General features: G+C 42.1%; 2 protein-coding genes and 1 pseudogene across 4 annotated transcripts; 1 reads left to right on the top strand and 2 right to left on the bottom strand.

Moving 5' to 3' along the window:
- The first annotated feature begins 3,319 nt into the window (after positions 1-3,319).
- On the top strand, positions 3,320-75,724 carry IL31RA (interleukin 31 receptor A). The gene is made up of 15 exons (XM_030927045.1): positions 3,320-3,427; positions 10,051-10,128; positions 19,755-19,872; positions 23,168-23,349; positions 38,606-38,757; positions 45,943-46,108; positions 52,025-52,104; positions 55,287-55,503; positions 59,403-59,585; positions 60,644-60,745; positions 61,554-61,700; positions 63,454-63,594; positions 66,395-66,488; positions 67,763-67,844; positions 69,545-75,724. The coding sequence occupies exons 2-15, from the start codon at positions 10,071-10,073 to the stop codon at positions 70,028-70,030; spliced, it is 2,208 nt and encodes a 735-aa protein (XP_030782905.1). The 5' UTR covers positions 3,320-3,427; positions 10,051-10,070; the 3' UTR covers positions 70,031-75,724.
- On the bottom strand, positions 33,434-35,298 carry LOC104680480 (annotated as a pseudogene). The gene has a single exon (XR_750467.2). The product of XR_750467.2 is annotated as a gamma-taxilin pseudogene (transcript).
- Positions 75,725-89,454: 13,730 nt separating the features above from the next.
- Positions 89,455-147,914, bottom strand: IL6ST (interleukin 6 signal transducer). Of its 2 annotated transcripts, XM_010386463.2 has the most exons (17): positions 147,698-147,914; positions 136,770-136,857; positions 129,819-129,897; positions 123,137-123,442; positions 121,843-121,963; positions 117,811-117,977; positions 117,038-117,192; positions 114,142-114,301; positions 110,947-111,029; positions 109,764-109,974; positions 108,529-108,711; positions 106,000-106,101; positions 105,680-105,826; positions 105,206-105,346; positions 100,894-100,990; positions 95,414-95,495; positions 89,456-94,587 (listed from the first exon to the last, which is right to left on the bottom strand). In XM_010386463.2, the coding sequence occupies exons 3-17, from the start codon at positions 129,880-129,882 to the stop codon at positions 93,850-93,852; spliced, it is 2,757 nt and encodes a 918-aa protein (XP_010384765.1). In that variant the 5' UTR covers positions 129,883-129,897; positions 136,770-136,857; positions 147,698-147,914; the 3' UTR covers positions 89,456-93,849. The 2 variants fall into 2 exon arrangements, with proteins under 2 accessions (XP_030782904.1, XP_010384765.1); XM_030927044.1 differs by lacking the exons at positions 117,038-117,192; positions 117,811-117,977; positions 121,843-121,963; ... (2 more) ...; positions 136,770-136,857; positions 147,698-147,914 and adding an exon at positions 113,365-113,410 and having other exon boundaries at positions 89,455-94,587; positions 114,142-114,201.
- Between the last annotated feature and the right edge of the window lie 95,879 nt (positions 147,915-243,793).

Below are 243,793 nucleotides of genomic sequence, written 5' to 3'. Positions count from 1 at the left end.
ACATTTTTTTTCTGTTTATTCTTGATATTCTGAAACTTCACTGTTTTGTACTTCAGTGTAGATTTATTTTCATTTATTATGCTGTTTACAGTGGGCCCTTTCAATGTGGAAACAAATGCTCCTCAATTCTTGGAAATTTTATTGTATCACTTCTCTCATTGTTTCTCCCCCTCTGTTCCTCTGTTCTGTGTTTCTGGACTACTAGTAGTCAGATGTTGGCTATTCTTCATCTCTTTGTCTTTTCTTCTATCTTCTGGAAGAAATTTCTCAACTTTATTTTCTAGCCTTTAGACTTCAGCTCTCATATTTTGAATCTCCAAGAGTTCTTGTTCTCTAATTAGGCCTTTATCATAGTATCCTATTTATATTTTGTGGATACAACATTTTTTCTTATTTTCTATGACGGTTTAAGTAATAGTTTCTTTTAAAAAAAATATTCTGCTTTCTGCATTGCCTTTCTTTCAGGTTTTTCCCCCCCATCTGCTGTTGGGATGGGAGAAATTTAATGAATTTGGCTTTGTGGGGTTAGGATTAGGTAGTCTGTTTCTTTATCAGATTTTCAACCAATCTTACGATTTTTGTTTCAGAGGTACAGTCAATTCTCATTATTCCTGGCAATTATGTTCAATAAAGTTGCCGCAAACACTGAATTTGAAAATACTGCCCGGCGTGGTGGTTCACGCCTGTAATCCCAGCACTTTGGGAGGCCGAGGTGGGTGGATCACCTGAGGTCGGGAGTTCAAGACCAGCCTGACCAACATGGAGAAACCCCATCTCTACTAAAAATACAAAATCAGCCAGGCGTGGTGGCGCATGCCTGTAATCCCAGCTACTAGGGAGGCTGGCCTGAGGCAGGAGAATCACTTGAACCCAGGAGGTGGAGGTTGCGGTGAGCCGAGATGGTGCCACTGCACTCCAGCCTAAGCAACAAGAGCAAAACTCCATCTTAGGAAAAAAAAGAAAGAAAGAAAATACTGAATTATTCTCTGTAGGGGAAATATAGAGTTAGGTGCCTGTGAGCCTCTGGTCACAACATTTTTGTCAACTAATCAATACATAACCTTGTTTTGTGTGTGTTTCTGTTTAAAGACACCTTATTTAATATACATTGTTGATTCATCAGCATTGAACTCATGGCCAATAACAGTACTATTCATGCCTGAATAGACCTTATTTAACACACGTATTTTCTCCATGAGGTACAGCCTTCTTGTGCTTAGGAACACCAGACAGCACTCCAGCACTCTGCTTGGGGGGCATTTGAAACAGCAAAGTCACTCGTAAAAGGCAAAAAATTGCAAAAAAGAAAATAATAATAATAACCAGCATGGCACTAAATAGACCATGAAAAGACTTGTGCATGCAGTATGAAAATTGAGACAGGAAGGCAGAGCGTCAGCTTGTTCCACCTCAGCTAGGAATGTGCATCAGACAACTCAAGTTTTTCACCACGGCATGTGTCTGTGAATGACCGCAAAACATTGTGAGTATTGATTTGGGAGTTACAAATAATTCCTAGCAAGTAAGTGAATTCACAAATAAGGAAGTTGTGAGTAATGAGGTAATGAGGGTTGATTGTACCTACTTAGTGTTTCCAATTCCTGAGCCGTATGAGATTCCGTGGCATAATTATGTTTGCTTCTTGTTGGCAACCTTATTAGGCATTTTTAGGTTTCTGGTTTCTCATCTTTACCAGTTCAGTTATGGCTTGATTCATTTTTCATTTTCCAAAGATTTGTTGACATCTCTTATTTGCTGTTGTCTCTTCCCATTTGTTTTGTCTTGCGGTTCTATATCTTTGCTATATTTTTTGTGGAGTTTCCTGAGAGAGTGGAGACAAATGTATATGCTCAATTGGTCATGTCTTAACCAGAATTCTATTTAATACACAACACCTTTAGTGAGGTGTTATGCATGTAATAGGTGTTTACTAGGTATTGGTTGAATAAATTAAAGAAATGCTTGCTATTTTTATGCTAGCATTTAGCTTTTCTATAGAGTATGTTATAATAGAATTTTATTTTATTTTATTTATTTATTTTTTGAGATAGAGTTTCGCTCTTGTTGCCCAGGTTGAAGTGCATTGGCGTGGTCTTGGCTCACTGCAACCTCTGCCTCCTGGGTTCAAGCGATTCTCCTGCCTCAGCCTCCCAAGCAGCTGGGATTACAGATGCCTTATACCACACCCAGCTAATTTTTTTGTATTTTTAGTAGAGATGGGGTTTTGCTATGTTGGCCAGGCTGGTCTCGAAGTCTTGACATCAGGTGATCCACCTGCCTCAGCCTTCTAAAGTGTTGGGATTACAGGCGTGAGCCACTACGCCTGGCCAGAATTTTAAATATCTCATAATTATAATCTGCTAAGTAAAAGACTAGCTCTCTTTCTCCCCCTTGTTCCTCCTGCTTAGTGGAACATTGCCTAAGGAAAATGCGGAATGGGTTAAGAATTAAAATGTGGGGCTGGAAACCATAGCTTGTTTTAAAGCTTAGTTTTCTTTCCTTTTGCATCATAATCTCTTCCCTAGTCTATTTATTTCTTTGTGGTTTTGTCAGTCTGTTACAAAAGGTTGCAAAATTGTGGTACTAGAAGGGATCCTAGAAATAATCTAATTTAAACCTTTGATTGCTAGGAAACTGAGAGTCAGGCTACCTTGTTTCAAGTCCTGGCTCCACCACCCATGTAGGACAAGTTGCTTATTGTTTTGACCTCAGTTTCCTTGCCTGTAAAGTGGGAATAAAAATGCTCCTGATGTTATAGGATTGTTGTGAAGATTAAAAGAGATAATTAATGTGAAGTTGTTAGTACTATGACTGACACACAGTAAGAGCTCCACAAATTATTAATTATGATGATTATTACTAGTGGTTAAGCTTGAGCTCCTCTTTCTCAGTTCAGTGTGTTTTCCTTTAGACATAAATAAGAATTTGTAAGCCTCTTTTTTGAATCAGCTACCATTATTTTCTTTCCTTCATCTCCTTCATTGTCTAAAGACAGTTATATGATTGCGTATCTCTCATTTCAAGCTAAAGATGCTCTCAGCGTTTCAGCTATTACCACATTTGTAAGGACTTCCTGAAGAGAAAATTTAAAAGTTAGTTACTTCTTTTAGCTATTTCTGGTCTTGCAGATGAAACTTTTTTTTTTCTGTAAAGTTGAGTGTTTTTGTTTTTGCTTTTGTTTTTAGTTAACAATAATGCAATCCATTTCCCAGCATAAGTGGGTAAGTGCCACTCTGACTTGGGCTGGGCTTAAAAGCACAAGAAAAGCTCCCAGACAGAGTGAAAACACGCCCACATCTTAGTATGGATAAATTAAAGTCCAGATTGTTCTTCCTGTCCTGACTTGTGCTGTGGGAGTTGGAGTTGCCTTTGATGCAAATCCTCTGAGCCAGCAGAACATCTGCGGAACATCTCCTGATATGTGAAGGTGAGTGCCAACGCATTTAGAGAGTGATCGTTTGAATCATCTTTTTCTACTCTGTAGAAGTCTTTTTCTGTTTTTTTCAGTGAAATTATGGGTTGGACCCATCACATGAACTTCTCCTTGAACTGGTTGTTGATAGTTAAGGGAATCTAATCTTTTGGCAGGTGATATTTTAAAATGCTGAGATCAGAATGGAGAATCATGAGTGTTGGAGGTGAAGGATTGGGGAAAATATCTGAAATAATGGATTTATCTTTCAGGAAACTCTAGGCTAGAGAAAATTAGACCTAGAGGATTCAGAGGAAAACCCTTGCGTGTACTGGTATTTCATGGCAGGAGAGCTGAGAGAGAGTAGATCACTAATAGCTACCACATGATTTTAGTGGAAAGAGTTCAGGTTTGGAATAAGATGTTCGTTGAGTTTGAATCTCATTTATGCTGCTTACAAACTATTATTTTGGGACCATTTACATGATATCTCTTGGCCTCAGATTCCATATCCGTAATCTAGAGATGAGTAATACAAACCCTACAGGGATTTTTAGAAGTACAGGATGTAATTTGTATAGTGTAATTAGCACTTTGCAGGCTCTCACTGTTCCATCATCCGTCTCAAAAAAAAAAAGAAAAAAAAAATAGTGCTTTTGCCAGTCTCACTGCTAGCTGTCTCAGAATGTTCTTTAAATGAAGGCAGCCTACAACCCAAATGGGTTTATAGACTTTGAACCTGGAGGTAGTCGTCTGACAGCTCATAATCTCATCTTGGGCAATGTATATATAATTAATATCCTCATCCAAAAAGTAAGGATGTCATTATTTTATTAGGCTGAAATTGCCAATATTTAACTGTTTTTGACTTAATAAAAATAGCAATTTCATTTGGTTTAACCTAAAACATAATATAGAAATAAAATTTAAAATATGCAGGCCAGGCGCAGTGGCTCACACCTGTAATCCCAACACTTTAGGAGGCCAAGGCAGGTGGATCACCTGAGGTCAGAAGTTTGAGACCAGCCTGGCCAACATGGCAAAACTCTGTCTCTACTAAAAATACAAAAATTACCTGGGCGTGTTGGCGGGTGCCTGTAGTCCCAGCTACTCGGGAGGCTGAGGCAGGAGAATTGCTTGAACCCGGGAGGCAGAGGTTTCAGTGAGCCAAGACTGCACCACTGCACTCCAGTCTGGGTGACAGAGTGAGACTCTGTCTCCAGAAAAAAAAAAAAAAAAAAGAAAGAAAGAAAATATAAAATATGCAACTATAAATAGAAAATATAAAAATATGTCTCATTTACCTGAAGGGTGACAAGAATATAAGGAGATAATATACATGAAAGTGCTTGTAAATCTAAGGCCATTATTATTGTGACTATTATCATTACTGCAAGCTCCAAATAAATATTTAAAAGAGACTAGAACAGGGTACCCTTCTACTTGATCAGTGAAAGTAAAACTATAAACCAAGTCCTGTGGGTCTTGAGGAATTCTGAGGCACCGAGGGAGGCTGGACAGCGCATTGCTTGGCTACCTCCCTCTCAGTGTTATGAGTCTACAGGTGCTTGAACTTATGGCCATAGTGCTGGTCCTAGAAGTTACTCCCTCTTCTTTGCCATTTTTTATTTTTTTATTTGAGACAGAGTCTCCCTCTGCTGCCCAGGCTGGAGTGCAGTGGTATGATCATAGCTCATTGCAGCTTCAAACTCCTGGGCTCAAGTGATTGTTCCACCTCAAACTCCCGAGTAGCTTGGACTACAGGTGCACCATGACACTCAGATAATTTAAAAAAACAATGTTTTTAGAGACAGAATCTTGCTATGTTGCCCAGACTAGTCTTGAACTCCTGGTTTGCCATTCTTTAAAAACCCAGTTCTGGCCAGGCGCGGTGGCTCAAGCCTGTAATCCCAGCACTTTGGGAGGCCGAGACGGGCGGATCACGAGGTTGGGAGATCGAGACCATCCTGGCTAACATGGTGAAACCCCGTCTCTACTAAAAAAATACAAAAAACTAGCCGGGCGTGGTGGCGGGCGCCTGTAGTCCCAGCAACTCGGGAGGCTGAGGCAGGAGAATGGCATAAACCCGGGAGGCGGAGCTTGCAGTGAGCTGAGATCCGGCCACTGCACTCCAGCCTGGGCGACAGAGCAAGACTCCGTCTCAAAAAAAAAAAAAGAAAAAAAAAAAAACCCAGTTCTATACTGCAGGAGATAGTGTTTGGCACAAAATGTGAATCAACAAATAATAGTTGAGTGAATGTATGAATGAATGAACCAAAGGAAGGCAAGCCCTAGGAAAATCACGTAGTGGTACATTCTTGTACAAGTGAAATGAGATGAAGCTCAGCATCCAGGACACAGCCTTGAATGGGAACTGAATGGCCAAAGAGCACCCTGTGAGGTATCCATTTGATGAGGGATTGCGAGGGAGTAAAACAGCCACACTCTATTTCCTTTGCTTTGGTCCTGTGAGACAGGATGTGGGGAGGCAGGGATAATTTAACATGCTGAAATGTGTAGCGTTTCCCAGCAGAGGCAGTAGCTCCCGTCTTTGCTTTCTTCTCGTGGTGTTCCCAGCCACTGCTGGTAGCCAGTAATAAGTGGTTGGATTTGTTTGCAGTCATTCGTCTCCAAACAGTAGCTGCTACTAGGTTTATATCTTTTTTGTTGTTGTTTTGTATTGTTTGTTTGTTTGTTTTCAGATAGAGTCTTGGTCTGTAACCCAGGCTGGAGTGCAGTGGCACAACCTTGGCTCACTGCAACCTCTGCCTCCTGAGTTCAAGCAATTCTCCTGCTGTAGCCTCCTGAGTAGCTGGGATTACAAGTGTGGGTTACCTTGCTCAGCTAATTTTTGTATTTTTCATTCAGATGGGGTTTTGCCATACTGGCCAGGCTGATCTCAAACTCCTGACCTCAAGTGATCTGCCTGCCTTGGCCTCCCAAAGTGCTGGGATTACAGGGGTGAACCACCACGCCTGGCCAACATCTTTAAACATTGGACACCACTGGTTACTTAAGTGGCATCACTGTATATTCTAAGAGTCCTTTAGTTCAGTATGGCATATTTGTAGTGTTGTTGGAAGATTTTAGACCTCTGCTAAATGCTGTACTCAAATGAGGTCCCACAAATGTGAGATTGTTTCTAGGAAGTGACCCCTTTTTGAAGATCCGTTATTCAAAACTGCTGCATTTCAAAGTTAGGGCTGATGACCCAGGGATGCAGGAAATTGTTAATGGTTCTCCTCAAGAGCACAGCAGAATCTTTGAGAATTTCTTATGGTCCAGATTTGGGGAGGCTGATTCACCTCATTTAAGTCTTCAAGAGACTGATACATTGAAACCAATAAGAAATTGTCTTTCTAATGCCTGGAAGGCTCATATTCTTTGTTCAGAGCCTCCTTCCGTTAAATTAGTAATCAGAGAGGGCATCAGAGAATCAGAGCAGTCAGAAAGAGGGATTCGGGGTTTTGAAGTATCTTTCATCAGGTTTGTGGTGAGGTCTTGTGGCTGCCCTGTCAGAGTCTTTTGCTCCAGTGACAGGAAATTTCATAATTTCCTTTCATAGATAGTACTGGATAAAAACTGCCAGCTTCTGTCTTTTTTAACCATCAATGTTTTACATTCTAAGCTGACCTCTCCTTTCTGTCCTCAAAGTCTTCTGTTTAGGATACCATTAGTTGAGTAGATTCCTGCAACTTAATGACAATGAAGGTTTTCCAAATCCAACTCTTTGAGATTGCACACAGGTTTCTTTGGCTGGAGTCCTGAATGAACTCAAGCTTATCAACTGCACATCTACCCACCACAGATAACTAGAATCACCTTGAACTCTCAACTGGACTTATTTCTAAGCCCCTGGGAGGCATCTCACCTTTTTGCATTTTTTTTTGAGACAGGGTCTCACTTTGTTGCCCAGGCTGGAGTACAGTGATGAGATCACAGTTCACTGCTGCCTCGACCTCCGGGGCTCAAGCCATCCTCCCATCTTAGCCTCCCAAATAACTGAGGCTACAGGCACATGCCACCATGCCCGGCTAGTTTTATTGTGTGTTTTGTAGATATGGGGTTTCACCATGTTGCTCAGGCTGGTCTTGAACTCCTGACCTCAACTGATCCACCCACCTCAGCCTCCTAAAGTCCTGGAATTACAGGTTGTGAGCCACTGCACCCAGCATTTGTTCACTTTTTTTTTTTTTTTTTTTTTTGAGATGGAGTCTCGCTCTGTCGCCCGGGCTGGAGTGCAGTGGCCGGATCTCAGCTCACCGCAAGCTCCGCCTCCTGGGTTTACGCCATTCTCCTGCCTCAGCCTCCCGAGTTGCTGGGACTACAGGCGCCCGCCACCGCGCCCGGCTAGATTTTTGTATTTTTTAGTAGAGACGGGGTTTCACCATGTTAGCCAAGATGGTCTCAATCTCCTGACCTTGTGATCTGCCCGTCTCGGCCTCCTAAAGTGCTGGGATTACAGGCTTGAGCCACTGCGCCTGGCCTTTGTTCACATTTTTTACCATCAAGCAGTCCTTTTTGTGGTGGTTCTCTAGTGTGAGAGGAGAAAGTGGGAAAGGCTGTGGAGGACAAGCAAACAATAGAATGAGAGATTTCATCCTAATGGCAAGGCTTGTTGACTTCCCACAGTCATTAGCTCATTTCTGTTTTTAGATGCTCTTTGCACTCATTGCACTATTGTAACTACAGCACTTACTATATGATATGTGAGACTACTGTCTAGGCTTCCGTCTCTGCAAGTGGACCAGTGGTTCTCAACCCATTTCTGTTCAAACCTACTGCAGAAATATGACATGAAAGTCCTCAGTAACAGCAGCTCACTCTGAAATTGGTAGTTTCCAAAAATATCATTGCCATCCTCTCCATCCTTTTCCCCCTTCCCTTTGTTAAAAATCACTGAACTCGAATATAAGCTTTTTGAGGTCAGAGATGTGTTCTTCCTTGATTCCAGGCACCTAACACATGGCTGGGACAGTGCTGAAAGCATAGAAGAATGCCTGAGGTCACCAGTTTGTTTGTGAGAGGGCCAGGACCACAACTCAGGCAGTCTCAATTTCTAGAATGCTACACTCTTTCAAATACTGTAACTTTTCCAGTTTTGTCTCTGGGATGATTTAGTACTGTTGATTTTTTTCTAAGGTTTTTTTTTTTTAATTTCACAAATAATAGCTGAGTATTTTTATTGTAAAGGAGTCAAGCAATAATTACCATTAACTTAAAAATATTTTAATATTTTATCCAACATTTAATATTGATAGGATTTGAAATGCAAAACTACTTGCCAGAATAACAGTTTTAGTTTAGCATCCATCATTATTCATTGATTCACTTCTTAAGACTGCCAGCATCTTGGCTTTCATAGTCTTCCTTTTTAATGTGCCTTTAGGACTTGTAAATAATGTGAGCTAGAACTAAAGGCATGTCTTCTGCCTAACAGATGGAGAAAATTAAGACAACATCCTTAATAATTAGACACAAAAAAGAATGTTCTTAGTGTTATAGTTAAAGACACATTTTTTTCTTCATTGAAAAATTAAAATGTTTCCCTTTGAGTTATATACCCATTTAAATCAAAATGGCTATCTCTTGAGAGGAAAACTACTGCTACTGAGTGATACCAGCACTTGCTGCTGTGTGACCAGTCTTTTATTATTTCATCATGGTGTTTTTATTATTGTGGATCCAAGTTCTCACTCTGCTTTATTATCTTAGGCATTTCCAATTCGCTAAGGATTTCAGTTGGTTCATATGTAAGAAAACATTATCTCTCTAATTTTCTCCAGAAATCCTGCATGCACATTTTTCTAAAGTAACTTATTTTGTAAAGAACCTTTTTCTTTTTTTTTCTATAATGATTTGGCAGATGAAAATATAACATCATTTATTTCTTCCTGAAATGAATTACTGGTTTTACATTTGCTTTATTCTTAGACTATCCCACCATCTCATCTTAGATGAGAGGAAGGCTTCAAAGAGGAAGAAGAGAGGTTCCACTCTTAAGAAGGTCCCTGTAGGTAGGAAAGTTGTCAGGTAAATTGCTGACCACCATTCTTGTGGCAGATGCTGTAGGACACATGATATAGTGGAGCGTGGGGCACAAAGGAGGGACTGACTGGCAACTCCATGTGGGAATTCAGAGAGGGCGTCTTAGGGAAGGAGAGCCTTGAAATGAGTCTGGAAAGATGATTACTTTGTCAGAAATAAGGGGAAAGGAGCACCGTGGGCATGCACAGAGCATGGAGATGTGAGATAGCATGGTGCTTGAGGAAACTGTGAGTTGTTCCATTTGGCTGGAGGGCCTAGGTACTGAGGCAGGGGCCAGAGGATGGCCTCAGAGCTGCACAGACTCATTTTTTTCTGGAGCATATTCTTGGTAGTTGGCATAGTTTTCATAAGACATAGTGGAGTGGACTATGGACAAAGGAAAACATGTTGTAATCGCAAATCTTATTGACTGGGGTTGATGGAGTAATTATGAAGGATCTAGGTGATGACAGTCAACAAAATAAAATAAAATAGGATCCTTCCTCCCTCCAAAATCCCCCGAATCTATTTGCCACTGGAAATAGACCTTTTGAAAACAGATATGAAGCAAACCAACTCTTGACTGATGTCATTTTCTGTTCTCTCCCTAGCCTTCGTGGTTAACCTGTGGATGATGTGGACCTGGGCACTGTGGATGTTCCCTTTACTCTGCAAATTCAGCCTGTCAGGTAGGTTGGCCTGGGCCCTTTTACGGATCATGTGATTATGATTATTATTGCCTTCTTTGGACAAGAGTTGTTAACTTTAAAATGACGCTGGACTATGGACATCGTCCATAGAAAAAGGGGATAGAAAAGGGGACTTGTGAGGCCGGGCGCGGTGGCTCAAGCCTGTAATCCCAGCACTTTGGGAGGCCGAGACGGGCGGATCACGAGGTCAGGAGATCGAGACTATCCTGGCTAACACGGTGAAACCCCGTCTCTACTAAAAAATACAAAAAACTAGCCGGGCGAGGTGGCAGGCGCCTGTAGTCCCAGCTACTTGGGAGGCTGAGGCAGGAGAATGGCGTAAACCCGGGAGGCAGAGCATGCAGTGAGCTGAGATCCGGCCACTGCACTCCAGCCTGGGTGGCAGAGCAAGACTCCGTCTCAAAAAAAAAAAAAAAAAAAAAAGAAAAGGGGACTTGTGAACACCCTGAATTTGTATGTGTGTCTGTGTGTGCACACAGGCATGGAGTTTCACATATACTCATGCATTTGCAAATGTGGCAAGATGGCTTACCATATTTTCAAAGGGAGATACGACCCCAAAAGTGCTGACATCTACTGTTTTAGAATAGAGTAGTCTCCCCTTATCTGTGGGGGAATATGTTCCAAGATCCTCAGTGGATGCCTGAAACTGTGGGTAGTACCAAACCCTATATATACTATATTTTTTGCTTCACATACATACCTCTGATGAAGTTTAGGCATGTTTGGGCATGAAGAGATTAAAACACTAACTAATAATAAAATAGAACCATTATAATAATTTAGTATAATAAAAGTTAGGTGAGGTCGGGCACAATGGCTCACACCTGTAATCCCAGCAGTTTGGCAGGCTGAGGCGGGCGGATTATTTGAGATCAGGAGTTCGAGAGCAGCCTGGCCAACATGGTAAAACCCCATCTCTACTAAAAATACAAAAATTAACCAAGTGTGGTGGCTCATGCTTGTAATCCCAGCTACTTGGGAGGCTGAGGTGGGAAGATCACTTGAACCTGGGAGGCGGAGGTTGCAGTGAGCCGAGATCATGCCACTGCACTCCAGCCTGGGCCAGAGCAAGACCCTGTCTCAAAAAAAAAAAAAAAGTCATGTGAATGTGGTCTCCCTCTCTCTAAATATCTCATTGTACTGTACTCACCCATTTTCAGACGGCGTTGATCACTAGTAACTGAAACCACAGAAAGTAAACCCACAGTAAGAGGGAACTACTATGATAAGAAGTGCTTTGCTCCATAGTTTTTGTGTTGTTGCTATGGCTTCATATAATACACATATATAAATACAAAAATAATCAGTTTTCATACTATTTGCCATAAATTCCAAGGATATAAAGGGAAATAATGAAACAACGTATTTCTGTAGAGTTCCAACTCAAGACTACAGACCTAATATCCATACAATAGCTTGTAGATCTGAGATCCATTAGTTTGATTATATCTTATGTTTAAAAAAACATTCAGAGGGCCGGGCACGGTGGCTCAAGCCTGTAATCCCAGCACTTTGGGAGGCCGAGACGGGCGGATCATGAGGTCAGGAGATCGAGACCATCCTGGCTAACACAGTGAAACCCCGTCTCTACTAAAAAATGCAAAAAAACTAGCTGGGCGAGGTGGCGGGCGCCTGTAGTCCCAGCTACTCGGGAGGCTGAGCCAGGAGAATGGCGTAAACCCGGGAGGCGGAGCTTGGCAGTGAGCGGAGATCCGGCCACTGCACTCCAGCCTGGGCGACACAGCGAGACTCCGTCTCAAAAAAAATAAAAGAAAACATTCAGAGCAGACACTGGTCTGGTAGTAGGAAGGTGGGGAAGGCGTCATGTAGCGTATTCATGTGCTTGGGCTGCCATAACAAAATACCTCAGACTGGGTGGCTTAAGCAACAGAAATTTATTTTCTCGCGGTTCTGGAGGCTGGAAGTCCAGTGTCAAGGCAGCAGCTGGGCTGGTTTGCAGGTGGCCATCCTTTTGCTGCCTCTTTACATGGTCATCCCTCTGTGCCCACACAACCCTAGTGTCTCTCCTCCTCCTAGGGATGCCAGTCAGATTGGATTAGGGCCCATTGTAATCATCCCATTTTAACTTAGTTACATCTTTAAGTGCTCTATCTCCAAATACAGTCACATTTTGAGGTACGGGGGGTTAGGGCTTCATTATATGATTTTGGAGAGACATAATTTAGCCCATAATATGTACTAATTGGGGTCACCAAGAGGGCAGTCACGACCCCGAGATAATGAGAATGCCTTCAGATTTCTGTCCTGGCATGGCCTGCCTTAGCCCCCTGGGGTTACACCTGTGGCACTCAGGAGCTTGATAGATCAGGGGACCCCAACCCCCAGGCTGCAGACTGTGTTAGGAACTGGGCCACACAGCAGGAAATGAGCTGCTGATGAGCCAGAGTTACTGCCTGAGCTCTGCCTCCTGTCAAATCAGCAGCTGCATGAGATTCTCATGGGAGCACGAGCCCTATTGTGAACTATGCATGTGAGGGATCTATTGATAGATTGCATGCTCCTTATGAGAATCTAATGCCTGATGATCTGAGGTGGAACAGTTTCATCCCGAAACCATCTGTCCCCCAGGTCCATGGAAAAATTATCTTCCACAAAACTGGTCCCTGGTGCCAAAAGGTAGGGGACTGTTGTGATAGAAAATAGATGATACAGGCAGACAGGACTATTGCTCTCCTTCTCATCAGCAATTACTCCCAGTTATCCAATCTAAACTTCTAATTACAGACACTGTGGCTCCTATCAAGTCACCCTTTCCCTCAACTTGTCTTTTTCTGTCTTCTATCTCTGTTTTCCACTCTTCTTATGTTGCACATATACCGGCTCCTACAAAACTGGCTCCAGTATCCACCATTGTTTTCATCTAGAATATCCTTCCCTTGGTCCTGCTTAGCTTTGCTTTTCTTCTAGGTCAAGATATTTTTCAAAACACTGACTTTGCAACAGCACCAAAGTGATATGAGTATAGAGGGAAAGAGGGAGATGGAGAACATCTTTATGATTTTGGAAAACATTCTTCTTGTATATGGGAGATTCTCTGATAAGCAAAAACATTCTCCCAATTTTTCTTAGAGGAAAGTGATGAATGTTTTTCCCCTTGTTTCTAGAAGTAGGGGGATATTGCAATGGTTTGTATTTTGAGGGTGTAGGGAAAGATAGATGGGAGTGACCAGCGTCTGAGATGGAGTCTCGCTCTGTCACCCTGACTGGAGTGCATTCGCACAATCTCAGCTCACTGCAATCTCTGCCTCCTGGGTTCAAGCGATTGTCCTGCTTCAGCCTTCTGAGTAGATAGGATTACAGGCATGTGCCACCATGCCTGGCTAATTTTTGTATTTTTAGTAGAGACGGGGTTTCACCATGTTGGCCAGGCTGGTCTCCAACTCCTAACCTTATGATCTGCCCATGTTGGCCTCCCAAAGTGTTGGGATTACAGGCATGAGCCACTATGCCCAGCCTGAATGATTTCTTTCTATTCCAGGATCCAATTTAGGGTACTATATTGCACTGAATTGTCATTTCTCCTTGGTCTGTGCTGGTCTATGACAAATTCTTAGTCTTTCCGTACTATTCATGACCGTGGCAGTCTTAAGGAATACTGACAAGTATTTCTGAGTTTAGGGGGGAAAATACAACAGAGGTGAAGTGTTCTTCATTGTGCATCACAGTTTTTACCCATGTTTGTGACAATCTTCTGATGGAGAATTGAATAAGACTTAAAATAGGCATACTGATTGCCAACAATGAGGTAGGCAGGACAACAGATGTGTAGGCTCTGCCAGCCAAGGCAGTTCTAGTACATAGAGCCAAGGTTGTTCAGCTATGTGGAATCACTCTAGATAACTGAAACTGGAAATGGTAAAGAAAAGCAGGAAAGTAGAAGTGAGGTCTAACATTGTTGATTTGGTTCAGTTTTTATTCCAGTTCCCCTCAACCCCCTAATCTGTGACAAAATGAATCTAAAATCCTCATATGCAGAATTAAAATGTCATGAGGACACAAAACTAGGGAAAACTACTGTTAAGTTCCTCCTGCAAGTCTGATAATACTGGAGAGAGCAGGCTATTTAGATATTAGTCAGGGAGAGTTGTTTATTCTGTAATAATAAACAAGCCTAAAATATTAGTATTTAAAACAGCAAACTACATGTCCATCACAGGTAAGTAGGGACCCAGGCTGGTGGGGCTCTGCTGTCCTCACACACACCATATCAGCATGCGTTTTCAAGGTGTGCAGTGACAGGAGGAGGAGAGAGAAGAGAGTCATGCACCAGCACTTGGACGCTTCCTCTCACATGACAAAGGCCAAGGCAAATCCCATGGCCACCTTATGGAGGAGCACTGGAAATATTGGTGAGCATTCATTTTATCTACCACAAATCTCTTCCATAACACCAATGTCAAGAGAGCCTTTGTAAGACTATTGCTGTCTCTCACTATATGCCACCCAGTAAGGGAAAAACAAATGTAGTCTCATAAAAACAGCCTGGGTTGAGTGGAAAATCATTTTGGGAGCCACTTACTCTTCTCCTGGTGGCTCCAAAAATCATTGACACCTGGTGACACTTTTAATGGTTCTGAAAAACAGACATTTGACTCTCTTTTTGGCTGATGGCTTCTAATATATGTTAACCAAAGCTTTTGAAGAAGCTTGGGAGAGGTATTTAAGGAAGAACAGGAAAGAGCAGGATTCACTTAGGTTTGACTGGGGTGTATTTAGATCCATGAGGATCTATTCCTACACTGATATCTTCGTGGCTGGCTTTGGATTCAACCAACACAAGGGAGAGCAAGAATGAAAAGGAAATAAAATAAAATATGACCACAGGAGGCCGTAATGAGAATAGTATAAGACTAAGACTCTTCTGGGGAAACAGGGAAAGGCTTCTTGTTTCCTTGTTCTCTGGCCAAGAATCAACTTTGAAATCCTCCTGAGAGTTAGTGTGACGAGTATGAGTGAAATGGGGGTGGGGCAGGCTACCTCTGTGTGAATAAGTGTAAGAAACTTGGCCAGGGACTAAGGATAGACCCACACGTATACACACAGACAGACACACACCACACATACCGCACATATACATCACACACACCACACTACACACACCACACATACCACACATATACATCACACACACCACACACACACCACACGTACCACACATATACATCACACACACCACGCACACACCATAAACATACTACACACAGCACACTACACACACTATAAACACATTACACGCACTACACATGGCACACATATGTCACACATACCACACAAACATGTCACACCACACACACATCATAAACATACCACACACATCACACATATGTCACATATATCACACAAACATATCATACCACACACACATCATTTACATACCATATACACCACACACACACCAACACACACATTCCAGCAGACACACACTATACACACATTATAAACACATCACACACACTACACACATACCGCACATACACCACACATACCCTGCACACACTACACACACACACCACATACACATCCACACTACACACATACCACACACTACACACTCACACCATTCACACTTATACTATGCACACATACTACACATACCACACACACATCACACACATTATACACATCACATACACACCACACACTACACACACCCCCATACACACACATGCATTGTGCATGCACTGCCCTTATCTCTGAGCCATGGAGACAGGGAGTGAGTGGGACAGTGTGTGAGTTATTCCTCCTGGGTGTTGCGAGCTAACCCTTGGTTCACCTGTTGTAGGACTTTGCACTTCCTCCTGACAGTTGGGAGGCATGGGGTCTGTTAACATTCTGCTTGTTGACCCCAAAAATCCCCAGGGAGTGTTCCAAGCTGCATGGTCTTTTTGAGAAATGTGTTAATGGTGTAGCTTTCAATCTCTATGTAACATGCAGTATTATTTGATTCAGGTCCAGTTAACTTTGGTCCTTTTAAGCATTTGGATCTGGAGATCACTGGCTTTGTCATGGTTTTTAGCGTGCAAGTAGCAAAGATAGAAAGCCTTTAAACTGCTTGTTGGATGGGTGCTGTGGGTGCCGGGCTCATGTGCAGGACTAGCAGAAAGGCAGCTTCTCTGGAGAGAGCTAGAAATGTTGACACAACAGGAAGCCATTTAGCTCTCCCTCACCCTCATTTATCATTCTCAGTGGCTCCTTTACCCGTGTAAACAATGCTCAGTTCATAGACCAAATACATGAATGTATATACAAACACACACATTTACAGCCCTTTTAAAATCCCAAACCTAAACAAAACAATGAATGCCACCCATTCTGGAACCCCTTTACACCACCTTCTTGTTATAGGGTAATACCTCTGACAGAGTTGAAATATATATAATATTATTCACATATGCAGAGAAACGGAACATCCGTATTTTCTATGATCAAACAAATCAATTTCCAAAGTCCCCTTACCACTGGAAAGTCAGGCAAGGCTGAGAAAGAGGAGGGTGTGGGTAGCACTTAAATTTGTTAACATTGTGTCATTTCTTCTCGTTTAAGATGTCTTTGGCTAACTCAGTCTCTTTGGGGTTCCTGCCTTGCTCTCTGCTCCTCCTTAAGATGGTGTCTGAATATATGAGCAAGGCTTATGTGACTGCAGTCTTGGGTGCATGGGAAGAAGTCCTTGTGTTGCCCTCTGTCTTTCCTGAACTGTCTGGTGTGGTCTGATCCCCCTCTGCCATCTGCCATGGGACAGCTGGCTTTGGCTGTGCTTTGAGCCATAGCTTATGCTCCAGTTGTTTGCCCATGGTCCTGAAGTTCCTCTGTGGATGGAAGCTGCTTCATCCTCATCCCAGGCCTGGTCCAGTCTCACAGCTGTATCCTCGCCCCCCACTCTGAGGGCACAGGGAAATTTCTGGATCCCTGTGTGCTACATTCACCTGTATGGAGCTCACGTGAAGAGTTGCACCAGGCCACCCTCTGCCAGCGCATTGTTAGGACTTCCATGCCACCGTCGAGTTGGTGCTTAGTGGAACATGAGGCTTCCCCTAGACTAGTGGTTCCTAGCCTTTTTGGCACCAGGGACCAGTTTCATGGAAAACAATTTTTCCATGGACAGGGGGTGGGGTTGGGAGTCAGGGAATGGGTTTTGGGATGAAACTGTTCTACCTCATATCATCAGGCATTCGTTAGATTCTCGTAAGGAGCGAGCAACCTAGATCCCTCGCATACACAGTTCACAGTAGGGTTCAGCTCCTATAAGAATCTAATGCTGCTGCTGTTCTGAGGTGGGGGTGGGGATCGGGGCGGGGAGCTCAGGTAGTAATGCTCGCTCAACTGCTGTTCACCTCCTGCTGTGTGGCCCAGTTCCTAACAGGCCAAGGACCCATACTTTGCCCAGCAGTTGAGGAATCCTACTAGACTACAGCCTGGCAATCTTCCCCAGGCTTGCTGTACCTGGTGAAATAGGCTACCAGCTAGATGACCTTGGTGCATGGAACCCATCCGCTTGTTTGTACCGCTCTATCAAGAACACTGACGGCCGGGCGCGGTGGCTCAAGCCTGTAATCCCAGCACTTTGGCAGGCCGAGACGGGCGGATCACGAGGTCAGGAGATCGAGTCCATCCTGGCTAACACAGTGAAACCCCGTCTCTATTAAAAAAAAAAAATACAAAAAACTAGCCGGGCGAGGTGGCGGGCGCCTGTAGTCCCAGCTACTTGGGAGGCTGAGGCAGGAGAATGGCGTGAACCCAGGAGGCGGAGCTTGCAGTGAGCTGAGATCCGGCCACTGCACTCCAGCCTGGGCGACAGAGCAAGACTCCGTCTCAAAAAAAAAAAAAAAAAAAAGAACACTGACATCAGAATTCTTTCCTTTACCTTCCTTTCATTCCCTCCCCATCCCTGCCCTCATATTTACTTGTTAGAAGTGATCAGCTTTTTCCTACTTCTTGTCTGGTAGAGACTTCCTTCCTAGGAAGCACTAGAGCTTCCTTTGATATGTAATTTAAGAAGTTGCCCTCCTCTCTCAAAAATGCCTGCTTCTTAAGACTATGATCTTGCCAAAGGCTCAACAAAGAATTGAGTATAAGCCTCAGAGCTGAACATGGTCCTTAGTCTAAAATTGCTCTTAGTTCTTAGTTGTGCATGTGTGTTTGTGTGTATGTGTGTGTGTGTTTATGATCAACCCCTTGGTCATCTAGTGAAGTCTATGGGCTGATTCTCAAAATAATGTTTGTAAATGCACAAATAAAATAAATAGCATTACAAAGATACCAAAATATACTGAAATGAAATCATCAAAATATTAAAGAAATTTGTGATCTGGTAATATGTGGTCTTCTTTATTAACACATTAAATAAGAAGACCTAATAATTGCCTTAATTTAGGTCTAATATTAATAATTACCTTAATTCAGAAATAGTGATAATTTTTTCAAATTGTATTAGTCCGTTTTCACGCTGCTGATAAAGACATACCCGAAACTAGGAAGAAAAAGAGGTTTAATTAGACTTACAGTTCCACATGGCTGGGGAGGCCTCAGAATCATGGCAGGAGGCAAAAGGCACTTCTTACATGGCAGCAGCAAGAGAAAATGAGAAAGAAGTAAAAGCGTAAACCCCTGATAAACCCATCAGATCTCATGAGACTTATTCACTATAATGAGAATAGCACAGGAAAAACCAGCTTCCATTATTCAATTACCTTCCCCTGGGTCCTCCCACAACACATGGGAATTCTAGGAGATACAATTCAAGTTGAGATTTGGGTGGGGACACAACCAAACCATAGAAATATTTTAAGATACCTGCAGCAACCAAAATATGATATGAAAATATTTGTGATTTATAATGGTGACAAAGTCACAGGCAATGATGCTATTACTGTGGTTTGCTGATTACATTTATGATGGAAGGAAATTCTACATTTCAACAGTAGGTTAGTGAAATTTAAAAATGTAAATTTTCCCCATTTAAGTTCATGGACCCTTGAATTCTACCCATGAACCCTTAAAGGTCTAGGTGTCTGTTCTAGATGGTAGTATCTGGTTTCCCTATGAAAGTGTGGATGCTATGGAGTGGGGAGCTCTCAGGAGCAAGATTTCTAAGATATGAAGATACAGTTGAAGATATTTCATAAATTTCTCTACTGTACAGTCTTCTGGAAAAGAAAATTGCTGATACACGTGGTTGAAGTGTGGCATGGTCATATTCTTGCTTATGCCCACACCATCTGTTACCCATGGGTTATCCAGAGTGATTCTACCATTTGATGCTTTACTGAGTCTATCACAAATACTTCGTATGTATTTCTTGGTGTTTTAAAAATGCTTGCTTCTCCAATGTTACTTTTAAGTAAGAATATAAAAAAGGATTTCTTAAAAAAGTAGAAATCTAGCTCTTCAAAGGGAATGATTAAAGAGATGAAGTTAGATTCTTTCCATTGAAACTAATTGGAAGAACCCATTATACCTAGCCACTAACCAAAAAAATCTAGCTTTTGATCAGCATATTTTTCATTAAAAATGTTCAATGCTGGCAATATTTATTGTATACTGAAATTTTTATGTCTGTGTGTGTGTGTTTTTAATTTATTTAGCTCTGCCAGCTAAGCCTGAGAACATTTCCTGTGTCTACTACTATAGGAAAAATTTAACCTGCACTTGGAGTCCAGGAAAGGAAACCAGTTATACCCAGTACACAGCTAAGAGAACTTAGTAAGTACAGAAGCTTGTGTTTTATCGGTTGGGGCATGGGGGAGGCAGAGGCTTCTGATTCATTCATGATTCACATCCCAGATGAAGCAAAAAGTTTCCTTAGTGACAGCTTCTGGACGATCTCTGTGTGCATCCAGTGGCTTGTGGACAGGATCTGGAGCTGCAGAGGGAGGGGTGGCATAGCCAGTGGTGACCTCCTCCTGGATTCCCCATTGGCTAGATCAGTCACCAACTATACCCTGCCTGTTCCCGGAATGTGTTATAAAACTGTTCATTCTTTCTGGTTCCAGATATAGTAAGTAGGGTTGTAAACCCAGAACTAAGAGGCAATTGACCATGGTCTGCCACTAATTTGCTGTGTGACCTCTGTCAAACAGTGTTCCACAGGACAATGATTCCCCAATTTTTTTTTCTACTACCTCAAGCATCCCTCTTTATTCCAATTCTGTAGAATGAAAATTTTATAATTTTTAATTATAATTCTAGCCAAAAGTTAGATGTTTTAAGTAAATATTTGCAGGTTAAAATTTTTTTTTTCTTTTTTTGAGACAATCTCACTCTGTCACCCAGGCTAGAGTGCAGTGGCGTGATCTCAGCTCACTGCAACCTCCATCTCCCAGGTTCAAGTGATTCTCCTGCCTCAGCCTCCCAAGTAGCTGGAATTACGGGTGCACACCACCATACCTGGCTAACATTTGTATTTTTAGTAGAGACGGGGTTTCACCAGGTTGGCCAGGCTGGTCTCGAACTCCTGACTTCAAGTGATCTGCCCACCTCAGCCCCCAAAAGTGCTGGGATTACAGGCATGAGCCACCGTGTCCTTTTTAACAAAACTTTTTAACATAGCTCATTACTTCCTTCTTGTGAATAATGAATAAGGGGGCCCATGTTGGGAAGCATTGTAAGATGATCTTTAGTCTGTGATTCCAAATTCTTTGTTTTTAAGCAAAATCTCATGTTGCAAGGGAAGTCCACTTTATGTTTTCAGTGGAAAAAATGAAAAAAAAAACAAGCAGTATTCTCTGCAGCACTGATACAGCTATGAGCACCTATGTCAGAGAGATGCTTTAAAATAGGAGTCAGCAAACTTCTCCTGTAAAGGGGCAGATGGTAAATATAGTAATATTCAGAAGGAGATCGGTCTCTGTCAGAACTTTTCAACACTACTGCTATAGCACTCATACAGCTATAGGCAATATATAAACCAATAGGCATGGCTGCTTTCCAATAAAACTTTATCCATGGACACTGAAATATGAATTTTATGTAATTTTCACATGCCCCAAAGTATTTTTCTTCGTTTTATTTATTTTTCAACCATTAACAACATGTAAATAGTCTTAAGCCTACAGGCTGTGCAAGAGCAAGAGATGGGCTATATTTGACCTACAGGCTGTAATTTGCTCATCCCTGTTTTAGAAAATAAGAATGATAGAGGCCTAATAACCCATGATCCAAATGACTTTTCTTCCAGATTTGTCAGTTCTAGTCCCAGTGTTGAATATCAATTGCTAGTAGAATGAGAATCTGGGCACCTTTATAGGTTTACTCCTATTTTTCTGTCTTATAGAAACATTTCCCCTTTTCCTCCATCTTTCCCTTTGGGTTGTCATTATTATCACCAGTTGGACATGGAGAAATAGAAAACGCCTGGGCGTCCCCAGGCCTATACACAGCTCCCCTTGATGGTCTCAGGCCAGCTAGGCTCTCCAGAACTCCTAGACTGCTTGCATTTTTGTGAGTTTATCACCAAGAGGATCTCTTCCAAGCAAAGTGGAAGGGTTTCCCTGTGGATGGCCTACCTGGGAGCACTTTTCAGTGGGTCATGGAATAAGCCAAAAACCTTCTGATATCCAGAAACAATAGGAAATATTTTTTCCTGGGGAAAAAAGGAGGAGTTGGGGATGCCTTCATAGAGATAGTGATTTTTGAACTGAGGCTCAAGGGAGGTCTAGAGGTGTGAAAAAGGAGAGAAAGGTCATTTCTCAAAGGTCACAGCATGAATAAATGCAGAAACATTCAACTACAATAACAGTAGTAACAGCTCACATGTATTGACTCTGTGCTGGACATTTTAAAAGTGCCTTATGTGTATTAGCTCATTTCATCCTCATAACCCTATGCTATAGATATATTACTGTCTTCATTTTACAGATGAGAAAACTAAGGCACAGAGAGGTTAAAGAACTTGCCCAAGTCACACAGTTAATAGGGGCAAAGCCATGATTCAAACCTGGTCTGATTCTAGAACCTGTGCTTATAACCATGACACATTGCCCTGGAGGCCATTTTTGTGCTGTAAAATAACCATCAACCACTCTTGAGGTCCTTTCTAGTTTCAAAATTCCATGATTCTATGTGACTATGTCTTCCTGTATGTATTCTATGTGTATATGTCTTCCTGCACACCAGCAAACACTGGTACCTTGCAAGGTGGGCCTTCTTTTCTGTTCTCAGCCTGCTTTATCTCCTCCACAATCCCCAGAACCATGTGGACTATAGCTAGAACCACCCATCTGATTCCCACTAATATGTGTATTTGTTTTCATTAAGTTACAGCTTGATAGTATGTATCTAATCTATCATCAATCTATCTGTTTTAAAGATTTTTCTGAAAACAATATATACTAATGTTCAAAAATTCAACCTGAAAAATTATAAAGAATGTAAAAAATTATCCAGAATCCCACCGCCAAAGGTAACAACTTGAACATTTTGATGATCTCTCTAGATATCTCTACAAATAGTTATGTAAATATCTTTATGATTATGTAACTGTGATCATTCTATACATGATATGCATCCTACTTTTTTTCACCAGCAGTAGATGCATCTTTCCATATCAATAAATATAGTATATTAAAAACCATCATTTTAAATTCTATTTATGTATCTACTGTAATGTATTTAACAAATCCTTATATATATAAATATATTTTTACATACATATGTAAAAGAATAAATTTTTAAGGCTAGAATCTGGCTTTTTCAGGAACCTACTCATGATTTCTTGCCAATAGGACATACACTGCAACTGTAGCTTTTCATGACTTACAGGGATCCAAAGAGGTTTTCATGGCTCCTAAAGCATCTCAGGTGGCAGAAAGCAGGTAACCTTTACCTTTCCTTGGAGGTGAGGAAGGAAGTTGGAAAGAGGATAACCAAATATCCTGGACTATACAGTTCTCAAGAGAAACCCAGAGAAAAACTAACAAATACTGCTTAATACATTAAATATGGCTATATTTCCAAACCATTGTACTAAACTCATGTTGAATAACTTTTTCCTTCAAAGCACTTTTGGAAAAAAACATGATAATTGTACAACCAATAGTTCTACAAGTGAAAATCGTGCTTCGTGCTCTTTTTTCCTTCCAAGAATAACGATCCCAGATAATTATACCATTGAGGTGGAAGCTAAAAATGGAGATGGTGTAATTAAATCTGATATGACATATTGGAGATTAGAGGACATAGGTAAGTGTTATTTGATATTCTTATATACTCTTTATTAAATGTTTACCTCCTTCTTCTTTGTTAAAGAGGTATCTGTGAACTTAAAAGTAGGCTCATCGAGTTCAAGGATATAATACGTGTTGCGGGTATACAGAAAATTCATCTTCTAATTAAAGAAGAAAGGAAGTGGGGGAGGGAGGGAGGGAAGGAAGGAAGGGAGGGAGGGAGGGATTCACCAAATGAGAAAAGAGGAATGAGAAATAAGAGCTATTTTGTGGGCCACTGGTTTCCTCTTGTAGTTTGTAATTGCACTCAAAGAAAGAAAAAGGTCTCTCCCCACCACCCCACCCTGCCAATGTAATTGCTCATAAAGGAAAAGAGCATAAAATTATTAGTTTTTAAAATGCCTCACTACTTCTGGCTTTAAAAAAATATTTTCCAAAGACTCATTTTCACCACTTTTTAAAATTATAACTGTATTGAGATATAATTCATGTCATGTAAATTTCACCTTTTTAAAGTGTATAGTTCAGTGGTTTTTATTGTATTCATAAAGTTGTACAAATGTCACCACTAATTCCAGAACATTTTTATTGCCCTCAAAAGAAAATTCGTACCCATTAGCAGTCAGTCCCCAATCCTTTGTTTTCTCTTTCCTTCATTCCCTGGCAACCACTAATCTATTTTCTGCCTGTATGGATTTGCCTATACATTTTATAAAAATATAATGATAAAATATGTGGTCTTTTGTGTCTAATTTCTTTCACTTAGCATAATGTTTTCAAGGTTCATCAATGTTGCAACATGTATTAGTGCTTTATTTCTTTTTATAGCTAAATAATATTCCACTGGATGGATATACCACATTTTGTTTACCTGTACATCAGTTTATGGACATTTGGCTTGTTGTTACCTTTTGATTATTATGAATAATGTTGCTGTGAGTATTTGTGTACAGTTTTTTGTGTGGACATGTTTCAGTTATCTTAGATATATACCTAGTGAAATTGCTGAGTCATATGGTAACTCAATGTTCAACTTTTGGTAGAACTGTTAAACTTTATCAAAGTGGCTGTACCATTTAACATTCCCACTGGCAATTCATAAAGGTTATGATTTCTGCATACCCTCACCAACACCTGTTATTGTCCATCTTTTTATAATTATAGCCATCCTAGTAGGTGTGAAGTGATACCTTGTTATGGTTCTGATTTGTATTTATCCAATGTCCAATGATGTTGAACATTTTTCATGTGTTTATTGGCCATTTGTATATATTCTCTGGAGAAATGTTTATTCAAATCCTTTGCCTACTTATAATTGAGTTGTCTTTATTGTTGAATTTTAATAATTCTTTATATATTCTTGGCACAAGTTCCTTATCAGATATGTGATTTGCAAATATTTCTTCCCTGTTTGTGGGTTTTCTTTTACTTTTTACATGGTTAAGGTAGAAAAATATTTATATGAAGTCAAAAATGTATATTTTTTTCTTTGATTATTTGTACTTTAGGTGTCATATCTAAGAAACTATTGCCTAACCTGAGGTCAGAAAGATTTACTGCTGTAGTTTTTTTCTAAGAGTTTTGAAGTCTTAGTTCCTACATTTGAATTGTTGATCCTTTTTGAGTTAATTTTTGTATATGGTGTTAAATAGGGGTCTAACTTTATTCTTTTGCATGTGGATATCCAGTTATCCCAGAACCATTTGTTGAAAAGATGACTTCTGCCCCCACACACCCCCCACCATGTTGTTGAATTGTCTTGGCAGCCTTGTAAAAATCAATTCATTCACCATAAATGTAAGGTATTTTTCAGGGTTCTCAATTTTATTCCATTGAACTATATTTTTGTCATTAGGCCAATAGCATACTGTCTTGATTACTGTAGCCTTATGATAAATTTTGAAATTGGGAAAGTGGGTCCTCCAACTGTGTTCTTTTTCAAGATTATTTTAGCTGTTGGGTCCCTTGCATTTCCATACAAATTTTAGTATTAGCCTGTCAATTTCTGCAGAGAAGGCAGCTGCAATTTCAATACGGATACTGTAATCTTCAGAATATACAATCTTCCAATCCATGAACATGGGATATCTTTCCATTTATTTAGGCTGCCTTCAGTTTCTTTCATTAATTTATTACAGTTTTCAGTGTAGAAGTCGTACACTTCTTTGGTTCAGTTTATTCCAAAGTATTGTGTTCTTTTAAATGCTATTGTAAATGGAATTGCTTTCTTAATTTATTTTCAGATTGTTCATTGTTAGTGTATATAAATACAATTGATTTTTGTATATTGATTTGGTAATTGGATATTGAACTTGTTTATTGGTTCTAAAAGGTTTTTCAGGTGGATTCCTTAGGATTATCTGTATACAAGATAATGTCATCTGCAAAGATAATTTTATTTTTTCCTTTGTGATCTGGATACATTTTATTTTTCTCGTCTAGTTGCTTTGTCTAGAACTTTTAGTATAGCATTGAATAAAAGTGTTGAAAGCAGACATCCTTTTCTTGTTCCTGATCTTAGGGGGAAAGCATCTAGTCTTTCATCATGTAAGTTTGATGTTAGCTATGGGTTTTGTAGATACCCATTGCATTGAGAAAATTTCCATTCATAGTTTGTTGAGTGTTTCCTTATCGTGAATAGGTGTGGGATCTTGTCACATGCCTTTTCTTTATCTGGTGGGATGGTCATTTGGTTTTGTCTTTTATTAAAATGGTGTCTTACATTGAATGATTTTCATAAGTTAAACAAACCTTGTATTTCTGTAATAAGTACCACTTGGTTGTGGTGTATAATTCTTTTTATATGTTGCTGAATTTGGATTCCTAGTTTTTTGTTGAGGATTTTTGCTTCTATATTCAACATGGATATGGTGTGTAACTTTCTTGTGATATCTTTGTTTTTGGTATCAGGGTAATATTGGCCTCATAGGATAAGCTGGTAAGTATTTCCTCATCTTCTATTTTTTGGAAAAGTCTGTGAAAGACTAGTGTTAATTATTTTCAAATCTGTCATAGATTTCCTCAGTGAAGCCATTTATGCCTGGGCTTTCTTTGTGGGTAGTTTTTGACTTGGTTTCTTTATAAAACTTTTTTTAAGAACTCCCTTTGGGGCCGGGCGCGATGGCTCAAGCCTGTAATCCCAGCACTTTGGGAGGCCGAGACGGGCGGATCACGAGGTCAGGAGATCGAGACCATCCTGGCTAACACGGTGAAACCCCGTCTCTACTAAAAATACAAAAAACTAGCCGGGCGAGGTGGCGGGCGCCTGTAGTCCCAGCTACTCGGGAGGCTGAGGCAGGAGAATGGCGTGAACCCGGGAGGCGGAGCTTGCAGTGAGCCGAGATCCGGCCACCGCACTCCAGCCTGGGTGACAGAGCAAGACTCCTGTCTCAAAAAAAAAAAAAAAAGAACTCCCTTTGGAAGACACTCTACACTGTAAACATTGTTGTTAATTCACAGTGATGGGCCTGGAAAGGGACAAGATTATTTACTTTTTCTCAAAAACCTTCATTTATTATTATTATTTTTACTTTCTTAAAATAAGTGTATTATTACTTAAGCAATTAAAATATTAAAAAACAAATTCAGTTACAAAGAAAACGCAAAACAAAACAAACTTTCTAGTCCCTCTTTCAACCAGATTTAGTATCTATTTAAATATTCTGTAATTGGTACTGCTTAAAACTTTGAGGAGGAATTTTGGCCTAAATTGATACAATACTGGAATTATAAAATTAACCTCTGAAGAAACTCTGTTTTTATAATATGTTTCTAGGACCTGGCAAAGTGTTGCTAAGTACTAAGATTTTTTTTTTTTTTTGGAATCCTTTAATAAAAGCATATAATATCAGAATAATAAGCATAATAATTTTATAATTTTTAGGTTAGTACAAAAGTAATTGTGGTTTTTGCCATTACTTTCACTAGAACTTTTCTAATTTAAATTCAAGTGGATAGAACTATGACAGTGCTTTTAAGAGCAATTAAAAATATTTTGGGCCAGGTGCGGTGGTGGCTCATGCCTGTAATCCCAGCACTTTAGGAGGCCAAGGTGGGCAAATCATGAGGTCAAGAGATTGAGACCATCCTGGCCAACATGGTGAAAGGCCATCTCTACTAAAAATACAAAAATTAGCTGGGCGTGGTGGTGCGCACCTGTAGTCCCAGCTACTCAGGAGGCTGAGGTAGGAGAATCGCTTGAACTCAGGAGGCAGAGGTTGCAGTGAGCCAAGATCACACCTCTGCACTCCAGCCTGGTGACAGAGTGAGATTCCATCTTTATATATATCTATATATATATCTATATTTTGATTTCTAATTGAAATATGTCCCCCCTACCCCCAGTTTACAGTGGTAATTTGCTTAAACCTTTTTTCACAGATAATGCCAGGGTTTACTTTGGTCCAATCTCTGACACAAATTATTATAATTAGTGGTACCTAAATGAATAAACTTTTGCTATGTTTGATATGCATCAGTTTTTGACTTAAAATCTATTCTGTCTGATTTTAGTATGCCCACCCTGCTCTCTTTTGGTTACTATTTGCATGGGACATCTTTTTTCATCCCTTCACTTTCAATCTATTTGTATTTTCAGATCTAAAGTTAGTCTTTGTAGATAGCATATAGTTAGATCTTTTTTTTTACATTTAAAAATTTTATCTTATTTTTTATAGAAACTTGCTATGTTACCCAGGCTAGTCTTGAACCCCTGGCCTCAAATGAACCCTCTGCTTTGGCCTCCCAAAATGTTGGGATTACCAACATGAGCCTTTGTGCCCAGACAGTTGGATTTTTTTAAAAAATTATTTGCTAATCTGTGTATTTGGGCTAGAGAGTTTAACCTATTTACATTTAAAGTAATTGTTGATAAGGGAGGACTTACTTTTGACATTTAAAAAGTTTTTTTTTATATTTTATAGTTTTTTATCCCTCATTTTTTTCATTATTGTTTTATTTTGTGTTTAGTTGATTTTTTATGGTGACATGTTTTGACTTCCTTTTGAGGATTTTCTATAGATACTTTCTTTGAGAGTACCATGGGGACTACAAATAGCATCTAAAGTTATAACAATCTAATTTGAAATGATATTAACTTAACTTCAATTGTATATAGAACTCTACTGCTACACAGCTGCATTCCCCACCTCCACTTTATGTCATTGATGTCACAAATTATATCTGTATCCATTGTATACCATAAAGCTGTAATTGTTTTTTATGCATTAATCTTTTAAATTATTTGGAAAATTAAAAGAGGAATTATAAACCATAATTACAATAATACTAGCTTTTATATTTGCTCACGTATTTATACTAGAGATCTTTATATCTTCATGTGATTCCAAGTCAATGTCTAGTGTCCTTTCATTTCAACCTGAAAGACTCCTTTTAGCATTCCTTATAGGGCAGGCCTATTGGTAATGAACTCTCTCAACTTTTATTTATCTTGGAATGTCTCAATTTCTCCCTCATTTTTGACGAACAGTTTTGCCAGGTATATAATTCTCATTTGACCATTCTTTTTCTCTTTCAGCACTTTAAATGTATTAGCCCACTGCCTTCTGGGCTCTAAGGTTTTTGCTGAGAAATTAGTTGATAATATTATTGAAGATCCATTGCATGTAATGAGTTGTATCTCTCTTGCTGCTTCCAAGAGACTGACTTTCTCTTTCTGGGGTTTGGTTGTAATGTGTCTTAGTGTGGGTCTCTTTGGGTTTATCCTACTTAGTATTCACTGGGATTCTTGGATTTGTAGATTTGTGTATTTCATCGAATCTGGGGACTTTTTAGCTAGTATTTCTTCAAATAATCTTTCCACCACTTCCTCTCTCTCTTCTCTTTCAGAAACTCCCAAAATGTGTTTATTGGTTGGCTTGATCCTGTTCCACAGGTCCCTTAGACTCTGTTTTATTTTTCCCTATTCTTTTTTCTTTCTGTTCCTGAGACTCAATACTTTCAGTTGTTCTATCTTCACCTTTACTGATTGTTTCTTATGCCTGCTTAAATTTACTGCTGAATCCCTGTAGTGAATTTATATTTCAGGTATTGTGATTTTCAACTTCAGAGTTTTTGTTTGCTTCTTTTAAAAAAAAATTCTATATCTTTGTTGATATTCTCATTTTGTTCATGTATCATTTTCCTGATTTCCTTTAGTTCTTTGTCCGTGTTTAACTTTAGCTCTTTGAACATATTTAAGATGTTCATTTTAGGGTCTTGGTCTAGAAATTCTGATTGCTGGGCTTTCTCAAGGACAGTTTCTGTGGATTTATTTTGTTTACTTAAACGGGCCATGTTTTCCTGTTTCTTTGTATGCCTTGCAATTTTTGTTGTTGTTGTTAAAAATTGGGCATTGGAAAAAACAGCTACCTCTCCAAGTCTTTGCAGACTGACTCTGTTCTGGGGCTGTTCTTCATAGATTTGTTGGGCTTACTCTGAGCCTAGGGATTAGCCCAAGGTGAAAACTTAAAGTCTTCTCAGTTCTTTTCTGAGTATACGTCTTGCCTAGGTCTGGATGGTGCTTTCTCAGTCACACTATGTATACACACAGCTGCTTTTTTTCTTTGTTTTTTGAGACAGGGTCTGGCTCTGTTGCCCAGGCTGGAGTTCAGTGATGTCATCATAGCTCATTGCAACCTCTCCTTCCTGGTCTCAAGCCATTCTCCCACCTCAGCCTCCCAAGTAACTGGGACTAAGGTACACACCACACTCAGCTAATTTTTATATTTTTTTATAGATTTCACCGTGTTGCCCAGGCCAGTTTCAAACTCCTGAGCTCAAGCGATCTGCTTGCCTCGGCCTTTCAAAGTGTTGGGATTACAGGTGTGAGATGCTGTGCCCGGCCATAGCTGCTTTTGAATGTCTTAATTTCCCAAAGAGTCTTACCCAGTTTCTTCTTATGATTTTATATAATTTATTGTATGTCTCCTTACATAATCTCTTGCCCCAGGCTTCCATGAATCTGTAGTCTCCCTGTAGCTTTTATGAGCACTGCCTGGCTCTTTTCCTGCCTAAGATTAAAGTTAGGCAAAACAGAGACCAGTCGTTTAGTCTGCCTTCCAACAGGCTGGAATGTAAATAAGTATTCTCTATTCTCTCCAGTTGGTAGAAGGGAAATAAGAGCAGAGATGCCACTTTCTCCAAACCAAGACCACTGATGTTTCAGGCAGAGGGTGGGGCAAGGGCAAGTAAGACAGCCACCAAACGATTTTCCTGCCACTTTGAAGGTGACTTTGTCTTGATTTGGTGTTTATGATGGTTATAAACCTTGGGTTGATTTCCAGAGCTCCTACAAGTTTAGTTCAGCCAGTTTCTGTCCTTTTTTTTTTTTTTTTTTTGAGACAGAGTCTTGCTCTATCTCCCAGGCTGGAGTGCAGTGGCACAATCTCGGCTCACTGCAACCTCTGCTTCCCAGGTTCAAGTGATTCTCCTGCCTCAGCCTCCCAGGCAGCTGGGACTACAGGCACGCACCACTTTACCCGGCTAATTTTTGTACTTTTAGTAGAGACAGGGTTTCACCATGTTGGCCAGGATGGTCTTTTTCTCCTGACATTGTGATCCACCCACCTTGGCCTCCCAAAGTGCTGGGATTACAGGCATGAGCCACCACTCCCGGCCCTGTCTTTTTTTTTTTTTTTTTTTAATCTTTTCTTTCTTTTTTTTTTTTATCATACATATTTACTTAATCTATACAGAATCAAGTAGATAAAATCAGATTCACATTAGTGAAAAATCTCTACAAAATGTCTTTGAAAAGCAAAACAAGACTGCCTCTTAACAATTCGTATCCTCAATGAAAGATGTGGGCTGTAAAAATAAAGCAGTGTGTTTAGCACAAACTAGAAGATATCTGCATCATTTTTTCACGGTTATTTCCATCTACAGTCTGAAAGAGGTAGATTTTTCTGCAACACCTGAGAATTGAATTGTGATAACCAGGTGTAATAAAGGCAGTTGCATACGTAACTGAAGAATACTGGTCTCAAGACCAAGAAATGTACTCCTAACAAGTCTGAGGATGAAATGGTCCATATTACCCAAGACCCAAGTTTTCTCTACACCTTGGAGTCTACTGCCACTATAAATAATACACATCATGATTCCATGATGGTGCAACAAATGCAACTTAAGTGAATTCAACATTTAAACCTTTTCTGGGCCAGCCTAGTAGCATTACAGTATTCTAGAATATGATAGGGGGTGTGCTACAAAGCCACAACACTGGGCTGGTGAGGTGATCACTGTAGGAAGATGTCCTTCTCAGAGGGTCCCCATTTGTTTTTATTCACAGGGTAATGGGAGGAAGGGTTCTGAAAGGAACAGATGCATCCCAGACAGAATCCATATCCCTTCAACACTACAGTAGCATCTAGCTAAAAATACAAAGTAAGCCAAAAGCAGCAGGCCAAGTACGGTTAATCACATTGCTTTAAAGCCCTTGGAAGTATGCAAAAGGCCCAAGATTTACAATCTTCCACACAGGACAAGCACCACAAAGAAATGTGGTGGGCTACACAAATGGCTTAATGTTAAGAGCGGTACATCCAGCAGAGTTCTTGTGAAATGTGATCATTAGTACTAATTTTAAGGTAGATTATATTTCTGATCTATACCTGCATTTTCCCCCCCACCCACCCAGGGAAATGAGCCTAGTGTTTCTTTAGTAGCAGAACGGGGTGTACTCATAAGAGGGTGTTGGAGGGTATTGTTTTTTGTTTCTGACTCATTTTGAATGGTAATTAGATAATCTACTTTGTAGATATCTTTTCCTCCACTGTTTGGCCCCTTGAATTAACATGACTGATGGTGGAGGCTTAGATACAACCCTCCACTCCAGGCAGTTTCCTATCTGTTGGACAATTATCAATTCTTTCAACCCAGTTTAGACCATGAATGTGAAAGGACTTTACAAATAAAACTTGTAACAAAGAGAAAACCCTTTTAACTGGACAAAACAGTTTATTCAGTCCAGTAAGCAGTTTAACAAGTGTCAGTCTGATAGTTTTGCTCAGTGGAATGTGCTAACATCAGTTCTAGTAGAACCTTTTATTTCATAAAGCATTTCAATGCAAATTATACCAGGGACAAAGTCCAAACTTCCATCAGTGCAGCCTGATTAATCATCTGCATAACTGAGCCACATTCAACATTGAAACAAAGAACTAATTCAAAAGTTACGTGCTTAATTTCAAATGTTCCCCCATTCCAAGTGTAGAGACCTTGATAATACTGTGGCTTTTTTTTTTCCTCCTTAAAAAAAGAGATGGTAACTAAGAAGGGGGTAAGAAACAGACTGAACACATAAGTAATAGATCCTGACTAACACTCTGCCAAGTCTTCCCAAAGTAAAAATGTTGGTGCCAGTGTTTGCTTTGCAAATGAAAATCAATTTCAGTTGGTACTACTGATCCATAATGAAAATTACCTTTTGAAAAACCTGGAGTATTTTGCTGGTGGACCTTTTGTAATAGCTTTCAAGCAGCCAGAAAGTATTGGAGAAACTTCTGCCTAGTGAAAGCTACACGTGAAATGACCATCCTTGTCTTTGACAAGGGACTTCATTGAACAGCAAACATGAACACCAGTTTTCAAAGAATAAGTGACCTTCTATGGGAAGTGGAGAATATGTACTCAAATCCCAAATCAGAATCAAACACAAACCACCATCCTCTACGGGAGCCCCTCATGGTCCAAATCCCACACCTGAAACCAAAGCGGGATGACTGTTCAGTCACATAAACACTAAGCTTATTTGTCTAGTGATTTGCCTGCATATACTATTTTGTCGACAAGTGACATCTTTATATACATATTCTGCTGAAACTTGGAATCTAGCCATGTGGCCATCTCAATTTGTCCCAAGCTATATTTTCAAAAAGCGAATTTCAGTCAAATATGCTTGTTTCTGACCCAACGTTAGAGTTTTATTTTTACTTGGCATTTAAATGGGTTATTAGACAAAACTAATCACCTTGGTATTTTCTTTTTTTGAATAATATTAATTGGGGGGACCTAAGACGTTTAAATTAATATTGTTTTCACATTAAGGAACCATCGTCAGAACAAAGTTCCCTTGTAATGGTTGGCCCTGTCAGTGAAATTTTCATTAGGATGATAATGTGCAAGTAGCAGGGAGAGAAAGGACAAGGCAATGAACACGTGCATTCCAGTGGAGGGAGGATGAGGCCGATGTGCAACACAGCCGAGGAAAATTTATAGATTAAACTATTCAAAACTGCTAAGCAGCCTCCTATACCACGTAAGTCCAGTAGTTCTAAGAAAATACAGATATGGTAGAAAAAGTAAGAAAATTTTCACCACAAAACCAATAGTTAACTACTAACAGAGAAAGTTATACACAAAATATATCTCTCAATACAGTGATCACACCTCATCTTAGTCAACCGACTCAATGGCCGGAGCAGAGCCTGTGGACGGGGGCTTTTGCACGGCGCTTCTCTGGCTCTTGGACTCGGCCTCCAGGTACGCTCCCAGGGCTCTTTTCGAGGAAGTGTTCAGCTCCTTGTGAGAATCCAGAGCAGCACAGGGCTGTATCACAGATGTTGCTAAATCCCTGTCGGCCGCTTTGAGGGATGCCTGCTCTTTCAGGACTTCTACCTTCTCATTGAGCTCATTCCTTTCTGTTTGAAGAGCCCTGCACAGCTTTTCTAACCGTTCCAGTTTTATTTGAAGGGCCTTGTACTCTTTATCACGGACTGTTTTCAGCCATTTGCAGAAGTGCTTTATTATTGTTTTCCCATTTGGTACGCCATATTATTGTTTCTTTTTCCAGTTTTTTAATTTTCTTTGTCATCTTTTCCATTTCCTGTCTGAAGGTTGTAAACACTTCATTGCTTTTTGCCATGGTAGTCTGGAATTCTTCAAACTTATCCATATAAAGAGAAAGCTGCTGTTTTAGTTGTACTTCTTGCTGTTTCATTTGTTCGTATTTGTGCCTCGATTCTGTCGCTTCTTTTAATAAAAACTCTCTCTCTCTCTGATGTTTTTCATCAGCTTCTTTTATCAGTTGTGTAGTTTGCTGCAGTTTGGCATCCACGAGCTGTTGTTGCAGTTCCTTATGTTTGAACACCTTATCAATGTGCTCTTCCCTCAGTGCATACTGTTCGATGAGCTTCTTCAGCTTCTTCCCCAGCTCGATGTTCTCCTGTCGGAGTTTGGCGTTGTGGATGTCGTGCTGCTCCAGCTGGGCTTGAATTTCATTTAAGGTAATCTGGAAATGTGCAGTTGCTTCTTTACGTCGTTCTTCTTCCTCTCGTGCCTGCTGCATATTTTCCTCCTTTAACGTCTTATTGTGACGCTGAAGTTCTCTGCAAAGAGACTCTAGCTTGCTTCTTGCCAAGATGGCCTTGCTGTGTTCACTCTGCAAGTGAACTTTCTCTTTCACAATCTGGGCTTGCTTCTTCTGCAGGATCTTCATTTGCTTCTGAACATTCCTGCTCTCCTCCAGAAGATCAGCATATTTCTTACAGAGAGCTGCCAGCTTCTCCTCTGGGGTTGAAAGGGTGTTTAGGGCTTGCATCAGTAACAAAACTTCTTTTCCTAAGGTTTTTTCTTTGTTCCTGTTGCACTCTGAATCTTGCTGACCATCAGGGGGATCTGTTCGAGCTTCTCCCCCAGGGATTTCCTCTCTTGACTCTTGTGTGCAGTATGCTGGGCTCACCAAATTCCTGTTCTCTGTTATAAAGTCACTGCCTTCATCCTCTTCCAATGAATGCTTGTTACTTGTGCCACCACAATTTGAGTCTTGATGTTGAAGAATATCATTTGATTGAGAGTTACACAACATATCTGCTTTCACCCCTAGCCCACAAATTCCAGCTTCTTCCATTGTGCCAATTTCAAACTTCTGCCGCGGGCTGCGTCACCGTCCGCCCCGTCCGGCCTCTGTCGCCTCTTCGGCGCCGCCGCCTCTTCCCCGCGCTGCCTCCTCTACCCGCGTCGCCATGAGGTGACGCCAGCAGCCAAACCTTTTTTAATCTTTTCATGGGAGAATAAGAACATAGAGCTACCTAGTCTGCCATTTTGCTGATGTCACTTGATATAAATCAGTTCTTAATGAGATATTCTGAGAGCCATTTTTATTCAGAGGAGTAACTAATACTTTCTATCTTCTTGGTGACAGAGTATTAGAGTTAAGTGGAACTACACTAGGTATTTGTGTTTATTCTGACTGGAGGTAGTTTAGTGTAATGAGTAAGGGCAGGAACTTTGGTGTGGATACAAATGAGTCTTAGATTGGCTTCTTATTAGAAAGTTATTTTCCCTTTTCCAATACCAGTTTTATCTTCTGTAGAATGGATATAATAAATGTTAGGTGGTTGAAAGGATTCAACAAAATGATTCACCTAAAAAAATACTTATCAAGTGCTCAATACGTATCAGTAATTTTATGGAAATATTTAATATGTTTATTGTATACAGCTCTACTTACTAGTGGCCACACGGATTGATGATCACCCTTTAGTCCAGGCATCAGTACAGATTATTTTTTGAGTAGCTACCAAGAGCTTTCTGAATATTTTTACCCAGTTAATGTTTTAAAGTCCATGTCTCTAAGTAGGGATTTTGCTTTCCAAAACTCTTCAAGAATTACAAAGACCCCATTCTCCATGATGTGATTATTTTACATTGCATAAAACAGCTCATATGCTCCATAAATATATACACCAACTACGTACTCACAAAAATTAAAAATTTTAAAAATTAAAAAAACAGTATTACAAAGACTAAAAAGATAATACTATTCAATTCTAGCTAGCAAGAGTGTGGTGAATGGGTATTCATACAATGTTGATGGAAACTGAAATTAGTATAACCTTTCTGGTAAGCAAAATGGCACTGTGTGACAGCAGCCCTAAAAACAGTCATGCCCTTTTACTCAGTCAGCCAATGCTAAGGGGTCTAATGAAACCATCAGAGATGTAAAGGGAAATTCAACTATCATCCATTTACTCATTCGCTTAACAAACATTTGATACCTGCTAAATGTCAGGTGTTAATTCTAGACTCTGTGATCAAGTCCAGCCTTTGTCCTTAAGAAGTTTTAAATGAAAAATTAGAAACACTATTGTTAGTGGTGGAAGTTATCTGAGTTACCTGCAGCAAATCCAAATGAGTCTGCAGTAACCTCAGTTCTTGCCTCCTCAGAAGAAAGAATTCAACTGAGGGGCATAGGACAGAAGAAGAAACCGATGCATGTTTTACAGCAGGAGTGGAAGTTTATTAAAAAGCTTTAGAGGCCGGGTGTGGTGGCTCACACCTGTAATCCCAGCACTTTGGGAGCCCAAGACGGGCAGATCGTGAGGTCAAGAGATCGAGACCGTCCTGGCTGACATGGTAAAACCTTGTCCCTATTGAAAATACAAAAAAGTAGCCAGACATGGTGGCAGGCGCCTGTAGTCCCAGCTACTTGGGAGACTGAGGGAGGAGAATGATGTGAACCTGGGAAGTGGAGCTTCTAGGGAGCCGAGATCGCGCCACTGCACTCCAGCCTGGGTGACAGAGCGAGACTCCATCTCAAAAAGAAAGAAAAAAAGAAAAAAAAGAAAAAAGTTTTAGAGCAGGAATGGAAAGAAGGTAAACAACACTTGGAAGAGGGCCAAGTGGGCGTCTTGGAGGTCAAGTGCCCCATCTGAACTTGGACTTAGGGTTTTCTACGCTGGCCTACTTCTGGCACCTTGTGTCCCATTTCCCTTGATTCTTCCCTTACGGTGTGATCTGCCCACTTGCACGTTGGCCAGCTAGCACTTAGGAAGTGAGCATGCGCAGTGTCGTACGCATGCTGGAGTCGTACGCATGCTCACCTGAGGCATTCTTCTCTTTTCCAATGGAATGCCCCCAGAAGCTCATATACCAGTTAAACTCTGCCATTTTGCCTCTTAATGCCCATGCTTGAGCCCACTCGCCCAATTCCTGAGTTTTTGTTTCTTTTTTTTTTTGAGACGGAGTCTTGCTGTGTCGCCCAGGCTGGAGTGCTGTGGTGCAATCTCAGCTCACTGCAACCTCCACCTACTGGGTTCAAGTGATTTTCCTGCCTCAGCCTCCTGTAGCTGGGATTACAGGCACCTGCCACCACGCCTGGCTAATTTTTGTATTCTTAGTAGAGATGGGGTTTCACTGTATTGGCCAGACTGATCTTGAACCCTGACCTCTTGATCCGCCTGCCTCAGCCTCCCACAGTGCTGGGATTGTGAGCCACTGTGTCCGGCCCAATTCTTGAGATCTTATTTTGGAGCTGCCAATCACTAGTTACAGATGTTTGTATTTATTGGGAAACGGCCTTTCCCTGTTGCTGGCTGCAGCCAATTATTAGGTTTGCAAGGCAGCGTGACAACCGTCTGAGCATCACCTGATGGTCACCTGACTTTCCTGGTGGTGTGTAGGGGGTGCCCTCTCCTGTCCTGCTCATGCCTGATTAGCTACCTACTGTAATACTATGAATGTGCAATAATAGAACATAAGTCAAAAAATTATGTTAATCCATAAAGTAGAATATTATGAACCTTAAAAATCATGTTTTGAAGAATTATTAATAGAAGGTGATACATGCTGATTGCATATTTTAAAAAAACGAAAGCTTTATTTAGCATAATATCAATTTTGTTTAAAAGATAATGCAAATAATTATACAGAAAACAGCTGAAAGGAAATATACCAAAATGGTAATAAGGGTTATCTCTGGTTGATGGGATAATGGATGATTTTTACTTTTTCTTTGTATTTTCTACACTTAAAAAAAGTTGTATAATGAGCATATGCTACTTTTATAACTAGAAAAATGCATATTTTCAGAGAGAAATTTGGGGCTAGAGTGTTTGCAATGTGGAAGGAAAATGAGAGTTATTTGATAGTGTTTATAGTGGGTATTCCATCATCCTGGAGGTCAAGGAAGGAGAGGCCTAGGGGAGGTGAGAGTAAATAAGAGAGACAGCCTATTTTCTGGTTCTGTGGTCTCTTTTTACCTCCTTTCTGCTTGGCGTAGCATATGACCCAATCAATAAGAGGCGGATTTGCTGAAAAATCACAGGAATGCATCCTTTTTTCACTGGGTGTTCCTTTTTCAGAGGTGTTGGGGTTGGGGGGGCCGACATTCCTTTTGTACTGCCTTGCAAATGCCACTTCATTCATATAGCAGACCACAATAAACTATCATTTCCTTTCTAAGGTTTTTTCTTTTTTCAATTTTGGATGGATGCTATTAGCAAATTCTTATCTTTTTGCAAATACAAGAGTTGTATGATTTTTATTTTCAGCGAAAACTGAACCACCTGAGATTTTCAGTGTGAAACCAGTTTTGGGCATCAAACGAATGATTCAGATTGAATGGATAAAGCCTGAGTTGGCGCCTGTTTCATCTGATTTAAAATATGCACTTCGATTCAGGACAGTCAATAGTACCAGCTGGGTAAGTTATGCCGTTATAATAATGTTCCTATTAGAGGCCCAGAGGAAAAGAATCATTGACAACTATTCTTGACCTGGAATCATTATTTCACTTTTTACATTGAAAATAGAAGAGAGACACTAGGAAGTACTTTTCTTCCTAGTGTTCCATTTTTCCTTCTGGACCTTTTAGTTTGGAAGAGTGTTCTACAATAGGCATTTTTGCCTTCTGAGTGCAGGGACACAATAAAGAGTGAGAAATTTACTTTTGCATTATATCCAAGTTTGTGTCTGGCTGTGGGGCTACCAGAGAGTCTATGGTTTGGCCATTTTATTTTTTATTTTTCTGACCCTTTATAAAATCATGAGGTATAACATACATTTGGAAAGGTGAACAAAACATAAATATTGCATTTAACAAATTACTAAGTCAGTGCTCATATAGAAACCACTGCAGTCAAGAATAGAACATCTCCAGGATGCCAGAGCCCACTGCTTGCCCTTTGCTCATGACCTCCGTGAGAGCTAACTGTTGCCCTGATTTTTGTGGTAATCTTCTTTGCTTTCATTTTTTACCATTTAAGCCTGCATCACTGAAGAACATAGTTTAAAAGACTATGCCCTCTTTCCTTGAGCCCTCCTCCTTCATCCTGAAGGAGCGCCCAGTAGAAATAGAGGAGCATATAAAGGGAATCCATACATTTTGTGTTTTCTAATGTTTGGCTTCTATCTCTCAATATTGTGCTTTTAAGACTTATTCATGCTATATAATACTGTAGTTTATTAATCTTCATTGCTGTGTAGTATCCCATGGTCTGAACATGATGGAATGGTGACTTTAATTTGCATTGACCTGAATTTTAATGAAGTTACATACCTTTTCATATGTTTATTGGCCCTTTGGATTCCTTCTTCTGGAAGTGCTGATTTAAGCCTTTTGCATGTTTTCTCTATTGGCTGGTCTGCCTGATTTTTCAACTGATTTGTAGGCATTCCTTATATATTCTGTTTATGAGTCTTATTTGTTACGTGTATGGCACACATCTTTCACTATGTGGCATGACGTTCCACTCTCTTAATGGTGACTTTTGAGGAACAGTCACTTAATTTTAATATGGTTAAATTTTATCTGTCTTTATCTTTATGCTTCATGCCTTTTGTGTCTTAGGAAATGTTTTCTTACCTCAAAGTCCGGAAAATATTCTGCAGTTTCCATCAGTGCAGCCTGAAATTGTATCACCTTTTTGTAATCATCTCATATTTATTGCCTTTTTATAAATTTTAGACAGGGTCTCACTCCGTTACCCAGGCTGGAGTGCAGTGATGTGATCGCAGCTCATTGCAGCCTTGAACTCTTGGACTCAGATGATCCTCCTGCCTCAGCCTCTCGAGTAGCTGAAACTACAGGCATGTGCCACCATGCCTGGCTGATTTTTAATTTGTTTTTGTAGTGTTGCCCAAGTTGGTCTCGAGCTCTTGGTCTTAAGTGATCCTCCTCCCTCAGCCTCCCAAAGTACTGAGATTACAGGTGTGAGCCGTCATGAGCAGCCACATTGTTGACTTCTAATCAACTATTGGCTAATTAAACCTTTAAGACTTTTTACCTCCTGAAGACTTACTAGTAAAACATACCTCTACTATCTTATCGTTTGTTGATTTTTAACCTAAGTTCAGGTGTTTTATTTATTCTTATTGAATTTCTTCATGTCGGTCTTATCTGTCATTCCAGCCTATTTAGAATCCTGTTTGGTCCAAAACTTATGATTAACTTTTTACTTTTTAACTTTTCAGTATCTCCAGATTTGATAACACTTCCTTCTATACCTTTATCTAATTATTAATAAAAATGGTGACTACATCAGAGCCCTGTGGTAAACCAGTAGAAACCATCCAGAGGATCAACCCCTCCTTTGGATATGGTCATTTATTTAGGGTTCTATGAATATACCTAATTACCACTATCGTCATTCAGGCTACTTTTTTTTATCTTGTCCAGGAGGCTATCATGCGACCCTTTCCCTTGCGGAAACCCACAGACACCCTGTTTACTGCAGCACCGTCTCCTTGTCTGGAACTCTTTCAGTAAAGCATTATTTGTCCTATTGATGCAGAATTTTTGCTCCTTAGATCAGCTAAATCCGGGTTCTTGTGTCACCAAGAAAAATTAGGCACGCGGACACATTGAAGGGTGAGGAGAGAGGAATTTATTGGGCGAAAAGGAAACAAGAGAAAAAAACTCTCAGCAAAGCGAGATGGGCTCCTACTAACAGGCTACCATCTCACAGATTGAATACCAGGCCACCACACAGGAGCTGAAGCGTCCAGGCTCCTTCCCCCTGCACAAGGTGTGAACTTCCCGTGGCTCCACCCCATTCTCCCAGTGCACGGACGGACGGATTCCCCAGTCCATTGTGGGCATGCGCGGACAAGACCCTGGGCAGGTTTCCCCATCTGCATAAAAGCATCTGATGTAAACACTTGTGGGGCGGGTCGGAGATTCTCTGGGAAACCCCCTTATCTGCCTTCTGCCTCTATCACTATGTTCAGAGAGATGGTAGTGGCCACTTCTCCCCCCAGCTTCCTTTCTAAGCCAGCTCTGGCACCATTCTCTTTGAACCTGCCTAGTGGAACATTAGATTCAATAATCATAGTTTGGGGAACCCCTAAGCGGGGCAGTCCCTGGTACAGCACAAGCTCCTCTTCATACCACATGTCATGGTATCCATGAACCTGAGAAACTTCTGGGATAATCTACTGGCTGTAAACCCTTAATTCCTTCTATTTGATGAGCTCAGAGTCACTACAGCTGCTGGGATAGGATTCAACAAGAAAAATAAACCAGGACTAGAGTCCCTCTGGAAAATTACTATACCACATACAACACTAAGTGAGGGCAACAAGTATAAACTACCCAACCCTTGGCAGCCTGTACCCTGTCTCTTTGACAAACTCACCTACATCTGTACTCTTCTACATCTGCTTCCTTCCTTCCAGTCCCCAAGGTAAAATGTCCTGCCTCCTGTTTTCCTGGAGGATGCAGGAAGGAAGGTGGAAGTCTGTACTACTCTTTCTCTCTCCTTAGATTTCTTTCTTTCGTTCTTTCTTTTCTTTTTTTTTTTTTTTTTTTTTTTGGAGATGGAGTTTCACTTTTGTTGCCTGGGCTGGAGTGAATGGCGGAATGGCACAATCTTGGCTCACTGCAACCTCCACCTCCGGGGTTCAAGTGATTCTCCTACCTCAGCCTCCCGAGTAGCTGGAATTACAGGCTTGCGCCACCACACCTGGTTAATTTTTTGTATTTTGAGTAGAGATGGGGTTTCACCATGTTGGTCAGGCTGGTCTCAAACTCCTGACCTCAGGTGATCCACCTGCCTCGGCCTCCCAAAGTGTTGGGATTATGGGTGTAAGCCACCATGCCTGGCTTTCTCCTTAGCTTTCAAATACATGCAGTTATCCTCAGTTGTAATCCCAGTTAAACCCAACTCAGCTCTTCCCAACTTTCTATCAAAGATTTCCATTGTTGATGGAAAAGGGTCCAAATTGTTAACCCTGTGAGACCTGGCTTCTACCGACCCCTTCGCGCTCTCTCTCTTGCCTCTCTGGTCATTCTGAATTGCTTGTTTCCCTTGCATCATGTTCTCTCACTCTTTCTGTGCCTCTTCCTAGAACACCCTCTGCTTTTGCACCTCTTCTCCTACCCCAATTTCTTCACCTTTCAGAACTCAGGCCTGACATATTTCCTTCTGAGGACCTGGGCCTGGTCCCTCCTCTGCATGCTTCTGTCATTGCACTTAACAACAACGCATTTCAACTTTCTCTTCCAGTTAGACTGTAAGTTCTTCAAATGCAGGAATCTTTGCTTTCGTCTGTTTTCCATTTGCCTGGTACATGCCTGTGCTCAATAAATATTTGTTTAAGTGTAGCCATGTAAAACTAATGCTAAAATTCCAACATGTCCATATAACAAGACCCATATTTGTATGATATGTGAGTAACAAAGAGCTTCCTTATACTCCAAATTATTGAATCCTTGCAAATATCCTGTAATTGAGGCCTTGCTATCCCCATTTTTGCAGATTAGGAAATTAAGATGTTGAAAACTTAAATGATCTATTCAAGATCACAGGGCTTGTTAGCTGCAAACCTAAGCTCAGGTTTTCTGTCTCCCAGGTTTGCCATCCATGTGACCATACCTCAGCACCCTCCAGATTCTTTTGTGGCCCTAGTTTAAAGGGTTTGCACCTTTATATAATAAAGCCATGTGAGCCTCTTAGAAAGGGATCTCAAAACTGTTTTAAGAATTTGATGTATGGACTGGGTGCAGTGGCTCACGCCTGTAATCCCAGCACTTTGGGAGGCCAAGGCGGGTGGATAAATTGAGGTCAGGAGTTAGGGACCAGCCTGGCCAACATGGTGAAACCCTGTCTGTACTAAAAATACAAAAAAAATTAGCCAGATGTGGCTGGGCGCGGTGGCTCATGCCTGTAATCCCAACACCTTGGGAGGCTGAGGCCGGCGGATCACAAGGTCAGGAGATCGAGACTATCCTGGCCAACACAGTGAAACCCTGTCTCTACTAAAAATACAAAAAATTAGCCGGGCATAGTGGCAGGCGCCTGTAGGCCCAGCTGCTCGGAAGGCTGAGGCAGGAGAATGGCAGGAACCCAGGAGGCGGAGCTTGCAGTGAGCCGAGATCACTGCACGCCAGCCTGGGTGACACAGCGAGACCCTGTCTCAAAAAAAAAAAAAAAAAATTAGCTGGGCATGGTTGTGCGGACCTGTAGCCCCAGTTACTGGGGAGGCTGAGGCAGGAGAATCGCTTGAACCCAGGAGGCAGAGGTTGCAGTTAGCCAAGATTGTGCCACTGCACTCCAGCCTGGGCAAAAGAGTGAGAAACACACACACACACACACACACACACACACACACACACAGAATTTGATTTAGGTTTTGTATCAGAACTTCTGACTCATCTATTAAGACAAACACTTTGGTTTTAGTTAGGATTTGGCACAAAGCATAGATTGTTAACAATGAACCTGATGAAGCTAATTAGTATTTTGGTAGGGGTTCCATTGCCTGTGCAGAGCTGGGGAAGTTTTAGATCTAAGCCTGTATACAAAGGATCAATTGATCCTGGACCCTGTCAGGGCCAGAGGATCTTGGCTGGACAAAATAACAAAGTAAAGGAGCCTTACAGGCACCTTGTTTAAAAGACTGAGCAGTGGTTTCATCTCCTCTGAGGCTCAGGCTGGGAGGAAGAGGCTTCTGTGGCTACATTAGGCAGAACTTTCTGAGCATGAACGTGATAAGAACCACCACACAGGCTGAGCATGTGCTAAGGATACAAAAAAGCAGGAGGAAAAATTGAAAGATTAAAAAGAATATTATGTATTTTTTAAAGTGTGAAAAGTAAAATAGAGCTTTATTAGACTTCCTTACACTTGCTGTATGGATTAGTATTTTTATTTTAAATCACACATGGAGGGCACCATGTGGTTGGGCCTTTCCTGGCAGTCTTAATCCTTTTCTAACTGGATCCCTAACTAACAACAGGTTGTCCCAAGTTATGCTCTCCACAACCCTAGTCTGCCGTCACAGCATCTCCAGGGCCTATTTGAAGAGGATGCTCAGGGAACCTGGGATTTAGCCCCCAAAGTGTCATTGCCTTTTCTTGTTCCACCCCCATCTCACCAGACTGGGAGTTCCAAAGACCATCTGCAGCTGGACAGAGTTCCAAAGTCCATCTGCAGTTGTCAGCTTTCTGCCATAGACACATATCCTCCTTCTGCCCAATTTCCTTAAAGCACAGGAGCTGCAATTAGGTACTAATTTTCACAGCTGGGACATAGATGTAAGTAGTATCAGGACTTCCTTCTCTTGCAGGATCCCATGGGACTATGCTGTGTGCATAGTAGTTAAATAGACATGTCTATTAGTGCAGTTTATTTTATTTATTTATTTATTTTGAGACGGAGTCTCTCTCTGTAGCCCAGGCTGGGGTGCAGTGGCTTGATCTCGGCTCACTGCAAGCTCCACCTCCCAGGTTCATACCATTCTCCTGCCTCAGCCTCCCGAGTAGCTGGGATTACAAGTGCCCACCACCACGCCCGGCTAATTTTTTTTTTTTTTTTTTTTTTTTTTAGTAGAGATGGCGTTTCATCATGTTAGCCAGGATGGTCTCAATCTCCTGACCTCGTGATCCGCCCACCTCAGCCTCCCAAAGTGCTGGGATTACAGGTGTGAGCCACTGCACCCGGTCAGTGCAGTTTATTTTTTATTAATCAGCTCAAAATAAGCTATATAAACCTTTAGGTTTTGGGTTTTATAACTTTAGGTTTATAAAGCTTATATTGAGCTACATGTTTATATTGAACTAAAGGTTTATATTGCAGCAACAATGATTGTGCTCAGAAAAGGAATAGCTAAATGTTTAGTTTCTCTTGGAGAGCTGAGTCCCAGAAATTGTATAAAGCAACACCTTCACTTTACCAATGAGAAGCTGACATCTAGAGAAAAGAACTGATTTATTTACCTCTTCCCTCCCCAAGAGAGTATCAAAATTAATTTATACATTCAGGCTGTTGAGACTTTCAGCAGCTTGACTGGTCACCCAAAGACCAATGCTTTGAAGTGAAAGATTTGGGTAAAATGAAAAAGCCTAGGAGTGAAGAAATCTATGTTCTGGTCCTATTCTGCAGATCTTCTAACTTTCATTTAAATGGTTATTTAACTTTCCTGGGTCTCGTGCATGATGTGAGGATTGCATTTGATGCAGCTAAGGTCTCTATTCCTGCAGTTCCATGAGGCAGTATCTCTAGGTGTTGGAGTCACCTCCTAGGCTCAGGTTGCCCTGGATCTTGAGGCTTGCATCTTCTAGAACAGCAAGCAGCAGAGCTCTGCTCATTCAGACAGGCCAGAGGTAGGAATCTCTGCCCCATAAGCTTAGATACAGGAAATGGGGAGGGAGGTGGTGGTTCACAGAGATGTTCATATCTATGTAGGTACCAATTGTTCCCAGGCACATATGAAAGTCTGTTAATGAAAATGATGTATTTTAAAATTTGATTTAGAGTGTTACTAGTTCTAAAAATGTAAGAGTAAAGAGTAGTAGTTCTAAAAATGTAAAAGCTGGGTAGTGAAGAGGAACATGGGAGGATAACATGTGTAGTCTCCATTTCAGTTTAGAACTGTCTCTGTCTTGTAGATGGAAGTCAACTTCGCTAAGAACCGTAAAGATACAAACCAAACCTACAACCTTATGGGGCTGCAGGCTTTTACAGAATATGTCGTAGCTCTGCGATGTGCAGTCAAGGAGTCAAAGTTCTGGAGTGACTGGAGCCAAGAAAAAATGGGAATGACTGAGGAAGAAGGCAAGCTACTCCCTGCGATTCCCTTCCTGTCTGCTCTGGCGTAGGGCTGCTTTGGGCTAGACTTGGTGGGGTTTGTCAAGTGTCCTGGTTGGGAATCATGGAATCTCATGACCCCAGGGGCCCCCTGTACCCTCCAAGAGTGAGCCTGCACAACTTTGTGCCCCAAAGGCAAAGGGTCACATTTTAATACTCATGAGATTCTTGTACTATACATGAAAGGATATCATATCATTTGTTTTGTTTTGTTTTTGAGATGGAGTCTCGCTCTGTCACCCAGGATGGAGTGCAGTGGTGTGATCTCGGCTCACTGCCACCACCACCTCCCGGGTTCAAGAAATTCTTGTGCCTCAGACTCCCAAGTAGCTGGGATTACAGGGGCCCACCACCACGACCGGCTAATTTTTGTATTTTTTGTAGAGATGGGATATCACCATGTTGGCCAGGCTAGTCTTGAACTCCTGACCTCAGGTGATCCACCCAGCTTGGCCTCCCAAAGTGCTGGGATTACAGGCGTGAGCCACTGCGCCCCGCCAGTATCATATAATTTGAAGGTGTCCTGTGATAAATTAAAGATATATATTGTGAACCCTGGAGCTACTACTCAAAATAAAGGTGTAACTAATTAAATTTTTTTAAAAATCACATCTTTAATGACAGTGAGGAAAGGAAAGAGGCATGGATTGCAGGTTGATCAAGCGCTTACTAAGTGTCAGTATGGTCATTAAGAGCAACGCTTCCCGTCAGTGGGCTTGGCTTAAATCCCAAGCCAGGTATCTTTGGGCAAGATACCTAATCTCTCAGTCCATTCTCAGAAATTTCCTCACATTTGTTCCCCTTTTCTATATTGAAATATAATATGTAAGTTAAGTTTATAGTAGTACCTATTTTTTTAGCATTATTTTAAAGATTAAATGAAATAATGTGTTTAGCCCATAGTAGATATTCACTAACTGCTAGATTTCCTATTCTTATTATTTATCCTACTATTATTATTTTTAATCCTCCTAAGAGCACAATAAAATATGTAGAGTCATTCCCATTTTGGAAATGAGGAAACTGAGTTTCAGAGACACTAATAAATGGCTCAGGGTCACTCAGCATGTGTTACTTTTCTCAAGAGTCTTGCCCAGAGTCTGACCCTCAGTAGGTGATCAATAAATGTGTGATGAATGTATCAGTTTTCTATTGCTGCTATAACAATACAAATTTAGTGGCTTAATGCAACACAAATGTATTCTTTCATAGCTCTGGAAGTCAGATGTCCAAAATCAGCTTCACTGGGCTAAAGTAAAGATGTCAGCAGGGTTGTTTCCTTCTGAGACTCTGAGTGGAGAATCTGTTTCCTTGCCTTTTCCAGTTTCTAGTGGCTGCCTGTATTCTTTGGCTTGTGGTCCTTCCTCCATCTATAAAACTTATCCCACCATCATCACATCACCTTTCCCCACTCTTGTGTGTCAAACCTCTCTGCCTCCCTCTTATAAGGACTTTTGTGATCACAGTTAGGACCCACCTGGCTAATCCAAGATAATGTCCCCATCTCAAGATCCTTAACTTAATCACATCTGCAAAGTGCCTTTTACCATATAAGGAAACATTTACAGGTTCCAGGGATTTGGACGAGATGTTTTGGGGCCATTGTTCAGCCTAACACAGTAAATGAATGATTAATTGGATACATACCTAGTGATGGCCACACTTCTTCTTCTGAATTATGGACAAGCAATTTTAAAATGCCCACCCTTCTAACCTTCCTCTGAGGGTTTAACCTTATTTATTTATAAGGGATGTGAGTTTTAGAATATGAATTCCCCCATTGCCATGATTTCAGGCCTCATGATTTCAGGTGGTTTGGGGATACCCATATTGTAATAGAAAATGAGATTTCAGTCTCATACCCAAGTTGCAGACTAGTCTCAGATAACATCTGGGGTCAACTTCTGTGCTACCTCATCCACACAATAATGATTTATTCCTTTGGATCCTGGTTGAGTTTCCAGTATTAACACTAGTATTAACAGATGTTTGGTGCATTCACCCCTATGGTCAGATGTCTGAAACCAATTTGATGCCTTCTGAATGTTGTGTTCCCCACCAGAGATGTTCATGCAGTATCATTCAGCAAATAGTTCTCTTCCTTTGCCTCACTTTTCAGCAGGCAAGCTGATGATTAAGTGCTCCCTTGGGTGCCGTTGTGTTTTACCTAGCTCCTCCCCTGCCATGGCTGTCACTCTTCTTTCTAGTGACCTCCTGGTGCCATCGTGGCTTAGAGTCTCAAGCTCCTCACAGACCAGCCAGTCCCTTGTGTCAGTTTTCTCAGCTTGTTTTGCTGCCAAAAACAAGATTTACTATTTTATCTGATTTATTAGTTCACCTAACTTGATTTAATTAGCAAACACCAGATGCTGGTGTTACCTATGCCTTTTGCTAATTAAACCAAATCAACACTTATTTATGCAAGTCACCACTAGAGAACTTTTGCTTTTGTCCTTCTTCCTTTTTTCAGGATCCCAGAAGAAACTGATTAAAATGCACCCCCCAACCCCCAGCAAATCCTCCTTTATTGTTTTCAAATTTATAAAGCACATGTTTTCCTATTTCAATGAAATGCCACTTGTTTAATGCATACCACCTCAAACCTTTCTAATTGTTTGAAAACATGTATTCTAAGTTGAATGTGAAGCACTGCCTATTTTCTTTTGGATTTCAATATATTGATTATTAAAGTTATTTACCTATATTTAGGCAATCTACTCACTACATGATACAGATATAATTTGATTCAAATCCTGGCTTTATTTCTTAAAAACTTGTGATATTGAATACCTGCTTAATTTCTCTATGCTTCAGAAATGACAGGACTGTGGGCATTAAATGAGAAAATTCACAGAAACTGACACTTGCTAAGAGTTAGCTTTTATTATTGTTGTTCTTCAGGAGGGGTACCTGTATATGTCTAAGTGGTGGTTACTGTGGGGATACCCATATTGTAATAGAAATAGTATAGCATCAATTGTTGCTGTATTAATCCAGAGAATTGATGCCTTCGAATACATAGATATTTTGGTTGATTTGGAAAATTTTAATTTTGTTATTTTTTTTCAGAGTCCTTACTTATCCCCCTCTGATTAAACTGAAAATCCATTATCAATTTATGGTTAATGGAAAGCTGGCTATAATAACCATAGAAGACTTACATGCTAGTGAGGCAGTGGTTTCACTAACACCTGCATCTGTGGGAAGTCTATACTGAGAAGACTATTTCTCTTTGGACCATATTTGCAGGAAATAGTGACCTCGATGAAAGAAGAAAATATCCATTTAAACTCATTTGTCATTACCATCTATGAAAACAAATGACTGCCTATGGGATTTTTTTTTTTTTTTTTTTTTTGAGACAGGGTCTCACTGTGTCACCCAGTCTGAAATGTAGTGGTGAGATCTAAGCTCACTGCAGCCTCTACCACCCAGGCTCAAGTGATCCTCCCACCTCAACTTCCCGAGTAGCTGGGACTGCAGGCATGTGCCACCATGCCCGGCTAGCCTATGGGCTAAATCCAAGAAGAATTTCACTCATATTTCTAGTCAAGTGCCTGGAATGATTATTTAATAAGCAGTTTAGTTTTGCCTGTATCTGTCCTTGAGATAAATATTTAGGACTGGGTAATAATGAACAGCTTGTCTTTAGATTTTTTTTTTTCTTACTCTCAAAATTACTGGCCCTGAGTTTGACTCTCCACGTGATTGGAACAGAGAGATTCTGCATGTGAGAGATGGAGTGAATGTCCCTCTAATCTTGTGCGTTTCCTTGGAAGGTCTAATGACTTTGTAGCCCTGTACAAAGGCTGTCTTCTGTGAGGAACTTGGCCACTGCTTACATCTCACTGAAACCAGCCTGTTGCTTCCTGTCTGAGAAACTTGAGTACTGGCTGTTCTGTCTTCTGATTCAATAAAAGCTTTTGAGAAATCAGAAAACTCCTGGCAGAACTTTTGAGACAACACGTCAGCGGGATTTAGATGAAGTAATATGTAAAGTCAACACATTTCAATCTCCTTATAAACAATTCTAATAGAATTGCATTTAATACATCTCATTGGGAGATCCTGGGTCTAACAGCTAGACTGTGTTAACTAGACTTTAGCTTCTGCAAGAGTAGTTGTAGAAATGTGACTCTCCATTGAAGGCAAAACAAGTCATTAACTCAATTGTACTTGGTACATTTTCCTCATTATAAGATTGTCTTTAGTTGGAGTTCAGTAATTTTACTTTTTTTTTTTTTTTTTTTTCATTTTTTTATTTTTTGAGACATGGGTCCCTCTGTTGCCCAGGCTGGAGTACAATGGTACGATCTCGGCTCACTGCAATCTCCGCTTCCCGGGTTCAAGCGATTCTCCTGCCTCAGCCTCCCGAGTAGCTTGGATTACAGGCACATACCACCACACCCGGCTAATTTTTTATATTTTTTGGTAGAGACAGGGTTTCACCATTGGCCAGGCTGGTCTCAAACTCCTGACCTCAAGTGATCCACCTGCCTCGGCCTCCCAAAGTGGTGGGATTACAGGCATGAGCCACGGCACCCAGCCAGTAATTTTACTTTAAGATATCCAATCACCTACAATTTAAAAGATCCCTGAAGACAATCTCTTACTTCTAAAAAATAGTTTAGATCTTGGTCTGAGTGGTAGACTCATTCTTTGTGGACCTAATTACATTATCTGCAGCCATGTGACTTCCTCAAGAAAAAATTCAGAGTGCAACTACTGCAGCTTTGACTAGGGACATTTACTCTCTTCTCCAAATCGTGGGCCACTAGCCTTCTTGACATTTGTTTAGAACTCTCTGCTTTCCTCTCATGGCTAAGGTGGGTGGGTCACTCTTTAATCAGTAGCTCAGTATTTTGATATCTCAGGTGCATGTCAGGGCGTTCAACTATAAATTGCCAGTGAGCCATCTCTTGACAAAACTTGCTTGAGACAGGATATTTGAGATATACTGTCCAGAAATCAAGTGAAATGTAAATTCCTTGTTTTTTGTAAGTTTCATCCCTGTATGATTAGATCATCAGAAGCCTGTACACTTGGACTGTTGTCTCAGACTGTTGTTTACTGGAAAAAGGCATGTGTCAGGATTTATGCCCTAGCTATTTATGGAAAACAACTATGAAAAATGAGCATATATGATATTTCTGTGCTTTTGCTCTATTGGGATTGCAGACATTGGCTTTTACGTTACTCTGTGTCCTTTTTGAAAATATCCACATGATAAATTCCATTTATGATTTCAGTGTTCGTAGCCAGAAAATAGTTTCCCTTCATACGAATTTCTAGGTTTCCTTTTTATTGGGCCACAAGAAATAGGCACCTCAGTGTGATTCTTTTTTATTTTAGAAAAACCAGCATTAAATTTAGAGCTCAAGGGGGGACCTAGTGAAGCTTATTTTCTTGTTCCTTTGTCATTTAATTTTTTCTTATATTTTATAACATCTTAAGTATGTAGTTTTTTTTTTTTTTGGAAGCAGACTTGGTATAAATTGTATATACATGTATCTCCTTGTGAGTTATCTGTGTCATTCCCAGCTTTAATATATACATTATGTCTAGAGGACATGAGATAGTCACATTTGATCTAGATTTGGGTGACAAATTATATTACAGTGGGGCCTATTATGCTTTTCCTTTATCTTACGTTAAGTCATCAGACTCAAGAGCAGTTTTATTTTTTATCTTTGGTTGATTCCAGTTCCTTGACCACAAAATGAAGACATCTTTGGTCATTGCAAGGCTGCCATCCCTCCACTCCTCACCTTATTCCTACTGGCTCCCTCGAGCAAATCCTTCCCAACTGCCCAGCTGACCTTCCCTGTCTCCTTTGCAACTCCCTTCTCTCTGGGTTGAGTACCTCATTCTTGTTCCTTACAGCTCCATGTGGCCTGGAACTGTGGAGAGTCCTGAAACCAACTGAGGTGGATGGAAGAAGGCCAGTGCGGTTGTTATGGAAGGTGACCTCCCTCTGGGTTATTTTTCTCTCTCTTTCTTCCCCTTCCCTCCCTTCCCTCCCATCTCTCCCTTCCTTCCCTTCCCTCCCTTCCCTCCCTTCTTTCCCTTCCTTCCCTTCCTTCCCTCTTCCCTTCCCTCCTCTCCCTTCGCCTCCCCTCCCCTTCCCTCCCTCCCCCTCTTGCCTTCCCCTTCCCCCTCCCCTTCCCCCTCCCCTTCCCTTCTTTCCCTTCTCTTCCCTTCCCTTCCTTTCTCTCTCTCTCTCTCTCTTTCCCTCCCTCCCCCCACCCCCCTGCCTTTCTTTCTTTCTTTTTGACAGAGTCTTGCTCAATCACCCAGGCTGGAGTACATAGTGAAATCATAACTCACTGTAGCCTTTAACTCCTGGGCTCAAGTTATCCTCCCACTTCACCTTCCCAAGTAGCTGGGTAGGTGTGCCAGTACACCCAGCTAATTTAAATATATATATACATACATATATATACACATACATATATATGTGTGTCTATATATAGTAGAGGCTGGGTCTTGCTATGTTGCCCAGGCTGGTCTCGAACTCCTGGGCTCGAAAGATCCTCCCACCTTAGCCTCCCAAAGCATTGGGATTATAAGCATAAGCCACCATGCCCAGCCTGTTTCTTTATCCTATTTAAAAGCCCTTGGTCTCTTACCCTTCCAAAAACTGTGATTCTTGAAATTTTACCTCCAGAATTTCCTTCCCTAGAGGGCTTTATGATGCCCCAAATCTCACATTGGTTGGCCAGCTCAAAAAAGCCCTATGGGTCATCTTGCAGATGGCCCAAACATGACAGACCCTGGCCCCCGTCCTCTTTGGTCTGAAACATTAATGTTTGGGGAAGGTAGAAAGTGAAAGTGCAGGAGACACCATGGCCTTCTGGAGGACACTATCACTGACAAGCCTCTGCTGACTAGTCTCTGGAACCCCCCTCCCGACCCAACCGTTTAAGAAGAGCTCTGATCAGGGTCAGCTTGCTGGTGTGTCCTCTAGTCATTGGCAACATATATGGCACACGTGTGTTGAAACAGTGGGGCACAAAAACAGAAGAGGGACCACATGGTCCTTTCTAGGATGGAGGCCTGGGAGTGAGGAACAGAAGTCAGGTGGGGAATGCAGAGAAGAAAAGGAGGAAAGAGGACCTGAGAGAAGAAAGTGAGAGAAGGAGTAGAAAATGGGGGGACAAGGCAATAAACAGGAAAGGAAAAGGGCAGATGGAGAAAAAAAAAGAGTGAAAAGGTGGGGAAGAAGAAGGAGGAGAGGAGGGAGATGCCAGAATTCCTTCGTGTGCCTCCAGAATTCCCAGGAAATGCTCACGATGTTAGCTCACATTTGCTGAAGTCCAGGCAAGTTCAAAATCCTGTTGAAAATGGAGCAAGTGTCCTGCTTTGCCAGATGACATTCCAATTACCTCAGGGTTGGAGGCTCCCGCTCCATCGCCTACTCCCTCCACACCTGCAGGCTATGGGACTCCCTGGGTTGCCAAGGCTCCACCGCCACTTGGGACAACAGCCAGAGATGCTGGGGAATCCTAGAGAATCAATCCCAGATGCTGTACTGTCTTTCTCAGCCATCAAGAATGAAAACAAGTGATTTTGGCAACACGTTTTTAGGGGAGGAAAGCCAACAACCGCACTCGCCCACATGTGGTCTTAGCTACATAGCAGTGGCGAAGGGCCAAGTAGGGCAGCTTGTGAAGTAGAGAAGATGGGTTTCAGTGCCCGCCTCCTCCCCACCACTTGGTGGGTCTGGTCTTTTTTTTCCCCCTCTCACCTTCAAGAGGAAAGAACTCACTAAGAATTTGAGTTGGTTAAAAAAGAATGTACTAAAGTGCTCTAAAATTAAATAATAGTGATAGTTGCATGACTGAACATACTATTAATAAAAGCCATTGAACTCACATTGAAACAGTGAATTTTATGCAATGTGAATTATATCTCAATTTTTATTATTATTTAAAAAAGAATATGTTATTTAAAAAAGAATTGGGGCTGTAATGTCACACACCTGTAATCCCAGCACTTTGAGAGGCCATGGCGAGAGGATCACTTGAGGTCAGGAGTTCGAGACCAGCTTGGACAACATGGCAAAACCCTGTCTCTACTAAAAGTACAAAAATTAGTCGGGCATGGTGGTGCATCATGTAATCCCAGCTACTTGGGAGGCTGAGGCAGGAGGATCGCTGGAATCCAAGAGGCGGAGGTTGCAGTGAGCCAAGATCAGGCCACTGCACTCCAGCCTGGGCAACAGAGCAAGACCCTGTCTCAAAATAAATAAATAAATAAAATAAAATAAAAAAGAAAATGGTTCGTCTTTAGAAATAAAAGGCTCCTGGTCATTAGGAAGATTCTAGCTGACCTTTTATGCCAAGGCAAGTGTGAAGGAAATTCCTGAACTGGGAAGGCACTGGGACAAAGTGCCTGCTAAAGTCCCACTTGTAAGTCCTGGACTTACATTCAGGCATTCCGCTCCATCTATGTGTGTAATCAGTAACAGAAAGGGAAGCCCTATAAATTCTGGGAAATACTCACCATGCTGTCTTCTAGGCAAATACTGGTGAGTGGGCCCAAGTTCAAGGCAGAAAATAAGAGTTTAGCTTAAAGTCCTCAGGATTCCACCTTAAACTTCTCGCCAAGCATTTGGGACTGGTAGGGCAGCCCTCTTAGCTAGGACGCCTGGCTGGGGTGCCTGGTCCAGGGAAGCTGGCTTGCTTCTCAGAGGGAGAGGCATGGAAATAAAAGACTAGGGCATAGGGTGCTCTCCAACCCTTGGATACTCCAGGCAAGAGATGACTCAGGGCCAGACCAGACTTGGGATGGGCTCAGAGGGAATGTGTCAGCTTTTTAGCCCTTACTCCTCTACACAAGTAGGATGGAGGGAAAGAAACAGGCAGAAGGAAATAAGAGTGGCTTGTTTACATTGTCTTGGGCATTCTTCTAGTTTAGCCTCATGGAATTAGTCGAAATTTAGTAAATCCCCTCTTCTGGCACTTGAAGGGTTAATATCACAGCCAAGGATGTGTTATTTATCCCTGGAGAGTAATTACCTCATTGTAGTTTAGTATCTAATAGTTAGCCTTACTCCCCACCCTCACCCCCACCGCTTCTCAGTATCTCAATGCCTTTCTTTTTCTTTGTTATTGGCAATAAATTTTGTTTTCTTTGGGTTCAGAAGGCAAGAGGAGCCCCAGTCCTAGAGAAAACACTTGGCTACAACATATGGTACTTTCCAGAAAATAACACTAACCTCACAGAGACAGTGAACACCACTAACCAGCAGCTTGAACTGCATCTGGGAGGCGAGAGCTATTGGGTGTCTATGATTTCTTATAATTCTCTTGGGAAGTCTCCAGTGACCACCCTGAGGATTCCAGCTATTCAGGAAAAGTGTAAGTAGAGCATCAGCTTCTTCCTTAGGTGACTGGTCCCATCGACTGGCCAAGGAGCAGTCCCTGTGCTATCAAGGGTGGCTGTTTCTCTTGAGTCAAAACGAAAATGGAGTGGGGCCTTTTATGTGGTGGTGAAGCAATGAGAATTTGCTGGTAATTAATGAACCACTTGAAGTCATGTTCCTTTGGAACAAAGCCCGTGTTAAAAATCAGAAACCTTTTAAATTACAGAATAGAAAGCCATCCGCCTAGAAGTTCTGTGTGCAGCTTTGATTTGTTCTGGTCTGGGTGAATGTAAGCTGGGTCGAGTCCCGTGAAACTGTCCTATTTGTCACATCTGTCCTCTGTGACCGAAGCTGCTCTTGAACTCTTCTCCCCACAGATGGGGACTCACCACATCCCCATCGCTGGTTTAATGCTTGCTGTCCTGTTTTCTTCCTTTTCCCCTTCCATTTGTCACTGTGGAAAAATTCTAGTGTTTATACTTGCCAATAAATTGTTCATTACACTTTTGGTTGAGTAGTTTTTGACATATTACTGCTCCCAGGCAAACTCATATTTATCCTGTTTTGGAATAAAAAAACTTTCATTCAAAGAATTGCAAACAATAGATTTCCTCTTTTCTCTCTTATTTTTCTCTTTCAAACTTAGTGCTATCCCTTATTCTATAAATTATTTATTTTACGACCTTTTTCTTCCCCAATAGGATGTAAGTGTCGTGAGGGCAGGGATTTTTTGTCGATTTTTCCTTTCTTTTTTTTTTTTTTTTTTTGAGAAGGAGTCTTGCTCTGTCACCAGGCTGGAGTGCAGTGGCTGGATCTCAGCTCACTGCAAGCTCCGCCTCCCGGGTTTACGCCATTCTCCTGCCTCAGCCTCCCGAGTAGCTGGGACCACAGGCGCCCACCACCTCGCCCAGCTAGTTTTTTTTTTTTGTATTTTTTAGTAGAGACAGGGTTTCACCATGTTAGCCAGGATGGTCTCGATCTCCTGACCTCGTGATCCGCCCGTCTCGGCCTCCCAAAGTGCTGGGATTACAGGCTTGAGCCACTGCGCCCGGCCTCCTTTCTTTTTTTTTTAACCTAATTCCCAACACTTAAAATAGCATAGAGCTATTTTAATCCCGGCTTCTTCAGGCCAGGATTTGTGGGCAAGTCATTTTTTTAAAAAACACGCCTCCAGGGAGATGAGAAAAGGAAGCTGCGGAAGCAGGCCAGGACGCAGCAGGGGCTGAGATGAAGGTGGGCTTTCAGGGCTGCCAAAACAAAGCACTGCAGACCGGGGGGCTTCAAACAACAGAACTTTATTGTCTCATGGTCCTGGAGGCCAGAAATCCCAAATCAAGGTGGTGGCTGGCCATGCTCCCTAAAGTCTCTAGGGGAGAATCCTTCCTTACCCCTTCCAGCTTGTAGTGGCCCCAGGTATTCATCAGCTTGTGGTAGCTCCAGTAACTCCCATAAATCCAATCTCTGCTTCAGTCTTCACATGGCTAGCTTCTTGTGTGTCTGTTTCCATGCCCAGATTTCTCTTTTCTTTTTTTTTTTTTTTTTTTTTTTTTTTTTTTTTTTTTTTTTTTTTTTTTGAGACGGAGTCTCGCTCTGTCGCCCAGGCTGGAGTGCAGTGGCCGGATCTCAGCTCAATGCAAGATCCGCCTCCCGGTGTTACGCCATTCTCCTGCCTCAGCCTCCCAAGTAGCTGGGACTACAGGCACCCGCCAACTCGCCCGGCTAGTTTTTTGTATTTTTTAGTAGAGACGGGGTTTCGCCGTGTTAGCCAGGATGGTCTCGATCTCCTGACCTCGCGATCCACCCATCTCGGCCTCCCAAAGTGCTGGGATTACAGGCTTGAGCCACCGCGCCCGGCCCAGATTTCTCTTTTCTTATAAAGGGCCCACTGTCTTAACTAATTACATCTGCAGTGGCCTATTTCCAAATATGGTCACATTCTGTGGCACTGGGGATATACTTTGGGGGGATACAATTCAACCCATACAGGTACAATCTGAGATAAAAGCCCCAGGGAGGGGGGTTCCCACTGGATCTTGCAGGGGACTCTAGAGTGTAAATGACATCTCATAGTCATCCCAGTCAAGCAAAACACACGCACACAGTAAGAAGGAAGCTGAGTGGGTCTGGGTGGAGCACCAACATTGGCTGCTAGAAGAGTCTAGTTACATCTCCAAGGCTCCAGCAGGGAATTTCAGCCAGGACTGGCTGGGGACGCTTCCAGGTGGTGAGCAGGGGAAGGCTGGAAGGAGAAACTCAGAGCCCTAGGGTTAGGTGGGGTCGATCTCCAGCCTCTGTGCTTCTAGCCCCGGCCTCTGCTCCTTCTGTGGCTTCACATTTCCTCCATGCCTCAGTTGTCCTTCTCAGAGTTACCTTTTCAGGTTGACAAATTACCTGGCCTTGCTGCTAGGACTAGCCCCTGGAGTGTCTCATAAGGGCCCTGTTTGGGAAAAGGATCCGTCTACTGTGGCTTACAAGAACGAGACTCCTAAATATACACACAGCCTGCTGGGGTTTGTTGCCAAGGAACAGCAGGATGCAGGACCCCCGGTCCCCACCCCAGATTCCTACATGTGGCCTAGGCTTCCAGCTTCAAAAGGCTTTTGGGGTTTTTTTTTTTGCAGGACACTTTTGTGCCCACATCCAGGATCATCTCTGGCATTCATTGAAACACTCTTCCCAGCTGGGCACAGTGGCTCATGCCTGTAATCCCAGCACTTTGGGAGACCGACTGAGTTGGGCAGATCACTTGAGGTCAGGAGTTTGAGACCAGCCTGGCCAACATGGTGAAACCCCATCTCTACTAAAAATACAAAAAATTAGCCGGGTGTGTTAGCATGCACCTATAGTCCCAGCTACTCGGGAGGCTGAGGCACAAGAATCACTTGAACCCAGGAGGTGGAGGTTGCAGTGAGCCAAGATCACACCACTGCACTCCAACCTGGGTGACAGGGCGAGACTCTGCCTCAAAAAAAAAGAAAAGAAAAGAAAAAAAGAAAGAAAGAAAAAGAAACACCCTTCCCATGGATTCCAGTTTTGCAGGCTGAGGAGTGCTACGCTGGTGAGGATTGGGTGAGGGGAGAGCATGCCCTGGAATTTCTGAGCCCCGCCCAGTTTGTACCTTCCACCTTCTGCCTCACTGCACCTCCAATAGTTCTCTTCTCTTCGAACATTTTCAATAAGATAAAATGTTCGAACATTTTCAATAAGATCTCTCTCTGATTCTGATTAAGTTCCAGATATTGGATTGGAAGCCACACACTCAACTTTTTTATTAAATAAATCCTTGTGACCTGTTTCCAGATTATTTTAGCCAGTCCCGCAGAAAATGTTGCCATTTATGTATTGATCCATACTAGGTAATTTGGATGGCAGTGTCTTTGTCTTTCTGGTACAAATGCAATACTTGCTGCCTTGAGGATAGGAATTCATATCCAGTTTGTGTAGAGCCAGACTATATAGTGAAAGCGTGAAGCCATCTCCCTGGTATGATTTTAGGATCTCCATCTCCCAGGCTCCCAGCCACACAATTCCCAGAGGCTGAAATTCTACCTTTGGAGATTCTCTGTCTCAGGTTTCCTTTCTGTTTGACTTGCAGAGACACCTGTGGAAGGTAAGTCTTTTTAGCCATCAACTCTCTAGTGAGATCCTTTTCTGTAAACAGGTTAATTTGGGGTAGGTAAAGGAAGATTAAGAAGCCACACACTCCTCAAAGGTGTTGTGTAAGGAAAAAGGATACAATAAGAGGAGGGAAAAGAGCCCCATCCGGGGAGGCTGCCGTGGAGATCCTGAACTTTGGCCTTGTTTTACAGTTGAGGCAATGAGGATGCCAATGTGGTTGTTGCATTTGGGGAATGACTTGGGTAGCTATGAAGCAGTCCTTTTCTCTCCTTTCAGCATTTCGGTGCATTGAGGTCATGCAGGCCTGCCTTGCTGAGGACCAGCTAGTGGTGAAGTGGCAAAGCTCTGCTCTAGACGTGAACACTTGGATGATTGAATGGTTTCTGGACACGGACTCAGAGCACCCCACTCTTTCCTGGGAATCTGTGTCTCAGGCCACGAACTGGACGATCCAGCAAGGTAGCCAGGGCGGAACCCACAGGTTCCCTCAGTGCAGGGTTTCTTCCAGTTTTAAATCTTTAACTTTGACTTCAAAGCTGTTAGTGTGGTTAATAGCATTTGAGAAGCTTGTGCAAGCTTAATGAAGTGACAGGCTTCTTGGTATTTCCAACGCGAGGCTGGCACAGAAAGCTGTGGGTGACAAGCAGACCAGGTATCTGACCGGTCTCCAGGTGGAAAACACCATCTTAACACCCACCATCAGAGAGCCCTTCCCGGACAGCTGGGTCATCCCATGGGTAACTCCAGAGTGTGGATCCCAGCTGGCCTACCTAGGATACTTCCTTCAGTTCTGGTTGCCTGTTTAAGAGTTAGGCCACCTTCCCAGGTGATTGTTACAGGAATAGCCTTCTTTTCAGGAAAGTCCCTGCCCTATGTAAGATACATGAGTGAGGCTTTACTCTTTATTTTTAATTTTGTTTGAATTTTTATTTTCTAGAGACAGGGTCTTGCTTGGTTGCCAAGGATGGAGTGCAGTGGCACGATCATAGCTCACTGTAACCTCAAACGCCTGGGCTCAAGTGATCCTCCTGCCTCAGCCTCCCTAATGAGGCTTTACCCTTTTAATCCTGTCACTACAATCATTTCTTAATGCTTCAAACATCCAGATTAAGAATAACACACACGCAGGGATGCAGGCAAGTAGAGGAGATAGAATTCGAAGTGTTTGAGATCCACAGGGTGATGATATGTTGTTCTACGACTTAATTAGGCAGCGTGTTCAGCTATCCTGTGGATCTCTCTGCTGCAACAGTATTTGGTCAGAACAGACCTGGGGATTCCGTGCCTCCAAAAAAGGAAAAGCTAAAAAGTTAAATTTAAAAATAAGAATTAATTAGAAAACCTGAGAAAAGCAATAGATATTAGAGACCATTCAACCTAACCTGTTTATTTTCTAGAGGTGGAAACTGTAGAGAAATTGAATATCTTCTGTAAGTGTTTGGCCATAACTCAGTCTAGTATTCCTTCTACTCTGCCATGCTCTGCACTTACGCTTTTTTTTTCTTTCTTTTTTACAGATAAATTAAAACCTTTCTGGTGCTATAACATCTCTGTGTATCCAATGTTGCACGACAAAGTTGGCGAGCCATATTCCATCCAGGCTTATGCCAAAGAAGGCAGTATGTATGGACAAGGCCCTGTGGGGAAAAGGAAACAGTGGGACCTGTCCAACATGTGAATAAGGCTGCAAGTGCCTATAGCTCATTCCCAGCCATCTTAGGGCTCATTTGTGCTTCATCTTGTAGTGAGCTCTGTATGTTATGAACTTGCTGAATTCTGAAGCTAGGGTAGACATTAGAGATCATTGAGTACAATCCCCTCATTTCACAAATGGAAAATTAAAGCTCAGAGAGGTGAAATAACTTGCCCAAAGTCACAAACAAACAGTGCAAATAGAGCTGCTACCAGCATTAACACTGAATTAAGACCACATCAGGGAGCCTACAGAGTTCATCCTAAGCTAGGGATATTAAAAAATTATTTTTCATTGTGTAGCAATAAGCAGGGGCTTTACTGGTGAATTGCTCAAGCTTTACTTTTATCTTTTTGGAAGTTCATGTCTTCTAGATTCAACACTGGAAAATATCTTCTGCCACTCAGAGGTAGCCTATGGAGCCATATTCTTCAACTATTTGATAATAACTACACTTTACAGATATGAATGAAAAAGCTGGGTACCAAATTGGAGTGAGCCATCTATAAGAAAGGACTTTTTCAAGTGGTCTTGATGCCACTTCTCTTCTTGTTTAAGAAAGATGGCTCTAGAAAATAATTTTCCCAAACAAGCTGATTCGTCAATTCCCTACTCAACCCTTGCCCCTCGCCTCCCGCACTGTGGTCTGGTCTGAGTACTGGCCAGAGCCTTTGCAGGGGAACGATCTCCTGGAGTGTGGTCAGTGATTATCATTTATCCCCCGTCCCTTCCAGTTCCATCAGAAGGTCCGGAGACCAAGGTGGAGAACATTGGTGTGAAGACGGTCACGATCACATGGAAAGAGATTCCCAAGAGTGAGAGAAAGGGTATCATCTGCAACTACACCATCTTTTACCAAGCTGAAGGCGGAAAGGGATTCTGTAAGCGCACCTGTAGCCAAGTGGGAAAAAACCCCAAGCCCCAGATAGATGCTATGGATAAATGTGTTGTAGGCTTGGCTCCCCCACCTCATTGTGACCTGCAACCTGGCATGAGTCACTTAGCTTCTTTAAGTGTCTCTGAAAATGGGGCCAAGAGTACCCGCCTTTTGGGGTTTTGGGGGTTAAATGAGTGAAGTGACAGTACCTGAGAGGAGAGTCCTGTGGGAATGGAAGGAGTTGATATAATTTGTCCTGGTTGGGCCCTGAATTGAACTCCCGGGAGCTCCCCGACCATCATTCCCAGGAATGGCGTGCCTGGCTTAAAAAGTGAGGAGGAACAGACCCTGTCACCATGACTTCTACTGCCCCTGCCAAATCATGCTTTTCTTCTTCAGTCCACTGTATCTCCTGACATCTTAAATACTGGGCAAGGCTTGGATTCTTGCTGAGGCTAAATAATTTTTTCTTATGGTAAAATACATGTAAAATATTTTTCCAGTTTAAACATTTGAAAGTATACAATTTAGTGGCTACTGTGAATAGGGCTGCTATGAACAGATGTCTGCTACGAACATATGCTGCTATGTACAAATATCTGTTTGAGTTTGTGCTTTTCGTTCTTTTGGGCATATACCTAGAAGCTGAATTGCTGGATCATACGGTAACTCTAGTTTAACTTATTGAGGAGCCACCAAACTGTTTTCCATAGTGACTACTCCACACTACACGTTTCTTACTGGCAATGTATGAGGGTTTTCATTTCCCTACATCCTTGTCAATAGGTGTTATTTTTCATTTAAAAAAAATATTATGGCTGTCCTGGTAGGTATGTAGTGGTTATCTCGTTGACTTGCATTTGCCTGCTGGCTAATAATGTTGGACATTTTGTCATGTAGTTTTTGCCTATTTGTATGTCTTTTTTTTTTTTTTTTTTTTTTTTTTTGAGATGGAGTTTTGCTCTTGTTGCACAGACAGGAGTGCAATGGCACGATCTTGACTCACCGCAGCCTCCGCCTCCCAGGTTCAAGCAATTCTCCTGCCTCAGCCTCCCAAGTAGCTGGGATTGCAGGCATGCACCACCACATCCAGCTAATTTTGTATTTTTAGTGGAGACGGGGTTTCCCCATGTTGGTCAGGCTGGTCTCGAACTCCCGACCTCGGGTGATCTGCCCGCTCCGGCCTCCCAAAGTGCTGGGATCACAGGCGTGAGCCACTGCACCCAGCCAGCCCATTTGTATATCTTCTTTGGAGAAGTGTCTTTTTTATCTTTTTTCTTATGTTTAAATTGGGTTGTCTTTTCGTTATTGAGTTTATAAGAGTTCTTTATATATTTTAGATATAAGTTATTTATCAGATATATGATTTGTAAATATTTTCTCCCGTTCTATGGGTTGTCTTTTCATTCTCGATATTATCTTTTGATGCACAAAAACTTTGAATTTTAGTGAAATCCAGCTTAACCTATTTTTTTCTTTTGCTGCTTGTGCTTTTGGCATCATATCTAAGAAACCATTGTGAAATTCAAGGTTGTGAAGATTTATCCTATGCTGTCTACTAAGAGTTTTTATAGTTCTAGCTCTTATATTGAGATCCTTGGTCCATCTTGATATTTAAGCAGGACATGAATAGGGGTCAGAATATGAGACAGCTGAGCTTGGAAGCACAGGTTCCAGTGCTCTTATTTTGGTGCTACTGGGACACAATTTTCAGTCTGGTTTGACTGTGGTGTTTGATCTCTGTATTTTTGCTTTAGCCAAGACAGTCAACTCCAGCATCTTGCAGTATGGCCTGGAGTCCCTGAAACGAAAGACCTCTTACACAGTTCAGGTCATGGCCAGCACCAGTGCTGGGGGAACCAACGGGACCAGCATAAATTTCAAGACATTGTCATTCAGTGAGTATCTCCTTCAGGCCTTAAGTACCTCTCCCTCACGTTTACCTTATATCAGAGAGAAATGACATCTGCCAAAGGCTGGAGGAAGTCAAATGAAAGGGCAGTGCCTAGGTGAAAAGAGCCACCCTGCTCTCTGGCTCACCAACCTTCCTGGAAAGCATATAGGTGAGGAGATGGGAGGGAGAGAGCAAGCGGGTTGAGAGCTGAATTTGGAAATGCTGGTCATTTTGGTCATTCCTCTTGGGCAGCCACAAATCATCTGGAGGAGGAGGTATCAAATTAATGCCAACTTCAGTCTTAGCACCAAACCAGCTCCCGTCTCAAGGCTGTCTCCCCGTTCACAGTCACCAGTTTCTGCATGTCATAGGTTACAGTATGTATTAGTCTGTTTTCATGCTGCTGATAAAAACATACCAAGACTGGGTAATTTATAAAGAAAAAGAGGTTTAATGGACTCATGGTTCCACGTGGCTGGGGAAGCCTCACAATCATGGTGGAAGGCGAAATGTACATCTTACATGGTGGCAGACAAGAGAGAATAAGGACCAAGTGAAAGTGTTTTCCCCCTATAAAGCCATCAGATCTCATGAGATTTATTCAGTTTCATGAGAACGGTATGGGGGGAATTGCCCCCATGATTCAGTTATCTCCCACTGGGTCCCTCCCACAACATGTGGGAATTGTGGGAGCTATAATTCAAGATGAGATTTGGGTGGGGACACAGCCAAACCGTTTCACTGTACAACAGGGCCTTCAAGGGAAAACCTTGGTTAACACAGGACCACTGACCCATAGGAAGGGGCTTAACCTCATCATTTGTGGAGGCTTTTTTTGAGCAAAAAGGCATATGATATATTTAACTTACCTGCTTTTACTTTAAAAAAATAGCAGGAAAAATTTACTAGAGACAACAAATAATGTAAAATAAAATGTAGCTTCATATGATGGCTGGTTAAGGGAGATATTTGAGAGGGAGGCAGATGGAATGAGGAGGGGCATGAAGCAGAAAGTAGGAAGGAGAATGGGAGAAACAGAAATATGTTAATTTTGCTAAGTCCTTGAGTGACAGAGATTTGATTTTTAAGCACGCACTAAAACTGTCTTAAAGAATGAACAACTTTTTAGATCAAAAGTGAAGGGACACTGCCAAGTTTTTGCAATAACTGAGGCTAAAAATTGCTTGCGATGTTCTCAAAAGCCTCTTTTGCATCACATTCTTCAAGAACAAAATTGCTTTATGACTCTGGAAAATGTGAGTATGACATTTTTTTTTACAGAGAAAACATATTCTGTTTTGATGGACTAACATTGCCTTCTAGGAACTCTTTTTGATATGCTGTTTAAAATGTTTTAAAGCTATATTGAAGTTCTGCAACACTGGGCACAAATTTCGTCAGCTCGAGGAGTTTTCTCCAAGGGTTAAATGAAAGCAAGATCCAGCCCTGGAACCTAGAAGTTTCCTACCCTGGTCTATAGATTATAAATCACCCTGCTTCCGTTTTTGATAATCTGTAATCCATTTTCCACACAGCAGCCAGAGTTTCAAACCCTGAATTCTCTGCTTAAAAGACCCCAGTGACTTTTATTATATTTCAAAGAAAATCCAAACTCCTTCCTATAACTTTCAAGGTCTTTCATCATCTGTCCCTTACTGACCTCATTTTTCCTACTGCTTTCTGCCTCGATTTATCTTCCTTACCTTGTTCCTGCTTCAAAGCTTTTGCATCCACTGTTTATTCTGCCTGGAATGCTTTTCTCCATGGTTTTACATGGCTGGATCCTTCTCACTATTAAGATCAGCTTGAATTTTACTCCTTCCTTGGACACCTTAGCTAAAATTGCTGTCTGGATGCAGTGGCTCATGCCTGTAACTCCAGCACTTTGGGAGGCCAAGGCAGGAGGATCACTCAAGGCCAGGAGTTCAAGACCAGCCTGGCCAACATGGTGAAACCCAGTCTCTACCTAAAATACAAAAATTAGCCGGGCTTGGTGGCAGGTGCCTGTAATCCAAGCTACCAGGGAGGCTGGGGCAGGAGAATCACTTGAACCCAGGAGGTGGAGGTTGCAGTGAGCCAAGATGTACCACTGCACTCCAGCCTGGGTGACACAGTGAGACTCCTTCTAAAAAAAAAAAACTAAAAATTAGCTGGGCATGATTGATGGCTTGCACCTGCAAGTCCTAGGTATTTCGGAGGCTGAGGCAGGAGGTTGCTTGAGTCCAGGAGTTTGAGGCTACAGTGAGCTATGATCATGCCAGTGCACTCCAGCCTGGGCGACAGAGCAAGACCCATCTCAAAAAATATATATAGAAATTAAAAAGTAAGTGCTCAATAAATATTCACTGAATGAATGCTGTTGGAATGAATGCTGCCAGGAGAAGACGCCTAGATGGGGAGCCACAAAATTCTGTGTTTTGTTTTTGTTTTTGTTTTTGAGATGAAGTTTAGCCCTGTCACCCAGGCTAGAGTGCAATGGCACAATCTCGGCTCACTGCAACCTCCACCTCCCAGGTTCAAGCGATTCTCCTGCCTCAGCCTCCTGAGTAGCTGGGATTACAGGTGCATGCGACCACACCCAGCTAATTTTTGTATCTTTAGTACAGACGAGGTTTCACCATGTTGACCAGGCTGGTCTCAAACTCCTGACCTGGGGGTTTTTTAGTGGAAAGAAATGGAATTTAATTGAAAGAAAACTAATACGAAATTGTGTTGCTGAAGCTACTAGAAGAAAAAGTTAATCACTGATTTTTGTAAAGGAGGTGAGGAACTCACTACTGACTTTTGTTCTTTCTTTTTCAAAGGTGTTTTTGAGATTATCCTTATAACTTCTCTGATTGGTGGAGGCCTTCTTATTCTCATTATCCTGACGGTGGCATATGGTCTCAAAAAACCCAAGTGAGTCTGCAGACAACAGTGGGTGCCTTAAAAATCAGGGACAAAAAGGGGTTGAAGTCATCATAGGTGCTTCATAGGAGAGGGCACTCTACCATTAAGGGGTGTTCATTCATTTATTAACTTGGTGCATATTTATGGAGGTTATTAAAGGCCACGCTCAGTGGCTCATCAGAATTCTTACCAAGCAAAAGCACTTTCGTTTCCCAGAGCTCCATGCCCAGGTCTAGGCCTTTTTGAGGCCAGGAGAGTGCCAGCTGCCCCACAGACTCTGTCTGCTCCATTTGCCATCTGAGACTGGAGTTGGAGAGCAGGCCCTTTCTCTCAGTGTCTAGCGGGGCCCCTGGCTGCAGCAGGAGGCCTTCTTGCAAGCTTCTGTCTCAGGCAGAACAGGGAGCAGTGTCTCCATGGTGTTGGAGTGCTGGCCAGTCGTCTGCAGGTGCAAGCTTGTTGCTTGCTTGCAGTGCAGTGAGGCTCTGGGTCCAGGAGCCTTTGCCCTGCTTGCCCTGGCCACTGTGGGGAAGAAAGCACGTCTTCAGGGTCTTACACTTTCTCTCTGCAGTGAGCTTTATGGCACCCTAATGGTCCTTCCCTGGTTGAACTGGCTCTCCGAATTAGACAGCTGTGAGTCATCTGTGTCAAGCAGCTGCGCTTAGTTAAGCTAATATCAACCTCAGTTACCAACTGTAGGTGGTAACCAAGCCACCAGCATAGATTCTTGTACATTATACACTTAGGTAATCATTTTGATCTTAGCATGCATCAGAATCAGGCCTCATCCCCAGAGTTTCTGATTCAGTGGTTCTAGGGTAAAGCCCCCAAATTTGCATTTCTAACAAGTTCCCAGGTGATGCTGATGCTGCTGCTTGGGACCACACTTCAAGAACCATTGCAGGAAAGTGTAGGTAGCTTATAAAGTTTGTAAAACCTTGTAAACTTGTCCTTCCCAGAGGATAAGCTTCAAAGGAATGACTCTGTGATGGTGCAATTTACAGCATTGGGACAGGTATGGAGATGCCCGGATGGGAGAGAGGGGAAGATAAGCTTTGTATGGGGAGTCTCCTTTGATCACATCCCACAGAGAACTTGCAATGTCACTCCCCAGCACACACCGCAAAACAACTCCACTTTCCCAGATTCTATCAGGCAGACATGCCCCCTTATTTAGGAGGGAAACTTACAATTCCCTTTAGCACAGCCTCACTCTTTTGACTCAGCCATATGGTGCTAATGCTTCTTGGATTCACCTCCCATCTTAAAATCTTCTCTCTCATTAGCAAATTGACTCACCTGTGTTGGCCCAGTGTTCCCAACCCTGCTGAAAGTAGTATAGCCACATGGCGTGGAGATGATTTCAAGGTAAACTCTTCTGTTTTTATTAAGGAAATCATCGTCATGGGAGGTAGACAAGGTGGATGGAGATGGGGAAGAGTCCTAGGCTAAGATTTTTTCGAGGTACACATCAAGAGAACTCGAGTTGAAAAGTCTCAGGGAATGGCAGGCAGGGAAGATGGAATCAGCCTTCCTGGAACGACTTTGACCTCATGCTTTGACAAGAGGAAAGGGTTTCACCAGGCTCATGAGGACCCAGTGTGTTCCCAGGTGGAACTGGTCCCATAAAGGATGCTGCAGAATAAAGACACTGGCCCTATCCTTCCTGACCCGATGGGCTAGAGAGAGAGGAGTCCTGGCTATAGGATTTGAAACCATTTACAAAGCAGCCAAGAGCACATTAATCTAAAGACTGCCTAAATATCACCAAGGAATGTTGATGGGCATGGCATTCTGAGGCTACCTCATGTTGTTTTTCTCAGGTTGGGGACATCAGAGTCAGGCTTTGGCTTTATGTAACTGGCACTGGGGTTTTCTAGTGAGTATTCCTTAACTAGAAACCCTCCATTTTCATAAATTTTTAAGTGGAAAACTGTTAGGGAAATTTTAAGGTTTAATTTCTTGCTTACGTAGAAACAAGCCCAATCAAATATAACCTTTAAATCCTTACTACTGAAAGGCTGTTTCCAGGTTTTCCTTGATGCACAAATTTTAAATATTAGTCCTTGTTCCAACTCAGAAGTCTTTTTTGAGCATGGGCATTTTGTTATAATGGGCTGTCTTTCTATTTCTTCCTCTTATCAGTCCAGTATACTGGACTTACACCATTTACTTTCCTGCTTATTTAATGTCATTTAGAGAGTAAATGGATTCATAGGCAGTGCTCTCTGATAACTAATGTGCTTTTTGAATAATCTGCAGGTTGGGCCTCTAGAGTCAGCACTTACTAATCACTCACTACATGCCAGGCACTGGGCTAGGCCCTTGGGATACAAATGACTGTCCCTGCCATGAGGCCACCTCTGATATTCTGGAGAGGTTGAACAAGTCTGTCTCTATGATGTGGTTTTTCCATACCTAAGAGTTCTAATTTTGGTGCTTCCATCTTAACTGGGGTTTTGTGAGCATGGGATTATGTGGAAAATAGCCTTGCACACTCTAGCAGAATAAATTGTTTGAATTGGCCGGGTGCGGCGGCTCATGCCTATAATCCCAACATTTTGGGAGGCCAAGGCAGCAGATAACTTGAGCTCAGGAGTTCAAGACCAGCCTGAGCAACACGACGAAACCCCATCTCTACAAAAAATTAAAAAATTAGCCAGGTGTGGTGGTGTGCATCTGTAGCCCCAGCAACTCAGGAGGCTGATGGGGGAGAATTACCCAAGGCTGGGAAGTTGAGGCTGCAGTGAGTGGTGATCATGCTACTGCACTCCAGCCTGGGCAACGGGAGTGAGACCCTATCTCAAATAAAAAAAAAATTATATACATATATATAAATATATTTAAAACATTGTTTGAATTCAGGGCACTGTTTCTCAGGAAATGTGCCACTCCTTCCAAGTTCTGTGGAAGGGCATGTGGAGAGGGTTGGCCACCACTTCTGGGCCTGGGAGGAAGGTGGGGGCTGTTCCGGAGGTGGGCATTTGCTGTCCCAAGCCTACAAGTTTTTGGCTATGTTATGTGTGACTTCTAAATGACTACTTGGAATGTCCCTTTTTCTTTTCTAGGATAAGCTAAACCTGAAGGAGTCTGATGACTCTGTGAACACAGAAGACAGGATCTTAAAACCATGTTCCACCCCCAGTGACAAGTTGGTTATTGACAAGTTGGTGGTGAACTTTGGGAATGTTCTGCAAGAAGTGTTCACAGATGAAGCCAGAACGGGTCAGGAAAACAATTTAGGAGGGGAAAAGAATGAGTACGTGACCCACCCCTTCAGGCCTGACTGTCCCCTGGGGAAAAGTTTTGAGGAGCTCCCAGTTTCACCTGAGATTCCTCCCAGAAAATCCCAATACCTACGTTCGAGGATGCCAGAAGGGACCTGCCCGGAAGCCGAAGAGCAGCTTCTCATTTCTGGTCGAAGTCTAGAAAGTCTAGCACCAGACCATGTGTGGGAGGCAGCGGCCCCAAATCCGTATTTGAAAAATTCAGTGACAACCAGGGAATTTCTTGTGTCTCAGAAACTTCCAGAGCACACCAAAGGAGAAGTCTAAATGCGACCGTAGCATGAGACCCTCAGGGCCTCAGTGTGGATGGCCTTTGCCAGAGAAGATGTCAAGACTCAGCATGCAGCGCTTGCTTGGCCCCGCCACATCCTGCCTGGGTTAAAGTCTCCCCTGCCCTTGAGCTGCCAGTTGAACTTGGTCGGCACAGGTGTGACCTTGTGCTAGGAAGAAGGGATGGTGATAAGCCCAAGTTTTGGAAAGGAACAGCAATCTCTTTTCTTTTGCTCAGATACCAAGCTCTCACAGAAGCTGTGCCTCCTGACAGATTGGCTTTGGAGGAAGGGCCCAGGTTCTGAGCCCAAAGGACCCCCAAGGTGGACATACCTGGCCTCCTAGGAATTGGGTCATGGTGCCAGCCTTTGCTGGGGCTACGCCTCAGAGTTCCAGAAGGCCTTTCCCTGCTGCCAGAGGACAGTTGTTTTGTTGGCTCTTGGGTGGTTTGGGCTCTGAGCTTCCCCTACGAGGTAGCCCTAAAGCCTTCATCTCTCCCCACAGTTGGGGCTGGAGGTGGAGTGGACCTTCCTAAGGGGGTGCCTGAGGCTCCTCACATCCTCTTAGATCTCAAGTGTCTGTAGCAACACCACACCTGAGAATCCTCACCCCCAATTTACAGTGCATTGACTAAAAAATCAAGGAATGGGGAGGGCCCTGGGGAATGCACGCTGCCGGGCACAGCTCTGCTCAGTCTCCAGGGGCCACTTCCCAGCTGCTGCTGCCCTTCTATTCAGCACCCAGCCTGGGAGCAGAAAGGCACCTGACATTGCAGTGGTTGTCAGTATGAGGGGACGCTGGCCCCTCATACTGGCTCAGAGCACAGGAATGCTTACTGAACATATCCTTAAAAGGCCTCTTCCCAGAAGCAGCAGGGCAGGGCCTGGGAATATGCAATGCTTAGCAACTTTGCAACCCCAACAGGAGGACTTCTTCTCCTTTGCTCTAGCTAAGCACAGAGCTTGTGACTATTTAGTGGAGCCTTTCATAGAAGTGTGGATTGCTGGCTTCAGCACTGAGATGCTACTGGGCTCCTCCTGTAACTACAGTGACAGAGTCAGCTGTGACTCCCTTGACCTTTGTGGGAGGTCACTAGGAGCCTGGTGAGATCAGGGCAGGCGAGACAATGAGTGAGTGGTCCAAGGTGTAGTGAACCCATCACTTGCCAGCCAGGAAGGCTGATGGTATTTTTTCTAGGTGAGTGTGAGGAATCAGTACTAGGATTGCAGGCGTCAACTTTGCAAGCCACCCACTCAGGTGTGCAAAACATCACTTTACTTTCCTAAAACTAATTGCTAGCCTGAGACCTGAAACTTCAAAGTAACCTCAGCCCAGTGTGATGATTTTGGAGTTGCCTTGGGTTTGTGACTCAGTCACATTTGGGATTTTGCCCTCCCCTGTCCTGCCTGGGACTGGCTCTGAGTGCCGAGGATGTTCAATGGTGCAGCATCTGTCGGGCAGTCGGTCACTCAGTGGGGTCCTCTGGGTCATGTATTTGTCCGGCTGCAGTTTTGACTCTGGCCTCGTGTATTTACTATGGTCCCTCCGGTCCCTGTTGGGTCACCTGCCATTCACCTTAGCCAATTGCTGCCTCGTTGCTGTGGGTACAGGAAGGTGTGACTGCTCTCTCAAAGCTCCGTCCTCATTAACATCTCCAGCGGCTGCAGCCATCCCCCAACCACCCCACCCAGGACTCGGTACTCCTGGTTTACAGAACACTGACTTCTGGCACAGCAAGGAATGAGGGAGGCCCTAGGCAGGCCACTGGGGAACAGGACTCTAGGGCAATGCCCCGACCCTTTGTCCTGCACTCAGGTCCAGGTGTAGGAAGGGACCAAACAAAAGGGATGCATCCTATTCTCACGCCGCCCCTGATGTCTGCTCTCCCTGTTCTCCACCCCTTCTGCGGTGTGGGCTCTTCTGTGAGCCCACTGTCCCCAGAGTTCCAGATGGAGCCTTTGGCCACCCCACCTCCGGATTCGTGAACGTATGGGGAGATTCTAGCCTTGCCTCCTGTCTTGGTCCGAGGATGGGGGAGGGCACAGGTACTCCCACAGCTGTTCTTTCAACCCTCCTGCCCACCCGTAGTTGGGGGAATTTTCTCAAATTCTGTGGGAGGTGGGTGAGAAGAGAGCCTGGAATTAGTTTTCACAAACTTGTCTGTCTCACACCTGGATGTAGATGAAGCTTTTGAACCTAAAATCTAAGAATTTGATAGGAGAGAAAATGGATTCCCAGTGGCTCCTGTGAGTGGATTCCAGAGATAAGTACGTTGCCCTCTGGCCTCTGCTCCTTCATCATCAAAGCCGGAAGCGTCTCCTGCTGGACAATTTGCAAATCCCCACCCAGGCTTTCCTGTTTCATTTCTTCTTTCCTTTCTCTCCTCTTGCCCCTATCTTCTGCTTTGTTTTCCCCACTGCCAGAGCTTCTCATCTTTCAACACTTCCTATTTTTTTTCTTGTTTCTTTTCATTCCTTTCTCCCCTTCCATCAGCCTCCTGTGATCATTTTCCATGGTTTTATTACCTTTGAGGGGTGGGAAGATGGTGTCTCTGTTTCTCTCTAGATGGGAGGAGCTGTTTCTGTGAGTCCCCAAAACGCACTGGTGGGCCACACACTTAGCTCTCTTGAGCAGATTCACAGGATGCGGGCCTCAGAGTTCAGAGCACTGGTTTCTTCCTCTCCTGGATTGAGTCACCAGTTGTCCCAGCTCTGGGCACCCGGGATTGCCTCTGTGACTGGAGAAGGCCATCTGTGTTTTCCCTGTTTACTGTCAGAGACATTGTGAGGACACAAACAGGAAGACTTATGTTTTAGCAAGGGCATTAAAAATGGATAAAATTCCTGTTAACCAGTTTTCTGAGTCCCTGGGATCCACGCAGACAGCTAGGTTAGTGGCCTTTAACAGTAAGAGCAGAAAATTTTTAAAGAATGACAGAGAAGCCAATCTGTGGCTTAAATAAAAAGACCACAAGTTCCTTCTGGAGTCTTGGGAGGCAGCGGTGTGAAAACAGCATGCAAGGGTCTGGAGGAGGCAGGAGATGGGGAGAAATGAAAAAGGAGAGGCCCCCAGCATGGATCCCTCCGGCCACTCTGCTGATGCTCCGTGTGCAAGGAAAGCCTGTGCTGGCCAGTCCACCCCAGTCTCATTCTGTCCCCATTTTACGCATGCCCCTAGTTACTCCTGCTGCAGCAGGCACCCTGCCGCCCAGGGCAGTGGCCCACAGGCCAAATCCAGGCCCTGTTTTTGTAGGTTCATGAACTAAAAGCCACAATGACCTGTTTAGATGGTTGAAAACAAAAAGAATAACATTTTGTGACAAGAGGACTCCATGAAATTCACATTTTAGTGTTGACAAAGTATAATGGGAACACAGCCATGCCCATCCTTGACCTATTCCCTGTGGCGGCTTGCCCCTACAAAGGCAGAGTTTAGTTTCAGCAGAGTTTTTCCCACAAAGCCGAAAACATTTATCCTTTGCAGAAAAAATTTGTGGACAATTTTTTGTGGGGTACGGTGGACGCCTACCGTAACCCACAGACGTGAAACTCAGACTGCCACTGTGTTTCAACTTTGAATTAGCTGCAGATGAAAAAGAAATCAGGATATGTCATTCTGAATTTCCGACCAAATAGGGACTGCCTTCTTTGAAGGGCCCACACACACTTACTGGTTTCCCACCAGCCCTCCTAAATTCCTGTCCCCTTCCCATAGCTAAGGTTGAGAGTTGGTGGCTTACACCAGTGGTTTTTCAACGGGAGTGATTTTGACCCCCAGCCTCCAAACCTCAGGCATTTGGTGATGCCTGGAGATATTTTTGATTGTCACTACTGGGAAGGTGCTACTGGCATCTAGTGGGTAGAGGCCGGCAATGCTGGAAATCATCTTACAATGCGCAGACCAGCCCTCATGACAAAAAATTATCTGGCAGAAATGTCAGCGGAGGCTGAGAAGTCCTGGCCTGAACTACCTTCTGCCTTCTAGATCCACACACAGCATTCGCATGGGTGAGACTCACCTCTAGGTGTCCCCTCTTTTTTCTAATTTAAAATTTGTTTTAAATTCAACTTTACAACAATAATCCCAAGAGTTTTAAATAGCAATTATTTGTCATGCTTAATTAATTCCCGACGTGATCTGTGTGCACCTGTACACATTTTCAACTAATTGCAAATCATACTGAATACATTATGTTCTCCCTTTACTTTCAGTTATTTCATATATAAAAATTCATGCATGAGCAAAGCATTTTGAATGTCCACGAAGAACCCCATGGCATGCCGGCATGGTGTGATTTGCTAAGGCATCCCTTGGTCGATAGGATTCGTTTAAAGTCCTCCTAGTATAGAGTGCAATGCAATACACATTTATCTTTTCTCACCTTTGTCCTGTCTCTTTGGGGCTGTTTTTTCAAAAGTGGAATTGCTGGGTCAGAATTTTATGGTTGTCACATTTTGCATGACTGTGTCGCATCAAAGGTTATACTGATTTACAGTATCACCAGACATGTCTGACGGATCCTTTGTCCTTTTCCACTGAGAATCAGCTGTCTACCACTCTGAACTTGATTTTGTCAATTTATCGGGAATAGTTAATGAAACTTTATAGTTATTTGTGTTCCTTTAATCCTCGTGAAGCTAAACTTTTCCCATTTTTATTTTATTGTTGCCATGTCCCGGAGTTGACATTACAGAATGTTCTCTGCCTCCATGCTCCTGGGGGCATTGAGAGACCAGCTGAGTTGCTAGAAATAAGAGGGACTCAATAGGCCCTTAGCACAGAGGGTGGACTTTGCCACTTGGTGGACTTTTAAAATACTTGTTTTTGTAGGGCATTTGAAAAAGAAATTTCACACTGGTGTATTTTGTTAATTGTTTATATGTAAATGTTGATTATTGACAAGCCTACCTGTAATCAAAATATGTAGTGTGGTCAGTGTCTTGCACTCTTATTGTGGTGGGGGGGGGTGGTCCTGAAGAGTGGAGTATGACTAAGGATAACAGCAGTCCTCATTCCCTCTGGACACTGGAGTCAGTGAGGAGAGAGTTTGCTCTGAAGCACAAACAGCTACAATCTATGCTCGAAGAGTCCCCCGGCCACACTAGCCCTTGACATAGAGCTCTATGCAGGGCTGTCCTGCCCAAAACGCTTGCTGTGTGCTGATGAGAAGGGCTGGGGAGAGGCGAGGGCCAGGGGAGGGGCAGAACTCCACAAGAGGGCAAAACCTGCTGTCAGCAACGCTCTTGTGGCTGTTCAGGGGAAGTGAGATACATGTACTATGCATTTCATTTTTAGGAATAGAATTCTCTCTTCCTGCCCAACTTCAATATAAGTGTGGACTAAAATGCCAGAAAGGTGCCCTGTGGTCTGCACTTGAAAGTAGAAATAAAAATATGCAAACTAGAAAGGACATGCAGAGTTTTCCAACTAGGAAGACTGAGTCTGTGGCCCCAAGAGAACCATCTCTGAAGACTGGGTATGTGGTCTTTTCCACACATGGACCACCTACGGATGCAATCTGTGATGCATGTGCATGAGAAGTCTGTTATAAAGTAGAATATGAAAACATAGTTATGCTAATAGGAACAGCTTTTAAAATGCTTTTGTATTTGGGCCTTCCATACAAAAAAGCCATAATACCATTTTCATGTAATGCTATACTTCTATACTATTTTCATGTAATGCTATACTTCTATATTAAAGTTTTACCTACTCAGCCAGGTGCAGTGGCTCACGCCTTTAATCCCAGCACTTTGGGAGGCCGAGGTGGTTGGATCAGGGGGTCAGGAGTTTGAGACCAGCCTGGGCAACATGGTAAAACCCTGTCTCTACAAAAAATAAAAAAATTAGCCAGGCGTGGTGGTGGCGGGCGCCTGTAATCTCAGCTACTTGGGAGGCTGAGGCAGGAGAATCACTTGAACCCAGGAGGCAGAGATTGCAGTGAGCCAAGATCATGCCACTGCACTCCAGCCCAGACAACAGAGCAAGACCCTGTCTTAAAGTTTTACCTACTCAGCTATGTAAACTGAGACTCCACAATGTAAATACGTGAGAGATCGGGGAGCCTGGTGGCTATGGGAAAGGGCTCCAGGTGACCAGGACTCGGCAGCTCATTACACTCTTTGCTGCAGGAAATGACTCCTGCCTGCATTTCCTGTGGAGGATCCAGGGCCCACACCTGGGCTCTCGTTGTCTTCCTATTCCAGACTCCTTCCCACTCCTGGAGCTCCTCCAGGTCTCAGCTCTCTGCTCTGAGACTACACCAGCTGTGGGGCTCCCTGACTTGTTCCTGTTCAGGCTTCCAGGAAACCTCAGAGTGGCAGGTGCCTGCTGTTTTCTCTGTCTCCTGCCCACCCCACCATGGCCTCTCCTGTACTTTCAATTTCTTTTTCTCTAGCCATTCCCTCCCTTCAGCTTCTAAACACACTTGGGTCACTTCCATTAAAGAAAGAAAGAGCCCTCTGGATCTTCCTCTCCCTCTGGCTTCCCACAGACTCTTGTCACAGTGGAGGCTGTGGTTTAAAGGGAACGGGGTCCACACCCCATCTGGCAGCTTCTCCAGGCAGCTGAACTTGTTTCTGTTTTTTTGGTAGTGAGACAATTGCACTGCTAGAACTTTCTAGAGGTGTAGAAAGCAGGGAGTCACTCTGAACCCATTCTGGTTAGAAGGACTGCCCGATTAAAATAAAAAAAAGTGTAGAAAGCAAGCCCTTGAGAGCAAACAATTTTGGAACAAGGAATAAGGACAGCAGAACAGACTGGTAAGTATCCAAATATATGCCAGACATCCATCATGGTTCTAGGAGAAGCCCTGGGGCAGGGCGATATTCACATGCAGTGACCCCTGTTCATCACTAAACTTATGAAGAACCATTTACTGGCATTTAGCGCTAGGTACTGTGCTCAGGGCATGGCACACAGTACCCAGTAAGCCTCACAAATGCATTGTGAGTAGGTAGCTCTGGCCAGTGGCAAATGAGAAGGCTGAGCTCAGAGAGGCTAAATGACTTGGCGGAGGCTCTCTGAGGCTGTACACGGGAAGTAGGGGGGTTGGAGCCCAGACCTTTGACTTTCCTTGTGCTTTTCTACTTCGGGTGAGTAAGATGACCAAGGGATCGGGGAGATCAAGAGGAGTGGAGACTCCAAGGGGTGCAGGGCCTACAAGGACCTCTTTTTGGTGAGACATGTAGACCATTCCCCTCTCCCCTGGGTGCCTGCAGAGCTCTTGATACTGGTTTTAGAGCTAGTGAGGTCTAAGAGAAATGCTGATGGCAGGTCGGGGGGGGGTGGGATGGGGCACCATGTCCATATTCACAGCCCCAGTGACAAGAAGACAGAAGCCCTCAGGGACCCTGAGCTTCAGAAGGGTTTACAATGGCTCCAGAAGCAAGAAGTTCCATGAGAGTGTAGAATCTGTAAGCACCCCGAGGACCTGGGCAGGGCAAAAGCAGGTCTGCTGAAAGAGTGGATGTCCCATGACTATTGGAACAAGGTACCACTGTGGGTGCCTCCTCCCAATCCTTGGGGCAAAGCGAGACTCGTCTCAAAAATAAAAATAAGTTATTGGCTCATAAGTGTGGACTCACTTTCAAAGAGTCCACAGACTTAGGTAAGGATTTGTGTCCTCTTGCCGCTCTAACACATTTCCATAAGCTCAATGCCTTAAACAACAGGAATTGATGATTTCACAGTTGTGCAGGTTGGAAGTCGCACTGGGCTACAGTCCAGGTGTTGGCAGGGCTGTGTGCCTCTCTGGAGGCCATAGGGAAGAGTCTTCCTTGCCTCCTCCAGCTCCTAGGCGATGCCTTTATTCCTTGGCTTGCGACTCCTTCTTCCATCTGCGGAGCCAGCAGTGTTGTGTCTCTCAGTTCTGCAGTCACACTTGCTCTGCTTGCAGGGCCTGGGCCGCACAGCATGAAGGCCCCAACTAAAGCCTCCCTCTCTGTGTGGGGACTTTCTCCTGAGATGCCAGGTTTGTCCTGTTAGGAGTTCCTGGCCCATAGAAGACTGTGGCCACATAGTCTTATGTGAGATCAGAACCCAATGGGAGCTTGATGGGAACTGAGCCCAGAAACCCATCAAAATCTCATCTTATTGTTGTCAAAGCTATAGAGCCAAAGGATCTAGGGCCTAGAAAACCTGGCCCTAGATCCATGGCCCAGGGGGCTCACTAACTGCCCCTAGAATTAGACATGCCAGGTCCCTGGCCCAGCTGGATTCCCATAGGCCTTGCTCTGCAGGGACAGGATCCTGAGAGAACAGGAGGGGCAGGCTCTGGGGGTAGAACCAGGGGCTGTCTTGGCTGACTGGGCCAGTGGAGGCCTTGGCCCATCAGAACCTCAAGAGCCGACCCCTGGAAGGTGAATAAAGGAAAGTCCAATAATAGTGAGGTCCAAATGAACTTTCATCTGAATTCAGAATTCTGAAGGATTAGCAAGTGCTGCAGTTTGTGCAGTGCTCAGGGGTCCATGAAGGTGTACCCCAGTTAGTGAAAAGCCTAGGGTGCTGGTTTAGTCAAAACCACGACTGCATATGTGCACCTCACACATCTCCCAGGGGCTTGATTTCAAATGTTCCTTCACAGGAAATAAGCCACAGGACACAAAACACTTTCCGTTGGCCTTTTGAAAGAATAATATGTATTTACTTAGAAACAAAATGGCAGTTTTCCCTATGAGTCAGCAAATGCTGAGGATTCTGGATGTCAAATACCTCCCAAGTGTTTTATCAGCCAGACTTTGTTGTCCTTCAGGAAAAACTATGAGTTCCAGGAAAAATGACAGGCATGCAGGATGCTGATTTCCCTCCTGATGGTAAGAGAGCAGCCTCCTAAACTGACGATTTCATGACATCTCAGGGGCCGGTTGCAGAGAACACCTTACTTTAACCAAAGGGAGAATGCGCTGTCCAAAGGCATCTTCTCTTGAACCCAAAGCAATGTTTTCCCATCATATATCAGAATTGTCACTCTTTTCTAGATCCTTATCCCCGCAGTACCCCTTCCCCACCAAAAATATAAAACAAGAAATTTTTTTTAAAAGTCTTTTTTTTCTTAGAATCATGGTCTGACTTCGTTGCCCAGGTCAGAGTGCAGTGGTGGGATCATGGCTCACTGTAGCCTCCATCTACTGGGCTCAAGGAATCCTCCCACTTCAGCCTCCCACATAGCTGGGATTATGCCACTACACCCAGCTGATTGTTTTGGTTTTTTTGTAGAGATGGGGTTTTGCTTTGTTACTCAGACCAGACTGGTCTTGAACTCCTGGCCTCAAGCAATCCTGCTGCCTCAGCCTCCCAAAGTGCTGAAATTACAGGCATGAGCCACTGCGCCCGGCACAAAATCTTCCAAAAAAGAAAACAAAATGAAAACCCCAGGAGTCCTGAATATCATCCTTCAAATCCTCCTGACCTCCTTGTTTGGGAGAGCCCTGAGTGAAGGAGCTCAGGACGGTACCCCTGAGGCCTGCACTCCAGCCTGGGTGACTGAGCATGGGTGACCCGTCACTGTGCTGCTGACAGCAGAGTGGACTTGCAGGGCTTCCAGATGGGCACCTTCCCTGTGAGAGCATCTTAATGCCTTAGGCTGAGTCCCTTGTCAGAGTCAGGGCTAAGCTAACTTAACAGGTGAGAAGCTAACTTAACTCACGGCATGTTTACAAATGTGATAACATTTATAAATTCTAAAATAACAAAGCTAATTGTCTTAGTCTCTTCTCACACTTCTAATAAAGACATACTCGAGACTGGGTAATTAATAAAGGAAAGAGGTTTACTGGACTCACAGTTCCACGCGGCTGGGGAAGCTTTGCAATCATGGTGGAAGGCAAAAGGCGTGTCTTACATGGCAGCAGGCAGGAAGAGAAGGATAACCAAGTGAAAGGGGAAAGCCTGTATAAAACCATCAGATCAACCAGAGGCCGTGGCTCCCGCCCGTAATCCCAGCACTTTGGGAGGCTGAGGTGGCGGATCACCTGAGATCTGGAGTTCGAGACCAACCTGACCAACATGGAGAAACCCTGTCTCTGCTAAAAATACAAAATGAGCCGGGCATGGTGGTGCATGCCTGTAATCCCAGCTACTTAGGAGACTGAGGCAGGAGAATCACTTCCACCTGGGAGGCGGAGGTTGCAGTGAGCTGAGATCGTGCCATTGCACTCCAGCCTGGGTAAAGAGTGAAACTCCATCACAAAAAACACAAAACAAAACAAAACAAAAAAAGCACAACCATCAGATCTGGTGAGACTTACTCATTACCGCGAGAACAGTATGGGGAAGCTGCCCCCATGATTCAATTATCTCCCACCTGGTCTCTCCCACAACACGTGGGAATTATGAGAGTACAATTCAAGACGAGGTTTGGGTGGGGACACAGCCAAACCATATCACTGGCCTGGGAGCCTGCCTCTCTGTTGCCAGCTGGATAGAATATCTCTGGCTGAGTGTTAAAATGCAAATGCCCTGCTAGCATCTAATTGGAGACCATTGCGGAGGCCACTCAGGGAACTGCTACTTACTTGGAAGCAGGGTGGTCCCAGGTGGAGGGCATGGGGTTGGGGTCAACTTGGCCTGTGGGTGGAGCGGCAGGAAGGCACCTGCAGGCTGACAGGACCCAGCTGTGGTTTCCCCTCGTCCATATTTCTTGGTAGAGCTGGTCCCACACTGGGTGGTAAGTGTGACGCATTGACAGGTAATCCTGATGGGCCCTTCTGGGGTTTGCTAAAATGAGGTCTGGTGAGTGAACCTGATGCTTTGTTTGGGTGGTTCTGTGTCCAACCATCACCTGGACCCTCCTGTGAACACCTTCCCACTGTCACCGCAGGTATTGGGCCACGCCCAAAGTGTCCCAATTCTGAATGCTGTATTTGTACAGGGATGAGGTTAAGAATGGAATCTCAAGTTAAGTCCCCCAAAAGCAAATCCTGAGACAAACATCCAGGTGTAACTAATTCATCCAGGGCACATTCCCAAGAGAAACTGGTGAGCGAGTGAGGGAGGCTTGAGAGGAGGGGAAGACGCCAGGGCAGGGTGGGATTTCAGGCAGAGCCCTGCAGGGCAGCACCAGTCTCATTCCCAGATGATGCTGGAGGTAAGTGACTCAGTCCTCGGCGTGTGTCCTCCCCAGGCAAGGGGCCTGGGCTGTCACACTCCTAAGCTCCTCAGTCATTAGTAACAGCCATCCTCACAGGGTATGAAACCTCCAGGCACCTTTGACTGTGTGCTTGGAGGCCAGGAGTCAGGCTCAGATAGCCTGAGGGAAGCTGTGGAAAGATAGCTGCAGGTGCCCGCAGTGGGAAGCAAAGCCCAGAGAAGCTGGTGGAGATGGGGGCGGATCCTGTTGCCAGATTTGGCAATACAAAATGCAGAGCACGTATTTACATAACACACACCAGGTACTATCCTATGTGTTTTTCAAAGACTATCTTGTTTAATCCCAGCCTGGCCAGCTCTGGAGTGGGTGCTCCCCTATTTTTTTTTTTTTTTGAGGCAGAGTTTTGCTCTTGTTGCCCAGGCTGGAGTGCAATGGCGCAATCTCGGCTCACTGCAACCTCTACCTCCCGGGTTCAAGTGATTCTCCTGCTTCAGCCTCCTGAGTAGCTGGGATTACAGGCGTGCACCACCACGCCTGACTCATTTTGTATTTTTAGTAGGGACTGTGTTTCTCCGTGTTGGTCAGGCTGGTCTCGAACTCCCGATCTCAGGTGATCCACCACCTCGGCCTCCCAAAGTGCTGGGAGTACAGGCGTGAGCCACTGCGCCCAGCCCAGTGCTCCCCTATTTTGAAGGTAGAATGTAGTTGTTTGAAGCAGGAGCACTGGGGTCAGACCAAATTTTAAGCCCCAGCTTTGCTCCCTGCTCCTCTGTTGCCTTCCACGAGTTCCTTAACCTCTCTAAGCCTCAGTTGCTTTATCTGTAAAATGGGTGAAATAGTATCACCACAACAATTGGGGCAGCGAAATGAAGCAATGATTCTACCACTTCTTTCTACCACTGTCTGCTGCACATGGTGCTTGGCACGTAGTGAGCGTGGGGAGAGTAACAGCGGTGCTTGTTGTCATCACCACAGAGGAGGTAACTGAGGCGAGAAAAGCCCATGCTGTTTCTAAAGGGTGGCTTTGCATTGGTTTTCATTTCCATGTGGGGCCAGGGGAGGGGCGGACTCTGGGGAGGTATGAACCCAGCTGTGAGTGTCTAGGGCAAGAGTACCCTATTTTCCAGTCCCCTCTCAGGATCACCTTCCTGATACTCTCCACAAACAAGAAGGGGTCTGCCCAGGCCGGAGGACCCCAGAACTTCACAGCAGGCCTGAGGGAGGCTAGGCGGTGGTGCTGGAATAAAGGAGGAGGCATGGAGGAGAAGCTGGGCAGGGCATTGTCTAGAATTGTCCAAAAAGAGGAAATGAGCTATTTCTCAGCTATTTGCCTTTAGTGCTCATCTGGAGACGCCATTGTTAGGGTCCCAGGCCAGTCCCACAATCTAGAAACCCTCCCTCCCCACCTCTGGTAGACACAACCAGAGTCATGGCATGGACACCGCATGAGCCTCTGCAAGCAGTGCACAGACCTCCTCAGGAGGGGAGGCGCCACTGTTTTCTGGAGCCTCAGGCCTCCCTCACCCTCTGTAGGATGCTTCTCCTTGGACATGGTGTCCCCAGGCTTGGGAGCAGCTACCCTTCCTTCGTCTCCCTGGCTCGTTGCCCCTCTCTTTCCCTGGAGCCTTCAGCTAACCAGTCGCCTCGTCTGGCAGCGCTGCTCCTGAGCTGGCTTAGATTTCCTATTTTCCTCCCGGCTTCAGCCCCCTTCAGACTTCACCCCAGTGAGAAAAGTGCTCCTGAGTAGTGTCCTGTCCCAGGCTTACCCTCTCTAGTCCATTCCTCAAGTAGGTGCCACAATAATCTCAAAGACAAGAAATGTGAGAACTGGAATAGTCCCCATCTCATGGGATGAATGACAGAAAGCCCAGCTCCCCAGCTGACGACATCGTCACAAAAGCAGGGCCTGGACTGGAGCGAGTCTAGGGCTCACAACAGAAGGAGGTGCTCACTCTCGGGGTCAGCCAAGGGCACTGAGTGCCTCCCATGACTGTGTGCCCTGGGTACCTCTCTTGTCTCACCCACTGTGTTTCTTACTCTTCTCTCTGCTATGGGAGGCCCTTTGACATCACCAGATTGTGACCTTTCGTTTCTCATGGAATCAGGAGAAAATCTGACACCTGCAGAATTATCTGCACAAAGAAAGCCTCCTGGTTTGGAAATGGGGCTGGCTTACGTTCACCCGTGACTCTATTGGAGAAGACAGAAACCTGTTTGATGTTGCCTTAAATGTAGTAAAAAGGTTGTGGTTGGACTGGCACAGTGGCTCATAACTGTAATCCCAGCACTTTGGGAGGCCAAGGCAGGAGCATCATTTGAGGCCAGGATGTTGAGGCTAGCCTGGGCAACATAGCGAGACCCTGTCTCTACAAAGTTGTTTTTAAAAATGAGCCAGGTCTGGTGGCCCACGTCTGCAGTGCCAGTTCCCCGTGGGGCTGAGGCAGGAGGATTGCTTCAGCCCACGAATTCGAGGTTGCAGTTACGTAAGAGTGTATCACTGCACTCCAGCCTGGGCCATAGTTTGAGTCTGTGTCTCAAAGAAAAGGTGGTGATTAGACGTCTCTTTTGAACCTGCCTCAATTAAGGTCAGAGGTCTATGATTAGGTGCCAGCTTGGGCATTCATTTCTGTCCTGGGAGCAGGGCTGTAAGATGACCTCCCCACGAGCACTTGAGCATGGGTTGTAGATAAACCCATCTGTGTCCCTGCTGGAGCTGATGGAGATACGAGGACTGAGGGATCCTCCTTACTTAAAGTCACATCTTTGGCAAAGGGCTGGAAGAGGGCAGGGAATATCTGGATGTTGCTCAGAGGCCAACCAAAATTCTTGTGGCCAGGCCTGAAATATAAGTCTCATTGTAACAACAGGAATTATAGTTTAGTCTGACCCAGAGAACTGAGGCAACATTAATTGAAAATAGTTTGTGCACACTGCTGGCTCTCCTCGTCACCAGCTCACGCCTGCATGACAAAATTCTACAGAAGAGGGCATCCCGGACGAGTACAGCTTTTTGCCTGAACATAAAATGTTTTCTGAAAAATCTTTCCCCCCAAAAGAGGGAGTCCTTTAGTAAAGTACTTACAAAGTTTCTCACATCACAGTTTCTCTCTTCTTGTTTATTTATTTATTATTTTTTTGAGACAGATTCTCGCTCTGTCACCCAGGTTGGAGTGCAGTGGCATGATCTCGGCTCACTGCAACCTCCACCTCCTGGGTTCAAGTGATTCTCCTGCCTCAGGCTCCCTAGTAGCTGGGATTACAGGCACGCACCACCAAGCCCTCAAGCAGTCCCCTAATTCAATCAGCCGAGCTAATTCTTGTACTTTTAGTAGAGACGGGGTGTCACCAGGTTGGCCAGGCTGGTCTCAAATTCCTGACCTCAAGTCATCCACCTGCTGCGGCCTCCGAAAATGCTGGGATTACAGGCATGAGCCTCTGTACCTGGCCTCTCTTCATTATTTAAACACAAAAGTTCTGTTTGTGAAAGACCCATTCACCAAAATGACATCATCCAATGTTAATTTTTAATTTCGAGAGGCTCATGGAGATCACCAGAAGGAACTGGCATAAAAGGAGACGAAGTCAGAGAACAGGGATTTAGTCATTATTCCTGGGATATGATCTCAATATTAACTAGGTTAGATTTCAGTATAAAGTTTTTTAAAGACCATTTTAAAAAGCAAAATGGTAAGAGTTTACATTATTGGGATGGGGGGAAAGTCTCTTAAGATAAAAGTGGATACTTAAGGCTTGAATACTGTTTTCCATGACAGCATCGTCTGCTGTCTCTCACACAACTAGATGGAAATGTTAGGAAAGAGCTCCCAAAACCTGTGCCGATGATTCACAAAGGGGATCTGGTAATGATGAGGAAGGACCTCAGTGTCCAACTGCAGGTGAAGAGTTGCATGGAACTATCATGAGGTACGAGTGAAAAAAATCAATTCTATATCTGCATTATTCCACATCATCTTACTTAAAATATGGATCATAGGCAGACATCTATTTAATCAACATCTGTAAGGCTTACACAGTTAAGTTGTCCAAAAACTTTTCTTAGGATCTTCTCATTGAGGACTTGGGGGATTGTTTTGTATTTGGGGCTGCCTGGTGTTTGGCCAGGGGTTAGTCGTAGTCTGCTTTGTGTGGCCCGAGCCTACTTGCACTTTCTGATGTGTTTTTAAGGCGGAGCCTGATCCTGGTTCACTCCGTCTTCCTCGCTAGACAGTAACTTCCCAAAGGGCAGTGCTGTCCGTTTATAACCCACAAACCCAGCCTTTTCTCCTGTGCTGTTGGAAAGTTTACTGGCCCCTCTTCTCTGGACCTCATTTTCCTTGTCCAGGATGAGGAGTTTGGACAAAACGATTAGTAAGGATCCATCCAACTTTAATTTCCTCTAAATTTTTGCTTTTGGATTGAGTACGTATTTTGCTTCAAATGAAAACTCTTGCCGAGGCATGGTGGCTCACAGCTATAATCATGGCACTTTGGAAGGTCAAGGATGGAAGACGGCTTAAAGCCAGGCATTTGAGACCAGCCTGGGCAACACAGTGAGCCCGTGTGTCTACAAAAAAAAAAAAAATTAGCCAGGCATGGCAGTGCTGCTTGTAGTCTGAGCTACTTGCAGGCTGAGGAGGGAGGACTGCTTGAGCCTGGGCGGCAGAGCAAGACTCTCTCTCTTGGTGGGGGTGGGGGAAGCTCTTGCCTGTAGCCAAGGTGGGATGGGAATCAGGAAATGATCCCAGGTTGGAGGTGCAAAGGAGGCAGATTCCTGACTGCCCATGGCACTGTGCAACTCTGGATTAGATGAAACCTGAGACATATTTTAAACATTTTTTTAAATTAAAAATAACCTGTTTATTCACCCACTTACCTCTTCATATAAGCAAGCTCTGCCAAACACCAGCACTATGCTGGGCCAGGAGAGGACTGAGCCGGGGCCCTCTCTCCAGAGGCCCAGCAGCAGGTATCAGGGTATAGAAGGCCCTTAATTCAGGGGGAAGGAGAGAGGAGAATGGAAGGTTTCCCTGAAGAAGGTATCTATTTAAGTTGATTTTTGGTGAACCGGTAAGAATTTCCCAGCTTAACAGGGACTGGAGACTGGAGAACATTCTATGAGAGGAAATCATGTGCATGGGCTAGAAGAAACTCAGTATGTTCTGGAAACTATAAAGTGTGGAGCTAGGGGGTTGGAAAGGTCTAGCGAGGCCCCAAAAGGACAGAAAGCAAGCATGGGGAATGAGGTTAGCACTGCGGGGCAGCAGCAGGCAGCCCCTCTGGGAGTGGCAGGAGATGGAGTGGAGTGGCTGGCGGCATTGGGAAGGTGAGGCAGGCTGGGACAGGTGCTTGTGCTAGGCAGCAGGCCCGGGGAAGTCTGCCGACAGAACCACCTGGGACTGGACCGTGGACTGAGCACCCAGGAAAGGCCCCTGCCAGAGATCCTCCTGTTGCTATTGCCATGGGCTAGATTCCACCATTAGAGGAGTCTTTCTTTGGCCAAAAGAATGAGACTCTAGGGGTCATGTGAGGGTGCATTCTCAGGAAAGTGGGACACATTGACGTCTTTGGCAGGTGTTGCTCTATAGGGTCAGAGCAAATGTATGTGCTTGTAGGGGTGGGGAGCTGGCCGAGGAGTAAACCTTGAGGGCATAAGGAGAAACACTGCTCTGGGCTCCGTTAGGACACCTCAAGGTAGGCAGTTGCAGGGGGCTGCTTGAGGGCATGAAGTGCCTCATATTCACAAACAAGGGTGGTGGGGAGGGAGATGACAAGGGGAAGAGAACCTCAGAGGAGTTTGAAGGGCCTGGGAAGCAGGTGTGCATTCTCCAAAAGTTAGCCAGGGCATGACATCATCAAGGATTTTGCTTAAGTGGTTGGGTACAATTGGTGTACACATCAAAGAATGCGGACTTTGGATCAGGTTGGAGTTGGAACTCCACTGTTTGTCAACCACATGACCCTGGGCAAGTTATTCAACCTCTTGGAGCCTGCGTTTGTAAATGGTGCAGGTATTTACCTCATAAGTTTCTAGGATTTCGTAACCCACAGTAAACACTTCATAGATGGCATGTATTTGCTCACCTTTGGACACCCTGCTCCGGCATGTGGCCCCCAGCAGGTGATCAGAAAGGTCTTCTGGTTCATTTGAAGAGGAGCGGTCCTGCACCCCCAGCAACAATGTCTAGTCTCGATTCTGACCGTGGCAGTTAGAGTTTCTTGGGGGTCCTTTCCTAGGCACTGATGCTGGCTGGGTAGCCCTGGTGTTCATATGTCTAGATTGAACAACTGGCAAAATCCACACTGACTTTGACCTGAAGAGTGGCTGACTTTTCATTCTCGGAATGCTTATGCAGAATTATGGTTTCTACTGCCAGAATCGCAGTGCCTTTTTATTTAAATATTCCCCTTCATGCCATGCATTTAAAAGCATTATCCCTCTCATAGAAGCTTAGAGAGCCTATTTCCTAGAATTTTCTATGAATTCATTTAAAAGCTATCATCAGTCAACAGGCTACTTCTGGCTACAGGCAAGACTGCAAGGAAAACCCTTTCCTACAGGGACAGGACCCAGATGTATACTTAATAGTTGTGTCTTGGACCTGTTACTAAGTGAAGTGTTCTAGGAAAGTAGGCCTGGACTGAGGTATTAGATTTCTAGTCAACAGGCCAGTCTCATTCTGTTCAAACCAGCACTCTGGGGGAGAAACCACTTGTGGCCACTGAATTACTCTGGCTAGCCTGTCTTAGGACCATCCACAGCCAGGGCTAATGAGACAGCTGAAGAGAGAGAAATACTTTACCTGAGCGTTTTTTTTTTTTTTGGCTTTTATTTTTGTGTGTGTGGATTACCACCATATATCTCACCATGTTATCCCAGAAATACTCCAATTTCATACAGAATGCACAGATGTTTAAATAAGAAGCCATTTAAGTGAGGGGATAACTCTCACTAAAAAAACTCAAAAATAAGAAATGACAAGTCTAGATAAACTTTTTTGACATGTAAAATGACATAACCATAGTCACAGGGAATAGAAGAATCAGGTTTGAATGTCCACAGGTTTCTAAAACTAAGCTCTGGCTTCATATCTGTCGAAAATCTTTAGCGGTTGGGGAAAAGAGCTGTATTTAAAAATAAATGAATTTTGAGTTGAAAGGTAGATTTTCCTCCCTCGATGGAGACAGAACTTTTAAGCTATAGAGAACCCAAGCAGCCTTTCCATGATCTAAGTTGTCCAAGAGCCAACCCCAATCAGCAGCAACAGGACTCCAGCTGTTCACCCTGATTCCGAGTTGGCTGAGCTTCATGCTGCTTTCACACATTCTTCTTTTTCTACCTCAGTTCCTCTTTGCTCGTATTCTGTTCACTCCATTAACTTGCCCAAGCACTGGACTTAAGTATGGTAACGCCTATACATAGTTGTAATGTTTCATATTTTGAAAGTGTAGAAGTATTAATTTAAAAAGAAAAAGCTTAAATGGAAAGTTAAGCAATCCTGAACAAGGAAACTGTTTCACTGCCTTTGGGCTAGGGAAAGAGGATGCTCTCAAGGAATTACATATCTTTTCCAAAGCAGGATGGACTGTATCCATCATACAAATTAGGATAAGATAAGCCACCACACCTTAAAGAAATCAGGCTTGAGCCTACACAAGCCATAACCAAATAGAAGATTTTAAACAAAGGAGCACATAGCCCAAAGCTGACATGTTATTTCTATAAACTGGTATATATGTGAAGGACTTAGTGTTGGCTGGCTTGTGGGTTTTTTGACTCACTGTATTTTTTTAGATAAAATCACAATGTGAAGGCACATTAATAGTTGAGATTTTCTTTTCCTTCCAAGTGGACTTACTGACTGATTCGTTTCATATAATAGTAACCTCAAGAAGCAGTAGGAGGATGCCATGTATCAATCTCCTTCAAGTCTCACTGCAGCAAGGATGGAGACTCCAGCAGTGTGGGGTAGGCACATACGGCCACAAGATGGCGCAGCACCTCCATATTTGGGCTCTTGACAACCAAGGGTTTTTTTTTGTTTTTTTGTTTTAAAAGTCCACTAGGAGGTAGGATGCTGTGATTTCAGACCTCAGTTATTAAACAGTAAATCTGGAAAACTAGTGGATAAATCTGCCATCTCCATTCTGTTAAGGTCAAGATAGTGTACTGGTTTTCTTTTAAATCACATTCCATTATGTCAAACATTTAAAATGTCACAAAACCCACATGAAGCACCTTATATACGCTAAGATGGTTATTTACCTAACACCATTAATGATAAATGTTGTTACAAATATGCATAGTCAGATGATAGTAACCACATACAGAAAAAAAAATTGAACAAGAATTTATTTCTTAAAATTTACTTAAGGGATTAGAGCTGATATATAATAGAACATTTAATATAACATTTGGAGTTATGGCAACATAAAAATAGCTGTGGTTACAATTAGCACATGCAATTCACTGCAAAGGTAAAAATACATGCTATACTCTAGACAAGGCTTCCAAATGCAGTTAAGAGTAGATAGGATAAAACAGCAAGTGAACATGAAAGGATTGCACTTAGAATAAAGTGGGACATAGCTAGGATATTAAAGAGACATACCTAATGCTAATCACTGCATTGTCCTACTAGCAAATTGCACATTTATTTTTAGAGTATATTCAATACACATATACATTGAGACTAGAGAATTTTCAAATATCTACCTTTGAAATCCCTTTGTTTCTAACACATCACATTATGGTATTAATGTAACAGCACTTAAAACCTGTAGTTATCATTCAAAGCTTGTGTTTAAAGAGATAAAAGAATATCATTCAGACAAAGCTCGTGTTCAAGAGATAAAAAAACATCTATCACTATCGGCCTTAAATGCATCTTATCACGATCCATCAACTTTAATGAAATGGGTAATGAAGTTAAACTAACCAGTTTGTACAAACTATTGACTGAGAAAAAGCCCTTAAAAATTTAGGAACAAATGAATAACAGAAGAGCTCACCCTGAGCTGCCACCTTTTAATTTTTAATATAATGTATATGAGAGTATCATGCTAATGTACATACTAGTATCATGTATGATCGAAAAATAGGTTAATGCAAACAATAATATGCTTGGCTTTGTAAAGTTTTGTTTTGACTTACATCTATCTGAATTCTGTTTATTGAGTCTGAAAAGGAACTGCTGCCAAGGACCAGTCCAAAGATTAGACTGTAAGCCTGCTAGTTCATACCTTCTTTGGAATCGATGACAATGCCCAATTTTAGGCTAACCCTAAAACATGTGCCATTTTATGACTCCATAATTCTTCAATTTACAGAAAAGTACAAACTTTTTAGGAAGTAATCTTACCACAGCAATATAATCTAACAATATCTATAATAGAAAGCTATCCCAGTAAATTTTTTTTGAACAATTGAACTTTTATCTTATGTAGCTTATAACTTTGATATTTTATTCATCTCAACAAAATAAAACTTCATTGAAACAAAAGTGTATGGTTTAGGAATATGCTCTTAACAACTGAGCAAAATTAGAATGATGTGGACTATAACAGAATGAAGGAAGATCTCTCTGCTTCATGTACTTGGTCAATGTTAGTAAACAGAAACATTTTAGGGAATTCTATGATTATTCTACTTCTACATTTATAGGTTATGGTTTTAACTAGTTAAATGGGTAGAAAAAAGACATCTTTAATAATTGATTTCTATTTCTCAAACTAGATGCTCTACTTTAAATATGAGCTTTGTTAAATGTTTTGTAACATTTTTAAGTTGTAACATTTGTAATTATACTCCACTAACTTCACAGTAAGAGCTAGGGACACTGGATGACTTCATGTGGTAAAATCCCTTATCAAGGAACAAGGCTGAAATTAAATGAACAATTAGGTAGAGAAGAGAGATGAACACAGAACATGTGAATGAAATTCGCTTTTTTTCCTTGCTGCTGTTCCCGAGTGCTGACTGATCCATTATAAAAAAAGGATAGGATTAAAATTTTAGGTCTTAATGATACAAAGTGTGAAGTTTTATAGTTTTCTAATGATTATTCAGTATTATCCCTTTCAGAGATGAGGGTAGGATACCACAGACATCAGTAACTGACAAGTTATAATATCAACACATGTAACATTTGGGTCCTTTTTCTATAACCCTGAAGGGAGCAACTGCAATTGCAGAAGCAGTGAGTGAACTAGTTTTGTCCAGACAAGGTTCTCTGATGTGCTAGTATTACTTTAAACACCACTTTTAGACTCTAAAGATTTAAAGTGATAAAGTCACTAACTTTATTAGACTAGTTTTTACATAAATAACCAGATTTGTTTCTTTGCCTACCTAAAGTACAATTTACATGCATCAACACATAGATCACTCTAAGACATGCTTGGGAAAGTAATTTTGAATGTAAAACAAGTTTTATAATTTATTTTCTCCTTAGGGCAGAAGATGTACATTACTATTAGTGCTCAAATGTATGTTCATTTCCAGAATGCATTTTTGGACAGTAATCATATACTCATTTAATATGTATAAAGTGTTCTTGGGGATGGGGGTATTCACTCACTGTACCATGTTTTATACAGGCTTCAACATGTACATTTGTTTGTATCATGGCCTTCAATGATCCTCCATTCTCATTACCATAGATCAAGAATTCACATTGTATAACTGACCCTGAAATGTACAAACCTCACACTAAAACATTCTTCATGACACTATTTGTTATGAGAAAAGTTGCAGCTAAACATTACAGTCATGTGACTTATTTTGAGAAAATGGAAAATATAATAGGTATAATAAATTTCCTGACACATATAGCAAGACAAATCCAGCCCAGCATTTGATGACCAACTTAAACGCTGGCAATGTCATAATCTTGTGTAAATCTGGGTCTATCCCTACCTTTACTTCTCTGTGCCTGATTTTCCCATCTACTTTGAATTAGTGATTATATTAATCTAATTTTGCCTCAAGTGGGAAACTGAATATATCAGAATAAAGCATTTTTTTCATAAAGATGATCATATGTGAAAGAACTTTGAAAGGATCAGGTGTTATATAAATGCAAGAATATAAAAGATAAACAGGAAGTCTAATGTGAATAATATTCTGAGAGTAAAAAGTGTAATTATATTTCAGTTGTAAATGTATACCAAGTTTTCTTAGCTTTCTATTCTCCAATAACCTCTAGAAACTATTCTAAGCATGCCTGGTTTCTGTAACTTAAATATGGCATTAAAAACCTGTTTCCTTTGAATTCACTTGATAGCAGTAGTCAATCACTAATAATGCTTGCTAATTTCCTCTTACTTTCTTAAGAAAGCCCCTATATTTAGCCTCTGTCTCCATATTACCAAGTGGTGGTTAGGGGACAGTGTAAGTACACTAGTGGCTTTAGCACTAAACTTGAGGCCTGGGTCACTTCTCCCTTGAAGAAAAAGGTTTTTAAAAATTCCTAAATCACAATGTAGAACTAAGTTCCACCCTACCTCAGAATTGCAGATATTAAAATACCATCTCTTTATTGTCTCTACAATAAGGATATTTGCTAAGATCAAGATGTACATTTTTTGGGGTTCCATTTTGTTTTGGTAAATATTGCCCAAGTCGTCTTAGTTTGCTTCAAATATTCACTAAAAATAAAAAATTTTAAATCTCTACCTACTTAAAAATTTTAAAAAGTACTCTAAACAAATTTAAGCTGAAGATATATACTGTATAAAGTGCTTCATCTACCCAATTCTCTGAAGTCTTAAGGTCAATGATATGTGTGTATATGTGTGTGTGTGTGTATATATATATAAACATTAGCAATTTAAGCCTTTAAAAATGCCAATTTTTTAGATGCTTTATGGTTTTTCCCCCCCCTTTACTACCACTTTCTTTTTTCCCGTTTATTACTACAATTTAAGCCTTTAAAAATGGCAATTTTTCCGATGCTTGAGATAGTTTGGGGGATCCCTAGCTCTTATCATGGCACTCTGTTGAGTTTGTGAAATAGATCTTCAAAGAGGTTGTCAATAATATGCAAATTTTTGAAAACTAGTGAGATTACTAATTATTGATGAATAAAAAATGAGTACTTTTAATCTGCCAAGTTAAAGCTCTAGAATTCCTTTTCTCCAGTAATAACTGGCAGCATCACTACCAATGGAAGGGACCTAACGAATATTGTGTACATTGATATACACGAGGTTGCTCATTTTTTTGTCAGATTACAAAAGCTGGGCTCATATAGTTATGGCCTATGGATCTCTATTTTAGCGGAAGTAGATGGTCTACACCTTGCTCCTCTAATCTTTTATATTAACTGTCCCTAAGCCACTTTGATGACTAATCAAAATCAGTATAGCTGTGCTCACTAAGCATATCACTGCTTATTATTTAAATGCCTTCTGTTTTTTATGTAGCAAAACAAAAAGTTTTATAAATTTCAGATAAGCTTTCTATTTTTCTTCAGTGCAAACATCCTTAAACAGCACAAAATCATTCAGCTAGTCTGAGGATGAAGTCAGTTTATGTAGTGCTTAAAGAAGAATCCCAGATATTCTGGAATGGAAATAGCTCATGTGAAACTTCAGTTCATTTTTGTCCTTAAGGGCAAATGATCATCTTCAGAGAGTGAAGACTTTTTGAAATCTGAATTCACAGATAAAATACTTTTAGCTTTACTTTATAGGTACTGCTGAAGTTGCAGCAGGAGCTACTAGTCCTTCACTGAGGCATGTAGCCGCCTTGCCGTACAGTCTGTGGTAAGTAACTTTTAGGCATTCCTTCATCAATCGCAGCCTCCATCCCAATTGTTTCAAATCTTTCTACTTGTCCCTCAGTACCTGGACCAAAAGCATCTGCTGCAGAAACTTCCTGAAACATTTTCATTTCCCCAGATCCACAGGATTGTGAAATATGATCTGAAATCTGTTGTTTAATTCTAACAAAATCTTCCTCATTGACTGATGAAACTTGCTTTGACCTTTCAAAATGTGAAATATCGGGACTGGATTCATGCTGACTGCAGTTCTGTTTGAAGTACTGTTGCCTGGGCAAAATGTCATCACTGCCATCTACATGATCTACTAATTGTAGATCTTCTGGCCGCTCCTCTGAATCTAACAAGGGCTGGGTAGACTCGGATCTTGAGAAGACTTGCACGGATGGAACTTGGTGTCTGTAGCCACTGTGCACCACAGTAGAATACTGGACAGTGCTCGAAGTGTTTTGTGAAGATTCATTTTCATCACTGCTAGAAATGCTTGGCCTAGAAGATGACATGCATGAAGAACCCCCAATACCACTGCTGTGTCCTTCAGTATTAATTTTTTCCTTTTTGAACAGGTCCAATGATTTCAGATCTTCTGGAAAAGGTTTTTTGTCATTTGCTTCTATTTCCACAACACTTACATCAGTGAAATTGCCATCTGAATACATTTGATCTTTTGAATTAAAGTTGTGCTAAGGAAAAGAGAAAATTGTATATGGCAAGTATTAGTAGTTAAAGTCACCGAGTTAATGCAACTCTGAAACTTCCCAGTAACTCTTAGTGGTACAGAAATAACCTGCATTATGTCACTAAGTCACTGTCAACTACCCAAAATGCAGATACTGTAAAATGAGTCTAAGTAGTCTAAATCAATATTGTTGGTGTTACATTTTGATAAGCTAATGGTCTATAAATAGTATTTAATATTTCATGCCTAGACTAGGCAGCCTAGGATTAACCGGACAGAAAACTAGAAAACATTAAGGAAAATCAAATCTGAATGACGGAGATTTTGTAGAATATAAAAATACATAAAACATTTTACTCTGTTAATATAACATTTAAGGACTACTGGAGGATAATAAATACAAACGAGTTCCCCTTTGGGGCATATTTAAAATTCAGAGTTTAGAGTAGGTTCCCAGAGATCATTTCTTCAGTGCTAAAATGATAGTCTGTTGAACTTGGTCTTAATACTCAATCCAAAATGCTTGCCTTGAGGTAGTTACCATCACATAGCAGTTTCAGCACCTCAAGTTTTCAGTTTGCAAGTTCAACCAAACATCTGTAATGTTTACTAAACAATTTAAAATATCAGAACAAATACGCTATGATGGTGATAAACCCCTAAAATGTGTCATACATATTAAATTTTGATTAAAATTTTCATTTATGTACCATTTGATTTTCATTTACTTTTTGATTCAGCTTGAATATCTTTTGGTACATCTGTAGATACTCAATATACCTACTAACATGTCTGTATATTATAAGCAACTCAGAAGCATTTTCTCTTACCCTTGGAGGAGTGTGAGGTGACCACTGGGCAATATGACTCTTTGAAGGATCTGGAACATTAGGCCAGATGTGTTTTTTAATTCTGAAGAGAAAAGAAAAATGGCCTATGTAAAACCACACATAATAAACAATGAACAGTCCCCTATTTCTAAACATGTTTATCAAAGACTTACAAACCAATCACCTAAATGAACAAAAAATACCTACTCTACCCCACACAAAAATTATTTTTCTTATAATCAATAGAATAATATTGTTGAAAATACACAAGGATTGTAATGTATTCATAATGAATTAACAAGGCTAAATCTAATCAGTGTTCAATTTTTTTTTTAACTCTCAAAATTCTGCAATTAAAACCACTTAAAATCTTTATCCAGGCCACATGTTGTGGTATTCCAATTAAAAGAATCCAGATAACAAATTAATGTTCACACTGATACCAAATTATTTTTAATAAGAAAAGGCTAACAATATTTAAAATTCATTTAGGATATCCATGTAATTAAAAACCTACTGAAATATGTCTTCCTTACAGTTAATACAGTTCCTAGCTCAAAGTTAGAGGTTCATAAGTGCACAGGAAATGAGTCATCTTGAGAATAAGTTCAAATATAAAAATCAAATTTAAAAAAGTGACTACTGAGAATGGTGCTTCAAAGAGTGAGAGCCTACCAGACTGACTCTCCTGTAGGAAATACCTATAACATTTGGAAGTAATATAAAAAGCAGTAAAGCTGACAACCTAGACAAAGCCATGAATGAATCCTCGAAAGACACAAATTACTAAAACAGACTGAAGAAAAAGAAAGCTATGATATATTTATAAAGAAATTGAATTTTTAATTAGAAACCTTTCCATAAAACTCTGGGCAAAAGGAAACAATATTAACACTATACAAACTCTTCCAGAAAATAGAGGAGGTAACATGTTTCCATTCATTTTATGAGGCTAGTATTATCCTGATTTTAAAACCAGACAAGGCACAAAGACAGACTAACTTCACTCAAGAACACAGACACGAAGAGTATTAAACTGAATACAGCAAAATCCAAGGAATGCAAGGATGATACATGAAAATCAATAAAATTCACCATATTCATGGAAGGAAGGAAAAAAACCGTATCATCTCAACAGATTCAGAAAAAGCACTTGACCAAATTGTGACACCCATTCATGATAAAAATTGCTAGCAAAGCAAAACAGAAATAAGAACTTACCCCTGGAAGTAGTAGTAAAGGGGAAAAAACCCCACAAAGCAGCCGGGCATGGTGGCTCACACCTGTAATTCCAGCACTTTGGGAGGCTGAGGCGGGTGGATTACCTGAGGTCAGGAGTTTGAGATCAGCCTGGCCAACATGGTGACACCCCGTCTCTACTAAAATAAAAATACAAACAAAATTAGCCAGGCATGGTGGTGCATGCCATGTAATCCCAGCTACTCACAGGCTGAGGCAGGAGAATCGCTTGAACTCAGAAGGTGGAGGTTGCAGTGAGCCAAGATTGCACCACTGCACCCCAGCCTGGGCAACAACAGTAGCAGTCAGTCTCAAAAAAAAAAATAAAATAAAATAAAAAAAATAAAAACTAAAAAAAAAACCCACAAAGCAAAAACTTCAACCTACAGCTAACAACATCACATGTGATGGTGAAAGACTAAATACTTTCACCTCTAAAATTAGGAACAATGCAATGCTCTTACATGGTCTAGATATATGTACTAGAGGTCTTAGCCAGTGCATTAAGACAAAGAACTAAAAGCATAAAGATTAGAACAACTATAATTACTCCCAAGAAGCATGAATGTGTATGCAGAAAATCCTAAAGAATCCAAAAAGCTACTAGTAAATTAATTTATCAAAGTCTCAATATATATGATGAATATATTTTAAAAAATTAATTGCACTTCTATATACTAAGAATTAGAAAATATTTTTAAATATTCCATTTATAATAACAAAAAATACTTTTGTCATGAATTCAAAAAAAGTAACGTAAGGCCTGTCTACTTAAAACTACAAAACACTGCAAAAGTAAATTAAACAAAACCCAAATACATAAAGAAATAAACCAGGTTCACAGATTGAAAGACTCAATAGCGTTAAGATTGCAGTTCTCTCCTATAGATTCAATAAAATCTGATCTATAGATTCAACAAAATCCCAATCAAAACTATAGTTTTAAAAAAAATTGACAAGCTGAATTAAAATGTATATGAAAAAGCAAAGAATCTAGCCAAAATAACTTTAAAAAAAGAACATACTGGAAGAACTCTACCTATTTTCAAAATTTACTATAGAGCTATACTAATCAAGACAATGTGGTACTGGCATAAGAACGGACATATATACATTTATGAAACAGAACTGAGAGTATGGAAATAGATACAGACTTATAAGGACAATTGCTTTTGGCAAAGGCACCAAAGCAATTCAATGGGGAAGAGACAGTCTTTTCAAAATAAATGACAATGGAATTACGTATCTGTAGGAACAAAATGAACCTTGACCCTGACCTCCCACCATGCACAAAAATAACCTGAAATGGATCATAGACTAAGAGCTGAAACTACTGAACTTGTGGAAGAAAACATGAGAAAATATTTTGATACTGGGTTTGGCAGAGACTTCTCAAACAGGACACAAAACTCAGGAACCACAGAAAAAAACTGATAAAACGAACTTCATCAAAATAAAAAATTTATGCTTTTTTTTTTCTCCTGCTTTTTTTTTTTTTTCTTCAGATGGAGTCTCGCTCTGTCACCCAGGTTGGAGTGCAGTGACGTGATCTTGGCTCACTGCAACCTATGCCTCCTGGGTTTAAGCAATTCTCCTGTCTCAGCCTCCCGAGTAGCTGGGACTACTGGCGCGTGCCACCATGCCCGGCTAAGGTTTTGTATTTTTAGTAGAGATGGGGTTTCACTAAGTTGGCCAGGATGGCCTTGATCTGACCTTGAGCCGCCAGCCTCGGCCTCCCAACGCGCTGGGATTACAGGTGTAAAACTTCTGCTTTTCTAAAGCCACAGTTAAGACAAAAAGGCGGCCAGGTGCGGTGGCTCATGCCTGTAATCTCAGCACTTTGGGAGGCCAAGGCAGGCGGATCACAAGGTCAGGAGATCGAGACCATTCTGGCTAACATGGTGAAACCCCGTCTCTACTAAAAATACAAAAAATTAGCCAGGCGTGGTAGCCGGCGCCTGCAGTCCCAGCTACCAGGGAGGCTGAGGCAGGAGAATGGCGGAGCTTGCAGTGAGCCGAGATCACGCCACTGCACTCCAGTCTGGGTGACAGGGCGAGACTCTGTCTCAAAAAAAAAAAAAAAGACAAAAAAGCAAAGCACAGACTGGACAAAAGTCTGCAAAACATATTTAACAATGCTGTAGGCCGGGCGCGGTGGCTCAAGCCTGTAATCCCAGCACTTTGGGAGGCCGAGACGGGTGGATCACGAGGTCAGGAGATCGAGACCATCCTGGCTAACACGGTGAAACCCCGTCTCTACTAAAAAATACAAAAAACTAGCCGGGCGACGTCGCGGCGCCTGTAGTCCCAGCTACCCGGGAGGCTGAGACAGGAGAATGGCGTGAACCCGGGAGGCGGAGCTTGCAGTGAGCTGAGATCCGGCCATAGCACTCCAGCCTGGGTGACAGAGCGAGACTCCGTCTCAAAAAAAAAAAAAAAAACAAAAAACAACGCTGTAATCAGAACATATAAAGCACTCTTACAGCTCAATTGTAAACAAAATAACCAAATTTGAAAATGGGTAAAATAGCTGGGCGCGGTGGCTCAAGCCTGTAGTCCCAGCACTTTGGGAGGCCGAGACGGGCGGATCACGAGGTCAGGAGATCGAGACCATCCTGGCTAACACGGTGAAACCCCGTCTCTACTAAAAAAATACAAAAAACTAGCCGGGCGAGGTGGCGGGCGCCTGTAGTCCCAGCTACTCGGGAGGCTGAGGCAGGAGAATGGCGGGAACCCGGGAGGCAGAGCTTGCAGTGAGCTGAGATCCGGCCACTGCACTCCAGCCTTGGCGACAGAGCGAGACTCCGTCTCAAAAAAAAAAAAAAAGAAGAAAATGGGTAAAATATTTCAATAGACACATCACAAAAGAAAATATGTAAGTGACACATGAAAAGATCCATTACTAGTCATCAGAAAAATTAAAATGATATAGTATTACACACTCACTAGAATGAAAGAAGTTTGACAGCACTAAGTGTTGGTGATAACATGGAACACTGTTGGCGGCAATCCAAGATGGTATTGCCACTGTGAAAAAGTTTGGCAGTTTCTTATAAAGTTGAACATATACTTACCATATGACCCAGCACTCTCACTCCTAGTTATTTGTTCAAGATAAAGGAAAACACGCTCACACAGTTTTGTATGTGAATATTCATAGCAACATTATTCATAATAGCTAAAAATTAGAAACAACCTAAACTTCCATAACAGATGAGTCTAAAAGTTTTGATGTATCCATACTACAGAATACTAGTCAGCAATAAAAAGGAAAAAGGTAGGCTAGGTGCGGTGACTTAAGCCTGTAATTCCAGCACTTTAGGAAGCTGAGGTGGGTGAATCACTTGAGGTCAGGAGTTCGAGACTAGCCTGGCCAACATGGTGAAACTCCATCTCAACTGTAAACATAAAAATTAGCTGGGCATAGTGGCAAGTGCCTATAATCCCAGTTTACTCAAGAGGCTGACGCAGGAGAATCACTTGAACTCAGGAGGTGGAGGCTGCAGTGAGCCAAGATCATGCCATTGTACTCCAGCATGGGCAACAGAGTGAGACTCCATCTCAAAAAAAAAAAGAGAGAGAGAAGTATATGCAACAACATGGATGAATCTCAAAAATACTATGTGAAAGACATACATAAAAGACTACATGCTATTTGATTCTATTTATATAAAATTCTTGGCCATGGCTCATGCCTGTAATCCCAGCACTTTGGGAGGCAGATATGGGTGGATCACTTGAAGTTAGGAGTTCGAGACCAGCCTGGCCAACATGGTGATACCCCATCTTTACTAAAAATACAAAAAATTAGCCGGGTGTGGTGGTGGGCGCTTGTAATCCCAGCTACTTAGGAGGCTGAGGCCGGAGTCTGAACCAGGGAGGCAGAGGTTGCAGTGAGCTGAGATTGTGCCGTTGTACTCTATCCTGGGCAACAACAGTGAAACTCTGTCTCAAAATAGATAAATAAATAAAAATTCTAGAAAAGGCAAAACTACAGTTACAGAAAAGCAGATCAATGACTGCCTGGGGTTGGGTTGAGGACAGATTACAAAGGAGAACAAGGAAGCTTTATAAAAGTGATGAAAATGTTCTATATTGTGATTGTGGTGGTAGTTATACATCTGTATGTAACTACAAAAATTCATCACACTGTACACTTACAATGGATAAATTTTATTGCATGTAAATTACAGCTCAATAGAGCTGGGAGAAAATGCAAAAATATGAATAAGGGTACTTACAGGTCTCGCTTATTAAAGCAGAACAGCACTCCCAGAAGAGTTGTCAATAGGAACGCTAAGCAAACAGGCACGACTATGGCTTCAATTTCTCCTTGAGCTTAAAAAAAAAAAAGAGGTGTGATGGGAAATAATTGTTGACACATGCACTAAGGAGATATAATACAACTTCCCAACCAGACTTGCTGTTGAGAAGATAAAATACAATCCTAATTATTTTTCAAGGTCTCTTCATACTTGATGTTTTTTATCCTCTTCTCTCTTTGGTAAATCACATCCCAACCATTTATGTCTTACACAGTAACCTGGCTGCATAGCATAAAGTGTATGTTGGTTGGGGGATAAAAATGATCAGTGTATTGGGTAATCTACTGGGTAAGTTAAGAGCTTTCAAACATAACCATTTGTAACATCTATGATCTGCATTCAGTAGAATCTTAGTAAAAGTTTCTCTCTCAGTTCTAATACTGTATAACAGAGAAATTATGTCAGAACAAATATAAATACTGGGTAAAATGGAAAAGCTATAAAAACATAATTGAACTACACATTTAACCTTCTAAAAAATAAAAATGCACTCTCAGAATTTTTAAGAGTTATTTACCATTTTTCAAAAAGATGACATATCTGATACAGGGCTAAGAATTTTAGGAGCTGCTCAACGGGCATGAGGAGTGGCACAAGTAGGAATAAACTAAACAAGCCTAAGATCCCTAAATACCACACAAATCCTCATCTGCATTTAAAAGAGGACTTATTCATCAAATTAATCACTAATTGGGATAATATTGGAGACTTTTTAAATGACTTTCCTGATGGTTATTTCTGATTAATTTTGAATTTTAATTAGTCTTTTACAGGAAAAATGTATGAAAGTAATATTGCAGTCATATACTACTCACTTAATTTTATCCTTCCACCACACATATCCCTTTATTAGTAACTACTATCCTATGAAGCTCAGTAGAAATCAAGAAATCACATAAATGCTTGAGAATAAACTATGGGTTGGCAAATACTAACTCTTAAATGCTAGAGATTATATATATGGGTATATGTATATATATTTATGTGTGTGTATATACTGATATATGTGTGTATATATATTGATATGTGTATGTATGTTTGTATATATATATATAAAATGCCAAATCTAATTTAGGCAGAAACTTTTCTTTATTAAACATCTGCTTTTATGTTTTCAAGCCTGTGCCTTTGCTCATGCTGCTAAGATGCCACCTTCTTCCTATTTGTCCACATATTAACTCGAGACTCAAGTATTTTCTTCTCCATAAAACCTTCTTTGAAGGTAAAATTATCTATTACTGGTATATTTACATTCCTACTCTATTTACTGTCTACATAGTCCACAGGTTCTCCTTTTTCTGATTTACTTATGCAAAATTTCTTCAACTAAGCTATAAGGTCCTCATTGGCAAGACTCATGCCATGTGAAGAAGCCATAATGGATCCATGAGACTATACATAGAGAATTGAAAAAAGTAGGTTATAAAGTAATACTAAATATAATTTAATTTTTGGAAAAAATATATACAGAGAAGAGACTACAGAATATACAAATATGTTATTTTGGGGTAAGGGACTAGGACTAATTTTTCTTTCTCTCTACATTTTACTGTACAGTCTAAATTCCCTATAATGAACAGTTATAATAAAAAAAGTTAGGCCGAACATGGTGGTTCATGCCTGTAATCTGGCACTCTGGGAGGCTAAGGCAGGAGGACTGAGGTCAGGAGTTCAAAGCTAGCCTGGGCAATATAATGAGATTTCATCTCTACCAAAAAAATTTTTTAAACTAGCCAGGTGTGGTGGTGCCTACCAGCAGTCTTAGCTACTTGGGAGGCTGAGGCAGGAGGATCGCTTGAACCCAGGAATTTGAGGTTACAGTGAGCTATGACTGTACCACTGCACTCCAGCCTGGGAGACAGAGCAAGACTCTGTCTCAAAAACAAACAAAATATATATATATATATATGGGTTTTTATGTGTGTGTGTATACACATATACATATATACAGAGCTCTGTAGAGATGGCTGGTCTCCACAGAAATACGTAAAATATACATTTTTAAGTTTATTTTTTAATTTTTCTCAAGATTATGGTATAAAGTTTTATTTTAAATAACATATCTATTAACATGCTACCATATGGGACCAACCTTATCCCAGAAACTATATTCATTACTGGCCCTAACAGCAAAGCTCAGGATCTTTTTTTATCATTTATTTTATGTAGTCACTCATTCATTTATTCTCTTATTCAGCAAGCATTCAACCAACAAAGCACATGGAACTTACTACTTATTCAGTAGGTTGGCACTTGGGGGTGGGGGTTACAATTGTGGTAAAATAACGTAATTTTCTATAATGATTCAAAATATAGTGGGAACAAGAAAGAATGTTGGTTAAGTTTGCTTTAGGGAAGATACAGAACAGCCAGATGATGAGGTGAAGACCTCACTGAGGGCAACGCACTAAGAAAAGTTAGCACAAGGAGCTTGCAGTTGAAGTAAATGATGATGAAAGAGTACGCACAATCAATAGGACTTGACACTCTGCTTATGTGAGAGAAAAATACATTTATTGTAATCACATCTAAATTTCTGGCTTTGGCTAGGAGTTGGATAGTTGTGGCATAGAACGAGGGAGGGGAAATGTATTTGGGAAGGAAAGAGAGGATGGCTAAAGCCATGGACAGAGTTTGAATAGGCAAGTAAGAAAACAGGGTCAAGTGCGGTGGCTCACGCCTGTAATCCCAGCACTTTGGGAGGCCAAGGCAGGTGGATCACCTGAGGTCAGGAGGTCGAGACCATCCTAGCCAACATGGTGAAAACCCATCTCTACAAAAATACAAAAATTTAGCCAGGCGTGGTGGTTACTAACCCCAGCTACTTGGGAGGCTGAGGCAGGAGAATCACTTGAACCTGGGAGGTGGAGGTTGAAGTGAGCTGGGATTGCGCCATTGCACTGCAGCCTAGGCGACAAGAGCAAAACTCTGTCTCGAAAAACAAAAACAGAAAATAGGGTCAAGAACAGAGCTCTGAGGAAAACAAACCATTTAAAAGTTAAAAGTAGATGCCAGCCACAGTAGCTCACGCCTGTAATCCCAGCACTTTGGGAGGCCGAGGCAGGCACAACACAAGGTCAGGAGATTGAGACCATCCTGGCTAACACGGTGAAACCCCATCTCTACTAAAATAATACAAAAAATTAGCCAGGCGTGGTGGCACGTGCCTGTAGTCCCAGCTACTTGGGAGGCTGAGGCAGAAGAATCACTTGAACCTGGGAGGTGGAGGTTGCAGTGAGCCAAGACTGCACCACTGCACTCCAGCCTGGGTGACAGAGCGAGACTCTGTCTCAAAAAAAAAAAAAGAAGAGCAAAAAAGGAGAATGAGAAGAAAACAACAGAGAAAAAGGAGACTCAGGAGACTGCACTAGTAGAAAAAGTATGGTTAGAAAACCCAAGGGAGGAGGGAGTTTCAAGGATGGAAGGCCAACAGAGTCAAATGCTGAAAAGAATAGAAAGGCTGGAGGCAGTGGCTTATGTCTGTAATCCCAGCACTTTAGGAGGCCAAGGCAGAAGGATCACTTGAGCCCAGGAGTTCGAGACCAGCCATCTCTATAAAAAAAAAACTAGCTGGATGTGGTAGCGCTGGTCCCAGCTACTTGAGAAACTGAGGTAGGAGGATCACTTGAGCCCAGGAAGTCAAGGCTGCAGTGTGCCATGTTCATGCCATTGCACTCCACTGTAGCTTGGGCGACCGAATAAGACCCTGCCTCCAAAAAAAAAAATAGAAAAAAGATGAAAACTAAAAAGCATGCAGTAGATATGATGATCAAGAGGTCTTCTGATTGACACCAGAGAGGTTTCAGTGCAGGGGTAGGGCTGGACCCCTAATTTCAGTATGTTAAAGACTGAGTGGGAGGTATGGAAGTAAAGGTTATAAAGTGGACTAGTCCTTCAAGTAATCTGTCTATAAAAGAAAGAAATGAGGATAGAGAAGGAAAGAACACACCAAAACCAGTGAAAAAAAATGAACCGCGTTCCACTTGGAAAGATACATGAATTCTTTTGGGATTTTCAGTATAGCTGAATACAGTCAGAAGAAGTTAATAAAATACCAAAAAGGTGAGGAATTAACACTTTCTATAAAGAAACAACCAACCAAAGCCACATAATATAAAAATCATGATGACTCCAAAGACGTACTTTTTAACACAATTTTAGCACATAAACTAAGTTCATTTCTAATCTAAGTTTGAGAAAGAAAAAACCAAACTTCATTATTTCTTACCAAACTTTGGGGTAGTAAAAGTGAATTCTGGACCATCCTTCCCACCTTCATCTGTGTATGCTGCCATTCGTACCATGTACAATGTGTCACTAGTCAAAGAGGACAATGTATATTCTGTGTGGGAAGAATCCACATTCACAGCTGGAAGAAATAAAGAACTATGCTTCATTCAACTATTCAATGCTTTTGCTTATCTGGCCTATATTCGGTATTGTGAAAGTATTAAAAAAGAAGCGAAGTATTTTTGTCAGAAAACAACGTTTATAATGTTCTGACATAATTTTATGTTCTAAAGCACAATGGAGTACCTTTTAAATAAATCCATGAAAACAACCATAAGGCAAATTCTCAGGTGTCTCCTGAGGCCAATATACTACAATAAGATGTATAACATAAGAAGAACAGACTTAAATTAGTACTTAAAAGCTTAAGGAAAAAATAACTGATTCTTCATAACTGATACAGTTTTATTACCAGTTTCATTTCCAATGATGGTTCTATAAAATATAGTATAATTTCTGATAAATCCATTCTGAACATCAACAGGAAGTTGGTCCCACTCTAAGACAGCTTCGTTTTTCCCTACTTTTTTTGTCCGAACAGTAGGTCCTTTGGAAGGTGCTGTAAGAAAGTAAACACATTTGCTAACTGAAAATCATTTAGAATCTAGTAAAATTTCCTTGTCATAAAATTATTTGAACATATGAGATACATCTTTATTCAAAAGTGATAAAATGTGTTTGTTAATACAAAGCCCTAAACTTTTTTTTTCAAAGAAGTGAGTTTGGACTTACGAGCTTGTTTAAGGTATGCCTTTATGGATTCAGGGCTTCCTGGTCCGTCAGCATATACCGGAGTAACTGTTATCAAATAGCACTTGCTCTCTGCTAAGTTCCCTAAAGCAAGAACAGCAGATTAAGCATGTTTTTCCATAATGAAAAAGTCAAGTTAAAACCACAATTTATTTTACATTGTAATTTCATGACCACTTAATTTTCTTTTACAACTGCAGTTTTCTAAGTACGCATTGCCTTTTGTGTACTGGATTCAAGCTTAATCAGGTAAAACTGTCTGTAAAAGTTTTGCCAATGCAGTGAATAAAAAAATATATTGTTAAGAATAATGATGATATTTATATCTATAATTTATAAAACAATGATCTCAGATTACTCTGGATCTTATAGAGTCTGACAATTTTTGTACGGCTTACCTACAAGAGAACAGCCTAAGGAGCAAGATGACTAAACTAATAAGACCTAGGGGAAAGCACTAATGGCCCTAGTTTATCGGGTGAGTTGGAAAAAAGGGTATCTTAAAAAACTTCCTCGGCTGGGCACCGTGGATCACTTGAGGTCAGGAGTTTGAGACCAGCCAACATAGTGAAACCCCGCCTTTACTGAAAATACAAAAATTAGCTGGACATGGTGGTGGGCGCCTGTAGTCCCAGCTGCTTGGGAGTCTGTGGCAGGAGAACCACTTGAACCCAGGAGACGGAGGTTGCAATGAGCCAAGATCATGCCACTGCACTCCAGGATGGGTGGCAGAGTGACTCTGTCTCCAAAAAAAAACAAAACAAAAACAAACTTCCTTTATTTTTATCTTTTTTAGCATGCACCACTAAAATTTTTCTTTTTTATACAGTATATTATCTGTACATATTAGAAAATGTTTTACTGAAATTTATACCTTCAAAAAGAATGTATATTCCTTAACTATTACTCATGAAGTTACTTGCTCCTTTATCTTCTTAAACAGAGGGATTTTACCTTTTCTTGATGACTCAGTATTACCAAAAAATGAACAATTTCTATATTCTACTCTAACGTGATGTTTTTAGGGTTATTGAGCAATATACGACTACCTACCCAAACTTAATGTCTCCACAACGTATGCTAGCTTCTATTTTTTTTGAGATGGAGTTTCATTCTTGTTGTTCAGGCTGGAATGCAATGGCACGATCCTGGCTCACTGCAACCTCCGCCTCCCGGGTTCAAGGGATTCTCCTGCCTCAGCCTCCCAAATAAATGGGATTACAGGCATGTGCCACCATGCCCAGCTGATTTTGTTTTAGTAGAGACAGGGTTTATCCACGTTGGTCAGGCTGGTCTCGAACTCCTGACCTCAGGTGATCTGCCCGCCTCAGCCTCCCAAAGTGTTGGGATTACAGGTGTGAGCCTCCGCATCGGCTGCTTCTTTAAAAAGTTTCTATTGGCTCTGAGCAGTGGCTCATGCCTGTAATACCAGCACTTTGGGAGGTTCATGTGAGAGAAATGCTTGAGGCCAGATGTTGGAGATCAGCCTTTGCAACACAGTGAGATTCCCTCTCTACAAAAAAATAAAATAATTAGCTGAGTGTGGCGGCATGTGCCTGTAGTCTCAGATACTCCAGAGGATGAGGCAGAAGGATCACTTCAGCCTGGGAGTTGAAGGCTGCAGTGAGCCATGATCATGCCACCATACTCCAGCCTAGGCAACAGAGTGAGACCCTGTATTTATTTTTTTTTAAAAAGTTTCTATAGTTATTTCCAGCCTGTTTCCTCCCTAAGCTCTACCATGTTTTTAATTTGATAAAGTCAGTAAACTAGAAAACCAAGCTTATTAAAACTGTATACTAATAATAGGTAAGTCCAAACAGCCTGTGTTATGACTAAAGTTCAAAAACTTTATGGCAGGAATCTCTCTGCTTAGGGCTTTTCTCTAACTAACCATATTATTCACAGCTGAATTATAATTATTAATTATCCTTCTTTATCAACAAAAGAACATAAACTGAATTTTTTTCTCTTCAACGTTGTATCACTTTATAACCACTTAAGCAGCACCGTAACACACAGACTGGAGCGCTATGATTCATTACTTCTGTCCTTTGTTACTACTTCCAATTGAAAGACATAAGGAAATCTGAGTTCTAGTTCTGCTTCCCCTATCTGATGGCTCTAAGACATTAAACAAGTCATCCAGATGCTCTAGGAAACTATTTTCTCATCTGAAGAATGAGGGTGTTCGGTACAGAGAACATACAACTAATGAACAGCAAAGTTTGGACTCTTATATTTCTCTATACTCTGTAGTTTTAGGAGTTTCCCCTTGACGATAAAATCATATTGGGGTACAAAAGAAAGTATTCACCCCACTCTGTTCATAAAGAGACTGTAATTCAGAGAGGTTAAGTATGACTTGCTGAAAGTCACACATCTAGTAAGTAGTGAGGCTATGATAAACTGAAAGTCTTTTCAATGGACCACAACACTATAAGCAAAAGAAAAAGCTGCCTAAAGAGTTAGAAAAAGGATATCAACTTAAATGTTTCTAGCCAGGTATACCTCTTAAATGGGTGCGATGCACAGTACCATCTTCCTGTTGCCAGTCTGCGATACAGGGCGCTTTATCTGATAACACACACCACTCAAGTATATATTTCTTTACAGATTCCCTTGGAGTAGTCCATTCTACCCAAAGCATGTTATCTTTGGGGAATGCTTTAAGATCCATTACAGGGTGAGTAGCTTTAAAACAAAGTTTGAATATTTAAATAATAAGTATTCACAAATTTGAAATTTCCATATTTTACAGTCATTTCCAAAACATGTGATTTATCAATTTTTGTAGCATATAACATATATTTCCTTGCATAAAAGCACTTTATTATAACTTACAGGTAAAGTAGTCAATTAATTTTTAAACTTAAATTTTGCTTCCCCGCTGGGCATTGTGGCTCATTCCTGTAATTCCAATACTTTGGGAGGCCGAAGCGGGCAGATCACTTGATGTCAGGAGTTCGAAACCAGCCTGGCCAACATGGTGAAACCCCGTCTCTACTAAAAATACAAAATTAGCCAGGCATTGTGGAGCACGCCTTTAATTCCAGCTACTTGGGAGGCTGGTGCACAAGAATCACTTGAAGCCAGGAGGCAGAGGCCGAGATTGTGCCATTGCACTCCAGTCTAGGCAAAAGGGCAAGACTCTGTCTCAAAAAGAAAAAAAAAATTTGCTTTCCCTAAATTCTTCAAATGTTTTGTAAGTTTGTAATTGCAATTTTTCTTCTTTGAAAGCTACAAATAAAGCTACAGATAAACATATTTCAGTCGTATGTATACAAAGTTCTCAAAATCTTGAAATAATATTTTAAAAACCAGGTAAGTAACCAGAATATGCTTAAATGAATGAAGTAGCTTACTGTGAAGTTTAAGTGAGCATGTAGTGATGGAAATGTTTTTTCCATCCTGATGAAATTTGTCTGCTGACTGATTCCTAAAAATGCAATCATTGGCTGGGTGTGGTGGCTTATGCCTGTAATCCCAGCACTTTGGGAGGCCAGGGGAGATCGCTTGAGCTCAGGAGTTTGACACCAGCCTGAGCAACCCGGCAAAACCCAGTCTCTAAAAAAAGGAAAATAATCATTATTTATAAAATTTTAAAAATTAAAAAATAAAACAGTGATTATCCCTGATACTGAGGAGACAGTCTTAGATAACTTGTGTTTTTTATGGGACCCCCTGTCCATACCTAACCACCACTTTTCCATCCAAGAGTCAGGCTCCATCTCATAGATACAAACCTTGAAAGTCACAGGCAGGGATAGTTAAAACAGCTCCATCTGATTTGCCAACAAGATTTCTTGCTGTCAGGGTTGCTACATAGCGATCATTTGTGAGATTTACTGTCAGTTTTGTGTCATTAACTGTGTAATTTTGTAAATGTGATTTCCATCTTGTGAGAGTCACTTCATAATCCAAGATTTTTCCATTGGCTTCAAAAGGAGGCAATGTCTGTAATAAAACAGTTTATTTTTAAAAACAATTTCCTAAATCTTGAATAAAAATCAGTTTCTCTTCATATTCACAAATCATGCCATTATGTCAAATCTCTAAATATTTAACTGCAAAGGATTTACAATCTCATTTTAAATTTGGTTCTAAAATAAAACTAGTACATACTAAATGAAGAGTGAAAGCATGACCTCAACTAAAAGAGGGTAAGTAGCATCATTCTGTTAGCTTTTGGTTCTGTATGCAATTCTGCACTGTGGCTACGTAGGCCTAAATTATTTATTTTATGCTTGAGTATTTTTCTACCTTCTTTTTTAGTATGATCTACTCATGCACTTATCAGCATACATTTTAATTATCACCAACTTTTATTATTTTCTGAGGTACTCCGGAAAATTCCAAAGTACAAAACAACATCCCTCTTCTTATAGAACTTACACTTTCACAGAACTGTAATTAAATACCTGTAAGGTATTATTTGTAGTTCTTGAACCTGACTTCTACATAATATATATAAAGTATTACCTTTCTATTTAGTAAAAATAGTAATCAAATGCTTTGCTATTAAGATGAATAAAAATTTATTTAAAAGACCTCCACTCATAATACCATACAAAATACATTTATAAGGGCCGGGTGTGGTGGCTCACCACCTGTAATCCCAGCACTTTGGGAGGCCCACGCAGGCAGAACACGAGGTCAAGAAATCAAGACCATCCTGGCCACCATGGTGAAACCCCATCTCTGCTAAAAACACGAAAAGTAGCTGGGTGTGGTGGCGCGCACCTGTAGTCCCAGCTACTTGGGAGGCTGAGGCAGAAGAATCACTTGAACCCGGGAGGCGGAGGTTGAAGTGAGCCAAGATCACGCCACTACACTCCCACCTGGCAACAGAGTGAGACTCTGTCTCAAAAAGAAAAAAGAAAAAAAAAGATTTACAAGAGATAAAGGACTATAAATGTGATTTTTTACCTTCCACATGAGTTGTACAGTTCTATAGCCTTGAGCATGGGATGGATCTATTTTATACCAGAAACTTGGTGCTTTAGATGGTCCTAAAGAAAAGACATAAACTTCTTAAAATAAAAAGGTTTTAACAGTAAAATAAGATTCTGCAAATTATTTTTACTTTGTTCTTAGTACTCTTGCCCTTCAACTGCATGGTGTCTCTAACTCTTTATACCAGCATTTTCCCATCCCAGCATAACACACCTGGCTCTTCCTTCAGTCAGGGTGATAGCCCGATGATTCCCGTTATACTAGAACTCTTTTCTAACCTCAAAATTGTAAAGGTAAAAATGTATCCTGAGCAACAACTAAATAGGCATCACTCTTTCTTATAACTTCATGCTCTTTATTCTGTTTGTATACTGCACTGTATTCTTGTGTACTTATCTGCTTGAATCTCCTGTACCAGCAGCCTTTTCCCAGCCTTTCTGGGTCTGCCTGTCCTCACTTCTGTTTTGTCATCTGTAATTGCCTCTTCATGATCAACATATCATTGCTTAGATTTTATTCAACTCCTCTCTTATTCTATTAAATACTAGGTCTTCTGATTATAAAAATTTTGAAAAATTAGTTTATATGATTCTTAAAGAAAAAATGAACTTTTTGAAACAAAGTTTTTAACAGTGAAAAATAAAAATGAAATAAATATAAGTTGATACTACTTATCGCTGAAAATCAAACTGGAAAATCCATTTAAACACATTGCTTACCCCTAAATATTCATAGGAATAATAAAACAAATTAAGATAAATGTACTAAAGTAAGTTTATTACTTTATGTAAGGATGATTGAGAGTGATGGGATGTAATAAAAACAAATGCACAGTATTGTTATGATAATCACTAACCATCTGAAAAAGCACTCCATAAAACAGTGTTTTTTTCCAGAGACAGTGTCTGACTCTGTTGCCCAGGCTGGAGTGTAGTGGATGACTGTAGTGCACTATAACCTTCAGCTCCTAGGCTCAGGTGATCCTCCTACCTCAGCATCCCAAGTAGCTGGGGTGTGGCCACCATACCCAGCCAAAACATAAATTGTTAAATACCAGTAATTAAATTTGGTTTTAAAAATACCTGCAGTATTTATTTTTTAAAACTTTTATAGTAGCCATTAAATGTAGTGTAGTATATAATTTTCAGCAGTAAGTAATATCAACTGACATTTCATTTTTACTTATCATTGTTAAGCTTTTTATTGTAAAAAGTGTCTTTAAAAAAATCAATGGCGTTAACTGGTTTCTCAAATTTTTTATAAATATAATAGCAAGATATGGTAGTCAGTAGAATAAGAAAGGAGTTGAATAAAATCTAAGCAGTGAGGCTGGGTATAGTGGCTTGTGCTTGCAATCTCAGCACTTTGGGAGGCCGAGGCATGTGGTTCACTTCAGCTCAGTAGTTAAAGACCAGCCTGGGCACCAAGGCAAAACCTTGTCTCCACAAAAAAATACAAAAATTTGCTGGGCATGGTGGCGCGTGCCTGTTGTCCCAGCTACGTTGGAGGCTAAGGCAGGAGGATCACTTGAGCCTTGGAGGTTGCGGCTGCAGTGAGCCGTGTTCATGCCACTGCACTCCAGCCTGGGCAACAGAGTAAGGCACTATTTCCAAAAAACAACAAAAAAATCTAAGTACTGACATGTTACTCATGAAGAGGCAATTACAGACAACAAAACAGAAAGGATAGGACAGGCAGACCAGGAAGGTTGGGAAAAAGGCTGCTGGTACAGAAGTTCAAATATATAAATTCACATGAGTACAGTGCAGCACCCAAACAGAATAAAGAACATGAAATTATTTAAAAAAAAAAATATGAGCTGGAAATATTTCCTAACATAAAGAGAACCCAGAGATTTCATTCACTCATTGATCTGACGAAGATTATGTACACTTGTCCATTAAAAATGCACACAGGCACTAACCACAATATTGTAAGTATTTCATGAACTCCTCCCCATGTATCTCATTTTAAGGATTCCTGGTCAAGACAAAGCAATCTGGCTGAGGACTCCCAAAGCAGCAATAGCAAAATTGCTTTCTTTCTCAGCATTTATGAGTTAGAGAAAATTCTTAGGGGAGAAGGGTACTTTTCTGCCTTTGACATTCTCAAGTCACATGACCTAAACCTCAAGAAGAGCTGGAAGTAAAGGGATATAGGTGGTAGGGGATTTTTTCAGCCACAGCTACTGCCACTGATAACTAAGAGATGAGTCTGTGATAGGAAGGTCTCAAAATGAAAAATGTATGCCACAGGATTATTTCTTGAACTTAGTAACATCAGCTGCTTTGCAGTGAAGATCTTACTTTAGACTGTACACTCTTTTTGTGCCTTTTTTATTCTATACCATATATATTATCTATAGGAGAAAAAAGGAAAATAAAAACTAACCAACCAAAATTCCAAGATCAACTGCTTCCCAGGGGCTTATCAAATGCTATTAGAAAAAAAATGAATAAAAGGTATAATACAAATATCTTTTTGATAGTGAGGATCTAAGGTATACTTTGCTAGACTGTGTGATTTTAATGATTCAGGATGTGGTTCTCTAGTTAGGAGTATCTCTGGAGAAGTATCCTTGAGTAAAATGTTCTAGACTTATCAACAGTTAAGTCAACGGTTTTCTGATTATCTAAGTCACCATTCCATGATGACTTTTTTTTTTTTTTGAGACGGAGTCTCGTTCTGTCACCCAGGCTGAAGTGCAGTGGCACGATCTTGGCTCACTGCAACCTCCGCCTCCCAGGTTCAAGCGATTCTCCTGCCTCAGCCTCCCGAGTAGCTGGGACTACAGGCGCCCGCCACCACGCATGGCTAATTTTTGTATTTTTAATAGAGAAGGGGTTTCACCATATTGGCCAGGCTGGTCTCGAACTCCTGACCTTATGATCCGCCCACCCCAGCCTCCCAAAGTATAGGGATTACAGGCGTGAGCCACCCCACCTGGCCTCCATGATAATTTAATTAGGTATCAAATAGACTTATACTATCAATGATCCATATTAAATTTTACATCTTAATGTCCTTAAAAATGAAAACATAAAATACTGCAGTTTGAATAAAATGATCACAAACCAAGAAGCAATGAGGCTATATTATTAAAACCAGAACCAATTCACAGATGGAATTCCAATAGCTTTACTTCTTCATATATACTTATTTACTTACTATCTTCATAGGTGATCCCATTTGCTTCTTCACTCCAGTCACTCCAGTATCCCTTACCATCTTCCTTCATACAGCGAATCCTAAACACATATTCTGTAAAAGGTTTAAGGTCTTGGACAGTGAATGAAGATCGGGTGGATGCTGTATCTTCAGGAGGAATCTGAAAAAAAGCAAATCAACCAACAGAAAACCTCAATTAGTAAGGTCTTCTAAGTTGTGTTAAAATTTAGAAACTTTTTTTTTCTGCGGCACAGCCTTGCTCTGTTGCCCAGGTTGGAGTGCAGTGGTGCAATATTGGCTCGCCACAACCTCTACCTCCCAGGTTCACGCGATTCTCCTACCTCTGCCTCTGAGTAGCTGGGACTGCAGGTGCCCACCACCACTCCCAGCTAATTTTTGTATTTTTTAGTATCAATGAGGTTTCACCATGTTGGCCAGGCTGGTCTGGAATTCCTGACCTCAAGCAATCCACCTGCCTCGGCCTCCCAAAGTGCTGGGATTATAGACGTGAGTCACTGCGCCCAGCCTAGAAACTCTTTTTATTTATTTATTTTTGAGACAGAGTCTCCCTCTGTGGCCCAGGCGGGAGTGCAATGGCGTGATTTCGGCTCACTGCAACCTCCGCCTCCCGGGTTCAAGTGATTCTACTGCCTCAGCCTCCTGAAACTATTTTATTGAAACAAGACTAATACATTAAACTCAACCTCTGGAGAGAAATAAGTGTAAGTTAAAAAGCAGTCCAAATCAGTAAAGTTATTAGGTTTGAGGAGTATGGAAACATCTATTATCTTTCCTTTTTTCCCTTTATTTCTTCCATAGGGCCTATAGCTTAGGATTTCTGCAGGCAAGAGATGGCACACTCCATTTAGAATAATTCAAGGAGGGCTTCATAAAGGGACTACGTACAGAGTATACGGATCCTTAGAGAGTGCAGTTAGTACTGTGGGGCTTAGAGCTGTTTCTACCTCTAGGCCCAAAGGGATGAGGAGAAGTACCAGAACCTGAAAGAAGGTCAGCTAGAGAGGGCTGTCTTGACAGGCAGTGACCTTCAGTTGAAAGACAGCCAGCCGGGTGCAGTGGCTCACGCCTGTAATCCCAGCACTTTGGGAGACTGAGGTGGGTGGATTACTGGGGTCAGGAGTTCGAGACCAACCTGGCCAACATGGTGAAACCGCATCTCTACTAAAGATACAAAAATTAGCTGGACATGGAGGTTACAGTGAACCAGGATCACGCCATTGCACTCTAGCCTGGGTGACAAGAGTGAAATTCCATCTCAAAAAAAAAAAAAAAAAAAAAAGAAAGAAAGAAAAAAAGACAGCCAGTTCCCAGGAAGAAGCAGGGAAAATCAACATGCCAATTTCACTGTTCTTCTATCTGTCTTCTCTCCTGTCTAGTCCCTTCCTTCCATTAACCAGTCATAAGGAAGCTACAAAGAATGGGAACCCACAGATGAAATCTATACAGGTCAGCATGACACAACAAAGAGAAGGGTACAGTATAGATGTGGATGGGCAAAAGGAAGATATCCAGCCCAAACAAGAAAAACAAAAGTTTTCCTGGCTTTTAAACTTGGCTTTCAGATAAAAAGAGGAGATTAAATATAGATAAATAACGGGTCACATCACTCTAATAATTTGATATTGGATACAAAATAAATGTCAGTCTTTTTTGTAGCACTGAATTAAGATTCTGTACTTAATATCACATTTTGAAGAACTTCGGGTATGTATATTCTCTGTACAACATGAAGCATTAATCCAATTTTGTTTTATTGCTTTTTCTGATTGTATTCTCAGCCCTTTAATAAGCGGGGTAAGGAGACAAGTAGTAAAGTCATCAGCCCAATTCCCTTACAAGTTCACTGTGACCAGAGCAACAAAAGCAAAGACATACTGTTTGTGATAAATGGAATCAAAACAGAGAAGAGTATGGATAGCTGAACACTATGGTGATAGCCTTTTTAAAAGCTCCAAGTATTTCTTTCGCCGGCATCGTCATCTTTGGGTATACTATCCTTTTCAGTCCTACAAGTTCCCTACCAATCCCTTCCTCTACCTCAGTGGTTAACAAACTTTCTATAAAAAGGTAGATAAAATATTTACTAATATTTTAGGCTTGCAGGCCAGATAGTCTCTTTTTAACTACTCAACAATTCCATTGTAGAATAAAAATAGAGACAGTATGTAAAGAAATGAGTGTGGCTGTGTTCCAATAAAACTTTATTTACAAAAACAAGTCACAGGCTGATTTTGGTGAACTACGGCACACCAATCCCTACACTAGCTACCTTATCCTTATAATCTCTTTATTTTTGCTCCTCCACTTAATTTGCTTATTACTTGTGTTCTTTGTATCTCACATCAAAAATGCCATTTCTAGGCTGGTAGTGGTAGCTCACATCTGTAATCCCAGCACTTTGGGAAGCCAAGGTAGGATAAACGCTTAAGGCTAGCAGTTTGAGACCATCCTGGGCAACATGGTGAGACTCCATCTCCACAAAAAAATAATAATAATTTTAAAAAGCCAGGTATGGTGGTGCACACCTGTAGTGACACTAAGGCAGGAGGATCACTTAAGCTTAAGTTTGAAATTGCAGTGAGCCAGCGGCCTGGGCAAATGGACACCTTGTCTCTAGAAGAAAAAAAAAAAAAGCCATTTCCTATCACCCTATATCATTTTCATGTTTTACTTAAAGGTTACTGTATTTAGCAAAGCTGTATTTTCTATCTGGATACCTTCCTGATTCCCCTTGTTTGAAATAAAGACCCAGAAGAGGTGTCAAGGAAAATATTTCACATAACCAGAAACTTAAAGACATTTAGAAAATGACTGAACCTTTTTAAGATTAGAGGGCTGAAAGGACTATTTGAACAAACAGTAACTTTCAATTTACCTGGCTCCAAGTTGAGGCATCTTTGGTCCTATATTGAATGTTATATTTTAGTCTTATAACACTCTTAATACTTGGGTTGGTCCATGTCAATTTTAAGATACTAGACAGTTCCTCTGAGTTGATCACTGATAAATTATGTGGCGGATTGGGCTTCACTGAAAAATAAAATAAATCCTAAGGTTTACTATGCTTTACAATTTCATATAGAAACTCAAATATACTGTTTATATTGTCCTTCCTTTATTTTACAATATTCATTTATCCTTACCAAATGAACTAAATTCTCTGAAAATTATGCTATGCTATATACCTCATAATGTAAACAAAAAAGACTTCCAAGGAATCTTCAGTTTTCCTTGTTAGTTTACTACATTTGTTAATCTCTTCAGGTTCATATGTCAAAAGACAAATACTTATGATATCAAATTTTTAAAAAAGAGAATAAAAATGGAACATACATACTGTAATTACAATGGTGTAAGATGTTTGAGAACAGAAAATATTCAAAGTGAAAACAGCTGTTAAGTATGGTTGGATTATGGATATTTTTCTTTTTCCCAATTCTATTTGATATTATTGATAAAATTACTTCATAAAAATCACTAAGATAAATAAATGCTCATTTCTACATTAATCAAAATCTAAAATCTACATTAAAATCTAAAATTTTAAATCTAAAAACTACATTAAAATCTAAAAAAATCTAAATATAAAAACTAATTTATAAACTACTACAGTGTCAAATAAACTCTCAAATTCAAGCTTATAACTACCTTTATATACAGGATCAAAATTGATATGATCTGACGTAACCTTTCCAAGGGCATTCTCTGCTTCTACCCAGACTTCAATGTTGACAAAATACACAGTAGAATAATCAACAGTGCATGAGGTGGGGGTGTCACGTTTTGCTTTGCAATCAGCAAACTTGTGTGTTGCCCTAAATACAAAAAATTGAAGAATCAGTCATTAAAAACACATCTGAAAAAATCAGAGTGAAAAAAATTACTTGCAAAGAATTTGATGAAAGACTTAGATTGTTGTAGCAAACTTTGCAATAAATTGTTGATCACTAACAAAATTTCTTAAAAATTAACCTTTCTTTAAAATTGACTTTGATCTGTATCTTAAGACATAAAATTATTTTCAAATTTGTAGTCTAAAAATATTGTGCTTTAAAATTTTATGCTCCATCCCCACTGATTCCTCTCCAAAAATTATCTATTTCCTTGTGATCCCAGTGTTGTTTTTTCTTTTTCCTAAAACAGAACCCTTACTGTACCAGAAATTTCTTTAAGCACAATATGCTAGGTGACAGGAGGTTGGGGTAAGAATTTCTATCACCCCTGAGCCTTTAGTCTGAGAGCTAAAATCTCTTAGCCTTTTTCTAGTCAAACTTAGGCAACTACTTTCTGATTTCTATCACTATGGAAAGTTCCAAGAAATATTACTATATTTATTTTTAATTATATAAATTATTCCTCAATTAAAAATATTTATATATAACAGTTTTTAAAAATAGAAGGATAAACCAAACCCCAAAGTGAACCAAAACAAAAACGGTCAGCCTCTAAGGAGAAGGAAATAAGGCAGAGGATTCAGGAACAGAATATAGACTTTTCTGAACATGTCTTAATACTATTAATAGATTTGACTTTTTGGATTGTTTTATATAATTATTAAGAAAAATTCCTAAAAATCAAAAGCAAAAAGAAACATAAGAACTTGTGTACTGAGGACGTAGTATAACCACATAGAAAGGAACTATTCAAGTAACATTAAAACACAGTAATTTGACTACTACACATCCTTCATAGAGAAAAACAGTCTTAAAACCATTCTTAGTAATCATTTTGTTGGTGCTAATACTGGTATTATTATTCTGCAGCTGCTGTATTAACCATAGGATAAAGCAAATTAATAATTATGTTAGCGTTGTTGTGAACTATGTTTTTCAGTTCATAAGAAAGAAGATGTAGATGTCAGGTGAATGTAATTATGTAAAAACCTATAGTCCTAATTTTAAACTGAAAATATTAGTATGAATTCGTATTTTTAAAAGCTGTATTATATCTCAAACCACAAAACATGTCCCAACTCTTTCGACTGAAAAAATCTAAACACTATGACAAACCAGTAGTGATGAATTCCTGTAGTACCCAGATTGTAGTCTATAAATATTATTTCACACTAAATGAAACCAGAGAGTTTTGGGAAAAGGTTGATTCCAGGTCTGGGTGAGGAAATACATAAGATGAGCCTGTAAAAAAGCATGTTGTATCAAAGAGCTATTAAAGGCTAAGAAAGTTGTGTTAAGTGGTGGTGGGTGCCTATAAACCCAGCCACTCAGGAGGCAGTGAGCCAAGATCACGCCACTTCACTACAGCCTGGTCAAAACAGCAAAACTCTTGTCTCAGAAAAAAAAAAAAAAAAAAAAGGATGAATGAGCCAATTTGAATAAAGTGCCACTGATCAAAGATGGGACAATCCATAATGAATTAAAACACAACAAATATGTTTAAATATAAATTCATAATGAGAAAGAAAACCCTCATTATCTACCTTTGGAGGATACTAGGTAATCAACTAATTATAAAACTGGTAATTAAGGAAAAATATTAAACCTATCTTGCTTCTCTTATCTGAACTGTACTTCAGTGTAAACCACAGCTGATAAAGGCAAGTTTTTCTTTACGTATTTCAGCTAAAACAAACAAAACACAGAATACCACAGTTTTGTAATTTACATACAAATTATAATCAGGATGACAGCTCAAAGCTGTAAGGGAAATACTAGTGGGAAAACAATATGGTTAAATTTTGGAAACATTCTGTTGAGTTATAAAACTTTTCACAAAAGAGTATATACTATATAATCTCATTTATATGAAACATTCTGTAGCAGGAAAAAATTATCTATGGTGAAGAATATCAGACAGGTAGTTGCTCATGGGGTGGGGCAGTTGCTGAGACTGGCTGGGAAGGAGCAGGAGGGAACTTTCTGGGTGTGTTAGTAATGTTCTATGTCTTGATACTGATTTGAGTTACACAGGTGTCTGTACTTGTTAAAACTCACTGAATGATACACTAAGATCTGTGTTTTCACTATATGTAAACTTTATCTGAAAACTATACTGAACTCTAGTTCATGTAAATACCGAAGTGATTAAGAATGAGGTATATTAATGACTGTAACTCACTATGAAATACTGACGTGATTAAGGGTGAGGTATATTAATGACTGCAACTCACTATGAAATACATAAAAAAGATCGATTGAGAGATAGAAGGATGCATAGATAAACAGGTGATAAAGCAAATACAGTAAAATGTTAATTGTAGAATCTAGGTGATGGGTATGCAAGAGTGTTCACTGTAAAATTCTTTCAGTTTTTCTGTTTGGAAAAAACAAATGGGAAACTTAGTAAAATAAAGGAATAAGGCTGACAACACCCAAAACCACTGCTCAATCTTAATATCAGAAAAAAGAAAAACAGTGAAACATTATCTGGTCGTTCCTGATAGAAGTACACATCACTCCTACAAAATATTTTTTTTGGGGGGGAAAATATCAAACCCAAATCTGATGAAATTTGTATATCTAACAGCAATTTTTTGGAAAGAAAAAGACAAGGGGGTCAGGCGTGGTGGCCACGTCTGTAATCCCAACACTTTGGGAGGCGGAGGCAGGCAGATCACGAGGTCAGAAGTTCGAGACCAGCCTGAACAACATGGTGAAACCTGTTTCCATTAAAAACACACACACACAAAAATTAGCTGGGCATAGTGGCACACGCCTGTAATCCCAGCTACTCAGGAGGCTGAAGCAGGAGAATTGCTTGAACCTGGGAAGCTGAGGTTGCACTGAGGATCACGCCACTATACTACAGCCTGGGTGACCAGCAAGACTCCATTTCAAAAAAAAAAAAAGACAAGGGAATATGTTAAACAATGTAGTGTATAACAGTTTAACAACTGAATTGTAAGGAAAAAGAATAGAACCTATAGTTCAAGAGACACATGACATAAATTCACATATACACATATTTATGAAACAATGGGGGAAATCAACACTAACTGAAAATGTAATATTTTATATCTGAGTGTAACAATGGTATGTTGTTATGCTTTTTTTTTAAATGTCCTTATCTTTTAGAGATGTGTACTGAAGTATTTTCAGATGAAATGATATGATGTCTGCGATTCTCTCTTCAAGACAATATGGGCAAAGAGTACCTTTGAAATAAGACTGGTCATGAGCTGACCAGTGTTGAAGCTGAATGATGGGTACGTATGGGTATTTATTATACTATTCTTTCTACTTTATTTATTTATTTGTATATTTAGAGATGGAGTCTCACTCTGTTACCCAAGCTGGACTGTAGTGGCATGATCTCGGCTCAGTGCAACCTCCACCTCCTGGATTCAAGTGATTCTCCTGCCTCAACCTCTGAGTCACTGGGATTACAGGCACCTGCCACCATGCCTGGCTAATTTTTGTATTTTTGGTAGAGATGGGGTTTTGCCCTGTTGGCCAGGCTGGTCTTGAACTCCTGACCTCAAGTGATCTGCCTGCCTCAGCCTCCCAGAGTGCTGGGATTACAGGTGTGAGCCACCACGCCTTGGGGATTACAGATGTGAGCCACCACGCCTGGCCTCTTCTTTTATATTTATTTGAAATGTTACAAAATAAAGAATTAAATGTTTTAAAATAGCATTTAATATTATTACTTGGTAAAATAAAAATTCCAGCAAAAATGACTAACTTAATAAATCTAACATGAAACAAATTTAAAATAACATACCATTCAGATTTTAAAGTGAAGTTTGTCTCCAAGTGTGTTTCCCTTCCACAACTCCACTCACACCTCATTTTCTTTCCCTCATTCACAATGCAACTCAAATTTTTAGGTTTTTCTGGAGGCACTAAAAGGGATTAATTAGCATCTTTCAGAAAGCTTTGTATCCACAAATATTATGCAATTTATATACTACCCAAGGCATTTGCGATCTAGATTAGATGAAAAACTCAAACCCAAGCAAAAAGTATGGCACAATGAAAGGTAGATGAAAATTTCTTTTCTATCCCAACTCTTACACTTCTTTTTCGGTAGTAATACATATACATCCATCCTAACTGTCATCAACTGGTTTGCTTCACATTAATTTTTGACATAAAATCAACTTTCATTTATAACTGGAAAAAATATCAACTGATTTCTCCATTAAGTGTATTTTTAAAAGTAATATTTACATATGTTTGTAAGAGGCAATTAAGTAGAAGTCAAAATGATTCATTTGTATTTCTCTTCTTATTGCTTTCCCAAACTCTGCTGGAAGAAAAGCAAATGCCAAAACAGTAAAGTCTGGGTGATCCACAAATTAGATAATCCACTTTTGGATCATAGTAAGTTAATTTTGTTTACTTTGTTACTCCAAGGCCAGGCACAGTGGCTCACGCCTGTAACCTCAGCATTTTGGGAGTCTGAGGCAGGTGGATCACCTCAGGTCAGGAGTTTGAGACCAGCCTGGCCAACATGGCGAAACCCCATCTCTACTAAAAATATGAAAAATTAGCCAGGCGTGGTGGCTTATGCCTGTAGTCCCAGCTACTTGGGAGGCTGAGGCAGGAGGATTGCTTGAACCTGGGAGGTGGAGGTTGCAGTGAGCTGAGATCACACCACTGCACTCCAGCCTGAGTGACAGAGCGAGACTCTGTCACCAAAAAGAAAAAAGAAAAAAAGAAAAAAAAGGATTTACTCCAGTATTTGTTCACTTTCTTTAGGTAGCTGCTTTACATGTGCATTTTCTCAGCAATTAAGGGATACTGAGAATTACCATCATTATGTCAATTCAACAATACTTTCTTGTGGTGGGGGGGTCTCGTGTCAAGTATTTCTCTAGTAAACTGAAACTGCTTGACTTTCAGGAAAGACAGGAGACTTGTAGTTCCTACTTCTAAGCTTATTTTTAAAAAACCAAACATGTCCAAGTCACTAAGTCCACAATTACTACATTTTATAAAGATGAAAGGACAACATTAAAGATGCGGTTCAATAGTCATGACAAAGTCTGAAATAAGACAGAAACAAAACTTACAGCCTGAAATTATTGTGATTCCATAAACATTCTGTTCAAGCTGTCCGAATGTAAGGATGTTGCAAGTGAGCTGAATATTTAATGAAGATATATCTGTAAAGGTGACACTGGATGCTGTTCTGTTTATGATAGTATATTGCTCCTTAGGAATAGTAAAATGGTTTGTTTTCCAGACAATGTAGTTAGCATTTACATGAAAATAATCCATACATTTTTCCTTTAGCACACAAACTGCAGTGAAATTAGAATGAAGTTGTACAACTGGAGATTCAGGACTGATATAACCACATGGATCTAGAAGTTCACCTAAAAAGGAACAATAGAAAATATATAAACGGACTGAATTTTTGTGGTACAAAAAGATATCCAGCTGGTAGCACTCAATGTAGAGTCCCTCAACCTTCACTAAAATATCCCTAAAGACACAGAAAAAGACAATGTACAACTGAAAATTAATGTGATTGGAAATTAATGCCTGAGTTTGTAAAGAAATATACAAATTATAAGGATAATGGAGCTGAATTAAGAAAAACCCATTCATGCTTTATAGTCCATGGTATAAACTATTTCTTTAAGAAACACAGACTGCCTGCAGCATGATTCATACTTGCCCCGCAACCTATACTGTCCCTCCATTTAGACCCCAGGTCTAAACTAAACTCTCCAGAAAACAGGCAGTGGTAGTCTCCTCCACAGTCCTGAATGCTATTGTGGAGTACAGTTGGGGTCACAGACAGACAGTATACATTGTCCACACATCAAAACTCTGTAGATAACAAAGGAAACAGCAAGGGACCAATACAAAACAGGAAGAATAGAACAAGATGGCCAAATAGTTTAGTTTTAAGAATAAATGCATGGGCCCGGGTGTGGTGGTTTACGTCTATAATCTCAGCACTTTTGGGAGGCCGAGGCAAGAGGATCGCTTGAGTTCAGGAGTTTGAAACCAGCCTGGGCAACATAGGGAGACGCCATCTGTACTAAAAATAAAAAAAATTAGCCGAGTATGGTGGTGCACACCCATAGCTCCAGCTATTCGGGAGGATGAAGTGGGATGATGGTGTGAGCCCAAGGGGTCAAGGTTTTAGTGAGCCACTGCACTCCACCCTGGACAATGGAGTGAAAATAAATGCATGGGATAAGATCCCCTAATTAAAAACAAAGAATCAGCTTGACTAACATGGTAAAATGCCATCTCTACTAAAAATACAAAAATTAGCCGAGTGTCAGGGTGGGCACCTGTAATCCCAGCTGCTTGGGAGGCTGAGGCATGAGAATCACCTGAACCTGGAAAGTGGAGGTTGCAGTGAGCTGACATCAGGCCACTGCACTCCAGCCTGGGAGACAGAGTGAGACTCAGTCTCAAAAAACAAAACAAAACAAAGCAAACAAAACAAAACACAAAGAATCAGATCAGGTAAAAAAAAAAATTAAACACAACTATACACTTTACCTATCACCTACTCCACGTCGATGACATCTCAATCCCTATCTGTAAGCACTAAACCCCCATGCCCATTAGACATATACCTTCAACAGCCCATTAGACATATATCTACCTGAGATATCCCATAGCTATTTTTAAATGAGCATGTCCAAAACTATATGTATCATAATCTTTTCAAACTTACTATTTTTTATTCTTATTTCTCTGCCTCTGCTAACACTACCACTCCCATCTAGACATCTAGGCCAGATACTATGTAGTCATCTTCCAACATCTCTCAGCAGCCTCCTCTAACTTCCAACTTAACAATATTGCACTTTGTTGGTTCTATATGGTTAATAAGCATCCAACCTCTTCTTTACAATGCTACTTTGACTGCTGAAGCACAGGGCACTATATTATATCAGTCTGACCTCCTTCCAGTTTATCTTACATACTACTGTCATGGTTACTGTTCTAAAATAATTATGACATTTTTCTACTTTAAATTATTTAGTGCCTACCTATTATCAAGACAAAAGTCCCAACTATTTGACATGGTTTCATTCTTTTTCTCTAGCTTCAATGTCCACAATTTTAAGGTAGCTTTCCTCAATGAATCCTATTTGCTGTAGGGTTCCTGGGTAGTTACCCATGAAGTTTTTTTGAGATTAAAAATTACTAGCCTGGGCAACACGGCAAAACCCCACCTCTACAAAAAAAAATACAAGTATTAGCCAGGCATGGTGCACATGCCTGTAGTCCCAGCTACTTGGGGGTGAGGGTCAGGTGCTGAGGCAGGAGGACTGCTTGAGCCCAGGAGGTCAAGGCTGCAGTGAGCCCAGGAAAAATTAAAAACAGTTTTTGCAGTCAAAATTGTATCCCCAAATGGAATTCCAGGACCTCTCATAAAGCTTGTAAAATGCAGAGCTGGAATGTGTATTTCTTTGTTTCAAACTTATAATGTGGCCTGTTTATATCACCTTGCTGTTATTTATACATGTCTACTGTAAATCTTAGTGCATATATTACTCTCAATTTCCAATAGTATGGTCCTTCATCTAGTGGAGAATCTCTACTAAGTTACTCTGTGATACTGGGTCAGAACTTACAACTCCCTAGACATCACTTTATTCTTTGGCAAAATCATTTGTTAAACTTTCTTTAAAGTAATTATAGGGACGTTAAATATGAAATATACTCTAGAGTACTAAAAACATAAGACATAATTAGAGACTCAATATGATTAATTTTTACACATAGAGTAAGAGAAATATTAAAAATGGGCAAATGGGTTGGGCACAGTGGCTCACACCTGTAATCCCAGCACTTTGGGAGGCCGAGGCAGGTGGATCACGAAGTCAGGAGATCAAGGCCATTGCGGCTAACACGGTGAAACCCCGTCTCTACTGAAAATACAAAAAATTAGCCAGGCGTGGTGGTGGGCACCTGTAGTCCCAGCTACTCGGAAGGCTGAGGCAGGAGAATGGCATGAACCCAGGAGGCGGAGCTTGCAGTGAGCCAAGATCACACCACTGCACTCCAGCCTGAGTGACAGAGTGAGACTCCACCTCAAAAAAAAAAAAAGGGCAAATGTTCCGTTTTTCAAAGTGAGACACAGCTTCACTAAAACCATCCCATGCCAAATTAATCCCATTTCATAGGGCTACCAGGCTGAGATTAAATTGTAAAAAGAAAGTATTTCAATTAAGAAAGGTATCTGATAAAGTTATTTTGAATGTTTATAGGGCAAGATGAAAAAATGTGAATTAGAATACACTATAACTGAGTCGGACGCGGTGGCTCACATCTGTAATCCCAGCACTTTGGGAGGCCGAGGTGGACGGATCACCTGAGGTAAGGAGTTCTAGACCAGCCTGATCAACATGGTGAAACCCTGTCTCTACTAAAAATACAAAAATTACCCGGGTGTGGTGACCTGCACCTGTAATCCTAGCTACTCAGGGGGCTGAGGCAGGAGAATTGCTTGAACCTGAGGGGCGGAGGTTGCAGTGAGCTGAGATTGCGCCACTGTACTCCAGCCTGGGTGACAAATCGAGATTCCATCTCAAAAAAAAAGAAGAAAGAAAAAAAGAAAAACAAAGGAAAAAGAATATACTGTAACTGATATTACAATGAATATTAAGATATTACTATTTTGCTACTTTTATAGGTTCATACTCATATTTATATTTGATTACCCATATATAAAAATATTGACTAAGAAAAAAGTCAATCAGAGGGTGGTCTTAAGTAGAATATGCTGAAGTGCATGCCCTCAATTCTTGGAGAAGACTGTATTTTAAGAATGGCCACACCTACATATTTATCCCATCCCACATATTCTTCTTACGATGTCACGCACACTCTTTTCATGAAGAGGTGGGGACTGCATTTCCCCAACCACATCAGATCTGTATGGGTGCCTTGTGTCCACTCCAGCCAATGGAGTGTGCTATGAGACTTCAGAGGCTAGATCATTAAAAGAATACAGACTTTAATTAGCTTTCTTTCTCTCTCCTGGGATATCTGCCCTTAGAACCCAGTCACACATTGTAAGAAAGCCAAGGCCATAAAGAAGAGGCCACGTATGGTGTTTTGGACAATAGCCCCAGCCTGCAGATACCATCAACAACAGACATATAAGCGAAGGAGTCTGCAGATGACTCCAGCTCCCAGTTTGAATACTGCAGCTGAAGCCCCAGACATTGTACAACAAAGACGAATTAAGTCTGATTGTGCCTGCCTATCTATAGTCCTGTCCTATACAAACCATGAGAGATATTATTATCATTTTAAGCCTTGAAGATTTGGAGTATTTGTGAGGGACCAACAGGTAACTAATGCAGTCCTGTTATTTTCAACATTTTAATCCACAACTTGGGAAAAGATAGACACATGTGCTTATCAAATTAGCAGAGGACAGGACTACAAACAACTGCTAACACTTCAGATGAAAATGCTGGGATTCAAAACTATGTTGAAAGAGTAGAGTAACAGGCTAAAACTGATAAAATGAAATTAGCAATCCAGGAAATATACCCTATTTAGGTAATAAGAAACATACATAGGGTGAGGGAGAACTAGTTTAAGAGTAACTCATGTAAAAACCACCTGAGAATTTTCACTGATCACTAGCTTAACATGAAACAAGGGTATATCTCAGCTACCACACAGTTACATAACTTTATAAAAATGATGTTCACATCAAAGTAAGTATGAAAGCCACTGTAGTCAGACTGGTTTTGGTATATTACATTTATTTTTTTCATAACGAACTTTTTATTCAAAGACAACAATAACCTTTATAATAAATATGCAGTAACTATCATTTTTATAATGCTTATTGTAGGCCAAGCACTGTCCACATGTTTCCTCTATATTAACTTATTTTTGGTTGCTTTTGAGACAGGGTCTCACTCTGCCACCCAGACTGGAGTGCAGTGGCACAATCTCCACACACTGCAACCTCTGCCTCCCGGGTTCAAGTGACTCTCCCACCTCAGCCTCCCAAGTAGCTGAGACTTTCAGGCATATGCTACCAAGCCCAGATTTTTTTTTTTTTTTTGAGACAGGGTTTCACTGCCACCCAGACTGGAGTGCAGTGGTGATCTTGGCTCACGGCAACCTCCACCTCCCAGGCTCAAGTGATTCTCCTGCTTCAGCCTCCTGAGCAGCTAGGATTACAGGTGTGTGCCACTACCACCTGGCTAATTTTTGTATTTTTAGTAGATACGGGGTTTCACCATGTTGGCAAGGCTAGTCTCGAACTCCTAACCTCAAATGATCCACCCAACTCGGCCTCCCAAAGTGCTTGGATTACTGGCATGAGCTACCATGCCTGGCCTCTATATTAACTTCTTGAACCCTCACTAATAATCCTAGGAGGTAGTGACCATTATTATCACCATTTCATAGATCAGGAAATTGAGGCACAGAAAATAACTGACCAAGGTCCTATAGCTAGTAAGGGGGAGAGCTGGAATAGTATTATTTATATACACACACACACACACACACACACACACACACACACACACACACGTACAGATAAGTATTTTTTACGAGACAGGGTCTTGCTCTGTTACCCAGGATAGAGTGCAATGGCATGATCATGGCTCACTGTGACCTCGAGGTCCAGGGCTCATGATTCTCCTGGCTCAGCCTCCTGAGTAGTTGGGACTAGAGGCGTGACATGTTTGAATCAGTGCCCCCACCCAAATCTCACGTCGTATCATAATCCCCAGTGTTGGAGGTGGGGCCTGGTGGAGAGGCGATTAAATCATAGGGGTGGATTTCTCACTTGGTACTGCCTCGAGATTGTGGATGAGGAATGAGTTCTTGTGAGCTCTGGTCATTTAAAAGTGTGTAGCACCTTCCCTTTCTCGCTCTCTTCCTCCTGTTCTCGCCATGTGAGATGCCTCACTACCCCTTTGCCTTCTGCCATGATTGGATACTTCCCAAAGCCTCCCAGAAGCAGATGCCACCATGCTTCCTGTACAGCCTGCAGAACTGTGAGTCAATTAAACCTTTTCTTTATAAATTACCCAGTCTCAGGTCTTTCTTTATAGCAGTTTGAGAATGGACTAACACTTAGCTAATTTAAAAAAAAAAAAAGAGAGAGAGAGATGGGGCCTTGCTTTGTTGACCAAGCCGGTCTTGAATTCCTGGACTCAAGTTATTTTCCTGCCTAGGCCTCCCAAAGTTCTGGGATTACAGGTGTGCGCCACCATGCCCAGCCAGTATTCTATTTTAAATGTAATACAGGCAACTAAGTGAAGAATCAGGAAGGTAATCAGCATGCACAGGGTTAAAAGCCAGATCCTATAGAATGACTGGATATCTGGGTAACTGTAGTTTGGGGACGAGGACTTAGAGACACAGGAAAGCAGCCCTTCAATACTTAAAGAGCATGTAGTATGAATGATGTAAAACTTAACAAGATTTAACAAATTTTCTCCTATTTACTGAAAAACAGAACAACCCACACACTTTTTTCCTTCTCCATTTTAAAGTTATTATTAGTATTGATATACAGCATTTAAGATTACTGAATGACTGTTAACAACTCAAATTATACAAAAACAGATTATCGAGAATATTTTTATTAAAATCAATTTAAGATATTATTCTCTTGATTATCCTAGAAATAATATATGAACATAATAATTAAACATAAGCTTAATTATCTAATAATATAAAAATATATATACCTAATTTGTGAAGTTAGAAGATAGGGTATTTCATGAACCTTACCTATTGATTCAGTGGTGAGAAAAATAAACAAGGCTGGCACTAGCCAAGTCTGCCACGTCAACATCTTGTGCGGCTATTTCTGCAACAGACACATGTAATATTACTTTTAATATTTTTTCTCTTATATACACATAATTTAAGATACAATCTCGTTTCCACGCTATAGCTATGTTTCTAAAAGGTGGTAACATTCTTATGAGAATGTAGAAAACTTAAGTTTTCACATTATTTTTCTTTATTTCCACTGAAGTTATGGCTATGGAAAACACTGCTAGAAAACATAATCTATACTTTAAGGTTAATTAAAAGAGATATCTTGTTTCTTATGTGAAGTCCTGTATTAGTAAATAACTGTGAGGTTAAGAACTTCAGAGTGACAAATCTCACCATAATATGTCTCCTTAAAAGATACCTGACAAACGGAAAAAGCAGTCTGTAATTCATAGCACGGTCAAAAATTTTCCCTGATATATAAAGAATGCCTACAAATTACTAAAAAATTCTATCACCTAATAGAACAACAGGCAAAAAGATTTGAATAGTTTATAGAAAAGGAAATACAAGTAAATCAAGCATACGAAAAGATACTTTCAACCTCACTCAAAATGAGAGATTAAAAACTATAACTATTCAGATAGGAACGCAAAATGATACAGACACTCTGGTAAACAATTTGGTAGTTTGTTACCAAGTTAAAAGCACACCATAAGACTTGGTATTTCCACTCCAAAGAGTGTACTCCCCCAAATAAAAACATATGCCCACACCAAGACTTATACTCAAATGTTCACGGCAGGTTTATTCTTAAGTCCCAAACTGGAAACAATCCAAATGTCCACCAAATGCTGAACGTATAAACATACATCCAAACAGTGGTAGAGGCATAGAATACTAATCAGCAAACAAACAAAAAAGAGTATGAACTAGTCATAGATGCAGTAGTATAAATGAATCTCAAAAGCATTACACTGAATAAATGAAGCCAGACACGACAGGCTATATATTGTATAACTCTATTTACAGGAAATTCTTTTTTTTTTTTTTTAATAAGAGATGGGGGTCTCACTATGTTGCCCAGGCTGTCTCAAACTCCTGCGCTCGAGTGATCCTCCTGCCTCAGCCTCCCAAAGTGCTAGGATTACAGGCATGAGCCACTGTGCCATTGTGCCTCGGAAATTCTTGATACGGCAAAACTAAGGTGACAGAAAGCAGATCCAGGGTTGCCTAGGGCTGAGGTAGAGGCAGCACATGAAAAGGGGCATAAAGGAAATCTGGAGTGATAAAAATAGTCTATGACTTGATTGTGGTGGTAACTATAAGACTCTATACATTTGGCAGGGAGCAGGTGCTCACGCCTGTAACTCCAGCACTTTGGGAGGCTGAGGTGGGCAGATCACTTGAGGTCAGCAGTTCAAGACCAGCCTGGCCAACATGGTGAAACCCCATCTCTATTAAAAATACAGAAATTAGCTGGGCATGGTAGCAGGTGTCTGTGATGCCAGCTACTCGGGAGGCTGAGGCAGGAGAATCGTTTGAACCCGTGAAGCAGAGGTTGCAGTAAGCCTAGATCACGCCACTGGACTCCAGTGTGGGCAACAGAGCAAGACCCCTGTCTCTCTCTCTCTCTCTGTGTCTCTCTCTCTCACACACACACACACACACACACACACACACACACACACACACACACACACAAATGAGCCGGGTGTGGTGGTGTATGCCTGTAGTCCCAGCTACTCATGAGGCTTGAGGTAGAAGAATTGCTTGAACCTGGTGGGCAGAGGCTGCAGTGAGCTGAGATCGCACCACTGCACTCCAGCCTGGGCAACAAAGAGAGACTCTATTTTTTTTTTTTTTTTTTTTTTTTTTTGAGACAGAGTCTCGCTCTGTCACCCAGGCTGGAGTACAGTGGCACGATAAAGACTCTATTTTTTAAAAAAAGACTACATTTGTCAAAATTCACTGAATCCTGTGTCAACTATTTCAAAGGCACTGAGATTTTACCTTACTTTCAAGCTAACAAATCAGCCTAACACAGTGTCATGGATACTGGCAAAAGGCATGACATTTTTGAGTCAGAGACAAAGGACTGTATTACTCATAACAGTAGTCAGAGTATCAGCATTTTCTTGTGCCAGCTGCTTGAGTCCCAACTGCCACAGGGCACTGTGAAGTCAGATGACACCTGAACAGGCTATTTCACAGGAAAGAAAGACAGACCTTAAGTAACCCCAGAGTTGAAAAATCTGCAGGAAGCATATCTGCCGTTTACCCTAGAGGGAGACATTATCTCTATCTTTGAAGACTGTAAGTAAACCTGTCCTTTGCTTCATGGCTCTGAGAGTCTGCCTTCCAACATTCTTTAAAAGGTAAGTTGGCCGGGCACGGTGGCTCACGCCTATAATCTTAGCGCTTTAGGAGGCTGAGGCAGGTGGATCACGAGGTTAGGAGTTCAAGACCAGCCTGACCAACATGGTGAAACCCCGTCTCTACTAAAAATACAAAAATTAGCCAGGCGTGGTGGCGGCCGCCTGTAATCCCAGCTACTCAGGAGGCTGAGGCAGACAACTGCTTGAACCCGGGAGGCGGAGGTTACAGTGAGCTGAGGTCACGCCACTGAACTCCAGCCTAGGCGACAGAGCAAGACTCTGTCTCAAAACAAAGTTCAGAAAAAAGGCAGCCATCAGGGGTTTTGCTGATAAGAAATGCAGAAATGTTAGACTCATGGGTTTCCTATCAAGTTGTAACTAAAAAATGGTGAATGTTATTGTTTATAAATTAGACCTTAAAAACAAAATCCGCCCAGATACGGTATAGCCAAAAGAAATGAGTGCTTAATACCTCCAAAGACATGTACAAGAATGTTTACAGAAGTTTTATTCAAAATAGATGAAAAATAAAATCAACCAAACATCTATTTAAACACTAGGATGAATTACGGTATATTCAAGTAACTGAATCACAGCAGTGAAAAAGAGTAACAGATACATGCATCATGGACGATTCGCACATATAATACAGAATGAAAGAAATCAGACAGGCTGGACGCAGTGGCCCACACCTATATTATCAGAACTTTGGGGGGCTGGGGGGAAGGACTGCTTGAGGCAAGGAGTTTGAGGCCAGTCTGAACAAAATAGTGAGACCCTGACTCTACAAAAAAATTTAAAAAGAGAAAAAAGGCAAGAAAGTATGTGCTGCATGATTTATTTTATAGAAGTTCAAAAAGAGGCAAAAGTCTACCATGTTTGGTGACAGAGGTCAGAGCAGTTGTTTTTTGTGAGGAAGTGTATAAAAGGGGACATTCTGGGTGCCGAGCATATTCTTTATCTTGATCTGGACAGTGATAAACTCACTGAGCTGTACACTTATGGGTTCTATTTTACAGTATGTAAAAAAAGGTAAATAAACCAAAATCATCCCAATACCATTCTTACATATTATTGTTGGTAAAAATATAAAAACCCAAAAGGTATCAACAGGGTGTTATGAAACTAAGCAATAAAAGTACTGTTACACACTACAGGTTATAGCGTAAATTGGCATAGGCTTCCCAATACATTGTGCACTTTAAAAACTGTCAGTTTCGTTGTTTGTAAATTAGACTTCACTTAAAAACAAAGAAAAAAGCTCTACCCAAACAAGGCAGAGAGCCAGTTTGGCAGTATCAATCAAAATTAAAACACACACATTTGAATCTAATGATTCTACTTTATCCTATAGATATGAACAAAACAACACAGGTACAAAGTTATTCACTGCATTGTTTTTAATAGTAAAAGGTTGAAAAAACCTAATTATGATGGGACACTAAATTATGGTATACCAAAACCAAGCAAATGTAAATACTTGTAGCCATTTAAAAAAAAAAAAAGAGGATGCTCTATATGTACAGAAACATAAAGTTATCTAAAATACACTGTTACATTGTTAAGGTACAGAACAATGCATATGCTGTTATTTGCAGGCAAAATAACACATAAGAAAACAAAACACACATTCGTTTCTTTATATATGCATACACTATCTCTAGGAGGATAAAAGTTCAAATACTGGCTGTGACAGGGTATTTGAGAGATCAGGGTGGGAGGGAGACTTTCCACCATATACTCTGCAGCCTTCGAATGTTGACCATGTGAATCTTTAGTACTTATGTAAAAAATGAATTTAAATTAAAAATACTTAATGTTGGCTAGGTGCAGTGGCTCGCGCCTGTAATCCCAGCCTTTGGGGAGGCCGAGATGGGTGGATCATCTGAGGTCAGGAGTTCTAGACCAGCCTGGCCTACATGGTGAACCCCGTCTCTACTGAAAATACAAAAATTAGCTGGGCGGGCGCCTGTAATCCTAGCTACTTGGGAGGCTGAGGCAGGAGAATCGCTTGAACCCGGGAGGCAGAGGTTGCAGTGAACGGAGATGGCGCCACTGCACTCCAGCCTGGGCAACAGAGTGAAACTCTGTCTCAAAAAATAAACAAAATAAATAAATACTTAATGTTGAAACTATTGGGTACTATGCTCACTAACTGGGTGACAGTTCAGTCGTACTCCAAACCTCAGCATCACACAATATACTCATGTAAGCTGCATATGTACTCTCTGAACCTAAAAGGAAAGCTAAAATTATTAAAGACAAAACACTTAATGTGTAATTTTTTTCTTCTCAATAAAACTATTAACTCTTCTTGAGAAATGGCTTCCTAGTTCTACACTTGGAACACAATATTGTTTTATTAAATATACATACTAACTTGATTTTATGCACTCCCTAATCATGTAACAGCTTGCCAGCATGCCCAGCTAATTTTTAAAAAAATTTTCTGTAAAGACGGGGGTCTTACTATGTTGCCCAGGCAGGTCCCAAACTCCTGGCCTAAAGCGATCCTCCTTCTTTGGCCACCTGAAGTGTTGGGATTACAGGTGTGAGCCACTGTGCTAAATCAAATGTACTATATTCTTGCAACAAAGCTGCTCCAGAACAAGAGGTCCATGAAAGAATTTATGATTACTTCAAAGCAATTAGATTTGTTTGAGTAGTACCATGGAACACAAGTAAAGGGAACTAGGCAAAGGTAGATTTCACATTTCACATTTAGAAAGTAATCTTTCCTAATTTTTAAAAGATTGTCATGGAGAGGTGATGAAGAAACATCTATTATGGGACTTGATTTCATAGTCCAAACCTAAAAGATGAAGACACAGTAACACTATATAAAATATTTTATGCAATACAGGTAACTTCACTTGGGGCTTGTTTAAAAATTGAAAGAATTGGCCGGGCGCAGTGGCTCAACCCTGTAATCCCAGCACTTTGGGAGGCCGAGACGGGTGGATCACGAGGTCAGGAGATCCAGACCATCCTGGCTAACACGGTGAAACCCCGTCTCTACTAAAAAATACAAAAAACTAGCCGGGCGAGGTGGCTGGCACCTGTAGTCCCAGCTACTCGGGAGGCTGAGGCAGGAGAATGGCATAAACCCGGGAGGTGGAGCTTGCAGTGAGCTGAGATCCGGCCACTGCACTCCAGCCCGGGCAACAGAGCGAGACTCTGTCTCAAAAAAAAAAAAAAAAAAAAAAATTGAAAGAATTATGGCCGGGTGCGGTGGCTCATGCCTGTAATCCCAGCACTTTGGGAGGCCAAGGCAGGCGGATCACAAGGTCAGGAGTTCAAGACCAGCCTAACCAATATAGTGAAACCCTGTCTGTAATAAAAATACAAAAATTAGCCGGGCACAGTGGCGCGTGTCTGTAGTCCCAGCTACTCAGGAGGCTGAGGCAGGAGAATCACTTGAACCTGGGAGGCGGAGGTTGCAGTGAGCCAAGATCACGCCACTGCACTCCAGCCTGGGCGACAGAGTGGACTCCATCTCAAAAAAAAAAAAAAAAAGAGAGAGAATTCACAGTACTTTGCTTATTTTTTCCCTCCTTTCCTTCTGTTGACAACAATACTTAATTTAAAATTCTATTAATAGCACTATTGCCTCACCTCTTGCAGAGTTTTCTAGGCATATATTATAACCATACATTGTATACACTATCCTTCCTTGAAATCTGCAGGTTACTTGAGAAGCTTCTATGAAGCCAAAAGCTAACTAGTAACCATAAATACAGGAAAGATTATTTCTGAAAACCAAATGCTGTAATCATTCCTCAACTATGGTGATATAACATGGTAGTGTGCAGAAAGGAGCTAGATGATGTATAGCAAGTATTGCTACTTTTAATGTTAGAGAAACAAAGTTTATAAATGATTTACTTAAAATAGAACAAATTCAAGATTATCCCTATGGTTGTTCATTCTCATTTCATTTCCATATATTTTCTCAAGTGGGAGAAAAAGCAGTAGAGTTACAATTGATAAATATTTAATGGTTATGCTCTTTACAAATTATTTTTGTCACCTATGGATTGTAATTTTTTTTTTTTTTTCATTTTCTAACTTAACCTAAGGATGAAATAAAAAGCATGAATATACTTAGATTTACATTGCAGGTGAAAATTACATTGCATGTCAATATAAACTTTATTACTATGGTAACATTACTATTACAATTGTAGAATAGTATTATGAACTAAAATTGCCAAATAGAAGGCCAAATAATGCTTGTTGAATGAATAAGTTGAGTGGGGATCAAGATGAAGAAAATTTCTAAATATCTTTCATGGTACAGTGTTACTGTGAATAAATTGCCAGAAATTGGTAACACCTACACTAAATTAACTAATTACTAGTTTTTAAATTATCCACATTATGTTCTCTTCCATTAGTATCAATTATGAGTTCATAACAATTAACACTAGGATACTATTTTACATTACACAAAATGTTTTCAAATAAATTATTTTACTTTAGTCTCCTAATATCCTAAAGAATTAGGTGAGTAGGGCAGGGATTATTTATTGGAACTTTACAAAACAAAAAATCAAAACTTCAGACAAGACCAATTACTTACCCAAATCACAAAATCAGTAAGTGAAGGAGTAGGGATTTGAAGCTAAGTCTTCTGCTTCCAAATGTCATGCTTTTTCCATTGGGTTTCACTGTAAAGAGAGGAGAGTCTTGTTCAGAAGGCTGGCTTTGATAATTTTATTACACAGTATGTATACTTTTAAAATCCCCGTCTGCTCTTAGGCTTTCGGGTTTGCAGTAAGTATCCCACTTTAGATATGTTCTGAGCTTCAGAATAAAATAAACCCATAAACATTTGTATAAGAGTATTCAAATATCCTAGTGCTTTTTTTTTTTTTTTTGAGACAGTGTCTCACTCCCATCACCCAGGCTCCAGTGTAGTAGCACAATCACAGCTGACTGCAGCTTCAACTTCCTGGGCTCAGGTAATTCTCCCACCTCAGCCTCCCAAGTAGCTGGGACTATAGGTGGCACCATCATACTTAGCTAATTTTTTAATTTTTAGTACAGACAGTGTTTTGCCATGTTGCCCAGGCTGAGCTCAAGCGGATCTGACCATCTTGGCCTCCCAAAGTGTTGGGATTACAGATATAAGCCACCACGCCCAGCCCTAGTGCTATGATTTGATATACACTTGCAAACATTATTGGCTCACCCACACCTAATGCAAACTTCCCTGATGTCTATGTAATGTCACAGAAACATGAAAGGAACATTCACGACAGAAGAAGTTCTTTAACAATCACATCTTTTTTCTTCTACTAGCACTAAATTAAGCCTGCTAACAACTATTCTATGTAACCAGAGATAAAAATTCATTTTAAGATTTGTTCACTTAAATTCTAGCTTAAGTACTAGTGCTCCTCTTTGAAGTAACTTGAAACTTAGGCAAGGAGCTGAATCTTCCATTATTGTTTCATACACATTAAGCCTTTGATATAACTTAATAACACATAAGGAATTAAATTTATAAAAATATTTTTTAAATGTCTAACGAAAAGAAATTGAAAAAATGCCATGTGAAAGTGCACTATAATCCCACCAAGAGACAACCACTATGAACATTTTGGTGGATATTCTTGCAAAATTTTCTGTACATGTATTATATAACTTTATATTGTATAAATATACACTTTCCTATTTTACAAAGATGAAATCATATTAAGTGAGAAATGTTTTATAACGTTTTTCACTTAACACTATATAGTGGACATCTTCCTAAGTAAATATTAATATATATGGAATAATTCCTTGTAGCCTTTGCTCAAATTCACCTCCTCATAGAGATCTTCCCTAACCACCCTGTGTTGCCTACACTCCTTTCCTGTTTGTTTGTTTGTTTTTTCCTACAACACTTAACACCTTCTAAAACAGGCTAGCAAACATTTTCTGTAAAGGGCCAGATAATAAATATTTCAGGCTTCGCGGGCTTTAAGTTCTCTCTTGCAATTAGTTAACTCCATTATTAAAGTGTAAAAGCAGCCACACACAATATGTAAATATTAAGTGGGCATAGCTATATTTCCATGCAACTTTATTTACAAAAATGGCCACAGCTGGATTTGGCTTATGGGCTATAGTTTGCCAACCCCTGTTCTAAATACAATACAATTAACTTAATTTTCTTGTTGTTTGTTATGGGCTGAATTGTTCCCTCAAAAAGATATGTTGAAGTCTTAACCCCAGTACCACAAAATGTTACTCCATGGGCAGATTTACTTGGATGTTACACTGGAGTATAACAGGCCTTTAGTACGATATGACTGGTGTCTTTAAAGAGACAGAGCCAGGAAGAATACCATTGGAATGCAGAGGCAGACATCGGAGTTATGCAGCTGTAAGCTAAGGAATGTCAAGGACTGATGGCTACCACCAGAAGCTAGGAGAGGCAAAGGAAGATTCACAGAAACATGAAAGAGTTTCTGTGTTACATTAAGTCCTTCTAGCCTCCAAAACCTTGAGAGAATAAATTTGTTACTTTGAGTTACCCAATCTGTGGTACAGGTTGAACATTCCAAATCTGAAAACTGAAATGCTCTAATTCCAAAACGTTTTGTGCTCTGGCATTTTGGATTTCAGATTTTAGGATTTGGGATGCTCAACTTTAAGTATATAATGCAAATATAACACAATCTGAAAAAAAAATCCAAAATTCAATATACTTCTGTTACCAAGTATTTCAGATAAGGGATACTGTAACAAAGGGATGCTCTATCACAGTAGATCCTAGGAAACTAACACATAGTCTATGTACCCAAAATAAAAGGTAAGTGAAGAGTGGAATGGCTAGGCCCTATGGCAGGTGTGTGCTTGGCTATATCTTCTTTGGTGATGCATCTGTTCAAACATATTGATCAACTGGGTTTCCTGTTTTCTTATTAAGTTTTGAAAGTTCTAAGAAGATACTCTGGCCTTTATTAGAAAATGGATTTTTGCATTATTTTCTTGTATGCTTGCCTTTTCATTCTTTTAACAGTGTCTTTTGAAGAACAGGAGTTTTAATTTTAATAAAGTTCAATTCATCAATTTGTGTTTTCGATGTATCTAAGAAGTCTTTGCTTAATCTAAAATCACAAAGGGCCTGGCGCGGTAGCTCACACTCGTAATCCCAGCGCTTTGGGAAGCCGAGGTGGGTAGATCACCTGAGTTCAGAAGTTCGAGACCAGCCTGGGCATATGGTGAAACCCTGTCTCTACTAAAATATTAAAAAAATTAGCCAGGCATGGTGGTGCACATCGGTAGTCCCAGCTACACAGGAAGCTGAGGCAGGAGAATTGCTTGAACCCGGGAGGCAGAGGACGCTGCAGTGAGCAGAGATAGCACGACTACACTCCAGCCTGGGTGACAAAGTAAGACTCCTTCTCAAAAAAAATAAAATATAAAAAATAAAAATAAAATCAAAAAGGTTTTTTCCTATGTTTTATAGAGTCATTTAGGTCTTAATTATTTTAAGTTAATATTTATGTATGGTGTCAAGCTGAAATTTGAGTTATTTTATATATATGGATAATTATTTCAAAACTATTTGTTGAAAAAACTATCCTTTCTCAAGTGAACTGCCTTTGCGCCTTTGTTAAAAATCAGCTGTTCACATAGGTGTAGGTCTATTTGGGTACGCTCAATTCCAGGGTGGGCAAGCTTTTCATGTATGAGCTAGGGGGTAAATATTCTAGGTTTGTGAGCCATAAGGTCTCTACTGGGGCTACCAATCTACTGTTATGACACAAAAGCAACCACAGAAAATACATAAACAAACAGGGGTGGCTGTGTTCTAACAGTACTTTAGGAAAACAGAAGGTAGGTTGACTCCTACTCCATTTGTTCCACTGATCAATTTGCTTATTTAAATGCTACCACCATACTGTCGTGATGACTGTAGCCTTATAAATCTTGAAATCAATATTCTGTGTGCACTTAAAAAGCACTGCTGTTGCTGGTAGAGTGTTACATAAATGGCCATCACATGAATTTGGTTGATAGTGTTCAAATCTTAGATATCCTTACTGATTTTCTGACTATCATTGTTCAAAAAGGGATATTGAAATCCCTGAATATAACTGTGCATTTATTTCTCCTTGCGGTTTCTACCCTGTGTGTTTTGAAACTAAGTTATTTGGTAGATCCTCTTGATAAATTGACCCCTTTATCATTAGGAAATACCCTTCTTTACCACTAGCAATATTCTCTGAAATCTACTTTAATATTACTATAGCCAATTCTGTCTTATTTTGATTAGTGTTATCATGACATATCCTCTCCCATTCTTTTTTGTTTAATCTGTATGTTTTTTCATATATAAGTGGCATATGTAGGGGGTAAGGCTGCATGTGATTGTAGCCAATCTGATAATCTCTGCTTTTCAATTGGATGTTTAGACCATTTACATTTAATATAATTTGTAATATGATTAGGTTTAAAGCTATCAGCTTCACATTTGTTTTCTACTTGATTGTTCTTTGTTCCTGTTTACTTTTCTGCACTTATTTTTGTTAATTATTTTTTATTCTCTTTTCCTTGTTAGCATTATAATAAGCTATAATTCATTGTTTTCTTATTGGTTGCTTTAGGTTTATAGTGTATATCTTTAACTTCTCACAACCTATCGTCAAGTAATATTATGTCACCTCATGCATAGTATACAATAGTATACTTCCATTTCTCCCCCCAGACCTTTGTGTTATTTTAGCATACATTTTACTTTTGCATATATTAAAACTTCACATTGGTAGCTCCCACCTGTAATACCATCACTCTGGGAGGCCAAGGCAGGAGGATCACTTGAGCCCAGAAGTTTAAGACCAGCTTGGGCAATATAGTAAGACTCCCGCCTCTACAAAAAATAAAAAGTTAGACAGTTGTGGTGGTGCATGCCTATTGTCCCAGCTACTTAGGAGGCTGAGGTGAGAGGACTGCTTGAGTCTTGGAGGTCGAGGCTGTAGTGAGCTGTGGTTGCACTACTGCATTCCAGCCTGGGTGACACAGTGAGACTGTCACATATTTACTCATGTGGTTACCATTTCTAGAGCTTTTAATTCCTTTTTATAGATCCATATTTTCATCTGGTATCACTTTCCTTGGCCTGAAAAACTGCCTTTAACATTTTTTTGTAGTGTGGGTAGAGAAAAGCCTAAACAGATTTGAAAACAAAACCAAAGTGTGAATGCTAAGAAGTATTTAGCCTAAAATAACAAGCACAGTTCAAAGTGAGAGAAGATACTGCTAATTACACTATTAACGGATCAAAGGAAAATGACAGGGTCATTCCAACAGATGTTTGAAAAGCATCTGATAACACTCAACATTCAACAACTGTTCATTTAAAACTTAAAAATAACAACAAAGTGTCAGAAAACTAAGACTGAAAGAGACCATCCTTACCTTGGTGAAGGATAACAAAGAAGACACAGGAACCGTAGTACCAGATTGCTTGTGTTCAAATTTCAGGCCCTATATTTTAACATCTTAGGCAAGTTTTTAAATAGCCTTCACTTTTATTTCCTTTATCTGTAAAAACGGGGTACCATCACCACCTACCCATCTCAGAATGTTATGATTAAATAACTCAATATACATAAAGCGCTTAGAATCATTTGGCTCATTGTAACTATTCAATAAAAGGTTAACAGCTGTTATTATTAGTGCAGCTTTGGCTGTTGCTGCCACAGGTACTACTATAAGAAACCTATAAGGCCAGGAGTGGTGGCTCATGCCTGTAATCCCAGCCCTTTGGGAGGCTGAGGTGAGTGGATCACAAGGTCAGACCAGCCTGGCCAATATGGTGAAACCCTGTCTCTACTAATACAAAAATGAGCTGGTCATGGTGGTGGGCATCTATAGTCCCAGCTACTTGGGAGGCTGAGGCAGAAGAATTGCTTGAACCCGGGAGGCAGAGGTTGCAGTAAGCTGAGACTGCACCATCGCATTCCAGCCTGGGTGACAGAGTGAGACTCTGCCTCCAAAAAAAAAAAAAAAAGGAAGAAAGAAACCTATAATAAGCATCTATAGGTTTACAGATAAAAATTAGAAGCATTCCTATTAATGTCAGGATTCAGACAAGATGCTTGAAGTCATTACTTATTCACCACTGCTCCAAAGGGCTTAAGCAAAAATATAATAAGATCTAAAAAACGTGAATGATATGATCATCTATCAAGAAAGAGTGAGAATCACATGACAAACTATTAGGACTATTGAGAATTTAACACAGTAGTCAAACAAAACATCATCAAAAAATAGCTCTCCAGCTGGCGCGGTGGCTCATGCCTATAATCCCAGCACTGTGGGAGGCCGAGGCAGGCAGATCACCTGAGGTTGGGAGCTCCAGACCAGCCTGACCAACATGGAGAAACTCCATCTCTCCTAAAAATAAAAATTAGCCGGGAGTGGTGGCACATGCCTGTAATCCCAGCTACTCAGGAGGCTGAGGCAGAAGAATCACTTGAACCCAGGAGGCGGAAGTTGCAGTGAGCCGAGATGTCGCCATTTTACTCCAGCCCAGGCAACAAGAGCAAAACTACGTCTCCAAAAAAAAAAAAAAAAAAAAAGCTCTCCTACATACCAGTAATAACTAATTAGAAAATGTAACAGAAGGCTGTGTGCAGTGGCTCACGCCTGTAATCCCAGCACTTGGCGAGGCCGAGGTAGGTAGATTTCTTGAGCCCAGGAGTTCAAGACCAGCCTAAGCAACATGGCAAAACCCTATCTCTATAAAAAATTAAAAAATAAAAAATTAGCTGGGCATGGTGACGCATGCCTGTAATCCCAGCTACTCAAGAAGTTGAAGTGGGAGTATCACTTGAGCCTGGGCTATAGAGGCTGCAGTAAACTAAGAAGCCAAGATTGTGCCATTGTACTCCAGCCCAGGTGACAGTGCGAGACTCTGTCTCAAAAAAAAAGTCTCGCAAAAAAAAAAAAAGACAGTCTAAAGGTAAACATAGCACTGATTGGCAAATGAATAGACAATTAAATCAATGGTACAAAACAACAGTTGTGAAAGGTTTCAGAAACGCTTGTGATATACATAGTCAAAATGGCTACAGTCTCTTTTTTTTTTTTTTACCTGTGGCTATCTGGTATATTTTAGTAAGATTTAATAAGAAATTAGTTAGTTGATTGATTGTGAATAAGAGCTACATCGGTTTCTATGTAACCAAATAATGTAGTTGAATTCTTTCCTTTATCCTCTTTCTTGGCTCCTTTACTGAATTCTCTGCTAGCTTTTATCTCCGGGCTATGAAGGCAGCAAAAGATAAAGTATTGGGCATCAACTTTTCTTTTTAAATACCAACTTCTTTGAAGACATATGACTTCAACTACTACCTTCAAACAAAATAATTTCAAGAATTCCGGCTTGGATCTTTCTTTTAATTCCAGTTACATTTCATCTTCTTATTGTCTCCGAGTCTTATCGATTTAAGAGGTCTAAAACCAATACACACAGATACATGCTCATGAACACATATACACATAAATGCCCACACTTTTTTTTAACACTTTAAGTTCTAGGGTACATGTGCACAACGTGCAGGGTTGTTACATATGTATACATGTGCCATGTCGGTGTGCTGCACCTGTTAACTCGTCACTTATATTAGGTATATCTCCTAATGCTATCCCTCCCCCATCCCCCCAGCTCACGACAGGCTGGTGTGTGACGTTGCCCACCCTGTGTCCAAGTGTTCTCACTGCTCAATTCCCACCTATGAGTGAGAACACGCGGTGTTTGGTTTTCTGTCCTTGCGATAGTTTGCTCAGAATGATGGTTTCCAGCTTCATCCATGTCCCTACAAAGGACATGAACTCATCCTTTTTTTATGGCTGCATAGTATTCCATGGTGTATATGTGCCAATTTTCTTAATCCAGTCTATCACTGATGGACATTTGGGTTGGTTCCAAGTCTTTGCTATTGTGAATAGTGCCACAATAAACATACGTGTGCATGTGTCTTTATAGCTGCATGATTTATAATCCTTTGGGTATATGCCCAGTAATGGGATGAATGCCCACACACTTTAAAAAGTCACAAGGACTTACCGTTTTTCCCTATCTACAAACAACTTATCCTCTTCAATTGCCTAAGTCAGTGGAGTCCATCATTTCTCTCATCTATCCAGTACATTTTAGCTTTTCTCAGTTACAAATCTTACCCCGTCTTCTTTCCCATAATATCTTTCCCACCCATCTCCTCTTTTTACCCTCTACCACAAACTAACCTAATTTGGACATTGATCAACTCAATAATTTCAACTGTGTTCCTGCTTCCGGTTGCTTTCCCCCCTCCCAAGCATTCTGAACATAGTTGATGGATCACTCTCTCTAAAACACAACTTTAAACCTGTCATTCTTTTCCTCAACAGCTTTTTAAAGGGTGAATAATAATGCCAAATATTTTAACTATTTAAGAACCTAAAATTTTGGCTTTGATGTGCCTATCCAATCTATCTTTTCCAATATTCAAGTTTCTCTATTCTAACAACAACAACAAAAAATCCTTTCCTCTGACTTCTCCCTCGAGCTACCTTACTACTATACTTCTAGAGAGAACTGCTTGCAGTTGCAAGCAATCTGGCTTTTACTCCAATCATGCTGAAATTATTCTTGTAGTTTCCAAATTGCAAAGCAAATATTTAAGCTCCTCATTTTGCTTGACCACACCACGCCATTTATAATTCGGTCTTATCTTTCATCACTCCCTACTAACCATCCCTGTAGACTCAGCAAACCACTAGACTTCCTCTAACATACCTGTTCTTTCAGTTTGTGCTTCTACATGTATTATTCTTTGCCTCTACAATGCCTTTCCTGACTCTGCTGTGCACTACAAACTGCTTATGAAATATCATCTCTTCTATGGAATTTCCCCCCACTTCATAAACATCTTTGCTCTCAGTGTACTCTCACATCATTCCCTAATAGGATTCAGAACGCTGCACAGTAGTTGTTTCACATATCTTGATATCCTCAGAATCTAACACAGTTTGAGGCACTTAGTGGACAATTAAGGGTGGGTTTTTAAAGACTTTCTGGTATGATCTTATTATTCTATCTACTCACTGTTACTCAAGTATACTGTATGAAGGGGCAGGATGTATCATGGTTAAGAGGTCAGATTCTGAAGCCAGGCTGTCTATATATGACCTTTAGATCTACCACTTAGCTGGGCAAATTAATTAACCTTCTTGTGCCTGGGTTTCCCTAGGTATAAAAAGAGGATTATCATCCTACTATTATTAGACTTACTTCATAATATTATGAAGATTAAATGCCTTAATATGGGCAAAGTGCTCAAAACAGTGACTGGCACAACATAAGCACTACATATATATTGCCTGTTTTAATTAATAGACCTTAGTTATTGCTGATCCTTTCCACAAATTAGTCCTATATTATGTCCTCCATGCGCTATTATGAATGGCTCTCTTCATTTTTCCCTTTATCCAAATCTTACCCAGGTTTCAAGGCCAACTTCTGGTAAATCCTTTGCTCATTCCAATCCTTAAATGTTCATTCCAATCCTTAAACGATCATTCCCTAATTTTAACATCTACAGGATTTTCTGCATCACTCTGCATTTAATTAAAACTGCTTTGATTCCTTGTAGTTTTTCTCGTTATGTCAATCCAATTGTTAGAAACTCTTTGAAGGTCCTGATTACATCTCCTGCATCTTTGTGAGTTCCTATAGCAGGTAGTAATTGCTTAGTATTTGCTGTGTAAAATAATACAGCACAATAGGAATCTCAACTCTGATCGTTCTGCCTTTGCAATCAAAGAAAGGGAGACGGCTGTGAGAACATTCCATGCTTCTCCAGGAGCCAAGCTGCAAATATATTAGGGCCAGAGAATTCTGACTCCCATTAAAATGAGCAGCTCTGAAAGGAGGGAGGCGGGGGAACCCTCCCTGCCACCGTAGAGGATTTATGGGTAGCCCTTAAGTTCCCAACCCAAATTATGGCACTGGGTTTTTTATGAGAAATGTGTCAACATGACAAAATGATTCAGAGCATAGGATTTGGAGTCACACAGATCTAGGTTTCAGAGGGACTCCTGTTTCCTTCTCTATAAAGGGGACATTTTAACACCTACTTCACAGGTATTTAACTTTCATCCTAACACTGAACTGAAGTGCAAAGCCTTGGAAACAAATTTAAATAAACTGAAAATACTGCAATTCACAAATAAAAGTGAGAACAACATTTTTAGTTACATAAGAATATATTATATTAGGTGGCGGCAGTATTTATAATAATCTAAATTGCCTGTGAGAAAATTAAACTGGTACTGTCAATAATACATACTTAAGATGAGAAAAAAAATCCCACTACAAAGTTTGTCCTTTTTGACATTTTCTCCTTCCTGTAATTTTTTCTTTCACTCAGGATCAAAAATGTTCAAGATTATCCCCGAAGATAAATAGCTGGGCAAGCTGGTTCTATAAATGTAGTATTTCAGTTCATAGTTCAAAGATACTTCCAAATAGGAATTAACATGAATTTAAGAAATTAACATAATGAATTTAAGAAATTAACATAAGACAGCTAAACTGATGATCTGAGTTCGTAATTTCAAATTAAGATTTGTTCCAACTTGAAGCTGGCAGTCATACAGTTTAAACGGTTTGTTAACAGCACTGACAAAAGCAAATACCACAATCTTCCAGAAAATTCACCCTGAAATTCTAATAACTAGTTATTTTAAGGCAGTATAATTGTTGAAATACTTCACGAAATGCGTTTCCTTCTGAAGGCAAAAAAAAAAAAAAAAAAAAGTGACAAGTCTTATTTTTAACCTGTATTTTTTTTTTTTCAGTTTCGGATTATGAAATAAAATGCTGTTCATCCACTGAAAGACAGACCTTTGCTTCCTGGACTATCTTCAAGCTTAGGTCGGAGGAGGTAAAATTTTTAAAACAGATTTGTTCTCCTCGGGATACAGTGGGATGTGGAATTCGTTAGGACTGATAATTATTAATAGAAGAGATCAAAAGAAGGAAAGAAACGTTAATAATGTTTATAAGCATTGTGAACTTTCGACAATGTTGAAACGTTACGATTTCAAGATGAAAAAACGGCTTTGGGGAAGGAAAATCCACCTCGAGAATAAAGACAAGTGCGGAGGGAATAGAATTTCAGGGGAGATGGAAAGGAGATTGGGGAAAACGTGGGATCTGGTAACAAAAAGGGGGGTTTGTTCTTGAAGGGCGTTCTGCGGGGCGGGTGTAAGAGGGGTGCGTGCGCGTGGGTGAGGTTTGTACTCAGGGATGAGATACTCGAGGTGACAAAGTTGTGGAAGTAGAATTCAGAGGTGCGGGAGCAGGGAGGGGAAGGAATGTGGGGATTTCCAGGCTGGGCTGACAAGTTCCGGGCGCTGCTCTCAGGAGGAAGGGAGGTCTCCTCGAGCGCCAAATAGCCCGTCCGCAAACACCAACCCTCTCCCTCCCGCTACGCGGCCCAGCACCCGGCCCCTCCTCACCTCAGGCCGCGCCGCCTCGACCCTCCGCGTCTCCACAGCGCACGAACCCCTTGGCGCCAGGCTCGGCCAGACCCGTTGGCCTGGCAGGCGCGGCCCCCGGTTCAGCTGCACAGGGGCGGCCCAGCGCGGCTCCGCGGGCCTTTTGGCTGCTCGCCCCGGCTCCGGAACGCTCGCGGATCCTTCTCCGCAGAGGTAGCGCACCGCCCCAGTCCCGCGGCGGGGCGGGGCGCTCCCCAATCCCGCCCAGCTGCGTCCCCGGCCGGCCCCTTTTGCGCCTCGCCCCCAACGGGGACCTAGGCGCTGATTGGCCCCTGAGAGACCCTTTGCGCCCAGGCATTGGTCCAGCGGCCGCCCGTCGACGGGGGGGCGGGACTCCGAGGGGTAGCGATTCCCGTAACGCGGCTCCCCGCGTCCCGGATTCCGGTGGCTGCGCCCGCGTCGCCTCTCCCAGACTAGATCGAAGGGTTCCCCCCACCTCCCCTCTGTGGGCGGAAAGAGCGGAATGTTCCATTTTTCTGTGGAATAACGGGGTCATGAACTGAAGCCCGGGTGCTGCCCGCTGCCCCCGCCCTCTCTTCTCGCCAGGGCGCCTGCGGCCTCTCTTTGCGGCCTTCCCCGAGGGACTCAGAGCGGCGAGGGACCGCCTGGCTCCCTTGGGGACGGGGGAGGCGTGGGAGCCTTTTGGGGAAAGTGAAGAGCTCGTTGGCCGTGACTCCGCACGAGACTGCGGCAGGTTGTGGCGGCGGCTTCGCTCCAAGACTTAAGTAAACGAACCGTGCCACAGTACTTTTTTAAATTAGTAAATGAGTTTGGGTGCGATTGATCAGTGAGCCCCAGAGCTGCTGGCCCACCAAGCGACTGGTGTTTGCGGTTTATGCCTCCCTGTTTATGGTAAAAAATACCGGGTAAAAACCTATTCATCCCTCCTCCCCTCCCCGCCTCCGCCCCCCTCTTTCCCTCAGAAAATGGACCTAAAGGCTCATGATGTTTGTTTCTCCCCAAAGGAAGATGAGAATCTCGAGTTAAAAGATAAGGCGTGTGCATGCGTGCGTATGGGGTGTGTGCGTAGGTGTCTGTAAAAGTAAAGAAACACCCAAAGGTAGAGGCTTTTGTGGAAGAATGAGAGGATATAGGAAGAAAATAATGGTTTAATGAACTTAAATTATAACTATAAATTAACAATTATAAAGTTCTTCATTATATTGAGGATTCAGATAGAGTAAAACGTAGATCGAATTATAATCTCTTAGTTGTTGATCAGGTAATTTATAAAAGGGAAAAGTGGGCCTGCTAACAGAGTCGCAGGCAAACTAGATGGTGCTGCAGTTGATGTGTTCAGCCCTTGCTGCTCCCTGTCATCCTATATCTAACCTATAGATTGTGATCAGATTGTATTCTGGCTTTGCCATTTAGAGGGGTGTTTATTTTAAAACAAACTTTTATAAAAATTTGTTAAATTGAAAATTTTGTATAGATCCAGGAAACTTGATTTTTTTGTTGTTATTGTTCAGTCTCATTCTGTCACCCAGGCTGGAGTGCAGTGGCTGGATCATGGCTCAGAGCACGTTCAAATTCCTGGGCTCCAGCGATCCTCCCACCTCAACCTCCCAAGTAGCTCAGACTACAGGTGCCACTACAATACCTGGCCAATTTTTTAAATTTTTGGAGAGACAAGATTTTGGTATGCCGCCCCAGCTGGTCTTGAACTCCTGGCAACAAACGATCCCCTGGCCTTGGTGGCCTCCCAAAGTGCAGAGATAACAGGTGTGGTGCAAAGATGAATTTAGGGGAAAATGTATAGTGGTTAAATGTACCCTCTGGTTCTAGATTGCCTAGGTTTAAATGCTGATGCTGCTATTTCCCATCTCTGTGACCTTGGGCAAGTCTTTTTAAGTTTCTTCATCTGCAAAATGAGAATAACAATACCAACCTAATGGGATTGTTGCAAGGATTAAATGAGTTAAAATACATAAAGTGTTTAGCACATAATAGGTGCTCTGTAGGTATCAGCTATAATCATCATTGAATGTCTACTCGGTCAACGCTTCTGAAATCTTTTGGTATCACAACATATATTAAAAATGATATTTCGCAGGACAGGAGAGGGCAGGTACACAGAAGTGGATTGATATGTCACAGCACACCAGCCTGCCTTAGCACCATTAGGAAAACAAATGACTGAGTTAGTGCTTTTATGGGTGTCTTCTTATTGGCTCAGCTCAGGTCCTCCTCCCAAGAAACTCATATTTTATGGGAGTGGTTAAAGTCTGAGGCCAAAAGGATGAATCAATATTGGAGAAATATTTTTCAGAACAACAGGACAGGCGACCTCTGTTGTGCTGGAATTACATGACTTTGCAGACACCTCTGTAGAGTATTGGCCTTGAAATTACCGATTTCAGATTAAGGATTTGTTATTAGAAAGCCTTGTCAAAATGCAAATTACGGTAAGTAGGGGAAAGTGGTGTATTAATGCAGAACTCTCCATTTGTGTCCTGTGACCATTTGGGATTTTAGATATGTCAAGAGCAGGCTGGGTGCAGTGGCTCACACCTGTAATCCCAGCACTTTGGGAGGCTGAGGCAGGCGGATCACTTGAGGCCAGCCAGGAATTCAAGACCAGCCTGGCCAGCATGGTGAAACCCCGACTCTATTAAAAATAAAAAATTAGCCAGGCATGGTGGTGGCCAGTTACTTGGGAGGCTGAGGCACAAGAATCACTTGAACCCAGGAGGCAGAAGTTGCAGTGAGCTGAGATCATGCCACTGCACTCCAGTCTGGGTGACAGAGCAAGAATCCGTTTCAAAAAAAAAAAAAAGCAGAGATTGGGGAACCTGTACAGTGAGAAAGTAACATGAAGGCACCGAAATTACAATTACTTGGGAGTAAGTGAGCAAAGCTTAGGAAGTTGTGCCATGGAACAAAGGTGATAAATGTCAAAGACAAACTTTCCCTGCATTTCTATTTCCCTAAATCTGGCCCTGGCTAGGAGATCCCTTTACTTGCTTGTCTGTGCCCAGTTATGTTTCTGAAACTCTGTTTCAGCCCTGGAATTATCCTCATGTTCTGCATCAACTTAATGATTCAGCATCCATGTTCATGACTCATTAGCACTCTGACCTCACAATTTCTCATGCTTTTCTTCTCCAATCATCTTCAACCTCACTCTGTATCAGCAACCCACAGATGGAGCCACACCTTCAACCTAGTCATCAATGAAATTACTTCCCCTCCAAAGTGTTGGATTGTGAGTTTCCCTCTCTACCTACAGCCACCTACCCCCATCTACCTCTATTTTGTGTTCACTCCCATTGAATCTATAATTTGTCCTCAATGTGACAGCATGACAGCCAGTCTTTCTTCTCATAGTTTATCAGCTGTTTCCTATCTTCTTTCATCATACTTATCAGTAAGAACTTTTTTTTTTTTAAAGACAGAGATTTGCTGTTGTTGCCCAGGCTGGAGTGCAATGGTGCAATCTTGGCTCACCGCAACCTCCGCCTCCCGGGTTCAAGAGATTCTCCTGCCTCAGCCTCCCGAGTAGCTGGGATTACAGGTGCTCACCACCATGCCCGGCTAATTTTTGTACTTTTAGTAGAGACGGGGTTTCACCAAATTGGCCAGGCTGATCTCAACTCCTTAAAGTGCTGGGATTACAGGCGTGAGCCACCGCCCCCCAAGAACCCTTTTATCAACCATTTTAACTGCACTCTATTATCTTCAGTTCCCTTGACCTTCAGCTATGTTTACTTTATCAGGCTATTTCCTAACTATTTCCTTTTTCCTTGAGCTATCAGCCCCACCCTAACATTTATTCTTAGTACAGAACTTTGTTTTACTCCCTTAAAATCAAGATCATCATTTGTGAGCATGCTTAACTTTTCTCCAACTTAGGAAGCAAATATATATTTATCCTCTTTCTCTTTTCCCCAGTCAGAGGAAAAAAGGCTCCTTTACTTTTAAAAGGTTAATTCCTCCTCCTCTGTTCTTGGTACTACTACTAACTTAAGTCCCCTAGTTTTATGTTTTTGATTATTAACACTAAATGTCTTTGAAATGTTTAAAAATTAAATATTAACTCAGTGGTGAATTGAGGACAGCTTCTCTGCATGTGTTAAAACCTTTGTAACCTGATAGCACCTAATTCACCAAAATTAAAAATAATTAAATGGGCTGGGCGTGGTGGCTCAAGCCTGTAATCCCAGCACTTTGGGAGGTTGAGGCGGGCGGATCACAAGGTCAAGAGATTGAGACTATCCTGGCTAACACGGTGAAACCCTGTCTGTACTAAAAAATACAAAAAATTAGCTGGGTGTGTTGGCGGGTGCCTGTACTCCCAGCTACTTGGTAGGCTGAGGCAGGAGAATGGTGTGAACCCGGGAGGCAGAGCTTGCAGTGAGCTGCGATTGCGCCACTGCACTCCAGCCTGGGCGACAGAGTGAGACTCCATCTAAAAAAAAAAAAAAAAGGAAATAAGCACTGCTCTGTAAAGGTTAAACACAGAGGAAGGGATCTAGCTCAGAGATCTCCATACTCCACTTCTAGGGAAAACCCGGGTCAAATAGCCATGGGCTGGTCAATGGTCTTGAGTTACTCTTTCAGAGGGAAGCTTGGCTTCAGAGAAGGAAAGGCCAGTGCAAGACATGTGAGCAGCAGTTAGGTGCATCCTATTCCCAGACACACATAGGATAAGGAAGTCAGGTATTGGGACTGTAGCTTTGGAATGGACTATACGTGCTTCAGAATATTATCATGGGGAGTTTGAGAAGCAAGGGCTTTCCTTTGTTGATTCTCCTTTCACCAATCTTCCTGGAAAGAATATTCTGCAGTTACAAAATAGGTTCCTTGGCTGCAAGTCTAATACTTGTGCTAAAACCAAATAGATAAAAAAGTATCAACATTAATTTTAAAAAATATATTGTGTAAGCTTGTATGGCTAAGAATTCCCAGCCCCCTACATAGGATCTGAAGAAAGATCTAGTACTAATTGTATTAAATAATGGTTTAGGCAAATGTGTATCTGTCTCCTTAAGAGAGGAAGACAGTCCCTACTGAAAAGTAAAAATGAAATGGATATACTTCCTGAGAGGGCTGGAATTTTCTAAAAATTGTCCCCTCTGATTTTTCACAGTATTTAGGGAATGGCCAGTGTTCCGTAATTAACAAATAAATAAATGAAATTTTATGTCAGGGTCAAATGAAACTGGAAACAAAGCTTATCTGGTGATATGTCAAATTATGAGAGTCATTATTTGGATGTAAGGATATATGACAGAATTTAGGGGAAATGCTATGACCTCCTGCTTCTTGGTATTCCTTGTGTGATTTCCTCCTCTTGAGTGTGAAGGGATGTATGTCATTGGGTTATATAAGATAGTGCCCATCTTGCTGGTGTCTCTCTTGTGGCTCTGAAAAATCAAGCTGCCTGCCATGTTTGAGCTTCGATATGGAAAGACCCACATGTTAAGGAACTGAGGGCAGCCTCTGCCAACAGCTACCTTTGAAACTGAATCTCTCGACTGGGCGCAGTGGCTCATACCTTTATTCCCTGGACTTTTGGAGGCCAAGGTGGGTGGATCACAAGGTCAGGAGTTCAAGACCAGCCTGGCCAAGATGGTGAAACCCCATCTCTACTAAAAATACAAAAATTAGCTGGGTGTGGTGGCGGGCGCCTGTAATCCCAGCTACTCAGGAGGCTGAGGCAGAGAATTTCTTGAACCCAAGAGGCAGAGGTTGCAGTGAGCTGAGATTGCGCCTGCACTCCAGCCTGGGCGGCAGAGCAAGACTCCATCTCAAAAAAAAAAAAAAAAAAAAAAAAAGAAACCAAATCTCTCAGTCCTACAGCCTCAAGGAACTGAACTTTACCAACAAAAGCAGATCCCTCCCCAGTCAAGCCTCAGATGAGACGGCATCTGTCAGGCCTCTGAGCCCAAGCCAAGCCATCGCATCCCCTGTGACTTGCACGTATATGCCTGGATGGCCTGAAGTAACTGAAGAATCACAAAAGAAATGAAAATGCCCTGCCTCGCCTTAACTGATGACATTCCACCACAAAAGAAGTGAAAATGGCCGGTCCTTGCCTTAAGTGATGACATTACCTTGTGAAAGTCCTTTTCCTGGCTCATCCTGGCTCAAAAAGCTCCCCCACTGAGCACCTTGTAACCCCCACTCCTGCCCGCCAGAGAACAACCCCCCTTTGACTGTAATTTTCCTTTACCTACCCAAATCCTATAAAACAGCCCCACCCTGATCTCCCTTCGCTGACTCTCTTTTCGGACTCAGTCTGCCTGCAGCCAGGTGAAATAAACAGCCATGTTGCTCACACAAAATCTGTTTGGTGGTCTCTTCACACGGACGCGCATGACATTTTGGTGCTGTGACTCGGATCGGGGGACCTCCCTTGGGAGATCAGTCCCCTGTCCTCCTGCTCTTTGCTCCGTGAGAAAGATCCACCTACGACCTCTGGTCCTCAGACCAACCAGCCCAAGGAAGATCTCACCAATTTTAAATCGGGTAAGCGGCCCTTTTTTTACTGTCTTCTCCAACCTCTTTCGCTGTCCCTCAACCTCTCCTTTCAATCTTGGCACCAGCCTTCAATCTCTCCCTTCTCTTAATTTCAATTCCTTTCATTTTCTGGTAGAGACAAAGGAGACGTGTTTTATCCGTGGACCCAAAACGCCAGCGCTGGTCACGGACTGGGGAAGGCAGCCTTCCCTTGGTGTTTAATCATTGCAGGGATGCCTCTCTGATTACTAACCCACGTTTCAGAGGTGTCTGACCACACTGCAGGGACGCCTGCCTTGGTCCTTCACCGTTAGCGGCAAGCCCCACTTTTCTGGGGGAGGGGCAAACACCCCGACCCCTTCTCTCCCTGTCTCTACCCCTTCTCTGCTTTTCTGGGGGAGGGGCAAGCACCCCGACCCCTTCTCTCCCTGTTTCTACCCTTTCTCTGCTTTTCTGGGGGAAGGGCAAGAACCCCGACCTCATTTTTGCGCCCCAACCTCTTATTTTTGTGCCCCGACCTTATTTTTGCACCCCAACCTCTCATTTTTGCGCACCAATCCCTTCCACACCCCGACCCCTTTCCCGCTTTTCTGGAGGGAAAGCACCCCCGAACTCCTTCTCTCTGTGTCTCTACTCTCTCTTTTATCTGGGCTTGCCTCCTTCCCTATGGGCAACCTTTCACCCTCCAATCCTCCTTCTTCTCCCTTAGCCTGTGTTCTCAAGAACTTAAAACCTCTTCAACTCACACCTAACCTAAAACCTAAACACCTTATTTTCTTCTACAATGCTGCTTAACTCCAATACAAACTCGACAGTAGTTCCAAATAGCCAGAAAACGGCACTTTAGATTTTTCCATCCTACAAGATCTAAATAATTCTTGTCATTAAATGGGCAAACGGTCTGAGGGTGCCTGACGTCCAGGCATTCTTTTACACATGGGTCCCTTCCTTTTACACATCGGTCCCTCCCTAGTCTCTGTTCCCAATGTAACTCGTCCCAAATCTTCCTTCTTTCCCTCCCACCTGTCCCCTCAGTCCCAACCCCAGGCGTCACTGAGTCTTTCTAATCTTCTTTCTACAGACCCATCTGACCTCTCCCCTCCTCAACAGGCTGAGCTAGGTCCCAATTTTTCCTCAGTCTCTGCTCCCCCACCCTATAATCCTTTTATCACCTCCCCTCCTCACACCCCGTCTGGCTTACAATTTCATTCTGTGACTAGCCCTGCCCAACCTGTTCAGCAATTTCCTCTTAAAAAAGTGGCTAGAGCTAAAGGCATAGTCAAGATTAATGTTCCTTTTTCTTTATCCCACCCCTCCTAAATCAGTTAGCGTTTAGGCTCTTTTTCATCAAATATAAAAAAATTAAATTCTGGCCCTCAAACCCCACAACAGGACTTAATGAACCTCACCTTCAAGGTGTACAATAATAGAGTAGAGGCAGCCAAGTAGCAACTTATTTCTAAGTTGCAATTCCTTGCCTCCACTGTGAGACAAAACCCAGCCACATCTCCAGCACACAACTCCAAATGCCTGAACCGCAGCTGCCAGAGGTTCCCCCAGAACCTCCTCCCGGAGAAGCTTGCTACAAGTGCCGGAAATCTGGCACTGGGCCAAGGAATGCCCGCAGCCCGGGTTTCTCCTAAGCCGTGTCCCATCTGTGTGAGAACCCACTGGAAATCGGACTGTCTAACTCACCCGGCAGCCACTGCCAGAGACCCTGTAGCTCTGGCCCAAGACTCTGACTGACTCCTTCCCACACCTTCTCGGCTTAGCAGCTGAAGACTGATGCTGCCACATAGCTTCAGAAGCCTCCTGGACCATCACAGACGCTTTGGGTAACTCTTACAGTGGAGGGTAAGTCTGTCCCCTTCTTAATCAATACAGAGGCTACCCACTCCACATTACCTTCTTTTCAAGGGCCTGTTTCCCTTGCCTCCATAACTGTTGTGGGTATTGATGGCCAGGCTTCTAAACCTCTTAAAACTCCCCAAATCTGGTGCCAACTTGGACAACATTCTTTTATGCACTCCTTTTTAGTTATCCGCACCTGCCCAGTTCCCTTATTAGGCCAAGACATTTTAACTAAATTATCTGCTTCCCTGACTATTCCTAGGCTACAGCCACACCTCATTGCTGCCTTTTCCCCCAGTTCAAAGCCTCCTTCACATCCTCCCCTCCTATGCCCCCACCTTAACCCCCAAGTATAAGATACCTCTACTCCCTCCTTGGTGACTGATTATTCACCCCTTACCGTCTCATTAAACCCAATCACCCTTACCCCACTCAACGCCAATATCCCATCCCACAGCATGCTTTAGAAGGATTAAAGCCTGATATCACTCGCCTGCTACAGCATAGCCTTTTAAGGCCTGTAAACGCCCCTTACAATTCCCCCATTTTACCTGTCCTAAAACCAGACAAGGCTTACAGGTTAGTTCAAGATCTCTGCACCTTATCAACCAAATTGTCTTGCCTCTGGATCTCAAACATACTTTCTTTACTATTCCTCTACACCCTTCATCCCAGCCTCTCTTCGCTTTCACTTGGACTGACCCTGACACCCACCAGGCTCAGCAAATTACCTAGACTGTACTGCTGCAAGGCCTCATGGACAGCCCCCATTACTTCAGTCAAGCCCAAATTTCTTCCTCATTTGTTACCTATCTCGGCATAATTCTCATAAATACACACTTACTCTCTCCCTGCTAATCATGTTCGGCTGGCTAATCTCCCAAACCCCAATCCCTTCTACAAAACAACGACTTTCCTTCCTAGGCATGGTTAGTGCAGTCAGAATTCTTATACAAGAGCCAGGACCGTGTCCTGTAGCCTTTCTGTCCAAATGACCTTACAGTTTTAGCCTAGCCCTCATGTCTGTGTGCAGCGACTGCCACTGCTTTAATACTGTTAGAGGCCGGGTGCGGTGGCTCAAGCCTGTAATCCCGGCACTTTGGGAGGCCGAGACGGGCGGATCACGAGGTCAGGAGATCGAGACCATCCTGGCTAACACGGTGAAACCCCGTCTCTACTAAAAAAAATACAAAAAACTAGCCGGGCGAGGTGGCGGGTGCCTGTAGTCCCAGCTACTCGGGAGGCTGAGGCAGGAGAATGGCATAAACCCAGGAGGCGGAGCTTGCAGTGAGCTGAGATCCGGCCACTGCACTCCAGCCTAGGGGACAGAGTGAGACTCCGCCTCAAAAAAAAAAAAAAAATACTGTTAGAGGCCCTAAAAATCACAAACTATGCTCAACTTTCTATAGTTCTCATAACTTCCAAAATCTATTTTCTTCCCCCAACCATCGCTCAAGACAATACTTACGCTGATAAGTTAGCTAAAAAAGCAGCTAGCATTCCAACTTCTATCCCTCAAGGCAGTTTTCCTCCTTCACATCGGCCACTCCCACCTACTCCCCGGCTGAAACTGCCACCTATCAATCTCTTCCCACACAAGGCAAATAGTTCTTAGACCAAGGAAATTATCTCCTTCCAGCCTCACGGGCCCATTCTATTCTGTCGTCATTTCATAACCTCTTCCATGTAGGTTACAAGCCGCTAGCCCACCTCTTAGAACCTCTCATTTCCTTTCCATCATGGAAATTTATCCTCAAGGAGATCACTTCTCAGTGTTCCATCTGCTGTTCTACTACCCCTCAGGGATTGTGCAGGCCCCCTCCCTTTCTTACACATCAAGCTTGGGGATTTGCCTCTGCCCAGGACTGGCAAATTGACTTTACTCACATGCCCTGAATCAGAAAACTAAAATATCTCTTAGTCTGGGTAGATACTTTCACTGGATGGGTAGAGGCCTTTCCCACAGGGTCTGAGAAGGCCACCGTGGTTATTTCTTCCCTTCTGTCAGATGTAATTCCTCAGTTTGGCCTTCACAACTCTATATAGTCTGATAACGGACCAGCCTTTACTAGTCAAATCACCCAAGCAGTTTCTCAGGCTCTTGGTATTCAGTGAAACCTTTATATCCTTTACCGTCCTCAATCTTCAGGCAAGGTAGAATGGAATTCAGGCCTGTCCTCGGACTGCTACAGGTTCTAGCCCATTTGAGCTCCTGGGTGGACACTCCTTTTTATTAGGTCCCAGTCTCATTCCAGAAACCAGACCAACTTGGACTGCACCCCAAAAACTTGTCATCCCCACTATCTTCTGTCTAGTCATACTCCTGTTCACCATTCTCAACTACTCATAAATGCCCTGCTTGTGTTTACACTGCTGGTTTATACTGTTTCTCCAAGCCATCACAGCTGATATCTCCTAGTGCTCTCCCAAACTGCCACTCTAAATTCCCTCTTAAAGTAAATAAATAATCTTTGCTAGCAAGGCTATGCTGAGCCTCCTTAGGCACTCTCTAATTAGATGTCCTAGGTCCTCCCAATTCTTAGTCCTTTAATACCTGTTTTTTCTCCTTCTCTTATACAGACCTTGTGTCTTCCATTTAGTTTTTCAATCCATACAAAACCACATCCAGCCCATCACCAATCATTCTATGCAACAAATGCTCCTTCTAACAACCCCACAATATCACCTCTTATCACAAGATCTGCCTTCAGCTTAAACTCTCCCACTCTAGGTTCCTACGCTGCCCCTAATCCCGTTTGAAGCAGCCCTGAGAAACATCGCCCATTCTCTCTCCATACCACCCCCCAAAAATTTTCACCACCCCAACACTTCAACACTATTTTGTTTTATTTTTCTTATTAATATAAGAAGCCAGGAATGTCAGGCCTCTGAGCCCAAGCCAAGCCATCGCATCCCCTGTGACTGGCACATATATGCCCAGATGGCCTGAAGTAACTGAAGAATCACAAAAGAAGTGCAAATGCCCTGCCCTGCCTTAACTGATGACATTCCACCACAAAAGAAGTGAAAATGGCCTGTCCTTGCCTTAAGTGATGACATTACCTTGTGAAAGTCCTTTTCCTGGCTCATCCTGGCTCAAAAAGCTCCCCCACTGAGCACCTTGTGACCCCCACTCCTGCCCACCTTTGACTGTAATTTTCCTTTACTTACCCAAATCCTATAAAACAGCCCCACCCTGATCTCCCTTCCCTGACTCTCTTTTCGGACTCAGCCTGCCTGCAGCCAGGTGAAATAAACAGCCATGTTGCTCACACAAAGCCTGTTTGGTGGTCTCTTCACACGGATGTGCATGACAGCGTCCTCAGCCAACAACTTGTTTGCAGCCTTGTGAGAACTGAAGCAGCTAAATTGTGCCTAGACTCCTGACCACGGAAACTGAGATAATAAATGCGTGTTGTTTTAATCTGCCAAATATGTGATAATTTGTTATGTAGTGGAGAACTAATACAACAGGGAAAAGTTAAAAGCTATTCACATAAATATTTATAATGGATATTATTTCTACACATTTAAATCAAGCTTTTCTTAAGTTCATAAGAAGATATGAATCTGGAGAAGGAAATTATATCAAGCAGAAGGCTGCTCTGGTGTTGTGAAGATGGGATCCAACCATTTGAATGTATTCAATTTATTTATTCAATAAGAATTGAGCATCAACTATGTTCCAGGCACTGAGATATTAATCTAAGGAAGACATATGTGTCGTCCTCATTGAGGACCTCAAAAGTCTAATACATAAACTAACAATCATACAAAAATCATAGCCATGTTACAGTGCTATGAGGAAGATGTTAAGAGAATATTCTGGAAGTACTCATACATGAATACTTCAGAAACTGGGCATTGTAAAAAACAACAACAACAACAACAACAACAACAAAAAGAAACTGAGCATTGTAAGAACTTAGTTGCCTCTATCTACTTTCAATTCTACATCCTTGTACCTTGTAGTGGATTTAAAATGGCCACAAATTCTTCAATACTCTTCTGTAGAGAGATTTGAGGGCTATTTCCCTTCATCTTGAATTTAGGCAGGCTTTTTCAGGGTCCAGCTTTTAAGAGGAGCTTTCACCTTGGTCTATAGAAGTCCTGAGTCACTGTGTACAAAGTCCATCTACCTTATTAGACCATCTAGAGAGAGCTGAGACTACAGGGAGATGGGGAGTGAACCAGCTGATCCCAGTCTTCCTAGTGACCCTGCCCAGGAACTTGGCGTGTGAGTAAAGCCATCTTGGAACTTCCATACCAGACCAGCCACCAGATGATTAATACTAACTGATCCCAGTCACTGCCACGTAGAGCAGAAGAACTGCCTAACTGAATTATTTCCAAACTGCTGACTCAAAAAATTGTATAATATAATAAAATGTTTAAGTCACGGTTTTGTTAAGAGTAATAAGCAACCAGAATAAAATTCTGATCTTTATCATGTACCATGCTGAAAATCTGACCATCTCACTCTCCTTAAAACTCCGTCAGTGCCTTCCCATTACCCAAAACCTTCTTGTATGTCATAGAAGTCCCTCATTACATGACCTCTACCTACTTCTCCAGTCATACCTCCTAACATAGCCTCCAACTCCAGGCTCTCATATTACCTATTCACTAATGGTTCCTGGGCCAACATCCAACATACTGTTCCCTGCTTCCATGCCAAGAAGAGACAGCTTATTCAGCTTCCTTGGCCGGTCATTGCCTTCTTCATTTGCTTTGCGTAACTTGCTCACCGTGTAAAAATATTAATCTAAGTAGTTATTTCCTCCCAGAAGTCTGCTCTAGGCCATGAGAAACTCACAGCCAAAAATGCAAATGATTCCAGATGATCATTCACTGTAGAAAAGGAATTGAGGGGCTGAGCGTGGTGGCTCATGCCTGTAATCTCAGCACTTTGGGAGGCTAAGGCATTAGGATCACAAGGTCAGGAGATCGAGACCATCCTGGCCAACATGGTGAAGGCCAGTCTCTACTGAAAATACAAAAAATTTGCTAGTCGTGGTGGTGGCACATGCCTGTAGTCCCAGCTACTCAGGAGGCTGAGGCAGGAGAATCGCTTGAACCTGGGAGGCAGAGGTTGCAGTGAGCTGAGATTGCGCCACTGCGCTCCAGCCTGGCAACAGAATGAGACTCCATCTCAAAAAAAAAAAAAAAAAAAAAAAAAAAAAAAAAAGAAAGAAAGAAAAGGAATTGAGGAAGAGATTTCTAGACCACAGAGCAAAAAGGGAATGGGGGAAACCAGATAAAATGGCAGACTGAAAAAATTCTTTGCTCTTTAGGTTAGTCTCTCCTAACATATACAATGTCATGGATGCTGTATTAGTCATTTGAACAAAATGCTATGTTAATTCAGAAAAGGGACAATTTTCCCTGGAGAGACTGGAGATGCTTTCTACAGGAAGTGTGACATTGAAGCAGGTTCATGAAAGATGAGTAGGAACTCACTAAGGGAGATAATGGAGGGAAGCAGTTCTTGGCAGAGGGAACAGCGAGAGGAAGCAGTGGGAATGTGAAAGGGCAAGGTATTACCAAGAGGTCTGGTAAGAGGAGAGCAGGGAGTGCAGATTGAGAAAATGAGACAAGAAAGTGGAGACCTTCCTTGAAAGCCATGCTACACAGGGGATTTGCACTTTATTTTATAGGGAGATTATATTAGAGTTTTTAAAGCAGGATACTGTTGCGAACAGATTTGTGATTCATAAAGCAAATTCTCTTAATACTGTGGAGGATTAATTGGGGGAATGAGAAACTGGAAGAGAGCTTGAACTAGAGTAGCTCCTTATCTTGGAAGAGAAGGAAGAGGGTGTTCTGAATAATGCTAGGGAGATAGAATGGCAAGACTTGACAGTGGGATATGGTAAGAAATGTATGGACAGATCTGTGATCAAAGCCTGGGTTAATCATTGCTGATGAGCTGTATATTCCTTATTTTATTTTATTTATTTTATTTTATTTATTTTTTTGAGACGGAGTCTTGCTCTGTCGCCTGGGCTAGAGTGCAGTGGCCGGATCTCAGCTCACTGCAAGCTCCGCCTCCCGGGTTTACGCCATTCTCCTGCCTCAGCCTCCCGAGTAGCTGGGACTACAGGCGTCCGCCACCTCGCCCGGCTAGTTTGTTTTTTTTTTTTTTGTATTTTTTTGTATTTTTTAGTAGAGACAGGGTTTCACCGTGTTAGCCAGGATGGTCTCGATCTCCTGACCTCGTGATCCGCCCGTCTCGGCCTCCCAAAGTGCTGGGATTACAGGCTTGAGCCACCGTGCCCGGCCAAGCTGTATATTCCTAAGTAATTTCTTCCCCCTCCCCTCTCTTCTCCTCCCCTCTTTTGTCCTCCCCTCCCCTGTCCTCTCCTCTCCTTTTTTTTTTTTTTTTTTTTTTGAGACAGGGTCTGGCTTTAATGCCCAGGCTGGAGTGCAGTGATGTGATCATAGCTCACTGCAACCTCAAATTTCTGGGCTCAAGCGACTTTTCCACCTCAGCCTCCTGAGGAGCTGGGACTATAGGCACGCACCACCACGTGTGGCTAATTTTTTTGATTTTTTGTAGATACAAGGTCTCACTTTATTGCCCAGACTGGTCTCAAACTCCTGGGCTGTCACTCTAGTTGTGTCCTTTGTGGTTCTTGGATGTCATCACCCCCATATTAGGCACCTGCAGGGATGTCCTTGTCCGCATCTGGGCTCTGGATGTACATTCCATGCTACTTTCCACTTTTGTGTCTCATGGTCATGACTGTAAGTCCCCTTGGACCCTTTGTTAGCTAAATTGTGTGTCTTTCTTGAGGGCCCTTTAGCTTTTCTGTGCCACTCTGGGGGCTGCAAAAGATTCAGAGGACTGCCTCAGACTTTCCCTACCTAGGGCACTATATGTGGCCATCTTTACCTTACTTCTGTGACAACACTGGGGTCTAGCAAACATCTGCTAGACTGCTGCCTCCCAGGATTCCGCATGTTAATAGATTCTCAACATTGTCATGTGCCTCCACCATGTCTCCCCAACTTGGAGCTAACCCCAAGTAAGGGGCATGGTGGAGGACCTTTTCTTAGATCTTCACTACCTAAAGTTATTTTGCTTAACACTCGTTTCTCTACTTTTGCCCTCCCCAATTTGGAAAGTCTTTAGCCTAGGGGTGGGGGTGGGGTAGGGGGGTTGATATTAGTGGGAGGGGCAATTAAGATGGGTCAGCAAGTATCTCCGCAAATCTTTCTGCCTTACTACTAAGGCTTTTGAGTTTGAGAGTCCAAGGGTTTGGCATCTTCATTCTCTGCTAGTCAGTGGGTTTTTGTTGTTTGTTTTTCTAAAGCAATCAGGGAGAGTTGTTAAGTGAAGAGCGTAGAGAGGAAAAAAAAATCTGGAACAAATACTTTACTTAAATATCTCGATATAATAAAATAAAGTTTTTGTCTCTTCCAAATATATGCACCCTCTTCTCACATCTGCCAAGACAGTCATAGGTAGGAAACCTCAAATTAGAATAAAGAGTATCTGCTTCCTTAATCTGATTTGTGTGTGCAGATAATGAGAAGAGACGAAGGATGAACCAGATTCTGAAAACTTGCTTTCAGGTACCAGCGGCCAGAGCATAGATATTTTCCCAGGATTGACTGATTTGGGAACTCAGCCTCAGGGGTCACATAGAAAATTTCCCAGAGACAGTCGTGGAAGCCCATACTCTATTGTGTAAGAAAAGAGAAAAACTAAAAAAACTGCCAGGTGCCGAACTTCTCCTTGTGTCCAGTTCTGGTTCTGCCTTGTGGAGCTGTAGGAGAGGATCACCAATGCCCAGACATGCCACTACACCTTCCCTTCTTTTGCCCACCTTCTTACCTCTTAACATCATTCTCATGAATTTTTTTTCATATACTCCCTACCCTTTTCCAAGTTTATAAAGACAGAAGAAGAAATGAAGAATGAATCATCTGTCTTGTGTGTTAGATGTCATGGCAGGAGATAGAAAGGAAACTGAATATGTCTTTAAACCCCTGGAGCATCTAGCTACAGATGGACTAAATGGTCCAACCGAAATGCAGAAAACCAGTGTAAACCACTTAGACTGTGATTCTGATTTCAGGAAAAAGTGATTTTTTTTTTCCAAGTAGGAATATGTTAAGCTGTTTTCTCTAATCAGAAACAAATTTTCAATGCCTGGATAACAAGTATTATCCTAAATGCTACCCTTTTTTGTATGCCAGCTATGTGACAGGAACTCACTATACCATACACTTTATATCCCAATTGATTTTTGCAACAAACAGGGCAGGAAATAGCAGTTGTTCACTGTACTCACACTCTAATGACCTAGAAGTGTTAATGTATATATATATGTGAATTATATATCTTCCTTATATATTATAAATATATAATTTAATTATATAATTATGATTTATATATATTCCTCATATATTTTATTATATATTTGTATATAAATATTAAATTATATATATAAAGAAACACGTTCTCTCTGTCATGCAGTGGCTCTGTCATAGCTCACTGTAGCCTCAAACTTTTAGGCTCAAGTGATCCTCCTGCCTCAGCCACCTAAGTAGCTGGGACTACAGATGTGTGCCATTACGCTCAGCTAATTAAAAAAAATTTTTGTAGAGATGAAGTCTCCCTATGTTGCCCAAGCTGGTGTGAACTCCTGGCCTCAAGCAATCCTCTTGCCTTGGCCTTCTAAGTTGCTGGAACTACAAGCATGAGCCGCTACACACAGCTATTTTGGTATATTTCTAATATCTTTTAGATGCATATAATTTTTGCTTTGTTTTGTCAGTTACCAGCATGGCCTACACAATTTCCTGTGTTTTTAAAAGCTAATGTTACTGACTACACTCATGACGTTTTTAATAGCTCATTGAAATTTTCCAATACATTTCACAGATATATTGGGAGTAGACATAGCAGAGGGTATGGTAGCCTCAGATTAGCCTGGGTGTAATCTTGGAAGGAGGCAACTGCCTGGCCGCTCCCTCTACTTTTGCCTTTCCTGTAGCCAAGCCTCAGGAGAGGCTTTTTTGCATGGCTTCGGTTTGGTTTGTGAGGGAAGAAGATGAAGATAAAGTCAACTCAAACTTCATGGCAGCATTGTGCCCACTTTGCCCTATCACTGCCATTCTCCGGCAGAAACACTTTGGACACCGACACATGCTCCCTCGTGAAGAAACTTTCTAGTTTGGGTAAAAAGACCAAAAAGTGGGAAAAAAATAATTAGAAATATGGAGATCGTGGGTGGAAGGAGCTACCATGGCATGACCCTGAAAGCCCTCAGCATACTCTGGCATGGATCTCTGAGGAAATACAGGATGGCCTCTGTGTGAGGTGTTTTTCGTGCTGGTTGGAATTTTCACTGGTAAGAACGCCAGTACCTTTAAGCTTTGGCCAGAAGGTTTCAGATCTTGAATGGGCCCATACTCATTTGTGCTTTTTCTAAGTAGAATAGTCAGGCTGAACCTGTGGATCAACAGTCGACATTATGCCAACCAAAATATTTCTCTTTTTGGAAGCAACTAATGAGTTTCAATAATTCATCTTGAGTCTTTTTCACATAAGGAAACAGCACACATCATTAAAATTACCTTGGAGGAAATTATATGATAGCCTTTGTAAAACTAACATTCCAGAAGGGAGGGGACTTTACTAATGCAGGGGATTATTAATAGCTATTTTGTGCCTTCAGATGCCATGATGCTTTATGTGTTAGTGAATTTCACAGGATCACATATGTGCAAGGGGGCTAGGCTCAGATTAAGGGGGTGTGTGGCTGCTGGCTCTGATTTTTGTTCTGCTGGGCCTTGGTGGAAGCAACCAGTTAGGCAAATAGAGCCAGGCACACTATCCTTAATGTATTAGACAATTGGTAATTCTTTGTTGTTTATGATGATGGGTTTGAGAGGAATCTCTGGACACTGAGATAGAAAACCAGGTGTCTCTACCATTTATTAGTTCTATAACTATAGACAGATTACTTGTCTCACCTGAACCTCCATTTCCTTATCTGTAAAATGGAAATAAAATCTCTTCTCTTCAATAAAATTGCTATGAAATCTAAATAAGATAATATATGTAAAAGTGCTAAACATGGAAAAATGCTTTACAATTTTTAAGGTATATTATTATTGTTGTTATGATTATTATTACTAGTAAGTTTAATCATGGAAGACTTATAGACTGAATGGTAAACTAGGATAACTTAGTGGGGATCCGTGGTTTAGGGTCTCAAAATAACAATGAAAACCTAAATGTCAGACCTTTTTTTTTTTTTCCCCAAGAGAGAGAGTTTTGCTCTTGTTGCCCAGGCTGGAGTGCAGTGGTGCAATCTCAGCTCACCACAACCTCCGCCTCCCGGGTTCAAGCGATTCTCCTGCCTCAGCCTCCTGAGTAGCTGGGATTAAAGGCGCCCGCCACCATGCCTGGCTAATTTTGTATTTTAGTAGAGACAGGGTTTCTCCATGTTGGTCAGGTTGGTCTTGAACTCCCAACTTCAGGTAATCCGCCCACCTTGGCCTCCCAAAGTGCTGGGATTATAGGCATGAGCCACTGTGCCCGGCCCAGACCTTTGTTTTACACACACACACACACACACACACACACACACACTGCAGTTTGTTTCGTTGAAGACATTGAGACTTGGTTTCAGTTAGTTTTTGGTTCAAACAATTAGTTAAGGGCAGGATCAAGATGATAAACCACTGTTTTGGCCGGGCACAGTGGCTCATGCCTGTAATCCCAGCACTTTGGGAGGCTGAAGTGGGTGGATTACTTGAGGTCAGCCTGGCCAGCATGGTGAAACCCCATCTTTACTAAAAACACAAAAATTAGCCGGATGTGGTGGCGGGCGCCTATAATCCCAGCTACTCGGGAGGCTGAGGCAGGAGAATCACTTGAGCCCGGAAGGCAGAGGTTGCAGTGAGCCAAGATCATGCCACTGTACTCCAGCCTGAGTGACAGAATGAGACTGTCTCAAAAAGAAAAAAACAGCAAAAAAGATGATAAACCACTATTTCAAGTAAATGTGAAATAGGACTGAGTGTTGAAGCAGCCTAGGTCTGACATTAAATCGTATGGTGACCTATCACATGGAGACATAGAGGCTTGCAGACAAATAACTGAAGTTCTTTTTTTTTTTTTTGGAGACGGAGTCTCGCTCTGTCGCCTGGGCTGGAGTGCAGTGGCTGGATCTCAGCTCACCGCAAGCTCCGCCTCCCAGGTTTATGCCATTCTCCTGCCTCAGCCTCCCGAGTAGCTGGGACTACAGGCGCCTGCCACCTCGCCCGGCTAGTTTTTTGTATTTTTCAGTAGAGACGGGGTTTCACCATGTTAGCCAGGATGGTCTCGATCTCCTGACCTCGTGATCCACCCGTCTCGGCCTCCCAAAGTGCTGGGATTGCAGGCTTGAGCCACCACGCCCGGCCCTGAAGTTCTTGATAACTAAGCTTGTTGGAGGACACAGAGAGATTGTTCAGGCTAAGAATCACCAATGGATTTTTGTCATTACATGGTATTATTAATCAGTAAAGGAATTGTTTAGAAAACATTGCCATCATATAATTCTTGTTAATTGCTTAGGATAATAAATAATACCTGCCATTTATTATTATTATTATTATTATTTTTTTTTTTTTTTTTTTTTTTTTTTTTTTTTTGAGACGGAGTCTCGCTCTGTCGCCCAGGCTGGAGTGCAGTGGCCGGATCTCAGCTCACTGCAAGCTCCGCCTCCCGGGTTTACGCCATTCTCCTGCCTCAGCCTCCCGAGTAGCTGAGACTACAGGCGCCCGCCACCTTGCCTGGCTAGTTTTTTGTATTTTTTAGTAGAGACGGGGTTTCACTGTGTTAGTCAGGATGGTCTCGATCTCCTGACCTCGTGATCCACCCGTCTCGGCCTCCCAAAGTGCTGGGATTACAGGCTTGAGCCACCGCGCCCGGCCTGCCATTTATTATTAATCACCCATTACATGCCAGGCATTCTACTTAAGTCATGTCACTTAATCCCTTTGGCCATCTGGAAAGTCGCACTACTGTCCCATTTTACAGATGAAATCAAAACTCAGTGACACTAGGGAACTTACTCAAGGTCACACAGCTGGTAAATGTCAGAGCCAGGATTCTAATTCATGTTTGTATGACACTGAAGCCCAGGCCCTTTCTATCACTTACAGTTAATGTATGTGGATGACCCAGAGACTAAGATTGTTTCCTTCATGGCCACATCTTTAATTTCTGCCAATCTGAAAACAAAACTTCGGCACAAGGATTAGTGTCCTTAACTGGAGCTGCTTGCCCAACACAGTCCACACTGTTAAGATTCTCTACTGCAAACAGGGCTTTCGATCCTTCCCTTTTACAGTGAATTCACACTCAGTTTGACCCCAGCTCTCCAAAGCTTTCTATTTGATCTCGTTTTCTTTTTTCAATTTTCATAAGCATGTCAGATTCCTTTCTTGAATGTGAAGGGGAGGAAAAGAATCATTATATAGGCTAGGCGTGGTGGCTCATGCCTATATAATCCCAACACTTTGGGAGGCCGAGGTGGTCGGATCACCTGAGGTCAGGAGTTCAAGACCAGCCTGGACAACATGGTGAAATCCAGTCTCTACTAAAAACACAAAAAATTAGCTGGGCCTGGTGGCGGGCACCTATAATCTCAGCTACTTGGGAGGCTGAGGCAGGAGAATTGCTTGAGCCTGAGAGGCGTAGGTTGCAGTGAGCCGTGATCACGCTGTTGCACTCCAGCCTAAGCAACCAGAGCGAAACTCCGTCTCAAAAAAAAAAAAAAATTCATTATATAGAGTCAAGTATGGATACCTTTGGTTTGAATAAACATGAGAGGTAGAGATTAGGGCAAACACTCAGGTTAAATAGGATATGGCTACTGCTTAGAGTTAAAGCATGACAATAAATACTTTTTAGACAACTAACTGAAAGACAGGTCTGTCCTCTCATTTTCCTGAGAAGCATATACATACTTGAAGATTAAGCAATGGGTCCTGGAGAGGGAGGTAAGAAGTTTTTCACATTTCTACAACTTTGCTGAAATAATCTTACGTGTAGAACATATACATCATGCTTTTTTCTTTGGAAAACCTCATTCCACATGGAGGGCATTTGGGCTGTGATGGGATGGGCAGATGAATACGTTGGAGTCAGAACATCTCTATTTGAGCTCTGTAACTTCCTGACTATGCAGCCTTTGGCAAATCACATAATCGCTCTGAATTTCACTTTCCTAATCAGTAAAATGTGACTAACAACAGCTATCCCTGGCTACTGCAGAAGGATAGTATGAGGGCCAAATGGGAGAAGAGATGGGAAAGGGCTTTCTAAACTCTAAAGTGCTGGGCAGATGTTGAGAGTTAATGTCAACTCTTGGAGAACATCCTAGCTTTGTGTATTACTATGCGTAAGAAGGTGTCAGGCTGCGGAGGTGGTAGGTGTTGTGCTAAGGAGGATACTGGCAGTTTTTATATTCAGATGCTAAATCACAGCTGTTGGGCAGGCAGAAAGCCAGGGCAAAGCCTGCTCTCTCTAGCTGCACCTGAAACCCCAGTTTCCTTTACACTATTCACTAATTGCCCTGCCTATGAGCAGGGAAGTGTAAGGCCCTTTCCCTCTCCCACAATCACAAGCAGGAGAGAAGAAGCCAGCACTGAGCCACAGAGAGGCTGAGTCACTAACAAAAACTACAAATTATCAAATGCTTACTATGTGCCAGGCATGATTGTAAGCATTTTACCTATATGATCTTACTTATTTCTCATATCAGAAAATAAGACTGGTCTGATTATTATCCCCATTTTACAGATGAGGAAAGTGAGTGTCAGAGAAGTCAAAAGACTTGCCTAGGATTATAATTAGACAGGAGTCTCTACCAAGAGTCAAATCCAGGAGGTCTGATTGTAAAACCCACATCCTCAAACACTAAGCTATACTGCAACCTCTGGTTGTAACCTCACATACTCAGCTTCCTGCCACCAAACAACTCCATTGGTGGTATCCAGTTTCCAAAGACAGCAAATACAGAAAAGGAGTTTGGGTGCTGATGTTGGCCTGGCAACTCCATTTCCTACTCACCACACAGACCTCCCTTGGTACAATAATGTCCTAACTTGGGGAGTGACCAGGCATTTCCCTGATAACCTGTATCTTCTCAATGAGGAAAGAAAAAGAGAGCAGAAAATGTTTGCGCCTGGAGTGTCTGGCTAATAGTTGTCGTAAAGTTGTTTAAGTCTAGTTAGGCCACAGCAGAATTAGAGTTATAATTAAGGCAGGACATGGTAAGGTGATCACAGCCAAAGGTCCCACTGTGACCTGGGAATGTGGTGGTTGCTAGCAGCGGCAGCAACTTGTACTTCACCCAATCCTTCATCTCCATAGATCAACAGAATCGCCATCTATAGCAAACATTAACTTAGCATCTGTGGAGTGCCATGCTCAATATCAGGTGCCAGGAACATACACATGATAAGGCACTTCGACATGAGAAAAAGCAGTAGAAGGAAGTATATAATAATAGCAGATTGGTGCTTCAGAAAGTACGTGAAATTGAATTCTGAAGAGGAGGTGATATGGTTTGGCTGTGTCTCCACCCAAATCTTATCTTGATTTGTAGCTCCCATAATTCCCATGTGCTATAGGAAGGATCTGGTAGGAGGTAATTGAATCACGGGGGCAGGTGTTTCCCACGCTGTTCTCATGATAGTGAATAAGTCTCACACCATCTAATGGTGTTATAAAGGGGAATTCCCCTACACAACCTCTCTTGCCTGCTGCCATGTAAGATGTGACTTTGCTCCTCCTTTGCCTTCCACCATGATTGTGAGGCCTCCCCAGCCATGTAGAACTGTGAGTGAATTAAACCTCTTTCCTTTATAAATTACCCAGTCTCAGATATGTTTTTATTAGCAGCATAAGAACAGACTACCACAGGAGGTGGTGACAATTTGGGGTGGAGTAGTCAGGGTAACTTTTATGAAGGAGGGAGTGAATAAGACTTTGAAGGATGGGTGGGACTTGACTAAATGAGAAGGGATGGGATTGAAAGGAGAAATGTCAGAAGAGATGACATTGTGGGCGAAGGTCTAGTGCAAAGATAGGTTCAAAACAAGTGAGAATGAGCACTAGTGTGTTAGAATGCTTTCAGCTATTTGAAATAGAAATGGCTTAAACCAATTAATTTTTTCACATAGTCCAGAGGTAAAATAGGCTTCTGAATTGCTTGATTCAGCAGTCAAAGTGTGCCATGAAAGAACCAAGTCGTTTTCAGGTCTCTGCTCTGCAGTTTGCAGAGTCATCTTCAACAGCCAGGCAATATGCTCCCTTGGTTCACTTCCAACAAGAGAGAGATTGATTTATCTTTCCCAGAAATCACAAACTAGCCCCTCTCTGTATGTCATTGGGCTCAGGCTCGTTTGGGACCTGCTTATTCCTAAAGCAATAATTGATAAAGGAAATTAAATATTTTAATTGGCTTAGACTGGTGGACTAAAACTTTAGCCTCCATTGGAATCACCTGGAGGGCTTGTAAAAACATATTGCTGCCTGCCCTACTCCGGAGTTTTTGACTCAGTGGGCCTGGGGTTGGAATTTGCGTTTATTATGCATTACCATGTGATGCTGGTGCTGCAGGTCTGGGGCCACAAGTTCACTTTTTTTTTTTTTTTTTTGAGACGGAGTCTCACTCTGTCACCCAGGCTGGAGTGCAGTGGCACAATCTCGGCTCACTGCAACCTCTGCCTCCCGGGTTCACGCCATTCTCCTGCCTTAGCCTCCCGAGTAGCTGGGATGACAGGCGCCTGCTACTACACCTGGCTAATTTTTTATATTTTTAGTAGAGACGGGGTTTCACCATGTTAGCCAAAATGGTCTTGATCTCTTGACATCGTGATCCGCCTGCCTTGGCTTCCCAACGTGCTGGAATTACAGGTGTGAGCCACCGTGCCCAGTGGGTTATTCTCATATATAAATTACATGATCATCTTATCACACAGGGCTTTTAGTTCAAGTCAAGGTCCTTTCTCTACAAGTGAACACAGGAGAGTGAACCAGTATTTGTCAATAAAATATGTGATTCCAATTGGGAGATCTCTTCTTTGTTCTGTGTCCAAGGATCTAAAAGAGAGAGAGAGAGAGAGAAAAAAAGCCATCAGTATCAATCATATTTCACATTAAGGATCCTGACTGATGTGTTTTAAGGGCATTGCTTTTAATTTATATGGAAACTATTCTTTACTTATCAAAAATATAGCTTTTGCTATCCTTTTTGCTTAACATTCTTAATAGCATGATTTGATTTATAAAAAAAATAAGGCATTGATTGCAACTAATTCATTTTATGTCTTAAGTTCATTGACATAGTTTTACAAAAATGTGAAACATCGTGTATTAAGCTAAACTACCATATTTTTAAAACATTGGTCATGGCTGGGGGTAGTGGCTCACACCTGCAATGTCAGTACTTTGGGAAGCCAGGGTGAGAGGATTGCTTGAGGCCAGGAGTTCAAGGCCAGCCTGAACAACATAGCAAGACCCTGCCTCTACCAAAAAAAAAAAAAAAAAAAATTAGCAGGCGCCTGTATTCCCAGCTATCTGGGAGACTGAGGCAGGAAGATCACTTAAGCCCAGGAGTTTGAGGCTGCAGTGAGCTTTGATTGTGCTACTGCACTCCAGCCTAGGTGACAGAGTAAGACCTTGGCAGCAAAAAAAACCAAAAACAAACAAACAAAAAAACACACTTTGGTTATAATGGAGGTCACAGTTAAACGGAGTTCAGAAATAGTGTTTGTTGCCAAGTATTTCTGGTTCATCCAGAACCAAGAATTTTTTATGGAAAATTAACTATATTTGGTAATCTTACTAGAGGCCATGTAATTTCTGAAAGCAAATACTGAACGAATATTTTTGTTTTTCTTTCTTAATCTAGTTTCTTTTTCTTGGCTTTTTCTACCTAAAGGTTACCAAAGACTAAGTTTGAAATTATCTTACATATTAGATACCTCCAATCTTGTCATGGAATTAGATTTAATCTCTTTAAGGTCTTTCTTCAGAAATTGATTGCAAGCAGTTTGGGATGCCACTTAAGAATTTGCTTAAACCACTTCCTCCCAACCCCACAAAAAAATCACAAACCCAAGCACAATCCAGATGACAGTCACAAACATCTCATTGCTCTTTGCAGCAGCATGAATTGTGAAATTTTAGTTAATCCAAGAATTTTTAAACATTGGTGTTTTAAACCTTCTACTCGATTTTCTTCTTATGCCAAAATAACCACATATGGTTCCAATCTTTCAGGATAAGGACAATTTGGGGTGATTCTAATAGAATAGCAACATTTAAAAAGTTCAAATATGGTAGAATTGTTTTGTTTTGTTTATACGGTAGAGATAAATTCATGAGTTAGAGAGATCTAGCAGTCTTCTGTTCTAAACTTACATTCATTGTAGGAACCTCCTCAACATCCCTGAGAGAGATGGTTCTTTTAACTGAATTATTAATTCCAGTAACAGAGAGGCTGCAGCCTGACAGGGAGGGATGGTATCGGTTTTATTGTTAAACCGCTTTAGCTAGTTTTCTTACAGTGAGTTACACAGTGTCTCCCAGTACAGTTTGTGTTAGAGGACTGTAGACTATGCTATAGACTGTACTGTACCCTCCTCAAATTGATTTGTTGAAGCCCTAACTCCCAATGTGACTGTATTTGGCGATAGGCCTTTTAGGAGGTAATTAAGGTTAAATGAGTTCATAAGAATGGGATCTTGGCCAGGCATGGTGACTCACGCCCGTAATCCCAGCACTTTGGGAGGCCAAGGTGGGTGAATCATGAGGTCAGGAGTTCAAGATCAGCCTGACCAACATAGTGAAATCCTGTCTCTACTAAAAATACAAAAATTAGCCAGTTGTGGTGTCACACACCTGTAATCCCAGCTACTCAGGAGGCTGAGGCAGAAGAATTGCTTGAACCCAGGAAGTGGAGGTTGCAGTGAGCTGAGATTGTGCCACTGCACTCCAGCCTGGGTGACAAAGTGAGACTCCATCTCAAAAAAAAAAAAAAAAAGAAAAATAACGGGATCTCTCCCTGGAAAGGTCATGGGAGGACACAGTGAGAAAGTGTGGCTATCTGCAAACCATGAAGAGAGAGCTCTCATCAGAAACCAAAGTGGCCGGAACCTTGATAGTTGGACTTCCCAGCCTCTAGAACTGTGAGAAATAAACCTCAACTGTTTAAGCTACCACTGTGGTATTTTGTTATGGCAATATGAGTAGACTGAGATAGGCTATATGTACTGCCTTTTCTTATTTATTTATTTATTTTTTGAGATGGAGTCTCACTCTGTCACCCAGGCTGGAGTGCAGTGGAGCGATCTCAGCTCACTGCAAGCTCCGCCTCCCAGGTTCACGCCATTCTCCTGCCTCAGCTTCCCAAGTAGCTGAGACTACAGGTACCCTCCACCATGCCTGGCTAATTTTTTTGGATTTTTAGTAGAGACAGGGTTTCACTGTGTTAGCCAGGATGGTCTCTATCTCCTGACCTTGTGATCTGCCCACCTTGGCCTCCCAAAGTGCTGGGATTACAGGTGTGAGCCACCACACCCAATCTGTACTGCCTTTTTTTTTTTTTTTTTTTTTTGAGGTGGAGTCTTGCTCTGTCGCCCAGGCTGGAGTGCAGTGGCCGGATCTCAGCTCACTGCAAGCTCCGCCTCCCGGGTTCCCGCCATTCTCCTGCCTCAGCCTCCCAAGTAGCTGGGACTACAGGCACTCGCCACCTCGCCCGGCTAGTTTTTTGTATTTTTAGTAGAGACAGGGTTTCACTGTGTTCGCCAGGATGGTCTCGATCTCCTGACCTTGTGATCCGCCCATCTCGGCCTCCCAAAGTGCTGGGATTACAGGCTTGAGCCACCGCGCCCGGCCTGTACTGCCTTTTCTATACCACGTTTCTCATCTATCAAGCCCATTCTTTTTTTTTTTTTATACTTTAAGTTCTAGGATACAGGTGCATAACGTGCAGGTTTGTTACATATGTATACTTGTGCCATGTTGGTGTGCTGCACCCATCAACTAGTCAGCACCCATCAATTCATCATTTATATCATGTATAACTCCCAATGCAATCCCTCCCCCCTCCCCCCTCCCCATGATAGGCCCCAGTGTGTGATGTTCCCCTTCCCGAGTCCAAGTGATCACATTGTTCAGTTCCCACCTATGAGTGAGAACATGCGGTGTTTGGTTTTCTGTTCTTGTGATAGTTTGCTAAGAATGATGGTTTCCAGCTGCATCCATGTCCCTACAAAGGATGCAAACTCATCCTTTTTTATGGCTGCATAGTATTCCATGGTGTATATGTGCCACATTTTCTTAATCCAGTCTGTCACAGATGGACATTTGGGTTGATTCCAAGTCTTTGCTATTGTGAATAGTGCCGCAATAAACATACGTGTGCATGTGTCTTTGTAGTAGAATAATTTATAATCCTTTGGGTACATACCCAGTAGTGGGATGGCTGGGTCATATGGTACATCTAGTTCTAGATCGTTGAGGAATTGCCATACTGTTTTCCATAATGGTTGAACTAGTTTACAATCCCAACAGTGTAAAAGTGTTCCTATTTCTCCACATCCTCTCCAACATCTGTTGTTTCCTGACTTTTTAATGATTGCCGTTCTAACTGGTGTGAGATGGTATCTCATTGTGGTTTTGATTTGCATTTCTCTGATGGCGAGTGATGATGAGCATTTTTTCATGTGTCTGTTGGCTGTATGAATGTCTTCTTTTGAGAAATGTCTGTTCATATCCTTTGCCCACTTTTTGATGGGGTTGTTTGTTTTTTTCTTGTATATTTGTTTGAGTTCTTTGTAGATTCTGGATATTAGCCCTTTGTCGGATGAGTAGATTGCAAAAATTTTCTCCCATTCTGTAGGTTGCCTGTTCACTCTGGTGGTAGTTTCTTTTGCTGTGCAGAAGCTCTTTAGTTTAATGAGATCCCATTTGTCAATTTTTGCTTTTGTATCAAGCCCATTCTAACACATTTATTCTTTAAAATTAAACTTCACAGGCCAGGTGCAGTGACTGACGCCTGTAATCCCACCACTTTGGGAGGCCAAGGTGGTTGGATCACCTGAGGTTGGGAGTTCAAGACCAGCCTGGCCAACATGGTGAAACCCCGTTGCTACTAAAAATACAAAAATTAGCTGGGCATGGTGGCGGGCGCCTGTAATCCCAGCTACTTGGGAGTCTGAAGCAGGAGAATCACTTGAACCTGAGAGGCAGAGGTTGCAGTGAGCTGAGACCGCGCCATTGCATTCCAGTCTGGGCAACACGAGTGAAACTCTGTCTCAAAAAAAAAAAAAAAAATTACACTTCACAGTGAGTTCGATTTTTCTTTATTTAATACGATTTCCAGATTGTTGTTCCAACTTGCTGCCCACTTTGAGATCACATAAGTTTGTGTCTGCCTCATCAAAATGATGGTGTCTAGAACTGAACATAATATTTGAAGTGAACTCTGATCAATGCAGAATGTATTAAAACATTACTTTCTATGAGCTGAATTCCATATCTTCTTGTGGGCCACATATAATATAGTGTTGGTTTTGCTTTTTCAGGAAACACGTTATATGCAGGTTAAACTTATTGTCACATAAAATATGCATATTTTTAAGATTAGCTTTTTTTCTGGGCTTTATAATCCAGTAGGCTCTTGGATTACCACGTATGAAACATACAAAAAAGTGCAAAAGTTTAGAAAGAACCGATATTATTTCACCATGCAGATGTGAACTCCAAAAAAAGAAAGAAGAAACAACAAAAACCAAAAAAAAAAACAAAAACAAAAACAAAAGAGATGTTAACTCCAAGAGCTAGTTGGTTTAATGGTAAAATGAATTCTGTATTTGAAACCTGGCCTAGTACACATAACTTCCTACTCAAAAGTTGATGCTGTGTAAAAAACGTTAGACTGAGTGTTACTCTAAGCCTGAGTCTCCTTATTTCATTGTAGCATACCTCTCCTAACATACAGGAAAACGCGCACACACAAACACTTGCCACCAGTTACCATCTACTCTCACGACTATTTTGCCAAATAAAAACGTTTTAACACCCCAAAAAAGGAAGAACAACAGAATTTCAGGATGACAATTGGCAAATATACATGCACATTTCCTTTAAGGCCTGGTGAAAACTGTCACTTACTAAAGGACCTTTTGGAAACTACTGAACTAGATCAGTTCTAAGGTCTTGTCCAGACCCTCAAGTTGGGTGTGGGGCTTCGGAACACTGGATAGCAGTGAGATGATACATTTGAGGGTGTAAAGTTATTCATTAATCCATTCATGTGTTAAATCAACAAATATTTATTGAATACCCACTATGTGCCATATATTTAAAAGCTGGGATATATCAATGAACAAAACAGACAAAAATGCCTATCCTTGTGCTACTTACATACTGGAGGGAAGAGACAGAAAACAAGTAATAAACATAAAACAGAAGGCAATTATAGGCCAGGAACAGTGGCTCATGCCTGTAATCCCAGCACTTTGGGAGGAGGAGGCAGGCGGATTGAGACCATCCTGGGCAATATGGTGAAACCCCATCTCTACTAAAAATATAAAAATTAGCTTGGCTTGGTGGCATGTGCCTGTAGTCCTAGCTACTTGGGAGGCTGAGGCAGGAGAATCGCTTGAACCTGGGAGGCGGAGGTTGCAGTGAGCCGAGATTGCACCACTGCACTCCAGCCTGGTGACAGAGCAAGACTCAGTCTCAAAAAAAAAAAAAAACCACCAATGATAAAAGGCAGTTATATACAGTGTACTACTTTGGAAGACGCTGACTGCTACGGAAAACGAGAGAAAGCAGAGCAGGAAGGGTAGGCAGGGAGTTTGGGGACATTTTTCTGGTCACAGCACAGCAAAGAGCACTGGATCTCATTAACATGATAGTCATTGGCTTCTACTTATTGCCTCAAAGCTAGCCATGAGTAAATTGATTAATTTAGAAATTTATTACTTATTTCACGTATTTAATATCTCTAATGCAGGGTTGTTGTAGATCATAGTAATTAATTCAGCTTGGGAAATTGTCACTGAGTTATTTATTTAGAATAACAGCTTGTGATTTTATTTATTAGGGGTATATCTGATTTTGAAAATGCCTTAATTCAATCTATTGATTAATCATTTATCATTTAGTCAATAAATATTTATGGACTGCTTGTTATGCAGAAGGCTGAATTATATGTGCATGTATTAAAGTTATAACTATAGAATTATTAACTCTAGAATTCCTGAGTGTTTATAAAGGTGGAATTAGGTGCTGTGAAGTATTACAAAGTTAAAAACGGCAGTATTTTTAACCCAGAGAATATAGCTGTATTTGTTTGTTACTTTGCTTTACAATTACCTAAGAACATGTTAGCTGATCTCACAATACTTCTCTGGTAGATAGGGTAGCATATTTTCCTTATTGTATATGTAGGGAGACTTGAGATTCCAGGAAGTTAGATGCCTTATCCTTAGTCACTCAGGGAGGGTAGTGTCAATATTGCAACGAAGACCTAGGGTTTCAGGGGTTGTTGTTTAGCAATATCTGATCTTGAGCCAGTTGGGATAAGAGGATACACACCTTTGGTTCCTGATCTCTCTGGGAGATGAGGGTCCTTTAATATGCCGACCCAGAGCTCCCCTTCCACAGCACCCACCTCTTTCTGGGTTCTACATCTCTGATGCCAAAAGGCCTCAGATTTCGAAAATTCTCTGGTGCTTCAGGTCTTCTGTCTCAACCAATGGGGTTCGGGCCTCCCTCTGGTCTAGGTGTCAGCAAGTACAGAAGGAAGGTGGAGGGGTAAGAAAGGGGGCAGAGGAAAAGGCCAAATGAGGGAAACTACCATGTTCATTTCAGCTCTTTCATCTTCCTGCAGCTCGCAGCTGACTACATATTCTTCTCCTGTCCAATTACAGAAAAAAGAGAAAGGATCATCATAAAGGGATTCTAGAAATGTGACCCTGACCATTTAGCTTTTGGGAATGACATGTCCAGCCTTAACTTTTGGACATTTTTAGCTGGCGATTTTCAACCTGGTTACAAAATGAGCAGAAGGAATATTACCCTCTAAAGGAGATTTTTTTTTTTTTTTGAGTCGAAGTCTCACTCTGTCACCCACACTGGAGTGCAGTGGTGCGATCTTGGCTCACTGCAACATCTGCCTCCTGGGTTCAAGCAATTTGAAGGAGATGTATTAAAAATACCTGAAGGGGGCCAGACATGGTGGCTCACGCCTGTAATCCCAGCACTTTGGGAGGCCAAGACGAGCGAGTCACTTTAGGTCAGGAGTTCAAGACCAGTCTGGCCAACATGGCGAAACCCCATCTCTACTAAAAATGCAAAACTTAACCGGGTGTAGTGGCACATGCCTGTAATTCCAGCTACTTGGGAGCCTGAGGCAGGAGAATCACTTGAACCCAGAGGTGGAGGTTGTAGTGAGATGAGATCATGCCACTGCACTCCGGCCTGGGTGACAGAGTGACACAAGAGTCCATCTCAAAAAAATTTTAAAAATTAAAACAAAATAAAAATAACTGAAGGGAGGTTGTCAAAATATTAATCTCCCCCCTCTCCCAGGATCTCATTCTAGCAAAAGTTCTCAGCCTTGGCTACACATTAAAATCACCTGGAAAATATTCACAAAATGCCCAGGTATAGAGCCCACCTCTAAGAGACTTCCTGAGTTCATTGTTCTGGGATATAATCCTGCTGATATTGTATTAAAGCTCCAGGTACTTTTAAGGTGCAGCCAGGATCACTGCCCTGGCGATCCTGAATTATTGACAGGAGTGTGTCCTAATCCCGGTGTGCTGCCCCCAGGTGTGTTGGAGTGTGGAGAAAAAAACTCGAGAACCATTCATCCAGTGTTCCTCAAAGGGTGGTCTGCAGAATAGCAGCATCAGCATCGCCTGGGAACTTACTAGAAATGCAAATTATTGGGCCTAACTCCAGACCTACTAACTCAGAAGCTCTCTCTGAGTCACTCTCTGGGTGTGACCTAGCAATCTAGCGTTTCAGGAGCCCTCAGGTGATTCTGATGCATGTTGAATTTGAGAACCACTGTCCTAATCTAACCTATAGTATTCTGAACTGATAATCTGAATATAATTGAGTTAGATACTTTCTTTTCTGATGAAAAGAACATTATATCTATAAGCAGGTGCAGGGAGCTTTGTTTAGCTAAAGAAATTAAAGTGCTACAATAGGAATGTCAGACATTAACTAGAAAGGAATCTGGGAATAGGGGCAGAGGTTGTATATGATTTTCTTTCTGAGGTACAGGATCCTTCCCAGAAAAATCACACCGTGTGGTCAGCCATCTTCTCTCCTTGAGCTAAAGCTCTTTTTGTGTTGACTATGAGTTTATATTTTAACCTACTCCAGGCAAACTCTTCCCCATAATCAAATAAAGTTTTCAAATACAGTGAAGATTAGCAAACAAAGCCTTGCGTTAGACAGAAGGGCTGGGAAACACTAAAAGCAAACTTGAGCCAAAATAATCTCCCTGGTAATCCAGCAGTTCCACCACAAGGATAACAAAATAACTCCAGTGACGTCATGGCATGATGTCTGATGACTCTGGGTCACCAGAGTAGGGGCAGAAGAGTGAGTTTTTCTGATCCACTGATCCATTTGGTCCTTCAGTGACTCCTTTGGCTCTGATAGAATCTTTTTTTTTTTTTTTTTTTTCTGAGAGAGGGTCTGGCTCTGTCACCCAGACTGGAATGCAGTGGCGCAATCTCGGCTCACTGCAACCTCTGCCTCCTGGGCTCAAGTGAGCTTCCTGAGTAGCTGGGACAACAAGCATGTGCCACTATGATCAGATAATTTTTGGGTTTTTTTTTTTGGTAGAGATGGAGCTTTGCCATATTCCTCAGGCTGGTTTTGAACTCCTAGGCTCAAGTGATCTGCCGGTTTTGAACTCCCAATGTGTTAAGATTACAGGTATGGGCCGGGCGCGGTGGCTCAAGCCTGTAATCCCAGCACTTTGGGAGGCCGAGACGGGCGGATCACAAGGTCAGGAGATCGAGACCATCCTGGCTAACCCGGTGAAACCCCGTCTCTACTAAAAATACAAAAAAACTAGCCGGGCAAGGTGGCGGGAGCCTGTAGTCCCAGCTACTCGGGAGGCTGAGGCAGGAGAATGGCGTAAACCCGGGAGGCGGAGCTTGCAGTGAGCTGAGATCCGGCCACTGCACTCCAGCCTGGGTGACAGAGCAAGACTCCGTCTCAAAAAAAAAAAAAAAAAAAAAAAAAGATTACAGGTATGAGCCACTGTGCCTGGCTCATAGAATTTTTTTTTTTTTTTTTTTTTTTTTAGATGGAGCCTCACTCTGTCACCCAGGCTGGAATGCAGTGGCGCGATCTGGTCCCACTGCAAGCTCCGCCTCCCGGGTTCACGCCTTCTCCCACCTTAGCCTCACAAGTAGCTGGGACTGCAGGTGCCTGCCACCATGCCCAGCTATTTTTTTTTTTTTTTTTTTTTTTTTGTATTTTTAGTAGAGACAGGGTTTCACCGTGCTAGCCAGGATGATCTCCATCTCTTGACCTCGTGATCTGCCCGCCTTGGCCTCCCAAAGTGTTGGGATTACAGGCGTGAGCCACTGTGCCCAATCAATTCATAGAATCTTTAGAGAAGAATCTTTGTAGGTGGGATAATATGTGCTTCTGGACATCCTGTGAATCATCATATTTCCAGCTTTCAAGCATATTGATGAGGATTTGAACAATGTCTTAAAGCAGGAGTACCGTTCTGTTATGAAAGAAGCTTCCTAGTTGACAAACTTTTCATATAGAGTCAAACTTCATTCTAACGGCAATAATTATTTTATTATAAGAAACTGGGGGGCCAGGCGTGGTGGCTCATGCCTGTAATCCCAGCACTTTGGGAGGTCGAGGCAGGCAGATCACGAGGTCAGGAGATCGAGACCATCCTGGCTAACACGGTGAAACCCCGTCTCTACTAAAAATACAAAAAATTAGCCTGGCATGGTGGGGGGCACCTGTAGTGGTGGCGGGCGCCTGTTGTCCCAGCTACTTGGGAGGCTGAGGCAGGAGAATGCCGTGAACCCGGGAGGCAGAGCTTGCAGTGAGCCAAGATCATGCTACAGCACTCCAGCCTGGGTGACAGAGAGGGACTCTGTCTCAAAAAAAATAATAAATATAAAAGAAAAAAAAGAAACTGGGATCATGTTAATTTGCCTGAAACAAATCCAAGGAGTTAGATTGCTTCAGAGCTCACCTGACAGAAATAGCTCATACGTTCTCTAGGAGTAAATCACTCTTACTAGGCCTGAAGATACGCTTCAAGTCAGAATGTAATAGTAATGATTCACTCTGGGATTTCATTTCAAGCCACAGGAACTAAAAATGCAAGTACAGTTCCCAAGGCGAAACACAATCTGTAATCTTAATCCATTTAACTTCCTCAAATTGCTGTATTACTCAAAACAGCTGATTTCTTCATGGAACATAGATGAATTTCCTCTGCGGTAAATGTCACCGTCTGACCCAGTGATATGTCTAGGCCCTCCTCACCACCTGTGAGCTCTCCTTCAAGGAAAGGCCATTGAGCAACCCCAATTGGTCTAGTTAAGAGCATCTGCTTTGGAATCAGATTACCTGTGTTGGAATCTACCAGTATGGCTTGGCAGGAGCATATTTTTGGATGTATCTCTTAACCTTCCTAAACTACAATTCCTTCAACTGGAAAATGGAGAAACAATAATACTGACATCATAGTATTAGCAGTTGCACAGCATCTGGTATAAAGGTGGTCAGGTATAAAAGTGATCAATAAATATTAGCTCTTATTTAAGGAGGCAATAGTATAATGGTTAAGAGGAGGATTTTAAGGCCAAATTATCTGGTTTGAATCCCAATTCTGCCACTTACTTTGTAAAAGTTACCTAATCACTTGGGGCCAAGGTTGAGGACAGGTGCCTGGGAAACACTGGGAAGTGCTCCAGAGAATAAACGAGAGGCTCCAATTTTTATTTTTATTTATTTATTTATTTATTGAGATGGAGTTTCACTCTTTTGCCCAGGCTGGAGTGCAATGGTGCTATCTCAGCTCACTGCAACCTCCACCTCCCAGGTTCAAATGATTCTCCTGCCTCAGCCTCCCGAGTAGCTGGAATGACAGGCGCCTGCCACCACGCCCAGCTAATTTTTGTATTTTTAGTAGAGATGGGGTTTCACCATTGGCCAGGCTGGTCTCGAACTCCTGACCTCAGGTGATCCGCCCACCTTGGTCTCCCAAAGTGCTGGGATTACAGGCGTGAGCCACCGTGCCTGGCAGAGGCTCCAGTTTTTAAAGAAAAAAGGACAACTCAGGAAAAGGGATTGAATGCAAAAGTTGTTCATCAGGAATTCTCATTAGTTTACAGAAATAACACTGATTAGTGATTGACTAGACATTGCTGAACTGTAGGCTATGAGTTATGGTGTCCAGTGTGTGGCATTTTTTGGCTCCTTTGTGTCAGTCTAGAGCTCATATAGCAAGTGGCTTCAAGAAGTGATTCTTTAGCTTAAGGGAAGAGTGATACTCCTGTCACATTTCAAATGCCTCTCTGGGCGTGATAATTTAAAGGGGCTTGCATGCTTCAGATGCAAATTTCTTTTTTCTTTCTCATAGGACACTAGGAAAGAGTACAAATGAGGCCCACCTATCGTATTTTAAGTACTTAGAAGTTGTACATCAAGCTAAATAACTGTTAAATAAAATGTTTTCTGTTCTCCTATCTTGACAAATATACCTTCATAGCAAACTAGGTTCAGGTTCAAATGTAGAATTTTTGGAGTTCCACACCAGAGGTTGGTGGAACAGAGGGAGCCAGCCCCTGGACACTGGGTCCTGGCCTCCAGCTACTTCTCTTGCCCAGCTTCTTCCTGCACTTCCCTGGAGATTTCCAGATAGCACACTGTTACCACAGGTATGTGTATGGGACTGGGGCTGGGGAGCCCTGGATACTAGGGCTGGGTGCCTAGTGCCTGGAAGTTGGTGTGGGCCCTTTGGGCAAAATAAATTCCAGAGTCAGCTGGGCACGGTGGCTCACACTGGTAATCCCAGCACTTTGGGAGGCAAAGGCGGCCGGATAACAAGGTCAAGAGTTCGAGACCATCCTGGACAACATGGTAAAACCCCATCTCTACTAAAAATATAAAAATTAGCTGGGTGTAGTGGCACGCACCTGTAGTCCCAGCTACTCGGGAGGCTGAGGCAGGAGAATTACTTGAACCCGGGAGGCAGAGGTTGCAGTGAGCTGAGATTATGCCACTGCACTCTGCACTCCAGGCTGGTGACAGAACAAGACTCCGTGTAAAAAAAAAAAATTCCAGAGTTCAGGAATGCATTCTGAAGAGGAGAATTATGGACTAAGTGTTTGTGTCCCCCCAAATTCCTGTGTTGAAGCCCTAATCCCCATTGTGGCTGTATTTGGAGATGGGGCCTCTAAGAAAGTAATTAAGATTAAATGAGATTATAAGGGTGAGGTTCTGATCTGATAGGTTTAGTGTCCTTATAAGAAGAGACATCAGAGAGCAGTCTCTGTGCACAGGCACTGAAGAAAGGCATGTGAGGACAGTGAGAAGGGGTCACCTGCAAGCCAGGAGGAGGGTCATCACCAGAAACAGACTATGCTGGCACCCTGCTCTTGGACTTCCCAGCCTCCAGAACTGTGAGGAATACACTTCCGTTGTTTTAGCCACCCAGGCTGTGGTACTTTGTTATGGCAGCCTGAGCTGACAGTGAGTGTGGGGCTGGCTCCTGGGGGATACACCCCTGCAGACCTCTTGGTCCATGAGGAAGAAAGGCAACAAGAGAAAAGCTAGAGTCTCCTCCAAAGCGCAGGCCTTGGTATAGGGACCCCCTTTAGCTGTAAGGACAGAACTGCTCTTCAAAGGTGCTCAGGGAGAAGTGGAGAAATGTTGAATTTCATGTATACTTGGCCGAGGCAGAGAGACTCAATGTGGAAATTTAGGCCAAGAACTAAGTGGACCTGACAGTTATGGTCACAGGCTGTTTGGCTAGAAATTATCTTAGAGGTCATCTAGCCCTCGTACAGTTAAGAGAACTGAGCTCTAGGGACTTTCCAAAGGTTGAACAGAAACTTGTTGAGATCATGGCTCTGTAAAATCTCAGGCACACATCTTTGTATATTTTAGGTTATAAAAGTTTCCCAATTTGTGGATTAACTTTCAGAGGCCTGCTGAATTTCCTAGGAGGAGAACTTTGAAGAATGCATTAAGAATTTTTGCCTCACTGCAGGCCAGAGCAACTTGTATTTGCCTAACCTGGAGCTGATGAAACAAAGCATCTGGTTAAAAAATTATACATAGGGCCAGGTGCAGTGGCTCATGCCACCTCGGGAGGCTGAGGCAGGTGGATCACGAGGTCAGGAGTTCGAGACCAGCCTGGCCAACATGGTGAAACCCCATCTCTACTAAAAATACAAAAAATTAGCCGGGCGTTTTACAGGTGGCAGGCGCCTGTAATCCTAGCTACTTGGGAGACTGAGGCAGGAGAATTGCTTGAACCCAGGAGATGGAGGTTGCAGTGAGCCAAGACTGTGCCATTGCACTCCAGTATGGGCAACAGAGCGAGACTCTGTCTCAAAAAAAAAAAAATTATACATAGCCACTGGTATAATTATTTGTATTTCTTTTAACACTTATTAACTAAAGAAAAAGTGCATAATAATATTTTGGGGAGTGATGCTTTGGATATCCACAGGCTATTATTCAGCCCAATCAGACAACATACGACTAACAGAACAAATATGACCTTATGAGGTTCAAATGCAATATCTGTTTATGTTAAAAATCTATTCAAGTTACATGAAGGAAGCAGATTTTGAAACTGCGAAGAGGTGGCCAAACTGTAGTTCAGATCCCTTTACATTCCTGAGGGCCAGAGGGTCAGGAGCCGGGCGGTCAGGACTTCAAAGGACTGCAGTCTAAAGAAACAGAATTAGCATCCAGCACACATATAGTTCTTTAAAAAAAATGTTTCATGACAACAAAAGTCCTTAGCAGGGAGAAATGTCTAATTATAACATATTTTCATTTATCTAGGATATTTTCATTTTCAAATAACTCCTACACATTTGAATGCATTTGAGTTGATTGGCCATGCACTTTTACTTTTCCTCCTTGAGAAGTGACAATGTTAAGATTTAGAGAAATTAAATGATTGGTGCAAGTCATAAACTAAGAGTTGAATCCATGTCTTCTGACTTTAGTATGCCATAAAAATAATATCCAGAGGCCGGCGCAGTGGCTCACGCCTGTAATCTCAGCATCTTGGGAGGCCAAGGTGGGTGGATCACCACCTGAGGTTGGGAGTTCGAGTCCAGCCTGACCAACATGGAGAAACCCTGTCTCTACTAAAAATATAAAATTAGCCAGGTGTAGTGGTGCATGCCTGTAATCCCAGCTACTTGGGAGACTGAGGCAGCAGAATCGCTTGAACCTGGGAGGTGGAGGTTGCAGGGAGCCAAGATCCAACCATTGCACTCCAGCCTGTGCAGCAAGAGCAAAACTCCGCCTCAAGAAAAAAAAAAAAAATCCAGAGTATACAAGGAGCTCAAACAACTCAGCAGCGCACACACACACACAACAAATAATCCCATTAAAAAGTGGGCAAAGGACATGAATAGACATTTCTCAAAAGAAGACAACAGTTGGTTAGCACATGAAAAAGTGGTCAACACCGGCCCGGCGCGGTTACTCACACCTGTAATCCCAGCACTTTGGGAGGCCGAAGCAGGCGGATCACGAGGTCAATAGATGGAGACCATCCTGGCTAACACAGTGAAACCCCGTCTCTACTAAAAATACAAAAAATTAGCCGGGCGCGGTGGCGGGCACCTGTAGTCCCTGCTACTTTTGAGGCTGAGGCAGGAGAATGGCGTGAACCCGGGAGGCGGAGCTTGCAGTGAGCCGAGATCGCGCCACTGCACTCCAGCCTGGGCGACGGAGTGAGACTCCATCTCAAAAAAAAAAAAGAAAAAGAAAAAAAGAAAAAATGCTCAGCACCACTTACTAATTATCAGGAAAATGCAAATCAAAACCACACTGAGATATTGTCTTCCCCCAGTTAGAATGGGCATTATTAAAGAGACAAAAAAACAGAAACAAAACACAGATGTTGGCAAGGATGGGGAGAAAAGAAAACTCATCTCCACTGCTGGTGAGAATGTAAATTAGTACAACCACTACGGAAAACAATGCAGAGATTTCTCAAAGAACTAAAAGTAGAACTACCATAGCATCCAGCAATGCCACTACCAGATATTTATTCGAAGGAAAAGACATCAGTATGTTAAAAAGATACCTGTACTTCTTTATCAAAGCACTATTCATAATAGCAAAGATATAGCATCAACCTAAGTGTCCATCAGTAAATGAATGGATAAAGAAAATATAGTATATATTATATATACTATATATTATATATATTAATATTTATATATATATTAATATATATATACACACAATGGAATATTATTCGGCCATAAAAAGAATGAAATAATGTCATTTGCAGCAACATGGGTGGAACTGGAAGTCATTATGTGAAGTGAAATAAACCTGGCACAGGAAGATAAATACTGCATTTTCTCACTCATATATGGGAGCTAAAAAAGTTGATCTCATGGAGGTAGAGTAGAATGATAGGTACCAGAGGCTGGGAAGAGTGTGTGGGTGGGTGGTGAGGATTAAGAGAGGTTGGTTAATGGTGAAAACATACAGTTAGATAGAAGGGATAAGTTCTAATGTTCAAGAGCCGAGTAGTGTAGCTATAGTTAGCAACCATGTATTGCATATTTCAAAATAGCTAGAAGAGAGGACTTGAAATGTTCCCAACATATAGAAATGATAAAGACTCAAAGTGATGAATACCCTAAATATCCTGACCTGATCATTGCACATTCTATGCATGTAACAAAATATCACATGTACCCCATAATTATGTATCAAAAAATGATCAGAGTATAAACATACCTTACTCAGACTTTGCCTATGCTTATCCAATGAAATTATTTTTAAGACAGAAAGCAGGCTAGGCATGGTGGCTCACGCCTGTAATCCCAACACTTTGGGAGGCTGAGGAGGGTGGATCACCTGAGGTCAGGAGTTCAAGATCAGCCTGGTCAAGATGGTGAAACCCCATCTCTACTAAAAATACAAAAAAATTAGCTGGGCATGGTGGTGGGCGCCTGTAATCCCAGCTACCTGGGAGGCTGAGGCAAGAGAATTGCTTGAACCCAGGAGGTGGAGGTTGCAGTGAGCCAAGATCACGCCATTGCACTCCAGCCTGGGTGACAGAGTGAGACTCTGTCTTAAAAAAAAAAAGACAGAAAGCAGATATATTTTATCTTTTCCCAGTAGAGCTCCAAGTTTGTGGATGTTTTCTGCTTACAGCTTGGACAGTCCAGGTAGTTTCCAAACCTCTCTCTTCTATTTCCAGAACAGAGCTGTGGTCTTTTTCTTTCACAGTAGCTCTGCCTTGGACAGAAATGATCAAGGGCCACTGCCACTGCTCTTAGGTTTGAGTAGATAAGATTTGGGGGATATCTCTAACTGGTGTTCCGTTTATCTCTCCAAAGGAGTAAAAGTGGCTCAAAATAATGTTCCAAATAATTCTCTCAAAACAATATAAGGTTCATTGGCTTTTTCTCATTATAAAAATATTTTTTGTTTTGTTTTGTTTTTGTTTTTTGAGATGGAGTCTCACTCTGTGGCCAGGCTGGAGTGCAGTGGTGCCAGCTCAGCTCACTGCAACCTCTACCTCCCAGGTTCAAGCAATTCTCCTGCCTCAGCCTCCTGAGTAGCTGAGACTACAGGTGGGCACCACCACACCTAGTTTATTTCTATATTTTTAGTAGAGACAGGGGTTCACCATGTTGGCCAGGCCAGTCTCGAACTCCTGATCTCAAGTGATCCGCCCAACCTTGGCCTCTCAAAGTGCTGGGATTACAGGCATGAGCCACTCTGCACACCCTTGTTTTGTTTTTGAGACAGGGTCTTGCTCTATTGGCCAAGCTGGAGTACAGTGGCGCTATCATAGCTCACTCCAGCCTTGACTTCCCAGGGTAAAGTGATCCTCCTGCTTCAGCCTCCCAAGTAGCTGGGACTACAGGCATGCATCACCACACCTGGCTAATTTTAAAATTTTTAGTAGACAGGGGGTTTCGCTATGTTGTTTGGGCTGATCTTGAGCTACTGAGCTAAAGTGATCCTCCCACCTTGGCTTCCCAAAGTGTTGGGATTACAGGCATGAGGCACCATGCTGTCCAATAATATTCTTAACAAGAGTCTCTATTTCTATCTCTAATATCCTTAGGATTGATTCTTAGAAGTGGAGTTATTATGAAAGAGTCTTAATACTTCAAGTCAAATTGCTTTTTGAAGAGGCATTATCATTAATTCCAGCAGCAGCAGCAGTGTAGAATATTGCCTGTTTCACTACATGCTCCTGGATAGACTCTTGCCTATTAGTGTAGCACTGGGATCTGGCTTCTGAATCAGCCTGTCTAGAATTGAATCCCAACTCGACCACTTGCTAGCTGTGTGGATTGGGAAAAGTTGCTTAGCTGCTCTATACCTTGGTTTATCTTTGTTTAAATAAGCATAGTAATACTGCCTACTTCATAGAGTTATTATGAAGTTTAAAATAATATATTACAGGTACTCAATAAAGGCTAGTCTATTACATTAATAAAATTCTCTTCCAATTTGACATGTGAAAAAAGTGTACTTCATTGTTGCCTTAAATTGCATTCTCTGATTACAACTGATTATAAACTTTAAAAATGTTTATTGGCTAATTTGTGTGTGTGCATGTGTGTGAATTGACTATTCATTTCCATTGACTCCTCCTAATTGTGGTTGGTGTTTTCTTTTTATAGATTTGTTGGAGCTCTTTATATATTGACATTAATCTCATGCATGTCGTATACACAAATAGTTTTCATAGTATTTAATTTGCTTCTAATCTTTATGATTTCGGGGGGTATGTAAATGCTTAAATTTCTATGTGGTGAAAAGTGAAATCAAATATGATAATGTTTTCTTTGATTTTTTTTTTTTTTTTGAGGCGGAGTCTGGCTCTGTCGCCCAGGCTGGAGTGCTGCAGTGCGATCTCAGCTCACTGCAAGTTCCACCTCCCGAGTTCACGCCATTCTCCTGCCTCAGCCTCCCGAGTAGCTGGGACTACAGGCACCCGCCACCATGCCCTGCTAATTTTTGTTTGTATTTTTAGTAGAGACAGGGTTTCACTGTATTAGCCAGGATGGTCTCGATCTCCTGTCCTTGTGATCTGCCTGCCTCAATCCTCCCAAAGTGCTGGGATTACAGGCGTGAGCCACGGTGCCCAGCTCTTTGACTTTTTTTTATTGCTTTTTTATTTAGAAATCCAGCTCTCTTCCCAGGTTAGTTTTTTTGTTTTTGTTTTGTTTTGTGTGTGTGTGTGTGTGTGTGTGTGTGTGTGTAGAGACTAAGTCTCGCTATGATGCCCAGGCTGGTCTTGAACCCCTGGCCTCAATCCTCCTACTTCAGCCTAGCAAAGTGCTGGGATTACATGCAAGAGCCGCCATGCCCAGCCCCATGTTGGTTTATCATACATAATTTATTATTCATAAATTGAATTTTTATATAGTCTAAAGTTTGTTTTGAACTTCCCTAAAAGATTCCATTTTTGATCAATACTACTTTAATTATTCTAGGTTTAGAATAATTAATTAAATAATAAATAATTAAATAAAACTATAAATAGTTAAATATTAACTGTTAAATTATAGACTATATATTTATATTTTCTTAATATATAATTTATTAATAATTATACTTATAAATTAAATTATAAATAGTTCATTACACTATAGTTAATACCTGATAGCCTTTTCTTCAAATATTTCTTAAAAATTCTTGAATGCTTGTTCTTTCAGTTTATTTTTGTATTTTTTTTTGAGATGGAGTCTCACTCTGTCACCCAGGCTGGAGTGTGAGTGCAGTGGTGCCATCTCGGCTCACTGCAGCCTCTGCCTCCCGGGTTGAAGCAATTCTCCTGCCTCAGGCTCCCAAGTAGCTGAGACTCCAGGCACGCACCACCACGTCTGGCTAATTTTTTGTATTTTTAGTAGAGACAAGAGTTTCACCTTGTTAACCAGGATAGTCTCAATCTCCTGACCTTGTGATCTGCCTGCCTTGGCCTCCCAAAGTGCTGGGTTTACAGGCGTGAGCCACCGCGTCTGGCCTCTTTCAGTTTATTAAGCATTGACAGATGTTAACATCTTGACAAGATGTTAAATTTTAACATCATGTTAAGTTCCCACACGTGATTTTTTTTTTTTTTTTTTTGAGACAGTGTCTTGCTCTGTCACCCAGGCTGTAGTGCAGTGGCACAATCTCGGCTCACTGCAGCCTCTGCCTCCCTGACACAAGGGATCCTCCCACCCTAGCCTTCTGAGTAGCTGGGACCACAGGTGTAAGCCACCACACTTGGTTAATTTTAAAATTTTTTGTAGAGATGAGGTCTTGCTATGTTGCCTAGGCTGGTCACGAACTGGCCTCATGTAATCCTCCTGCCTCAGCCTCCTGCAATGCTGGGATTACAGGAATGAGCCACCACATCTGGCTGACAAATCTTTTAAATTAGATTTTTTTTTTTTTTAAGACAGAGTTTTGCTCTTGTTGCCCAGGCTGGAGGGCAATGGCCCAATCTCAGCTCACTGCAACCTCCACCTCCCAGGTTCCAGCGATTCTCCTGCCTCAGCCTCCCGAGTAGCTGGGATTACAGGCATGAGCCACCATGGCCGGCTAATTTTGTAGTATTTTTTTCAGTAGAGATGGGGTTTCTCTATGCTGGTCAGGCTGGTCTCGAACTCCCAACCTTAGGTGATCCACCCAACTTGGCCTCCCAAAGTGCTGGGATTACAGGCATGAGCCCACCGCGCCTGACCTTAAATTAGATTTGACTTAAACCTACATATTAATTTTGTTTTAGGAACATGGAGTATTTCTTCATTTACTACAATTTTGTTTTGTAAAGTTTTGCAAGTTTGCTGTTGTTTTTGTGGTTGTTTTCACACAGGCATACTCATTTCTTGCTAGGATTATTTCTATAGTTTGAAATATTTTTGTATTGTATTTGGGCTTATTACTCCTATTAGGTTGTTTAACTTACTGATGATACCAAAATGGAACATTTATAGATTTCTGGATATTTTGTATTTGATGACACTGAAGAACTTTCTTAGGAATTCTGAAAGGCTTGTAGTTGAGCCATGCTGGGTTTTCTAAGTGCATAATCCAATAATCTGGAAATAACATTAATCTTTCCCAAATCATTATGTCTCTTATTTCTGTTTCATGAATATTTTCAGTTGCTGAAAATGTGTGAAAAGTGCACTGTCGAAAGCAATCTCTCTTTCCTGCTCTGTTCACTCCTACAACAAATACAGTGAACTGAGGATGAAGTTGGGGGAGGGGAAGAAGGAGAGGAGCAGGGCTGGTGCTTCTCTGGAAAGGGCAGAAGATGCCTTTGGGCTGTAGGCAGAAGTTTCTGCAGATCTAAGTGCTGGCCAGGGGCTTCCCAAGGCAGCTGTGGTGGTCTGAGTTCCTGATTTGTTGTATCAGTGATCTGCCACCTTCCTTCCCCTTGTTATCTTGCCTTCTGCCTCAGCCTTGCTCCTTTCTCCCCATCCTCCCTCCTCAGCTCTGCTGCTCTCTGTCTCCTTCTTCAGTAGGGATATGGTAGTGGCCACAGCCTCTGCACTGAGGAGAGAACTTGTCAACATGCTTTTTGCTCCAGGAGGAGCTCATTCATCTGTGGCCAAGATCAGACCTTGGCTCGGTGGCATGGGCTGCTTAGTGCACCTACCCTGATATAATTCCTCCCTCTCTCCGTCTTCCCTGCTCCCACCTTCCTTTGAACCATCATCAACTCTCACCTTGACTCCTGCAATAGTTTTCTAAATGGCTCTCCTCCAATTCATTCTTTTCACAGTGAAATGTTTTAAAAAGATAAATCAGAATGCACTCCCTTATTGAAGACCTTTCAGTGACTTCCCATAGCACTTAGAATAAACATAAACTCCTTAATGTGGCCCCGTGTGATTTGTCTCTTCCAATCTCTCATAGCATCTTGTACCACCTCTCCACTTGTTCTCTGGAACACCACTCTGTTTTCTTTTCTGTCCCTGGAACACACCTAGAGCCTTTGGACTTGCTACTCCCCCTGCCTGGAACATCTTCTCCTAGCCCTTGGTGTGTGTTTGCCTCCTCATTATTCAGGCCTCATATGCAATATCCATATTCCCACCCTCTCTGCTCTCAGAGCACCCTGTTTGTGTTCTTCATGGCATTTACCATAATCTGTAATGATCTTGTTTATCTGTTCACTTATTTGTGTCTTTGCCACCTGGAATGTAAACTCTATGACAGCAGATAATTTTGTCTTGTTTACTTCTGGTTTCCTGAAATCGAGAACTGTGGCACATAGAAAACACTAGAAAAATACCATTTTTGCATGGGTTCCCTCTATAAAATAGTCTGTTATCAGGGGTTGCATGCATTTTGGGAAGTGAATCATGCAAGAGGAATGAGGTTAGGGAAGTAAAACAGTGAAGGAGGGGAGGCCAATACTGATGTCTGTTGTAAGTGGTCACTGCAGTGGATCACTCAAGACTGGACTGTGATGATGGGTATCTTCTGTGAAGCCATGTTTCTAAGAACTGTGCATTCCAGGGACAGTAGAAGGCGTATCTACCCACCAGATTCTGTTTCAGCTTTGGGTCAAGGGCTTATGTTTCCATGGATGCATGTAGGACCAGCGACATGATTTGCAAGGCCCAGTGCAAAATAAAATTACAGGTCATTGTTCAAAAAGTATTCATAATTTCAAGATAGAGATAGTAGGGCCCTAAACCAAGAATGAGGCCAATCTGAGCACAGGGTCCTGTGCCACCACACAGGCCTCATGCCCTTGCCCTCATGCCCTGGGTCAGGCAGGTTCCTGCAGCATCCCACTGATGTCAGAATGTCAGAGAAGCCCCAGAGCATGAGAGCTGGTGTGATGAGGCATGGCTGAAGTCAGGTGCTGTCACATTACACCTGTAGGAAGCAGGTTGAACAGCAGTGGTTGGAGCAAAAGGTGGACTGAGAGGATGTCAGGCCGTGTAACTTGAGGTATCAAGATATCCAAAACAATAAATGAGTTTAGAGTTGCTACGGCTCACTGTCATTTGCCTAAAATTCCAGAAGACTTAAATGGTAATTTTGAGAGTAATCATTCTTGTAGTTTTGATGATGCTAATGGATGGAACTCTTGTGCTTTCCCATTGAGTATGATCACGATATTGATTTAAATGACTATATTTCCTATGTGAGAAGCCCTATTCCTTATTATTATTATTATTATTATTATTTTTAATTGAGACAGGATCTCACTCTGTCACCCAGGCTGGAGTGCAGTGGCACAATCTTGACTTACTGCAGCCTGCGCCTCCTGGGCTTAAGCAATCCTCCCACCTCAGCCTTCCAAGTAGCTGGGACCACAGGTGCGCACCACTACTCCTGGCTAACTTTTTTTTTTTTTGTATTTTTGGTGGAGACAGGGCCTCACCATGTTGCCCAGGCTGGTCTTGAGCTCCCGAGCTCAAGCGATCAGCCCGCCCTGGCCTCCCAAAGTGCTGGGATTATAGGAGTGAGCTATTGTGCCCAGTTCACAATTTTCTAAGGCACCCTAGAGAGAAACTCTGTCCAATAGCATGTTCTGTGGTGATAAAAAAGCTCTTGTCTACACGGTTTAATATGGCAGCCAATAGGCACATATGGCTATTGAGCACTTGACCTGTGAGGAACTGTTGCTTAAATTTTGTTTAATTTTAATTCATTTGGGCCGGGCATGGTGACTCACACCTGTAATCCCAGCACTTCAGGAAGCCAAGGTGGGTGAATCACGAGGTCAGAAGTTCGAGACCAGCCTGGCCAACATGGGGAAACCCCATCTCTACTAAAAATACAAAAATTAGCTGGGCGTGGTGGCCGGCACCTGTAATCTCAGCTACTTGGGAGGCTGAGGCAGGAGAATCCCTTGAACCTGGGAGGCAGAGATTGCAGTGAGCCGAGATCGTGCCACTGCACTCCAACCTGGGTGACAGAGCAAGACTCTGTCTCAACAACAACAAAAAATTAATTCATTTAAATTTAAAGTACCATGTGGCTAGTGGCTACTGTATTGCAGAATGCAGCTATTGATAGTAAATGACACTTGTACATTCCACCAATGGTAAAATTCAAGTCTTTACTTCTGTTCAGTCTCTCTGTGAGCTCCACTAACTCAATCATTTATCTCAAGCCTGCTTTATTTTAAGGCAATAGATTCTAGATCCAGGAAAAGAAGTTCTATTTCCCTATTTTGTGTCCAAGACAGACATAGCTGATTGACCATGGCATTTTTATTTTCTCTGAGTTCAAAAGTAGCTTTGTCATCTTTCTCACAGTGAGGCTCTGGAAAGCCACTGCTCATTGAGACGGGGTAACAATAAACTCATATTTATTGAGGGCTAACTGCATGCCAAGTACTTAAGTTACTTTAGAAGTAAATCCCAGTCCCTCCAACCACACAGATCTGCATTGTCTTCTTTGTGTTGGGAACCAAGATACTCTTCCAACTGGGTTGAATGTCAACCTGCTCAGCCACCTCCACAGGACAGACCAATCATTCAAAGGACAAAGGAGTTTATTTCTCCCCTCACAATATTTGACAAAACTTAAAACATTGATCTTTCCATCTTCATTCCACTACAATAATTGTATATTCATAAAGGAGGCTGGACATGGGGAAAGCAAAGTAAAAGAACATCACTACATGTCAATGTCAGCACTGTGTAGGATGCTTTAGGCATTTTTGTCATTTGGCAGCTATAGGAACAACACGGACAGGATATATAAAGCATCTTTAGTTTGTCTTTTCTGCTCTGCCTCACAAGAAGTGAGTAATTTTGTCAAAGGGAGTTTAATTCAGTTAACTTATTAATTCATTTACTAAGTCAATGATATTAATTAAGTGTCCAGTAAGTGCAAAAAGCAATGCTAGGTTCTGGGAAGCCACACAGACATCAAGGTCCTGGCCTCAAGACATTAAGCTTTGTGGACTATAAACAGTATAATGAGCCATGGCGATACAGGGAAGAGAGAGTTTGAGGAGACAAGGACGTCTGCAAAGAGAAGGTGGCCTTTGAACTGAGTGTTGAAGAATAAAAAAAATTCACCAAGTAAGAAAGGAGATTCTAGACTGAGATAAAATTATGTGTAATAGCATAAACACAACAAAACTGTGTGGAATATTTCAGAAATGGCAAGTGTTTTAGTGTAATTTACCAATACTAGAAATTCTGCTGTTGGAGTGATGTGTATCTACTTATAATGGTACATTGTAACTTACTTTGCCATTGCATGATAAACTCAAAGCATGTATAAGTTAAGCTGTCAAGGAAATATCAACATATTATTGAAGTAAAATCAGAGGGAAAGTGATCTGCTGCTAACTAGCTATCTGACTTCAGGCAAGTAAGCTTGGTTACTTTAGGTTTTAGTTGCCTTATTTATAAAACGAAGAGGTTGATGTATTATTTATCCTCTCCACTATTCTAAGAAGCAACAATAATACCAAGGGCTTATTCTCAGAATGAAGGAAAGAAGAAAATCAGCAGGTGTTTACTGAATCTGCCCCTAGTAAGTTGACAAACAAAGGAAAGGAGGTAAGTATATATTCGTTGTCAATTTGCACAAAACAATTAAAAACTGCTAAGAAGATATTAAGGTGTTAGTTTGAACTTCTGAATTCTAATGGCTGGGGGAGGGTGGGACATGGTAAGGAAAAGTGTAAATATGAATCTAAGAAGCTCGTTTTGAGGAAGGACTGCCAGATTTGTACAAAGCAATCAGAAAAAGGATACTACTATGCTCTTTCAATATCTTGTTCTTAAAAAACAAAAGTGATCATTCCTGGAACTCTGATATAAAAGGTTCCAGTAGGCAGGTCAGCGGAGGTTCAGCCAGGAAGGCTGTTTATTTACTTAACATTGCCATTGCCTGGACTGAAGGGAGATAATCACTTTTAGTTTCAAACTCGATCTAGTCTATAACACATGGAAAGGGATTTCGTGTGTTTTCTAGGAAGAAACAGATGTTACCCATAAAAAACAAAACAAAAACCCCAAAAAATCTATATTGCTATTGCAAAATTCGAGTATGAGAATTCATGTCATATTCATACATGATAAACGCCATACATTCTTTGTATTAAGAAAGGTAATAATGCATTTTCAAATAATTAGTTAAAATAATTTTGGTTGGTCAAAACTGTATTAGAAGGTGAATTCTCTGAGGCCAACTGGTGACTATCTGAGGCTCCCACATTTACAGATTTTATGTTATTTCAACAAATATCCATGGAGTGGATAGCCATGGAGAGGCACTGTGCTAGGTGCCAGATATACACTGGAGGATGAAACAGACACAACCCTCACGAAGCTTAGAGTCTGGTGGGGACAACATACCTACAAAATAAACACTATAATAGGTATTTCATTCATGCCTTAAACGAAAACAACAAAGGTTGGGGGTGGGGAAAACTAATTCAGGGCAGGGCAGCCAGGAAAGCAGAGACCCTGGCTACTCTCCTCGTTGCCGGTTAAACAGACTCATTCAGCTGTCCGCCAGGAATTTCTCAGTGTAACTTTCAGCGTAAGAGTAAAACAATTCATTTTCAAGAGACAGAGTATCACTCGGTCTCCCAGGCTGGAGTGTAGTGGCATGATCATAGCTTACTGTAACCTCAAACTCCTGGGCTCAAGTGATCCTCCCACCTCAGCCTCCCAAGAAGCTAGAACTCCAGGCACATGCCACCACACCTGGCTAGTTTTTGAGATTTTTTTTGGAGAGACAGGGTCTTGCTGGTCTTGAACTCCTGGCCTCAAGTGACCCTCCCACCTTGGCCTCCCAAAGTGCTGGGATTACAGGAGTGAGCCACTTCACCTGGCCATAAAACAATTCTTTAAGCTTCTAAGGGATTTAAGTATCATTTCAGGGTTCTGTCTTCACAAGAGTTTTAAAATCTCCATCCTTGACATATGAGTCAAAAACTATTCTCACTCATGGCACCCTGAACCACATAAAAATAACAATGTAAACCATACATCATTTGGGGATTGCTGGTTCCCTCAGATTTAGATAAGGTTTCCTGAAACCTCCCTCATCCCATGCTCAGTAGAAGTCAAGGCCCATTCCAATACTTCTGCAAATTCCATAGGAGTGGCTCTGACTCTGAACTCTTTGCTTTTGCAAATGGGTTTAGATCATGGAACATGTTGCTTTACTATAAATGTGGTTTGTGTTTCAGCCACGTTAACCTAGATGTGAAACACAGTCTCCTTTTGATTGCCACAGAGCCCTTTTTTTTTTTTTTTTCCCTTGAGGCAGTCTTGCTCTGTCGCCAGGCTGGAATGCAGTGGCGCGATCTCAGCTCACTGCAACCTCCGCCTCCCAGGTTCAAGCGATTCTCCTGTCTCAGCTTCCTGATTAGCTGGGACTACAGGCATGCGCCACCACGCCCACCTAATTTTTTGTATTTTAATAGAGGTGGGGTTTCACCATATTGGCCAGGATGGTCTCCGTCTCTTGATTTTGTGATCCACCCGCCTCGGCTTTCCAAAGTGCTGGGATTACAGGCATGAGCTACCGCACCCGGTCAGAGCTCTTACAAGACATTTGTATGTATAGCAGAATTTTTTTTTTTTTTTTTTTTTTTTTTGAGAGGGAGTCTCGCTCTCTCACCCAGGCTGGAGTGCAGTGGCGCGATCTTGGCTCACTGCAAGCTCTGCCTCCTGGGTTCACCCTATCCTCCTGCCTCAGCCTCCCGAGTAGCTGGAACTATGGGCGCCTGCCATCACGCCCAGCTAATTTTTTGTATTTTTAGTAGAGATGGGGTTTCACCATGTTAGCCAGGATGGTCTCAATCTTCTGAGCTCGTGATCCACCTGCCTCGGCCTCCCAAAGTGCTGGGATTAGAGAGGTGTGAGCCAGTATGCCTGGCATAGTTTTTTTTGAAAAAGATTTCAGAGGGGATTAAGTGAAGAAGAGGTTTGTATTAATCAGGATAAGTCAACTGCTGTAACAAACAAGCCCTATTGCAGTAACTTAGCAATAACAACAAAAGGATTCTTTCTTCCTGATATCACTGTTCGGGGGAGTTGAAGAGGGCCTGATCCATATAGTCCTTCACAGACTGGAGCTCTTCTCTAGTGGCTTCAGAATCTTGTAGGGTATTAGAGTCCCCCACTTGATCCTCTGCAATCAGCCTGCAGGAGAGGGAAAGGCGTGTGAAAGAACTGCCAGATTTGAAGCGAAGTGTTTGAAGAGACAAGGAAGGCTGCAACGAGATACTTTGGGAGTTACATTGGCCATGTCTGGAGGTGGCACACACCACTTCTGCCCACTTTCCATTGACTTGTAGTCACATGGCTATACCTAACTACAGTGGAGGCTGAGAAATTTAGTTTAGTTTTGAGGCCAGGATGAAAACAGTTTTTGTAATCTGTCTTTGCCACAGGATTTATTCTGTAGCAGCACCAACAACTTCAAATTTAACATTTAATCTCCTAGTTTTTAGGAAGTCCTTGACCTTCTCACTTCTATGGATTTTTTTTTTTTTAGACAAGGTCTCGTTCTGCCACCAGGCTGGAGTGCAGTGGTATGATCCCAGCTCACCGCAACCTCCGCCTCCTGGGTTCAAGTGATTCTCCTGCCTCAACCTCCTGAGTAGCTGAGAGTACAGGTGCGTGCCACCATGCCCAGCTAATGTTTGTATTTTTAGTAGCGACAGGGTTTCATCAAGTTGGCCAGGATGGTCTCGATCTCTTGACTTTGTGATCCACCCACCTTGCCTCCCAAAGTTCTGGGATTACAGGCATGAATCACCACACCTGGTCTACTTCTACGGATTTTTAATGTAATTTTCAGACTCATGCCAACTCCTCTTCCCCTCTCCACTTTATTCCTTCCTTCCTTCCCTTTCTCTCTTCTCATACGCTAATATTTTTGTTATTTTTTTTCTGGCAGAGTGTATTCAATGACCCCTCATTGCCTTGTCTCCAACAGGCTACTGATGTAACCGGGCAGCTTAACTTCAACATGCACCTTAAAACCTTTTTTTCCTTTCTCTTGGGTTTCAAGATATAACCTTGACATAAACTGCAGAAGCCCTTTCCCTTAGCCTTAAGATATCCATGACCCTCCCCTTCTCACCATATATACTCCCTTCACATTTACCTAACTGTATGCTAGTATCTAATTATGTGCCTTCTTAGAAGTTCCAGGGGCTAATTTTGAGACCAGCAGACCAAACCTAAAGACCCAGCTGCAAAATTTGAGAGATTACTTCTAGGCAACTAGTCAACAACCCAACCATTGTTGAGATGATGCCAGCCTGCTCTTCAGGTAGACTGGGACCCAAGATAGCCACCAGAACAAGACATGCAGACATTGTACTCAGCACAATTCTTGCCTACCTTCCATATCGTTTTCCCATTTTTTTTTTTTTGACATGGAGTCTCGCTCTGTTGTCCAGGCTGGAGTGCAATAGTGCAATCTTGGTTCACTGCAACCTCCGCTTCCTGGGTTCAAGTGACTCTCCTGCTTCAGCCTCTCAAGTAGTTGGGATTACAGGCAACCGCCACCGTGCCCAACTAATTTTTTGTATTTTTAGTAGAGATGGGGTTTCACCATGTTGGTCAGGCTGGTCTCAAATTTGTGACCCCAGGTGATCCACCCGCCTAAGCCTCCCACAGTGCTGGGATTACAGGCGTGAGCCACTGCACCCAGCAAAGTTTTCCCTTTTTAAGCCCTCGCCTTTTCCCCCAAAATCAAAGTGATTACTTTGGAGGGCATCAGGCTACTTCCCCATTACTAGATTTGGTTAATGAAGTCACTTTCTTTCTAACGTACCTCACTCATGTTAACTGTACTCTGCAAATGATGAGCGTCCAAACCTGCATTGAGTTACACTGAGACTCTCACTATCCATCTAAATGTCTTATTTATACAGGTAGGAGGTGGGAAATACTGGGTAGAAGAGGGTAGGGTGCATGGTGAGGGTTTCACCCTCAAGCATGGACCCATGGCCCTAAGTGAGCACACTCATTCCTGTTTTCCCATCTGAATGTTGCCTTTTCCAAAACCACCCTGGCCTGCCATGCCCCCAACCCTGTACCCATAAAAACCCCAGGCTCCACTGTCAGAGGAGCAGAATGGTGCAGCAGAGAAAGAGAGAAGTGTCTGAATGTTGACAGGAAAAGAGGCAGCTGGACACCAGAGACTGGGTTGGAGGGGAGTTTGACTGGGGATGGTCAGAGAGGAGTTCCTCTGGGGACAGCCAAACTCCAAGGGAAGATTATCTTCCCACTTCATCCCCTTTCCAGCATCCTATCCCACTGAGAGCCACTTCCATCACTCAGTAAAATTCTCCACATACTTTCAGTCCTGATTCTTCCTGGATACTGGACAAGAATTTGGGACGCACTGAGTGCAAGCATCCAAAACGGCCGTCACACTGACTCTTCACTGAGATGTTTAACCCTTAAGCCCTCTGTGGATGGCAAAAGCTAAAAAAGCATTGTTTATAATACATGCCTTCTGGGACTCCAGAGGTCCTGGGCAACACCTAGATGCTGCTGTTGTCTGGTATGGGGCTTGTTCCTGCCAGTACCCAAAGACACTCACCCCAGCTCCTGCACCGGCTCACCTGTGTCTCCCTCTCTCACACAAAGGAGTTGAGCACAGAGGTAAACAAGCCACACCCCTGTAGAAAGGCCCGAGAAGGGGTCAAGGGAACTCTCCCATCTCATCATCAGAGAACAAAGGCAGTTCTTCACTAGAGAATTCATTTATAGGACATCACATTTGAAACCCTCTGAGGCCTATATGACATATGGCATATGTCTGTATTTCTCAAACTGATGTAAAATGTATTCTTCGGACTGTGGGGCTTTATGCCTGGAAATTCCTGAAGCCACAAGCTAAAAACAACCTGTTTTTTAGCTCAGAACACTTCCCCCCAGGGCCGTGTCTGTGCTCTTTGCCTCCTTCTGGGGGAATTGTTCCTTTGCACCCTGCTGTTCTAATACACAACCTGAATCTTTTAAATATGATGGTTGCGTTTGCATATGTATATTACATTAATTCTTTTAATTAACTAAAACTGGAATATGGGCCCACAAATCCACTGCCTGTATAAAGAAATAAAAGCAAGAAGTGGAGAGGAAAGGTTTTCTTGTGGTTGTAAGCTTTTCTTTTTTTCTTTTTGAGGGGAAGTCTAGCTCTGTCACCCAGGTTGGAGTGCAGTGGCTCAAGCTTGGCTCACTGCAACCTCCGCCTCCTGGGTTCAAGCGATTGCCTCAGCTTCCTGAGTAGCTGGGACTACAGGTGCCCGACGCCACGCCTGGCTAATTTTTTGTATTTTTAGTACAGATGGGGTTTCACCACGTTGACCAGGCTGGTCTTGAACTCCTGACCTTGTGATCCGCCTGCCTCAGCCTCCCAAAGTGCTGGGATTAAAGGTGTGAGCCACTGCACCTGGCCTACAAAGTTTTTTTTTTTTTTTTTTTTTTTTGGGATAGTCTCTCTCTGTCGCCCAGGCTGGAGTGCAGTGGTGCGATCTCAGCTCACTGCAAGCTCCTCCACATCCCGTGTTCACATCATCCTCCTGCCTCATCCTCCCGAGTAGTTGGGACTACAGGCGCCTGCCACCATGCCTGGCTAATTTTTTGTGCTTTTAGTAGAGACAGGGTTTCACCGTGTTAGCCAGGATGGTCTCGATCTCCTGACCTCGTGATCCGCCTGCCTCGGGCTCCCAAAGTGCTGGGATTATAGGTGTGAGCCACCGCGCCCGGCCGGTCATAAGCTTTTCAATCACCCTTTCCCTTGTCCTTCCTGGTTATATGAAACAATAGGTGCCCTTTTCTTTCTAAGCTATTTAAGGTCATATTTAAGTTCAAAATATGGTCTGTCACAACCAAAAGAATTCTGATTCATATAATAAACATAGCAACTTCCCTGAAGAGTCATTTTTTACTGTCAAAATTTGCAAATCTTCCAATGTCATTTTTATTTTAAACCATAGATATACAGTTTTTATTCAATATCCATGATGGAGATTGGTTCCAGTACCCCTATGTATACTAAAATCCATGATGCTTAAGTCCCTAATATAAAGTGGTGTTGTGCAGATCCTCTTGTATTCATATAATGCAAATGCTATGCAAACAATTTTTATGCTATATTGTTTAGAAATAATAAGAAAAAATGTATGTACATGTTCAGTACAGATGCAGCCATCTTTTTTTTTTTTTTTTTCGAGGCAGAGTCTCGCTCTGTTGTCCAGGCTGGAGTGCAGTGGTGCCATCTCGGCTCACTGCAACCTCCGCATCCCAAGTTGAAGCAATTCTCTGCCTCAGCCTCCCAAGTGGCTGGGATTACAGGCACCCACCACCATGCCTGGCTAATTTTTGTATTTTTAGTAGAGACAGGGTTTCACCATATTGGCCAGGCTGGTCTCAAACTCCTGACCTCGTGATCCACCTGCCTCAGCCTCCCAAAGTGTTGAGATGACAGGCGTGAGCCACCACACCTGGCAGCCATACATTTTTCCCCCCTGAACATTTTCCATTGGCAGTTGGTTGAATTCATGGATGCAAAACCCATGGATATGGAGTGCCAATTGTATGTTATTAAACAGAATGTCAGACTATGCTCTAGGTCTCCAGGGCTGTGCATTCCTACCTAGAGGCGCTTAGGTGAGAAAGTTGGAGGACTGCTGTCACTGTTTTAAGCTTAAGACAGGGTCAGATTACTTTTTTCCTTCTTATGTATTCCTTGAGGGGAGGAACTTTTGCTGGGAACCTGTGAAATGATGAGGTTTTTATGCACTTTCTAGTTGGATGCATTTTTGAGATGTGGGGCAACAGAAGCAGGAGCCTGCAAGAGAGCAGCAACATCTAAAAAGTCTGCTGAGCCATCTGGCTTCAGGAGAATTTGCTTAGCTTGCTTCCTGGAAGTTGTGATAAAATTTATAAATAATTTATAACACAAGGACTTCAAGAGAGGCATATTGGAAAACTCAGTGCTATCTCAAACTGTCTGGAGCAAATTATAAGCCTCAGCTACCTCCCCCACTACAAAAAAAATTGCAAGTTTTGAATGGAAAGGAAACACTTGTAGCTCCATTTCCTCCCAGGCACAAGCAGCTCTAAAAAAAGAAGCAATGTGAACAGAAAGTCTCAGACAGAGTTGCAGCTATTGTTTGCAAAGTAAGGAGGAAGCAAAGCAATAGTATTAACAGAAATAGTTTGAAAATAGAGCAAGCAGGGAGAATTGCAAATTAGAAAGTATACATAACAGGATAGAAACATCAGGTAGGATCTACCTCAAGGCATGGAGAGATCTTTGTTTTGTTTGTTCCACAGTTGAAATTATCTTTATCTTCCAATCTAAACATTGCCTACTTTTTGTTTCTTTTCTTCTTATTTTATGTGGGAGTTTCTATTTGAATTTTAGTCGTGTTGTTTTGAGTGGATGATCAGCCACAGCAGGATATGCCTTTTTTTGTTTTTTAAAGTGAGATTAAACAGAAAGTTAGACGGTAATCAGTAGGCTGGTTATATACATAAATATCTGCACATTATTTTAATGTTTTCCATAGTTGTAAATTTTCACAAAGAGATCCATGATTCTATAAGGAGTCTATTATAAAATATGCTATCTACTCACTTTGAATCTTGTCTAAGTAAACCTCTTTTCTTTTCTGTAAAATAGGTGTTGAACTTTATGAAAAGAACCAAAATGATCTTCACTGGAGTTGGTTAGGATCATTAGCTTTATCACATAAAAGCGTCTGGATTTTTTTGTTTATTTGTTTTTTATTTGGGGTTTGTCTTAGTCTGTTTTCTGTTGCTCATACCGGAATACATGAAGCTGGGTAATTGATTTAAAAAAAGGAATTTATTTTTTACAATTATAAGAAATGAAGTTATTTCTTACAAGACTGGCAAGAAAGTCAAGCCTGAGGCTGACAAGTCCAAGGTCAAGAGGCTGAATCTGGTGAGGGCCTTCTTGCTGGTGAGGACTCTCTGCAGAGTCTTGAGGTGGTACAGGGGCTGAGCGTGCTAGCTCATCTTCTTCCTCTTCTTGTAAAGCCACCAGTCCCCTCTCATGAAAATTTGTTGATCCATTAGCCCATTAATCCATTAATCCCTCTTGACCCAATCACCTTTTAAAGGCCCCACCTCTCAATACTGACACATTGGGGATTAAATTACAACACGAGGCCAGGCGCGGTGGCTCACGCCTGTAATCCCAGCATTTTGGAAGGCCAAGTCGGGCGGATCATGAGGTCAGGAGATTGAGACCATCCTGGCTAACCTGGTGAAACCCCATCTCTACTAAAAATACAAAAAATTAGCTGGGCGTGGTGGCACATATCTGTAGTCCCAGCTACTTGGGAGGCTGAGGCATGAAAATCACTTGAACCCGAGAGGCAGAGGTGGTGGAGAGCTGAGATTGCACAATTCCACTCCAGCCTGGGCAACAAGAGTGAAACTCCGTCTCAAAAAAAAAAAAAAAAAAAAAAAAAAAAAATTACAACACGAGCTTTGGAGGGGATAAATATTCAAACTATAGCCGGATTAATCTTAAAAATCAGTTGCTAAACATTATGTTTTGTTAAACATGTTTCAGTTGTTCAACATGTTTTGTGCTAAATTCATAGATTGTATTTTGATCCCATCAGTGGAAATGACTTTCATATCAATGGATCAAGATTAATTTGATGAAGAGATAAAGTATAACTCATTTTAAAGAAAATTCTAAAGTCACTACATATGGTGTGGTGATTTCAGCTTGGCAAACACTAGAACAGAACCATTATGTAGCCAATGCTTTGTGGCCTGTCATATACTCAAATACATACCATTATGTGTTGTGTCAGCATGCCAGATTACTTTTGTACCTCTAGTCTGTGGAAAATATTCAAATACTATGACAATGACCAAAGAAATAGTAATGATAAGTCAATAAGTCCCAAGTGTCCAAAGTGTAACTTGAATGGATTAAAGAATAACTAGGTTGCCTAACATCACCCTGATATGGACAGGAGGCAGGGAAATACTAGGTAGAAAAGGATGGGGTCCCTGGCAAGGGCTCTACTCTCAAGCCTGGACCCACAGCCCTAAATGAGAGCATGCATTCCTGTTTTCTCGCCCAAATGTTACCTTTTCAAAACCACCCCGGCCCACCACACCCCCCATCCTGTACCCATAAAAACCCCAAGGGTCACTGGTAGAGGAGCAGAGTGGAGTAGCAGAGAAGGAGAGAAGAGAAGAAGCAGCTGGACATTGGAGGAAAGCAGTTTACTTCAGAGGGATGGCTTGATGGGTGGGACTTTGGGGAAGAGGTCGGCTGAGGATGGCCAAACTCCAGGGGAAGATTATCTTCCCATTCCATCCCCCTTCCAACTCCGCTTCTCGCTGAGAGCCACTTCCACTGCTCAGTAAAATCCTCCTTGTACACTACCCTTCAATCCATTTATGTGACCTGATTCTTCCTGGATGCTAGACAAGAACTTAGGTACTAAGAGGGCAGGGTGTAAAAGGCTGTCACTTTGACTCTCCACTAAGCTGGTTAATGCTTAAGCCGTTCACAGATGGCAAAGCTAAAGGAACACACTGTAACACCCTCTGGGGCTCCAGGGGTCACGGGCAATCCCTAGATGCTGCTGCAGGCTGGTAGGGTTTTTGTTCCTGCCAGTGCCCAAAGACACTCACTGTGGCTCCTGCACCCACCCACCTGTGTGCTCTGCCTCCAGCAAGGAGTTTGAGTGCTGCAGGCTGAGTAAGCAAGCCACCTCTTCGCAAGTCCTGTGAAAGAGTCAAGGGAATGACTGGAAAGAGTCCTGGAAACCACTAATCTGTTCTCCTTCACTATGGTTTTGCATTTTCCAGCGTGTCATATAAATGGAATACAGTATGGAAAATGGATTGTATCCCTTTGTATAATACACTGGAGAGTCATCCTTGTTGTAGCATGTTTGCTTTTTTTAATTGCTGAGTACTATTCCATTGTACGGATATATCACCATTTGTCTATGTGTTTGTTACTCAACTGGGAGACATTTGGGTTTTTACCAGGTTTGGGTGATTGTGAATAAAAATATTATAACTATTCATGTATATAGTTCATTGTAGGAACATGTTTTCACTTATCTTAGGTAACTACCTAAAAGTGAGATACCTGAGAACTTTTGAAAACTATTCCCCTTCCCATGGATTTGCAATTTCTTCAGTATGGGGCCTTGGAATATATACTTTTAAAATGCTCCTCTCGTGTAATTTTTGTTTTTTGGAGACAAGAGTCTTGCTCTGTTGCCCAGGCTAGAGTGTAGTGGTGCGATCTTGGCTCACTGCAACCTTTGCCCCCCTGGTTCAAACGATTCTTATGCCTCAGCCTCCTGAGTAGCTGGGATTACAGGTATGTACCACTGTGGCCAGCTAATTTTTGTATTTTTAGTAGAGACGGGGTTTTGCCATGTTCGCAGACTGGTCTTGAACTCCTGGCCTCAAGGGATTTGCCTGCCTTAGCCTCCCAAAGCACTGGGATTATAGGCATGAGCCACAGCCCAAGTGTGATTTTTTAATGGGTAAGGAATGTCCTTGTGAGTGGTGAAACTTCTTGGAAATAGGTAGAGGTAATGATTGCACAGCATTGTGTATGTACTAAATGCCATTGAATTGTACGCTTTAAAATGGTTAATGGTTAATTTTATGTCATATACATTTTATCTCAATTTTTAAAAAACCTAAAAAAATGTGCTCCTGGATCATTCTGATATTTGGAAGATCTGGCCTTGGAAGGTTGTACCTGACTGGGCTTTATGTTAAAAGATATTTATTTATTTATTTATTTATTTATTTATTTATTTATTTATTTATTTTGAGATGGAGTTTCACTCTTGTTGCCCAGGCTGGAGTGCAATGGTGTAATCTCAGCTCACTGCAACCTCCACCTCCTGGGTTCAAGAGATTCTCCTGTCTCAGCTTCCCAAGTAGCTGGGATTACAGGCGCCCGCCACTGCACCCAGCTAATTTTAAAAGATCTCTATACTGATCTCAGCCTCTGGGTCTTGGTCCAGTCTTCTCCTTGTGAATCTGTAACAAACTGAATTCTCTTTAGAAAGTTTGAGGAATCTTAAAAAATTGTTGGTGGTTAGCAGGTAAGCCTGTAGCTTTTGTGCTATCTTGGAGATTGCTCCTGGCTCGCATGGACCCAGAGTTCTGAGGTCATCATCTCTGCTCTGGTCTAACCAGACCTCTGAGGGCTCAGCATGGGTCTGGATCCAATTTCTCTCTGAGTGGAGTAGCATGGGTGAGATCCTTCTTACTAGAGGATTAGCAAGGATAGACTAGTCCTAGAGTCTGTTGAGACAGTCTACAGAATAATTTTGAGTGCTTGGGATGGGTTGGCTATCAATTTGCATCTCTCTGGGTTTTTACTATTTACCAATAGATATACAACTGGTTATTGCAGCATCAAAATAGATCACATCTCATTCATTGGCACAAGTTACACCATAGAAGACCTTATATTCATAATCCTGACTGTGTTAGAGTATGGCCAGGCTTACAGATATGAGAAAAACTAACCAGACATCCTTATGAGACAGAGTTGTGATACAGAAAGAGCATAGGATGATGATAGTCAAGACCTTGGTTCTGGAATTTTCTTTGTCTTTAAAGACTAAAGCAGAGGCACACAGTCAGAGAGTGCTCCCTATTCTCTATGGACATCCATTCTCCATTCCAGTCTTTCTTAAGCCACTGTTGCTATAGACACCCCTATGTCCTTATACTTCCTGTTTTTGTCTTTTCTGTACCACTTGAACTTTGAGTCATCTGTCAAACCAGAGGATCCTTATACCCGTACACTTTCTTCTTCTGGGATTTGTGTATGTCTAGCCACTTTGAGGATGAGGGAATAAGCCAAAGGGAGAAGGTGGTTGGGAGTTGGAGTTCAGAGTTGAGCCTTGTCCCTGTGGAATTTCCTAAGCTGGCACCACAGTGGGGTGTGGGGAGTGCTTCTGAAAGACAGGCATCATCCCAAGCCCCGTGCATCTCAGGTAGGACTGAGTCTTAGACTATGAGGGAGACGTAGTTTGGGCTCCTTATTACTGGCTCCAGAGGACCTAGTATCTAAGGGGAGTCTTTTCTCTCCCCTTTTCTTGCCCTCTGGAATGGAAGCCTCTTCAGATGGATTCATCTCATTGTTGCAGAATTTTAGACGTTTGTCTTTTCCATTTGCTTGGTCATCTTGCTTTTTCCCATTAGGTTTCATGACTTGAATCATGAAAGGGCAGAAAAGCAGACAGTACTCTACTTAAAATAAAACAGAAATGGAGGGAGGGTCCTGGAGAAGAAGAAGCATCATTGTGTATGATGCTGGGGGGAGGAAAGAAAAGATGAGGGAACCGGGGGTGGGACCACAGAGAGCTTATAGTTCTGACCTGAACTTGTGAAGAAGAGATCATTGATTCGAACGTTCTGCCATCTGCCTAGATTGCATTCGAACATGAGTAAGAAGATAAAGTTATAGCCCACCACATATAACTCACCTTTCCTACCCTCCCTCCATTTCTCAGACTGACTCAGGTACTGGAAGCATTTACTGAGGACTTGGCTATGGGAAATGAGAGACCACCAGGTAAACTCGCAGGGAAGATGATTTGTTTGCTGTCTCTTTATTTCTCTTTCTGAGCCTCTCCCCCGAGAACCTGGAGTCTAAAGATTTCCAGAGTAGAGAGCTCTGGCTATTTACTCTAGTAGGACTTTATGTACTGGACCAATTCTGACCACTTCTCTTTTCTCAACATTAGCTTTTCTGTCTCCTATCCTCCCTCTAGAGCTGGTGTGAAACTGGACCTAAGGTGTGGTGAATGGCAGGGTCTTGACATGTTTACCCTTTCTCAATTTCCAGGTGATAGTTTATTCTCTCCTCATTATTGCTGGAAGAAATGAGCTAGGCAAGGTGTGAGGAAACATAGTAGGGCTGTTGACAGAGATATCTTTTGATAGGGGGAACATTTAAATGCACATTTTGAAGGACATTGACTTGAATATATTGACCTGTCTATATAACTGATCAAAATTCTAGAGTGTTGCCAGGTGTGGTAGCTTGTGCCTATAATCCTAGTACTTTGGGAGGCCAAAGAAGGAGGATGGCTCGTGGCTAGGAGTTTGAGACCAGTCTGGGAAATATAGTGAGACCTTGTCTCTAAAAAAAATAAAAAATACGCTGGGTGCAGTGGCTCATGCCTATAATCCCAGCTCTTTTGGAGGCCGAGGTGGGCGGATCACAAGGTCAGGAGATCGATACCATCCTGGTCAACACGGTGAAACTCATCTCTACTAAAATACAAAAAATTAGCCGGGTGTGGTGGCAGGTGCCTGTAGTCCCAGCTACTCAGGAGGCTGAGGCAGGAGAATCACTTGAACCCGGGAGGCAGAGGTTGCAGTGAGCTGAGATCGTGCCATTGCACTCCAGCCTGGTGACAGAGTGAGACTCTGTCTCAAATAAATAAATAAATAAATAAATAAATAAATAAATAAATGTTGTGTGTGGTTGTGCACCTGTAGTCCCAGCTACTTAGGAGGCTGAAGTGGTAGGATCATTTGAGCCCAGGTGTTTGAGGCTGTGGTAAGCCATGATTGCACCACTCTACTCCAGGCTGGGCCACAGAGTGAGACCCTGAGTCTTAAAAAAAATTTGCCAGGCACAGTGGCTCACACCTATAATCCCAGCACTATTGGAGGCCAAGGCCGATGGATCATGAGGTCAGGAGATCGAGACCATCCTGGCTAACACGGTGAAACCCCGTCTCTACTAAAAATACAAAAAAACTAGCCAGGCATGGTGGAGGGCACCTGTAATCCCAGCTACTTGGGAGGCTGAGGCAGGAGAATGTCATGAACGTGGGAGGTGGAGCTTGCAGTGAGCAGAGACCGTGCCACTGCACTCCAGCCTGGGTGAGAGAGCGAGACTCTGTCTCAAAAAAAAAAAAAAAAAAAATTCCAGAGTGTTATATGGAAGCATAGTTTTAACATTGCCCGTCCATTCATCTATCCATCCAGTAAACGGTTATGGAACTCTCCTATAAATTACGGACTCAAGGCAATTATTGTCTGGAATTTAACGAGAGAGAGAGAGAAAGGGAGAATTTGATAAACTTGGCTGGCATACACATTGATGATCCTTAAGGAAACAATAAAACTGCCTCACAGGCTGTGAGGGAAAGCACACACTGTAATGACATCTTGGCAAATCATAGCACAATGCACATTTCCCACAAGGCTGTGGTTCCCCGTGTCCTCACCCACTTTGATTGTAGTAGTGGCTAGCAGGCCATGTTCCATCATTAGTGGGAATAGTGGTGTAATTGTGGACAGAAGTTCATGTTGAGTTCTATTTATAGCTTCTGGTGACTCATTAATATGTTACCTTAGCAAAGGATAGCTCCAGAGCCAGCCTTTTATTGCTATATTAGTCAAAAACATTATCACTGGGGTATTCTGATAAAATGAAAACCAAACTGTAAAACACTTCTAGCAATTTGCATGTCAGCCTTTTAATTGGTGTCATATTAGCACCCTTGCATGCAGTATTGCAAGCTACAATTGTCAAAGGTACCTGTGTCTACAAGTGCTTACTAACATGTAGATTTTGTGTTAAGGGAAAGAAAAAAGAATCCACTTGTAGTCTTCTGAAGAGTTAAACTCTCAGTTGATCTGGAAAATGTGTTAACCAACTTTCAAAAGTATTTCCGCTCCCGGAAGTCTTTGAGCCCTCTGTGACTATGCCCTTTGTGACATTTTCACACATGTGACCTTCACACTCACCACTTTGATTCCAACAGCGAGGTCGTGGTCAGGGGTAAGATTGAGCTGGGTAGAGATAATAAGGTAAGACTTTGAAGCTGCTGTGCTTTTATCAATTCAGTCTGAAAAACAATCTCTGTGGTTAAGCACGTTAAATCCCCTGTGCTTTCATAGCAGCTTGGCTAAAAGTTATTACTATGAAGGCTGGAGGGAGAGTGGGAGATAACTTCTCCCAGAGAGCTCTCGCTGAAATAGGTTCAAAGGAGTTACTCATCTTCTATTCCCTTTTGCGGAAACTCATAATCAGATAGCACTTACTCTGTGCTTTGGTAAAAATATAGCATACAGGCTGGGCGCAGTGGCTCACATCTGTAATCCCAGCACTTTGGGAGGCGGAGGCTGGCAAATCAACTGAGGTCAGGAGTTCGAGACAAGCCTGACCAACATGGAGAAACCCTGTCTCTACTAAAAATACAAAATTAGCCGGGCATGGTGGCACATGCCTGTAATCTCAGCTACTCTGGAGGCTGAGGCAGGAGAATAGCTTAAACCTGGGAGGTGGAGGTTGCTGTGAGCCAAGATCACGCCACTGCACTCCAGCCTGGGCAACAAGAGCAAAACTCCGTCTAAAAGAACAAAATGTAGCATGCAATGAAACTACCAATATCAAGTGCTAGCAAGGATTTGGAGCAATTGATATTTGTAAGAACTTTCTTATATTGCTGATGGGAATGCAAAATGGTACAGCCACTCTGGAAAACAATTTGGTAGTGTGAAAGGAAATTAAATCTTGGGACCCCAAACTCATTAAGCCAAAGGGAAAAGTCAAGCTGGGAACTGGATCACACAAACCTGCTTCCCCATTTTTGGTTCCTAAATAAGAGGGCTACAAGATGAAAAGCTACAAGCCTTCCCTACATTTTGCCTACAAGGAAATTCCTTATGAGCTGCAAGATCTTCTAAGGTGTTTCTGTTAAAATTTCACCATGGCAATGTAAATTGATAGCTTATCTTTTGGCCCACCAGATGCAAATGCATATCTAATTATTCCCCTGCCCCATTTTCGTCTATGTTATCTTATGTAAAACGCAGATTCCTGGCCAGGCGTGGTGGCTGACACCTGTAATCCCAGCACTTTAGGAGGCGGAGGCTGGCGGATCATGAGGTCAGGAGTTTGAGACCAACGTGGCCAACATAGTGAAATCCTGTCTCCACTAAAAATACAAAAAGTTAGCCAGGTGTGGTGGCAGGCACCTGTAATCCCAGCTACTTGGGAGGCTGAGGCAGGAGAATCGCTTGAACCTGGGAGGTGGATGTTGCAGTGAGTCGAGATCGTGCCATTTCACTCCAGCCCGGGAGACAGTGTGAGACATCATCTCAAAAAAAAGAAAAGCAGATTCCTTGCATTTTTCCTCTGTCCCATTTGTCTATGTCATCTTATGTAAAAACTGCAGATTCACTGAGCCAGACAAAGGCATGAATGGCTATTTTTCTCTACCCTGCTCTTACATGAAAATTGTGTACACCTCAATATCCTGCCCTTTCCCCTTTAAATTTGGAGGCCTCAAAAATCATCTTCAGAGTGAAAGAAATCAGGCACATTCCTCAGTCCTGGGCCCAGTACAAACAACATATATCTCTCAATTTCCTGGGCCCAGTACAAACAACATATATCTCTCATATCTCTCAACTTCCTGGGCCCAGTACAAACACGTCCCACCATATATCTCAACTTTAGAAAAACACCACCTGGAAAAATCCCTGATAACGACACAGCTGTTTGTAGTTTTACTGAAAGCACGGGAACCAATAGATCACCGCTAAATGTATAACTTAATATGTTAACCAATTGTAATGCTGTAACCTAAAGAATTCCCTTGTTCCTCTGTAACCTTACAAGTCCTATTTACATCGGGCTATAAAAAGCAAGCGCACGCATTGTTCAGGGCCCTCTTGTATGTTGTGGAACGGAGGGACCAAGTTCGAACTTGCAGTAAAGATCCTTGCCGCTTGGCTTTGACTCTGGACTCTGGTGGTCTTCTTCGGGGAATAAACGGTCTGGGCATAACAAGAGAAAGGCATAGATCTGTCTCCCAGGTGTGCAGCCTTAACTTTGGCAAATAAACCTCCTAAAATGATTGAGACTTGTCTCATCATTTTTCTTGATTGACAGTTTCTTATGAAGTTAAGCATACACAAAGCATGTAACATAACAATCTCACTCCTAGGTATTTACTCAAGAGAAGTGAACAGGGAGCAGTATGAGGTAGATACAGAGCATTCAGGCAGAGAGGACCACCTGCAGGAGCGTGACAACTCTGAGGAGCTGAGGAGACAAGGCATTGTCATGGATGGAAGCTTATGGGGAGGCAACGAGATGAGGCTGCAGGCTGGGCTTTGTGGGCTGTGGTAGGGATTTTGGTTTCTATTCTGAGAATGATGAGAAACCATCAAAATGATTTAGGCAAGAGGGTGACATAATCAGATGTACCTTTTTACAAGATCAACCTGGCTGCAGTGTGGAGAGTGGATTGGGGGGAGGCAAGTATGCCCAGGGAGGTCATTGAGTTGTCTGGGAGAATTCCTGATGGGGCTTGGGATAAGGCTGTAACCATGGAGATGTTCTCTTTTAATGCCCCAAATACCCCTACGAAGGTTTGCACTGATGTCTTTAATATAATAATATTTCTAGTAGAAACAAGAATAATGAATCATTTCTTTTCAAATACGGATTATAAAACACTCCATATATAAAAAAGAATTTATGTGACATTAAGGGAAATTAAATAACATAAAAAAAATCAGGACTTTCTTTCCTTTCTTCCTTTCTCCTTTCCCTTTTCCTTTCTTCCCTCCCCTCCGCTTCCCTTCCCTTGGGGTCTTGCTCTGTTGCCCAGGCTAAAGTGCGTTGCACAATGTTGGCTCACTGCAACCTCCGCCTCCCAGGTTCAAGTGATCCTCCTGCCTCAGCCTCCAGAGTAGCTGGGATTACAGACAAGAGGCATGCCACCACACCTGGATGATTATATTTTTAGTAGGGATGGGGTTTCACCACGTTGGTCAGGCTAGTCTTGAACTCCTGACCTCAAGTGATCCACCGGCCTTGGCTTCCCAAAGTGCTGAGATTACAGGTGTGAACCACCATGTCCGTCCCGTTATCAGGACTTTCTAATAGTTAGAGCTTGTAAGCATTGGAAGAGGCTGACTTGGGAGGTGACGGAAGGCCAAGCTGTTGACAATTTGTGTAAGGGTGTTGAAGAAGGATTCCCAGGAGACGAGAAAGGTTGGGTAGTTGACTGCAAAGGTGCCAATCCTAAAATCGTCCGCCACAATGTAACAAAGAGCATAAATATTTGTTACAACCAAAGCTCTTAAGGGGCATTTGAAAACCTGGGATGTTGGTTTCTTAAAATCAAATGTGGAATTGTAGCTCCTTTTTTTGGTTAGTCCTTTGATTTTTGGAACATATAAGATGGAACCATGTGCATACGTATATTCACTTACACAGCAATAAATGTGGTGGAGGTACTTTAATTTCTTGAGCCCCAGAGGTAGTAGGTTAAGAGCAGGGTGAGAGATTGGATAGAGTTTTTGAATACTAAGGAGACAGTTACAACAATTCCTTTTACTATTCCACAGAAGGAGCTTGCAGACAATGACTTGTGGGCCAAATGGCACTTGTTTTGTATGACCCATGAGCTAACAATGTTTACATTTTGTTTGATTAAACTTTTAAATTTGAGGTAATTCTAAATTCACTTGAACTTATAGAAGACGCATTTCAGAAAAAAACAGGTAAAATATACTTCATCAAAATTAAAAATTTTTGTGCATCAAAGGACACTATCAACAGAGTGAAAAGGCAATTCACAGAATGGGAGAAAATATTTGCAAATATTAATCCGATAAGGAGTTAATATCCAGAATATATAAAGAACACTTATAAATCAATGACAAAAGCCAAACAACCGTATTAAAATATGGATAAAGGACTTGAATAGACAATTCTCCAAAGAAGGTACACTAATGGCCAATAAACAAATGAAGAGATGATAAAGACAAGTAATCATTAGAGAAATGCAAATCAAAACCACTTCACATCCATTAGGCTGGCTGTCACCAAAAATAACAAATGTTGATGAGGGTGTGAAGAAATGGGAACCCCTGTGCCCTGCTGGAGGGTATGTAAAATGGTGTGGCTGCTCTGGAAAACAGTATCACATTTCCTTCAAAAATTAAACATAGAATTACCATATGATCCAGCAATTCCACTTCAAAAGAATTGAAAGAAGGGACTTGAGCCAGGCACGGTGGCTCACACCTGTGATCCCAGCACTTTGGGAGGCCAAGGCGGGCAGATCACCTGAGGTCAGCAGTTCGAGACCAGTCTGGCCAACATGATGAAACCCCCATCTCTACTAAAAATACAAAAATTAGCTGGGCGTGGTGGCAGGCACCTGTAATGCCAGCTACTCAGGAGCAGGAGAATCCCTTGAATGTGGGAGGAGGAGGTTGCAGTGAGCCAAGATCGCGCCACTGCACTCCAGTCTGGGTGACAAAGCGAGACTCCGTCTCAAAAAAAACCAAAAACCAAAAACCAAACAAACAAAAAAAACAGGAAAGCAGGGACTTGAGCAGATATTTATACAGCGATGTTTGTGACAGCATTATTCACAATAGCCAAAAAGTGGAAACAACTCAAATGTCCATCAATGAATGAATGGAAAAACAAAATGTGGTATATACCTACAATGGAATGTTATTCAGCCTTAAAGACAATGAAATTCTGATACATATTACAGCATGGATGAATCTTGAATACGTTATGCTAAGTGAAATAAACCTGACACAAAAGGACAAATATTATGTGATTCTACTTATATAAAGTGCCTAGAGCAGTCAAATTCACAGAGACTGAAAAGGGGCTGTGGGAGGGAATAATGAGGAGATATTATTTAATGGATACAGAGTTTCATTTTGAGGTGATGTAAAAGTTCTGAAGATGAATGGTGGTGATGGTTGCATAATAATGAGAATGTATTTACTGCCAGTGGATTATAAATTTTTAAAAATGTTAAAATGATAAATTTTATGTTAAGTACATTTTACTACAATAAAAAAGAAGTAATATAGAGAGATCCCATGTGCTGTTTACTCAGTTTTCCCCAATGGTAATGAAAGAGCACAAACACATTCCTCCATATATCTCAACTTCCTGAGCCCAACACAAACACATTCACACATTCCTCAGCCCTGGGCCCAGCACAAACACATTCCTCCATATATCTCAACTTTGGAAAAACACCACCTGGAGAGTCCCCCGATAAGGTCACAACCGTTTGTGGTTTTACTGAAAGCGCGGGAACCAATAGAAAACTACTAAATGTATAACTTAAAATGACAACCAATTGTAATGCTGTAACCAAAAGAATACCCTTGTTCCTCTGTAACTTAGCATATCCTGTTTACATCGGGCTATAAAAAGCGAGCACACGTATTGTTCGGGGCCCTCTTGTACGTTGTGGAATGGAGGGACCAAGTTCGAACTTGCAGTAAAGATCCTTGCCGCTTGGCTTTGACTCTGGACTCTGGTGGTCTTCTTCGGGGAATAAACGGTCTGGGCATAACAGTAACATCTTATAAAATTACACAATATAATACACAACCTGCCAGGCGTGGTGGCTCACACCTCTAATCCCAGCACTTTGGGAGGCCGAGGTGGGCGGATCACCTGAGGTCAGGAGTTTGAGACCAGCCTGCCTAACATGGAGAAACCCCATCTCTACTGAAAATACAAAAATTAGCCAGGTGTCATGGCACTCGCCTGTAATCCAGGAAATTGACAGTTAAATAAACCCAAACCTTATTCAGACTGCCTCAGTTTGACATATATTCATTTGTAGTTTTTAATTTTAAAACTATTGAAAATGATAAAAAGTAATATTTTGTGACACATAAAATTGATACGAAATTCAAATTTCAGTATTTATAAATAAAATTTGATTGGAGCATAACCACATTCCTTCATATAAATATTTTCTTTTTTTTTTTTGAGATGGAATCTCTCTCTGTCACCCAGGCTGGAGTGCAGTGGCACAATCTCAGCTCCTTGCAACCTCTGCCTCCTGGATTCAAGTGATTCTCCTGCCTCAGCCTCCTGAGTAGCTGGGATTATAGGCACATGCCACCACACCCGGCTAATTTTCATATTTTTAGTAGAGACGGGGTTTCGTCATGTTGACTGGCTGGTCTTGAACTCCTAACCTCAGGTGATTCACCCACCTCGGCGTCCCAAAGTGCTGGGACTGCAGGCATGAGCCACCACACCCAGCCCATTTATGCATTTTCTATGGTTACTTTTGTGGTGTAGCGACAGAGTTAGGTAGTTGGGACAGAAACCTATAAAAGTTGACATATTTATTATCTGTCCTTTATAGAAACAGTTTGTTGACCTCTGTTCTAGAGTATAATCAGCTGCCAAAAAGAAAAAAAAGGTTGTGAGTATAAAATTACTTAAGGGAAATGACTGGATAATGTATATACATTTAGGCAAATGAATCATAATAAAAATGGTAAATTGTCAAGAGTGGTATTTATGAAACTTAGGTTGGTGCTACTTGACCTTGTTGGGAACTTTGTTCCCAAGATGCGTATGCTTAGCTCTTCTCACCAGGGCGAGTATTGAGTATTGTGCTTTTTGGTTCCCATGCCTTTGTACCAATAGACATGCTTTGATGCAAGTACCAGAAAACATGAATAAACGTAGTTTAAATTTAGAAATTTTTAATACCCCTCATTATAATTTTAGAAGAAAGGGGATTCTGGAGCTGATTAATTTAACTGCTCAAAGATGAGATCGGGGCACAGGTTCTCTCCACTCTTCCGCTCTGCCATTTGCAGCTTGTTCCTAGGTTCACACCCCATGTCCTCAATGTGGCTGTGGTAGTTCATCATGACCTAAGACTGGAAGAGGGGAAGAGGCCTGTCCTTTTCTTCGTGTTCCATTGTAACATGATGTGATGAAAATTATTCCAGAAGTTCCCTACAGACCTCCTTTTTTTTTTTTTTTTTTTGAGATGGAGTCTCGCTCTGTCGCCCAGGCTGGAGTGCAGTGGCTGGATCTCAGCTCACTGCAAGCTCCGCCTCCTGGGTTCACACCATTCTCCTGCCTCAGCCTCCCGAGTAGCTGGGACTACAGGCGCCCGCCACCTCGCCTGGCTAGTTTTTTGTATTTTTTAGTAGAGACGGGGTTTCACCGTGTTAGCCAGGATGGTCTCGATCTCCTGACCTCGTGATCCGCCCGTCTCGGCCTCCCAAAGTGCTGGGATTACAGGCTTGAGCCACCGCGCCTGGCCAGCCACCGCGCCCGGCCAGACCTCCTTTCTAAGTTACTTCTCATACCTCTTCTAGCCTTGGTAAGGGGAATAGAATACCATGATAAGGCCTAGACTAATCAGAATTCATCCCTAGATAGAAAAGGGGGCCGGGCCCAGTGGCTCATGCCTGAAATCCCAGCACTTTGGGAGGCTGAGGTAGGTAGATCACCTGAGATCAGGAGTTCAAGACCAGCCTGGCCAATGTGGTGAAACCCCATCTCTACTGAAAATACAAAAATTAACCGGGCATGCTGGCACTTGCCTGTAATCCCAGCTATTTGGTAGGTGAGGCAGGAAAATTGCTTGAGCCTGGGAAGTGGGGGTTGCAGTGAGCCGAGATTGTGCCACTGCACTCCAGTCTGGGCGACAGTGTGAGATTCCGTTTCAAAAAAAAAAAAGGTAAAGGGCCCAATATGTCTGAAACACACAAAGTTATCTAATTCTCGAAAAAAACGGATTTTGCTAGCAAAGAAAAATGTGGGGGGATGGGTGTGGTGGTTCACACTTGTAATGCACTTTGGGAGGCTGAGGTCAGGAGTTTGAGACCAGCCTGGCCAATATGGTGAAACCTCGTCTCCATGAAAAATACACAAATCTTTTGGACATGGTGGCTCGTGCCTGTAGTCCCAGCTACTCAGGAGGCTGAGGCAGGAGAATCGCTTGAACCCAGGACGTGGAGGTTGGAGTGAGCTGAGATCCTGTGCTGCACTCCAGCCTGGGTGACAGAGCAAGACTCCGTCTCCAGAAAAAAAAAAAACAGTGAGAGAATGAATGTAACAAATGGTGTCTGCCATAGCCGTAACTTGATGTCTGCAACCTCAGTTGCAGTGTTCACCATTTTCACTAAGCACAGGTGTGTAAAAATTATGTGCATATATTATATTATTTTATTTTTGAGATGGAGTCTCACTCTGTTGCCCAGGCTGGAGTGCAGTAGTGCCATCTTGGCTCACTGCAAGCTCCGCCTCCTGAGTTAAAGCAATTCTCCTGCCTCAGCCTCCCAAGTAGCTGCAATTACAGGCACATGCCACCACACCTGGCTAATTTTTTGTGTTTTTAGTAGAGACGAGGTTTCACCGTGTTAGCCAGGATGGTCTCAGTCTCCTGACCTCGTGATCTACCCACCTCAGCCTCCCAAAGTGCTGGAATTACAGGCGTGAACCGCCTCTCCCGGCCTGTGATGTGCATACATAAATGAGGAAATCTAAATGACTAGACTTCCTTTATTTTTTCCTCCCCTTTCTCTTCCTCTAAAAACTGGAAGCCAACATGATGTGTCTTCTAGGGGCATGAGAGATGGAGAAAGAAAGCCTCAGCTTCCATGAGACTTTGTTTGGTGCTATGATCTGAATGTGCTTCTGCCAAATTGCTATGCTGAAATCCTAACTCCCAAGAAGATGGTACTAGGAGATGATTGGAAGGTGATTAGATCATGAAGGCTCTGCCCTCATGGGATTAGTGCCCTCATAAAAGGGGCCCCAGAGAGCTAACTGCCTTACCCTTTCCCCATGTGAGGACAGAATGAGAAGGTGCCCTCATCCAAACACTGAATCTGCTGGTGCCTTGAGTTTGGACTCCACAGCCTTCAGAACTGTGATAAATAAATTTCTTTTTTTTTTTTTTAAATTTTTTTTTTGAGACGGAGTCTCGCTCTGTTGCACCAGGCTGGAGTGCAGTGGCCGAATCTCAGCTCACTGCAAGCTCCGTCTCCCGGGTTTACGCCATTCTCCTGCCTCAGCCTCCCGAGTAGCTGGGACTACAGGCGCCCGCCACCGCGCCCGGCTAGTTTTTTGTATTTTTTTTAGTAGAGACGGGGTTTCACCGTGTTAGCCAGGATGGTCTCCATCTCCTGACCTCGTGATCCGCCCGCCTCGGCCTCCCAAAGTGCTGGGATTACAGGCTTGAGCCACCGCGCCCGGCCGAATTTCTGTTTTTTTGTAAATGACTCCATCTATAGTATTTTGTTACAGCAGCTTGAAAGGACAAAGGACATTCAGTTGAGATCATGAATACAGACCCATTTGTACCAAAAATTAACACAGCAACAAATCTTTACTGAACACCTATGATGGGCCAGCTTTTGGGGACACAGCAGTTAATAAAATAGAAACCCCCCCCCCCCCGCCCCTATGGAGCTTACATTCTACTGGGCAGATTCAATATATTACTCTCTAATGTGCCAGTTCACTATCTCCTTCCAACTGGGTCTTAAAGTTTTTTGTTTTTTGGTTTTTTTCTGAGACTGAGTCTCGCTCTATTGCTCAGGCTAGAGTGCAGTGGTGCCATCTCAGCTCACTGCAACCTCCGCCTCCCAGGTTCAAGCAATTCTCATGCCTCAGCCTCCCAAGTAGCTGGGATTACAAGCACCCACCACCATGCCCAGCTAATTTTTGTATTTGTAGCAGAGACAGGGTTTCACCATGTTGGTCAGGCTGGTTTCAAACTCCTGACCTCCAGTGATCCGCTCACCTCAGCCTCTCAAAGTGCTGGGATTACAGGCGTGAGCCACCGTGCCTGGCCTTAAAATATTTTTTTGAATGTTGACTTTTCTTTCTTAGGTGATGTAACTCAGTAGTAGTCATCTCAATTTGTGGGTGGAAATAAAACACTTAGATCATTCTGGTTTATGCGGAATCTCAAATTTACCCACAGCCAACCTGCCCCCTCTTTTGGAAAACAGGAGAAAAAAAATCCGAGAAAGGGATCTCTGATTGAAATAAAGAAAGAGGATCAGCAGTATCAATGAGAAGGTTTCTAGGAGAGTGCAGCTGGAGGGGGTGCAGGATGCTCTGAAAGGCGTTTGGGGGCTGAACACTTACCTGATAGGGGCACAGGGCAAAAGGACATCAGAACGAGAAATTCAGGGGTCATGGTGAGACTGTTCTCACTCTGACTTGAATCTGAAATCTTGACTAATGAGAAGTTTGAGATGGGGGCCTAGTGAGGTCGGACCCTCCAGAGGAAGACTGGCTTGACCTGGGTTAACCCAGAGACTCCTTCCTCTGCTAGACCGCTGCTTTCCCCACCCTCAAGTCTGTCCTTGCCTGCTCCTCCAGGAACTCTTCTGTGCCCACAAACAAAGCTCAAGTCTTGAAGCACATCCAGGGGGTTTGCGCTTCCCCCTCCCACGGTCAGATCTCTTTCCTGTCTGAATGACTTGAGATGCCATTGCTAGGGCCAGAGTGCCTTCACACTCTTCCAGACTTGAGAACCTTCCCTGAAAGTTCAGGTGTATCCACCTGAACCTGGATACACGGGACTGATATCCTGAGTGCAACTGGGATCCTGTAGGTGCCCTTAGAGCATCAGGGTATTATTAGGAATGAGGGCGGGGAGAGATTTGTGGGGAGTAGATTCTGAGTGTGGCAAAGATAGGTTAGAAGCAGTTGTCATCATTAATATTCTCTGAGGTTAGTGACAAAATGCTGGCACACTTGACACTCGCAGTGAGCAGGCAGAAGTATGAGTGTGAACAAGGGAAGTGGGAAGGAACAGGAGGATAACATCAGGTCCCAGTCACATTCTTTCTTTTTCTTTTTTTTTTTTTTGAGATGAAGTCTCTCTTTGTCACCCAGGCTGGAGTGCAGTGGCACAATCTTAGCTCACTGCAACCTCCGCCTCCTGGGTTCAAGTGATTCTCCTGCTTCAGACTCTGAGTAGCTAGGTTTACAGGCACACGCCACCATGCCTGGCTAATTTTTGTATTTTTGGTAGAGACGTTATTTCACCATGTTGTCCAGGCTGGTCTTGAACTCCTGACCTCAGGCAGTCACCTTCTTTCAAAATCTTATTATGATTATTTTTTGGTGTATGCAAAGATTTTTTGGTACAAACCCAGATACCCATGATAAAACTATAACCAGAAAGTCTTTATGAATGGTTTATGAAATCATATCCCTACTCTCTCGGGAAAGGATGTATAAAATATAACAATATATCATGAGTAATAATTAGAAATAAAGGAATAAAATGGAGTCATGAACGTGACTACAAAAACACACCATAATTACTGGGCATGACCTGGCTGCAGATTTAACTCTGGTCTTACTAGCAAACAGTTCAAAGTCAGAACTGTGGCTGGTTATACAATTCACATAGTTGATAAGATTAAAAGGCCAGTGGCCCAAAAAAAGTACAATTATTCCTGGAATGAAGACTAGAAAAATTCTTTGGAGAGCCCCCGCCCGGAAAAGACAGGGTGAAATGCTGAATAACATGCTCAACTGTATCCTTAGAGGAGATTCAGTGACAAGCTCTTTCTAACAGCATCTCTTGGTCTGGCAAATTCCTGGGACAGGGTGGGTAGAGGTGGTGGTTTATTTGAAGTATCAGTCTGTGTCCATAACTCTGAAGAACAACAAACATGCTGCCAGTTTAGGACATGTCAATGTTTTAGCAAGGAAAAAATGTAACAGTCTATTTTCTAGTAGAAGGAGAAAGCCCTGCCTTCCAAGCCCTAATATCACTGATTCCCCTGCCAACACACACACACACACACACACACACACACACACCCCTCTAAATGTTCAATCCATAGCTTGGCTGAATGAAGGAAATGTTTTAATGTAATATGGGAGCCACCAATTAAGGAAATGAGGACCTGAGACTAGGCAATACATTGAAATTAAAAGTTATTCATTCTTAAATAATGGTGGAGCCAGATTTTATGTGAGGCCTGAAGCTTATACAATTTTAGGTACTCTCTTTAAGGAAAAGAATATACAGTTATGAACATAAAAGATGGTACGAAAATAAATATATGGAAAAAGGAAATAAATCACAACAAATGACTGGAGCCACAGAGATCTACGTCCTTTTCTTCTGAGATTAAGTACTTTACCAGAAATGCTTACAGAGAAACACTTCCTGATTGTAACCTGCTATTACTTTCCCACCAGTAATGAATCCCCAGCACTAGCGGGGGGAGGGGACTGTGCAAGTGAGGCCCCCCAGCCAAGCTTAAGTTTCATTAATTCATGGCTATATAGAAAATCATCTTAATTCCCATCACTGAGTCCATCATCATTTCCTAGAAGACTAAGCTTCTTCCTTCTCCTTGATACTGCACACTTTGAACTGTTGTTGACAAGACCCAAATAAATCAATGCCTTTATTTCTTTGAAAATGACTTCATATCCATCTGGAAGAAATAATAGTTCACAGTCTCATTCTTTTTAAAGTGATCATGTGTCCCCATTCAGCACGCAGGGCTCTAAATTTGGGTGTCCTTGGCTGTCATGTGACAGAATTTCCCTAGAAGTGTTTTGGGACTAAACGGGAGGAATGTGAGATTTGCTCTGTTTTGTAAGGCAAACAGCAGGAAGTTGGGAAAGTCTAATAAATCTGAGTGCATTTTCTGTACCATCTTGTCCTCTATTCAAATCAATTTTATTTTGTCTTCTTGGATGAAGAGCCATAATCAGGTTTCCATTGACAAGCTGTGAAAATGTTGACTTCAGTTTTATAACTGAGTTGAAAGCGGAAAAGCCAGATGAAAAAACAATCTCCAACCTGAAAAGTAAAAAGCAAAATGTACTTCTAGAAAAATATTGCATGTGACTTGGAGAAAAATTAGAATGGGATCTGCCTATTTTAAAATGAAACCTCAAGCATGTGGTTTAGGCTTAGGGTATTTCCTCTTTTTTTCTTGTAATTTTACTCTGAGATTGAAGCAGTGTTGGCATATTTGCCACACAATAGGTTTCCTGTAGTAGGAGGAAAGAGTCATAGGTTGAGTTTATATGAAAAAAGGCAAGGCTCGCTGATGATTGTTTAACACAGAATGTAAAGTGATCAGATTTTTAAAAAGTAAAATATCAGTTGAACACAGGAAGATTCCCAAATATGCTATGGTGCCTTGTAGTAACTGAGTCCTTGCAGCTGTTTCCTGGCAGTGATTCCCTCCAGGTCCCAAAAAGGTTGTATGTGCTGGGGAACCAGGTAAGTGTGAATACCCAGTAGGGACAGGGCTCTGATCCAGGGCTGGAAGGCAGCGCCTGGAATCCTCAGGGCTGATTTAACCTTCTGATCCATGGATCTCTGGGGAAACATTTTAGAATTGACATCTTTGCTTGGGAGACTACAGAGCTGCCGATAAGAACATAGCAAGCTTATCCACAAATGTGTTTTTATAGGAAATTTTGTGTGGGAAAGGAATGGGGAGGAATATACAAGAAGAAAAGAAAAGAAGGAAGGGAAAGCAAACCTAAGTTCAGGTCCAACTAGGGAGAAGAAACACTTGCTAATTGTTTTGAGGCATACAACTACAATGAACTCTCAGTAACTTTAGTCTCAAAGAGATCTGATCTGAATTAAAATGTAAACTAGACAATAAGTTTTAAGGTAAATATAAATTTATTAGTTTAAGGCATATTCCTTAATAGTCAAATAGCTGAGAAAACAAGTAGAAATCCTCCTGGGATTGCTTGAATACCTAAAGGAAAAAAATTGTAATGAGGTCAATTAATTGTTCTTATCTAAGTAGATGCTGCTAAAATTACTTTGTGTGAAAACTTTGTTTCCTTAAGAAGCTAAACATGATTTCAGCATTTGCTTTGCAAATCTTATTTTTAAAAATATTGCTTTGGCAGATTTTGGCTTTCTACTGAAGTTATAAATTATTCTCTACTCTTTGAGAAAGAATGTGGTCTTATTCCATGTGGGATAGATTAGTATACTGTAGCCATGTGTGTACTAGGCTCTGTACTGGTCTCTTTTTTTTTTTTTTTGCGGTTTTTTTTTTTTTTTTTTTTTTTGAGATGGAGTCTCCCTCTGTCGCCCAGGCTGGAGTGCAGTGGTGCGATCTCGGCTCACTGCAACCTCCGCCTCCCAGGTTCAAGCAATTCTCCTGCCTCAGCCTCTCGAGTAGCTGGGATTACAGTGCGCCTGCCACCATACCTGGCTAATTTTTTTGTATTTTTAGTAGAGACAGGGTTTCACCGTGTTGGCCAGGCTGGTCTCGAACTCCTGACCTCAAGCAATCCACCTGCCTTGGCTTCCCAAAGTGCTTGGGATTATAGGCATGAGCCACCGTGCCCGGCCTGAATTTCTATTTGTGTTTTTTTTTTGCATGTTTTTTGAGATTAAATTTTTTTTTTGAATTGGTAAAACATTTAACAGAAATGGAAGAAATCCAGTAAAACATTGAAAGAAATTAAAGGGCATAAAGTGAGATGTACATAAAGTAAGTCTCCTTTCCATTCTTGTTCCCTAACCTTTTTCCCCAGAGTCCCCTACAGCTCACCAGTTACTTATGTGTGCCTTCTAAGATATTGTGCTGAACATTTAAGATATAATAGCTCATTTAATCTCATGCAGTAATTTACTACATATTGTCATCTTCATTTAATAGATGAGGAAACTGAAGCACAGAGCATACTTGCCCCAGATCACAAGGAAAAAAGAGAACCAGGATCAAAGCCCGCGCCAGTGCATCACTGCTTTACATCCTCCACATTATCTTCACTCCAGATGGCCGCAAAGTCTGGTGTCTACTTTCTTGTCCCCACCCCTCTGCTTGTTTAAATTTTACTCATGCTTTAAGGCTTTGTTTAGAAGAATGACAGCATTTACTGAGTGCTCAGTATGTGCCAGGCACTTATATACACTATCTTATTTAACCTTCATAGTAGCCTTAGGAGGTAAGTAACTGTTACTATCCCCGTTTAAGAGGAGTGAAGCTGAGACTTAGAAAGCCACATAGCTAGTAAGTGGCAGCGTAACACTGCCATGCTGGTCTGATCTGAGGCCCTAGCCTCCCACCTCCGGCCCGTTCACTCACAAAGTTCTCCCCAACTTGCAGTGATTTCACTGCTAGGAATAGCCTTAGCACTTCTTATCACAAACCACGATGGTATTTGCTTGCAAATTGTTCTGTACTGTTCTTTGGCAGTTTAACTTCCTAGATTCTTCTCTTTCAACCTTGCTGTCCACTTCTAGAAAGCAAAGACTCTATTTGTAATGCTCAGTCATAATGCAGTTGTACAAATCCTACTGAGACCTTACAAACTAGAACAAGAAAATGGACTAATGAAAATGGAACTTTTTTTTTTTTTTTTTAAGATGGAGTCTCCCTCTGTCGCCCAGCCTGGAGTGTAGTGGTGTGATCTCGGCTCACTGCAAGCTCTGCCTCCCGGGTTCACACCATTCTCCTGCCTCAGCCTCTTGAGTAGCTGGGACTATAGGTGCCCGCCACCACACCCGGCTAATTTTTTGTATTTTTTTTTTTTTTTTAGTAGAGATGGGGTTTCACCGTGTTAGCCAGGATGGTCTCAATCTCCTGACCTCGTGATCCACCTGCCTTGGCCTCCCAAAGTGCTGGAATTACAGGCGTGAGCCACCATGCCTGGCCCTAAAATGGAACCCTTTAAACTTCAGTCTGGAATTACACCACTGGCATATTGAGCTTTTGAAAAATCAAATATATGTGCACTAGAATAAGTGAAGAGAGGAAAAAAGCAACTTGTCTGCCATTGCTCTCCCTGGCTCATGCCCCAAGGTATGCACCAGGAGACTGGCACCTGCCTTTGCTGGATGGGCTTTCCATTCCATGGGTTCAGAGTGCCTAAGTACCTGTCTCTGAGTGTGACTCTATTGCTTCAAGATGAATTTCTCTCTCTCTCCCTCTCTCTGTCTCCCTTTCTTTCTTGTCTCACTTTGTTGCTCAGTCTGGAGTGCAGAGTACAATCATGGCTTACTGCAGCCTCAACCTCCTGGGCTCAACTGATCCTTCCACCTCAGCCTCCTGAGCTGCTGGGACCACAGAGGCATGCCACCATGCCCGGCTAATTTTTTTATGTTTTGTAGAGATGGAGATCTTGCTATGTTGCTCAGGCTGGTCTGGAATTCCTGGTTTCATGTGATCTTCCTGACTCGGCCTCCCAAAGTGCCAAGATTACAGACGTGAGCCACCATGCCCTGCTTCTTTGTAAAAAATACAACATTGGCTGGCCAAGGTGGCTCATGCCTGTAATGCCAAAACTTTGGGAAGCCGAGGTGGGAGGATCACTTGAGCCTAGGAGTGCTAGACCAGCCTGGGCAATATAGTGAGACCCTGTTTCTACAAAAAAATTTTTAAAAATTAGCTGGGCATGGTAGTGCATTCTGGTTGTCCCAGCTTCCTTAGGAGGCTGAGGGACGAGGATGGCTTGAGTCCAGGAGTTTGAGGCTGTAGTGAGTTATGATCATGCCACTGCATTCCAGCCTGGGAGACAGAGTGAGACTCTGTCTCTAAAACAGCAACAACAACAACAACAACAACAACGACACAGGGCAAGCAGGACATGGAACTAGGTTCATATGCTGGAAGAAACTCTGACTCTGTATCTTACTTTTAGGGAAATTAAAGGGATCTTAAAATTGAGCATACACATTTTCTACCTTTGAGACCTAACCCAATCTAAGGTGGCTGCATTGTACCTGAAGTTGAAGGATTGTCCCTAGCCAGAAAAACTTCAGATCCCTTTGGTTCACATTCCAACACTGGGAAAATAAACTTGAAAAGTATTTTTCTTAGCAAAGAAAGATCTGGGCATGAAATGAAGTTCATTTTGTTTTGTTTTTTTTCTTGATCATCAGTCTCCAGTGCCAATGTCTCAGTTGCAGACTAGCTGTAATTACATGTGTGGCCTCTCCTTAGGAGAAACAGCAACACACTCTCTGATGGATCAATTTGGCATAAACTGTGAAGTAAAAGGGATTCCATGCTGGGTGGAAGGTTGGACTAGAAGTTCTCCAAGTTTCCTTTCGAACCTCTCTGTGGTAGTATTCCAACTGTTCTAAGGCCATTGTAAAAGGTCTTCTAAGTGATTTATGGCCTCTTTTTTCCTTTAGCCAAGCACATTAGATGATCTCCAGATGTCTCTGCTATTCCTTTTGGAAGCGGTAGGGTCCTGGATCATTAGCTATGTTGTGGGGACCGCTGCCTGGGAACTGTGAGGACATATTTAACCTGCTGATCTTGAATGTCTCCAGTTCCTCACTGGTCTTGCCTGTCTCTTGTTAGGTCAAGGCACTCATAGGGAGTGGATTAGTTGCATTTAAGGAGAATTAAGTGTTGTTTGAAAAAATATCTGGACCCTGGGGCCCCAAGCAGGGGTAGAGATTTACTGTGGAGCTCTTTCTGAAAGCAGAACAGGGATCTGGAACTCAAGGCCAGGGCCTTTGGTTTAGGAAAGCGGGGCACCAGGATGGGTGATAAGATTGGCTGGGGAGGGCTACCAGCCCCTGCCTTAAACTTTGGGCCTGCCAGACAGTCTCTGTGTCACTGTTAAGGCCATCTTCACCTTGTGGTGACCCAGTTTTGGCTTTTCTGAGAAAAGGCTTTGTTGAGGCTGGGCTTTGTTGAGGCTGGGCACGGTGGCTCACGCCTGTAATCCCAGCACTTGGGGAGGCTGAGGCGGGTGGATCACAAAGTCAGGAGATCGAGACCATCCTGGCTAACACTGTGAAACCCCATCTCTATTAAAAATACAAAAAACTAGCCGGGCGCAGTGGCGGGCGCCTGTAGTCCCAGCTACTCGGGAGGCTGAGGCAGGAGAATGGCATGAAGCCAGGAGGCAGAACTTGCAGTGAGCCGAGATCACGCCACTGCCACTCCAGCCTGGGCAACAGAGGGAGACTCCATCTCAAAAAACAACAACAACAAAAAAAACAAAAAAAAAAAAAAAGAAAAGATTTTGTTGGCCAGTGACCCCTACACAGAGACCCTCAGAAAACTTGTTCTCCACTTCTCAGATTTTACGAAACTCCAGGGGTATATTAAGCTAGGTTGCCACCTCCTCTGATGACTCTCTTTCTCGTATCCCCTTTTCCACGTGTTCTGCCTGCCTTTCACACTAAACTGTTATCTCCTGAAGAAAAAAAAACTGGATTTTGCCAGGGGAGGTGGCTCATGCTTGTAATACCAGCATTTGGGATGCTGAGGGACTATTGCTTGAGGTGAGGAATTCAAAACTAGGCTGGGCAATAAAATGAGACCCTATCGCTACAAAAAAAGTTAAAAAATCAGTGGGGCATGCTGGTGTGCACCTTTAGTCCCAGCTACTCAGGAGGCTGAGGTGAGAGGATTGCTTGAGCCCAGGAGGTTGAGGCTGCAGTGAGCCATGATCAAGCCACTGCAATCCAGACTTTATCCAGATTTCCCTTGATTGCAACACTTGCCATATTTACTTCATCTGTTCTTTTTACCCAAATATTTAAAAGCAAATTTCAGATATAATGATATTTTACCCCTACATACTCATATCTCTAAAATTAATTAATGTAATAGTTCCTGGCTGGGTGCAGTGGCTCATACCTGTAATCCCAGCACTTTGGGAGACCAAGGCAGGCGGATCACTTGAGTTCAGGAGTTCGAGACCATCCTGGGAAACAGTGAAACCCTGTCTCTAAAAAAACAAAAATTAGCCTGGCATTGTGGCGCATGCCTGTAGTCCCAGGTACTCTGGTGGCTGAGGCGGGAGAATCGCTTGAACCTGGGAGGCAGAGGTTGTAGTGAGCCATGATTGTGCCACTGCACTCCAACTTGAGCGACAGAGCGAGACCCTGTTTAAAAAAAAAAAAATTGGCCGGGCGCGGTGGCTCAAGCCTGTAATCCCAGCACTTTGGGAGGCCGAGGCGGGCGGATCACGAGGTCAGGAGATCGAGACCATCCTGGCTAACACGGTGAAACCCCGTCTCTACTAAAAAAATACAAAAAACTAGCCGGGCGAGGTGGCGGGCGCCTGTAGTCCCAGCTACTCGGGAGGCTGAGGCAGGAGAATGGCGTAAACCCGGGAGGCGGAGTTTGCAGTGAGCCGAGATCTGGCCACTGCACTCCAGCCTGGGTGACAGAGCGAGACTCCTTCTCAAAAAAAAAAAAAAAAAAAAAAAAAAAAAAAAAAAATTCGTAAATATCGACTGCCCTCAGAAGGTCTTTTATAACTGGTTTATTCAAACCGGAATCTTCTCATGGGCCACACACTGCATTTAATTGTTTTGACTCTAGTTTCTCTTCCCCTTTTCCTCCATGCTATGTTATTGACTTGTTGAAGAAACCAGGCCAGTACTTTTGAAAGTCCCATTTTCATGGTGCTATTTAAACTTCACCAGACTCCCAAGATAGAGCTGACTTAAGGTAGCCACCACTGTGGGAGTCTTCTCCACTCTAGGAACCCTCCATTTCCTTCCTTCCTTCCTTCCTTCCTTCCTTCCTTCCTTCCTTCCTTCCTTCCTTCCTTCCTTCCTCCTCCCTCCCTCCCTCCCTCCCTCCCTCCCTCCCTCCCTTTCTTTCTTTCTTTTTTTGACAGAGTTTTGCTCTTGTTGCCCAGGCTGGAGTGCAATGGCGCAATCTGGGTTCACCACAACCTTCGCCTCCTGGGTTCAAGCTATTCTCCTGCCTCAGTCTCCTGAGTGCTTAGGAACCCTCCATTTCTATCCTCCTCTTTGCTCCCATCATCCAGGAGCAAATCCCCAGGGCACTGAAATCCAAGGCTAAAGGCTCACCTATCCGGTGCTCTCTCATCTTTTGCTTGGAGGTCCATTTCCTGGCCTTGCGGTCTGCTGGTGTGAGCCTTCCAGTAAAGCAGGGCCTGGACAGCTCTCCCTACAGCTGCCAGCAGCAACCTCAGGAAGTCCCAGGGTCCTTCACTTAAGTTGCTGACAAAGCCTTTGAACTTGGGGCTCTGGGGCTTCATTATGGGTAGCAGCAAATGGCAGCCACCATTTTTCAAAATGAAGTTAAAATCCTCTCCTTCTAACTCAATACATCTATTAAATTCATCCCAGAAAAATAACCTGTTTTCCAAGTGACGTAAGATTCAGCAGCACCACCCCTACCCTATTGCCCCTGGGACTGATGATCTCCAGGCAGATGCTTCGCACTAGTGGCTGCTCCTGCCAGTTAAAAAAAAAAAAAAAAAAAAAAAGAGGTTTCCATTGATTTACTTGAGAAATGTAAGAGTCTGGGGCCGTAGTCCCTGCCACAAGGTCAATAGAGAATTGTCTTGCCTGAGGTGCCCCAGGAAATCAGCCAGGAAAAGCAGGGATCTACTTTTCATTTCATAGGTAAGGGAGGGGGTGGGAGGCTGGGGCAGGGAGAGAATGGAGGAGGGGAAGGTTCAGATAGCTGTGTGTTTAGATCAGAGGACTTGGGCTAAGGTCAGCAAGAAAACATGAACATTCCAAGCACAAAGAGGAGTGGAGTTACACCATCAGGGGTGTGGGCTGGAAACCCTAAAAGCACAGTTTCCTCCAGCTTGACACGAATGTCTAGCTGTTTACTTTGGCTTACTGGATTTCTCTTTTTTTGAGACAGAGTCTCGCTCTGTCTTCCAGACTAGAGTGTAGCAGCTCCATCTCTACTCACTGCAACCTCTGCCTCCCGGGTTCAAGCGATTATCTTGCCTCAGCCTCCCTAGTAGCTGGGATTACAGGTGTGCACCACCATGCGCAGCTAATTTTTGTAATTTTAGTAGAGATGAGATTTCACCATGTTGGCCAGGCTGGTCTTGAATTCCTGGCCTCAAGTGATCCGCCCATCTCACCCTCCCAAGTGCTGGGGTTACAGGCATGAACCACTGCACTTGGCCTGGATTTCTAATTGCATTTATTTATTTATTTATTTATTTATTTATTTATTTATTTTTGAGATGGAGTCTTGCTCTGCCAGCCAGGCTGGAGTGCGGTGGCACAATCTCAGCTCACTGTAAGCTCTGCCTCCCGGGTTCATGCCATTCTCCTGTCTCAGCCTCCCGAGTAGCTGGGACTACAGGCACCCGCCACCACGCCTGGCTAATTTTTTGTATTTTTAGTAGAGACGGGGTTTCACTGTGTTAGCCAGGATGATCTCGATCTCCTGACCTCGTGATCCGCCAGCCTTGGCCTCCCAAAGTGCTAGGATTACAGGCGTGAGCCACCCCGCCTGGTCTATTCGTGTCTATTTATTTATTTTTACAAGGAAAAACTCTCCAACAGCTACATTTCTATGGGTGGAGTAGATCACATTTTATTCTTCCTGAACGTGGTAAAATGCTTCATAGGCAATTAAGGGTGGAGAAGAGAGAACTTTATACTTTTAACTAAATCCTCAATTTATGGATCAGTTAAACCTTTTCATTTTCTGGCTCTTCCTCTTAATTCTGTTTCTCGTTTTTCCTTTCTCTCGCTGCAAGGCTCCCCTTTTTGTCCCCCACACTCCACTTTATTTTCCTACTTTTATTTCAGTGACTGGCAAAAGCAGAGCGTTATTTGATTTTCAAAGAGTCACTGCGGAAGCTTAGGCAATCTTTTTCTCTAGAATGTCGAGTAAGGTGGGTCTGAGCCTGTCCTTTCTGCAGCAACTTAGGGAGGGTGTGTGTCCCTATGTGTGTGAGTGTAGGAAGGGCTGAGGGAACCCAAGGCATCCTCTCTTTGCGAGACACAAAATCCTGATCCCCAGAGTGGGGCAGAAGGCCAGGAGTGGGAGAAGTTTCTCTGTTTACTCCTTAAGATCTGGTGGTTAGGGGCTGGGTGCAGTGGCTTGTGCCTGTAATCCCAGCACTTTGGGAGGCGGAGGCGGGTGGATCACCTGAGGTCAGGAGTTTGAGACCAGCCTAACATGGTGACACCCTGTCTCTACTAAAATTACAAAATTAGATGGGCATGGTAGCAGGCGCCTATAATCCCAGCTTCTCAGGAGGTTGAGGCAGGAGAATCACTTGAACCCGGGAGGTGAAGGTTGCAGTGAGCTGAGACTTGGCCATTGCACTCCAGCCTGGGCAACAAGTGTGAAACTCCACCTCAAAAAAAAAAAAAAAAAAAAAAAAAAAAAAAAAAAAAGATCTAGCGATTGGGGCATTTTGGCAAATAGCTTGGCCACCACTTTATTATATGGTTAGTTTGGAAAGCAGATCACTGAGAATGGCAATGAAAGACAGAACTTACACTTTTTTTTTTTTTAAGTGAGAAGAGCAAGGCAACCTGTTAGCATCTTCAAGTTCTGGATAACCTGCAGTGTGGGCTTCAGGAAATTGACTGTGGGAATCTGAGAGTAGACTGCACTGGCCCTCTCTAGACTTCGACCTTTAGGTTCTTTTCCCCTTTTCTTTTGCCTCTGCTTCTCTGAGGTCAGCACCTACTTCAGTAATCCTGTCCCAGGGCCACCAGAAGTCCTTGAGCTTCAGAAAACCCTCCTCTCACTGTCCTTCCCCAACGTTTCAATGAATGACGCCTCACTGAGCATACGGCAATCAAACCTGTGATCCAGGTGGCACTCAGAATTCAGCAGTAGCAGTGGTGGTTCCCACACTGCTCACTGGACCTTGGCTAAGACACCACCTGGGACCACAGTTGATGGCTGGGTGTTAAGACCTACCTATTGAAGGAAGAAAAGAGAACAATTTAATGACAAGTTTTGTTTTTACTCCTAAGTGAAACCACAATCAGGGATAATTTGTGATCGTAAAGTTGGCACATATACTTTTTTTTAATCAGGAGAATCTTTCTTTTACTTTATAAGAGAAAATTAAAAGCCACCAGACAAAAACTCACTCAAATACTTGCCACAAACTTACCTGCAGAGGAATCCATCATTTCCTTCTTCCCCTCCATCATAGTGAAAGAGACATCTCATTGACAAAGCCAATTCTGAGGCTCTGCATCTCTCTTGCAGTCTCATTGACTTCGCTGCATTGCAAGTTCCTTTTCTCTCCTGATGCTTCACTTGCTGCTGATTCATTGCCATCAGCATTTAAACAAGTGTCTTCTATCCTTAAAATCGTACCCTCCCTAGCTTCCCCACCCCTTTAATTCACTTCTTTATCTGACTTGTTTTGGTTACAGTTGAGTTTATTGAAACAGGTATCCATACTCACCACCACTTCCTTACCCTCCACCCTGAAACTCTCCATGAAATCTGGCTGCTGCCCCAACGTTCCTCTGACACTGGTCCAGCCAAGATTACTAACAACCTTGTTCAATTTTAAGGCTGTTTTCCCAGCATTATCTGACTTGAGCTCTAAGTAGGTGATACTGGTGACCATGGCCTTCTTGAAAGTGTCTTCTAGCTGGGTAAGTGGCTCATGCCTGCAATCCCAACACTTTGGGAGGTTGAGGTGGGTGGATTGCTTGAGCTCAAGAGTTCAAGACCAGCTTGGGCAACATGGTGAAACCCCGTCTCTACTAAAAAACAAATTGAAAAAAATTAGCCGGACACGGTGGCATGCGCCTGTAGTCCCAGCTACTCAAAGGCTGAGGTGGGAGGATCACCTGAGCCGGGAGGCCCAGGCTGCAGTGAGCCGTGATTGTGCCACTGCACTCCAGCCTGGGTGACAGAGTAAGGCCCTGTCTCAAAAAAAAAAAAAAAAAAAAAGAAAGAAAAGAAACTGTCTTCCTTGGTTTGGTGACATCTATCTTTTCACCACAACTTCTTAGAATCCTTTGTGGGCTATTTTTCGGTTAATATGTTCATTGTAGAATCTTTGGGAAATTAAAAAACAATAATCTACTTGTTATCTCCACATTGGAAGTCTTTTTTATTTTGTTTGAGATAGGGTCTCACCCTGTCACTCAGACTGGAACGCAGTGGCATGATCACGGCTCACTGCAGTCTCAACCTCCCAGGTCCAGGTGATCTTCCCACCTCAACTTCCTGAGTAGCTGGGACTGCAGACATGTGCCACCATGCCAGGCTAATTTTTTTTTCTTTCTTTCTTTTTTTGTAGAGACAGTGTTTCCCCATGTTGCCCAGGCTGGTCTTGAACTTCTAAGCTGAAGCAATCTGCCTACCTTGGCCTCCCAAAGTGCTGGGATTACAGGCAGGAGCTGCCATGCTGGCCCCCACATGGAGGTCTTAGCAGCATTTTAGAATGCGGACATCCTAAATAGAGTTCATCATTTCCATTCTCCCAAACTATAGTCTCTTTCTCAGTGAATGGCTCCATCCTTTCTCCCATTGGTTGTTCAAGCCAGAGTCCTGATGTTATCCTGGACTCTTCCCTCTCCCATATTTCTCATGCCCAGTCAATCATCAACACCCATCAAGTTTATCTCTTGAATATCTCCAAATCCATTTATAGTTGACCCTTGAACAACACAGGTGTGAACTGCAGGGAATCACTTTTAGATGTATTTTTTTTTCAACCAAATGCAGAATGAAAATACATTATTTGCAGGATGTGAAACCCACTCACATAGAGGGCATATATGCAGATTCTGCAGGACTTGAGTATTCATAGATTTTGGTATGGAATTGGGGAGTCCTGGAACCAATTCCCTGTGTATACGGAAGGTATGGAAGGACAACTGTACTTTCTATTTTTTTTTTTTTTTTTTTGACGCTCTGTTGCCTAGGCTGGAGTGCAGTGGCACTATCTTGGCTCACTGCAACCTCCGCCTCCCAGGTTCAAGCAATTATCCTGTCTCAGCCTCCTGAGGAGCTGGGACTATTGGCGCGTGCCACCATGCCCAGCTAATTTTTGTATTTTTAGTAGAGATGGGGTATCACCATGTTGGCCAGGCTTGTCTCGAACTGCTGACCTCTGGTAATCCGCCCGCCTTGGCCTCTCAAAGTGTTGGGATTACAAGCGTGAGTCACCAAGTCTATTCTTTTTTTTTCTTTTTTGGAGACGGAGTCTAAATCTGTTGCCCAGGCTGGAGTGTGGAGTGCAGGGGCGATCTCGGCTCATTGCAACCTCCGCCTCCCGGGTTCAAGCCATTCACCTCCCTCAGCCTCTCGAGTAGCTGGGACTACAGGCGCATGCCACCATGCCTGGCTAATTTTTTTTGTATTTTTAGTAGAGACAGGGTTTCCCTGTGTTGCCCAGGCTGGTTTCCAACTCCTGAGCTCAGGCAATCCGCCCGCCTCGGCCTCCCAAAGGGCTAGCATTACAGGCGTGAGCCACCGCACGCGCCTCCACCGGATCTATTCTTACTGCTTCCTAGTTAGTTTGAGTTCCTCTCTTTCTCGCCGAGTCAATTTAACAACCTCCTAACTAGTCTTCCTGACTCCATTTTTTGCCCCATTCCTTTCCATTCTTCTTACTACAGCCAGCCTCCTCTGAAACAGTCACATCTGAGCGCATCCCCCTGCCACCCCTCTATTACATAAACGCTTTGATAGAGGGTAATCCTCAGGACAAACTCTACATTTCTCAATGTGACCTTCAAGGATCTACATTTTGTGTTCTTTGCTTGCCTCTTTGGTCTTTTTTCCATCACAACCATCCCCAGCCCTTTCAGCCATACTGAACTAATTTTACTAGCCCCTTCTCATCTCCCAGATTTTTTTTTGTTGTTGTTGTTGTTGAGACCGAGTCTCGCTCTGTTGCCTAGGCTGGAGTGCAGCGGCCTGATCCCGGCTTACTGCAAGCTCTGCCTGCCAGGTTCACGCCATTCTCCTGCCTCAGCTCCCCCCAAGCCCCCGCCACTGTAGCTGGGACCACAGGCGCCCGCCACCACACCCAGCTAATTTTGTTTTTGCATTTTTAGTAGAGACAGGGTTTCACCGTGTTAGCCTGGGTGGTCTTGATCTCCTGACCTCGTGATTCGCCTGCCTTGACCTCCCGAAGTGCTGGACTTACAGGCATGAGCCACTGCGCCCAGACTCATCTCCCAGTTTTTTATGTGTAGTTGTTGAAATGTTTCTTTTCTCCTTCCTGGCTAACTGAAGCTCATTTGTTGTATTTCAGGTTAGAGATATGAACCTCTCTTAAAGCCTTTCCTGAGTGTTAGGTGCTCCCAGGGCCCCCACCAAAAGTGTTAAGCTTTATTGTCAATGTCTGTCTGCTAATGATTGTAAGCCCCCAAGGAAAGGAATATGTCTGGCTGATGGGATCATTTCCCACACCTTGCACAGTGTGCAACACAAATAGAAAAATAGTTACTGAATATATGATTGTGATTCCAACCACTGCTTGTGGGGAAAAAGCAGTTCAATGACATGGTCTATTCTGAAACATTAAATTTTTTATCCTCATGTTCATCTTTTTTTTTTTTTTTTTTTTTTTTTTTTTGAGACCAAGTCTTGCTCTGTTGCTCAGGCTGGAGTGCAGTAGTGCAGTCTTGGCTCACTGCAACCTCTGCCTACCGGGTTCAAGCGATTCTCTTGTCTCAGCCTCCTGAGTAGCTGGGACTACTGCAGGCACGGGCCACTATGCCTGGCTAAGTTTTGCGTTTTTAGGCGAGACCGGGTTTCACCGTGTTGGCCAAGTTGGTCTCGAACTTCTGACCTCAAGTGATCCGCCCGCCTTGGCCTCCAAAAGTGCTGAGATTTTAGGTGTGAGCCTGTGCTCCGGGCCCCCTCATGTTCTTTTCATCATAAAGAATAATATTCATAGAGCACTTTACTGGGGGCTATGCTATTTTCCAGGGATAGGGACAGAAGCCAAACAAACCACTTCCTTGTTTCTTCAATAGAAATGATATTGAAATAAGGTCACTTTCATTTGTTTCCTCCTTTTATTCCAGTGGTGATTAAAACCGAAATCACTTTTCCAGGGATTGGTACATAAAAGCCCCAAGGACTAATCACTGATATTGAGCAACACTGACCTCAGGGTGATGGGTTTCCTGGTTATCCTTGATATATGTTGACAATATGCATCTAGCCATTCACTAGATGGCTGGAAATGTTAATGCAAAATTAGCATCACTTAACAATGGTACTTGTTTAGCCATTGTTTTTAAAGTTTTTGAGCTGGTCCACTTGTTTCCTATCTCTAGTAATTAAATGAATAATAAACGAATAAGCTGTCTTTTGGTTTGCTTGTGGGAATGCAATTGCTAGTGTGTACTGGGTAAAAGGAGGTCATTGTGGGGCACGGTGAAGTCATTATTTATGAGTTAGTGGAATTTTCAATGGTTTCCTGGAGCAAGTAGATGTTTATATGTCTGATATTTTGAGCATATCTGGCAGAGGCTGTAAATAATATTGTATCTTACACATCTGACTTTTGTGGTTGACATCTAGGGGTCCCTTTTCCACGCTTACCATAGAACAGTATGCAGAGACCTAACAGGAACGACCAGGCTCCCTGGATTAAGCTACTCCATGTCCATCTTCATAGAGAGGTAATTGTACCATGCAAAGCTTCTTACTTAAACCACCATTCAGACCAAGGAGAAAGGTGTCAATAAGGTCAGTGCTATAGTCAGGATCTGAACTGAAAGCTGAATAAACAAAATTAATATCCTGAGCCAAATCAAAATATTATTTTTATTTTGTTTTATTTTACTAGATCTTAGTTACTTTTTATTCTTAAACTACAAAAAAGGCATTCAGTGGAATAATGTAAACTCAAAATTGGGTCATCAAACTTTTTTTCCCCTAGAAATGTTTGAATTGGAATAAAATTGAAATATTCAAATGTTTCTTAAATAGAGCTTGAAGAGTTGTTTTATGTGAAATCTTGGTTATAACTGAAGACAAATGACCCTTTGGAAATTTAAATTTCTCCGGGGTTCAGCTGCTTTCCTGTTTGTGAGTATCATCAAGAATGAAAGAGTCGGGCCGGGCGCGGTGGCTCACGACTGTAATCCTAGCACTTTGAGAGGCCGAGGCGGGCGGATCATGAGGTCAGGAGATGGAGATCATCCTGGCTAACATGGTGAAACCTTGTCTCTACTAAAAATACAAAAAAAAACCAAAATTAGCAGGGTGTGGTGGCGGGCACCTGTAGTCGCAGCTACTCAGGAGGCTGAGGCAGGAGAATGGCGTGAACGCAGAAGGTGGAGCTTGCAGTGAGTCGAGATGGCACCACTGCACTCCAGCCTGGGCAATAGAGCGAGACCCTGAGAGTAGGTGTCAAAAGTCCCTTCCTTCTAAACTGAGATGCTGGAGTTCCCAGCCAGGCAGGACATGCTAGGAAGTATGAACCAATTAGCCCATTATCCCCTCTAGGCTTCAGATGAACCGGTTGTGAGGTTGGGAAGTTGAAAAGTTGATGAAGAGAATGACCTGGGGAAAGTTGGGCTGCTGGGGCCTTTCCCCCTCATTCTCCAGGGAAGTTTCAAGTCCTCCCCCGCCCCCACTTCCCGCCCACCACCAACCTCAGCCTGAGAAAGGTTTCTAAGAGATGGCCATCAGGAGACACTTACCAGGGAGTAAAGAAGGTGTCTCAGGAGCAAGCTGCAATAGTGCGTATTTCCTGAACACCAAATAGGAGCCAATATCATCTTAAAATGAGTCTTGCCCAGGAAAACTTCCAGAACAGAGAAGAGGCCCCAAAAGAAGCACGAATAGTCAGAATCTAGGGACTAGTGGGACATGCAAGCTGCCAGTCAGAGAGGAATTGTTCCCAGCATGGGTGATTGAGTGAGATTTTTTTTTTTTTTTTTTTTTTTTTTTGAGATGAATCTCTTACTGTGTCACTCAGGCTGGAGTGGAATGGTGCGATCTCAGTTCACTGCAGCCTCTGCTTCCTGAGTTCAAATGATTCATCTGCCTCAGTCTCCCAAGTAGCTGGGATTCCAGGTGCACACCACCACGCCCGGCTAACTTTTGTAATTTTAGTAGAAATAGGGCTTCACCATGTTGGCCAGTCTGATCTCGAACTCCTGACCTCAGGTGATCCACTCGCCTCAGCCTCCCAAAATGTTGGGATTATAGGCATGAGCCACCGCACCTGGCCAAGTGAGATGATCTTTTTTTTTTTGAGACAAAGTCTCGCTTCTTCACCCAGGCTGGAGTGCAATGGTGTGATCCTGGCTCACTGCAACTTCTGCCTCCCAGGTCTAAGCAATTCTCTTGCCTCAGCCTCCCCAGTAGCTGGGATTACAGGCATGTGCCACCACGCCTGGCTAATTTTTGGATTTTTAGTAGAGACAGGGTTTTACCATGTTGGCCAGGCTGGTCTCAAACTCCTGACCTCAGGTGATCCGCCTGCCTTGGACTCCCAAGTTGCTGGGATTACAGACATGAGCCACCACGCCCACCCCAGATGCTCTTTACGAAGTCCCATTGGAGGCCAGGCACGGTGGCTCACGCCTATAATCCCAGCACTTTGAGAGACTGAGGCGGGTGGATCATTTGAGGTCAAGAGTTCGAGACCAGCCTGGCCAACATGGTGAAACCCTATCTCTACTAAAAATATAAAAAAAATTAGCCGGGTGTGGTGGCCACACTGTAATCCCAGCTACTAGGGAGCCTGAGGCAGGAGAATTGCTGGAACCTGGGAGGCAGAGTTTGCGGTGAACCAAGATCGCACCACTGCACTCCAGCCTGGGCGACAGAGTGAGAATCAATCTCAAAAAAAATAAATAAATAAAAATAAAAAGAAAGAAAGAAAAGTCCCATTGGAGAAAGAGGCAGCATTGCTGCGCCTGGCACCTGCAGGGCACTGAGACCAGAGCGCAACTCTACCTGTTTTGCGAGACTACACCCTTCTCCCTCTTCCCCTTGCTCCTTGGGTCTGACCCTGAGGGTCTAAAACATTTGCTAGTGAGTTGGAGAGGAGGTGGATAGGGGAGAGAAGAAGTCAATGGTACCTAGTCCTCCACTGCAGGGCTCTAAGCCTGAAGCAAACCTGAGCTAGAATTTGAAATAAGAGAATAAGATAATAGAATAAGGTTGGAGTTTTATATTAAACTGTTCTCAACTTTTAAAAATATAGACTGTTCTCGGGCCTGGAAAAGCTACGGGACCTGCCTGAGAGTGTATCTATAGCCTGGAAAAATGATCAATGGAGTAAGTTTACTGTGGTGTGATGGGCAAGATTAAAATTGTTTTCATGTTCATATTCTGCTGAGACTAACTTCTTCAAAAAATGGGTTCCATATATGTTTTGGAATTTTTTGTTTAAAAAAAGTGTGACAATACTTTATGGCCTCCTTTTACATGTATGTGTCATCTACATACATATCATATATACATAATCATAGACTTTCACAGCTGGAAGGATATTTAGAGGTGTTCTAGTCCAACATATTCATTTTATAAACAAGGAAAATGAACTCTCATAAGATCTCTTTCAGTTCCAAAGTTTGAGGATTTTATGGTATTGACAACTACTCATAGAAGAAGTTGAAAGAAATCATACTTTTCTCTTAGGAATAGACATTAGAGACATTAGAGTATCTTAAAACAGAGTCAAGAGCCAGGTGTGGTGGCATGCACCTGTAATTCCAGCTACTCTGGAAACTGAGGCAGGAGGATCACTTGAGCCCAGGAGTTCGAGGCTGCAGTGAGGCACCCCAGCCTAGGGGACAGAGAGAGACACTGTCTCTTAAAAAACAAAACAAAAAAGCAGTCAAGAATCAAGAACCCTCTGGCTCAGGGAAGGCACTCAGGATACTAGGTGGCTCATTGCTTCTGCAGCACATACAAGAATGATTGCTTTTTTTAAAAAATTAGACTGGGGTACCTGCCAGCCTAAATAACTGCAGTGTTTGACCAAGAGCCAAGCCTAGGAGGCCAAAGACAGAGTTCAAAGATTGCTCTTGTTTTAGACAAGATGATTTCTATTCACCTTCAGAGAATATTTAGGTCCTACCCTGTCCAGGGATTTAGGCTTGCAGGCTTCTCAGATGCCAGTGTTTTCATGGAGCCGTGGCTCTGCATACCTTGGTTTTCCTCCCACCCCTGTGGCAGAGGAGAATCCAGGAGGATCTTTCAAGCACCTTTAGGGAGGAAAACAGAGAAGGCAATAGCCACACCCCATTCATCTTCTCCTTTTCTTCTGAGTTCTCCATTTAATAGCATCAAATTGCCTCTCCCCTACTGCTCATAAACCATTTCCATGTGTATTATTATAATGATCGGCAGGATGTGGGAGAGTGAGACATTCCCAGTACAGCCTGGCAAGCATTCTGAGGTTGATAGAGCACCAAAGATCCTCATAGGTCCCCTTTCCACACCCTTTCTCCTCCTATGTTCCCAGTGGTCACAGCTCCCAGGAACAGCAGTGACTCAGTGGTTCAAACATCAAAGTAAAGAGGCAATTGTCTGGAGCTCAAAGTGGATATTCAGGCAAACACTGAGAGCAGTGAGAAGTGTGTGGAACTTGGCCTGGAGAAATCCCCTGGGTGATATGCACGGATAGAACCCAAAGTTCAGCCTCTCACTAACCTCTCTGCAACTGAGAGACTGAAGGAGAAGATGGCTGCAACACAAGAGATCTCTGCTTCAGTCTTGGGGATCCCTCCTGACAGTTTCAGGTTGACTCCACTAGGAGACACACTGTCGACCAGCTCTGGGCTAACAGGCCTCCTCGGCCTCCAAGAGTGTAGATTCCTCCCTCACTAGCCCAAGTTGCTTGTCTCTAAGAATTCCAAAGAGGTGTGTCAGCTCTACAACAAAGCCAATAACCACTGTTGTTTTGCTGAGATTCTCCTTTACACTTACAGATGACAAGGAGCTTTTCTAGAAAAAAAGAGGTTGTGATAA

The sequence above is a fragment of the Rhinopithecus roxellana genome, chromosome 3, assembly GCF_007565055.1.
Source record: "Rhinopithecus roxellana isolate Shanxi Qingling chromosome 3, ASM756505v1, whole genome shotgun sequence".
In the NCBI taxonomy this organism is placed as follows: Eukaryota; Metazoa; Chordata; class Mammalia; order Primates; family Cercopithecidae; genus Rhinopithecus; species Rhinopithecus roxellana.
This window is presented reverse-complemented; position numbering and strand designations above follow the sequence as displayed.

Bases quoted from the DNA above. Each gene is read 5' to 3' on its own strand.
- IL31RA (XM_030927045.1), top strand. From the start codon at position 10,071: ATGATGTGGACCTGGGCACTGTGGATGTTCCCTTTACTCTGCAAATTC. The intron at 63,595-66,394 runs GTGAGTATCTCC...TCTTTTTCAAAG, and splicing joins TTTCAAGACATTGTCATTCA to GTGTTTTTGAGATTATCCTT. The intron at 67,845-69,544 runs GTAAACTCTTCT...TTTCTTTTCTAG, and splicing joins GGCGTGGAGATGATTTCAAG to GATAAGCTAAACCTGAAGGA.
- IL6ST (XM_010386463.2), bottom strand. From the start codon at position 129,882: ATGTTGACGTGGCAGACTTGGCTAGTGCCAGCCTTGTTTATTTTTCTC. The intron at 109,975-110,946 runs GTAAAAAATCAC...GTTTTATTACAG, and splicing joins CTGTACAACTCATGTGGAAG to ACATTGCCTCCTTTTGAAGC. The intron at 100,991-105,205 runs GTAAGAAATAAT...TTTTTTTTTAAG, and splicing joins TTTTACTACCCCAAAGTTTG to CTCAAGGAGAAATTGAAGCC.